A 288,358-nucleotide genomic window follows, 5' to 3' on the forward strand; every position below is an offset into this window, starting at 1 on the left:
AGTAGTAGGCACCAGGAACAATACTAAAGTCCTTTTTTAGAAATAGTTGTCTTCTGTCTTATTTCTTGGTTCATCTTCCCTGTACCCTTCACTCTCAATTAAAAACTGGCTATCTTGAGACCATCTAAAACAATTAGACCTAAAAAAGAAAGTCAACCCTTATTTATTTTGGCTTTAGGACTGAGTCACTTATATTAACTGAAAAATCTTAATAGGTGTTTGTTGCCTGTAGATTTTTCCAATCTTGCCAAACTGTACAATGTCTCCATGCTCTCCCTTTTTTAGCTATCAAAACAAGTAATTCCTGCACAAACTAATTTACTTCTTAGAGTCCTATTCTAAAGGCAGAAAAAAATAAAGCCAATGACACTAAGGCTTTTAATTTTTAGAATCAATTTTCCCAAGAGCTACAGGCCCAGTAAAACCTTGATTGCTTTTCCATATTATGGCAGGGGGTGATTTTACTAAATGTTTTTCATGTAATAACACAGTTATCCAACGATTCTATCCTGAAATATTGTTGCTTACCATGGATTGGTTTGTTGCTCACCACTGATAAATTACCTCATATGGCTGTAATTAGTTGCAGCAGCACCCTCATCCAGGACTCTTTCTATGTTGCATAGAGTAATTCAAAAGACACACTAAGCAATAAATGAACAAAGGTGAATGCCTAGACAGCACATAAACTAGACCAGCAGAAATAGCATTTTCTGGGGGAGATGCAAACAATGATAGATGAACAAGTCCTTCATTTTTCATCATGTTCTAGAAAAATGCTCAGGGATCTAGCTGGGGCCAGGTGCCAAACTCCAGGAGAAATTTGGAGGCTGTGGGACTTCCAGGCCTTGAAATTGCAGCTTACAACTTGGCAGATGAATTGAAAGAATTACCCGTGCGGCTGACTATTAAGATGGACGGCCTTAAGTATTCATCTATAGCTGGTTTCCACACATATTTTCAGAAGGGCTCGTGGGTGTGCTGTGTGGCCACTCATATTTACTAGTATGTCATTCTTGGTCAAATTACACATACCTCACACTACTGTAACAAATAAACCTAAACATTATAGTGAGTTAGTGTAGTGCCAAATTATTATCTCTCATCAGTGGAACAACCAGTTTTTCCTAATATGCAGAGGGTTGTCTTCCATGAAGTGATTCAGAGAAACAGCCCCTTTCATTGCTGGTAGAAATTGAAAAAGGGGCTGGGGAAGCACAGCATGCATAACATCTTCTTCTGTCTTGGCCTATATCACAAGTCACCTTGTCATGAAAGGCCTGAGAGTTTACCATACGTGCAAGGTAACAAGTTAGACTGCCTGCCAGAACTTCATGGGTGCTGGCAGAAGACATGAGACTCCTGAGTCAGAAACAAAGGGTAGTTCAGTACTTACCCCAGTAGCAGTTGTCAGAGTATCAACAGATACCTCGTTCTTGTTCTCTGAGTTCTCATTCCCATATCGTGACACCAGGAGAGCCAGATGGTACTTGAGCACATAGTGGGTTGTGTTCCACAGGAGAGAAACCCTGAGTTCAGGGAATCTGCATCTTTAATGGGCAGCAAATATGCATACTCTTTGCTCCAGTGGTTGTACTGTCTCTGTGTAAACATCTCTGAAAAGATAGTCCAGAATAACAACAACAATCAGTGCCTCTGCTTGTAAGATATGGAGACATGAAAGATCCATAGAGAATTCTTCCCAAATATCCACCCCTCCTTTCAATACCATCCTGGTTTTTACAAAATTTTCTTATTAAATTATGCTGCTCCCCAATCTACTCTGAAAAAAATCTGACCAAAGCCCTTCATTTTTCTTATATGGCACTTAATAAAGGCCACTATCAATAGGACTCCAAGCAGCTGGATGTGGTCAACTTGCAATATTAACAATAATCATGACTTTCAAGGTCCCAGCAAAGCAAATCTCAAAAACCAATATAGCCCACCATAAAAAGCCAGGTGCATTGAAATTGACCCAATGCATTAATCCAGTAGGATATATTTCCAAGTATACAGACTATTCCCTGGCTCTTAAGGATAAAGTCTAAGGTAATTCCAGCCAGTGAGTTTTGGTTGACATGAATGCTTTCCAAGGCACACCCATCTTGATTGATGACGTCAACTGAGGTGGGCATGTATTCTGTGTCATTTTTTCTAAATAAATAATCTCCATTGTAGAGGAACTGCCCCCCTGGTGTGCCTAATTAATAAGGCAGTTAGTTACACATCCAGGAAGTTTCCCTGAGTAAACAAAAGCAGCCACATTTGGGAGGGATCTCTGTAGTTGTCTCATGGCTACTTGATCTCCGGGTAATGTTCCCTCAAATACTCTGAAGTTCCTTAATTATCACCATTTAAGTCAAGTAAACATATATTTGGGTGGAAGGTAAGTAAACAGCTAACTTCTATATAAGACGTATAGTCATGGGGCACAAATTATGACCCCATAATTAGAGAGTTTTTAACTGTTGGGATTCCTCTTTTATGTGGGGTCTACATCTTCCAGGGGTCCCCACTTGACAGGGCCCCCAACTGGCTTCCTAGCTTGCTAATAAGCTTTAGGATTTCCTATTTATTTTGAATTATTGAGTCTAGTCTTTGATTTATTTAAGGGACTACTTGAGATCACTTAGTCCACCCTGTCCTGTTGTCCATATCATCTGTCTCATGAGATAACTGAGTTCCAACTGCGATAATAGTGATTGGAAAGACATTCAGAGGTGATGACAATTGTTTTGCATGGGAGGTAGAGGAGCAAAAGCCATCTTCTGTTGTTTCAACAGAATTACCAATAAGATTGGTGATCAAATTATGTTTGAGCCATCTGGTATTAAATTGTGACCCAGCAGTCAATAAATTTTAAGATGTTTGCAACAATCTGTGAGAGCATATATTAGTTAGTATTCTCCTAACCGCCCCCCCAACCACAAAAACAAACAAAAAATGGGAAAAAAATCCAGAACATATAAGAGGAGATTTATTATGAGAGATTGGCTTACATCGTTATGGAGGCTGAGAAGCCCCACAATCTGCCATCTCCAACCTGGAGACCCAGGAAAGCCAGAGGTATAGCTCCAGTTCAAGTCCAAAGACTTGAGAGCCAGAGGAGTCAGTGGTGTTAGTCCCAATCCAGATCCAAAGGCTGGAGGACTGGGATCACTAATGTCCGATATCAAGAGATGATGATGTCCCAGCTCAAGCACAGAAACTGACTTTGGCCTTCAGCAGCCTTTTGTGCTACTCAGACCCTCAGCAGGTTGGATGATGCCCACCTGCGAGGGCAATCTCCCAGACTCCATTTACCCATTCAAATAATAATATCTTCCAGAGACTCTCACAGACACATCCAGAAACAATGTTTTATGCTGCCTGAGCAACCCAGTCAGGCTGACACAAAATGAACCGTCACAGTATATCAGGGCATTTTTCTTCATGAGGAAGTCTCCTTGGGTGGTTGGAAAAATGTAATGTTCTTTCTTCTTCTTACATCCTGGGCTCTAAGATGTTCCTTCCAAAGTGCTGAGACATTTCTCTTTGTACCACCTGTGTGTTAGGTTTCCATGCTGTGTAACAAATGATCACAAACTTAGCAGTTTAAAACAACTGTCATTTAGTATTTCACAGTTTCCGTAGGTCAGGAGGCAGGGCATGATGTAACTGGCTCTTCTGCCCAGGGTTTCATCAGCTGAAAGCAGGTATTGGTCAGGGCTGTGGTCTTATCAGGCTTGACTGGGGGGGCGGGAATCTGCATCCAATATCCCTCAAGTTATTGCCAGAGTTTATTACTTTATGACTGGAGGACTAATACTTCCATTCTTCCTGGAGACTTCCTCAGCAGCTAGAAGCCATCCATAGTTCCCAAAGCCCCCTTCCTTGCTACACTGTAGCTTGCTTCTTCAAGGCCAAGAACACAGGAATGTTATAATGTAATCATAGAGTGACATCCCATCACCCTTGCTATATAAGATTATAAGGTAATTAGAGAAGTGACATCACCTTTGCTGTCAGAGGTCATGCTCACAATTAATGGAAAGGAGCTCTGCAAGGGAGTGCACACCAGGATGGATGAATTACGGAGAGCCACCTTCTAGCCTGTCCCCCACAGCCTGCTGTCTGGCCCCCACTAATTCAGGTTGCTTCTGCATGTACCATATGTTCGCTGCTTCCTGGGGGCGCTCAGGGTGTCACTCACTCATCAAGCCCAAAGTCCTAAGTTTCATCACCTAAATAAGGTCCCTGCAGATGAGACTCCAGTTGTAACCTGTTAAGTGCCGTTCCCAGGGCACAGTTCTTTACCTGTGCCCCTGCAAAATGAAAAAGAAAGCCATCAACATCCAGGACAACAACATGAAATGGTGAGAGGAGCAGAGGAGAACAGCTGTAGACCAAGTAAAAGGAAAAGTAATTTTTCCTCTACCCTTCTTATTTCTTTGATGAGATTTCCCCCTGTAATAAAAGACAGATTAAACAAGAGGAAAAAATACATTTTTTAACATGTATACTTTATATATATACGGCAGATACCCAAGAAAACTAAGTAACTGTCTGAAATGATCCAAGCCATCACCTTAAATGTCATCTTCAGCTACAGACAAAAGAAAGATGTTGAGGGAAGGTGAGGCAGTTCATGGGAAGGTGGGTGGAGGAGATGCTTGGTAAACAAAGGTTGCCTTGCCATTCAGATGAGTCTCTCAGGTGAAGAAGTTCTCTCTGAGATAGATCTCTTCCTGGTACTGGCTCTCTTTGTAAAGTAAGTTTCCTTCATAAATGTAGTTTCCTTTATAAAAGGGAGACTTCTACTGTTTTTAGAGCTTCTCCTCTGTGTCTGTAGTTTCTCAAAATAGTCAGTTCAAAATGGTCTTTATGCCAAAGAGGCATATTTTGGGGTGGCATATTCTGCCACCCCTGAACAATCCCAGTAAAAAAGGAGGGACATTGAGAGTTACCAAGTGGTCACTCGTTCAGCAGATTTGAAATACAGTGGAGCAAATATGCGGCATTTCTTGATTAATTCTCAAGATCTCGGAATAACCCTCCATGTCACTAAGATCCACCCTCTGGGTTCCTTTTTTTTAAAGAAAGGCAGCACACTTCTAAAGCTGAATAATTTCATCGGCCTGATATGTACCAGTAGAACTTTGGAGATCTGACAACTTCTTTTCATTTTGTACTCTGTCCTTTTCATTCCAATGAACAATTTTTTCTTTGAAATAAACTTTTCAAAACTTTGTAGGTCTCCCATGGATTTCAGGGGGTTAACTCCACTTGACAAAGTCCAGCTCCACACATCTTTCCAGATTAATCCTCTCTCTGTTTTAGCCTCATGCTGAGCTGGTAAAGGGTCAATGCCAGGAAGCATCTTGGAGGCTCTATGGTTTGATTAAGAGGATCTCTGAGGTAGGCCCTTAATCTCTTCAAAGGGTCCTTTGTGTGAATGAACACTCTGGGGTTTTTTTTTGTTGTTGTTGTTGTTTTCTTTTCTGGGGTTTTAGCAAAGTCACATCTTTGGCTTTTTCCCTATGCCAAGATTTCAGAAGTGATGTGTGAATTTTAGCATCTTTTGCCACCAGAATATGATGGGAATTTCCAAATTTATCAAGTCCTTGCTCCCTTTAGTTTAACAGTTTACCCTCATTTCTCTCTTATGTACTTTAATGTAAGTAGAAGGAAGAAACCATGTTGTACCTTCAATACTTCGCTTGGAAATCTCCTTAACTAAACAAACAAGCTCATCACTTTCATGTTCTGCCTTTCACTAACACCAGGAGAAGATATTGCTAAGCTTCCTGCTCCCATATGCAGAGAGATGGAAATCCTGGGATGCCATCCTATGTCTGTCTGATACAGTCCCCAAGTCACTTTCCATTAGCTTGACCTGCATCTCTCCCTCCCACTCCCTAGCCCCTATCATCCTCTATGCACATCCAAACTTTTGGAGGAAAACCCAGGTATGAGAGGTACAAGGAAGTTTTTATAAAACTTACAGAAACCCACTACAACACCTTAAAGAGCATGCATGGGCCACTATAAGAGGATTTGGCAAACAAATCCTCCTTTCATTTTGACTATATAGGAGAGGAAGAAACTCCTCTACCCTCCAGGTTCTTTCAGATGGTCTAATAATTAAACAGACATGAGACAGATAGCAAGACACAATAACCAAATTTAATTATATACATATGTATGGGAACCCCACCTACAGGAGAGAGTCAGAGACCTCAGACACATGAGAGGTTCAGACAGGGAAAATAGGCCTATATGATGTTCTGAGCTAGGAATGAGGTAAAGTACCTTGGGGCTTCAGAAGTAATTTCATTTTATTTTTCCCCCTGTTTTTGGTGATAGACTCAAACTAATCCTGAGAGCTCCTTAAAACCAATTAAGTGTATTTAGTTTGACTAGTCAAGGCTAACAAAACACCCATTTGAAATCACAATTTATTAGGAGCATAGTTCTTATAGCTTGACTAACTAGCTAAAGGCTGTCATAAACACTGAATATAATTTTAAAACAGAAAGAAAAATTAAACCTAAATTAAACTGTAAAATATATTCATATGTAAGCAACTGCGATGTCCAAAGCAACAAGGAATCAGGTTGTCTTCTTCACCCCATCATTCAGAGATGGAGATCTAATTAACATTCCATACACAAAAATCAATGTGCTGTGAGTAGAATACGGTCTTTAGAGTCTGACAGGCAGGAGGCTGAGTCAGATCTATGCTCTGCTGTTTGACCATAAACAAGTTACATAATCTCTCTGATAAAAAAATTCAACTGAATACATTTTAAAGATGTTATTGACTTTATTCAATGATTCATGAATTGGGCAGCATCCAATCTAGCTGATAGAAAGGAGCTCCAAGGAGCTGTACAAAATGAAAGACGTATAGTCCGAAGGAAGTGGGAACAAGGAAGTTATACTTGACAAAGTGGGGTGGTTATTGTAAGGTTACTTTCCTTTAGGGGATGGCCGTGGTCTATCACAAAGATGACCTAACTAATGCTGATTAGGTGTTTTCTGATTGAATGGTTTAAGTTTCCCTTGAAGCTCAAACAGTAATTGCGTCTCAGTTTGGTGCGTTTAGCATAAAGAACTCCATTTGGGTCTTGTCTTGTTTTTAACATCTCTAAGTCTCAATATCCTCTTCATTATCACAGAGATAATATTGGAGACTCCCTCATGGGTTCTTGACAAATAACATGAGATAAAGGATTTGAACTTTTAACTCAATGCCCGAAACATGTACACACACATTTAATGTTTGCTCTTATTTTTAGAGCTTATCTAGTACATGTGAAGATTATGATGCTTCCAACCATGATGTAAATGTGCTAATTTTATATGAAACCCTAATATAAAATAAACCTTAAAAAGTACAGTTTTCTTATTTAAAAAATATCTTAGAGAAGTAATTTAAAGTCAGTCATACAGAGCACCAGTGGATTAAAATACTGGGATTCAAAGGCAGTTCTAATCTACATATCCTAAATAAAGATTCATGCAAAACATACTGGAAGAACATGGGAACACACTATGCATTAGTCATCTTAAACTGCTATAACAAAATAGTATAGATTAGGTTGCTTAAAAATTTATTTCTCACTGTTCTAAAGACTGAGAAGGCCCAAATTCAGGTGCTGGCAAATTCAGTTCCTGATGAGGACCCTCTTCCTGGCTTGTGGATGGCCTCCTTCTTGCTGTGACCTCACATGGTGGGATTGTTAACAGGAGAGAACTAGTTTGGATCAGCAAATCTATTAGTGTGGAAGCAGGGTTTATGGATGATATGTTCTCATGGAAGAGAACAGGCCTTGTTAAAGTGGGGCTGGGGGGTCGAAAGTCATAGGTTCAGGGTGAAACAGGGTGAGGGAGGTGAAAGTAACAGCGGCCAAAGTCCAGGTGACAAGCGCAGGGATGGTGAGGGCTGGAGTGGCAAGGGCTCTTGTGGCCAGAAGCCAGAGAGCCAAGAGTGCCAAGCTCCCCAAGCCCTTAGTCCTGAGAACTTACACAGTTGGCAGGACGAGGGGTGAGGGAATGAAGACGTTCCATATGGATTGACAGGTAAAGGGGGTGCCAGCTTTGGGGGGAGGGTGGCATAAATACCCAAAGGTGTTAATGGGCTTCTTCCTATGGGCACTATGGGCTGTTTCCAGCCTTTCAGGCCTTGAGATGAGAGCTCAGTTTCAAATGCTTTCTTTCCCAGCTAGTGGAGACGATACATAGAATTTCAAGGCTTCCCTCCTTCTTGCCTTTATTTCCCCTCTGACCACTTATTCTACTGTAACAGAAGGAGAGAGCTCTGGTCTGTCTTCCTCTTCGTATAAGGGCGTCCCATCCTCAAGACTTCATCTAAACCCAGTTACCCCGCAAAGGCCCCACCTCCACAGTCATCCCAGCGGAGGTTAGGGTTTCCACAAGTGAATTACGGTGGTGGCGGTGTGTGTGTGTGTTGGGGGGATGTCAGGGGGTGATACAAACATTCAGTCTAAACACTTACTTTTGTACCTTATATTTTCTATTTAACAAATTGCCATGAACCTTTTTCTTTGTCGATACTTGTTCTCTGAAAAACACAGGGGGAAAAAAAAAACAAAACCCTGGAAAAAGACATGGCTCAGGGAGGAGAGCAGAAGTCTGGAAAGACCTAATAAAACCTATTGTAGGGGGATACATGGGTTAGAGCTTCATTTCAAGTGGTTTGACACAATTCGGCTGGCTTGAAATTTGTGATCAAGTTGTTATTTTAACAAGGGACAGCACTGGGAGCCAAAATCAGGCAAAAAGTCTATCGAGCAGGCAGGACACCTACTGTGTAGTTTAAAACACAATAACTAAAGCCCAGTGCTTATGTGAACACTTTTTTGGGCTAAAATTATTCCAAACACAGATCAGAAGGGTGGTGAGGCCCGTCAGCGGGAAGGAGACCCTGGCTCGCTGCCATGCAGCGTCCCACCCGGTCTGAAGCCTGGTTCTGTTGGGACCTCCGCTTGAGTCAAGGGCTCTCAGGCTGATAGCACTCTTACTATGAAAATATAATCTGCCCAGACTTCCAACTCCAGAAGCAAGGCATACAGGCCACATTTTTCGGTTTGTGTTTTGTATTTCTTTTCAGAGCCATCACTTCCCTTTGACTGAGAAGCAAAAAATGTAACACTTCTTTGAGATTGTTAAGGAAGCAGTGGCTACTGTAAATGCCCGTATATCACAATCCTCAGGCTGAAACAGCTCTGAAATGGTATATGATCACTTATTGAAATTTATATCGTGACTATGTGTATTGTCCTAAAAGATGAGGCCACGTACATAAATAGTAGTTCACGCATTTGTTTTGACGGGGATACTGTCTTATCCTCATTCACAATGTAATGCTACTATATTTGCTCTAAAAGTTGAAAGCATTTGTATGTTAATATCTTTTAGTAAAGGTTTTGTGAAAAAGTTAAAGAGGCATAAAGATTCATATTTTAATGTGAATATAGTTGAGAAGAAAGTAAATAAATATCCAAGTATCTGCTATACAATTTGTGAGATCTTTTGAATACAAATAGTAGTTTTTAGGTCCTCTTTATATATTTATAAATATTATGCTCATTTTCTACATAGAGAAAAATCTATTCTTGCAGTCAGTTTTACAAGAATATAAAATACATAATATCATAAATTGGAGAGAATCTCATTAATAAGAATAATATGTACCTATTTTACCCAGAACAGCAATGGGAAAAAGAAAATAACTGAGAAATATGAACAACATTGTCTTTGTTTTTGACCCTCATATCTCATTTCTAATTTCAGTAATGCCCTTTAGCTTTTTATAAATTGAAGCTGCTCTTGGATAAATGTCAAGATTTAACAATAAATTTGATTTTAATATTCATCTATAAACATTAAAAAACTTTTCAAGTAAAAGTATACTTTAAGGTTTTGTCAGCCTCTGAATATTCTAAGAAAATATGCAATTTTGATACAACTTAGGTGCAGGGTATAATACTTAGATGAAAATTTATGGTTCAGTTTCATGGGATCCTAGGCCTTAAAGGTAATAAATATGAATGTCAAATATTGTTGAAGTAATTTAGATCATACTAGCTATATTAATGTCATTGTGAGATGGAATATCTTCTATATGCTATAGATTAGAACAAGACATAAGAAAATGCCTCACATCATTACTGACCACAAATATTTACATAAAGGAGCCAAAAAAATCAAGAGCAATGGTTAAGATAGAGCTACTCAGCATGTATTTTTGAAAGTCTGTGACCAAGTTGAGACCTACAAGTATACTTAGATTTTGGGGAGTTTCATAGCTTTGAGAATTTCTTGGTCTTTACAATTACTGCACAGTTTGATCTGTGAAGAGGATGTTGCTTGAGCCTAAATCATATTTGTTTTAAGATGTAGGCATACTTAAGGCACTTCAAAAAGACAGTAGTGTTCCTGTACATGTTTGAGTGAGTATAAAAAGTATAAAAAACTCGTGTGGATGTAATTAACCATCAATAGTCCACTGTTTAGGGGAGGAGACAAGAAAAGCCATGCCAACATTTGCAGCTAAAGCTGAGTTTAGATTGCTACAAATTTCACTCTGTGCTGCGAAAAGGTAAGATACTCAAGTGAAGTGTTTGTCCTTCCCTTTGGGGGGAAAATCATGTCACATGATTGGAATATGGGGACTTTTGGGAAGGTGGGAGAATAAATATTTTCTATGATTTTTTTTCTTCCTTAAGCACTGGAGAACTTGGCTGTGAACTCAGTTTGCTTGGAAAAATAATTTAAGTGTTCTAAAATCTATATTATTCTCCTAAATTATATGGCTAAAAAAAGAGAACTACTTGCTTTTGGTTTTTCTACTCTTGTGTGCAGAAAATCCTCAGATACAGGTGGTGATTTTTTTGGGGGGGGGAGGGGGTTGTCATTTTCTGACTTCTCTCTCAAAGGGGCAAATAAATAAAATTAATTATTTGCAGGAGGAAAACTTTGTTTCATAGGGCTCATTAGTCTGGCAATGAGAGAAGATTAAAAACAAGTGAACAAAATAAAATTCTCTGACAATGCATGATTTTATTTATTTTTCAGGAAATCCAGCCTCTCTCAATTTCTTCTTAGATAATTTTGTGAGGTTCCTGGAAGTGTCATGCCCAGCACACCAAGAAGCTAGTTGTCTCCATGACTACTGCATGTATTTCAGCACTTTCTCCTTCTTCTTTTGCTCACTGAATATCCCAATTATTGCTATCTTCCAAATATCAACTGTGCTACCAGTACCCGCTAGAGACAAGCTGCATCTGTCACTGCCACAAATTCAAACATCTGACCCGGGACTGAGCTCATTGCTGACATTTGCCTCGATTATTGCCAACTGATAATGTTGAGCACCCCACTGCCTATGCCAGGGATGCTACCAGAGGTGCCACCCTTGTCTCCATCAGTCAGCAAAGCACATATGTCTCTGATCTGCACTGTCAAATTTTCAGTATCCCACATTATAGAGAAACATGTATTTCCCCGCTCTCTCTCTGTTCCCTTCCTCTCTCTTTCTCTCCCTCCTTCCATCTCCCCTTTCACCTCTGTATTTTTCACTCCATCTTTCTTGCGTCTTAGGACACAGGGAAGTACAAGTGGAAAGCCATAGGGGTATTTACCTCTTGGACCTTATCTTAGGGGAAGGAAGACAGGAAATAAATAAGTAAATAAATAAACACATAAATAAGCAAACACTACCCACGAAGTGGGTAAAGTGGGTGATGTGATAGAAAGTAATAGGCATGGTGGCTGCTTTACATGGGATGGATTAGGGAAGGCTTCTCCGGGGAGTTTGTACCCTGAGACACAAAGACAAGAGAAGTTAACCATGAGAGTCAAATATTCCTTTTAGAGGTAAGAAGCAAATTTAAATTTTTAAGCAAGAGAGAGCTAAGTATTTTTTAACTGTATTGAGGAACTGAAATAAACTTAGTTTATCACTTAATTTATATCACTCTACTTTAAAATAAGGTTGTTTTTTTTTTCCTTAGTACTCACTTAAACATGTACAGGAACACTACTGTCTTTTTGAAGTGCCTTAAGTATGCCTACATCTTAAAACAAATATGATTTAGGCTCAAGCAACATCCTCTTCACAGATCAAACTGTGCAGTAATTGTAAAGGCCAAGACATTCTTAAAGCTATGAAACTCCCCAAAATCTAAGATCAGTTTTGTTTTAAAGAATTTTAAAACTTGAAGTAAGAAACTTCAGGTTTTTGGTCCAGCAGGAAAGATGCTTGTAAGTTGCCACTCCATCCTAGCAACAAGTGAAAAGCTGAGCAGCAGAAAAATCAGCTCTTCCTAGAGCCATAAGAGAGAAGTGAGTTTGAAGGGCAAATGGATGTCCCCCACAATGAAGAGACTGACAAGCAAATACAGAGAATCCCAACCTGCTAGAGAAGAAACCCATGAAGAGAAATAATTATGGGAACCAGTGCCAAGGAAGGGAAACCTGAACTGGAAATGATGAATTGTGAGGGGCTCTGAGTGGATGTCTGAGATAAAAACTCCAGGGGACCCAGAGTCACACGAAGGGCCATACCCCCAGGTTCTTGCAGTGAATATTAGAGAAAAATCAGCTCTGCTTCCAGCACAGGGAGGGGGAAAAAGGCTGTGAAATGCTTCCCCACCTCTCACACCTCACCACCGCAGAGGCTAACTGATGACAGGTTCACTATTACAACTGAACACACTGTTATAGTTGGAGACTTCAACACACTTCTGTAAGGAATAGGTAGACTCAACAGGGAGAAAATTAGTAAGGACACAATTGAACTCAACAATACCATAAATTAACTGATATAATGGACATCTATAGACTACTTTATTCAACATTAGCAGTACACAGGGAGGCATCCCTACGATAGGCCACATTTTGGGCCATAAAACACATCTTAAAAAATTTAAAGTAATACGAATCATACATAACCTGCTCTCATAACACAATGGAATTAAACTAAAAATCAATAATAGAAAGATAACTGGAAAATCCCCAATACATGGAAGTTAAACAACATATTTCTACATAGCACATGGATCAAAAAAGAAACGTCAAGAGAAATTAAAATTATTTTGAACAAAATGAAAAAGATGCAATTTAAAAAAAATTGTGGAATGGAGCAAAAACTGTTTATAGAGAAAATTATAGCATTGGTTTAATATATTAAAAAGAAGAAAGAGTTCTAGCTTCCTGCTTAGGAAACTAGAAAAATAAAGGCAAATCAAATGCTTTTAAGTAAGTAGAACAAAGCACAATAATAAAAATTAGAGTATAAATCAATGAAGCTGAAATGTTATGTAAACAGATAAATAAACTGTGGTATACCCAGACAATGAAATATTATTCACTGTGCTAAAAAGAAATGAGTTATCAAGCCATAAAAACACATGGAATAACTGTAAATGCATATTACTAAGTGAAAGAAGCCAATCTGAAAAAGCTACATACTGTAGGATTCTATCCATATGACATTTTGGAAAAGTCAAAACTATAGACAGTCAGAAGTCAGTGGTTGCTGAGCATCTGGAGGCAGAAGAGGAGGGATGAATAGGTGGAGCACAAAGAATTTTTAGGACAGTGAATCTATTCTGTATGTTACTATAATGGTGGACACATGTCCTTATACATTTATCCAAATTCATAAAACATCGACCAAAAGTGAACTCTAATGTAAACTATGGACTTTGGGTGATAATGGTTGAAATGTAGGCTCATCAACTGCAACAATGTACCAGTCTGTGGCTGTTGATAGCAGGGAAGATTGCGCATGTGTAGGGGTAGGGGGTATATGGGAAATCTCTGCACCTTCTGCTCAGTGTTGCTGTGAACCTAAAGCTGCTCTAAAAAAATATAGTCTGTTAAATTTTTTAAAAGTTAGCACTTATGTTTGCTAGACATCAAACTAATTTAAGAAGTCAGGGTCAATGTATTACATCAAATCTGAAAAATATCATGCTAATGAAAAGAGTTAGCCTCCAAAGCTCATATATTATAGATTCCATTTATATCTCATGTCCAGAATAGGCCAGCCCATGGAGACAGAATGTAGATTAGTGGTTCTCAGAGACTGGAGACAAAAGGGCATGCACTGTGGGTGCACACGTGTGCTTCATATTTTCTAAAATCAGATACTGGTAATGATACTCATTTGTATGAGTATACCTTAAAAACCACTAACATGTACAACAGTCACAGTGATTGGGCCAAGAGGAGGGCATGTGGAGACTCCAGTCAAGATGGTGGCATAGGTAAACATGGCTTGCCTTCTCACACAACTACATCAAAATTACAACTAAACTTTAGAACAACCATTACTCAGAACCATCAGAAACTGAATTGAGTGGAAGTCTCACAACTATGGAATTAAAGAAACCACAATCCATGCAGACTGGTAGGAGGGGTGGAGACATGGAATGGGCTAGTCCCACATACATGTGGATAAAAATTCAGGAGGGATATCTCAGGAGTGAGGAGTCTCAGTCCCACACCAGATCCCCCAGCCCAGGGTTTCAGTGTCAGGAAGATAAGTCCCCACAACTTCTGGCTGCAAAAACCAGTGGGGATTGAGTCAGTGGAAGATACTTCTCAAGTCCCAGGCAGTTCTTCTTAAAGAACTCACACATGGACTTACTGAGACTGAATTCCTCTGAGCTCCAGCACTGTGTTAGCAGCTTGAAAGGAATATGGAGAGGAACTGAAATGCCTAGCATCAAGGTGAGACCCTGGGGGACAGCTTTCTTCCAGACAGAAAGGTGAGCAGAGGGCACTGTCCCTTTTCAGAACTCTCCCCCCCACAGAGCCACAGTGCTGGCAGGTGGGTGCCATATCTGAGACTCCGTCAATCTGGCTAACACTGTTTGCCCTGCCCTGAAGACCCCCTGAGACTCTGTTCCACCCAGCTTATGGGCCCACCTAGTGACTTTTCCATATAAATAGCTGGTCTTGACTCATGCTTCGCAAATTCTTAAATCTTCTCAAACAACAGTTGGCCTCCGTGAAGTGGCCCCAGGCCTCGCACTAGCAGCAGCCAGCCTAGGTTCACAGCTACACTTTACGTGGGAGTCTCCAAGCCCAGCACAAGTGGCAGCCATCTCAGATTGCATTATAGCTCATGCAGGGTGGCCCGGGACAGAACACAGGTGGGGGCTGACCTTGGCTTCACCATCCAAGAACCCTCAGAGCCTGTGTACCCAGTGGAAAGCTACAGACCATGTTAGATTTCCACCAGCCTGCCCCTGCACAGCTGATCCTCCACAGAGGGCGGAGGTTGGTAGTCAGTGGTCAGAGCCAGTCCTTGAAGCTGACTGGCCTGGGTAAATTCCTCCCATTGACCTGCCAACAGCAATAAAGGCTCAATTACAAAAGGAGGGTATACTTAGCCCACACAGAGGGCTCACCTGGAGTATCCAGCTTGGGTGACAGGGGAGGCTGTGCCACTGGACCCTACAGGACACCTTTTCATTAGGCCACACTACCAAGACAGGGAACCATAGTAGCTCTACCTAATACATAGAAACAAACACAGGGAGGCTGCCCAAATGAGCACACAATAAAACATGGCCCAAATGAAAGAACAGATCAAAACTCCAGAAAAAGAACTAAGCAAAATAAGATAAGCAATCTGTCACATGCAAAGTTCAAAACACTGGTTATAAGAATGCTCAAGGAACTTAGTGAGGACCTCAACAGCATAAAAAAGATCCAGTCAAAAATAAAGGATATACTTTCTTTAAAAAAATAAAACAACATTAAAGTGTACATTTTTACAGGGTAAATTGTTATGATACAAGTTAAATTATATCTCAATAATGCTATTATGCTAAAAGTAAATAAAATATAAGTATCTTTAAATATTAAAAAGTTTTATAAGTGGATAAAATCAAATAGTAATAGAGTTACAAGATTTTCAGTTATTAACAATGGAAGTGTCAAGAGGAATTCTAAAGAAGCCAGATATTTTTGGATAAATTGAAAAGCTAAATAAAATAGATGAAATAGATTATAACTTTTATTTTGTAAATAAACAACTAAAGCTAAGTTAGAACACAGATTTTGCCCAAGGTAGCAAGGAGATTAAGTGCCAACATTGGGACCTAAATTCAAGCCAGTTATCTCCAATGCTAAAAATATTTTTTGGTCTTGCAGTTTTTTAAAAACTCCAGTGTCTCAGCAAATAAATGTATCTCTCATATTAAATCATATTTTTAGAACACAAGTAATAAAAATTCTATAAGGTGTTAAAAATTTATCCTTTTAAAATATTTACACTTCTAACATTTTTCCTTCAGGGTATTATTAGAAAAGGAAACTGCGTATTAAATATTCCAGATAATTAGAATTTCAAAAACATCCAGAAAATAACTAAAAAGAAATGCTATGCAAACAAATAGAATCTGGTAACCACAGATTTTGATGAAACTGCTACTGTGAAACACTTGTTTGCATATGTGGCATCAAAGCTCTGTTTCATTTGTTTTGGGCATCCGATTCAGGAACATCTGTTTCAACAGTATCTGTTTAATATGAAAAATATTCTTTGGTTTGAAAACAGGCTGAATGGATATGTAGACCACTCATCAGTTCTGTCACTATTGAGTGAAGGTGAATTCATCACCTTGGGTAAAAATTCACTACATAAATATTACCACTCAAACCCCCATTTTTTCCTGCTACTATGCTTTTGAAGGCTTTTTACCCTCCTCCTCCAACAAAGTTTTCTGTATTATTTCTATGTAGTCCAATTCTACAAATGAACTGTGAACTGATTTCAAAGCTTTGTTAAATAGCCCTTACCCTATGACCATTTTTTAATCTTCTCACGTTTTCCATCTTGAAGTAATGCATTTGACTTCTAATAGCATTTCTCTTCATTTCCTTCAATATTTACATTCTCTTCAGATATTGTAAATATTCATGTACATCTTACATGTCATATAGATAGGTCCTCTAGGACAAGATTTTTTCTTATTCAGATGTGTATCCTAAGAAGTGCCTAAGATGGTGCATGTTATAAACTCTGTATTTGTTGATGAATAAACTGTTTGAAAAAATAATTTGGAGGTATTTGTACAATTTGTGGTAACTTGACATAAAACATGGAAAAAATGAAGCAGTCAATTAAGTGCTTCAAATATTCCATTATTTAGGGAATTATGGCAAATTATTACCATCATTTGGAGAAAAAAAATGACAGTCTGAGAGTTAAAATAGTAAAAATCATAATGTAGTGGATAATATTAATCTTATTTATAAACAAGTCATTCTCCAGGTGAAATGAGGGACACATATAAACTCAAAAGTTACTTTCAGATGGCCAAGGAATATGTTTGACCTGGAAAGAACACTATACTCTAGAGACCTAAATAATTTTATGAAGAAAGAATGGGTTAAAGAATATTAGTAAGGACGGAATCTAGAAAAGAGAGAACCATAGAGCAGAGAATGCATTTGTTACTTCATTTAACAAACATTTGCTGATCACCATGTGCCAGGCACTGTTGCCACTGCCTACCAGGAGTATTCAAACAAAAGCAGACTTCAAATTATAATTTAATCTATGAAGGGAATAAATACTGATTTAATGGTAAATGGGAAAATTTTGTTAGAGAAAGAGAGAGAGAGAACAAAAAGAAGGGAATGAGAGAGAAAGAGAGAGAGAGATTTATAATGTTGGAAAGAGTCTAGACATACGAAGTCCAAGAGGAAGAGTAGAGAAATCATGAAAAAAGAAACAGCTCATGTGACTGGTATATAGTGGGAAAAAGAGATGAGTGAACAATGAGGCTGAGGAGATTGTCAATGGAAAAGCAGAGGCTTCTCAGCTGTGAAGAGGAATGTGGATCTTAATCTGTTGCAATGGAAAGGCACTGAAGGACTTTAGGAATAGAACTGGCATCTTATACTTTCCATAGCGCTGTACCAGTTTACATTTTCACCAGCAGTGAATGAGGTTTGCCCTACAACCTTCCAACACATGCTGTTATTTGCTTTGTTGATAATAGCCATTCTATCAGGTGTGAGGCAGTATCTCATTGTAGTTTTGATTTGCGTTTCCCTAAGAGCTAGTGAAGTTGAGCATCTTTTCCTTCCATAGATAACTGGATAAAGAAGATGTGGTCCATATATACAATGGAATACTACTTGGCCATAAGAAAAGATGAAGTACTGCTATTTGCAATGACACGGGCGGACCATGGAAATATCATGCTAAGAGAAATAAGTCAGACAGAAAAAGTTAAGAACCGTATGACTTCACTCATATGTGGGACATAAAACTAAAAGCAACCAATGACTAAACAAGAAAAACAAATAAATGAAAGCTCATAGACACAGACAACAGGATGGTGGTTACCAGAGAGAAAGGAGCTGGAGATAAGGGATGATTCAACTGTGGGCGGTGGGCACACAATGCGATACAGAGACTACATATCGTAGGAATGCGCACTTGACACCTATATGATCTTATTAACCAATGTCACCCCAATTAAATTAATAAAAAAGAAATAGCATTATCTGATTTATTAAAATAAACAAAAAACCCTTAATATTTACAATGGCGGATTAATCGGGGGACTAGGAAAGCAAGCAGAAGAAAGCAAGCAGGACACTGCTGCTGAGATCCATGTGAGAAATTTTGTTGCCTGAACAAGGAAATGGAGATACATTATTGGATATTTCTGTCATTATTCCCAAAAGAGAGTCACCTGATTAGCTGAATGTCATGATTATTGTAATCTGTTCAGTAGGTAAATCTCTACACAAAATGTAAATTCACTGGGCTCATATGCTTGATGAAAAATCTATCACCGCCATAGGATTAATTCTTCTCTACCTGATTCATCTTGAACAAGTGATTTCTGATTGATTCCTAAATTAAAACCTCAACCTTCCAGAATGTTAGTGCAAATATGTTAATATTCTAATTATTCCAAAGGGACATTACTTTTTGTAAGTTTTCAAACTGGCATTTTGATTTATACATAAGCTTTTGATGAGATGGTTAGAATCACTCAATGCTACTACATCTGATTAACTCTCAGTAGACTATTACTAACCCCATACTGCACTGATTTCAAAAAGTAAATAAATCTTCTATAAATAGCAAATCATTTTGGCAATGTACAAAATATTACCTGTTTAATATCATTGATAGTAACAACTGAACATATAAAAAAAGCTTTGTCATTAGATTGAAATTGACCTACTTTTATGTAGTTTAGCCAATATGCATATATTTCTGAGACAACAGTGGAAATATGTCATTAAAGATAGCTCCATGGTAGGGGACAAAAGCCAGAGCACTAAGTTCAAGTTTGATATCTGTAAGCTGAATACAGGGGGTTTTAACTATCACCTAACAGCTTCGGGCTACAATTACTTTTTCTGTAAAAGGAGAACATTAAATATGATGAAAATTAATATCCCAGTCAGATCTGAAGTCCCATGTCTTGTACAATGTGGAATATAATCTTTTAGTGCAAGAAAGAAATAATAAAGACCACAAAGAGAAGAGCAGAGATTTGGCCACATCAAAATCCAGCTTAATTTCACACGAATGAGCTAGCCAGTCATCATCCACAGAATAGTTGCTTTTCTAAAAACACACTCATTCATCTACCCATACAATCAGGACTATCATTCTTAAAAGAGTAAAATTTATAAAAATAGTCACAAATATGTAGACACATGAAATTTATTTTCACCTTCTAGAAATTAAAAACAAATAATATGAAAATCCATAGAAAAGAAGCCATGAAAAATTCATCATCGAATGTTAACTAAAAGAAACAAGGCACTACAACCCACTATTTAACTTCTTTTTTATTTAACCGTAGTTAATTAGTACCCAATGCATTGTATGTATCGAGTTTATTTATTAACTACATGTATAGTGTTTCTAATATAGATTATTAATTCATGCAACAAATATTAACTAACTGTAATTACTACATGCTCTGCTAAATAGTGGGCATTATCCTCACTGAAGTGAAGTTAAATGAGAAAAATGATAGCTTGTTACAAGTCATTTGAAGAAAATAATCATTGTACTATGAAAAATGAGTACTATGGGGCTTCTCATCACCTCCTTATATTACCTCCTTTATATCACGAAATGGATTGACTAGGTATATCTTAATTTGATAAAGTATAACATTCCTATGCCTTTTTGTTAATGAGAAGAAATAGCTAAAATCCAACCTATTAAGCTACCATTTAACATAACTATCCAGACTGATGTAAACATAGAACTTTAAATATAATCCATAAATTTGTTCACTTAAATAAACATTCATTGATTGGTTATCTCCTTTGCATCAAAAGATGAATTTCGAAGGTCATTTAATTCAATTCTCTCAATAAATATATGTTTTAAAGATATATTAAGTAAAAATATTTTAAAAAGTTGATTACTTTTTCAAAAATACTCAGTTAGTGGTGAAACAAGGCAAGGAATCCAGGCCTTCTTGAAATAGAGTAAGTTTTTGTTTTTGATTGTGTAGTTTTAAAAACAATTAATGCTATTCAAAGAATGACCAACTAAAAAGCATTTGCACTTTGTGAGTTTTCAAAAGACTCCCTGAAACACTGAGTTAATTAAAATTGCATGAACTTTCTCAAGATGCAACTATTCATGAGCAGAAGCAATTAAATTTCTTATTGGATCCTGAAGTTTGTGATTTAAATCAGAAAACAAAGCTGTGAAAGGAGACAGGTGTAGTAACAAATATATGTAAATACATCCAAAAATTCTTTAGTTTCATTGAATGTAAAAAAGCTTGTCTGCTAAAGAGCAAAGAGAAGAATTTTTTTTTCCATTCTCCTTATTTGAGAGTGTTGGAAGGTAATGACATCTACTCGTCCAGTTAAATAGAGATTTACAGGATAATTAATATATCAATTGCTGTTGGAATTTAATTAAGAAGAAAATGTGAGAAAGAGAAGACATTCTTGGCATGTAGTTTTATCGCTGAGAAAGTTAAGGGATTAAATAGGGCTTTCAGAATACATATCTGCCGGAGTTTTGGGAAAAAGCTAAGGTTCAAGGAGCGAACATTTAGATACTTGTTGAAAGTAATAAAACCACTCTAAAGATCTAACAGAATAGGTTTATAATTTTTTAAAATTCCATTATGTTGACATATATAAATAAGCACACACACACACACACACACACACACACACACCCCTACATCCCATACCCCCATGTAAATGATCACGGGGCGGGGGCAGGGGGGCGGCGATGGAGAGAGAGAGAGGAGCGAGAGAGGTGCATGACGGAAGAAAAGGTGTAACGTATGAACTAGTTGTCTTTCTTACTTGAACTTACTGTTAAGGTATAAAAAATGCGTAAGGAGAAATGGTGGGTAGCTTGTGCCTCTAAGTAGCCTTATCTTTAGACTTCCCACCTTCATCTTTATAAAACCCTAATTACGACTGAAGGAAACTCACTCGAGTTTCCTGGCTAGAAGCGGGCAAGGATTGTGAGAGGATTCTAGAAGCAGCGAGTTTTCCTGTCCGCAGCTGCCCATGAAACCTCATTCTCTGCTTTGCCATCGCCCTTTCCATGGGCTTAATGCTTATTCTTACTGAATTTCCGTGTAAGGTCCAAGACAAGGGGTCGCATCCGAAAAGACCTTTAGTTACTAAATTGTACCTTTCTCCGGAAGCAAACAATGGAGGGACCCTTCAAAGCGATTCTGCTACCTAGTCGACCAAAGCCGCTGACTTTCCCAGGTTTAGCCCTGGAGCTTCCTTCCCCCAATGGACTCCAGTCGCTGTTTAGGCTCTGCATCAGTTACTCGGCTTTTTTGACGGGTGAAGTGCTAAGCCCCGCCCACCGATGTGAGTGGCCTGTCGCTCCATCCCGCTGTGCGGCGGTGATTTGCCGGCGAGACCGAGTCGTCAGGCCCCGCCCCGTTTCCCTTTACCGCGCTAGCTGTCTCGGGTTTTCCCCAAAGGTGAAGAGTGGGATTCGGGCCGGCGGCGCTTGGAGCAGGTGGAGAAGCATCGTCGTTCCGGCCGTCGCTGCTATTCTTTCTCCAAACGTGGGTCTGAGTCAAGGAAGGACAAGCATTCTTCCTTTGCCGCTAGAGCTCCAGTGAACTGTTGCCCAGAACCTAGGCACTTCATACATTTCATCTCACCCATCATTCCGCTTTCACTGTGTAAATCACCTGCACATTTGTAACCCTGTGAATGTCCCTCTGTTAAATGTTCAGAGAAGGGGTCGAAAGGGAATTTCAAGGGTTTGAAAGACAGGGCCTCCGCCGACTGCGGGGAGCTGTCTGTGGTGCTGAAGCTTTCCAGGAGGTTCTCTCCACCAGCACACGGAGTTAGATTGCACATTTCCATTCCTGGCTCTCTCGTCCCCCCATGCCCTGGATAAGACTAATTTCAGGATCGTGACTATCTCTCCGTATCATGGCCCACGTGAGACACTTTCGGACATTAGTTTCGGGATTTTATTTCTGGGAAGCAGCATTGTTACTCAGGTGAGTCCACTTGTATTTAACAGTTGCAGAACCCGTTAAAGCCTGTGTACTACTAGGTTGCAACCACTTGTTATTGATGAGATCAAGAATGCAATTAGAAATTGACTTGCTGAAACCATCCCTTAAGCCGTATTGTATTCTGTCTAAAGGTGTCTGGCAGTCTGTTGAGACCTCTGAAAACATATAACTTTGCTCTATTTTCAGGAATTAATCATTTTAGTAACTGGCATCTTATATTAACAGAAGCTGAAATTACCTTGGAAAAGTTATTTCCAAAGTCAAGTTTTTCCTTTTCAAATTGCTATTGGTTTCCCATTTCTAAGTAAGTTATAAGTTGTGGATGTTACTCCCTTTTGGGAATTAAAAACATTCAGTAGTTAGAAATGGAACACTACTAACTTTTTAAAAGGCAAAATATTTAGAACATAAACATTTTCTAATGAGAAAAATTTTGAACATTGTTGATGATATATCCAGAGGTTGAGTTAAATGAATAAAAAAATTAAGACCTTGCAAGTATTATTTTCTAATGAGTTTAGTTCAGGTAATACATGGAGGTAAAAATCATAAATAAATCATTAGATATACTATATGTCAAGAATAATCTTTTTGGAGAAGTTAGTAGAAAACCTATAGAACAATAATACTGTTCTATGACATGTAATTTTCTTATCATGTCCAGTCTTACTTGGTAGGCCTCATTTAAAAAAATTAATTTCAAGAGGAAAAGAGAGACTACATAAAAGATCAGATAATTTAACCACTATTCTTAATAAAACAATGTATAAGCAAGATACTGCTCATATAGTTCTTTGAATTATCAATATATATTTCATTTTACTCTTATAAAATTACCTCATTATTATAATTTCCATATAATGGGTCACAAGATTTACAAGAGGATTGAAATAAAATAATTAGAGTAATTAAGTTATGTATATAGTATTTCTATTTGAAGCATGTAAATATTCTTTTCTGGGTTGCTAGGTCAATTTTTCATCTTTGGGTACTTTAGAAAAAACATAGTGTATTTCATAAAAATTGCCTTACAGAAAGCTATATTATTTTGATATGCCTGTAATAACAGGGACTAGTTGTGAAGGTTATTATATTTCTGAAATTTTTGACTTTTTCTTAAGGGGTTGAACAATTGTAAACCAGCATATTTTCAGTGACAATGTTCTAATAAGACTTAGTAAATTTTTAACTTTATAATTGTCACAAACTTTAGTTTTTAATTTTTATTTTTTTACAGTTGTCACAAATTTTATATGTAGTGACCAGAGCAAAGAATGCAGGGCTTTTTTACATTTATAAAAATTTCATGGAAAGGAGTTTATGTAACAAGATAAATTGGTCATTTTATTATAATTGTTTTTTAGTATTTTAGATATAACATGCATATTTATTTTTTCAAGTAAATCATAATAGCTTAGTTGATAGATACTCAGATTTGGAAAGCTTAATGTCAATACCTAAAATATTTTGGTCAACGTGGTCAAATTTTTATAAAGGCACTTAACCACATTGTTATAACATATTCTGAGGTATATAGTAATCTTTCTCACTAGAGTTTCTGATTTTTGTCTAGTTTTATTGAAATTCTCTTGAGTTGTATTTCAAACTTACAGTCATGTTTATAAGCATTATTTTCATTAATATTAAATACTTTTAGTTAAAAATGTTTTTTGTGAATAATCCCAGAATATAATCCCTTGGAAAAGACATACCCAATATAAAGGTTTATGCGATACATTTATTCTTCATCAAGTTTTTCTTTCTTCTTTTGTAAATTGAATAGAATTTTTCTTTATCTTAGACTAATCTCAGATGAGAATAGCTTATCACCCTGAGTGGCTTTAATCATATGTAAAAAATTAATATTTTTATTTTCAGTGATGGCCTTTGAAAGAAAATTTTCTATAGTAAGGAATGTGAAGCTCCCTCTACTGGAAATATTTTGTAAAATAAATGTCTGTATGGGAACTATTCTTTGTTCATTCAGTCTATTTGTGATGAACTGAGCAAAAAGGAAACATATTAAAAAAATAAAGTAAAAAAAGTATTTAATATTATTTCATAAAAATATCTGTTTAGTTTAAAAGTATTCCTTCCAGGGTAAGTTGGAGGCAAAAACATCTAGAAACCATCAATATTTATAATTAAATAATTTATGAGTACAAGCTTTTTTCCACAGGTTTTAAAAGCTTTTTAAATTTTTTATTGAGATATAACATACATGCAGAAAAGTGCACAAATAACAAGTTCCATCTAAATTTTCACGAAGGTAAAACGTCGTGTAAAGACCATGAACAAGAAGTAGCCCAGTTAGTCTCACAGAAGCCCTAGCCCTGCCCCCTCCCACCACCATATCCTTTCCCAGGCACTGCCTTACCCAACTTTCCCAGGCACTGCTTTACCCAAAGATAATCACTATCCTGACTTTTGTAACAATAAATGTGTTAGTCCTGATTTTGAACTTTATATGGATACTCATTTGAGTCTGTTTTATTTTTATGAATATTATGTTTATGTGATTTATCTATATTGTTGTGTAAAACATTTTTTATGTTTTAATTTTTATTTATTTTTCAATAGCAATAGCTTGTTTATTCTCATTGCTCAATGGTATCCCACTATATAAAGACATCACAATTTATCTACTGTTCTATTATGAATATCTGAGAATTTTTTAGGTTTTGGCTAGTGCTGCGATGAACATCCTTGAACATGTCCTTGTATGAATACATTTATTTTGAGGACTGTATGGGTTGAACCAAAGTCTTTCTCTAGAACAGAAATAGTTGGATTAAAGGGTGGTTTAGTAGATGCTGCATAGGTTTAGCTTTAGTAGATACTGAAAGTTTTCCAAAGTAGTTGTGCCTACTTATATTCCAGCCAGCAATGTTTGGTAGTTCCCGTCGCTATTACAACTACAAAATTTGACCAGTGCAATATTATTATAAAAACTCCTCCCATTTTCTTAGACTATTATTGCAAGCCACAGATGTGATTTTATCTTGGCATAATTTTTACTTTTTAGTAAATAAGTTTTATTAAGGCAAAAACATCAGAACAAAAATATTTACTACTATAATACAATTAGATGTATTCATTACAGAATATGGTTGGTATAAGAAATGTAATTTAAAAGGGGAATTATTAAAGAGGAGAACTCTTAATAAAAACAACTGAGAAAATTGCATAAACATACATAAGAAATCTGAATTTCTTATTAGAGAAATTTTTAAAAGTTTCATGCTTTGCTCAGATATTGCTCTTTTTTGAAGTAATTCTTCTATGGGTTTTGGGTTCTAGTTCTTATATTAATAAAATAAAGAACAAAACACCAGTGTTCAGCTTTCTTTGAAATGTAGATAAGTGATGATTATGAAGAGTTTGAGGAACAAATTCCAAAAGTAGGGGAGCTGCCCGAAATTTTTGTTTAAATTAACAAAAATTGTTTAAGTTAACAATTTTGCTTTTTATTGTTATAGTTTGATACCAATGCAGCCTTGCTATATGAATAAATTATGGAACATTGTGTCAAAAGCTAATATGTGAATTTCAGACTTCATTATAATTACAAATAAAATGTTTTCTTGGTTTAATTCAAAGTCTAAGAAAAACACTTTGTTAGAGTTTCTTGTTTTTGCTTTAGGTATGTTTGGGGGAAAACCCTTTTTAATGTTGGTTCTTTTTTCTTATGTAAGATACTAAATAAAACTGTACTTCAAGGAATAAACTTTTACTTTTATAATGATTTCTTATATTCAGGTACAGTAGCAGAATTCTGTACCATTAAAAAATATTATGGTATATGTAATATATGTTTCTTCCCTTTGCATCCCTAAATAGTGATACATTTTCCCAAGTATAGAGGGATCATGGCCCAATTTTCTACTCAATGCCTCCAGCAGTTTGTTCTGAAGTTTCAGAAAACAGCTAATCAAATATTTTTTCTTGTATGCAAGTTTTCTCTCCCTTGACTGCACATACTGAGGCAACTCAATCAACAAATGTGTGCTTCATATGTAATGTTAAGCAATTCAAAAAAGATTCCTTTACCAAATTCTGTGCCCAAATATTTGTGCTGGGTACAATGTGGCTATGAAAGATAGGGAAACTGCCATCTTTCCCAAAATGTGCCTCAGAGTGTAGCAGGAAAGAAATACAGAGGGCCACATGACAAAAACAAAACAACACAAAACAAAACAAAAAACAAAAAGCCACTAACAGCAATGTTTAAGGAATGTAAGATTGGGGAGCTATCCAGAAGTTCTGGCACTTGTGCTGGATCTTCTATGATGCTTGTTCCATGGGCATAAATAAAGTATAAAGAAAACATTCTATGCAAAAGAATAAGATAGGCCTACAGTATGTTTAGGGAACGGTCATGTTCAATTTCAGTTGAAGGAATGCCAATGTATGGTTTAAATCATGTTCTAATGGCAATAACTACTGAGCTGGCTACAATAATAAACCTGCAGAGATAGAGAGGACTCACTACTTCCTTTCACAGTGCAATATGGGTAAAACTTAGAAACAAATAATTTAATTATAACTGGATAGTTATCATTTCAGGAGTGGTCCTGTAACTGGACTCAAAATATTTCTATGTACTCCTCTCTTTCAGAGGTGGAATTATTGCAGAATTACAATTAATCATAAGATAGCTGATAATAATTAATAATAGTAAGAACAAACAAACAATGACAAAAACTACAAGAGAGAATAATCTACTTGTTTTAGAATTTGGAGACCATGTTTGAATTTTACATAAAAATATGATTTATTTTATTATATTTATTTTTTCTTTTCCTATTCCTTTAAACTTTTTATATAGACCTTATTTTCTAACAATTTTGCAAACAATTAAAATAGTTGGTAGACTACCCAAAGCTGGCCTTTGTGATCTTTTATAAGAATTATTGGATCAACTCATTTTTTATGTTTTAATTTTTATTTATTTTTCAATTACAGTTCGCATTCAATATTATTTTATATCAGTTTAGGTGTACAGTGTAGTTGTCAGACGATCATACACTTCACAAAGTGTTCTCGTGGTATTTCCAGTACCCGCCTGGCACCATACGTAGTTATTACAACATTATTGACCATATTCTGTATGTTGTAATTTACACCTCAATGACTGTCCTGTAACTACCAATTTGTACTTCTTAAACCCTTCACCTTTTTCACCCAGCTCCCCAATCTCTCGCTCCTCTGGCAACTCTCAGTCTGTTCTCTGTATCTATGAGTCTGTTTCTATTTTGTTTGTTTATTTTGCTCTTTAGATTCCACATTTAGTGAAATTATATTGTATTTGTCTTTCTCTGTCTGACTTATTGAACTTAGCATAATAGTCTCTAGGTCCATTCATGCTGTTGCAAAAGGTAAAATTTCATTCTTTTTTATGGCTAAATAGTATTCCACTTTGTGTTTATGAACCACATCTTTATCCATTCATCTATTGATGGGCACTTGGGTTGGTACCCTATGTTGGTTATTGTAAATAATGTTGCAATGAACTTTGGGGTGCATATCTTATGTCAAAATAGTGTTTTGGGTTTCTTCAGATATATTCCCAGAAGTAGAATTGCTGGGTAGTAAGGCAGTTCCATTTTTAATTTTTTCAGAACCCTCCATAACTGGATATGTGGAGCACACGTCCCCCCTGGGGTAAACAAATAAGCCTGGTGACTGAGAGAGTCTCCAGGCCTGGCTCCAGCTGCCCCAGGCCCCATCTCTCACACTGCTGCCTGAGCTAATGGATAATACAACACACCTATAATTACTGCAGTCTGCAGATGTGAAAAGTCCTTCCCTGCCTAGGGCATTGCTACTCAAAATGTGGTCCTTTAACCAGCAAATAACCATCATTTGGGAGGTTATTAGAAATGCCCAATAAATTCAATAAAAAAAAAAGAAATGCAGACGCTGAATTCCACCACAGATTCTTGAACCTGAATCTGCATTTTATCAAACCCTGCAGATAATTCATAAGCACATTCATGTTTGAAAAGCACTATTTTAAGAACATTGACCTCTTAAGGATGAGCAGAATAAGAAGTAGTAGAAAAAAAATAGAGAGGAGATGTCACAGAACCTCACAGAAGAGTTTTGGAAATGAAAGAATGATCAGTAATGTCAAATGCCATAAAAACAAAAAGAAATACGGAAGATTATTAGTAGCTTTCTCTAGTGCATTTTTGGTATAAAAACACATGTGTGAATATGTTATAATAACATTGAATGGTGAGTTAAAGAAAAAATTAAAATATAGATTTTTTTTCCAAGAGGCTGCTAGAAAGGGAAGTAATGGTGGACAAGGTTGAGATACGCAGTTCTTGATTCGTTTAGTTTTGCCTTTAAAATGGAGGAAGATTTAAGCTTGTTTATAGCCTGGAGGAAAGCAGTCAATTAATTAGGAAGTGTTTAGAAAGAGACAAGAGAGGTCCTGAAGAGAAAGGGCAAAGCTACTGATAAAATAAAAAAAATGAGATTTAAAGAGCTGTAGTTGAAGGGTAGCTTTTGCACCAGAAGAGTGTGCGAAGTCTTCCTCTGGGACCGGATAGGAGGTTAGAATAGATGAAGAATATGGCAAACTATAGATATGGGCATAGTGATTTATAATTTAGGAGTTGAATGCTCAATTACCTCTTTGAAGTAGGAGGCAAGGTCATCATCTGAGATAAAGATAACAACGAAGCAGACAAGTTTAGTCTGACTGAACAGTTATAAAGCACCGAACAGAGTCCCGTGGACATTACTTCTGGTACCATGGCAGGGCTGTGCTCCTAGTCCCTTAGAGGATTCAGTCCAGCCCCCAGGGCAGCAGATGCCCCCATCACTCTGCACGGGGCAGAATGAAGCCTTGAGACCTGATCTTTATTCAGGCTGCACTAATTTAGGTGGCAAAGCCAGAGGTAGAACCCACATCACCCAATTCAAATCAACTGCTTATTTTTCTAACTGAGTACTGCAATTAGGCTATTCTAATGGAGAAATAGGAATGATCATTCACTTTTTAAAAGGTGAAATGTGATCCATTCTATTCATATCACAGTAAGAATTTTTTATTAATATTTTTTATCAAAAATATAAAACTGAGACCTGCTTTTAAAATGTTTCTCTTTGTTCCTGTCCATGAGCACCAAGTCTGGCAGTGTTGGCACACATCTTGTACTCCCACCTCTGAACCCTTTTCTTTTGCATCTTGAAAATGGCTAGCGTTTTCCTACGAAGCATTGTTTCTAGGGATTTTGTTGTGTGTGATTAAAGGAAAACATATGCTCTTACCGCCACAGGAGATAACGCCTATAATCCAGAGGATTTTAAAATCCTTTTGTTTACTGGGAAACTAGACATTTTCCCCCAAATACTTTAGGCATATACAAAGAAGGAAGGTAGAAAGTGGGCAGGGGTCGGGGGGGGGGGGGGGGGGGAGGTGGGGAGGCAACCGGTGGGGCAGAGGGAGAAGAAGGGAGAAGAGTTAGAAGGAGCGACCTTGCCCAACGATAGCTTTAAGTGTACTTTTAATACCAGGGAGTACATTTTGCTGACCTCTTTTCTTTCTTAATTTTTAAAAAGAATATAGTCCAATAAACACCTTGATGTATAGTTTTATTTTCACTACAGGGAAACTAAGGAACACCATAACTTATTGCTATATTTACCTTTCCTGACCACTTCCAATTATAAACTCTTGTTTTTCTTTATTGTTTGATGCCTGCCTTTGTTCTGTTCTGTTTCTCTCTCCGTAAAAGAATGCTATGGCCAGACAAATGTGGAGCTTCCTGCACCGCAGGAAGAGAAAGGTCTAACCTGTCTTGCATAACCTTAAGCCAGAAAAACATCCATAGGTGACATTAACATAAACATTTGTAGGCACACAAATGGACATATCTACCATAATCTAAGTCAGTGCTCTGCAAGGTCAGTATTATTTAGAAAAAAAACTTATTATTACTCCATTTTAATATTCTGTGAACATCTCTTTTCAGGTTCAAAGACTCCAGAGATTGGTGCTTTAAAGTGTCATGCTTTTATATCCTGAATCTTATTGATCTGGAGATTTATAAAAATGCATTTCATTAGTAGGCATTGATGCAAGCACATTTAATTGAAAATAGGAAGTGGAGAGTTCAGAATAAAGTAGCACTACTACTGCAGTGAGTTGTTGTTATTGTAAATATCTATAACAGTTAAAATTGCAGGTGAAAGGCTGATTTCAGTAGCACCCATCTCTGGGTGGTGGATTAAGGTGATTTTCCCCTTAATTTTACTGTATTTTTATGATTTATTTTGTACAGTGCACATAGATTAGAATAAGAGATTTTTTTTTAAACAAGGTTTGTGCATATTATAAAGGCCCGTGAGGTCTTTTTTTTTTTTTTTTTGCTTTAAATATTATGCATTAGTTGAGTTCTGAAACACTGAATGTCCTGGATAAAAGTTATTTAAGAGAGAGCAGTGAACAAGTGAGGCCCCTACAATCATGCATTTGCAATGTGACTTTCAACCAAAGTTGAATCCATAAACTGGAATGGGTCAGTCAGGTTTATTTTTTTTTTTTCTTCTATGGTGCTTAGTAGCTTGATGCTTGCCTATGTTTTCTACACTTGGATTTCATGAGATACTACTATAACCACGTGGGGCCTGTCTACATAAATTAGCATGAGGGAATTTCTCTTTCTTTCACTTAAAAATATCCTTGGTCAAAAAAGGCATAGTATAAAATGCGAAATCCTAATGCTGGCATAAGAGCTTGTTATTTTCTGAAGCATATGTGTAATTGCCATTTGGTTTACTAAACTTACTTGTGACCAACGCGTGCCACTTTGTCTCCATTTTTATACTGGTTTTCCCAAGGTGAAACAACTTGTTCATAACAAAACGTAAGGCTCCTGGCTGTCCATCTGAGGCCTCAACCACTGTACCACGATGATTTCCATTTAATAATATTGCGCACGCACCATGCAATAGAAACTATTCAGTCTATTGTAAATACTTTTCAATATATCTGAAATACTTAGTTTTCTTTAAAAGAAATGTCATCAAGAAGCTACAAATCAGTAAGTTAATTAGCTATGTTATAGCCTTTTAGTTCTTTCAATTGAAATAACTTGATGCCAAAACTATAAACTATTACCCATGAGAATAGAGTTTACATAGAAGTTAATAGAAGTTCTCTCTTAGAAGTTATAACAATTACCTTGAATTTTGAGTGCAGCATTTTTAAAGTGTTTAGTAAAAATGAGTGATTTTTGTGATAGAAAATCTATTTTGTAGATAAAACAAAAAGATTGTATAAAGATTCAGGTTAAGAAACCTCACGACTACACTAGCTAATCCGTTGTCATCTATTTTTACTACTGAATGGAGGTCTCCTTTCCTCACCCCTCCCCCACCTATAACCCTATATGAACCCTCATGTACAGGCACACAAACAGTATATAATTCATCACTGACAGCCAGCAAGCACTGAGCACAGACACCTCTGATAATCACTGTTCATGAAAGCACTGAATGTAAACATCGCTGCACTATCAGGCCTAGTTAAAAGGCACCATAGCAGTCCAGTTTACAATTCTCCAGCTCCACCCTTAAATGATGATTTTCTGACACACATAACTTTGATGATTTAAGTTATACTCTTGGATTTTTATATTTTGACTTTTTCTTATTTGTAAATATTTGTTCTATCATCTCCTCTGCTTATTCATTAACATCTCTCCTAAATTAGAAGGAGAGAAGAAAAGAAAGGTTGGACTCTCTAGTGTTAAACATGCACTCTAAGCATGATTATTGCTAGATGTGGAGGGTCATATTCTGGTGTTTGACCTCTCCATCATTGTATTTAGTTAATTCGTTTCAAAAATATTTATTCCTTAATTACTCTGGATGATAGAGATTGCTTCTAGGGCTACAAAAACAAATGGAACAGTCATGATTTTTGCTTAAATAATCTATTCTACTAAGTAGGAGGCAGACATTAATTGATTAATTCTATTAAAAATGACAGTTGCAATGGAAATAAGTGCTATCAATGAGATTAAAAACTTGAGAAATATTTTAGCAGGATTTTAAAAATCAGGGAGACTAGCTAGGCTCCCTGAGGAAATGATGTTCAAACCTAGATCATAAAGGTAAGTAGAAGTCAATTAGATGAATAGAGAACCAATGAACATTCCAGGCAAAGGTAATGGCTAGCAGTGGGTTGTACCAGAGAAGTTGAAGACGATGTGATAAAATGTAGTTGGATTATGGATCTAAATTAGAAAGAAGGGCCAACCAGATGGATATAATATATAAAATAAAAAGGGGAGTCAAATGTTATCAAAGATTGTCATCCTGAGAAATGGAAAGATGGAGTTGCCATTAACCAAGTTCAAGAACAATGGAGAAGGAACAGGTTTGTGTGGTTATAGCAGGAATTTGATTTATGTTTGCTTTTATTGGAAGAGAAGGCTGCTAACAATCAGTAATTATTTTATTCTAGTTTCCAAAATTGAGATGATTCCAAGCTAGGCTTAGCTTCCTTGTAAGCCTTCTATATTTCTGATTCATTCTTATCCAAAAGTTGTAATTGTGATTTCAAACCAACTCAGAGGGGTTCACTCCTTTGGTGGGTCCTTGATTACAATTTTTATCCACTTAAATCCATAAAGCTTTCAAAACTTGTACACAGATTGTTAACCACTCAGCTATTATGGAATTTAATACTATTTCTAAGGGAAATGCAGAGCTGAATACTTGATTCACTTCTGAGAGTTTTTTGTTTTTTTTTTTTTTAGCTTTTAACGACATGATTTTTCAGTGTTTTTAGCTCTCCAAAGCACAGATTTTTTTTTTTAAAGACCTTGTTTGGTTTTCAGTAGAAAGTTTAATTTGATTTAAAATATTGGCTTATACATTTAGTATCTGAATGGCCTGGCCAAAAAAGCCCCCCAAAACCTTCTATATCCTAGTCTCTTCATCTGTAATACATATGTAATTATATATTTATGACTATTAAATTATATCATGTATATGAATCCTGTGCTTGAGAGATCAAGAAGCAGTGATCATTTTTATTGTTAGGTTAATTAAAATAGCCCAGTCCTCATGTTTTGTGCACGTCTTAGTCTGTTGATAGTGATGCCATTAGCTAGATATACCTGGGAAGCACTCACCTGGACCCCAGAGAGCTTCCCACAGGTAGCTTCATAGCTCACCTGGGGTCACGCAGTGAGGTCATAGAAAAAGAGAGAGAGAGCCAGAAGGGGCCAGGGTTCTGCTTTTATTGGGGTTGGGGGTGAGGACCTAGGGTTTGGCAAGCTCACTATTTATTAGTGAATTTAAAACATAAGAGAATTTGAAAGCACAGGAAGAGAAAACAAACAAGTAGCCCAAGTGGTCAGTTACTGAAATCAAGCAAAGTCTCTAAAATAAAGGAGCCTCTTTATCTAGTTGTGTGGCTGGTGATGTGTTTATTCGAGACAGTCTTTGAAGTGGATTCCTCTTTGAAATGGATGCCTCAGCAACCGTAGCTTAAGCCAGGCACTTGCATTACAAAAGAAAAAAGGAACATGTCAGGGTTACACTACACCCTATCAAACTCCAGGTAGAAATGAGATCACCTTATAAAATGATCGTCATAATTCATTAGCACATTGCTCACAGTGGCAAAAATCAAATCCTAGTACCCTGGAGACTTTTAGTTAATTTTTAGTTATTTCTCTGAGTCTCCAGAGATATTCTTAGAGTACTCCTTTTATATTCTACTTTGGCCTCCTTTTAAAATAATTAATATCACACAACCAATTTGCAGCTTGCTTCCCTGCATGCACCTTCTTGGCACACAATAGCTCCTTTTCTAAGGCAGTGCCCTTCAGTGTGAAATGCTCAAAACTTCGCCTGTTCCCAGATATCCCAGTTTCTTTCTCTTTAGTTCCCTTAAAGAGACTGAAGCCATAAAAAATAAAGGGAAAAATACTCCTTTTTTCCATTCTGTGTTTTATTTTTCAAATTGGGCCTAGAAATATCAGCTGCTGGTGTTCTTACAGCTCAAAAAATTCCAAATTATAACGACTGTTCTTTTTACACGAGGAATCGTAGCCCTCCAATTGGGCTGGTTTATGGAGCTATAGAGCACATGGCAAGGCTGTCCTTTCTCCGTTATACCCCGACCTTCTCTGCCTCAGGAGTCTGGACACTGATTTATTCCCTACAGGTCACCTTCCTTCTGTGCAAATCCACTCGTGAAAATAGGTGCGTGGAGACTTGTGGCCCATGTGCCAAGACTTTTCTCAAAGTCATATTGTTTCCCAGCTCCAGCTATCACGTTTTCTCTCAATTTCAAGGTACATTTAGCAGAGGTAAATAGGTACAACAATCATATTAAATTTATCTTAAAAGCATCTCTATTTGGTGGTTATCTCTGTCCTCCAAAAGTGGATTTATTTTACCTTCTTGTCTCATTGAAGAGGAAAGGAAGGATGAGATGTGAGGAAGGGACTTTTTTTTTTTTTGATGAATTTCCACGTTTGATTTCAATGCCTAGGGACACAGGTTTTTGCCAATCTCTCAGAAACTGAAGTGTCTGAACTTTCAAGTAACATGGCTTTAATAAAAAGAAGAAGATATAAAATACTTAAATGAAGAAAATGCTCATTGATGAGAACGTAATGTATTTCAGCCCACACATAGTAAAAGTTAATAGTAAATTCAGTACTCGGTATAGCACAGAAAAGAAGAGCCAAATGTGGGATGCAGGCAAATTATCTCAGATTCTGAGATTTTTTTATAAATAAAAGACTTTTTAAAAATTAAAAGCTGCTTCTTTCAAAAGTATTGAGCACGAGTAATTTGCTAACAACCTTAATAACTTGCTATAAATATGACAGTTTTGTTGAAATTGTGAGGTTTAAATAAAAAAATGGACTTGATGGTTAAGATTCGTATCCAAAATCCAGTCTAAATTAATCTTATATTTCTTCCCACTGCCTCCTCCTACCCTCAGTTTTAACAACTTAAGCTTATGTGTTTGCATATATATGTACAGATGATGTGGACTATTTAAAAATTGGTATAAGATTCCAGATTGGTCATACAGAGGGCCTCCTACAATGTATTAATTACTCTGAGTTCTCTTAGATCCATACAATTCTTTGAAGACAGTCTAGTAATGTTCACTTGGTGCAAATCTCAGATAATACTGTAATAGGAAGACAGTTCTAGGAGAAATATACCAGAGCAAGAGTTGTAGATAATGGAAAGGTTTTCCACAATACACAGCCTCCATTCCTTTTAGAAAAAGAAAGGACAGACTCTGTAGAAACGTTTTTTAATCAATTACTCAGCGTTGTTTTGCTGACAATAATTCCTTTTGAGTAAAAATTGTGAATCTTTAGAAATAAAATCAGTTTCCAGCAGCAGTTGAATTGCCCTGCTGTCTGTGAAGGGAACATAACTAGTAAAGAAAATTGGAATGGTTCTCTGCTCAGAATTTTCTCATTTTTCATAGGCATCATTCTGCAGAGCGTGGTGGTAAATCTCACTCACAAAACGTGAAGATTTTGCCCACAGTGGTAGAAAGAAGTGAGCCTGCCCATCATCCTCTTTACTATAATCTCACTTCCCAGCTCCTGCTCACTGATGCTCTCCAAGGATGCTATGTAGGCCCACATGAGCCCCGGCAGCATAATCTATTGAACTGTGAACACTTTAAAGGTTCAGATTGTGTTTTGTGTACCTTAGCACAGTGCCTTGCACCTAATAAATTACATGAGAACTCAAAATTCATTGTTTCAACATTTAAAAGATATTTAACTGCATTTTGACATGAGAATGGACACTTTTATATAATAGAAAGACATTACGTTGAGGCATGACCCCATGAACACAGAACCCCTGGAAAATACTAGGAGACTTACTGGTTCTAAGAATTTAAGAAAAGCCCTGTCCATTTATTAGCTAATCTCTAAGCTAACTGCACAGATAATCCTATGATAGTATATGATAAAGAATGTAGACTTCACCTAATTAGTTGAGAAAAATTAATTTAAAAAAAACCAGACAGCATCGACAATCACAAACCTTAGGGGGGAAAGGATAATATGATTTACAGAGTTGCCACTTTTATTATATTATTTAAAATGTCCAGTTTTCAATAAAAAAATTATGAGACATCCAAAACTCCAATAAGAATGGTCCATACACAGGAAAAAAAGCAATCCATAGAAAGTTTCCTTTATTTCTAACAGAGGAAAGCAAAGCCTTTGGAATAACTAGACAAAGACTTTAAGCCAGCTATTTTTAAATACATTCAAAGAACAAAAGGAAACCATGTCCAAAGAACTAAAAAGAAAGTATGACAATAATATCTCACCAAATACAAAATACTAACAAAGAGATAGAAATTATTTAAAAATAAACAAAAACGAAAGAGTACTTCTGTAGTTGAAAAGTAGAATAACTAAAATGAAAAACTCACTGGAAGGCTTGTCTTATTTTTCTATGACTGCTGTAACAAATGACCACAATGAGGTGGCTTAAAACAGCAACAACTTATTCCCTCACAGTTCTGGAATCCAGCAGTCTGAGACTGTCATCTCTGTAAAGTTTATTGTAATGTTATAATGAAAATCATCATCATCATCAGCGTGGGAGTGGGCCCATGCTTGCAGCAGAGGTTCTAAGGAAGAATCTGTTTCTTCTACTTTCACCTTCTGTTGGCTGCTGGCATTCTTGGCTGTGACCACATCACTCTGATCTCTGCCTCTATGGGCGCGTTGCCTTCCCTCTTCTGTTTGTAATCAAATATTCCTCTGCTTCTCTCTTATAAAGACACATGACATTGAATGTGTGGCTCTGGATAATCTACAATAACCTTCTCCATCCAGTGCAAAATGTGAGCGATTTCCAGTTCAGCATGTACAAGTTATCTATTATTTTAATAGGTGAGGGGAAGAGTATTATTCGTTTAGATCCAGCTAGTTGGTTTATTTGTTGGTAGGAGAATATGGGTTTTCCCTCCTGATAACTGAAAGGAAGCCTTTTGCAAAGGAGATAAAGCGAATGGTTTAGAAGCAGCAGTATGTAGCTATGAGAGCCTGACAATGCCTTTCTGCCCTCTGTCCTTGCGCCATGGAAAACGAGCAAATGCTGATTAAGAGGACAGGTGAAAGTTACTTAAAACTGGGTGGGAGAGGAAAGTTCTAGAGTTAACAAGAAGACAGTGGACTTTTCTTTATTTCTTTTGATGATGATGATGATGATGATGATTTTCATTATAACATTACAATAAACTTTACAGAGATGACAATGGCAGAAAGATCAACTGACCAGTAATAATCAGAGATAAAAGTGTCACAAAATAATATGGAACCAACAGAATAGAGACAGGAGAACCTTCTATTTAGAGAGACAGCAGGAAAGACAGTGTGAGAGTCATTGGGTGGGTAAGTGACTTAGAATGTCCAGAACTAGACAGAACCTCTAGAACGGGGCAGCAGTTACTAAGTGCTATTAGTCGTAATACTGCGCTTTCAAAAATATCACTTTCACATTATCATTGATAATGAATTTTAAAATTATGCCTATGCACCACTGATGATATGTGGCTGGTAGACAATTTAATGGTGATAGCTCTCAGTCCCATTGTCACTATTTATTAGAAATTCTGACCTGAAACCTAAATAATTTTATGAACAAATGTCACCCCAATACATTCAATAAAAAAGAAAAAAACCAAATATTATACATTCTTAACAGATCTAAAAAACATTTTGACAGGAGTAATGTAATAGCTTGCTCCTGCTGAGTCAGGTGGTAACCACAAAGGGTCAGGCTTTGGCAATGCTTGGAGTTGAGGGACAGAGCTGGGAGGGTACGCTGATTGACAATCTGCAGGAAGGAACATCAGTTTGAAGATATCAGTTTCAAACACATGTGTGCTCAGAAAGTCTGCTTCACTTCCCTAAGCAAAGCTCTGTGGATGAAAAGAGTCATTTCCTATTAGCAAGCAGGCCCAGGTCTTTTGCAGACCAACCTAGATAAATGGGGCGCTGGGTTGGGGAGCAGTTACACTCACAGGCTTCTAGGATCAGCAGCTGCATAGAAAGGAAAATGTTTGGAATATAAAATACAGTAACCCTTTACCTTCCCTGGACACAGGTTCTTATTGTATAATACCAGGTGCATCTACCACACTTACAGTGATTTTTCAATCTTGATGAACAAAAGTTAGGTCTGAACAAAATGTGCTGGACATGAAAGATACCAAGTGAGAGCAGGATGAATTTAACTGGGTATGTTACTAAGAGAGGAGGCGCTCTAACTGAAGAAAAGAATATGATTATTTAACCTATGACGACGGGTTTATTATTGTTTAAAAAATTCACAGAACCTAAAGGTGATGTTTTCCCCTCAATAAAAGCAATAAGAATTGCACTTCACAGCTGAATTTTCATATTTTCTTAAGCGTGAATCATGAAGGACACTTCTTGCTAAAAACTGCAATCAGAAATCAAGTTCGGGTACATGCAGACTTTGAAAGCTTAATAACTTGTCTTTGTTTCCAGACTTAACAGAAAGTAATATAACTTCTGACCCTTGGGCTAAACACTTATGAAACATTATAAATACTGACTCTAAATCTATGAATGCCAATCTGTCGTTATGATCACATTCACTGTATAGCATGTGGAACTTTTTTTTTCCAGAGGTACTTTAGCTTAGCATATTAATTTTATATTTGTAGGTAACACTTGTTAGGAAGACTTTTTTTGATAAAGTCTATGTTTTTTCCCCTTTCATCTGTAGTTTGGTTGCAACAAAGGAAACAGACAGTGCAAGATCTCGAAGTGCTCCAATGTCACCCTCGGACTTTCTGGACAAATTAATGGGGAGGACATCGGGATATGACGCAAGGATCAGACCCAATTTTAAAGGTAATTTGTTCTGCTGACTACTATGTGTGAAGTGTATTTTAAATATGATTAAACAAGATACATTTTTAAAATAGATTCCACTAAAAATCCTAATGCTTATTTCAGAATATAAGCATTATAAGCATATATGTGTGTGTGTGTATATATATATATACACATATATACCTATGCTTATAATGCTTATATTCTAAAATATAAGCATGTGCAAAATGCTTATTTCAGAATATAAAAATATAAACATGTATGTGTATATATACACATATATATATATTTTCTTACGTGTATATATATATATAATTTCTTACTACATACAATGGAACATTCTCACTAACTGGAATGAAAGCTTCTTTAGAGCTGACAGTAAACCTCCCTATATTTTATATCCTCCACAGCAGGATTTTGTATATTATGGAGACTCAAATTATTGTTGAATTTATGTCCTGGAAAAGAGCCTGGATACCTAAAATCCACTGATAACATCTAATAAATTATTCCACTTACCAAGTGTGTTATCTAAATTTATAGGAATGAGTGTAATTATCAACCTAAGTACTCTTTATTATTTTCCTGTTTTGTATAGTGATAACATATTTATACAAGTTACATGTGGATAATCCAGAATGATAATATGTCCTGCAATGTAATCTATGGTAAAAGATTAGAAAGCTACTTTCATGCCTCTACTTATTTAATATCTCTTGAATAATATTTTATCTAATTAAAATACTTAAGTGATAAGAATACACACATATTCCATAAGATTCCATTAAGTTATTTTCACCCCTAGAAGTGAAAGAAAAAAAAATGTGCTCTACAATAATTCTTTTTTTTCTGAATTTATTCTCATGGGATAAAAATATAATTGCTTAACAATGGTATAAGAAGTAATTTGAGAGGACTAATAATACACACTAAGAATGAGTACCAGGAAAAAAAATAGGAGTAAAATTTGTTGATAAATTATGAGTAGGAAATTATAAATTGCTTCAATGTAAATATGAGTTTAACATTTAAAATGTGGGTTGGATTTATTCATTTGTTTTTAAGGATTTTGACCATTAATATTTTGAACTGCAAAGGAGAGAAACACTAAATGCAAACTGTGAGGAAACAGTACAGTTTTAATGGGTGTCATATTCAAATAAAAATGAGAAGTTCAGCATTATGAGGATCTTTTACAATTGAGAGAAAGCAGTTTCCTCATACAGGCATTCGTCTTTAATAAAATTATTGCTTATGCTGTCATTGTGTCATTTTACAAAATAATTCTTTCTCTTTAAAAAAATATCTGATTTCTTCTATTATCTGTGTCTAACACACTCCCTCTCATACTCTTTGCTCTTGCTTGTTCCCTCCAGATCTAAGGAGAATTGTTCAGAAATGTTTTCTAATTTATTCTCAGACATTATATAGTGTCATCTGTTTACTTTCAGAATGTTTAGGAGCACTTTAATTCTGTAATTGCCTTATGGTCTCTTCAAGACCCTTTATCCTAAACCATTCTTCTCCAAGGTGAAGCCATGGAAGTGGTATCACAGGTTGCTAGGCAAATGTTATTTTGTATGTGTAACTATTTATTTTATTTATGGCAATAGTAAAAACCATACACCCGACCTTGGCAAACATTAAATTGTCTAAAAATATTAGTGATGAAAAGCAGCAGCTCCCTGCCTTGACAATCCTTATGCACAGTCTCACTTCTTGAGGCAAATACTCCAGAAGTAAAATTGGTTCCTTTTGGTGAAATCTGTTTGATCTCTTTCTAGACCTTTTACAAACAAGGCATTATGAGATTCCTTTGCACTAAATAAACTGCTAATTGAATGTCTCCATTCTTACCTTCCACCTCTTCTGTTTTCCCTTTCTGTACAACAATTTCTCTTTTCTTCCTGCAGGAACAATTTTATTTATTTATCTCCACTCTCTTTAAGCCTCTACTTTTCTTATATGTGAAAAAAAGTTCTATAGCTCAGGAAGGATCAAGTTGATTTGCCTGGGTGCTGAGACAAGTTGAGTCTGCACTGTGTGTGTGTGTGGTGTGTGTGGTGTGTGTGTGTGTGTGTGTGTGTGTGTGTGTGTGTGTGTGTGTGTGTGTGTGTGTGTGTGTGTGTGTGTGTGTGTGGTGTGTGTGTGTGTGTGGTGTGTGTGTGTGGTGTGTGTGTGTGTGGTATGTGTGTGTGTGGTGTGTGTGTGTGTGTGGTATGTGTGTGTGTGTGTGTGTGTGTGTGTGTGTGTGTGTGTGTGTAGGGAGGTGGTTTTCTGCTATTTCTCTCTCTGGAAAGGAAAACCTGGCAGAGACAGCATGGTGCTCGCCAGAGCACTGCTTTCAGTGAGCACCGAGTGTTGACTAGGCTTTGGCCTGGGGTTCACCAGATGTCAAAACAGAGAAGGCTTAGTTTTGAAGTACTGTGAGGGGCCCTTTTTTCCCAATGAAAAAAGTTATTTCCCCTGTTTTTTTTTAACTTCTTATAAACTGAAGATGAATGAGTTCTGAGGATCTAATGCACAGCACTGTGACTATAGTTAACAATACTGTATTATATACTTGAAGATTGCTAAAAGTGTAGATTAAATGTTTTCACTAAAAAAGGAATAAAATAGTAATTATGTGCTGTAATGCTATGGCGATAATTATATTGTGATATGTAAGTGTATCAAATCAACACATTGTGCCCTTAAACTTGTACAATGTTGTATGTCAATTATATCTCAATAAAGCTAGAAATAGGAAATGATTAAAAAGTCAGCACTAATTAACAGAACCATAGTATTTCCAATCACCTTGATAAACTATTTTATTTAACAGTTTTATTTATTTATTTACTTATTTAATAGTTTTATTAAACTATTTATTTTGGTTGCAAAACTAAAGACAAAAAGTTATTTCCATTCCTTCAAAGATTCTGTAGGGCTAAGCTCCAGGCTATCCTGCTTTGCGGGAATATGGATGGGAATCAGGGACCTTTTTGAGCCAGGTGCTTGTGGTTTTTCCCTAGGCCCTTCCAGCTCCCCACTTCCTATAGGTGAGCCTAAGCTTTGTGTCTCCCTGGGTCATTCTTTTCTTTTATTAGTAAGTTTATTGGGGTGACATTGGTTAATAAAATTACATAGGTTTCAAATGTACAAATTCTATGATACATCATCCCTGTATTGCATTATGTGCTGCCCACCCAGAATCAAATCGTCTTCTGTCGCTGTACATTCGACCCTCTTCACCCTTCACTACTGCCCACACCCCTTCCCTCCGGTAACCACCATACTATTGTCGGTGTTTTTGTTTGTTTCTTTGTTTGCCTTGTTTGTTCATTTGTTGTTTTCAGTTTTATATCCCCCATATGAGTGAACTCATGTGTTTCTTGACTTTTTCTGCCTGACTCATTATCTGCCTATATCTACCCCAAAAATTAGAAAACATTTATTTGCAAGGATATATGCACTCTTATGCTCATTGCAGCCTTATTTACAATAGCCAAAATATGGAAGCAACCTAAGTGCCCATCAATAAACAATTAGATAAAGAAGATGTGATACATATACACAATGGGATACTACGCAGCCATAAGAAAAGGTGAAATATGGCCATCTGTGACAACATAGATGGATCTTGAGACTATCATGCTAAACAAAACAAGACAAAAAAGTCAAGAGCCTTGGGTCATTATTAGCAATTAGGTCCCTTCTCTGTGTAGTCCTCATCTACGTTTATTTTTGGCTTTGTTCTGTTTTCTTCTTTATTTTATATTTTGTCATTAAACTGATCATGAATTTCCTCCCCTTCCCCTTTGGTGTGAGATGTTTAGTCTCATTTTTATTTGGTAATATAATTTTTATGTCTTCAGAGTGAAAGAAAACTATTCAATCCCCCTCTTTAAATAGAAGCTTCCAGGAGTCATTTGGAATTATAAACCTATAGTGTACCCATACATGATAAAATATTATTTCACGAGACCACTTTACCAGCTTTTTCTGGATTTCACTTGTGTTCTTTGACCCTATTATTTGGGCCTTCAGTTGGTCTTTGATGACCCTCGAGTCTAATTTGGATCCAGGCAGAAAGTACTTCTTAGCAATCACCCGATTTTGTTTTCCTTCAAACACTGATTGCATTTTTTAAAAAATCTATTTTTAATGGTCACACTCGTTTTCTAGAAATAACATTGTTTGCTTTCCCAATGTCTTTGTGGTTTCTGTCTTTTCTCTATATTAACCCCTTTTTCCCACATCACAAATTTAGTTTTAAAATAGCTATTTCTGCTGCAACACATTCTATCCCCAGAATACCATGTGTACCTAATACTCATTTCCTGCCTGTATTTTTTTCAGGAAAATGTTAGCATTTCCTTTATAATTTTAACTATTCCTATGCATCCATCTAGACACTGCTGTTCTTGAATAAAATTCATGATTTTTTTAAAAAGTCTATTTCTTATTTGCATTTTTACATAATATAAGATTATTTTACTAAGAAGAATCTCTTCACTAATAAGCCTTTCTAAAATTGTAGATGTTCACCTGAAATATTCATAGATTTAGATTCTGCTTTCTATATTTTTAGGTTTTGTTTGATTTTTATTTTTAATGTATTCTTCTGTAATAGCTATTTCTTTTTCATTTCAAAACAATCTCAAACTAACAGGTATGCAAGTATAGCACTTAGCTATTTTTTCCCAAACTCCTTGAAAGTAAATTTTTGACCTGATGCCCCAGTACTTGAGTGTATGATACAAATAACAACATTCTCTTAAATAACCACCATCTAACCATTGAAACAAGTAAGTTGTTGTAACATGGATATATTGCTACCATGTAGCTTGTGCACCCCCATTCGAATTTTATTAATTTTCTAAATAATGGATTCATAATAAAATGATCCAGTTTAGAATCACATCTTGTATTTTGTCATTTGTCATTGCCTCCTTCAGTATGAACCAGAGGGTCATTCTTTATTTGACTGTTATAATCTAGGCATTTAAAAAATGTTATTATCTCTTTATTTAACAGAATATACCTCAATTTGTATTAGTCTAATGTTTCCTCATGATTCAGTTTAGGTAATACATCTTGAAAGATATATCACAGAAGTGATACCATGTTCTGATTGTGTCTTATCAAATGGTGGACCCTCTTGATTTTTTTTTACCATAACTGGTGATGTTTACTCTGATTAATTGATTACGTTGGTGCTTTCCAAGACATATCTTTATACATATACATCTATGCATAAATACACACATAGAGATACAAACACTCATATATGTATATTCACACATATATATACTTAAATCAATGTATTTACTTCTCTATCTATTGAAAACCATGAGTTCACATTGCTATTTCCAATTCTATAAGCTTATTCTAATTTCTGAGTTTCCATATTTTAACTTCCTCAGTTGACAGGAAGAAACCTGGCTCCTGTCACCTTTAATATAATTCTGTATTTGATCAATGAATCTCCCTTGTCTGCAGCCACGACCTCTCTCACTCAGATGCCCTTGCTCCTGTTCAGTCTCTGACTCCCCAGGCCAGGATGCCCTTCTCCAGTTCTAATAACCCACGCCCGGCTGCCCCATACGGCAACTTTCTTCTCACTTACTCGGGCTCCAGCGTCCTGGGCCACGCACGCCTTCTCCCCTGACGCCCGTCTCATCCCGCTGCAGGGTATCGCCCTTCCCCGGCCACCCTCGGCATGGAAGCCTATCTTACACTACTCCGCTGAATGGCTTTCAGACCGCGAAGGGAGAGCAAGGGGAAGAATGAACTGAATCCTATTTTTATGCCATAATTTTAAAACCTTTTCTGAGTATCTACCAAGTAATTTAGAATCTGGATTTAAAGTCATTAAATATGCTTTTGGTAATTAAAAAAATCTCTCTCCTTGTGACATGACTACATCAAATATATATTTATCCAAAATAAAAACAACTCACTAAACATTTTTGAGGACTGACATTTCAATTGCATTCTCTGTCTTTAAAAAGTGTGAGGCTTTAATTAATACAACAGTATGTTAAAAATTACTTGGAGTCATTTTCATAAACACTTGGGTTATTGTTTGTCTCCTTGTTTGCTCTAGATCTGCCTGGTGAACAATTTTCCCCAATATGAATAGCAATAATGTAATTGCTAAGGCTTTGCCATTTTGCCTTTATCCATCTCTGAACTTAAGAGTCATGTTCTATTTCTTTAAGAAACATCTAAAAGAAAACATGCTGCTAAAACATCTGCAACTACTGTCATTTGCTTTTAAGGCCAACGATGGCTAATGTAATGAACAATTTAAAAGCATAATTTGCCATATGGATGTTATAGCAGTTATTTGCTCTGTTGCTAAACATAGCAGTGAATTAGATGGAGATAACAGCTTTTGCACTGGCACGGAAAAGTGGCAGATTGGCCAAGGACTGCTGAAACAGGTGCTCTCTGCAATGGCAATAGAAGATTTACAGTCTTCTCAGGGCTTCATTTTCTACAAAATTTTTGAATATACATATCAATAGCTAAGGTACAAAGAGTACTCCAAGATTGCTGCCCTGATGGGAAACATGATAGTATTATATCCATTTCCTTCTGTGTAATGTCTCTCCACTGTTTCTGTTCTTGGTCACAGCCATTCTATTTCCCATTTGTGCTACTGCAATGAATTCCTAACTGTTTTCTCCGTTTCTAAGCTTTCGCTATCCATTCAACCATTCACCGTGTCGGTTCGCCACACTCCCATGATCAAGGATCTGTAATGGCTCCCTCATGTTTATTAGGTAAATTCCCAATATTTTGGTATCACATTGAAAAGATTCCATGGTCTGGGCCAAGACTATTTTTAAAACAATGGCTTTGATTTCCAAATTGCTTCATACTCTAATAAGATTTTCAAATTCTTTAAAAATAAATTAATATCTACACATGTGAAATATCTATATATCAATATTGATATCAATTTAAAATTTGGAATTCAGGTTTGGTGCCAGAATCCATTGACCTTTCTTTCTGCTGGAGAAGAGAAAAAACATATTTATATATCTCGCACTTATGCATGTTCCAATAACTAGGCAAGGAACATATCTGATAACTGACAGATTAAACAATAGAGCTCAGACATGAGACCACTATTGTCTACTTTACTACCACATGAAATTTAGATTTGGAAACCAAGCTGACCTCCTGCTTTTAAGAAGAGCATTTTGCATCTGACTGGAGGCCTGTTGGAGGGGCAGGGACTGGAATCTCTTATATTGTGAAACATCAAGTTCCCCAATACTAGTGAAAGCCTCAGTCAGTTACTTCTTTGACCATTGCTCTGCTGTGGAAGCAGGTTATTTTCCTTATTTTATTCATTGGCCTTACTATTCAAGCCTCTGGTCAGCTTGAGATGCCAGGGCCACATTTTAGGGAGACTGTCCGAGGAGCCCTCCCCTTAACACAGAGCACAATGCTGCTCCTTCCGCTCTCGGTGGTAGATGGTCATGTGGTTTTCTATGTCCGGACAGCACAGTAGGTGGTAAGAAAAAGCAGGTAATAATTTACTGGTTCCTATTAATTTCTGCTGTGCTAGATGATAATTTCTTTGTGTCTTCTTCAATTTGGTGAGCATAGACTTTAGGTATTTAGTATATGACTGAATGAATGGGTCTGATGAAATAAAAATTCTTGGTTTTATGATGAATGTTAAACCAGGCACTTATGTGCACTTCTAGAATGGCGCAGTAAGGATCTCTGTAAATCCCCTTCTCTAAAAAAAGCAGCGAAGACACTGGCAAAATTGTCATAATTAACTTTTAGGACTCTGAAAATTAACGGAAAGCTTGCAACATTATAACAATGTTTCTGAAAGAAAAACTGATGAATTTGTCCTAAGGACAAAGGATATTGGAATATGGCCCCAGGTCCACAGTAACCTTGGCAACCTGCCACCTCTCAACCAGAGAAGCTATAAAATCCTGCTGCAGCTTAGCTCCTTCTAGCGGGAGGACCAGGTTGGGAGCTCCTCAGGAAGTCCGTGCCCGGAGCTGCGTTGCTGTTTGACCTGTCCTGCTGTTCCCTAAAAGATTCCCACTACGAGAGGGCGTGTCATTATTTTACTGTGACTGGGGTCTCCCTCAGTGGGAAGTTTCTATCACCAAGGCATCTGTGGACAGTGGTCACAGAAAATCACCAGTTGGGAAAATAAGAGCCTGAACAAAATTTTTAGAAGATCCGGGGAATGAGATGCCTGTAGGCAGCTTTGAAAACTTATGATGTATTCTTGTGGATCCAGAGGTTACATGCGTGGGGCTCTACGCGTTTCCAGGAAAGTCCTCTGATGACCCCAATCTCTCACCCCTGGCTGACCGCAGATCTGGTGCAAGCAGGGAGTGAAGGATAAGGCATGAACATCAAAGACATGCCCCCAAATAAACAAGTCGTGAAGGAGATCTCTGACGAATCATTTGTTGACCAGTAAACTCACGAGCAGAGGCTTCAGTGGCTGCACACTCTAGGGAAATGCAGACTTTACAGTATTAGTCCAGGTAAGTCATTAAACAGGAAATAACAATAAGAAACACCAGCAATGGCAAAAAACTGTGGGTTGGAAGCTGGAGGTGTGGTTTCCAGAGTTGACACATATTTTCTAAAGTATCCAATATTCAAAAAAAAAAAAGTATGTGACGTGGAAAGAAACAGGAAAATACAGCCCATACATGGGATGGGAAACATCAAACGTTGGACTTAATACTTCTACTTACTAAATTTACAGAGCCATCAGAGATATCTACATCACGGAAACAGGCCACAAGAGGTTAATGATTGGTTAGCATCAGTGTTCAAAGAGACCACGAACTTGTGATTTGCAATCCAGCTGATTTCATAGAATGATTATCTTCCATTTTAAGCGAATGTGTGTATACATGTGTTAAAAAATATTCTTCTTAAAACAACTATTAATGAGAAGCATGAAATTATTTAAAAATATTTTAGATAAGTATCTAAATAGCCCTTATGTTGTAATCTCTTTTTCAGGCCCTCCAGTTAATGTCACATGCAACATATTCATAAACAGCTTTGGCTCTATTGCTGAGACAACCATGGTAGGCATGTTAACGTTGTAACAACTTTTCTTTTTTTTGAAAGATTTTATTTATCTGTTTTCAGAGAGAGGGGATGGGAAGGAGACAGAGGGAGAGAAACATCAATGTGCGGTTGCTTCTCATGCGCCCCCTACTGGGGACCTGGCTTGTAACCCAGGCATGTGCCCTGATTGGTGATCTAACTGACGACCCTTAGGTTTGCAGGTCGGCAGTAAATCCACTGAGCCACACCAGCCAGGGCAGTAACAACTTTATACTAAAGTAATTGCTAGTCAGATTAATGGCAATTTTCTGCCAATGTTATTTAATTTAAAGTCAAAATTAATATAATGAAATTTTAAAAGATGAAATTAATGGTATAATTAAATTGTAATCAACTGCAGGTAATAATGTTTCATTAAGAGGTCGTACATTAATAGAAAATATGTAAGTAAAAACAAGATTGATTTTTCACGTTTCAGTAATTAAATGCTAAATCTCAAATTAAAAACAAAAGTCTATCATATAAATTATTTATTCCTTTTCAATGTTTTTGAAATAAACAGACATAAGCATAGGAGTAAACAATTTCATGTTTAATTATTTTGTATACTTATAAATGTGTTCATAATATTGTTTAAATATTCTATTTGATTACTTTTCCAAGTGAATATAGTATTTGCAAATTGTAGAGTATGCCTTAATTTAACTAAACTTGCTGAACAGAGACTTCATTACTGTGTAATTGAGAACATTTTACGTAATTATTACAGCCCAAAATTAACATTACAGACCACATTTGTTCTGTTTTGAATTTTATAACTTTCTCTAAAGATAATATTGTATCTCTTCTTTGCTCTGTGGCTAATATTCATTGTGTACTTTTGCTAAAATAAAATGCAGGCACAATCACATGAACCACTGAATATCTGTCTAGCAGGCAACTTTTTAAAATTGAAACTATTTATGGTGGCTCTTAAATTACTTAGAATTATACTTCATTCCTAAATTTAACAAGTATAATTTGCATTAATTTTCAAAGTTGATTTTAGCTAAAATAGGCTATGAAATACTTCAAGATTTCTTAGCTTCCAAAACCATTAAGTAGCTACTTTTCCTCATTTTATATACCTCAGAATGATTTGATAGCAAATTTTGAAGAAAAAGTAATCTAATATGCAAATTATTCTGTGGATGTGTGTGTAGAGTTTAGTGTGTGTATAGAGGATATATGTCAACAGGAAGAGACTTTATTTAGGCACATTAAAAAATGATCTTTTCATTATGTGCACATTATGTAGTAATTTAGCAGCATCTCTGTGGTTCTTTTCAAATAATAAAAGCAACAGTGGAAGAAACTGACCTCACATACTTGGGCATTATATAGAATTATCTTAACTATAGTATATAACTTAAAATAAATGTGTGTGTTTGTGCAAACACAAAGATAATGCATATAATTTGTCTGTATAAGCACAATGTAGTTCTGGGGCGATTCTGACCATAAAGTGATTACAATTCTGTTTCAGACTTTGATGTATTCTGGCTTCTGGTTGAATATCTGGCCAATTTGTATCCTGCATTTGTACATACCCACTAGAAATCAAATTAAAGATAAAGGAATCTTTGCTGGCTTTTTTTTTTTCTATTTAGACCTCCCAAATTGTGTTCCCAGCCCTAGCAACTTTCTCATTTTCATTGCTACTATATTTACTGTACAATCTTGAAAACCTGGAAATATGTTTATGTTTTCTCTTTTGCAAAACCATTTCCACAAAATACTGTCAACAGCAATAGGCAGAAAGGTTTACAGTCTTACTTATGCTTGTGGGGTGGAGGAAGGGATTTGGAAACAAGGGAAGATACAGCCAGATTTCTTTATTAAAATCTGAAAGATTGTCAGGTTCCCGAAAGCCTTTGCTTTTTATGACATTCATCAGCCTGCCACTAAATGGCTACAACGGCCATAGGACTGTAACACACAGTTTATGGGATGATTTCACCAGCTGAATTTCTTACCTTTAATCATTTTAGACAGACTTTCTTTATAGAATAATGTTATACAAAGAGCAGAATATTGCAAATACACTCTCCCTGTGATCCTCACTCAGTTTTATTTCTTCCCTTCTCTAGTGTAGAAATTCTTTCCATTCTTACGTATTCCATCATAATGAATTTCCTTTTAAATCACTTTTCGAATCTATTACTCTCCTTTTCAGAGTCACAAGCAGCCTCAATGAACATTAATCAATCACTTCAGAGGTTATTATAAAATAAACTATTATGAAATTAACTATGTCCACCTCCGTATCTTTCTTTTTAGTCTTCCAAACTGCTAAACATGTGACATAATTTTGATTTTCATAATCAGATTCAATATTTGTAAAAATTTTTAATGGTACCAGATAGATTAGCTACATTATGGCATCCCTCTATATAACAATAGAGAAAATCAGAACTTGTTATTATACTTCTATCTCTAGGATCATAAAATATTTTGCTACCACCTGATTAAGTTAATGTAATTTAATTATAGTCTCCACCATCATAGTTCTGCAAACTAAACTTTGTGTCATTGTTTTATTTGCCATAATATTGTTTAATTTCTATGAAACCATTAATATATTTTAAAACATTCACATATCTTATATAAATATAGTTTACTTTTGTTTGTATAATACCAGTAAGCTAATTTGCTGAAGATAATATAGTAAGATTAAAAGCATGAAATTTCAAATTAGCTATAATCATTAACAAATACTTTTATATCTGAGAACTTATATCTCAAATAAAACTAAATAATTCTTTTAATTCATATATATTTGCCTAACAAATTTCCTAAGTGCCTTCAATGTTTTTACTGACCAAATATATTAAGTTCCCTTGCTGGTCTAGTCTCTAACCTATTAAATCTCTCCGCATTTTAAAACTGAGTGTCAGTGACATTTGAGGGAATTATTTGATTCTTGAGAAAGTTTCTCTAGTAGATATTTTTTATTTAGCCATTTTTTGAAAATTAAGTAATTCAACTTTTAACATATTTTGTATCTTCTTGCCTTAAAAGTTAAAAGTATTTATGTGTATTTTTAATAGTATAAACTCAAATTTCTTAACTGTTAAACTCATCCTTTCCCAATGTTCTCTAACTTAATGTAGTGCTAACCATTCTCACTAGAGTACAGTTTTATTATTCTTGACATATAGTCATCAATTTTTCTCTATACATATTATGAAAATTCTAGACATCCCAATTTTCCTCACATTTGAGTTGTGTGTCATTGTATATAACGAGATTCTCAGGACTGGTTCAGCCTCTGTTATTCCAAGTTTACATTCTTCTTAAGCAGATAATGATGTAACAACTATTGGAAACCATAATTTTTTTAAAAAAATTAGATAAAACTTGCTTGCCATCATTAGAGTCACTCTCTTTCCCATTCTGCAACATGGCCTTTGTGACAGGCGCATCCTCCATCCTGCCTTTTGAACTTGTGGTGAGCAAAGGCGGTCATGACTCTGTTGCTTCTATGAGGGAAGCTAAAGATCTCCCTATCCAGGGACTCAAGTGTAGCAGACTCCTGCAAACCTGTGATGAGTTGTGGATGAGGCTTATTTGCCAGGATGAAAGCAGCTTCTGTAAGGCAGACTTTTTATATGCACGTAGTAGTTTGTTTGTTTATACATAGCAGTATTTAAAAGTGGATAAATTGGCTGAATCCCCTATCTTCAGAAAACAGATGGCTCTCCATCTTGTTACAAATACGAGACAGAGAATTGCTCTGCATCTTATGTGAATGTTTACTCATCAACCATTACTTTGCACCAGTTCCCCTAGAATAAAGTATTTCCCCAAAATAAAAAAAAAGGGGAGATGTTTTGGTGTAAGAGTTTTACAGGTGCCTGTGTACAGAAATGTATGATGGGCTTGAGTGAGAGTCTCTCAGGGTCTGCTTTGAGCTCACAGAATTGTCAAACTGTACAGCTTTTAAATTTTTCACACAAATAATTATAGATGCACACTATGATGATGATAAGCTTTTTTAAAAATGCTACTTTAGTTGGATGTGTTAGGATGGCATTTAACTAGTTGTACTGATTTTAATCCAATCTCCCTTTCTCTATAATTTTAATCCAATCTCCCTTTCAATTCTATCTTTAATTATTTTGTTTAAATTCATGGGCATTTACTTAAATTTTTTTGATTATGGGCTTCTTAGAGCAATGATCCACTCTGATATAGTCATCACTAAACATTAGCAACTAGGATAATTTTTAGCAGAAAGTTGCTCTTAAGTATATATTGTGGGATACACACCCACACGCACACATATGTACATATTCTGGTTAACAAAGATCATTTTTCCCAAGAAGAGAACTTTGCTATTGTGTCCTTGACATAAGGGGATTAACTTTTTTTCTTCTTTGCCATATGACCTGAGTCCTGGTTCTCTCTTAAATTGCTGTTTCAGTCTCTAAAATATGAATGAAATATTTAATTGTACGATCTTATTAATGTTGGCTAATATTGCCCAAATAAACTTGGCTTTTCAAATCAAATATTCACATGCAATTTTATAATCTTTTTTCAGCTATATTGTCAGAGAGGTAAATTCATTAAAAATGTTAAAATTTTGTATGGAGAGTTATCTATGATACGAAATTAGAGCTCCTATGACATAGTACATATAATGATCAAAGGATAATGTTTAAAATAAAAAAAGTAAGATGCAATTATTTCAGCTATCAACTAGGTTTCATAGTAATTTTGTCATGACAGTTGGAAGGAAATTGTGTATTTGAAGGAAAGTTCACTTTTTCTATCCTTTCGTAACCTTTCCTAAAAATAAGCTGGTCCATTTTACTTATTGCCAGTGAGTTAAGTTCTTGTAAAGGGACATTCACTTTATGAGTTCCATAATAGTATTCAGGGACTATTCATGTGTAATTCATATTTCTAGATTCAATAATGTTAATGTAGCATATGATTAGATAGATACTATTCCACTTCCTTTTAGAATAGCCTTCATAGAAGCATCCTGCTATCCTTTTAACATTAAGATTACGTCTGTTAAGATCTCAGCCTCTCTGTCTTATTTTTCTTTTGAGTAACAGGTAAAGCCTAGACAAATATAGTGATGACATTGGTCTGAAAGATTTTTAATTTCAAGCATGAGTAACTGGTGACTGGCTGCTTGAATGTGTTCTGAACTATCCTTTATAAGCATGAGTCAGAAAGAGGGCATATTTATGGAAAAGGCTGAAGCAAGATAGGTATTCATGAAGGTTACACATCCAGGTGATCCCTTGGGAAAGGTGAGTAAATCGCTGCCTGGCACAGTTGTCCACAGGACCATTTTTTATAATCACTGTCTCCCCAAAAAAAGACTGTCTACAGATCCCGTTCACACAGGTACAACTTCTCATCAAGAATTTCACAAAGAATACAATTTTTAGTTGTGTTATGATGTCGTTAAAACGAACATGATGTGTAAAATCATGTTTCCAACTCCATGGGGGAGAAATGCCAAGGAGAAACTGATGCTAATGACAACTGGAAGAACAGGGTATGCGGAGGGGGGCGTGGCAGGCACGTGCCTCTGCGTCTTCTCTTCTTTATTGGACCATGTATCTATATAGAGTTTTCTTTTAGTCTAGCTAAGTAGATTGAAAGGTTAATTGTACTTTGCTTAGGTATTTGAAATATTTGAGTTGGGAAAAAATGAGGAAGATTATAGGGGTAAATATAGTGTCAAAGACATATGTCACTTAATTTTACCCTCTCTCTGTGAGGTTAATGAGTAATGCAAAGTGACTATGCTCTGCACCTGGCTCTCTCAAGAGGAAGACTGGGAATAGCATCCACTGTTGTTGGATCAATTAAGTGCTTTTGTTGGCCACCTAACATGGCATAGAAATGATCAGATTCTTCTGAAAAGCTCCTAGCAGTGGTGTTCCTCTTCATGGGATCTGCCATCCTGCACCTTTTTCTCAGAGAATTTCATTTTCTAAAAGAATACACTCCAAAATGTCATTTCAACCCCTTAAGACAAAAAGGGCAGCAAGATGGGGAATTGTGTTCTTTAAGTTGATTGGCATTAGTCATAATTTGTTACTTAGCCATGGATTTAACATGTCAATCAGTGTTAAGTACTTGACAATCATTTTAAATTGCAAATAGCTCTTCGGCTGTGATGCTGAATCTCTAACAGATAAATGAGTGAAAGTTAGCACTGACAGTTCTCTTGACCAGCTAAATGACACATTTCTGGTGCTGTGATAAAACTAGCAGCCTATCCACAAAATAAGCCAACTCTGCTTCCAGTGGGCTCCCACAAGCCAAATTGACAGGACCTGGGGTAGTGCCTCGGGTGCCTTGCCAAATAGAAGAGACGCAGGCAAAAGAGTTGTGAGCAGTCTTTGTTGCTTAGGGTGTCAGTTAGAAAGTGGAAAATTCCTACTTGACCATGATATACATATATACACACATATATACAAATATACTATATATAAATGATATATGAATGATTTTAGTACCTTAATATTTGGTTTTAAATATCTAAGAAAAATTATTTTTCTCTCAGTCTCATTAAAGAGACTTGATAGCAAACTATTTGTTTTATGGGAGAGCATGAGGAAACACTTATTAGTGTGTATGTAGTACTATAATCTGCACCACCTTCTTAAAATTCTCCTTAGTAGTTTCTTGGAATGTTGCCAACACTCCAGAGACTAGCTAAAGCCTAAAACAAATAATCCTGCCACAAAGGTATATTTAGGTTTAATTAATGAAAATGAGCTTATAATATATATCAACATTAAGCAGATAAACTACCAATATTAACAGATAAGTCCTGGGCAACCTTTATCTGTGAAACCCATTCAATTTCTGTATAGATGACAATGAAGTCTTATTTTTTCCTCTTTGGCTAGGGAAGACATTTGGGAGTTCTTGCATTTCCATTAAGTCTCCCAGGCCTTATTGGGGTTTTTCTCTCCACAGACTTTTGGCAATATAATTAGTGAAGAATTCCTCTGTACTTTTCCGTAACTGAATTCCCATCTCTCTCCACTGGAGTTGCTGCCATCCCCTGCTGGTGTGAGGCGGTGATGTTGTCTCCCTTCTGGGCTTGCGGGGATCCTCTGGCTGGCATGTCATTGTCCCCTCACTCTGCCCCCGCCCCCAATTAGTGAGAACAGCTGGACCCCTCTCTGAGCTGATAAAATGTAACCCTTTTCTTTGGTGGAAGTCATTTTGTTTGCTTTAGGTTGTTCTTTTACTGGTTTTCTCTTTTCTAGAGTTGTTTCTTATCCTCACTAGGTCTTCCTGGGGTTTCTACTCATTCAGTCTTTTGATGCTCTTTTACCGTTTTAACATACCCAGTGTTATATACTTGTAACATGCACATCCCAGAAGCAGCTACTGAAAAGCCTGAAAATTTTTATTCTAAATATATTTCACTCTTTATCATATTTTAACTTGCTCTAAAGATAATTGCTATTCCTCACCCATGAACTATAAAATTAAATACGATTAATCAAAACTTGACAGCAGATACTAAAAGAAATGAATATGCTCTGCATTCCTTTTTCACTTTAGTTTTCTCTAAGGCAATGTTTCTCAACCATTTTTTCTTCTCATTATGTTTCCCTAAGGAGTCTCTTCAGACTTGTTTTTTTTTAAATTATATTTTATTGTTTACATTATTACAGTCACCCCACATCTTAGATGTAGACATCGTTTTCTCTAATTGCCCTCCCCATGAAATTTTAATACTTCCTATACAGTATCTGTTTATAAACTCTATGTATATCTAAATTATACATAAAAGGAGTAAGATTTTTCTTTTTACCCACCAAGAACCAATTTTTGCTCTCTTGGGAACAATATTGTCCTCACTGCGAATGTGTTCTCTGAAGTACATATTTATAGGGATACTCCTGAGGACACTTGCCCAGGGCTAATATTTCTCTCCTCCTTGCCTGGTAGCATATGGAACAACAAGGGACAATGAGACAGAAGCGCTGGGTATTCTTGGGGAAAAAAGATACATTTTTATGCCCCCTGGCTACAAGGGACAATGGGACAGAAGCACTGGGTATTCTTGGGGAAAAAAGATACATTTTATGCCCCCTGGCTATTTGTGAAACTATTAATAAGTGTGGACTGGAGACTAAACTATATTCCCTCTTTATTAATATATGAATGCCTTCTTTTTTATAAGATGTTATTTTTTCAAACTTTATGTGTGTGCCCTCCACACACACATATGCACACCTATACAGACTGCAAATACAGTCAGATTTGTTTCAAGTTTATTTTCCATGTTTGACACGAGTCAGATTTGTTTCCTTTTTGCTTCTGTGCTGATATCAATGTTTTCATTTTGCCCATGTAACCATCATTGTATCATATCTTTCACTATTTGATAAACTTGTTCTCAAAATATTTCCCATGGAGTTCATTCCTCGAGCCTGGTGCATAAAACTTATGTGAAATATATAAAATACATATGACATTACTATCATAGCTTAGCCAAAAGAATGTTCTAAAAGGTAAATTTTACTCAAAGTAGACCATTAGATGATAGATAGAGAAATAGATAGATAGATAGGCTTCTTTTTTCCTTGTTAAGGTTGTATAAGGGTAACTTTTAGCAAGATTAAACTGTCTTAGATTCCTGAGGGGAAAATTTTTCATGAAACACTTTTAAGAACTGCCTGAAAACTTCACCAAGAACTTGAAGATCAACCTACATATTAGTGAAGCTTCCAGCAGAGAGAAGCCCAAGATCCAGATACTGGGCCTCTGCTTGTCCCACCCCTACCCCCATAAATCGGATATGGCTTGGGGGGTAATGTTTTCACAAACCTGATGCCAGTTACAGATGTTTGGAGTTTTCCAAATCCTCCCAGTTTTATTATTCTAATACTAAAAGTGTCACTCTTTCCCAATAAACACCTTAATGTTCACATACATCTCCCTGCAAGAGAGTGAATATAATGCACTTTCTAGCTTAGTAACCCTGAGGTACATCCTTTGAATCTAATTTTCAGCCTTACAATACCCTCCCATGAAGCTACAAAAGATAGTCTTTGAGAAAAACCGTGACAAATCCCTGGCTTTCCAGCTATGCCTTAACCTAAGAATTTAAATTTCTGAACGGGGTATTTTTGAAAACTCCCAATACAGCTAAAAGCAAGCAGCCCACTCCTCTATACCTATGGCACTATATTTTGCTGTGGCTGTTTAGCACCTGGTCTGAAAAATCATGTATTTCATTTTAGACGGTCATGGGCGAAGATGTCAGTGAGCTTCACCACAGTCACCATGCACTGCTAGTGTCCTCTCCTTCAGGGACTGAAATACCCATGGCTTTCACAGGCCCACTGAACAGTCCATGGCTTTCCTTCCTGCGACTTACCTACCACTGGTGACAGACACTGGTGTAGCTGGGGTTCAGTAGCTCTAATGGAAACTGCTTCCCAAAAACCCAATGTGCTACTGGGAATCAGATGTTTACATAATTACTAGACGAAGGAAAATTGTACTACAGATTTGGCTTGTTAAGCAAAGCTGCTACCCCTGCCTGAAGCAAGAAGGTAGGAAACCAGGAGGCTCCAGGAACACACTACAACCTAGGAACCAGGAAACCCTCACGGCAGCTGAGCCACCATGAGCTCAGCTAGACATGCACCATTTACTAAAATGGGGCTAGACACGCACCATTCACTAAATATTCCTTCAACAAGCATGAAACTAGTCACAGAAAATGGGACCTTCACCCACACTGCTGTGGAAAACCTCAGGGCTACCCTAACCTCACAAACTGCAGGTGGTGGCAAAGCCAAGAACTGCGCCTGCATGATGAAACAAATCACACCAAGATTGCTGCTAGCTTTCAGTGGAATATGCCAGACACAGAGAAACAAATACTGCGTGACCTCACTTTTGTGCAGAATTGAAAAGAAAAATAAGTTGAACTCATCGAAGCAGAGAGTAGAATGGTGGTTACCTGGGAGTAGGCAGGTGGGGGAAATGAGGAGATACTGATCAAAGGGTACAGAATTGCACTTGTGTAGGATGAATAAGTCTAGAGATCTAGGGTATAGGCATGACGATAATAGCAAACAATACTGTAGCCAACACTGGAAATATGCTGAGACAGTAGATTTTAGGTGCTCTCATTACCAAAAAAAGGTAACTATGGAAAGAGATATGTCAATCATCTTGACTGTATATAAGATCAAGTTGTAGACCTTGAATAGATACAATTTTTATTAAAAAATTATATATATATATATATATATATATATATATATATATATAAAATGGAGACAGTTTTTAAGATGCTGTGATCATGGAGACTTCACAACTTGCAACTTACATTGTTTCAAAGTCTCAGTTTCTGTCTACCTTCCTTTTGTTCTCCAAACAGAGAGGAAAAAGCAAACATTTCAAACAAAATAGAGAGATATTTTACATTCTTAAATTTCTGCATGAATTTAACAGTATCTTGCCTTACAAAAGCCTGGTGACTATCAGATTCAGAATATGATACATTTTTGTAATTCTCTTTTTCCCCCGGGCCTTCTATTTCTTACTAGGGCTAAAGTGTTTGCCCTTGACAATTTTTAGAACTGCAGTCATTGTGAAATATGTTCTTAATTCATAAGACTTAATTCATTCTGACTAGTTCAATACTCACAGTGAGCTTTAGTACTCTTACTCTTCAAATTATATGTCTCAAAATAACTCGTACTAAAAACACTGAACAATACATTGTCTCGGTCCCAAATGACTTAGGCATGCCCCTGGTCAATATGCAGGCAAATGTTGAGCTGTTGACTCAATTTTGGCTTGTCAGCTTCCCAATGAAGAACATTTCTTAAATTTTAAAAATATTTTTTCCTATAAAATACAAAACTTTTTAAAAAATGCAACTGTTGAGTTATATCATATGTGTTCTTCTAAAAAAATTTTACTCCTACAAAAACCATGCTAGGAAGTTTCTAGCTAATGCCAACTATGCTGTATGATGGAAGAAGAAAATATTTATTTATTTATTTGGATTCAAAGCTGAGTATAACATAGAGATGAACAAATAATGCCTTACTTCATGTGGATCTGTTCTTCCTAAGGTCTGAACCATAAGAAGATATCATTCTTGTAGTTTTATCGTGATATTTTCTTGAATTCAAGCTATGGAATACCTTGTTATATTGTCCTCCCTAGGTTTTTGTTTCCCGCCCTACACAGCCCATAATAATGAACTCTTTGTGATTTTTAGAGTAAAAAGGGACCTAGAAGTCTCTGTAAAATACTTTATGTGATGCATTTCCTTGTGGGAAAAGTATCTAGTCAGAAGAAAAGAAGTCAAGCTACTTTTTAAAATAATGTCTGACTAATTTATGCATTTTGTTTAGTAATATTTAAAAGTTATTTTACCACTAAGAAAATGCTATGACTAAAGCAATGATATCTCTAGGAAATGAGCATATTGTAGAACAATGCAGACCAGCTTTCCCCATGTATGAGGGCCTGGACTTTGGTCTTCTCACCATGATTTTTCATCCTTTGCCCTCATGCTTTGCGGCTAGATCTTTTGCTAAGATCACTGCCATAGCGCCTCCCGTTCCTCTTTGCATGCTCTGAAATGTGGCCTTTCTGCTCCTCTCATCAAAAGGTGGAGTCGCTTGTACTTCTCCTCTCTTTGAACCTGTGGGATAAAGGCTAGATGTACCTACAAATTACAATTGATCCTATGGGCACTTGGGTATTTGGGGAATTGGGCAGCCAGCTTCGTGAGAGTCATTAAAATATAACGTGCTGGCTGCTACGCCTCAGGTTAGGGTGACCATATAACCTATTTTCCACACTGGGAAAATTTGAGAATGAAACAATTAAGTTTTATTTTTAAAAATTCTTATTTTTGACTGACAAATTAGTTTACATATACTATGAATCTACAAAATATGTTTAAACCTGTTTCCACTAATATAATAAAATTCTTTATAAAACAATAAAAATAATGTATACCTATATGAGTGTGTCCAAGCAGAAAATCCCAACTTGTTAATGTACACTATGTAATCATTAAAAACTAACAGAAGCAGAATAATTGTCTTGGCAAATAGTCATATTTCTAAACAGGGCTTTAGCTGTGCATGTTTCTAATACTGCCTCACTGACATTTTTATAGAGAATGCATGTTTTTCTTATATGGTATTATTACTCTTAGTTTTAAAGTTTTTTCAATAAAATTACAGGAAATCTTCAAGGTTGAATTTTATGATTATTAAATTAGCAAGTGTTGACATCATGAACTGAGTTATAATATACCAAAATATTTTTCATTGATAAAATATTTTGTTCTATGGGACTTGGTAAACAGAGAAATTTTTGCTAAATGAAAGATAATTTCAATTGTAATTATTTTGAATTGAAATGCATAAGTATTTCAGCCCAAATATATTCAAAGGAACTACCTACATTGATTTAATGCCTTAATTTGAGAAATATTTTAAAAAGACAACTTATCAAATCTATTATCTGTATTTATAATTTATTAAATTATTTCCCATATTTAGAAACTGTAAAATCATAGGCATGCTCAATGTTATCCCACTTCTATATGAAAATAAATTTTTTCACATAAAGGAGGTATATACATCTAACAAAATATGTGTTAGATCTAAAACTATAAAATGCTAATGAAAGAAATCAGAGACAATAGAGAGTCACACTGTTTATGAGTTGGATAACTCAACATGGCTTAGATGTTAGTTTTTTTCAAATTAATCTATTGTTTTAACTTAATTTTAATAATAATATCAGCAAGAATTTTTTCAGATGCAGATAAGCCAATTCTCTAATTCATAAAGAAAGGAAAAGAAATTTAAATTGTCAAGATAATTATAAAAAGAAAGAACCAATTTAGAGGGCTGCATCGCTCAATATTAAAACTTAATAGGAACTGAATAAGAAAATGTAGTCTTCTCAAAAATAGTATAAAACAATTTGTCATTCATACAAAAGAAAAAGTTATCCTAAACATCTATTTGTAGCTTATCAAAAATTAACTCATATTAAATATTAAAAATAAAATTATAAAATTTTTAAAGGAAAGAAAACCATGAGAGAAAATTTTAGTGGCTTGGAGTTAGGCAAAGAATTCTTAGACATAACATCAAAAGCACAGTTTATAAAATAAATAATTGATAAAGTAAACTTTATCATAATTAAAAACTTTTGCTCTATGAAAGATGTTGTTAATAGGAGGAAAAGACAACTATATGCTATGGGAAAAAAGTTTGCAATTCTCATATCTAAAAAAGTACATGTATCTAGAATATAGAATATAGTAAAAAAAGTTTTAATGGGCAAATGATTCAGACACTTCCCTAAAAATATATACAAATTAAATTTGTTTTAGCTGTACGCATAAACTCTCTCTGAATTAAAAAACAAGTTAAAACAACATTAACAATATAATGGCTTAAAAGAACAACCATGTTATTACATCAGGGATTTGGATAGGGAATAGCTAGGTAGTTTTCATACTCCACTTATTGAAAGAAGTCATTCAGTTTCATTCAGTGAGAGGACTGGCTTGTCTGGAGGGTTCAACATAGCTTCATTGATGTGTCTTGTGCTTCGGTGGAGATGGATAGAAAACTGGACTCAGCTGGGAGTTTTGAGCAGAAGACTTACATGTGGCTTCTACAGAATGGCTTATCGGGGTACCTAAGGTCTTGCGTGGTACCAGTTTGCCCCAGAGTGTTTTTGGCCATCTTTAATCTGACACAATCTTTCCTCTAGTCACAAATTATTCACATTCTTCCAACATGCAAAATATCACACTGCTTTTTAGAGATCTCAGCTTCGCTGTTCCATTATGGTATTGTCTTAGAAGTATAGGCTCTTGTTGTCAGGTCTAAGTGTAAATCAGGCTCCCAAAGGGCAGAGCTTGATTATGTTTCCTCTTGATCAAAAGATCTGTGAATTCAAGAGGCAAGTTATCTATCCTCCACACAGTCGACATGCAAAAGTGGTGCAAGCCTAGGATAACTGGGTAACTGCAATAGATACTCCCATTAAAAAGAGGGTGGGGTGAGATGACATCGTAGTCACTGATTCATAGCAATTCTGAAGTCTAGCCAAGCATATCCTCCAGTTACATGACTAGGGCCCAGTCCTCCTCCCTGCAAATTTTTCTTTCTGGATCTTGACTTTACCATTTGCGCTCCTAGTTCTGTGTTCTGGGTCATCTTTACTTTTCTGTATAAAATGGACCATGCTTGCTGCTCATTTGCCTTTCATTCCACTTCCTGTCAGTAGAAATATGAAAACCTTACAAGCTGCTTGCACTTCAAACTGTCCTTGTCCATTTTAATAGAAGCTGATGGTGCTTCTACCAATTGAATTCTCTTAACATCTTTGTGGGTTTCCTATGTAGGTTACCATTTTTAGGGCTTTCTCTGTCTTGGACCAGAAGTCAAGACTCTGTGGGAAAACACTTTTAAATTGCATAGAAACCTTTTGCTTTGGTTGAGAAAACTTATGAGGCAACTTTTCAATCTTCTGATGTATAAACAGTGGCTTCACAGCCACACTCTTGAGATCTTTACCCTGAGTCCATAAAAATAAAGTGACATTTTCAAGATTTTGCTGGAAATCCCCTTAGTTTATTAGTTGCATTTTCTCTTTCCCACATTACTGAGATGACAGTGTTGCCAAACTTTTGGCCGCCACAAAACAGAACTGATTTTTTTTCCATTCTCTAATAACAATTTCCTCCTCATCCTTTCTGCTATCATAGAAGTCTCCAAAACTCTTCAAGCTGCTGCTTGCTGCCTGCTGCCTGGTCCCAAAGTCAACTGCACAAGTGTTAAGTTTTATTTTTATTGCAGCAACCATTTCCAGTTACCTAATTCCATCTCAGTTATTGCTGTGTAATGAACTACTCCAAAACGGAGTGCCTTATTAAAACAAACACTTTAGTATATTTCCTAATTTTGTAGGCCAAAGATCTGGGCAGGTCTTATGGCTTTTTGTACATGGTTTTAGCAGAGTCATTCAGTGGAATTAAGCTGGTTGGTGGGCCAGTACCTGGGAGAAAATAATCTGCAAACTTAAAAGAGACCTGACTTTGAGAAGGAATCATTTGTTGTAAGTAGTATATTGTGTATTACGCAGAGAGAGCTCAAGGCCTGCATAAAAATGAGGAGATCTCACTTTTTTGTTCCTGTCCTATAAAATCAGATTGGTATAGACACTTAATTTATTCCATGTGTTCTCATCAGTTACAATGATTTTCCTGTGATGGAAGTATTCAAGTATAAATATAAAGATAATTTTATAGAGGAAATAATTTTTAATAAATTCAGAAATGGGTCCAGATAAAACTAAACTATAATGGAGAATAAAGTAATCATATTTAAGTATTTCTAAAAGCATTTGCATCAACACTGTGTTACCCATTGGAGGATTTGTATTTCATCAAATATGTATGGTCTCAAATTTATAAATTCAAATAAAAGAAGATGGAAATTTCGCAACTTTTGCCCAGGATGATAACCCTATACCCAAATACTTGTAGACATGGAAGCATGATCCCATATATCTGAAAATATAGAAATATTAAAATGTGGGGTGTTATCTACCCAAGAAGCAAATTATCTAATGATTGATTACAGTTTCTTTTTAATTCTGACTTTGGTGGGATCCATATGTACTATTTAGGTAATTTACTTAAGAATAAATTGTAGATTTTTAAAGTGGGTATTTCATTTGATGCAGAAGAAGCAAATATTTCATCTATTACTCTCTAGGATTATGCTAAATGAGGCTGCAATATGCAATAATTGTTTCTAAAAGAAGTTAATTCCTCTACAGCTTTAAAGTGCAGTTAATAGCTTCCACACAGCTTCTTGGCCAATTTCCAGATCAACAAATGCTGGTTAAAAATTATCTGGATTGCTCAGAAGGAAAATTCATTCCAAATACAATTTAATTTCATCTCGAACATATAAAATTTAACTCACTAAAACTTTTCCAAATGGGGATATTTTTCTTTTAATATTCAACCTCTCCCATTTCATAGTAAACAATATTCAGTATAAGCTTTCATGAATCAAAAGATTGTCAAGCAACTAAAAGGGGTTCCTCAGAAAAATCACTGGAAATTTAAATATAAATTAAAATGTAAAACTGTGATAACAGCCTTCATTGAGAATATTTGAAAATACTAAAAATGTCTATTGGAATAATTTATTTACATGAATAATTTTTCTGCTGAGGACAAATATAGAAACAAAAGAAATGAAAATCCTTTGCCAATAACATCTATTCCTTTGTTTTTATTTATTAAACCATGTCTTTTTCCCAAATCCAAGCTGCTAAGCATTAATACTTCATTAAAACTGTGAAGAGAAATATAAAGATTACCACAAAATAATAGATGTAGGTATATAATTAAAAAATATGCAGGCATATAGCTAAAAATCAGTATATTTCAACTGGAAACACTTTTAAGGAAAGAAACCTGGTTTGTGTAATTTATTTACTCTAATGATATTGGATGTTTATAAGCTCAGAATAATATTTCTTTGTTAGTCAGTTCTGTAGCATTAGCCCCAAATTACACGTGATAGTAAAATAGGACCTGCTTGGTAGAAAGCGACTAGATATGCTCTGAGAGTGTCAGATTTTGCTAGCATAAAAAATACTTATAATGTGTGATGAAGCCATTAGGTCTAAGTATATTCCTGAAAACTTACAAGCAGGGAAAATTTTAATCAGCATTGTTTTCAATTCCAAATTATGTTTAAGGCATGTAGCTTCATGCCTGAAAGTTAGTAATCATTCAATTAATAAGTTATTAATTTCATCTTTTATGTTGATTGTGGATTGTGATTTTATATATTATATATATATGGCATTCACTTCCAAACATATTTGTCTTTAAAATATCACCTTGCATTTATAATTCTCTTAATGAGACCTTTCAAATTTTGCAAATTAAATAGGTGATCTCTGTATCCTTAAATACAATTTAAAAACACATGTAAAATAAACCTTGGAAATACAATGCTAAGTATAAGAAGCCAGATACAAAGAGCCACATATTATATGATTTCATGAGTATAAAGTAGTCATATTAGGCAAATATATAGAAGTAGAAAGCAGCTTAGAGATTACCAGGGCTGGAGGGAAGGGGGAATGGGGAGTGATAGCCTAATAAACACAGGGTTTCATTTTGAGGTGATGAAATGACCTGGAAACTAGATAGAGGTGATGGTCACACAATATTGTGAATGTACTAGATGTCACTAATGGTAAATGTTGTATGTATATATTTGATCAGGTTTAAAGAAAAATCCCACAGATGGTAAAATATAACATAGTTTACATCAGACATTCAAAGAAACACACTAGTTGAAAGATCTTCACAAAACTATTTTTTGGTACTATCATCCATCTTGTAAAGTGTGAAGTGTCTCTCAACTATTCTCAGAAAAATTTTCTTCCTATTAGTGTGTTCTTAGAATTTCTTGTTTGATTTGAGGAGATTTTATAGCGTTGATTGAAAAATAGGATGTTCTGAAGATTAAAATAATAGTTCATTTTCCAAAAGACTTACCTTTTTATAATCTAAGTCACATATCCAGTAGTGTTATTTAATGTAAGTCCCCAAAATAAATAATAAAAAGCAGATCATTGCCCACATGCCATTAAATATTCACATTGCAAATTAATAAGTGCTATGTGTAAATGGTTATATTCATTTTAACATGCAAATTCAAACACGTGAGCACATTCTTTGTTGGATATAAGTGTTGATATAAATTTTGGGCCATGAGTGAAGTAGTAGGAACAGAATTTCCAAGTCTATGTTGCCTAAACCAGAAGAAACATAAACCTTCTCTCTAATTGTTTTAATGCAAAAGTTTAGGAATGGATTTGGGCAGAAATATGAGGCAGGAAATTGTGTCCTTCCCCGCCCCCATCTACGGTCTTGTTGGCACATCTTGCTGTGAAGGAGAGAGAGCGTGTTCTACCAGGCTGTCTAGCCCAGTTTGGGAAAAGGCTGAGAACTGGACATATAATTGGATTGGGGCAAAGGGTGTGTGGAGGGTAAGGAGGACCACAGAGGTGAGGCACCCTTCTCAGTGCATCATGTATAGGGCACCAATGTGACTTTTCGCTGATGTTGACCCTGATCTTTGATCCCCTCGCTGAGGTAGTATCTGTCAGGTGTCTCCTCTGTAAAGTTTCTCTCTTCCCTTTTTTCATGCTGTCCACTTTGGAAGGAATTCACTATTTAGAGCCCATATCTAAGGGTAGGGAGTCCCAGTCCCCCTGTTTGCGAAGAGGAATTGAGTAGGAACGCAAGAAGTGAGTGTTGGAGGCTGGAGAGTGCCTCCAGATAAGCGACGTGTTGCGGAGTCTGCTATGAGCACATTAAGTCTGAGGAAAACCCACTACTTTACAAAGAGCCACATAAATTACTAATTTCCAACGAGAAGAAGTAATTACTGGAAGTTCTGGCTCTGTTCAGGTCTTCACCTTGAAATCCGGCATGGCCAAGCTGAATGAACTGTATTAGTTGGAATAATCTCTACTGACTTCTGGAATAATATTCCAGTGAACTAAGTTTACCTCTCTCCAGAAACTGTTACCTTGGAGAGTCAGCACTAGGCAGTGCTCTGAACAGAATAAAGTTGACCCTCGAACAACAGGGCTTGAACAGCGTGGGTCCACTTAGGGTTTGTTTTTTTTCCCAGTGGAGTTGGCCTTTCTTATCCTGGCTTCGCATGGTGGCTTCAACCAACTCAGGAGCAGAAACAGTATTTACACATTCCCAAAAACTGTTTCCAAACTGTGGATTCCTAGGCATGGATGGACAATACTATTTTTGATATGTGGTTGGTTGACTCTGCGGGTACAATGGCTGCAGATGCAAAGGACTGTCTGTAGTTAAGTTTGGGGGCAGTAAAAAATTATATTTGAATTTTCAGCTGCTGGGGTTGGCACTCTATATTCCTGTGTTGTTCAAGAGTCAACTGTATAGCTTCTTATTGTTTTTGCCAGTTGTTTAATTCTCAATGTTGCTATTGTTCATTTGTGTTTTTGCCCCAAATTCACATGTCGAAATCCTGCCTTTGCCAAAGGTCATGGTATTAGTAGGTGGAACCTTTGAGAGGTATTTAAGTCATGAGGGTTGGAACCCTCATGAATGGGATGTGATCTTGTAAAGAGACCCAGTAAAGCCCCTATCACCTTCTGCCATGAGACAATATAATCAGAAGTCTGGAACCCGGAAGAGGACCGTCACCCCTTTATGGACACCCTAACTGCAGATTTCCACCCTCCAGAACAGTGGGTAGTAAATGTTTGTTGTTTAAAAGGCACCTGACCTATGGTATTTTGTTATAGAAGCCTGAAAGGACTAAAATAAATCTTATATTTAAACAGAGGTTACTGAATGAGTCACAAGGAGTGTTATTTCATTGACTCAACACAGTTCTACTCTGACCGATCCTGATAAATGACATGAATTTTAGTAACTAATATTTCCTTTAAATACTAATATAAGAAAAAACCTCTAAGATTCTAGAAACAGGGATGAATTTTGTTTACATTTCATTTTCTGCAATTTTTAAGAGTCTACTCTACTTATTGAGAATTCTTATCTTTATACTTCCAGAACTGATACATAACCAGATCTCCTTTAAAAAAATCTTCATAATTCTAAAATGATTCCTCACTTTTCTAGAAAATAATTAAACTCACGGATAATGAAGAAGTCAATGCGAGATTTGAAATAGCCTTTCTGAGCTTCTAAATTGTTCTTATAACATGACTTTTTTCCCTGTTGATTTAGTAACAGAGAACTGAAAGGCACTTGCCCAGTGGGCTATTATTTCAGAATCAGCGGCCCCAGAAGACCACCCTCCTTGTGCTGGGGTTCACAGAGCAGATGGTGCAGGCAGCATGGGGGATATGATAGTGATGTCATTAGGAGCAATTATTCCACCACCGAATATAGTGAGCTGCACTTGGGGATGCATAGGGACCTGAGTTGTGCAGTACTTTAGAATTAGAAAATCTTATGAAACGAAACCATCCAAAGAACGTATATGCATAACCAATAGACACAGACAACACTGTGGTGATGGCCAGAGGGAAGAGGGGGAGGCAGGCGCTGGGGGGGAGGGCCAAGCAGGGGGCAATGGGGACATCTGTAATAGTGTCAACAATAAAAATTAGGTAAAAAAATCTAAACCAGCAAAATGATCATCAGGAATTTTGCACTTTATCCTTATTTCTTTGAGAAAAGAAAGTTATTTTCTGATCACTCTGAAATTTGCCAGTCTTCAATTAGGATTCCTAAAATTCAGGAAGAATTTTGAGTTATTTTTCCATTTGGCTAGGACCCCAGGAATGTTTTGCTTAAAGGTTCTATCTTCTACAGTGACTAACAAAAATACTCGGTTGTTAGAAACTTCAAAAAATGAGAATGATAAAATACATTAAAAAAGAAAATGTATGTTTCCTATTGTGCTGTAGCAAATTGCCACAGATTCAGTGGCTTAAAAACAACACAAAAGGGTTATCTTATGATTCTGGAGGTCATTAATATCTCTGTCCTAAAATTGTTTGATTCCATACAAGCATCAATTCAGCTACCTTTTAAGATTTATGGATAAATTCTATATATGTCTAGATTTTAGAAATATGAACTAGAACTATTGACTTCACTCTCATTATATATTATCTCAATTTATTACTGTCTTTTTTTTAACTCACATATAACTCTTCTACATAGGTCCATTTAAACTTTTTTTGCGTGTGTTGCACACACATCGATTAGTCTTTGTTTTGCGAAGCTGTTTCCTCCTCCACTCCCTGATCTTCTATTATCAGAAAGTTGTTTCAAATCGAGTTTCACGGACTTCTTTTGGGGTGGTATTATTTTATTATGTCATTTTATTTACCCTTTGCATATTTTCAAAAATGATCAGGATTCAAAAATAATATAATTGGTTGCTGGGTATGAATGGGATGGATTGGCTATGAGGAATCAGCCTTAAAAATCACTTTTGAAATGCTGGATTTGGTGTGTAATTGGGAAGCTTCTCAGCATAACGTTCATTTGCAAGCAGGGCAAAACCCAAACTGTGGGAAGTGTCAAAATTGAAGGGTCTAGGTTTTCAGGAGATGGTTATTTTTTGAATTTTGCTTTGGACTTTGGCCCTAAAACAAATATTTAAATGTTTTAGGAAACAGATAGTTTTGGTTATTGACAGAAAGAGCACAATGAATGTAGGTTAGCATTTGGACTTGGTTGACAGGTGACAGCTGCTTTTCTCCTTGTGTGATTTAGAAACAAAAGCTGAAGGATACTTGATGTCTTTTTTAGCTCACTCTTTGAGCAAAGAGTGTTACTATAGGTCCTGGGATGGTGTTTATAAAGTTTATCACTAAATTAAGAACATAAGGATAAAGAGATTCAGCTAAATTTTATTGCACATGCTGAAACTTAGTAGTACTTTTATTTTCGCCTCACAATGGGGAACAGGTACAGAGTATTCTCAATTACCAAATTAGTTACAGCATGAAAAATACTTCAATCTTTAATCTGTATCTTAAGAATTGGCCCAAAAGGAAATTCTTTACTAGTCATTCTTCTTTCTGGCAGGTATCACTCTAACATGTCTAGCTTTAGCCTTCCCCTATAGGCAAGGCAGAGAGAAACTGGCTTCCGTCCACTCACCAATTCCTTTGGTGGTAGTTAGGGCTGAGGCACAGAGAGTAGAATGATGAGGGACATAAGAACTGGCCACCGGGGAGGGGTGCTTCATGGTATTGTGAACTGTAGACTAGGCGAGCATGACCTGTTCTTGTCTGGTAGAGGTGCGTTCATTTATTCTCATTTACAGCTTCTGCAGATCCTTACAGCTGGTGAGAGTTCCACATTGTCTTAAGCTTTGTGGTAGAGAAGCTGAAGTGAACTCTGCTTCATGGGCACTTTTGAAAATACATGGGGCACCTAGCAAGCAAAAAATATATCATCTGGTGTGTAACCTCAGTTAGAGTTAGAAACCAAAGGACTCTGCACAAAAAATAATTAAGGGAATGTACAGATTTGTTAACAGTCACAAATACTCTGAATTAAACCTACCTTCGAGATAAGCCATTGACCAGGTGTAATATTATGAAAGTACTGTTTGTGATTTTTTTTGGTTACTGTATTCCAATAACTGATAACTTGGTATTCAAGGAATAAAAATCATAAATAAAAACTGATGTTCAGTTCCTTTGAATACCTCCAGCCTATTTTCCATGCAAAGAAGTTTTATAGAAATGTTCATATTACTTATGCTTGTAATGAAATCTACGTGTTTATTTGCTCATTTCAAAATTCTAAGGGGAAAATTGTGTTTATAGCCTTAGGTAATGCTTATATCTATATATTGTGTACAAATACCACACATACACCTAGCCATCAATCTTGTCATTTTATACATTAGTCCAGAATTTGTGAACAAGAATTTGGCTGAAACCATTGATTCTTTTCCCCTTTTAAACTTAATTATGTAAGGTCTAATTAAAAAACCTAATTAGCTAAATCTTCTTAAATAATTACAGGCAATAATGTTTCTTTATTATTCTTTTATTATTCCAAAGTCACCTGTTATTTTTCCAAGTCATCTATTTTGTAGAATTCACATGCTGTATTAAACATGCATGTATATATGGTCATTTAATAAAGTAGGCAACTTTCAAGAGAATTTCACTAAAAGCATTTCAGATGCTGTCAGACATCTACTAAAAGAAATGGTTCTAGAAAATGAATGCAAAGCTGAAAATATTCTACTCCAAGTGTCTAATAGCAACCCAATATTTTATTCTGACAAACCAGGAGAGTAAAATTTGAATAGAACCACAAAATATAAGCATGATAAAATCGTGCTCTTCTGTGGCCTTTCCTTTGGAGGTGCACAGACCTCTGAAAACATGGGGAAAGCCTCAGAAATGAAATGTCTCTTGTCAGTAGTAATGACTGATGGCTCTGTGGGAGGGAAAGCTCATAAGGATGCCAGGGGCTTTAGTTATAATTCAGAGAAGCCAAAAAAAAAAAAAAGCACACATAAGATTAAAAACTTCTTAAGCAGGAGGCTTTTCCCCCCTTTCCTTCTGTTATTGTAGGATTACAGGGTGAACATCTTTCTTCGTCAGAAATGGAACGACCCACGCCTCGCCTACAGTGAATACCCTGATGACTCCTTAGACCTAGACCCTTCCATGTTGGATTCCATTTGGAAACCTGATCTTTTCTTTGCCAATGAAAAGGGTGCCAACTTTCATGAAGTTACCACAGACAACAAATTGTTAAGGATTTTCAAGAATGGAAATGTTCTTTATTCAATAAGGTGAGTCATAGAGTTAAATTACTGATTTTAGTGAAAATGAGTGTTTTTTGTTGTTACTGAGTGTTTTGAATTTTTTGATTAACTGCTTTCACTGTTCTACCCAAATTCTTTTAATATACCAAATATGGCTAATCAACAATAGCAGACCCAAGTTTTAGATCCAGAAACTGTATGAATAATTCTTGGAAATCTGCTTTTTTGACAAGTGGCCCAGGTTATTACTCAGCCAAGTGGATGTGTGGTTTAAAGGCAAGTTGAATGGTAGTCAAATAATACACTGTGATTACATTTTATGCATGCAGATTCCTTTAAATATTTATAGGTGAAGAAATATTTAGATTTGCTTGTCTGGGATCCATTTTCCATAAATTATTTTTCAGGTATATGTATTTTTTAAGATTTCCTGAGCTTCTCTGGTCATATTTTAGAAAAGATCTTATTTATTATACATTTCTTAGAGGACCATGTAGCTTATAAAACTAATACCAAACCATAACAATAATTAATCCCAAAACATAAACATCATCCTAATGTATATGTTTTTCATATTTTCTGATTTCATGTTAATAAATTTCCTTTCAGTACAGCTATTACTTCCTAAGAGTGGCAAGACAACATCACTCTACTGTGAACTGACATTCTCATCAGATTCCTGGAAACTAACGAATCTGCGTTAAAATAATCCTGAGTGACTCATTGGTATATAAGATAAAGGAAGAGTTCAGGTCTCATCAGTAATTTACCCCTATGCTCCCATGTGAATGAATAACTTAATGGTGGGTCCCAGGTGTAAGCAAAGGTATTTTGAAACTTTTGGGAACATTATTGAAAAGTATAAGAGTCAAAAGATAGTGGGAACATGAAGCAGACATATTTTCCCTATTCCTTTTGCTAAGCACAACTAAAAACCCCAGACACAATATATATATAACATACTTAAGAGGACTCTCAGTTGTAGACACAAGAAGACTAAGGACTTTGGAACCTGAGAAACAACATGAGGGGAATTCATGGAGTTCTTTTTATTCTCTCATCCTAGAAGTGGAGTTAAAGAAGCTGGCAACCTGAAAACACCAACGGGTACAGATGCAGACAAAAAAAGCCCCAACAGAAGTCTAATTTCTCTAGCCAATCTAGCATCTGTAGAGGGAGAAGAGAGGTAGCCTAGTGTGACAGAACCTTTAGACAATTGTTCTGCTCCAGCCAAACAGTGCAAAGAGAAATGTGATCCTGCCCACACTCCTGCCAGCAAGGCCTTGCTAGCTGGTAATGAGTCACCTGACACACAGGCCAAGCTGGTGCCAAGAAAAGCTAAACAGTGAGCTGGAGCTTCATCTCTCGCCAACCTGCAGTAAGTGTCCCACCTGCAGTGTCGCTGGAGGTGCCAGGAGAGCCAGGAACTCCAGCCTGACCCGGCAGTGAGAAGGCACCCCTCTTCTCTGCTCGCTCAGGTAGCATCAGAGCAGTCCTAAGCGGGGGCCGGGAATTTCAGAATCTCTCCCAGTGAGGAGGCCAGGCCTGCTGTGGTGTCGGTAGAAACCATGTGGGGGGCTGGGACATACAGCATTAGCAAGGAATCTCTTTCCTCGTATATCATGGGAGCCTGATTTGGGACGCTGGACTTCTGCCTCTATCTGGAAGCAAAAGGGTGGCATCCCCACCGCCTCTTGTCCTGACAGCGCAGTGTCAGAGAAGGCCGGTGCAACATTTAAACGAGATCTAGGGTCTCATAAAATAATATAAAAGTGTCTAGCCTTCCATTGAAAATTTTTCAGGAAGTTCTCAAACTGAGTGAAAAAAAGACAATCAACAGATGCCAACATCAAATGACAGTGATGTTAGAGTTATCTGTCAAAGGCTGTAAAGTGGCCATGATAAAAATGCTTCAGTGAGCAATCGCAGGTTTGCTTGAAGCAAATGAGAAAATAGAAAGCCTTGGCAAAGAAATAGAAGATAAAGCAGAACCAATGAAAATTTTAGAACTGAAAAATACAATAATCAAAATAAAACCTAGTAGATGAGCTCCATTGAAAAATGGAGAAGACAGAGGAAAGTATCAGTGAACTGTAAGATAGAATGATAAAAATTACACCCTCTGAACAACAGAGAGATGATAGATTGGGGGTGGAGGGAGGGCAGAGCCTCGGGGACCTGTGGCAGAGTCTCAGGTGGAGAGGAAGAATAGCATAATGGGCTAAAAAAATTTTAGAGGAAATAAGGATTGAAATATTTATAAACTCTAAAAAGAAAGCATAAACCTACAGATTCAAGAAGTCAAATGAACCCTAAAGATATTTACATCAAGTTACATCATAGACAAACTTCTGAAAACTAAATAAAAATTTTGAAAACATCCAGAGAATAACAACACTTCACCTATAGGGAAAAAACAATGAGAGTGATAGCAGGTTTCTCATCAGAAATCATGAAGGGTAGAAAGGAGGGACACGTTTTTTTTTAAGTGCTGAAAGAAGAGAACTATCATCCTAGAATCTTTTATCCAGTGAAAATATCCTTCAGGAATGTAGGCAAAATCATAACATTCTTAGATATAAGAAAACTAAATTTATTGCAAGTATACCTAATCTAAAAAATCTAGCTGCAAAGTTTTCTGAACAGAAAGGAAACAGTAAAAGATGGAACATGGGAACACAAGAAGGTAGAAAGGAAACAATAAGCAAAAATATGAGTAAATGTAATAATAGAATTTCCCCCTCATTTTGGTTTCTCTAAATTATATTTGATAGTTGAAGCAAAACTTATAACATTGATGTGGGGGGAGGGATAAAAAGCAACAAATAAGGAAACTTAAAAATAAATGTATTGTCAGAAATTAACAAGACTGGTAATATTTAATGTTGTCTAATACCCTTTTTGTTGGCATGTGACTTGATATTAACTCTTTGGAAAAATTAGTTTGCCATGATATGTAAAAATACAAAATTTATTTATCCTTCAACTCAGCAATTTTACTTCTATCTTCTAGGAATTTGCGTTACTTATGTGTTTCTGTATATGTAAGATACATTTACAAAGATGCCCTCTTCACCACTGAAATAGCAACAGCAAAAAAGACCCCTAAATATTCATTAATAAGAACAAAGCAAAACATAGTAATAATCCCCTATCAGGAAATATTCTGCAGGAGAAGGCCTCCAAAATATATTCAAATTCAAAGAAAATGGTTTTATGTTTATTTTTACTTAAAATGCTCTACATATGTAAGCATACTTGTGTATGTAAAAACACACATCTTTGTAAATCCATGCAAAAAGTTTAGAAGGATGCTCAACAACTGGGAGAAAATAACTACGGAAATGAGCAGTTGAATTTGGGTAGGAATAAAGGTGAACTTTAGATTTTACTACATGTGAACTTATATTATTTGAATTCTTCAGAAAGACTTAGAGACTGCTTATGAATTAAATACATACATTTTATGATGGAAACTCAAAACCTGAGGTCATGATTCTTAACTCCTCTTTATTCATGGTGGATACCAGGGGATCCATAACAGGGTGCAAATAAAGCAAGTTTGTTTTTTCCCCTGCTAACTTGAAAATGAACTTTGTGAAAGGCATGATTTATTTTAATTATAAGGTACTGTTTAATTGCAGACAGATTTTGGCTGCAAAAATATATCACCAGATAGCATGGGATAATTATTTTGCAGATATAATGTCTAGAATATTTTCACTGATAGAATTGAAATACAATGTGCGTCCTATAGGATTATGGATATTTAGTTGGTTTTAGCAAGTCTTATCTGAATTGGAAAATGATGCCATCCATTATGAATTGCTCACATTTCTTTTAATATTTTGAGGAAAGTTATGGAATAATTCAGAGTTGCATTTTTGTCTTTTTAGTATGAATTCAGATGAAACAGGATGATGTCTCTCAGCTCCCAGTTTTTGTTTATTATATCCTGGCTCTCACGATCAAAGACTAAATTTGTTTTTTTATGAGTTGTTTTTGGAAATCTCACAGTACTTTGAAATCTTCAACTGGCAAACAGTTTCTTTGTTAAAAAAATAGTGCTAGAAAAAAGACTCTCGTTCAATTTACAAATGGAGCCTCTGTGATATTTTGTGGGAGATCTGGCTTTCCTGCTTGTTTAAAGAAAGAAGCAGAATGTCCTGGCAAACCTGTCCTATTTAACTTGTCCATTTATCTGTACTTTCTCCTTCAACCTACTAAAACAAAGAAGCTAAATAAGGAATAAAATGTCATTCACGTGCAAGAGGGCAAAAATAATGCAAGAGGAGACAGTGACAGAGGAATGATGACCACATACCTGAGGAAGCTGGAAACTGAGTGCACTTACGAAAACTGACGTAACAGAGACAGCTGAAACCGAAGCCAATGTGGGAGAACCCAGAAGGAAGATGACAATATCCTCAGACTTTTAGGAATTTGCAGCAGCTAGGACTTCACAAAACAGAGGCAAAAAAGAGATCACAGAACAAGAACTGATTTCAACTTTGTAAGAACAACAGTGAGCCTTCTATTCCTCATTTTCTCGCTTATGTCCTTTCGACAAGGGGATGCCTTTTTGCCTTTTGAACTGGGCAGAAAGCAGGACAGAAAATCTCAGAGAGGTTGTGCCAAGAGCTTCAGGAGTAGGGACTCCAGACACAGCTGGGTCTGCAATGAGGCATCACACCAAAAAATAAAAAATAAAAGAAAAAAAAAAGAGAGAGAGAGAGGATTACATGAGGTATACTGAATGGTGATACCCATGTTCTCCCTAAATGCTGAACGCCAGGCCTAAACTTCTATTGAGCAGTAATCTGAAGAATACACCTCTGGAGGAACTAAATTGCCCAACAGAAAAAAAAAAAATCTACAGATACTGACATTTGGGAGATCACCAATGAACTCTCCGGGCAGCCATGTTATCATCTTATAGATAAGACCATTACTCAGTGAACCATCCACTACTAATTGAGCTCCAAATAGATTTTAGTGCTTCGTCCTTGTATGTAAACAAACATTTGAAGACATCCTATAATATTAACAATAATCAAAGAGAAGCAGAAGCCAAAAACAAACAAACAAACAAACAAAAAAACCCATGCAGAGGAAATGAAGAGGAAAGATAAGAAAATTAAAGAAACAAAAAGAACAATTCAAGAGAAAATCCAGAGAAGAGATCATGAAAAACAATCTCTGGACAGATGAGATAACTGGATACATGAAATAAGATACTTCTAGGAAAGGAAAATGGAGTCATTCAGACCATCATAAGAGCAAATAGTAAACCAAAGTGGGGGGAAATAGTAAAATATTTGAGGCTGAAGTGAGGAAGTCTCCTAGGAAATAGAATCAAGATGTGAAGAAGTAGAAAATAGGAGAGAAGTGGTTGAAAATCAGAACATCAATACAGATCCAATATATGACTAGAAAGAAGAAATAGCAGGGAGAAAGAGAGATTTCTATGTAAAACAAGAAATTGATTATGTGGACGATCTGTGTTTAACTATTGAGAGGGCCTTCTAGATCTGAGAGGGAGTTTGTAGAATTTTAAGTAACAGTAAGTAATAGAAATTGAAGTGATTGCAAAAGTGAGACAATTATTAACACCAGGAAAAACAAAATGTTATGCAGAAACTGTAATTACAGCCACCTATTAAGCTTAATCATAAACTATAATTATACATTCATAACATGTAAACACCAAATATAATGTAACTATAAGTGTACATATAATGAAATTTTGGGTATAGCTGGAGAGTTCAGTGTATGTAGAGTATGGTATAAAGACAAATAAATTCTAATTTTATCCTGTAGGAAATTAATAGACAATATCACAAATTTTAAAAAATCAAGCATTATATTACAGCAATTTAGCTATATGAACATAAATCTTAGACAAATATCTAAGAAAAGGTAGCCTCTGAGGAGCTAGAGCTGGGAGTAAGGGATGGAGGTGGGCAAAGATACAGTTTTTTTAATGTGCTTTATGAAACTGTTTAAAGTTTTAAATGATTCACATGAATTATATTGATAATTTTCAAATGAGGTAACTTTTGAAGTGAAGGCTTTGGAGCCAGACACATGACTCCAGATGGTCAAGTTTGATATTGATTTTACTCTGCTTATAAAGTTAGCCTATTACTTATTTAATGGGTGCTGACTGAGAGCACGAGGCTCCTGGGTCAGGGACAGAGGAGTTTATTCCTCACAGCCAGCAAGCAGCTCAAGCGTCAGCATAATTGCCTGACTTCTCCCTTGTCCTTACGTCTCACTGGACCCGTGCGACAGGCCCCGTTGGATATAGCACGCATCGTGGGTCTCTCTCACAGCTACGAAACACTGAGTTTGGGGAATCCACTGCTTTAGCAAGATACAAGCAACACTTCTCTTTGTTCTGGGGAACTTTATCCCATCTCTCAAAATTAACAGCTGCGTTAAAAACAAAGAGATGGCAAAGGTAAAAGAACAGTCAAGGCCTTGTGGTTCGGTGCACCCAGTAAGAGATGTGCCAAGGGGCAAAAGAAGTCTGGGGAAGGGTGTCTCCCAGTCCAGGTCAAGCCTCTGCACTTTACTAGCTGTGATTTGAGGCAAATCTCTTTACTTGAGAAAGGTTTGTTATTCTTATATGGATGATAATTCTCATGAGCCTGAAATAATATATATAAAGTACCTAGCATAGTGCCAGGCATGTAATAGGCACTGAAGCTATTAATTTTATCTTTCTAAAAGGGAAACAAAAAAAACTAAACTACAAAACCAAAAAAATAAATAAATAAATAAAAAAGCTTAAACTCTGATATTTTCCAGAACCCCAAAATTTGCCCTTTATGGACTTTTTCAAGTTGCTGATCTATCTAAGTCTCAGTTTTATCACTTATAAATGGGGATGGTAATATCCTCATATCAAGATAATGGAGACACATCACAGTTAAATCTTCTCTAACACTTACCTTACTAATACTGGTAATACATATCAATACCATCAACTTACTATTTATATTACTGCACTATTAGTACATTAAAAATCAAGTCACAAGAGGAAATTTTATATCAAAACTGCTACTATGCACAGTGAGTTGTCATAATTCAATTTCAGCTTTTACTTAAGCTAAATATAATCACTCTTTCTTTGAAATTCAGTTGTGAAAACCATTAAAGGTTACTTGTACAATGTGTTTATTTTTTTAAAACTTGACAGGCCATTAATTTTAATTTATTTTCTAAAATATATTTTGTTGATTAAACTATTACAGTTGTTCAAATTTTCCCCCCTTTGTCCTCCTCTGCCCAGTACCCCCATTCCCTCCAGAATCCCCACCCCTAGCTCATGTCCACGGGTCATGCATATAAGTTCCTTGGCTTCTCCATTTCCTATACTGGTTTTTTTTAAATTGTTGTTCAAGTACAGTTGTCTCCATGTTCCTGCCACAACTTTCCCCCACCTCCCACCCTCAATCTTTCCCCACTTTGGCTTTGTCCGTGGTCCTTTATCCATGTTCCTTGACAATCCTTCCCTTTCTTCCCCCTGTTATCCCCCTCCCCACACACCTCTGTTTACTGTCAGTTTGCTCTTTATTTCAATGTCTTTGGTTATATTTCTCTTGCTTGTTTGTTTTGTTGATTAGGTTCAACTTATAGAAGAGATCATACGGTACTTGTCTTTCACTGCCTGGCTTATTTCTTTTAGCATAATGCTCCCCAGTTCCATCCATGCTGTTGTGAAGCATAGGAGCTCCTTCTTTCTTTCTGCTGCGTAGTATTCCATTGTGTAAATATACCACAGTTTTTTGATCCACTCATTTACTGATGGGCACTTAGGTTCCTTCCAGCACTTGTTAAATTGTGCTTCTTTTGGGGTGCATAGGTTCTTTTGAATTGATATTTCAGGATTCTTAGGGTATAATCCCAGCAGTGGAATTGCTAGATCAAAAGGCAGTTCCATTTTTAATTTTTTGAGGAAATTCCATACTGTTTTCCACAATGGCTGCACCAGCCTGCATTCCCACCAACAGTGTACTGGAGTTCCCTTTTCTCTACAACCTCGCCAACACTTACTGTTTTTTGATTTGTTTATTATGGCCATTCTGACCAGTGTGAAGTAGAATCTCATTGTGGTCTTAATTGGCATCTCTCTGATGGCTAGTGATGCTGTGTATCCTTTCATAGGTCTCTGAGCCCTCTGTAAATGTCTGTTCAGGTCCTTTGCCCGTTTTTCAATTGGATCGTTTGTCTTCCTGGAGTGGGGTCATGTGAGTTCTTTATATATTTTGGAGACCAAACCCTTGTCCAAGGTATCATTGGCAAATATATTTTCCCATATGGTTGGTTCCCTTTTCATTTTGCTGATGTTTTCTTAAGCCATACAGTAGCTTATTATTTTGATGAAGTCCCCTTTGTTTATTCTTTCCTTTATGTTCCCTAGAGAAGAAGTATTGCTTCCGATGAAAATATTGCTGCTGGGATATCTGAGATTTTCCTGCCTATATTCTCCTCTAGGACTTTTATGGCATCATGACTTATATTTAAGTCTTTTATCCATCTTGAGTTTATTTTTGTGTATGGTGTAAGTTGGTGGTCAAGTTTCTTTTTTCTTTTTTTTGTTTTTGCTTGTAGCTGTCCAGATCTCCCAACACCATTTGCTGAAGAGGCTATTTTTACTCCATTTTATTCTTCTGCCCCCTTTGTTGAATATTAATTGACCATAGAGACATGGGTTTATTTCTAGGCTCTCTATCCTGTTTCATTGATCTATTTGTCTGTTCTTATGCCAGTACCAGAGACAGGCCATTAATTTTTAAATAGAAAAAGCAAACTTATTTCAATAGATGCTTTTTAAGATGCTGTTTATTCAAGGGAAATCAATTTATAATGCCATAACATTTACGTGATGCGGAGAATTTTGCCTGTGTGTGATGCTGCATAAATTTTTCTGAAGAGGCCATAGTTTATATCAGCTCCCTAAAATGAGCAACAACAGTGCTGAGGTTGCTTTGCTGACGGCTTGACAAGCTTTATGATTATCTCTGCAGTTGGATGACAGCAAAACTCAAAATTAGAACAATAGTTCTATTTGTGTTCTAACAATCTAATTTCTGAGGGTACTCCTTTTAGAATCGTTCACAATAAACTACCAAATAACTCAAGTAAATATATAAAAACCACGGGAAAATACCTTATATTTTCTAAAGTTTTAATTACATTTCTCTAATTTTTTGGAAGAAGTATTTAGGTTTATTTTACTTTAAATTGAATAACTGATAACTAATGTGTGAAATGTTTATTTGTTGTTATAAAAACATAACATTTAAGAAGTCACATTAATTACAGAACCCATCTTCATGAAAAATACCCCAGTGCCTTTGTTTTTCTCTCTTTTTTTGATTTAATCTTTATTGTATTTTTTCGATTACCATTTAGTCCCCTATACTCCCTTTTCCCCATCAATCACCGCACTGTTATCCATGTCCATGAGTCCTTTTTCATCTTTGCTCAATCCCTCCTTTGAAAGCAGTATACTTAAAGGTTAAGGGCATAGAATCAAGAGCTAGACCTTCAGGGTTGCAAATTCAGCTCTACCAACTTCTGCTTTGGAATGTCAGATGAGTTAACCTCTCAGTTTCCTCATCTCTAAAATAGGGATAATATAGTTTACCCATATTATACATATTTTTTAAAGATTTTATTTATTTTTCGACAGAGGGGAAGGGAGGGAGAAAGAGAGAGAGAGAGAAACGTCAGTGTGTGGTTGCCTCTTACATGCCCCCTACTGGGGACCTGGTCTGTAACCCGGCATGTGCCCTGACTGGGAATCAAACCAGCAACCCTTTGGTTCTCAGGCCAATGCTCAATCCACTGAGCCATACCAGCCAGGGACCATATTATAAACATGTAGTGGGAAATAAATATATAAACACATGCAGTATTTAAAATTGTGCCTGCTACATAGTAAGCACAATAGATGTATTAGCTGCTATGATATTATAGATAATAGTTCAAAGATAAAAATTCATGAGGAAGCACTTGTCCTTATAACACTAAATTTAGAAATATTAGGAGCTAATTAAAATACTTATTTTCACAAAGAGCATAAAATGGAGCAAGAAAACTTTCTTTATTAATTCAATTAATGTTTGAGACAGACACCATACTCTAGGCAATGCTTGCTCAAAAACTAGTAATACCTCAATTTTCATGAGGTCAATCATCAAAGATTGTAGTAATCTTTTTTAAGATTACTACTTCACTAAGCCAAGCCTTCTTATGACAAAATAAAAAAATGCCATATCCTGTTTATGTGTCTTGTCTCAGAAAGAGAACTTAGTGTCCTTTCTTAACAGAAGACGATTCATTTCCAAAACAGTAGAATGTGATTAATTGCCTTTTGATTTTGTTTTCTTTTGATGTGGTTAGGACAAATTACAATTTATATGTAATGTTTTGATGGAGAAATTCAATATCACACCCACCAAATTGACACTTATTTTTCATTCATATGCTGTTAAAGAAACAATTGTGTCCCGCCTTAAACAAAAAAAGTGTCAATAAATAAATGGTTTTCAGGATATGATTTATGATGAGTTCTACAGTGTTTTTCTTTCCCAAATAATTCCTTTCAAGCACCTTTTTTTTTTTAAGAATTATGTAATGTCTCTCATTTTATGCCAGAAAAATAGCCAGGATATGAATTTGACATCGCATGCATGGTGAGAGCCTGGAAAAGATTCTAAGAATGCAATTTACTTCTATACAAAAGGTCAGAGAATTAATTCTCCAAGCCAACATTTGGAACTGGCTGGCGAGAGGGCCTTGGATGTCCGGACAATTAATGTGCGTACATTCAAAATGTACTTGTGCTCACACCTCTAATAAACCCTTTCATAAGAGAGAACACCATGTCCCACTGATTTTACAATTGCCTTTTTAGAAAGAACTTTGCAAATCTACAAGATCATACTTACAGGCTTACTTAACCTAGCTGAGCCAGGAGAAAATTACTTCTGAAGCCTGAACTCTATGAATTATTTTAGCATGCTATGGACTCTGACTTGAGTGAATTGTTAAATGATCCTCCTGGGTCTCTTAAACATCAGCAACTTCACATGTCTGTCCATCTACGTCTCTCAGACTAGGTTAATTGGATCTTATTGTAGAACATACACCATTATAACTTTAAGTACATAGTCTGTATAAAAAGGCCATTTTGGAGAAAGTGGTTACATTTACTAGAGCTGATGATTATTTTTTTGTTAAAGCTTCAATTGTTTTTGTATGTGATTTAATTGTCATCTGTGCCCCTCCTATATAATTTTGGGCAAGGAAAGATGGGAAAGGCTGAGAGTGGTAGAATGTACTGGTAATCCTTAATAACTAATACTTATTGAGTGTTTACTGTGTGTCAAGCACTAATGTAAGCACTAGACATGTATTAACTAACACATTGCTCACAACATCTCTCCAGAACAGATACTGATATTTCTTCACTTCAGAGATGTGAAAACTGAAACATAGTGAGGTGAAGTAATCTACCAACGGTCACAAAGTTTAAGTAAACAAAGCTGCCTAGGGTGCTCATGAATATACTGAATTTCACTGGGAGTACTTTCAATAAAAGGAGCTGGCTAGAGAGTTCTCAGGAAAGAACTTGGTTTGAATAAACTTGGGTTTGTTTGGATCTGGGCCTCTTTTTCTCAGGTCCAAAACTACAAGTTCTTGGTTATCCCTAAAGATATCTCGTTAATAAACTTTCCCAATTAAAAAACAAACAAACATTCAAGAATGATGAGTGATGCGGAATGCCAGCATACAAATACTTCCTGGGAGGGGGGGAAGTGTTGGTGTACACCATCCAAGTCACTTTGTGTGAAGCCAAATCAGAAGTTTGTTTGGTAAGCATGGAACAATGTCACACATGTTACAGAGGGTTATTACATGAGCCTGATAAAACCTGGTGATGCCCCCCAATCCCAGAGCCAGAAACCCGTCTCTAAGACCTAGACTTTTCAAGTTCTCCAGATTCAGCCTTTATTCCTCGGCTGTGCACTGCTGGATGCGCACTGACAACTTCTTTAATGCAGTTACAGAGGTGGCCGAGAGTCGTCACACAGGATTGTTCCTCCGCACCCCACTTTTCCACGTTCAGAACTGCAGTCCCTGGGATACACTTGCCTCCTGAAATATGCTGTCCATGTGATTTGGGGCAAGTGTGTCTTTTGGCTTTGGTATTAATTTTTTAGAACTTGCTCTCAAATTTCTTTTTTGAGGGTCTCTTCTAAAAATACAGACATCTTCTTTTAGACATCTACAGTTCACTCTAAAGGATAGGTAAACAAACAAATAAATGTGGTGAGAATTTTAAATATGTACAGTTTTTCCTTTCCTTCTCAAAACAGTTTAATGTATAAAGGTACACTTATTTCAGAGTAAATAACATACCTAAGTTGGAGCGAATTTTATTTGAATAGATGTCAGTCACTACCAATAGCAACATTGCTAATTGTACCTTGAATAATATAGCATTAATATGATATTGTAAGTTTCTTTTAATAATAATTACTTCGAATTCCTTCAGATTGACATTAACACTTTCCTGTCCAATGGATCTCAAGAATTTTCCGATGGATGTGCAAACATGCATCATGCAACTGGAGAGTTGTAAGTATGAACAACTTACTTTATCTAAATAGTTTTTAAAATATAGTAGATATAAGTGGTTTTTAGTGTATATTATAAATGAATTATTTTGTAATTATTTTTGTTGGATATTTACTAAATAAGCATGATATCTTTTACTAGGTATTGAAAGTCATGATGTCTATCAGAACATGCACTCTATACTATGATAAAGAAATTGAGGACCTAGAAATAATAGTTTTTAAGCCAGAAAAGCAGCTTTATGTCTTTATACAAATTATCAAAGGGAAAAAATGTAATAATCAGTAAAATCAAACTATCACTTTTTACTGAGTGCCTGCTATAGACCAAATATTTTGCATACATTATATTTCATACAATGAAGATATTGTTATCGCCATGTTTCCAGATGTGAAATGGTCCTTCTGAGAATTGAGTATTGTGCTCCTGTCCATGAAGTCTGCCATAGCATACTAGCTGGCTCAAAAGCCTATGCTTTCTCTGAACCATTATGCCTCTCCTCAGCTAATATTTATTCAGAGTATACTCTGCTGGGTATGTTATATATGTTATCTTAGGAAAAAAGAAATTTCTCATGCTTTTCCACAGATTTACCCAAGCTTAAGTTTCTCCTTTCAAAGTGGATCCAAACGCATCACTGATTAATGTCAACACATAAAATCTTCAGGTCCTTTTCTTTCTCTGAACTTAGCTACATAATCAACCCTAAATTAATTATTTTGCATGTTTAATGCAATGAAAAAGTATTATTAAATACTTTTTATAGTATGTTATATCTGGAAAAAAATTTGTTTTGATACATTCCTTGCGGAAAATTTGTAGATGGATCTTCAGGCTTGCAGGCCTGAGGCAAGGTTTGTAGTGTGGTGGAGCTGTCACTAGGTGGCGTGCCTACTTCATGGGGGATTGCGCCCATCTCTGTTGGTTTCTCTTCAAGAAAGAAAGTGGAAGTATCTGCCTGTTAATAATGCTTATCTTCTTAAATTTAAATACATTACTTTTATAAGTAATTTTTAAATATTAAGCATACCCATGGATAAAGCACTACATTAAATGAAAGGAAAATAAAATATCTAGTTTTAGTTAGGGGAGCTATTTAGCAATAAACAGGGAAGGACAACAAAAGAATCCCAGCAATGTAGATTTTTTTATCCATATTATGAAGACATTTTGAAGGCATGCTGATTCTGTATCTTGGAAGAATATTGAGAAAAAGATCATACACAAAATAGTTCAAGGCAAACTGGTGCCCTATTACTAAACCAGGGATGCTGGATGTTACCCAATAGGCAGTGAGGAATGATTCAAGATTTAGGAGCAAGATCATGATTTAGTTAATATTACTCTCTGAAGATTATTCAGCCAAATTAACCAACGTTATTTGGGAAGGTTTCATAAGGCAGATCCATTTTTAATTTTTTGAGTAAACTCCATACTGCTTTCCACAGTGGCTGCCCCAGTCTGTAATCCCACCAACAGTGCACAAGTGTACCTTTTCCTCCACATCCTTGTCAACACTTGTTCGTTGATTTACTGATGATGGTCATTCTGAAGGTGTGAGTTCATATTTCATTGTGGTTTTAATTTGCATTTCTCTGTTGATTAAAGTGATGTTGAGTAGCAATTCCATTTCTGGTACATATCCAAAGAAACCCAAAACACTAATTTGAAAGAGGGTGTGCACTCCTATGTTCATTGCAACATTATTTACAATAGGCAGGATACAGAAGCAACCCAAGTGTCCATCGATAGACAAGTGTATAAAAAGGTGGTGAGATATATATGTGGAATACTACTCAGCCATAAAAAAGAATGAAAATCTGGAGGAATCAAGATGGCAGAGGAGTGACTGGAATTCACACTGACCTCCTCCCAGGACCAATCTGGAATTACAATTAAACTATGGAGAAATCACCTGGAACAAACAACTGAATGATAGCAAGAGAGGAGCTTTATAACCTCAGACCAGACAGAAGAATCAGCTTTAGCACAATCCAACTGGTAAGAAGTGCGGTAGAGACTCAAGAAGGCAGGTGGGGCGCCCACGGGTGGCCGCACCAGAAGGATATTGAAATGGCCAGTTGGATCCTCCTGAGAAGAGTGGGGTCTAAACCATAAGTGAGGATCTCCAGCCTATAACACCAGAGCCCAAAAAGAATACATATAACAGCTGGCTGCAAAAAGCAGCAGGGTTGCTCTCTGCCAGAGAAAGGCAGCTGGAGATGCAAAGAGCCATTTAAAAAGACAACGCATAAATTTTTATTTGCAGCCACTTGCCCTGGGCTTCAGCAAGGGCAGGGACAGAGTGGGCTGGAGACCCTGAGGAGAGACTGGGGAAGGAGGCTTTGGGGAGAGAACTGAGAGAGTAGCCAGTGGGATCTTGGTGCTGACTCATTCCCCATCCGGCAGCAGCCATCTTGCTCAGGCAGACCACTCCCCTGAGTGGTAACAAAGTGAGAGGACACAATAGCCCCACCCCGAGGAGGGACTCGGCCCTGCTGAGTACAGAGTGGCAGACATAGACTGTAGATCCCTAGCTAAAGGGGGCACAGAGTGATCTAGAGACTATTGAGGAGAAATTGGAGATGAAGGCCTTGGGGAGAACAGAGAGAGTAGCTGGCGGAATCCTGGTGCTGACTCCTCCCCGATATGGCAGTGGCCATCTGGCTCAGGCAGACCATGACCCTGAATGGCAGCAGCATGAGAGGACCCAATAACCCCGCCCCCAGGAGGGACGCTGCCCCACCCTGTGGTGTCTCTAAGCTGGCTTGTTGAATGCAGAATGACCAGGCTAACAACTGTAGGAGACAACCACAGGCAGTAGATTCCTGGAAATCCCAAACAGACTGCCTAAGGTCAGACAGGGTCAACATCTGACATCATCAGAGGCAGACCCAGAGAGAATAAACAGTGGTCTCCTACCATAGAAGTTCACACTACAAAGTGAGGAAATTGAGACAGATCAATTTAAGAAGCAGAAGCAAAAAAGAAGGGTCTCACAAATAATGGGAAAACAAAGAAACATCCCCCAGTTGAAGGGAAAGCAAGAATCTCCAGAAAGAGAAATAAATGAAATAGAGGCAAGTCAACTCCCAGATATTGAGTTCCAAACAACATTTCTAAGGAACCTCAATGAGCTCAGTGAGCTCAGAGAGAATTACAAAAAAACTCTAGGGAAACTATGAGGAACTTACTGCAAACTATATGCAGCATGAAAAAGGGCATAGAAACTATCAATAAGAGGCAAGATGAAATAAAGAATACAGTTTCTGAATTGAAGGACACAGTAGAAGGAATCAAAAGCAGGCTTGATGAAGCAGAGGATGGAATCAGTGAGCTGGAGGATAAGGTAGAAAACAGCTCCCAGAAAGAGCAAGAAAATGAAAAAAGACTCAAAAAGAATGAAGAGGCATTTAGGGACATGCAGGACAACCTGAAACGTAATAACATTTGTATAATAGGGATACCAGAAGGAGGAGAAGAGGAGCAAGAGAACCTGTTTGAAAAAGTAATGATGGAAAACTTCCCTAATTTGAGGAGAGAAAAAGTCACACAAGTCCAGGAAACACAGAGGGTCCCATTCAAGAGGAACACAATGAGGTAGACTCCAAGACACATCATAATTAAAATGGCAAATATCAAAGACAAACAGAGAATCCTAAAGGAAGCAAGGGAGAAAGAGGTACTAATAGATAAGGGCTAGCAGCTGACTTCTCAACAGAAACACTACAAGCAAGAAGAGAATGGCAAGAAATACTCCAAATCATGAAAAACAGAGGCCTGCAACCAAGACTGCTCTACCCAGCAAAGCTCTCAATTAAAATGGAAGGCAAAATAAGGAGTTTCCCAAAAAGGAGTTACCCCAGACAAAAGGAGGTAAAATAATACACCTCCACCAAACCAGCACTGCAAAATAGGCTAAAGGGACTGCTTTAAGAAGATGAAGAAAAAAAAAATCTATGAATACCCAGTTCCTTTCACAGTCATCAATACTTGATATTACCAATATTTTTAATACTTAACCTGATTGTGACAATGATGTGTTATTTTAATTGTTACTTTATTATTGGTTGAAACTAAACCTGTTTTTGTACATTTCTTGCCTATTTCTATTATTTTTTAAAAAGCTTTAAAAGACTTTTTGGTATTCTTTATCCATTTTTTTGATTAAATGTTTGTAGAATTTTTTCCCTAAAAAAACCCCTAAAAAGCACTATTAACCCTTTTTTAGATGCTTTGCAAATACTTTCCTATTCTATTACTTGTCCTTTAACTTTTTAATACATATATTTCTATGTAGTCTTAAATGTTTAATATGGTCATATTGTCAATATCTTACTTTATAGCTTCTGAGTTTGAATATGTTACTTCAGGGTAAGAAAAACATTATTTTGAATTTTCTCCAAAAACTCCTTAGATTTCCATATTGATTTTTAACTCACCTGAATATTTTTTGTACAATGTGTGAAATAAGGCTCTGTATTTGTTTTATTTCAAGTAATAGTGGTCCATGCACCTTATTTGTTGAATAAACCTTATTTTCCCCCATTGATTTGAAATATCAATCTAATCATATATTACATTGTTAAGCAGATGTATACATTTGTTTCTAGAATGCTCATTATATTTCATTTATCTACTTGATTATTTCTGTGCTGGCGTCATGTTGTTTTAATTGTTGAGACTTTATAATGGATTTAATTTTTTTAATATTTTATAATGGATCTTGACATTTAAAAAATTAAATAAAATCAGTCTGCATTAAAAAAGAAGAAAGAACGAAAGAAAGAACTCCAACCTTTTGTGACAACGTGGATGGAACTGGAGAATATTATGCTGAGTGAAATAAGCCAGTCGGTGAAAGACTAATACCATATGATCTCACCTATAAGTGGAATCTATTCAACAAAATAAACTAATGAACAAAATAAACCACAGGCAAGGAAACATGGAGCAGACCGAAGGTGACCAGAGGGGATGGGGAAGGAGGACAATGGTGGAAAGAAGGAGAAGGGACTAAACAAAGGACATGTATGAATGACACATGGACATGGACAACAGAGTGGGAATTGACAATGGGAGCGGGGGGCGGGGTGGGATGGGGGAGAGGGGCAAAGTGGGGAAAATTGAGACAACTGTAATAGAATAAACATCATTTAAAAATAAAAAAAATTAAAAAAAAGAAATATATAAGTTCTAAAAAAAAAAAAGAATGAAATCTTACCATATGCAACAGCATGGATGGACCTGGAGGGTATTATGCCAAGTGAAATAAGTCAGTCAGAGAAAGACAAATACGATATGATTTCACTTATATGTATAATCTAAATAATGATATAAATGAATAAACAGAACAGAAACAAACTTATAGATGCAGAGAACAGACTGACGGTTGCCAGAGGGGAGGGGCATTGGAGGATGGGGTGAAAAAGGCAAAGGGATTGAGAAGTACAAATTGGTAGTTATAAAATTGTCATGGGAATGCAAACAACAGCATATGAACTATAGTCAATAACATTGTAATAACTGTGTATGGTGCCAGGTACGTACAGAAAATACTGGGGGACCAGAGACACTTTATAAAATATATGGTTGTTTAACCACTATGCTGTGCACTTGAAACTAATACAAAATAATGTAATGTAAACTCTAATTGGAAAATAAAAAATAAATAAAAAGGTTTCATAATACTCCAACCAAAAAGAATAAAAATAGGGACAAAGCAGAATGATGTGGAAGGTAGAAACTTCAGAGGTGGATACTGTAGGGGAGGCAAAATTTTTCCTTTACCCTCTTAAGCTTCTTTGTCTGGGCCTCAATATTAAGCAGACAAGACAGGTTGACAGAAAAAAAAAGGATGCACATTTATTTAATACGTTTTATGTAACAAGGGATTTCTCATAAGGAAATGAAGACTCAAGTGGCAAAACCTAAATGTTTTTATACTAGGCTTAACAAAGAGAGGAAAATGTGGAAAAAATAACTAAACTAGGTAGGAAGGCTTAAGGAAGATAAGAGTTATTTTAACAAGGTCTGTATGTACACAATTCTCTTGACTTTAATTCTCCTTTGAAGAATGTTCCTTTTTTCCTGGTACAGGGAGCCGATCTTTCACATGGGAGTTTTTATCTGTTATTTTCAGGAAGAAAAGGGGAGGTTAGAAGGGCATTCTTGCATCTGCTGATTTTCAAGTGCCTTGAACTCAAAGTGGTCTTCATCCTAGGGTGGCACGTTTTGGGGTAGCACATTCTGCCACCCTTCATTTGCTTCCAAACAAAGTGGGTATAAAGGCTCGGGGTACCAATGAGTCAGAGCTAAAGAGCTTAAATAAACAGAATTAAATTGGAAATATTGACAAAGAAAGAAAACCTAGGATGAGAAGTAAATGTTGAAGGGAATATTGATAAATCTAATCTTAATATATTTGAGGTTTGGGAAACTTAGATTTAAAGCCAAAGGGAGGAGTAAGAGCTGGGAATACACTATTGGAAGCCATATAGAAAGTGGCTCGAATAAGATTAAATTTCAGAAAGATAGAATGTAGAGAGGAAAACAGACACAGAAAAACAGGTGCACAAAAAAAAGTCTACATTTAGAGTGTGTTGGAAAGGAATTTTAGCTGAGAGGTTGTCATAAGTGGCAGATAAAAATAACATTTGATCTCAAAAGAGAAGAGACTGTTGAGGCGATCTATTTAACAATATCAAATATTGTGAAATGTTTTTAAAAAGGTGATTTAAAAAAGAGTACAGCATAGTGAATAATATTGTAATGACAATATATGGTGTCAATTGGGTACTAGACTTATTGGGAGGATGACTTCATAAGTTATATAAATATCTAACCACAATGCTATACACCTGAAATGAATATAATATTGCAAGTCAACTATAATTGAAAAATGAAATTTAAAGAAGAAAAGCACGCTGGCTGGTGTGGCTTAGTGGATTGAGTGTCGGCCTATAAACTGAAAAGTCGTTTCGATTCCCAATCAGGGCACATGCCTGGGTTGCAAGCCAGGTCCCCAGTTTGGGTCATGTGAGAGGTCACTGATTGATCTTTCTCACACTGATGTTTCTCTCCCTCTCTTTCTCCCTCTCTTCCACTCTCTCTAAAGATAAATAAAATCTTTTTTTTTTTTAAGGAAATAGCTATTGTTATTGGTGACAAAGACAAATGTGATTAGAATGATGAAGGTCAAATATGAATTTTAAAAAGTTTAAAAAATATTGCATGATGAGAAATTGAGAGCAGTGAATAAAAACTGTTATTCCATGGACATTAGTTATTAAAGAAAAATGAGAAAGAAAACAGCATCTGAGTGCTGGCTAGGCCACTGGACTGTTTTTTAGAGTAAGGAAAGGGTACTGGGCTATTTTTCAGGACTCAGTGTTGACATAGCAAGACGTTTCATTTTTTTTTCCCTTTCCCAAAACATTTCCAACTCAATTAAAAACTCTCCTAGGGAAGACAGAGCCTCTTGCCCCCTCCCCCTTGTTTCTTAATTCCTTTATCAGGAATGAGTAGTTTGCCTCAAGTGTCCCTTTCATATTTCAGTCTTTAAGCACTTCTTGCTCCCTTGTTAGAATTTAATTTATTTCGCAATAGCGATAGTATTTATTAAGCTCCTTTAGTAGACACTAAAATTAGTAGAAGCTACTGAGGTCAAATTCTTCAAGGTGTTTTCCTAAACTCAGAGCAATTACCAACATTTTTTTCTTTAAAGAATGGCTTAAAATGACAAGTAAAAGATTTAAAAGAATTTAATCCACCAGCACACAGGAGCTGTAAGGAACCTAGTGCTTACTCCTGAGTGAATTCTGAAGAGCTGTAAATAACCTAGTTTTTACTGTTGAATGAATTCTGACTCCCACGGGGACAAAGAAAAGAAATTGGGTTGAGAAGCATGGAGAACAAGCAAAAAAGAAACATAATTTAAAGGTAAAGCTTTTAATGGCCTGTGATGATCCAACTTTCTTTAATACAATAAATGTTCAGTAAGCATATGTAAATGGTCAGGATTGTTCTAAGTGACCTGGGGAATGTTCATTCATTTAAATGTCAATTGAAAATATCTATCAAATACCTACCATATTCCACAAAATATATTGGGTGATACAACGATAAATAAAGCCCTAAAGTTCATGTTTTGAAGGACTTCAAGGACTAATTGAGGAATTATTTATGCAAATATAATAATTCTATTAAAAATGATAAGCATATGTTAATGCTATACTGTTAGCACAAAGGAGAAAGTGAAAATGCTGAGTGAGTACTCTTAGCAAGTTACTTGGAAAATAATTTTATTTGAACTGGCAGTAACTCACACTCTTAAAAGTGCACATTCATGACTTAGATTTAAAACCTTGGATGTTACAAATTCCTAGTGTAAGAAAAAGAAAGTTATGGAGACGAGGTGTGCAGAGAGAATCAGAGGAAGACAAGCTGCGCGACAGAAGCTGGTGAGTGGAACAAAAGTAAGTATGAGCTGAGGATGACATCAGAGAATAAGAGTAGAATAAATAACTTTCAAAGAAGAACTAAAAAATACTGATTCATCAAATGGAATGTGCGAAAGGAGAAAAATAAAATAAATAAAAATGTAGTATATATAAAGCACAGGAAGAGAGCAAAAATAGCTTTTAATATTGTCATAATTAAAATAAATGCAAAGGTTCCCACAGCAATAGGTTGTCAACTAAACACTTTATAAAAAAACACAATGCAAAAAAACTTGGGAGGAAAAAGATAGAAAAATGTGTATCAGAGAAATGTGTCTTAAAACATCCAGGATAATAATTTCAATATTTAAAACAAATAAATTATAGAAAAAAGTCATAAGAAAAACACTTGGGTAACACGTTGGTAAATAAGTATAATGATTATTAAAATATCTTCCTTATAGTTCCAAATCTATAACAAAAGGTGGCAGAACTACAATTGAAAACTAGGTAAATCAATAACTTGAAAGTACAAGTAGAAATATTTGAACAGAACAATTCATTAATTTGTAAATAGAGAGAAAACTCATAGTTTTATCTGTTTTAGCAAACATTTATAAAAATTATTTAGTAAATCATAAAAGAAGCATCAATAAATTCCTAAGAATCAATACAGGATGAAATGTAATCTCTGACTAAAATGCAATGTAATCAATAACAATATAAAATTACTAGAAATTACTACATATTTACAGAAATTATTATACATTACTATATAACAATATAGTTATGCCTGAAAACTAATACCATATACTAAATGGCTGCTTAAAGAAGAAATAGGAACCTGGTACTAAATGACAATAAAAGTATTAAGTTTCAAAAATTTTGAGATACTACTATAGCAGTTTTTTTTTGTACTAAAAAACTATTGAGCGAGGCATGCTGTTCAAAAGACCAAAAAGGAATAACAGAGCATTCAAAGGATCACATAAAAACACAAAGCTGGTACTTTGAAAACTCTAAGAACCTAGACACACCTCTGGAGAAACTCCAAAAAAGAGAAATAGACTCCAGAATGGAGAAATAAAATTTGGTTGCATGTAAAAAATACAAAAGGAAGAGATGGAAATAATATTAGGTAGGTAAATTAAAAACAGTAAAAGAAAATCCTGGGCAACCCTCTCTTCCAGTCATATCCACTGATCTGGCAAAGAAAAGAATCTCAGGAAAAAGCTTGATTTAAGTAACAGAATGAGAAGAAATGCTTCTAGATAGCTAAATTCTTCATTAATTAATGAAATAGTCAGAGATGTAAGACAATAATGGGGAGAACAGAGGAGACCTTTGGAAGACATTTTCAATGATTTACATAAAAATCAAGCGTAAAGATGAGTCTCCCAAGATTTCTCTCAATCATGAAGACTGAATGTTGCTTCATTTACGTGAATTAGAAGAGAGAATGATTCATGGAAAATTTCTTGTGAAAATACATATTTAATTAGAAAATTGTTTTAAGTTTTGGGCATTTTGGAATAGGCTTCAATTAGGAATGGTTCTGTAAATATAGAGAAATATGTTTAGAAATACTGTTTGGAGACATGAAGATAAATGAGATTTCTGAAGATTTAAAATGAAGAACAAAAGAGAGCAAAAGAAAGCCAGCCTCATTGCTCTTAAAAGAAATCAGGGGAACAGAACGAAAGAGTAAAAAAGAGAAAGACAATAAAAACCCTTGTGACATTATAACAATATGCATAATCTAGTTTACTCATGGAGTAGAGAATCATTACAGCACTTGCACTGAAATCAAAAACAGAGAACTAAATTACTTTTTTCAATATTTAAGTATAAATAAAAATGTATTAACTTCAAATAGTGTTTAGCATAATGATTTATTTTGCTGCCATTTAAAATCAAAATGAAACAACTGAAACTTAGATTAAACTAGAAAACGAAATTCCCATCACTGAGAATTCCACTGAAGCCAAAGGAAAGAATGTGGCCCAATTTATGTTTCAATTTCAGACATTTCCATGATCAGATCTAATGGGCTGCCCCATAATGTGCTTTATCCTCAAATCTCAACAAAGCTTTCCTAGACCACTTTTATAAAAGCTGGAGTTTCAACATACCATTTATTCCTCTGGCCTAGAACATTCTTTATTCAACCTCGCAAAAGAATTCTGGTATAAATAAGTTAGTGCTTGCTTTTGGGTGAACAGAAATTTTCTTAGTTTCATTTATTTTTCTTTTTGTCTAATACTAATTTTTTGCTCTCCGTTTCAGCCAGAAAATACAGGCCAATTACCATGACAACTTGCATCCTCAAAATTCATATCACCTAATAAAATATCAATAAAAATATTATATATGCTACAGAGAGAACTCTGAAATGAAGCCATGCTTTTCACAAAACACTTTATTTAATTTTAAGAAAACAGCATATAATTTTTATGTGCAGTTGTTACCAGTAATATGTAAAATTGAGTGATGTTTCTAGTGAAGATAAGCTAAATATTAAAGTGATCACCACTAACCTTTCTCAGGAATAGATTGTTAATAGTTTACTGAAGTTTAGGATCTACTGCATGATTTTTTTAAATTAATTGACTGCATGAAATAAAATGGAAGACTATCTTTTCAAAACACACATTTTCATTAATATCACAGTTTTACTTATAAATGCATCTTGCTTGGTTGCTTCATAAACAGCTAATCTATGAGGGAACGAAACAGCTATATTATGACTTAGGATATGTCCCTAAGGAATTAACAGTGCAAATCAATGTGCAGGAATAGAAGCAAGAAAAAAAAATAAGGATTTATTTTTAGCCTTTAATTTGTGCTGTAAGGTAAATTTCCAAACAAGCAATTTTTCCTCCAGGTGAAATAAAAGAAATGGATGATATTTTTAATCATGAAAGAATGTTGCATAATAATTTTTACAGTCATAATAAAACTTTTGTCTGTTAAAATACAAAGATGACATAAGATATACATAAAGTATAACTATATTTATTAAGGGTCAAATTGTGTATTTCATATTTAAAGAGGAATGTATGTAACAAAAGAGGAAAACATCACCAATATGAGAAAGTTAAAGGAAATTTAATGATTCAGATTGGAAAGGGAAATGCAGGGTCCTGCAGAAGTCAGGTCTGTTTGAGCATGGTTGGTAGGGCAATGATATGGGTGTCATAGTTTATAGTTTTAGTTTGAACCTTTCACCTAAAATGTCATATGGTGTACTTGAGTGTGATAGTGTTGTGTTACAGAATTACATGCTTATGATTTTGTAATAAAAGATTTTGTAATAAAAAAGGGGCATTATTTGTGCCAGACCCTGTATAAGGAAACAGTTTGGTGAAAAAAGGTCTCCTTTCTCACAAAAAACAGTTTCAGTCCCTGAAATTACAGAAAAATTATTCTACGGGTCAGTTTGAAGAAAAAAGTTCTGATAAAAATTTAAAGAATCTCTCAAAATATGCTTTAATGGGGTTTTGGATAGATGAGAGATAGATGGGAGAATTTTGCTTTCTAATTTTTCAAATTCATTTCAAAACCACATCTAATTTGACTCAGACTGGTTACTCTGGAATTTATGCTAATACCAGTTAAGGCAATGATTATGTCCTAATTACCTCTACTATTATTCAAACTCTTTCACAATTTGAACAATGTAGATATTATTCAAAATAATGCTATGCCTTTTACTTGGCTAGTCAGAGATACAGACAGTTCTTGTTTTCTGGGTATGTATTGCTTAAGTCTCTGTAGTTACAATGTTGGTTAGAAAGTTTCCCAAGAAAAAAATATTTACTAATGTACTAGTTACTTATAAAATCAGCCCCACTTAATCATTAAATATTCCAGCCTGCTTAACACCATGACCATTCTCTCCTAGTCTGTCCAATCTTGTAGGTTGAATTTTTGCTGATTATCAAATATTCTAATCATGTGACAATATAATAAAAACATAATGGTTATAAGTCTTATAAAAAATGATTTCACTGTAGTTTTATATCTATTATACATAGCATCTGATTTAACCAGAACTACAGCTTAATGAAATAGATCTTATTTCAGCAAATTATCAGCAAAATATTATCAACAAATTAAGATTTAGAAAGGCTAAATGACTCCCAAAGTCACACAACTAAGAAGTAGACAGAGCAAACCCTGATGAATTAATAGCTCACAATCTAAGAACACACATCCGCCATTTTGAAATCTATCTGATGATTTCCAAATATTTATAAATTGTGACTCTGGTATTCTTAAGTAAGCTCTGCAAGTTAAATATACCCAGTAATTTCATTTACTTTTTCACGTGAAAAGACTTAAACCAAGCCTAAACCAAGGCATGCAGAGTAGGTCACCACCTCCTAGTGACGGTGCCAATCATTCTATGACTTGCAGCCTAAGATCATATACATTAGAGACAGCTGCAAAAGCACTCTTGACTGAGACCACATCTACAATCAGGTAAGTACTGCAACTAAGTTCTATGTACCCCTTTTCTTGTTTACCTAATTGGTTCGCTTGAGTAAATGTAAAGTATTTTGCCTTTGCCTCAGTTAAATATCATTTTGCCAGATTCAGTCCATAATTCTAACTTGATGATCCATATCTTTCCTAGTTAATCATCCAGAGAATTGAACAACATTCCTTTATTCACTCCCAAAAGGGCAGGCCTGAGAAAATTCTGCAACATGCACTAGCGGTATTCCTTTTGATTGATTACTCCTGACAAAAATTAAATTACTCTTTAATTCAGTTATAAGTCACTTAAACATATTATCATTAATGATATTTTGAAATCCTTGTTTGTAAGGATAACATTAGAATTCCTCAAATATCTTGCTGAAAACACTATATTCCAACATACTTGGTAATAAGATCATACCTTTTTTTTCTGTGATCCTTCCATTTGTTATTTACTGCTCAGAGCTGTCATGATTTTCTTTCTTCCTTAATTAACTTCCCAATTAACCCCAGTTTCCCTAATGCTCGTATTTGCATCCTGTGCCAAAGGGCCTTTCCAGAGTATGTTCTTTCAAAATTTAGGCAGCACCTTTCCCAGAGATGGCTCTGGTGTCCAATCTCAATAATTCCTTAAACCACGTGATCCATTGTAAGAAAATAAGTTCAGGAAAATGCATTAGAATTCTAAATTCTTCATTAAGAAACTGTATAAACTATGTAGAGCCATTAATTTTTTAGAGACTCACTTTTCGCTTTTGTAAGATAAGTGAGCTACATTAGATGACAGCAAATGTCCCCTCCACTCTAGGATTCAAGAAATTCTTTAAATATATGAAACCGTAAATCTAACAAGTAAAGTTAGAAATGTAGCATCTAGAATGCATGGTGTGTTTGCAGAAAGGGTCAAGAGGAAAGCAAAACCAAACAAGAAAATAAAAATAATAGGATGAATTATCTGTAATGGAAATCAAGAAGAAAGAAAACCAACTAGAAAACAAGAAAATTAAAATAAAGAAAAAACAATTAATGAAAGTTTGGAGAAAATCTATTTTTTAAAGACACATAAGAATATGATTAGAGAGTCCACATTAATGAATTGGTGAGATGGATTTTCAAAGTATTTTAATACAATACTGAGGTCAAAACCCGGGAGCTGTGAACAGTGACGACAATGGCCACGGAGGCTAATGTATGACTGTCCCTCCGGGGCAGCGGTGGTCACGGTTTCCTCTGCATGGACTCTTGCTTGCGTGGTAAGCATGCTGCTCACATTCCAGGCGGTTTTATAGTCTCCAAGTCGTTTATAGAAGGCCTAGTTAAATTTCCAGGATCTCTGAAGTCTCAAGGGACCTGTTTCTTCACAACATGCCCACATGTAGTCTCTGGCTCCTAGCAAGTTGTTGGTTTCTCTGAATCTCAATCAGGGTAGAAAGAAAAGTCCAGACGCAGATCTGAAAAAAAATAAAAGAAAAAAAAGAAAAAAAAATCCTATCAAATTGTTAGCAGTTGGCAGTGGTAAGGAGGATTTATACCATTTTGTCTCCAGGCCTACCAGAGAACTGTTGATTTAAAATAGTTATAATAATGATAATGAATCTATAAATGTGAGGGTTTTCTGCAATACCCCCTTTATATGTTAATGTAATACAAACACACCATCAATAGAAGTTACAATATTTTCTAGAAATAGTGACTTTTTTCCTAAGTCACCAGTAGTTTCGTAAATTTTCCAAACATTGTTATTTTGGAACTGATGGACTGTCTCTGTAAGTAGTCTGGAAACAGACAATGGCAAAAATAGCTCTGGATATAGTTAACATTCTCATTTGTGATCAGACTTTCATCTTCAACCTTACTATAGTCACTGTTTCTGCCATTTCTATTAAAAAATTAACCATGATATATATTCTTTGAGTGTGAAAACTTTCTGTTCTAGAGTTAGCTTTTCATTTTTACCTGAAATAATCAGCATTTAGTTAGTAAATTATGAACTAGGACACAAAGAAAAATATCCCCATAGTGGAAATTAAATCACAATTGAATTATTTAATGAATATTAATTCTGTAAAGTAATATGGGAATAATTTAAACTGAGTTGTCTTTTCTCTGAGCTAATCATCTTCTCTTGAGTGTTTTAATGAATATATTGCAGTGATACACAGTTTATGCTATTTCACCTGGAAAAGAAATTTATAATTAAATTCTCCGGCATTTATTCAATCATGTTAAAATTTCTGCTCTTTCATAATGACACTCTTAAAATGCTCCTGGAAATAAGAATCTGAAGTGGGTCTTCTTGCTAATATTATGTACAGCTTTCTTCCTGAGGATTAATGTAGTTTTGGTTCTTCTAAATGATTAGTTATACTGTGCTGGCTGGTGTGTCTCAATGGGTTGAGTGCCTGACTGCAAACCAAAGGGTCACTGGTTCCATTCCCAGTCAGGACATATGCCTGGGTTGCAGGCCAGGTCCCTAATAGGGGGCGTGCAAGAGGCAAACACACATCAATGTTTCTCTCCCTCACTTTCTTCCTTCCTTCCCCACTCTCAAAAAATAAATACATAGAATCTTTAAAAAAATAAATGATTAGTTATACTGAAATATCAGACATCAAAAAATCCTGAGACCAGTCAAAAGATTATTATAGTGTCTTCCTATTCTCCACGCAAAACATTGCACAACTTGGAGATATTGCCAAACAGATGTTGGCTCATAGATTCTGTTTGTTATGGTTCAGGTCTATGAAATCAATTATTTTCATAAATGTGAGCAGATCTGAACCTCCAGCCTTCCGGTGGGCAGACATCGTTTTTCCACAGGCTGAAGCTGACTCCGAAGAGGCCTCTTTTAGCCTCTCCTGGGGCAGAGACCCATGCAGTCGAACACCTTTTCCTCTTTGAAATGGGCTCATGATCAGATCCTCTTCTGATTTTGGCTGAGATTTCTCATAAAAATTTTAAATCAATGTGTGGTAATTTTGTGAAATTTTGAGAAATGTGAACAATTTTTTTCAATGTAATTGTCATTTAAGAAGAGCAGTTAAGTCACAAATTATATTTCCACCATTATCCTAAGAGAAAGAGGGAGAAAGGTTAAATCTGTGGTCTATAATAACATGTTTTAGGTCTTCAAAGAGAAATGTATCCGATGTACTAGTAGAATGACGGTTATAGGTTAGTTATACCAGAAAGTTTTAGAGAAAGTGCAATCACAAGGAAGTTAATTTAACAGGTCTGTAATGTAAATGAAACCACATATAGAGACCTGTATTGTGCTAAGATTATTCAAATTAAGTGTGCAAGTTAAGAATAAAAATGTAATTAAATACATTTTGGCATAGCAGTTGTTCCTTGTCAGGTCAATAAAATTTACTTGAGTAATATTTCTCCTGGCAATAATCAGCAAGCATGAGCCAAGTTTGAGCATTTTCTTCCTTTTGTTTTTAAAATTCCAGCTGCTAGTTAAAAACATGAGCATTTGCAAGCTGGGTCAAATCCAGAAATCTTAGTCTCTTCACAACTCACCCCCATTCTCTTCAATTGAGAAAACGCAGTCAAATATGATTCTAGTTCACTTACCAAACTAAATGTGAATCTGTAATTTATTAATAAATCTCAAAATTCATTTTAAACTTAAATAATTTCTCAGCCCACATTCTCCCTTTGAATGACTATTTTATAGCATACTACTCATAAAGTACTTAACAATAACCCCTTTTTTCTTCTGTAGTCTTTTAAGCTATTTGTTTTAATGAGCAAAGGTCATCTGATTTTTGAAAATGATGATATAATACATTTGAATGCTGTGTTCAAAAATTAGCATGCTGGTACTAGAAACTGAAAAACAAACAATAACATTCATTAGCCTCAACTCAAAATTCTCTTCACTGTTATCCACTTTCAGGTTTGCTTCATTCCCCTTCTCTTTGATTCTGTGTGTGTATAAACACACTATATATGATTAAAAATATAAAAGACATTTCAAACATAAAAATACAGATAATTAAAAATATTCTGTGTAAAACCTATTAACATTGCCATTTTGCTTCAGATGTAAAGGTTTCTTTTCTAATATGATGAATGTGAAATTGTATCCCATTGTATTTTCTCTCCCTGAGGTTGAACATTCCTTGCTCTGCATACTTAGTGACCATCACTGTTTCTTCCATCTGTTTCCTGTTCAAACTTTTTATTTATAAGTGTATTTTACGTGAGGTTATCTTTTTATTTTTATTTATATGTGTTATGTTATATATATCCTTGATATTTTAATTTTATGATACCTTTCATAATACAGAGAGGACTGTGAAAATATAAGTGCATACAATATTATAAATTATGCCTTCATATATCCAAAATAACAAAAATATGTATTTAATCGAAGGATTTTATACCACAGGTTGTATTTACATTTTAAATACAAGTAGACTGCATTTTTGTGTAACTCTTTTTCTAAGTGCATAGAAATTTCTATTTTTTATTAAATATGTTTTGATATTGATGTGAAATATCATTTTTACCTTAAATTTCCATATATGGTTCTGATTCTGGACTCTGTCCTGAACCATTTATCTAATTGAGACAGAACCTCCATACCTGAAGCCATTTAAGCACCATAGCTTTATTTGTATATTTTGTCCTCTGTTAGGCAGGTCTGTATCTTGACTTCTTATTTTTCAGAATATGCTGTTGCTATGCGTATACTTTTACCCTTCAGATTACTCTCCTCTTGAAAATTACATTAGATTTTTATTTAAATTGCATTGATATTGTAGACTAATTATGGGAGAATAATATTTTCACAAGATGAGTCCTCTTACTGAAGACCATAGCACATCCCTAACTTTACTGTAATCCTGTCTTTCAATAATGATTCATTATTTCATTTTTACATTAAAAAATTTTGGCATTGTCAGTTGATCCTGCTGTGTAGACTATAAATATTTTTATTGAGAAAATAATCTCTATATAGTTGATATAGCTAAAATACTTGATAATTTCAGAGTTTGGCTTTACTTTTTTGTTGAAATAGGCAACTTATTTCAACCCACATATTTTAAAAAATATTGTCTTTGTCCTAAGTAAGAGTAACTTTTGGGAATGAATATGTTATAGAACAAAGCTCAGGCAAAGTAGTTGCTTTTATTTAGGAATCTTTAAAAAAATTCTTTGCTTAATTTAGATGCTGGAAAATACACCAACTTAATTTCATTTAATTTCAATGTAAATTATCCAATTAAAAACAAGTAGTCCACCTATATAATCTTCCCATATTGAATAAATTCAATATGAGCTAAGGTATTCCCAAGCACAGTTCTCAAATTTAAAAAATAAATACATTATTGAAACCTCAAAGTATTCTTGTTTAGAAACTTCATTTTGGAACTGGAGAGCATTATGCTAAGCGAAATAAGCCAGTGGGGGGAAAGACAAATACCATATGATCTCACCTATAAGTGGAACCTAACCAACAATACAAATATGCAAGGAAAATAAGACCAGCAACACTGAAAGGAAAAGAAATCAACAGAGACAAGAGGGAAGGAGGGAGGGGGGTGGGGAAAAGGAAGGGAAGGGGAAAGTCAAGGACCATATAGCAAGGACTCATGGACAAAACCAAAGGGGAAGAGCTGAGGGAGGGAAGGAGGGAGGGGGCAAGGGAAAGTGGTGGGTGGTAGGCAGAGACAAATGTATTTGAAAAAATAAATTAAAATAAATAAAAAAATAAAAAAAGAAACTTCATTTTTATGACTACTATGTGCTAAAAAGCTTTAGAATAAAAATTTTAGTGCTCCATTCATAAAATAATTTGATTAAGTATTTCCAACCCATTTTGAACAAATGCAACCAAAATTTAGAGAACCAGTTTACCAAAAGTTCAATACCATTGCAAGAACATACAGTTTGATTTACAAGTAGTTTTTCAAATAGTCAAAGTTTTAAAAAAGTTTAATTAATGACAAGCAGTAAATAGAGAAAATACATTCCATATCATGAGATATAATTTTAATTCAACTTCAGCTTTGTCACACAGAAAAAATTATAGTTTAGTTACTCTGTGTTTACATTAAAAATGTTATAAATTTTAACAACTATAGCTTATCTTCAATTGAGAGAATGTAATAGAGTTTATGAATATAAAATAAATCATATGTATCACAACTAATTCCAGGAATACTACAGCCCCATAGATTTCTTCATTTACAAAGAACATTGTTTTTACCATAATGATGAGTTTCAACAAATATTTCATTCAGTTCCATTACAAACAAGTAATATTTATTTTCAACATTGAACTTTTTTAATGAATTTAGGAGAGACTTTACAATAAGGTTTACAAGAACATTAGGTATTTTATCTTCAACAAATAAAATTTCAAAAGCATTACTTGGATTACAGAGTTGGATTTAAATTAATCTCGTTTAAAATTAATTTAACCAATTTTTTTCTTTGAACCAGGAGCTGAGACTGAAACAAGCCTAATGTCACTTAATTGCTTGCAAATTTTCTGTTATGCACTTTCCCAAGAAAACTTGATATCAAAAAAGATTAATTCAGAAGGAACACTCTTTGCTTTAAATAAAACCTTGTTTTTCATAGGGCTACGTGTAAATGCTCCCCCTGCAAATGCGCATATCAAATGATCATCTTAGGGCATATTCTTGAAAAGACTAAATTCTGAAACAGATGCTGCAATGGAATAAAAGAAATGAAAGTTCACACTTATTTAAAAACTAGGCACATAATTTACATTTCACAAGAAAGTTGGTGGTGAATGTGCGGCTTGAACAGAATGTGATTTACATTTAACTGAACGACTTCTTGACTAGGAGAAAGGAAGAAAGAGAAATCCTGAAAGACTGAAAATTTTGCCTTAAGACTAAGTTCCCAGAAAGAGACTGTCATCTTTAACTGGTCCGTTTGAGTTGCTGTCTCTCAAGTCCACCTCAGTCAAATGGAATGGAGGTATCATATTTAGGTAACAGTCACAAACAGTAGAAGCAAATGTCTTTTTATTTTTCACATCTGAATATAGTCAATATTTATTTTAACCCTGTTACATCTGAATCATTGTTACTCATCCTTACAGTCAACTCCCTGGAAGACTTTCTTGGATTTTTCCCTCTGCTCCTACCCTTCAGTTTAGTTGAGGACGCTTCTGCACTCTCACAGGCCCCTCTGCTGATCGATCTCTGTAAGGCTTCACAATGCATCAGTTTATCTGCTTCACCGTCAGCTGCCACTACACTATGAGCATCTTGACTGGAGCCAGGTCATTTTGTGGTCCCAGCACTTTACAAATGTACTTACATTTGGAGCTGGCACTCAGTAATTATTCATTAAAGTAATGGATCAGTAAAATTAATTCCAGGACCACATTGCAGTAACACGATTTTTTTTTTCTTATTTGTAAATATATGAGTGTCCTTATTGATGAGATTTGGTTTGTTAAATAGACATTATTTTTTTTACAGCGGTTTTGATTTCCTAGCAAAATTGATCAAAAACTACAGGTTTCCCTTCACACCCCAGCCCTCATGCACCTGGGCAGCCTCTCTCAACATCAGTACCCCCGACAGCACTGTGATACATTTATTACAATCCATGCACTTACATTCAAGTTCACTCTTGGTGGTATACATTCTCTGAATGTTGACAGATGTATAACATATATCCCAATATAGTATCCTACAAAATAGTTTCACTGTCCTAAATATCCTTTGTGTCCTGCCTATTTTTCTTACCTCCTCGCCCAACCCCTGATAACCTTAGATTTTTTTACTGCCTCTGTACCTTTGCCCTTTGTTTAGTGTCATGTCCTTGTAGTCAGTATGTAGCCTTTCCAGATTGGCTTCTTTCACTTAGTGATATGCATGTACGTTTCTGCCATGTCGTTACATGGCTTGCTAGCTCATTTCTTTTCAGCACTGAATGATAGTTCATTGTCTGCATGGGCCACAGTTTCTTCATTCGCCTACTAAAGGTCATCTTGGTTGCTTCCAAGTTTTGGCAATTATGCATAAAGCTGCTGCTAATATCTGTGTACAGGTTTTTGTGTGTATATGTTTTCAACATATTTGGGTGAATACTAAAGAATGATTACTGGATATTAAGGTAAGTGTACTTTTAGTTTTGTAAGAAACTGCCAAACTGTTTTCCAAAGCGACTGTAACATTTTTTGCATTCATACCAGCAATGAAAGAGTTCTTTTGCTACACATTTTTGTCAGTACTTTGTGTTGTCAGTGGTCTTGATTTTGGCCATACCAATAGGTTTATAGTGGTGTCTTGTTTTAATTTGAAATCCTCTAATAACATCTGCAATTTTTAAAAAATGATTATGAATGTCTACCTTCTGATATCATATAAACAAGTGTCCCTCCCATATCATTTTAAATTAGTGTTAAAAAAACCTATTTTGTTATCTAATGACATGAGGGAAACTGAGAAATTAAGAATTTACATGTTTTTTGTCCAGAGGGCCAGAAAGACCACAAAGAAAAATGACAATTCTTTCCTTTTGAACATTGCAAGCTTCTATAGTATATTAATTGCATACCTATTTAACTCATTTTTGTGCTTCAAATTATGATTAATTATTTAAATATACATATCAGGAGTATATTTTTCTAAGATGCTTGTAATTATTTAAATATACATATCAGGAGTATATTTTTCTAAGATGCTTGCATGCAAGAAATTTTACATATTTTTTTAAAGATTCTAAATAAATCTATTTCAAGCTCCCCATTCACAAAGGCTGACAAGTTCCATATTGTAAATTCTTCAGGAGGCCCTCTGCCATAGAGTGTTGTGAACCAGTGTCTCGGTCTGTGGGGGTCTTGGACCAAAGTCTGTAAGGCTATCATTGCCATGATGCTGCTTCTCCTCATGGTATCAATGGCACTATTGCATGCTGAACTCTGGGTAACCTTCTGGCATTGCCCACTCTAGATTAGCTCCTAAGGTACCACTTAGGAAGTTCAAGTTCCAGATGCCTTTGTGCATCTCTAAATATTACATCTGCATTTTATTTTTCAGCCCCACAGACATCCATACTACTGTGGCCCATTCCATGTTCTGCCACCCTAACAGTGGTACTTGAAATGAGCACAGTTTTTTAAAAATGTTTACACCTATTTAGATCTCTTTCTAAACTTTATCAGTAATTCCTTTGATCAGTCTTTTTGTTTTTATAATAGTACCAAATGTTTCTTATTCTTTTTTTTCTAATTTTAATTAGATAGTTTTGCAAGGCTATATTGTATTATATTGTAAAATCAGAGGTCTTGGAAAGAAGGCTTTGGTGTTCATCTATTTTAAGCAGCACAATGATTGTGTGTGTAATTTTATAACATTCTTGGCAAGTGATTTCCCAGGCTCTGTCTGAGGGAAACCTGTTATCTCACCCATTCCACGGTCACACAGTTCTTTCAGAAAACTCTTACATTTAGTAGAAATGCACCTTGCTGAACTTCCTATTTTGTTTCTTACTTTTCTGTTTCCTACTTTTCTTTTTTCAAAGCATTCTGTAAGATTCTCTCTATAGCTTTTTTCTTTTCTTTATACATTATTGCTGTATTCATAATCTCAGATAATGTATAATTCTAAGATAATCTGTAGGTAGGTGACTTTCAAACATATATCTTCAACTCTGATCTCATTTGAAATATATAGAACAATTCTATAATTGCTTCAATAATTTTCAGCATGTAAGTTAGTGTTCAGACTTGTTAGCATCAACACCTGTATCTCCTGTTAGCATCTCAGTGTACCCTAAAGTAAACTCTTTATACACATACACACAAATAAATGATGCTCTCCCTCTTTTGCCCTTCTCTATTTGTACTCAAGCCCCTGCTACAAGCCACATACAATTTTAGTTACTGGAAAACATGCCAGGGACTAAAACAGAATGGTCTCTGCGTTTATGAAGTTTAAATTCTAGAAGGCTAGGTAGACAATAAACAAAATTAAATCTTGATCAGTATATTCCATGTCAGGTGTATAAGTTCTATGAGAAAAATAAAGAGGAGAGGGTGACTGTAGACTGACTGGGAGACAAGCATTTTAAAAGATTGTCAGAGAAGGCTGCTCCGACAGCATGAGATGCAAGCGAAGACTATGGCATAGCTACTTGCCAGTGACAAAGTGGAAACTGAAAAAAATTATTTAACTTTTTATTTTCCCTTAAATATATATTTAATTTCCAATTTTATGAAAAATTTTAATTGGCAGTGATCCATTAGGAATATAAATAAGAGGTAATGTGCCAGTAAATTAGAATCCTAATTTCAGCACAAATTGGTTAAGAAATTTTCTTCCAGATTATTTTATTCTGATTTATAAACCTTTTTAAAGAATAGATTTATCTTATTGTGTTAAGGACATTTTGCATGAGATCTACCCTCTTAACCATTTTTGGTGTGTAATAGGTTACGTTGACTATAAGTACACGGTTGTACAGCAGATCTCTAGAACTTACTCATTTTGTTTGAATAAAACTTTATGCTTATTAACTAGTAATCCTCATTTTCCCCCATCCCCTGGCACCATCATTGCACTCTCTAATTCTATGTATTTGAGTCTTTAGATACTTCATATAAGTGAAATCACACAATATTCATTTTCTATAACTGGTTTATTTTGCGTAGCAAATATTCTTATGGTTTATCCCTATTGTCACAAAAATTAAAAGTAGGACTATCAAATAATCCTGTAATCCCACTTCTGGACATTTATCCAAGAGAATTGAAATCAGGATCATGAAGAAATATTGGTCCTTCTGCAGCACTATTCACAATTGCCAAAGTACAGAAACAACCTATGAGCCCATTGAAAGTTTTAGTGGATAAAGAAAATGTATATGTATGCAATAAAATGCCATTCAGCCTTTAAAATAAGGAGATATCACTTCACACTGGTCAGAATGGCCATGATAAACAGATCAACAAACAACAGGTGCTGGTGAGGATGTGGAGAAAAGGGAACCCTAGTACACTGCTGGTGGGAATGCAGATTGGTGCAGCCACTGTTGGAAAGCAGTGTGGAATTTCCTCAAAAAGCTGAAAATGGAACTGCCTTTTGACTCAGCAATTCCACTGCTGAGATTATACTCTAAGAATCCCAAAACACAAATTCAAAAGAACCTATGCACCCCAATGTTCATAGCAGCACAATTTACAATAGCCAAGTGCTGGAAACAACCTAAGTTGTTTCATCAGTAAATGAGTGGATCAAAAAACTGTGGTACATTTACACAATGGAACACTACGCAGCAGAAGGAAAGAAAGAGCTATTACCCTTCGCGACAGCATGGATGGGACTGAAGAGCATTATGCTAAGTGAAATAAGCCAGGGGGTGAAAGACAAATACCACATGATCTCACCTATAAGTGGATCCTAATCAACAAAACAAACAAGGAAAATATAACCAGCAACATTGAAAGAAAAAAGAAACCAACTGAAACGAGAGGGAAGGAGGGAGGGGGTAGCAGGGAAAGGAAGGGGAAGGGTCAAGTCAAGGAACATATATGAAGGACACAGGGACGGAGTCAAGGTGGGGAGGTAGGGGTGGGAGGGGCAGGGGAAAGTGGTGGCAGGTAAATGGAGACAAATGTATTTGAACAATAAAAAATAAATAAAGCAAGGGAATCCTGTAATATGCAAAAAACCAAAAACACATACAAAAAATCTTTAGTTTCTGAAGGTGGTTGTTCCTTAAAGATTAGTTGCAGTGTGAAATTGAAAACCATATCGATGAACTCTTCATACTCTTGTAGATTAAAATCTACTTCTCTATCTTGCACTTTGAATGGATCTTTTACCTATGCATGATTTTTAACATCATGCTTTGGTCATTTAGAAAATAATGGCTTAATGAGTTATTCATATTTTCCAAACATTGACGCATTATTGTACCATATTGAAGGGTCGCATTTGTTAATGTCACCATGAAGCTCATCAAGAAATCTTTAAGTATTTGGATAATGATTTTTTCAAATTTATAATTATGACTTGAAAGCGCAAAGTATATCTTGGATGGCAAATATGGTCAGTTGTTACCCTGGGCATAATAGGCTAACTCACTTTCTTTATTTTTAAGAAAATGATGTGCCATATACCTAATCATATTAACCACAGTTTTGCCAGACACATTTTTTCAAGTAATAATGGTATTTCAAGAAAAACCAGAGAGTTTGACCTGTCAATCAATCACAGCAGCGCTTTTCCTTAAAAGAATTATCATATTACAGTATGCAGCTGACATGTTAGCTAGGTACTTCCCATTTTGACACTCAGAATAATAAAAAGTTATTTATATAGCAGCCAAAATTTGATAAAATTTCCATGAAGAATCAAGAACATTCTTAAATAAAAGGGCATTGTTCTTACTGTGATATATGGTTGTAAAGAATACAATAACCACCACTACCTCTAATTATGCTAAAGCACTAGAACTTTTACCCACCATTGTTTCTTTTACCATCTGGGCAAATGCCAACACAATGAAAAAAAGTAAATTATGCCTTTTATGATTATGAAAGCTGTTTAGATTTTGTGATAGTCCCTGAAAGGGTCCTGCTGGAATAATGTTTCTGAAGCACATTTTCTGCCACGTTACTCCCCTGCTCAAAAGATTCAATTGTTTATCCATGCCCACAGGGAATTTTAAAAATTGAACTTTTCAACCTAGAATTTAAACTTTGCATGATCTTACATTAATTTTGCTTTCATTCCATATGCTTCTTTATGTAAACTGGCTCTCGACAACTGAAGTTATTGCTATACCTGTTACAGACCTTGGGAGTTTGCAGTTTCTTTCAATGGATTATGCCATTCCTTTGTCTGAGGGCGTCAGCTTTTCTCACATTCTTTATATACAGATCCTGCCTTTTATCAAGGTACAAATCAAATGAGGACTCCGTGGTATGACAGATCCCCCTTCTGAAGGCATACACCACTTTGTACCTCTCCCAAGTCACTTATTTTTTGCCTGGTCACAACCTCATATTCCCTGAAGTCCTGCAGGATGCTTTACATACAGTGGGTGCTCCATAAGTAATTGTTGAAGAAACAAGTGTTTGGCTGCATTGAGCTATTTGTTTACGTGTTTCACTGGAGCTACCATATGAGATTTCTGGCTGAAGTTAGTGCTGATGTCTTCATTCTCTATATAAAGTATTTCTTGTTGTGAAGCTTATCGCACAAGGCAACTCAACTCAACATTAATCTCATTAGCCAGTCTCTTCTTACCATTCTCAGACTCGTATAAAAGTCTGCCAACCAAAAGCATAAGGATGCTAAAATACTTTGAACTGTGTAGAAGGGTATTGATTTTTTTAAAGTTACGTTTGAAGGTTTATTGAGGTAAAATTCCCATTTAGTTATTTTCCTTGGATATCTAGTGAATTACTCAGAATAAAAGAATTACCCCTTAAATATATCATCTTATTCTTTTTCTTCTGATTTCAAATTTAAATATTTTATGGACCATAATGAAGAAGCATTGCTTGATTATGAAATACCCATACCTAAATCATTTCATATGGATGATTATTTAACTCAACAGCAAGCTAAATATGCTACCTATAAATTACATTAGAGACTAATGAAATCTTGCCTTTGAAGGAATTTCAGAGGGCTGATTTCTTTTCATAGAAGACCCTAAGAAAAATTTAGAATGTAAAAACAAAACGAGGTTTCAGTTCATTTCTCCATTTATCTGTCTAAATTGGGACCAAGCTTCCCATATTTTGTTGTTAGTGATTGCAGGTATAGAAGGATAAATTACATGTCTGGCCTGGAAACAAAGTGGTGCCTATTTTACTATCTTTCTATCCTTGAGAAATATGCATCTATTTTTCTCACTAGCTAAAATGGTATTTATAATGGACATATTGATATATCGATGTTAAAGGACTTATGAGTAAATGTAAAAGCCTTCTATAATTAGAAACCAAATCATTAAACTGAAGGGTTCAATGAAATGTATTTCAGTATAAGGACGTCCAGCACAAGTCTTTGCTCTACTAAGTCCAGTGGTCTGGAGGACAGTCTTGCAGATTCCGTATCTTCCGTATCTGTCTGGAACCAGAATTCAGATGTGCCCTCTATAGCCTGGATGACTTGACAAACTCTACCAAAACAGTGCTTGCTCCATAATGAGCCATTAGTTACACTGCTAGTACTGCTGCTGTGAACTTGGACAGCAGAATCCCAGACAGTCAGTCTAAGGTGATCCTCTAGTCACCGATGCCCTTGTCACTACCATCCCCATTGCCATTGGGGTGGCTGCTGCTAGGCATTCCCAGGAGTCAGGTGGGCACAGTTGGGTCTCTGTGGTCAGTTGCCCCCACCACAGATAGATTGATTTGGCTCTTTTGAAGAAGTTCTTTTCTGGCTATTGTAGGAGGGGGAGGGATGATCAGTTTTCTTTGCTACCCACTGGCCTGTCCAGCCTAACGTGCTCCACACCAGCTGATTCTAACCACTCTCACAGCCTCTCCCATACGATATAAGCCACAGAAATTTGTTGGGGACAGTTTCCCTTGTTTGTTGCTTCTTGGACCTAGAGCTTCTGCTTCCTTTTCCTAACCACTTGACTTAGTTCAGAAGCCAGACCTGCTTCCTCTCCCTTTCTGCCTCCACGGTGGTTGTGCATTGTAGCAAGTCTTCCCCGACAAGTCCCATTCACTCTGGCTCTTTCTGCAGCAGCTTTTAAGTGCTCATTTCAACAGGTTCTCAATCAGAAGGGAGAAAAAGCTAAAATTCTGCTTTTTCTTAGACTCTCTTCCAATAGAAATTTAAAATTTAATTTGTCGAAAGATGCCTACTTATCACAAAATACATTAGTTAATTCTACCCTGAACTTACTAATAGTGCAAGAGTTTCCTCCTTCACAAAATAGTCAATATGGATTTTCTTTGTACTCTGATTTTTTCCTGAAGAGCAGACATTTTTATTTAAAATATCACTTTGTTCATTTTGGGGCTTGGAACATAGAAGCAGATACCACAAACTAAAATAATTATTTAATCAAGAAAGGTATCAGCTGTGGTAGTTTACCCTCACAGATGTTAGAGTTGAGGTCATTTCCTAACCAGTGACAATTTCAGTTTTTGTTGAGAGAGTCCTGGATAATTTGAGAGACAATGAGGGGAAATCCAATGGAGTAGAACCAGAATGAATGGTCAAATTAATCCTGCAGTTGCCTATACCAAGAAAAGAATGTATACTTGTATGCGTGTCCTTTAAGATTTTACATGCATGTTATGCTTATTAGTAGCTTACTACATTTTGCTACTTTATCTGATGAATGCTCCATATATATAGATTTCAGCAGACTTTCGTGAGATGATATAGTTCAATTGATAGGGTTGAGATGACAGTGTTTGTTCTTCTCATCCCATTTGTAAAATGTGCAAAGAGAGTGTGTGTGCTTTTTCATTTCTTTGAATGTCCTTTAATGCTATCAATATTTTTATTATGATTTGCCTAGTTGGATACACAATGAATGACCTCATTTTTGAATGGCAAGATGAGGCACCTGTACAAGTGGCAGAAGAACTCACTCTGCCCCAGTTTCTGTTGAAAGAAGAGAAAGATTTACGATACTGCACTAAACATTACAACACAGGTAGGGCTTGAGTATTCTTCATCACACTTAACAACTTGTGGTTTTATGATAGTCAGATGTTTCTTAATTGTAGTGTTAGTTTAATTATTTTCACTGTAGCTAAATGTTTTCCATACTAATAGAGCAGAAAATGGAAACCTATAGATGCTTTGACTCATTGCATATTGTTATATAATTAGATTGTATGGGACCAAAAAAGTGCTTGATGTTTAATTATGTTTAATTTGTGTGTGTGTGTGTGTGTGTGTGTGTGAAAAGCCCATAATTACATAGTAATGGTGTTTCAAAAAAATTTATTTTAATTTCTGTGTGAGAAATAAAATGTACTTTTTAACACTTCTTGGGTAGTAAACATTGTGTTTGCTAACAAAATGAAAGCAATTGCTTTTTAATTTTTTCAGTAATAATGTCCCCTCCTTTATTTTTGATTATAGTAACTATTCCCCTTTTTTTTTTTTTGCTTCATCCATCTCAACTAGGATACTTTTAATTGCTAATTAAAATCACAGATAACCCCAAATAAATAGCTGCAATGCCATAAAATAAACAATAAAAAAAAATGTACTTTAGAAGACTCCATAGTCATTCTGTTTTACTAGTGTTACCATGTCAGAACTTGTACAACTTGTTTCTTTTTCTCTCTAGGACCACACATATTTATTATTATAGTTCTTCCCATTGATAGTCACAAAAACACTTTTTATAAAGCACAATGAGAGCTCTTTTTTCCTTGAAAATCATATGAACTATAAACAATTTAATCAAAGTACCCAAAGTATCTAATTTTTACTGATTACATCATGAGATGACTTGAATTATTTAACAGTTATATCATGAAAACATTTCATCATTCTTGATCTATTTTATTTCATTATTTTAAAACTTTAAAAATTTTTATTTTAAGAGTTTTAAAAATCAAAACTCTTTCCTTTTTATGGCCAAGTAAAATTCCACTGTGTAAATGTCCCATAGTTGTTTCATCCAGTCATCTACTGATGGACACTTGGGCTGCTTCCATATAGTAAACAATGTTGCAATGAACACAGGGCTGCTTATGTTCTTTTGTGTTAGTATTTTGGGTTTCTTCAGTTATATTCCCAGAAGTGGGATCGCTGGGTCAACGATGAACCTGGATAGCATTATGCTAAGTTGAACTAAGTCAGCCAGCAGAAGACAAGTACCACATGATTTCACTTATATGTGGTATCTAGTGAACAAACTGAACAAACAAGCAAAATAGAGATAGACTCATAGATGCAGAGCAGGCTGACAGCTATTGTGTGGAGGGGGAGAGGTTAGCGGGTGGAGGGATTGAGCAAAAAGGACTGCAGGACATGGACAAGAGTGTGATGATTGCAGGGGGAGAGGGTATTAGGGGGTTAAATGGGAATGGAAAAATACAATAAACATTTTTTTAAAAAGATAAAAATAAAAATTTAAAGTATTTTCATATACTTCAAGAATGGTTAGGCATTCTGTATGTATTTGATAAATTGATAACAAGATCATGTATAGTTTGCATATATATTATTAGACACTTAACTGTGGAATCCAACTCTCTAAGAGTATATGAAACTGTTAAGACTTTTAAGCTCTGGAAGCTCATCTATCCCTTTATCCTGCAGCCTGCCTGTGCATTACAGTAGCATGTGACTCAAGTCACAATAACAGAAGTTTTGTGCTGAACCTTATACTAGCAATACATTATTTTCCCTGATGTGCCCTTTGATTCTTTCTCTCATAATTAAAAAATGTCCCTTAAAGAAAGATCAGCATGTTAACACCCTGACCTTATCCTTCTTAAAATAGTTTGAATAAGCAGGGAAAAAAACCAAGAGTTAGGTGATTCAGAATAACAATTATTTTAAGGCGAGATGACGTGGTAATTGAATAGGGAATAGAGCCAGGGGATAAGCAGAAATATTAACAAAATGTTTAATTAAACTGCAATTTATAACTCTATTAATTACTAAAAAGACACAAAAGCATGAATATATAGAACAAATGTTTGTCAAGTTTCTTTTTAGTAAGTGTGTTTTTAAGTTATGTTCAAAGGTACTAATGGAAAATAACATACTTTCCTAATATTCAAAATTATTAATGCATAAAATAACTTACAGAAGTTGTATTTATGAAACTATTCTATTTGTCCTTTAGCACTGTAAAGTAAATGTAAAGTCTCTGGAACAAATAATGCCTCTGTCTAAATAAATAATTAAACCAGAAACAGTCAGTGAGCAAGGAAAAAACAGTCACTGAGTAATCTCTCCTATCGACCTCAGAGGTAATTGTTAGAATCAAGTGAAATATGTTTTTGAGTAGTTTAACAAATATGAAGTGCTAATCAAGTGCGAAGTAATAAGAATATATGCTATTTCCTGAAATAGTACATTCGTGTGTTGTTTAGAGATGCTAGCAGGAAAATTAAGAAAAATATTTTCAGAAACAAATTTACATATATGATTTAAGATCCCTTTTTGTTGTAGTAAAAATTTTAGGACAAAATTATCAAAACAAAATTGTGACATTTGGGGCCATAACAAAGACTATTTTTACCAACTGCTAAATTTATTTTATAACCAATTAGGAAAGTTTACATGCATAGAAGTACGATTCCATCTTGAACGACAAATGGGATACTATCTGATCCAGATGTACATTCCCAGTCTCCTGATTGTTATCCTATCATGGGTTTCATTCTGGATCAACATGGATGCTGCTCCTGCCAGGGTAGCTTTGGGAATAACCACTGTGCTGACTATGACCACGCAGAGTTCAGGGTCACGAGCTTCCTTACCAAAGGTGAGTGTGCCAAGCGAACACATGCACCTATTAGCACAAATATTTACATATGTATGAGTTATACACATTATATTATTGTTAGTTTTTGTCAGATCTTTTTCAATAGTACTTATTATTCATTATTCACTTTTAAGTAATATATATCCAAGGCCAAAAAAATTGTAAAATACAAAAGTAGATGAAGGAAAAAATTCTGCAAAACAATGATATCTTCTCTTCACAGTTTGTGTTATAACTCTCAATTATTTAAACATCAGTAATAGTCTTACACACTATAGAATTTTTATCTGTAGATTTCTATACATTTAGAAAGCTATCAAACATGTATGTAATGTAAATCTGCACAGTAACCTTAAATGGTGAAAGTACAATAATGAACATTTATATAATGAATATTATATATTAATATATATGCATACCTGTGTGTATATGTGTGTATGTGCATATATTTTGTATTATTAGTATAAAATCTCAGAACTGGAATTGCTGCTTTGATAGCTGTAAGCACTGGTTTATACTGTTAAACTTCCCATCAGAAAAATATATAACAGTTATACTTTCACATATATTTCACAAATATGTAAGAGTGCCGATAAAGCTGTGCTGAGTTAAATATATTATTTTGGGGTGTTTCCCCCATCTGGCTTTTAAGTTATCACAAGTCAATACAAAAGACAGCTCATTTAATACCATGATTTTAGTCCATGCTGACCTGCTGGAATTAAAACAAACTATGAGGTTTGTCAGAGACCCCATCTCTTTTCACAAGATATGCTGAAATAAAACTTAGTACCTTTTCTCATCCATTTAGCAACAGAGCCATAGAAAATTATTTTCTTCTTCTCAGTGACTCCTAAGGAAGAAATTTCTACTAAGTTAAGTAATTCTGCCTAACTTCCAATAAGTTTCACTATTTTCATTGTAATGATGTAAATATAACAACATTATATTCACTTTTCTTGTGCATTTGATGCAAGCCAACCGCCATGCCAAGTAAATTACAAATGTATAGTCATGGCTCCTCTATCCTTAATTCGGATTGCATTCTATGTTTGAATTTATTAGATTAAAATGTTCAAATACATAAAAGTTGATGGCAGGACATTTTATTACTAAAAGTGTTATTTAATATAAGAACCTGATATTTAACAATGCTCACTCTGCCTTGCTAAGATTTAATGATTGTCTTTCAAATTAAGGTTTATTTTTCAAAACTTAATGATATTTTCAAAATGATAGATATCAAGTAATGTTTTATAAAATATTGTCCAAGAGAAAATTATAAATCTACATATAAAACTAAAGTAATTCATTTCAATGTTTATTTATACAGCAGTAGGCAAAAGTAGGTTTATAGCTACATTGTGACAGTCTCCTGAGTTAATAAAGCTGTTGTAATAATTATAACCTGCATGTCTTTGCCGTACAAACAACTGTAAACCTACTTTTGCCCCCTCTGCATATGTCTAAATGTCTCAAGGGCCCTGAGTAATAAAGTTCTGTAGTTGATTTGTAAAGGAAATTGCCAGTTTACTCATTGATTTTCTTCACGAGCTAAACAGAAATCAAAGCTCATTTCTCTGTAAGTTGTCAACCAGAAGAGCACAAAATGCTTTAGAGTCGAGTGTTTCAGCAGCTAGGGGGCAAAATTTCAAGGCATTTGGATACAGAGATTAAGGCAGAGTTAGGAGATCATGGAGGTTTGGATGGAGGAAGCAGGAATTTAAAAAGCAGTAAATTAAAAAGAAATGAATGAAGACACAAGCTTGCTTTTCTTTTCTTTTCTTTTTTTTAAGGGAAGAAGGGTTTGGGATGGCTTCAAACATTTTCTCAAAAAGAAAAGATTTTTTAAAAGATATTTATTTCACTGTGATCTCAGGAAAAGAATGAATTTTTAACTATGAGTTCAATTATGAATAGAAATGTGTAGAAAGCTTCTACATCTCTCAAATCATAGAGACAGTGACCACTGAAAATGTAATAATATTTAATTCTGAGCTACAAAAAAAGAATTGATGAGCCAGATGATGTGTTAAGAGAAGGTGACCATATTCTTTTAGGCTTTGTGATAGTTTAGGAATGGAAGGTTGGGGCATATTTAGTAATGTACATTAGAATTCAGGAAGGCAGATGGTGAATAACCAAAATAAACAAGAATTTACAAGAAATCATTTAAAAGAGTAGAAGATTTCTTGAAAATTCTGACTCCATGAGTGGGTGCGGGAGGGACTAGAAAGGCAACAAACAAGAGACTCACATGAGCTTTTAAAGACAGATGCTGGAAGCCACGCACCTTAAGGTTCGCTATTCTCACCCTCACAAATGAACCTGCAGCTGCCTGAAAGGCTTGCCGCCATTCTCCTATTGACAAAATCTAGAAAGTAGGAAAACAAATTAAATTCTGGAAAACAACAGGGATTATCAGGCATAGGAAGAAGAAACAATAAATCATTAATTTATAACTGCTTAGTGTTTTGTCCAAGCTCTGTGCCAATATACATCTCCTGTAGAAAATGAAGGACTCAGAGTAAAGGTGGATAGGGAAGCAGTCAGAGGTAAATTTTCCTAAGTATAAAGGAAAGCCCAGAAAGGGGAGGAAAAGACACATTTATAGTTGGCCCTCCCTCTCCCTCTAGTTGGAATTTAACCAGAATATTCAAAGTCTCCTCTCTCCTTTCTCCCCCATGGCCCTCTCTCCCTATATACAGAATAAGTTAGGCAGTTTAGTTAAAGGTGACTCCTACTCACCCCAAAGTTTTTCTTCCAGACTGTGAGATCCCAACATTTTGTGGTATTTTTTTAAGACGTGTAAAGGCAATCTTTTCTGGGAGGATTTTTTAATCAGGATAAAAGAGAGGATAGTAATAATAATTTAATTATTTTTAGTATAAATATGATTTGTACTAATATCTTGTTAAGATCTTGGCACCAAAGGAATTATAATCTTTATTAAATATGGGGATGGGTAGAAATAAAGAAATAAAGAGAAGGCACAAAAGTCTAACTTTAATTTAGAAAGAATGGGCTCTAGAAAGGACCTTCAGTAAGGAACTCTGGGAAGATCATAGATAATCTGCAATACTGCATACACCTTTCTTTTCTCCTTCTAAAAATCAATTATTTCTTATTAGAGACATATTCCCAATCTTTTTTTCATCCTGTTTATAGGTACCAGCTAAGATCTAGCTTTCTTAAATATAAATATATATAAAATATATATATTTTACTTGGAACACAAGAAGTAAGCTTTCTTTATTTTCTAATGATAAATAACTTTGCAAAGTAGAACAAATGCATTTTTTTGAAAAGATAACATGATATAAGAAGTTTACAGAATATGATGCTTACATTCCTTTCCCTGCATTATAAAATATTTTTTTAGAATGAAAAAGATAAAGCCTTGCAGTAATCTAGCTCTGCACACTCAAGTAATTTATCAAGTTGATCTCTTCATACTTATCATATGACAAGTTGGCAATGGTCTCCTAGCTCACAAAAAAACACTTCATTATAATTAACATACAAATGGTGTGGAGGAGACTTTCATTGTACTTCAGAGGATAAAATGTTTGCCTGATCTCACGTTGCTTCCCCACAGCAACCAGTTTGTTTTTACATGATAAATATAATGCTCTTATCACCTTTGCTACATTGTCTGCTAGGAAATTGATTGTTTTTAGGATTAAAACCAAAAAGTAATGAAGACTTAAAAATATGTACTTTGTGTACTGACTTCACATTTAACTGACAGATAAAAGTTAAAGAGGCTTGAATGTGAAAATACAGAGATTTATTCTTGTGTGTTCATAATTGTAAATTTGTAGTGGTAGCTTAAACAGAAGGAACCTAATAAGTAGGTGATATATAACAGTAGTCAATTTTATGGGCTCTGGAGCCAGGGTAGTTGTAGTCAAGTCTTAGCTTTGCAACTTGGTAGCTTGTCTTAGTCCAACCTGCTATGATAAAATACCACAGACAGAATGGCTTATAGATGATAGAAATTTATTTCTCACAGTTCTTGGAACCTGACAAGTCCAAGATCAAGGCACTGGCAGATTTTGTGTTGGGTGTGTCTGGTGAGGGCCCCTTCGTGGTTAATAGATGCAGGATCTTCTCCCTTCTCCCTGTGTTTTTCCATGGTGGAAAGGGTGAGCAACTTTCTGGGGTCTTTTTTATAGAGCACTAATCTGTCCTTTTAAAATTCAGATGCAGCATCTGAATTTTGAAAGGACATATTCAGTCTCTAATGGTAGCAATGTGACAAGTGAGTTTACTGGGTCTCAGTCTCCATGTCTAAAATGGAAATAATCTCAGTAGTTGTGAGGATTAAAACTGTTACTTTTAGACAACTACTCAAAATATTTAGTAGTTCTGTGGACATTACTAAGAACATTCTCTGGCATGTTAGCTATTAGAACTACTTCTCTATAATAAATGGCCAATGATTGTATATCACTCCACATGGTTCCTTCAAAGCAACATTATGCAAGAGCCTGTAGTATAACAAACACCATGCTAGGTCCTAGAAATACAGAGATGAATAAGATCTGACCCTTTTTTCACCTTATGGGATATATTAGCCTAAAAAGAGAGAGATACATAAATGAATAATGTGTGAACAGTGGTCAAGGTCAATAGTTAAAGATGGATCTTCTCTATCTTACTCCTCTCTGTAACTCAACACTAAGAACAGAACTTGGGTGCATTAATGGTGTTCAGTACATGTTGACTTAAAAAAAGTGAATGAACACAAATGTAGTAAGAGAAGTAAGTTAGGATCCAATCTTGAAGGGATTTATGCACCATAAGACATATTTTGGATATGTGTTCAAGTGGTAATATTAAGGAGAGATTGATGCTTAAAATAGAATTAGGGTTCCGATAGCACAGTGGACCACAGGACTGTGGGCAAGGTGTTCCCGAAGGAGGAGATGAATTGGAATGAAACTGCCCCAAAAGGCAGACAGCAGGCAGTAGGGTATGGAAAGAAGATGATAATTTAATTTTGAACCACATAGGGAGTGTGTTACAGCTTATGAGTATGTAACGAATGTGTTGGAGTAAGAATTGCTGTCTTTATTTGAAGTTACTAAGCCTAGAGTTCCAAACTACCCAGGTCCAGAGTTCGCTGTACTTCTAGGATCAGTGAGAGTGGAAGAAGAGAAAAAGAGTTGAAATAGGTGAATAAGGTAAGAGGAAAGAATGAGGAAAGTAGGCTTTTAAGCTTCAACAATTGGGAACTGTTCATCGTGAACAGAACTCTGGCTGACACAAAGGGTGTTTGCATGTGTCTGTTGTCACTGAAAACATTCATTGGATTAATTTGGAAATTAAATTTCTGATTTAATCTCTGGTTCATGTCATTATGCATTCAGGTTGGTAAAGAGTGCTTTTGAAAGCAAAATACATCTTCCAGGACTGTATGTATTTGAAGGCAACTGCAGAACTTATGAGATGTAAATTTATACTTTACAAACAGATGGACACTTAGCATAGCAGATGAATGAAATGAGGGCATGCTTCTCTTTGCTCAGTTGAGGTCATTCTAATTAGCAGAAGTCATGCTTAAGATACAGGAGGTGCGGCAGAGAGCTCCTTTGTTGGCATATTTCATATGTAAGTTGATACCATTGGAGGTGTCAAGAAATGACCTCTTTTTAAAAGAAAATCAATCCCATCCAAGTTATTAACAAAGCATTACCCCAAAATGTGAATCTTTATATGATTCATCACCTATGATTCATTCTTTCCCTGTATTTTAACATTTTACACCTTCATTTATCTGTCCATTCACTCAGCAAATATGTATATGCATGTCAAGCACTATTGTCATGGGAAATAAAACAGAGATGCCATATGCTTGTAAAGAATTCACAGTTTCGACAGAAATCAAGTAAGAAATAAGCAGTTACAGTGCAACATATTCAGGCAGACACAGATGTCATGGGATTTGGAACAGACTTGGGCAAAGTCTGGCCTGAGGCCTAGGAAAGGTGGCAGGGAGGTGTTTCCTTACTGGATTTTCTTTTCCCTCCACCATAAGCTTTCCCAAATATTAAGCCACCTCACCTTTGAAATCACAACCTAAATTTGATCAAGATTTCCACAGATTGACATTTAACAAAAATAACTTCACCAAATATTAAAGGTGCTGAGAAAGGAAAAATATACAGAAGATAGAAACAGCATTGAAATAGATTTTCAAAGTGTAAAGTTTTGTTTCTTAAGGTAGTTACAAATTGGTCCAAAAAAGGAGGTAGTGCATCTTTGCCTACGCTTGCCTTTCTGCGCTTCTGGAACTGCATCTTCCTGGGAAAGGGACATTTATTTCTATTGGTGGGAACGCAAACTTGTAGGTAACTGTCCCTTTCCTGGGAAAAACAGAAAAAATAGTTCTTATAAATATCTTTTATTATTATTTCTAATAGTTGGCAAATGAGTTTTTCCCCTTCATCTAATTGGCATGCCTAAAGTATGAAATAGAATGATTGAGCTCATGCTTATTCCACAAAAGGTAATTATTTTACTGATACTACTTGCATGCCAAAACACTTTAGCTGTGTCATGCATACACATATACAATAGAAAATGATGCTAAAATGCAAAAGAAATTTTCATCCTTGAACAATATCTGTATCAGCAAATCACTGTCCAACTAGCCTGAGAACAAGAGCAAAGCAATTTCTTAAAAGTTACTGAACTGTTCTCGCCAAAGGACTTAGGCCTATATGAGTCTGTCTCTAGGAAGTAGGAGGCTAGCTCTGCTTTTAACTCTTCCCTTTCTTCAATTTCTCAAAATAATAATTTTAAAGTTCTCCGTTCTTTCTCTTCTTTTCCATTTTATTCTGTCTTCTTCCTTACCTTCAAGGTGACAGATGACAGCAAGACCAGCAGCTAAGGAAGTGGTCAGGGTCAGGGAGGCTGACTGGGGCTGGCAGGACCAGAGTCCAGGAGTCAAGGTGATGGTCAAGACCAAGGCAGCCAGCAGCGCTTTTAGCTGTGTGGCCAGAACCAGGGAGGCAGATGGGACCCATGAGGCTCAGTCTGGGGGTGACCAGCAGGATTAAGATATTAGTTACATCTAGGGTTTATAATCAAATATATGGGAGCCAATTTTTTCACGGCAAGGAAAGTGTTACATACATGGAAAGAGTAAAGGCTAGAATGAACTCTGTGCTATTGAATTGGAACTTGAAATAACCAATGTTAATTAACATTTAAAATACAGATAGATGACTAATAGGTATGTTTGTATATATGATATACAATATACAATAGTATAAAATGTATAGTTGCATAATTATAAAATATAAAATATTATACATGTTATATATACAGGGTCCAGCACAAATAATGTCCCTATTTATTACAAAATCATAAGCATGTAATTCTGTAACATAACAACATCACACTCAAGCACAGTATATGACATTTTAGGTGAAATGTTCAAATTAAGACTATAAATTATTATACCCATATTATTACCCTACCACCACACTCAAGCAAGCATTACTTCTGCCAGACCCTGTATTGTGATACACACACACACACACACACACACACACACACACACACGAGTGGGCAAAAAGAGGTTTACAGTTGTATGTGAAACAGTTTATCCTTTTTTTAAAAAAAAGATTTTATTTATTTATTTTTAGAGAAAGAAAGGGAGAAAGAGAGTGAGAGAAACATCAATGTGTGGTTGCCTCTCACACACCCTGGACCAGGGACCTGGCCTACAACCCAGGCATGCGCCCTGACTGGGAATTGAACTGGTGACCCTTTGGTTCACAGGCCAGCACTCAATCCACTGAGCCACACCAGCCAGGGCCAGTTTATTCTTTTATTATTATTATTAATTATTGTATTATTTATTACAACTGTAAGCCTACTTTTTTCCACCCCTGTATATATAATTCTTAGCTCTGTCTCCTAAGAAGGCCTAGAAACAGTGACACCCAGGAAGCAGTGAGCACACCCAGTGCCCAGATCTTGGTTTCTAAAAACTGTTTTTCACTAAAGAAAAGATTCTAAGAGAAAGGGCTCAATCCAGAACTGGAACAGGAAAAATACAAGATGAGTTTGGAATACCGTGTGCCAGCAAGTAAGGATGTACTCAAATTATGATGGAGACTTGCCAAAAGAAACTATATGGGCTAACTTCTAGGAGCTCCTACCGACCCAATCTAGATAATGTGAACATCAACATAGTGATGTTAATGTATTATAATCCACTGAACAAAACCGTTAGTCTTAGTTCATAGGAATATAAATAAATAAAATAGTATTAGTAATATAAATAGTACTAATATTTATAAATAATATTTTATATGTGTTTAAATATTTATATTTATATTTATAAAAATAGTACTAATGTTTATAAATAGTAATATAGATAAATAAATGAGTAAACAAATGTGTGAGAGAAAAACACTTCTCTTACTATATATAATGCTAACTAATGAATATAGATAGAATGATGGAATTAGAAAATCATTCTAAGTCAACACTGTAATAATAGGTTCAGGAAAGTATCATCGATGTGTAGAAGGTGAACATTTAAAGACTAAAAGGATGTTTATGTAATTTCAAATCATCTCCGCACAAGGGAAAATTAGTAACTTTGTGGTAGAGAAACTTTGTAGACAATACCTTAACCAACTGATCCACATGGAGTGCCTCTTGATGTGACACCCTGGGAAGAACAGGGCATCACAGTTTCCATTAAAATGTCATTACCTGAGTCTAAAAAGGAAATATCAGATAAATCAAAAGCAAGAGACATTAAAAAATAACTGGTCTGCACTAATACAAAACATCAAGGTCACAAAAGGCCTGGAAGACTGAACAAAATTCCATATTGAAAACTAAAGAGAGTAGATGAGAATATGCAACACATGATTCTACAATATATATATTAAATCTTAGACTAAAAGAAAAATGGTTTTCTGCTAGAAGAGGCATCATTGAAACAATTGGTGCAATGGGAATGAGGTTTTAGAATTAGATGGTAGTGTTTTATCAATGTTAAATTCCTGATTTTGTTGGATGTATTAGCGTCATGTTAGGAGAGTATTCTTTTCTTTTAGAAAATACACAAGTATTTAGGGATAACGGGGTATCATGTCTGCATATTAGACTCAAACGGTTCAGGGAGAAAAACATAGAAGCAGATGTCTATGTAGATGTAGATGTAGATACAGATGTAATAATAGAGATAGAGATATACAAATAAACAAATGTAACCAAATGTCAACTACAAATGTGGGATTTCTTTTTACTGTGCTTGCAACAACTGCAAGTTAAAATTATTTCAAAATAAAACACTTTTTAATGAAGAAAATTTGGAGCTAAAAAGGTAAACAGCATTATCTATGTTTCAATCTTAATACTTTTTCAAGCATTGTACTATCGTGAAGTCATATTAATGTGACTTCACTTTTCAAGCATTATACTATAGAATCCTACAGGTAAAGTTATATTTCACCTTATTTTTCTTTCACGATATGTATGGTCTAGTATCTCACTAAAAAAATTAACAAAAATTTGTATTTTAGTGTATGACTAACATATAAAGATTGCAAAATTAATTACTAAAAAATTCTTAATTAAAAAAATGTTGGTGTCATTTCTTTTTTTCCAAGCTGGTATGTAAATGGTATAATTTAGAATCAGACATTCAACTTCATCCCAATAAAAGTAACAATACATGTCAATTTGCTCATTCTCTCTTTCTCTTTCGGCTAGGTTTCATATGTCAAAGCTATTGACATTTGGATGGCAGTATGCCTCCTTTTTGTGTTTTCAGCACTTCTGGAATATGCAGCTGTAAATTTTGTTTCAAGACAACACAAAGAACTTCTGAGATTTCGACGAAAGAGAAAGAATAAGGTAAGCGATTAAATGCTTTGGGTTCACGGGGATACCAGCTTTCACTAAAAACTGAGTGTTATATTTAATTAAATGTGTGGAGAGGAAGTGGAGACTGGGAACTAAATGATATGTTTCTTTGGTTTTGTCACTGAAACTTAAATTGTCAGAAATAGCTTCCGGAAGAAAATGGCAACATCTAGCTATACTTCATACAGCATATCTGGTGACATGAAAGCTTTATCAACTTCTCCCTCTTTTATTTTCTGGAATGACATCATTTTTTCCTTCCATTAACAAAAATGTATCATTTCTTATTTTCAAGGTTAGAGTGTTTCTAATGGCTTTACTTGACATGTCATCAAATGTAACTATTAAAGTTCTTTCTTTCTTTGAACTAATTCCTTTGTCTCCATCAAAAATATTACCTATTTATTAACACTTTGATGTTCATGTAGAACTATTTGGTCTCTTTTTTATGCACACTTTCATGTTTTAAAGACATTTCCTCCAAATTCCCATGTGAGCACAATAAGGTGTTACTTTTGTCTTGTGTTACCTGGTCGATGAAATCCAGAATTGTTACTTGGAATATCACTGGGAGATCACAGGAAGCTGTTGGATTTAGATGTACAGGATGAGGCTGTTCCTCTCTATTGAGACTTGTAATGTCATCTCTTTTTACATGCACATAGTTTTAATCAACCCTTTTCTTTTTCTGTAAGGAAGAGTTTCTATTGACCAGCATATTTGTGACTTGACTTTTTTAAATGTGAATGTGCCAGCTGATACGTTGAAAGCAAATGGATTCTTAAGCAACTGAGAAATATCAAAGTTCATATAATGTGCATTTTTAAGGATTTAATTTTTTTAATGCTTCCCTCTGATTTCTGATTTACTGACGTTGATTTAGAGATTCATAACACCTTTTTAAAGCATTTAGTTATGATCTTCAGTGGTGAGCATACTCAATATTCATCATCTGCTACAGCAATCACTTATGCAGTCATGTCTAACTGATTCCCAGAATGATCACCTGCTCTAACAAACGCCCAATTGAGTGTAGTGTGGAAGGGGCATTAGCACTGAGATACTCTGGGAAATGCACTGGACAAAAAGGAATGCTAGATCTTGCCTTTGATCAAATTTTTATGAAAAGAAAAGCATATAATTTGTACATGAAAACATTTTTATGGGAGATTAATTTTTTTTTAATCTGCTTCCCCTGACTTCACCCCTGTTGGCTGGTTTTCTTATACTAGCCTCATTCTTCCTCACTCTCCCTTTCTCTCTCTTTTTTCCCCTATTTGTTCCCCTTTCTCCTTTGAGATGTGGAACCGGCTGAAACACTATAACGAGACCAAAAACCATTCTGCACCACAGGGCTGAAGCTCTCGTCTTTCTTTCCCCTTAATGACTGATGGAGACACATCATCCAACTAATCTCATTAATCTTAAGTAAGGCAATACTCATTTCCCCTCTAATTCTGGTTGGCTTTTTCAGATTTACTTTTCATTTCCCTCCTTTCCCCCGCCTTTTTACAATTTGCCAACCCTGTGCTGGTAACACTAGAAATGAGAAGTATCACACACATGGTGTCCCAATGCGGGCTGAGAGCGCAGGCGTTTTCTCCTTCCGCTGCACACCCAGCAGTCGCGGTGTCCGGAGGGTAACACAATGGACTGCAAGGTCACTCACTCAATTCTGGTTCCTCCCTTTTTTAAAAATTTTAGTGTTACCCTGACTAACGCAGTTCTTCATTCAGTCTGACCACTTATAGGAACATTGGAATACAAATATTTGACATTCCTTCTTGTGTAGCTCAACGAAAGACAGCAGCATTAATTTTTCTACTGTTTGGCACTCTAGGAAAATGCAGAAAAAATAATAACATCTTATTATTTTCCAGTCACTATTTGAAATACACAGGTAGTAAATATTGCAATTAAGATTTAGTGCAGAAAAAAATTTAAATCTTTTTTTTTAGTTAATTTAATACTTTGGGGAGAGGATACCTTTCATATGTGAAAATCAATTAATATACATGATTGGTAAAATGGTATATGCAATTAAAACCAATTGTGCAGTTATATTTAATCATGCATGCCTTGATTCTCTGGTTTCTCAATTCCTCTTGGTCCACTTTACCTTCCCACAGACAGAAGCTTTTGCATTGGAGAAGTTTTACCGTTTCTCAGACACGGTAAATTCACTTTCTTAACTCTAAGTAGAGGAATGTGGTCATCAGTAAAAAGCAGAGAGCATATTCTGCACCCAGGCAGTGTCTGGTGGGGAAACTCAGCCCCTTGCTTTTACATAGGGCCAAACAACCACCATCCCATGTCAGCTAAGAATAACCTCTTTTTCTAACAAATCCCTTTGTCTTCCCTCACTTAGTAAAAGGATATTTACATATTCTCCTTCATCTTATTAACCAAGTTATTTGATTGATGAAAAAGATTTTTAATATATACTAAACAGAAATAGTACATATATCTTATCACAGTATCAATAGAAGAATGCTTTGAAATAAATGGGAAATTTAATTATACAAAAAGTTCTAAAAGCAGCCCCTATTCCCAGAAAACAGAAATCTAAAAATAAGGCAAAAATAAAAAGCTTTGTCCAGTCTGTGTATCTTTAGTACCGATTCTGAATGTTAAAATTTGTTGAGATTCTTTATTGTAAATGAATAACTTTGGTTTTGATAGTAGCATCCTTTGAAATGTTTGATTAGAAAGAGATCACAGGTCCCAATTCAGTGACTGAATTTAAACCTACCAGAGCCAAGAATTTAGCCTAGGAAAACATATACAAAAACAGCCCACTAAACTAAAATTTCTGGGGGAAAAAGTGCATTTAAAAACCTCCACAGGCGTTTCTATCACCTGTTTCAGTTAAGAACAGACATAATGTTAGATAAGTAGACAAGAGACATAATATTAGGTTAATAGTAAAGTAATCCCAACTTTATAGCAGATACCTAGACCCAGTATTAACTTAAAGCACTTAAGTTTTCTTATATTATAATATATAATGCCTCAACGATTTTTCTTTTCTACTAAAGTTGCATATTTGTTCCCAAGATAGCTAGCCATTTCTCTTTCATTTTTTATCCCTAAACATTTTTTTACATGATCCATTACCTTTACTCAATTATCTTAACTGTAAATTTAAACACTTTAAGTTGTATTGAGTTTGCATAATCACATATAGTAGCCTTTTTGGGAGAGGTATGTTCTGGGGTTTTCAGTTACTAAACAGTTAATGCTTATAGGAGCTTTAGTATAAAAGATACATATTTAATTAAATAGTGTTTTAAAACACAGTGCAAAAAGAGCTCTGATGAAAAATCAGGTTTACCTCAGTAACAGTCAATATTGACTTATTTTAAAAACAGAAACAGAATGATTTGTAAATACATTCACTAAAAATTAAATGCACCACATTTATAATTATAATAATCATCGTGAAATTTTTGGGTTAATCATTTTACTTTTTAAAGACTATTTTCCCAACCTAATAACTCTCTGGGCTGACTGAATTCATCATTTTAAAAAAACCTGTGTTTGAAAACAATCTGATCAATCTAAATCTTTCAATCAAAATAATCAAAATGAGTCTAAATGTTGACCCAGTGCCCTTTCTTTTCATGAGTAGTACTTACTGGCTTACCTGAGTTTTTTTTTTTAGAACTCTAATTTGCCAGAATAGGCAAAATACAATAGCCTCATAGAAAATTTGTCACAACAGGAGACCTTATAGTGATGTAAATATTATTCCTAGAAAAGTTTTAACTTGGTTCGGCATTGGCTTAAGCATTGTAGGCAATTTTTTATACCTCACCTTTTCCTCTATGAAGGTTCAAGTGACTCTTTTGTCTACTGTGGAAGAATAAGAGTTTGCTCTTGAGTGCAAATTTCCCCACCCCACACTGTCAGAGCCTGCGATGTGCACTTTACCCACTGCACCTGGTCATGGCTGCTTATCCCCAGTGATGTGTATGCGTGGGTGTATGCATGGCATGCAAGTATTTTGGTTAGAAGTTGCTCTTCCCATGTATGATACCATTACATTAGTTCCAGAGGGTTATTAAGACATGCCAAAATATTTCTGAACATAGGTGATTTGTTGAGAGATATGGATGATATGTGATTGCTTTAATGCATTTCATTTAGTTTCTCTTCTGAGTTGCAATATAATGTGATGGTGCACTGGTTTGCTGAGAGAAAACATTTACACAGTATTGTAGTAATTCCATCTTCCTACTAATTGTATATTAATTGTTAAGTATATACATACACAAATGAAAGAAGCATGGACCATTAGTTCTAGATTTTGAAAATAATTGTCAGGTTTATATGTTGCTAGGCATGACAGTTATCTTTCTAAAATAGAGACATTGTTGACTGTATTTTGACTATTTCTACAAAAGCATTACTATTTTATTTAATTATGTATTTACTTCAAAAATAACTCAAGGTAACTTCTAAGAATGACAAATAATTGATTTTGTTTTGTATATTTTGTCAGCTCTATAGTCTTAGGACAAATACAAATATACCTGCACACTATTTTGGTTGAAGGGATGAGGCTCCAGAGCTGAAAACAATGTGGCCCCCATATACACTAAATTATTTAATAAAGTTTTCATTCTAGGTCAATTTATCCTGATTCTAAAGTATAAGATGTTCTTTCAATAGGTAAATATTTCCTATAAATTTCTTTGATACACACCTGAAGACAAGTAGTTTCCAAATAATTTCAAACAGATTCTATTTATTTCAATGATTCTAATGTACAAGGGTTAGGAATGTCATCTTCTCAAGTAAAACAAAAATTGTAAGAATTTAATTATTTTATGCAAATATTTAGTGTTTAGGTTCAACACAGCTATTTTCTTTTTTTAGAGCTATAGTGCCTCTGAATAGCTGTTTAATAAAAAAATTCAATGAAGTAATAAATCTTTAATCTAATTTTATATGCATTGTAGGGATTTCCATCTCAAAGCTAACTAAAATGGATTTAGAGTACTGCTTTTTACATATGCTGTCTATTACATTATGTCACGCCATGAATATCAGTTGGCACTGAAATCATCTAGCATATTATGCTAGGTATATAGATAATTTAAAATCATTTCATTGATTTCTCATCAATCCCGTAAAATATATGCATTGCATTTTTTATAGTATTTCATCTAAAACCTTCATTTTTAAGCTTGCATTTTCCATTCAATAGTCTCCAAACCATTTCTGAATCTAAATTTAATATGCCAAGCATAAACTTGGTTAATTGATAATTAATTCATATGTCATCGATAATAAATGCAAGGTTTTCCTAGGAGCTAGATTTTAAAGAATATTATATTAGCAATTGACTTGTAACTTTAAAGTTGTTTTAAACCTTATCTATAATTGTATTCTTTTAACCCTTCTATTTTAAAATAATAGAGAAACATATGTAGATGTATTAAATTGAATATTTTATTTTAGGCTAATATTTAGTTTAGAAAAACAGTTTTAAATCATACAGAGTGTGGGTGGGATGGGTCCGGGGGGTTAAGGGGGAAAAATTGAGACAACTGTAATAGAATAAATATGATTTAAAATTTAAAAAAAAACAAAAAAATAACCAAATCATTCACATATTTCATCTTACCTTAGAATTTTCTAAGTGATGGTAACTTTTCCCAACAAAAATAAGTTATTATGTTATTAGTAAATTTTTTAAAATCCATATGCTTTAAAATCATGTAACTGGGAATTAATCACAATTCATATTTCCTCTGTCACTTTCTTATTTGACAATTAAAAGTTACAGAAAATTAGTTAAACAAAAAATCCTTTGGGATAATCTAGTTAACATCTTGATTGTATAAAAAACACCCCAAATGTACCTACTAAGGAAGAAACATTAGGATAAAAATAACATTTAATACTGCTGTATCTCACAACCATTCACGCAGTCATTATTGATAATCTCTGATGCTTACTGTTTTGTTATCACTTACTGATGACCTTCATGCCCTCACCGTTCCCACACACACATCAGATAATTTTTTGTTCCTTTTTGAGGACTAAGAAGAGGATAGGAAATTCTTACCTCATATATATATTATGTTTGAGGATAGAGATGAAATGAAGCAATTCAACTAAGTAACTATGTATGTCTACACTTGGATTTCCAATCTATCTTTAAAATTTCTTGTTACAATATGCATGTTACACGAATCAGTCTTTGGCATAATTCTCTAAATAAAATGAAAAGCATTTAGAATGTTTTTCAATATGGTATCAATGGTTAATAACTGAAACATTTCTCTAATTTCCAAATTTAGTGAAAACAGGTACTCCTGTAGAAAGAATTGTGTACTAAATAAGTGACTTTTTATGTTCTTCATTGCCTACCCTAACTTGATTAAATTATATTAAGAGGATTTACTTGTGTGTAAATTAACTATTTCTTCAATTTTACCCTTTTAATCATCCATGTTCTTGAGCTCAGTTTAGTTTATTCCATTTAATTTTTATTAATACCTGTATTTTGAGTTGTAAGGTGCCTTAATTTTATGAACATTAAATATTGGCTAATACATAGTGTCAAAAGTTCTAGATGTTTATCTAAACACCTTGCTTTTTGGGCCTTCAGTTTATTAGAAACTCAAGCTGAAAATACCTTCAGAAAATTGAATTTATCTCAAAGAAACATTTGAGTGATACTTGGAATACAGAATATCACTGCATATCGAAATGTACATAAACAGAATAATTCTATCACTGAGTTTACAAAGCAATTAGTCTCAAAATAAGTTAATACACTTTTTAATATAGTAATCTAATATCAGTGATGAGCTATTAGAAAAGCTTCAACCATGCTTAAAATCAATACTTTATGTGGAGCATTTCCAAAAGAACCAATAAGCCAGTCATTTTTTTAAAAAAATCACATGACCTCTTTGAAGTCTAGTGGTCCATATTCTCTCTCACATTCTGACTGCCTCGGGTACACAGAGAAGTCTGATCTAATAGCTGAGGTCCCATTTCTGAAGCTGTAGCACGGCTCCATGTGCCTCATGTAATGGGCAAACCTAAACTATTTTTGCTGTTTCATGGAACATATGACAATGCTACAGCCTGCTTGATTGCAGAAATTAGATTTGCAAAGAATCCTGACAGTCATATAGCAAACCCCATCTATTGCAACAATAATAGAGAGACTGATGGGGCAAAGTGCTGTTTTCAGTTTTATGCTCTTGGCTAATTTTTAAGTGAAATTCAAGTGCAAGGCTATTGCAAGAGTAAGCAACTGGGTAGGCCTATTTTACATAGCACTTCAGTGCTGGTTTGGTTTCTGTGGATTTAAAATATCTAATAGTAAAATGATTCAAGTCAGTATTTGTATTATATTTTATATTGTGTATTATGTAATTTCCATAATAATACAATTATAATAAACAAAATATTAACAATACAATAAATAGCAGCAATTTGAGTATCCTTTGGGTGTTTTACAAATTTTCTCTCATCCTAAAAAAATAAAAAACCCAGCTAGACAGTGCTATAATCTGTTTTTGGAACTAGAAACCAAGAATCTGAAAGCTAAGTAATTAGGACATCCGGACTCCTACCAATAAATGATGAAGCCATGGAATCGCTTAACTATAATAAAACATTTTCACTTTGAATATCAGTCTTGACTCAGATTTTAAATTTGGACCATCTAATATATTTTTGACTATAAAAGATTTGAAAACTAATTGCTGTAGCACACATATTTTATAATGCAGATACCCAATTTCTTTCTTTCTTTCTTTTTTTTAGAATGTAAGTGTTCCTCAACACTTTGTTTTATATTACCCTTGCCAGGAAATAAATATCTGAATAAGAGATTTTAATGAAGAAACTGTTTTTATTGAAATTACAGGTTTCTGTTTCTTCTACTCCAAAATTAATAGGAAAGCCATTGGTGATGTATGTGTAAGTGAAATCATATTCCAGATGCTTTTGAAGACAATAAAGCATTATTTCACATTATGTAACAATTACTCAAAATCTATTTTCTAGCGCATGCCTGTGTCATAGTACAATTTAAAATGGATAAAGGTCTAGGTTGTATAGTCTTAACATATAGCCTTACCCAGAGACAGCCTTACTTAAAAACAAGTTATTAAAACATAAAATAACAGCTGTAATACTAACACAAAAGTCATTGCAAGGCTATGTTTTCATAGACTACCGCTTAAAACGTAAATTAAAAAAATGTTAGACGTTTCAAAAACCATTACATCGGTATAAATTCAAACTGACTAGGATAGAAGCATTGTGCCCCGAGGCAACTTCTGTTTCTACAGCTTGATGGAGCATTTTAATCACCTGCCTACAGACCTGGTTGGAAATGCAGGTATCTGGGACAGCCTAAATGCTGACGAGCAGGGATCTCTGCCGCGGAGATCCGGAACTCTGGGACTCAGCAGTTTTTCCTGGCGCTTGATTCCAAGACGCACAGCTGCTCAAGACCACAGCGCGAGGAGCACTGGCCTTGCCAAGCCTGTCGTCATTGCGTGCGCACAGAATGATGGTCATTTTACAAATTGTTGCCAGTTTTTATGATGAGCCAAGGCTATATAAAGACAGTTAAGTTTTAATTGTTCCAAAGTGTTATTTTCTATTCAAACCAATATCCAAATATGAAGTTGCATTGTTCAGTACAGCACTGTAGCTCTGATTACAGGCTTAAGGAGAAAATCATACTTCCAAGACAGAAATATGCTTGAATCTCATATGTCATTGACTAAACTTTTTCGAAGGATAGAAGGCAAGAGAGACAGCAGATAAGGTATCTTCATTTAACTGGGAGGCCTTGCAGCTCCTCAAGCACACAAGACCTTTTGTTTCCGCACCTGCACAGGGCATGAATGGCTCCCTAGTTTAAAGAAATAAATGTGGTGTTATAAGCAGCAATGATCCCTGCAGCTAAACAGTGCAAATGAGATCATAGACTTAGAACCACTACATCAGGGAACACCAAAGAAACGTCTTTGCCGTGGGAAAGGCTGGGCTGTGTCCCTGCGCTGTTCCCCAGCCTGCACCCTCCCACTGCCAGAAACCGGACACCTGTCTAAAGGCGTTCCTACTTAAACCCTCTCATAGCCACTCTCTCACACATACTCCTCTAGTGAACTAGCGAACCGCCGTGTCCTTGTCATCTTGGCTTTAGTAATAAATGGTTAATTGTTCATTCCAATGTCTATTTAAACCACTGCTCTGTGGGTGGATGGAATAAGTATGCTATGCCCATCCTGTGTTGTGCCCTTGGGTTGGTTGGTTTGTTTTTTCATACTGGCCATGTTTAAATGTGTTTCTTTGTCCAATGAGATCTATTCCAGGGACACAAACTGATATAAAATACCTTGTTCCAAGCCTTTCATAGTATTTTCAGCTGTGGCTTTTGTTGCAGTGTCAACAAAGCCCAAGATGGACTAGCTTCCTATTTCTGCCAAAATCCATTAAATCTTCTGGGAGCCATGGGTAAAGACCTTAAGTTTTCCATCTGTCAGCTACGTGTTAGTGCTTGCCATTGGGAGCTCCTACCCTAGCGGAATTTTCAAGCCATTTTTTCTTTTGCTAATATTCAAGACAAACTCTCACCACATCAATGGCTTCATCAGGCCATAGAGATATATGTCATAGTTCTGTCCATTTATACGTGGCTTCAACATCACCACGGCTACATCCATGGTCAGTCTACAACATCTGTCTTGGCACTCCCATCTTCGTTCGAAGCTAGCAACTTGGTGGGCATTGAATGACCTAATTTAATTCCACCCTGAAACTTATATAAGGAATCATATCTCCCACCCCAGGAGTCTTTGAATAACCAGATATTACTCTGAGAGCAAGAACCAGTTCTTTCGATACTGCCACATAGAGCGTTCTCAAGTCAGCCCATTGTGTTGACTTATCTTGTTCTCTTCAACTATAGTTATTCATTCCACTGCAGGCATGGTTTGAGTCCTGACCTTCCACATGGGAGTTTCCATTAGTAAACCAGGTGACCTGTTTTGACTCAGTAGCAAGAGAATCATGATGTTTAGGTCACTTTGGTAGCTCATCCAGAAATTCCGTCACTGGTTCATTGTCAGATAGATTACCTTTTCATGAATATAATGTGCTTTTCCCAATACACTCCCCTTAATTTGTTTTTGAATATACCATTTTCATTTTATTAAGGATCTTAAATTACATTATCTTCTTGACATCACCTGTAACATAGTAGATACCTACGATGCCCTTCAGATCCCTTCAGTTTGGGAACTGTTTCTAACAGAGTAAAAGAGAATACAGTAGCCACCATTCAAGTAGAATATGCCTGCCTGCAGACAGTGTTCTAGTGTAGAATCCTAACAGCTGCCATAGGGAGCCTTTACTGAGCTTTTTCCAGAAACTGCAGTCCACATGTATTTTAGTAGTAGATACGTCTGTAGTGGAAAAATTTTAAGGCTTTCTGAAGGTAGCTTGGGTTATTGCCCGCTTCAAATCTCTCACAGTTTGCCTTTGTTCCCTTTTCAAATTCAGTCTGTTTTCTAGTTACTGTATATAGTATGAACAACAGAGATTCAAAATTTATCTGTCATATTTCAAATAGTGCCATAAGCTGTTTTTCTCACGGTGGGATCCAGAAGAAGCAGCAATTGGCTCTTCATTGTTTGTGAATTGTCACTCATTGTTTGCCCAGGTTATTTCCAGAAACTGGACTTATGAGAATGTGTCCTGAATTTTTTCTGGATTAGTGAGCCACCTTCTCTTAAACACATGTCCCACTACAGTTTCCAAACCCTTTCTTGAGTTTTTCCTTGGAGAGGAAAACTATCATTCATCATTAACCAATTTACTTTTGACAGTGATTTGGACCAAACTTTTCCAAGCAGGTTGCAACAATATGCTGGAGAATTCAGGTTTCCTTAATGGATGACAATGAGGTTATAGTTGGGTTTATCCCACAAGAAGCCCACTGTGCTTGACTTTTTTTTTTTTTAGATTGAGATTAAAAGGAAAGCTTTAGTCAAGTCCGTCAAAGCATACCAGCCTCCTTTGTCCTTTTGAAACTCTTGAATGGTTTTCACTACGTCCATCATGGTGGAAGCTGTAGGGGCTACTCCTTTAGTGAACCCAAGCAGGTAGCCTTCAAGATCCATTTAGTTTTACATAGGCCAGTTGGGAATGTTCTAGAATGTCCCAGAGAAAATTAATGAGAGATTAGCCCCCCTGCTGCCACCATTCCCTTATTCAAAGCTGAGAGCTTCCTTTAATTGCTTGAAATCTTGTACTGTTTAATAGTTACTACAGAGGAAGGTTTAGGCAATTCTAAGGGCTCTCATTTTAATATATCCAGTTATATCTGGGCTAAGGAACAGCTGCCCAAGATTAGGTTCAAGCCAGGCATGATGAGATCATTCCTTCACGTGTCACATCCTTTCTGATTATACATTTAGCCAAAGGCAATGCCACCTTTATTTTTGTCTCTGCAGTTTTCACTTTGACTGTGGTACCTGTTACCACGGCATTACTATGCCTCCTTCTCTGCCCCACCAGCTTCTCTTTGCTCCTAGTATTGACATCTCTTTCCCCAGCAGCATTTCCATACATTGTGCACTGAGACATCCAGTAACCCCCGAAAGCTGTGTTCACCACCCCCAGACATCTAGCTCTAGCCATAGCGTAGCCTCGGAACCCCATTCAGAATTGGGCAAGAAGATCCTGCCTTCAAGTCAATGTTCTTTGTTTCAACTGCCTTAACAGATGGAGTAAATTCAGCAACCATGTAAGTGCCTTTGTTTCCATTCCCCACTGGCATCACTGGATTTAACTTCTGAGATGAAAGCAGCAGATTTAACAGGGGTCCTTAACGGAAGCAGCTGCCGGAACTGGAACAAATTTCCTTCCTCCCAGCGGGCAGTAATGTGCCAGGAAATCTTTCTTAGGAATCCTGTCAGTTTTCTTCTGTGTCTTAAAAGCCACCTAAAGAAAGCTAGTAGATTCACCTCTGGCCATGACCTTCTGAGTAGCCCAGGTACTTTTTTTTCTTCCATGAGTACAACCCAGCATGGCAGCTGCAAAAACAGATGTACCCATGAATTACATACACTCTCCTGCCTTCCCAAAAGGAGAGCCTCACGGGAAACCGATGCCCAGGGGACATTTGTAATTGCATTGTCTACCACAGTTTAGGTCAAAGGATATGGTTTGGTCGGGCTCATTGTATTTTTATCAGATGGCCCACCAGGGTTTGCTCTTCCCCTAAAGGGCTGTTCCACTTCCTAACAGTTAGAGACCCTGGCAGCTGCCTTCCTCAGTACAGATTCATACCACCAGGGTTTCACCTCTTCCGAAAGGGTCTTTGATTATGTGCCTGCCAATAATTCTTGAATGGCAACATTGCGGCAAATTAAGAGTTAGCATTCACACCAAACATTGCTTTTCATGCTGCAGCATGCCAAAAAAATGATCAGCTCCTAGGTCAGTTAACCTAAGGATCCTGCAAAGCATGGAGAGTGAGCTTCTTCAGACTGAAATTGCTTTCTTCACTATGGTAGCCACAATCCCATGTGGCTATAAAGCATTAGAAATACGCAGTCTGAGTTGAGGCATGTTGAAAATACACTGACATCAAGGGCTTAGTATGAAATAAAGAATGTAAAAATATCTAATTATGACTTTCAGTAAATGTTTAAATACATTTAAGAAATATTGAATGAAAGAAAATGTATTACTAAAAGTAATTGTTCCTTTTGACTTGTTAAACTGTAGCTAATATAAATTTATATTTAAAACTTCACACATGGCTTTTATTGGTGGCTTGAATTATATTGGACAGGGCTGCACAATAGTTACTAGTTTCCAGTGCCCTTTGCCTGGGGTTAGGAGACGTGGCATCAAGGTTAAGTGCAATGTCCTTTTTTGTCCCAGTTGCACTTTTGTGTTCATCTTGCGCAGAGGCCTTGAAGCTGCTTGCTCTACTTGCTCTTGTTTCTCTTTCCCCCAAGTGGTTTCAGTTGCACAGATAATCAATTAATAGGAGGCAAAGGATCAACTGTATCTTGAGTCACTCTCCCCTCAGTTCTGTCACCCCGGTTCCTTTCAGTTTTGTTTTTCTGATTAGCCATCTGCAACTCAACAAGGGATAGGACTATGTCCCCCATATTCTAATAGTAGGATTTATCCCCAGTCATTGCCCACAGAGCTCTTGTTGCCTTAAACCCAGGGTGAATCAGTATCACATTCTCAGCGGAATTCCCTCCCAACTTGTGGAGACGGAAACGATCTGAGAGCCAGGTCAGCTTCTGTCACCACTGCTGAAGTTTGGAGTTCAAATTGTCAAGCAAAGGCATCAGGCACGGTGGGCTTTAACCTAATGTAACATTTATTCAGACCTACAGGAGCCTGTGAGGCAGACCTCACATCAGACATGGCATCAAATGGGGAGGCCCGGCAGTTACTCAAGAGCACAGCTTCTTTTGCCCTTCACCCGCATGAACATGTAGCTACAGCTGCCACCAACAGTCAAGACATGTCTATATGGTCACCTTGACACAGAAGCCACAGCCTTTATTTCTGACCAAACTTGTATATCATCTAGTCACTTAGGCCAGAGAGCTTCAGGCCACAGCATGGCTCCCCCATTGCAGGTACCTCTTTCGTTGTAGATGAAGCAAACTGCTCTCTCCTTTTAGCTTAACTCTACTGTCTTCAAGGAAGCGATGCTGGAAGAATCAGAAGTCAATCTCAGCAGTGCTGAAACAGCCCAGGCCTGGTGTTTTCCCATTACTCACAGTCAGCGATGTGGAAAGATACAGTTGAGAAAAAGACAGTTGTTCACTAGATATGGTAAATCTTAAGGGAATGCATCTGTTTTGAGGTATGGGGTTCTCTAAAGGTTTGAAAATAATAAATCTTCCAGAATAGGCAGTTAGAAAGGTAGTCAATTGAGGAAGGTTAAAAGTTATGAACTTGTAAGATAAGCAAGTACTGGGCATGTAATGCACAACATGATGACTACAGCTAACAGTGCTGTATGGTATGTAAGAGGGTGGGTAAGAGAGTGGACCGTAAGAGTTTTCATCACAAGGAGAAGTTTTTTCTTTTTCTTTTATCTATATGAGGGCAAAGATGTTAAATAAACCTATCGTAATCATTTCACAGTGACTTATATGTAAATCAAACTGTCAGGTTGTACACTTTAAACTTATGCAGTGATGTGTATCAATTATTTCTCAATACAACTGGGGAAAAAAGGTAGTCAATAGGTATTACTTTACTAAACACAACAACTAGAAGCCTAAAATCTTAGCATTTTTGTAACCAATCTCTCAATTGGTTTAACTAAGATGTCCACACCTCATTGTAAACGCTCATTGAGAAGCTGTATTTTGTCCTATATTTTAAGATGGATTTTTTTTTACACACATGATTGATGTGGTTTTAAAGGCTATTTTAAATTTCAGCATCCAGCTGGTTTGCACACAAAATTGTGCATATTACCCAAGTGACATAAGTCTTCCTCCTGGAATGCAATACCAGCACAATTTACCAAAGTCTAAGGATACTATTTCAGCACTTATGTAAGATCAGTTTAATTCTTAATATATTCACTTTTTTTTAAAGCTGTAGAAAATTCAAAGCAAACAATAATTTAGCCTTAAAGTTTTCACAGAAGCTAAAAAAAAAAACCCTGCCAGCATAAATGAACATTCTTATTGAGGATTACTGGAAAATCAATGTCCAATTTTTTACAAGATTGCAATAGTAGTTACATGTGATTTGGATCATCAGCTTTTACGTCCTATGTGTTTCCTCCAAATTCAATTACTCATACATTTTACAATTGAGATGTTTTCCAATAATTATACGTTTTTGTTTCAGATGTAATTGCCTTACTTCATAATTTCCCAGAAACCTATTTTATATATTATCACGTTAACTTTGATCATCTTCTCATATTAAAATCCATTCTAAATTTTATTTTTTACTTTTATATTTTGTAATATACTGTTCATTGAGCTTCCACTTTTACAAACCCAAAATAATTTTCCAAGAATTTGAGTACTTAGTTATTTTTATCTCTTACATCACCATCAAAAATTACTTCCATAAGATGTGAGCTGTAACAAATTTGTGAAATAACATCTTTTCAACTTTCAGTTTTAGTAGCAAAAAAGTCAATGAATTGGCAGCCATCTACTGTTACATTCTAAATAAGTATGTTAAGTTAAATTATTCATTATTGAATTTCATTACAAATAAGTGCCATATTTTCTTATTTTGAACACTTTTTATTTATCATAATTTTATTAATAATTTTTCCTTAAATTTTGGGTTTCTTTTTATGTACATACATAGATAATTCTTTAATTTGCAACATTTAAGAGAAAAGTAACAACACTTTTTAGAACATAATAATTTATAATTTTTTAATATGAAATGAACTTTTGCCAAATTTCATTCATAATTTTAACTAAACCAAAGCACTTGAAAAATAATTGTATATAAACCAGAATATGTGACTATCTTATAATCTCCCAACTGGGTTAGTGTAAAACACAAAAGTAGCATGAAGTATGGATAACAAAAATCAAGTAATGGTATTGAGATAAACTTCTTTTTCCAACAAAGTAACATAAAATTGTAGGAAATAAGCATTAAAAAATTTGCTTCCATTAAAAATAAAAATTAAGTCAATGATCTTGGTATTTTCTCCTTGACAGCATATATTTACTCATTTAGACATAAAATGTAAAAAATTTTAGTCCATGAATATATATAACATATCTCAATAGATCTTTTTCTTGTTCAGTTTATTTAGATATTCTAACAATATGTAGACAATACCAGAATGATTAGGTCTTCCATTAAAACATATCACTTGAGAGTTTCATATTTCTCAATGGATATATCTGTGTGATGCACATTCAATCAATAAACCTTGAATGGGGGAAAGAAGCAACTCATCTTTATAGGCTCGAATTATCTTTTCATTATAATAACGTTAACATTTGTCATGATAAAGCTTCAGTTATGATTCTGAAATGCCTGTTATATATGCTTTATTTGATGACTAAAGTATTTTCACGTGTTATTCTTATGACAGGATGATGAGGTAAGGGAAAGTCAGTTCAGCTTCACAGCCTATGGAATGGGACCATGTCTGCAAGCAAAAGATGGTGTGACCCACAAGGGCCCAAACCATCCTGTCCAGGTAATGCCAAAAAGCCCTGAGGAAATGAGGAAGGTCTTTATCGACCGGGCCAAGAAGATCGACACCATCTCCCGAGCCTGCTTCCCCTTAGCCTTTTTGATTTTTAATATTTTCTACTGGGTTATCTATAAAATTCTTAGGCACGAGGATATACATCAGCAATCAGATTAAGTTTCTGGGGTTGTGCAAGTGCAAACAGTCAATTCAGAAAGAAGTGTCTTCAACATAGGTGTGTGTAGGGGCGTGTGTGTGGTGTACAAATGATGGCCATTGTATTAAAAAGGCATAGGCGAAGGGATTGTTATGATTTGCTATGCAAAGTCATGAGGCAGATTAAGATTCTTTTAATGGATACTATATACATATATATACACACATATAATGGACATTTCTGTTTCATACTAATTTACCTGCTCTTTCACAGTAAATCACATAAGTGGAAGTATTACTGCCAATGTGTTTGTATGTTATATAATTATACATGTGAAAACTGCTTTGGATTCCTTGATTTTTAATTCAATGATAATAAATCTTACAAAAGTAAAGCTTTTGCACAATAAACTTTATAAAAGGAAAAAGGGGAAATGTTAAAGATAAAATTTATTAGCTTGAGGCTTTAAAATATTTTCTTATACTGCAGTTACAAAATAATCAGTAAACTCAGTGGAAAACTTGTCCAATAGTGATAGAGAATTGCACATACAAGTACTATGGGACCAACTTAGGTGATAACAAAAAATTTTAAATTCAAATATTAAAATAACAAAATTTTATTATTTAGATACTAACTTTAATTATTTAGAGTATTAAATTTCCCTCTTTGGAAATTTAAAATGAATAGCTTACTAGATCACATCCTATAAAATATCTATGTAACTTTATATGTCTATGAATGAAGGTAAAAATGCTGAAAAAACATTATTGTGTTTAAATAAGTGTTTTAGCCATGTATCTGTGTATTTTAATTGTTAACAAACACTGAAAATTCTAGCCAATACCCACGTTTTGTTAGATTTTTAATAGCTGCTTAACTGTCTGTATGTAATTGTTTAATGTTTTGATATAATTAAACAAAGTTCAGTAAGACTTTTTTTTAACTTAGAATGGGACTCTAAAATTCAATGCCATTATAGTATTTACATTTTGATAAAAATGAATTTAATGAACAGAAAATTGGATTTACGAAAGATTTTTTAATAGTAAAAGTTTTCCCATCAAAGTAATATGATTTCAAACTCCTAGCTCCAAATGTAAGGGAGGAAGATTTTAATTCTAAATTATAAAAATAAGTCATTTCTATAAAGTGAGGATTGACTGTTTTTATATTTATGAATCAGTGATTTTAATATATAAGCCACTCACTAGATGTGAATAATTTTGAATAAAATTTTTACTTAGAATTAATCAGCAACCCCATGGAATTATTTGAACTACAATGGGGCTTTGGCTCATTTTATGCAGTGTAATTAAGTGCAAATATGTCATAGAGTTCTTCGTTAAAATGAACCAGATTCTGTTTCTTCTTCAGTTTTGCTATCTTTTGCATTATTTTTTTTTACCATTAATGTTGTATTTTTAAAAAACCTTAGAATGCTTTTAGGTGTGTGTGATTATTGGTCACATTCACTGCATGGAAACTCAATGTACCAAATTATTAACAGAGAAAGGATTAAACATTAAGAAAACGATGAACTCAGATTTAAGAGGAACAAAGAAGCCAGTTCTTGAATGAGATGCTAACCTTTTCTGACCTTTAGCTATCATCTGAAACTTTAAGCAAGAACTGCCATATAAAGTTAAAAATTTCTCAATGTTATTGAACTTTGGTCTATCCACTTATAGCTTTTAAGAATACCTTTTTTAAAAAATAATGTATGTTCAGCAATTTTTTTGCTAGTAAAAGACTGAATTCCTCTCCTTTATAAAAATTTAAAACACTATTAGAAAAAAAATCATCATGTTTGCCATTACATGTAAATGCTACAACTGAAAAAAGTCATTACTATATACTTCAGTTATTTTGAGGACTGTGCACCTAAAACTTAAATATATGCTTCTTCATTTGCTATGTATGAACCAAAAGCATGGAAATACTTTCTTGTACTAAAAATAGATTGAAGCAAGATACATTGTTTGCGTTCTCTGAGGACAAGCTGGGTGGTTCAAAGTAGTGATCAACTACATCATCTTAATGTGTTTCTGAAATACTTGAATACCTTTTTCTGTTTCTTACACATATTATTTTAAAAGTTCTCCATCATTACTTAAAGTAAGTGAACTCTGTCAGAAGCAAACAAATTTATAATGAACCTACATCCCCCCAAAAATGCATGGACATCACTTGTTTTATACTTGTGTGTCTTTTTTCAAACCTGAAACTTGGAATGTAAAAATACTACCCATGATACAACTTGTCAGCAGGGGTTTTGGAACAGTAGAAATGTATCTTGAAAGTATAATACTTTGCTTAGGTATGTATACAGTGTCTTACCACACTAAGGAAATATGTGACAGCCTTCACTCACATGGCAACAGTGACAAGTCTGAATCCAAAGTATTTAAAAGAATGTGTCGCTTCTGATGAACATGTCTAGATCCTTTCAAACTAGAAAACTACATTGTAATCGGCATCCTGAGGTAGTATGTGCCTCAACAATCCCTGCATCAAACCCTAATGTTTCAAATTAAACCAATGAGAAAGCTATTAATAAAAATGTGTTCATATGCACTAACTACCCACACTTAAGTTGCAATTCTAATATGGATATTCTGAAGTATTTTGAAATAGCCACATTAGAAGGTTTGTAATTTTTGTATGGTACGTGAAGTTTATTTCACTTTTTAAAATAGTTATGTATCTCAGCCATTGAAATATATGATTCCATAGCATATGAATTTTTAAGAAACTTTATACTTAGCATATATGTGTCATCCTTCTCTGTCTTTCCTAATCATTAGAATTGGAGTTCAACCATAGTTGGGACATAGAGCCTTTTTTTATTAATTAAAATAGATTCCAGAAAGAAACTGTGGAAGCAAGAAAGCCAGGTGTTAAAAATCTCTTCAACCTTCCCGGATGTTCTCTATGGCAATTGCCCACCTGGAGAGCCCACCCAACTCCTAGCTCCTGTATTTCAGGGTTCATTATGACTATTTACTCTATTATCAATTCCTAGTCTATAGATATACTTTAATAATCTTTACCTGAATTTTGACTTATAACTGCTTTAAAATCTATATAACATATATATTGGGTTTATGGATTCTCAGGATTTTATGGAAGATAATGGAAATTTTATAAAATTAATGTGAAAAAATAAGCCATTATGTTTCATAGAAGAAAGCAAGTTGTTAACTACTCTGTCACTCTGTGCAATATAAGTAGTCATGCTTTTAAGAGAAAAATAGGGATTGCTTCCATATTATCATCTTTTCTGAATGTCTTTCATCTCATTTTTAAAAATATACTTTTCTGTTTTTAACATGATAAACCTCAACCTGCTAGCCAGTTCAGAGAACTGAATATTATATTGGCAGCTCAATTTTCCTTTCCTCTATAAAGTACAAGCTTTCCGTGAAATGGATTTGAGGGAATATAGGATTGGCCAATACTAAAAACAGAAAATACTCTCAATATTGCAAGTAAGAAATTGGCAATATGTAATGCACAGGTAACCCCTAACAACAACTTAGATCACTCTAAGAGAGAAACTCTAAGAACGAATGAAAGAATGAAACTGATAGTCTTAGAACAATCAGTTACTAATGATCTTGGAGGTCATATCTCCTATGCAAAATAGATTCCACGTACCTTGCAACACAGATAATAGCAGAAGCTCTCAAAATTTCTCAGCATGTATCGTCTGTATATCTCATCCAGTTGATGATGAACTAGTAAAGAAAGGCCACCATTCCGAGTATACAGCATAAACTTACACATAGCCTGTCAGTATTCATGGAACTGATGAGGCAAAGACTATAAAGTAATGGACTTAATTAAAACACATTACCGAGTAAGTATGGTTTTCATCCACAAGTCATTTTCTTTTTAAGAATCTACTCAAGGCAAGTATAATCAATGGAAATATAAATTATATTAGTCAGGAATTGACTTAGTGACTCAGAGAATATTTTTGCATCTTTATAATTTCAAGCTTGTCTTTTGAATTAAACTCCCCTATTAAGCACAGTTATGATAGCTACATCTTACTTGTTAATTTGGATATTCAATTTTTGAACTAGATAATTTTATTGCCTGTGTTTGGCTTTTGGACTGAGTCACATGCTTGAGGAGGAATTGAAACTTTTAGCACAATCAGCTCCAACAGACTATAAACTTAACTTGTACTTTTAGTTGCTGGTTTCATGTGCATTTCAGAGAAGAATTTAGTTGCAAAAAACTGCAACATTCTTTTAAGTGACAGATTTTGATATCTTTTCAAAATGTACCCCAGATTGTCTGATCTGCTTAATAAATATTAAAGGAATTTCCAGTGCAATGAGAGAACCTGTAACTGTGCACAGGCATTTCTCTCCAGTTTCCATGTCATATTTGAGTCTTTGGAGTTTATCAGTTCATTGCTTTGACATTTTAAAGCAATGCTAGAAACAATAAGGATTACAGCTTGTTCCTCTGAGACAATCTGGGGCTCTTCAATACAATATTTTAGAAAATATAGTGTTTATACACAAAGTTTCCTTCTTGATTGAGTGCAAGTGAAATACTCGTAATACCAGCTGCACTTTTATTCCTTTCTAGGCAGAGACATTGATTTCTATTTTCTTGTACAGTACTACAAAAAGTAAAATACAGCGATCCCACTTCATTCTCATTGTTACATGAATGCTTCATGAATAAATAAGCAGCATTACATTAAACATTGTATTAACTGAATTAACTTTAAAGTTAAACTTTATCCCAGTCCCAATTTTTCTCTAAAAATATACTGATAATAAAAAGTAAACGTGTGCAGGGAGATATCTGTTATTCTAAATACTTAAGAAGTAAATGTATGTTTATTTTTTTATGCCAAAGATTCTTATAGCCCTTGCATAAAATGTCACTTGTTAGGATTTGAAAATAACTAGGACAGAAAAATATTCTGGAGAAGCTTCTCCCAGAAATCAGGCCAAAAAAATAGAGAAATCCTGAGCCAAGTAGCTAAGATTGTCTTACTTTTTCCCTCTATACTTTCCAGCTTACGCTGCTTTCATCTCTTTCCCTTTTCCTCTCTTACACACACACACACACACACACACACACACACACACACACAACTATTAATGGAATAGATTCCTTCACATTGGAAATGCAAAAGAATTCAACTTTTCTTGACAAAGTTCCATAATTCTGTGATATGTTTTGCAATATAAATGGAAAATATGAGAAGTGCTGTCATTTGATTTGACCATCTCTTAACTGTAAAGCCTTATTTTTGCCTCAACAACACATGAGCAAAGCTACATGGATCAAACTTTTCTCCAATTATTAACAAAAGAATTTTAAAACACTGCTTGGGTTGTTTTTGAAGAATGACTAAATATTTGTCAAAACAGTTTTTCCAAAAGACAACTACTAATAAGTAGTAACATTGGATGGTTCTGTAGTGTTGTAGGCAGTTTTGTCAGTACTTTTTATGGTTTATACATAAGCAAAATAAGAGAATTATAAATGTGGTGAAATATGATTTTAAAAATAGTGGTTCTGAATCCTGACTATACATCAGAATTCCTAATGTATTTTTGAAAATACAACATATACATTCTGGTGTGCAACATAGGAGAAAATGATTCAATCATCAATTAAATAAATATTTGTGGAGAAACTTCTACATACTTGACACTGTTCCAAATGTTGATTTTAGTATGTTTGGAGTAAGACATGAAATTCTGGATTATTGACAAAGTTCCACAAGAGAGAACAATTGGCATGAAGTCCATAAAACTATTTTTTGGTAAGACTCAATTTAACTCTGAAAGTTTTATAATTTTTCTTCCTTCAAATTCATTTTCACTGTCTCTTGTTTATATCTTTATAATTGAAGAGAAATCTTTGATGTGTTTCCGTTCAATGTCAGGATCTTCACCGTGACATTCCTGGTAAGAAATTACCCACATTCTTCTAAGACTCTCAGAGCAGCACATAGCTCATTACTCTGAGGTCAGCCTGTTCCATTATGACAGAACTCTAAATGGTTTTTTAAAAGTTTCTCTTCACCAAGAAATGAATTTTACTTCATAAATTCCAAATAAGCCTACTCCACTCCCTTAAGACAGCACATCATATTTTTTTTTCATATCTGTTGTTTATGTTTAGGGTCAATCAAGACCCTTTTCAGTCCCTTATCACTAGCTTTATTCTTATTTAAGCCATTCATAAATGCACTTTAAGTGTTAAACAATCATGATATATTTTCAGGTTGATAAAATAATGAAATATAAAATTGTTTATAAGATAAAGAGAAATCGATAAAAAATTCCCATGGACATTATTTTCATTACCTATCTTTAAATGTCTTTGTATAACTTAGCAATAATTTTAAATTGAGTATTTAAAATACATTTCACAATAGGAAGATTATATAAAACCCTGCAAGGTAACATGAATTTTAAAAAAACTATCACCCAATCATAACTTATATTTATAAAGTAAAACTAATAAAAATATAATGATTTAAATTGTTTAATAGCTGACTTCTCTTCAGGGTAGTTTTAGCAAAGGTGCCTTCAGGCAATCCCCTTACATACACATTATCTGGCCTGGCGTGTTAATATGAATGACGAGGTAATGAACTGTGGGATGAAGGCCAGGAAAGGATTTGGATACGAGGCTGTGTTTGAACATGCTTGAATAATTTTGCACTCCTTCACTTTCAGCTTTATGTATTCTGCAATGGCCATTCCTTCCATTTGTATTTTAATGTATGATAGATAATGATACAGGGGCAAAAATAGTACGCAGCAGCCTGTCATTCTATGAACATTATATAATGTACTGTGGAAAACAAAGTGAAAAGAAAATGTGCCATATATTTTTAATGCACTACCACCGTAATATCATATACTGTGGTTTATTATTAGTGAGCCAAGATGTTTAAGAGACTACCAAAAAAAAAAGAATTGGTATTTTATAGTGTTAATTATTTTCCTGTAGATTTAAAACATGTCTCTCTTAGTCTGCTGTCTTCCTGTCCAGATGATGTCATATTTTTTTAGGAAATTATGCTGAAAGTATATTTAAAAATTATGCATGATCTTTACAACTTTTTTCTCCTTATATTATCTTTAGTTCAAATGTGTAGCTAATGAACTATCTAGTCAGTCATTAACTCATCTACAGTATATGGTATTTATCATGTAACCACAGATAATTTCATTAAAAACAATAAAAATTAACATTTTTCAATAATATGAACACCTCTTTTGTCTCATTTTTTATAAAGAGCAGATCTTATCAAAGAGTCATGTTGTTTCCTTGGAAAAAGCATATTACATTTCTGTTCTGGTGGAAACTATAGCATCTAGATTATAAACCAGTAATAAATGATTCAGAGAGGCCTTAACATATTCATTCTATTATAGGAAAAGTATAATAAGGGTACTTTTCTACTCAAGACAGAATGAGAGAAGATGTGTTACTACCTAGAAAAAATAACTTGGCATTAATGTATTTATAATTTGTGTTTGTTTGAAAACCTTTTCCTTAAAACCTGTTGATTGACTAAATCTTGTGTACTTAACTTGCCCATAGAGACCAGTTTAAAATGAAATCTTGGATTGCTTTGTTGTTGTTTTTTTAAATCTGGTATTTCAACTTGCTTTTGTCCTCTACACAGTTAAGGTGGAGTTTACTGATAATAAAATAGTAAAGATTAAGGGAAAATTAATACATAAAAATATCAAGAAAATGTTTCAGTATGGTATATGATAACTCATCTCTCATTTTTGGAATATCTGTGATTTCTGTCTTTTTATATTTATTGGCTGCACAAGGTTAAGGAAAAATGATAGACTGAGAATTCCTTGCCATGTTGGTATTATGATTTTTCTTGACGAGGTGACTGAGTTGTGATTGAATAGTTCCTATCATAGAGTCAGCAGACGCTCTTGACTGAAATGCTGGCATAGAATCAGGCAAATTCATCTCTAAGTACGAGAGCTAGAGGTATCTATAGGTGATATTTGCTTATACAAAATGTATGTAAATAAGCATAATGTGATTATTGCTTATTGGTAAATGATGATTTTATACAAATCATTTTTTACTACCATGGTTTAAAATATTTCATTATTCTCATTATACTCATCATTTTCAATACCGCTAAATTGGTTGTTATTCTTTAGGTATTTTATCACAATTTACGCTTGTTGGCAGCTGCTTTCTTGCTTGATAGTCTGACTAAACATATTCATCCCTTGTTTGTAATTTTGTTAATTACCCATCCATGGAAATCTTAAATTGGAATGAGGTATAGTATACTATACTGAGCTATAGTGTACTATAAATATTTAGTATTTTATATTTCTTTTTCTTTGTATTTGCCCCCCATATGTTGTCTTACCAAGTTACCACAGTAGATGCTCTTCACCCATCAGTGCACTGCTCTAAAAAGTCTGTTTAATCACTGTTAACCGGAAGCTGGGCTGTGAAAGATGGTTCACTCATAAGCCATTCTGTGACATGAGGAATGAGTTGTGTGAAAATTAGTTCTCCAAACAATGAACACCAGATAGAGATCAAATGACAGTGTCTATTTGTGTAGTCTAAGGGCTCTTGGTTTTCCAAGCACAGGTCTCTGTTTTTAAGCCATCCATAAAAAATTATTCTTTCAGTCTTTTGATTGATGTCAGATTCTGTTTATTTGGGGGCAGAGAAGAACTAAGACTTATAAATGGTCAGGTACAGAAATAATTGTCTTTACATATTTATAGGGTATTTTACTGAAACAAGTACTTCCACCCAAAAAAGTAATTTTGTACAGATTGACCATGCTTGACATGTTTATTCTATAAATGATTATTTTTATGAGTGTAAACTTGCATTTCCTGTGACTAATCAAAAAAAGGAGTAAAATATAAATAGGAAGCAAAGTAAGTTTATTCAAATTTCCCAATTATTTAACAGAGAGTGGAAAACCCAAAAGCATGGTTTGTTTTTTTTAATTGCCCCAAAACTGCTGATATAAGATTGATAATGGATTGCTAAATCCCTTCAAAGACATGTAGTTTTAATCTGTTACATTGCATTTAATACCAGAATGGACACTAGAAGTCTACCTGGTGATAATATTGTTTGTTATCTCTGAGTGCTTTCTTTGTTCTGCTCATTGTCATCAACAAATCTTTTTCAGCACCTACGGATTAGGCCATAAAAACCTGAAGGAGAACAAACAGGAAGGCTTCCTCCACATTCAGGAGCAAAGAAAGGAAGGAAATAACATCTGCAGGAACCATATGGCATAGAAAAGGGGCTTATTTTATGCACACTTTATGTTAGTCCTATTTTTAGATAATCAATAATCTCTAAACAGTACCGAATCTTTTCTAAAATTATGAAATTTAAATTGCTATATCATGCATAGTATATTAAAATATTTTTCTAATTCAGGTTATTGATTTGCTTTTTTCCCTTTTTGAATTAAAAAATAGTAAGAAATAAATGAAGGACAATATGTTCTTGTAATTTACTTTGAATCTAAAAAATCAGAACCCATTTGCTGATGCTGAATTTTGGTTAAGTTAGAATTATCATTTTTATGTTGTCCATGAGAAAGCTAACTAATCAAAATATTAGAATAAATTAAAAAATGTTATTTTATATTATAAAGCATACATCTAGGTAAAATATGTTTATATGACTTGTTTACCTAATGGATAATATAATTTAGTTTCTGAGAAGAAATTTTAAAAAGTAATATTAACATGATAATATTTAATATTGTCAGTGTATTTTTTATTAACTATTACATTGGTTTTATTTATGATAAACATGAGTAGTTTTTAACACTTTATATATTATATTCTTATGCAGTACAATGTGATAAGCTCACATGTCATAATTAGCATGTTTAAATTCCTAACTGATTAAAAAGTTTGAGTCTTATGACTCAGAAATATAACTACAGAATATAAAAGGTAATATGCAATTGTCTATTTTATTATCATTCTTCTGTCCTCTGAGTTACTTCCTGAGATGTCCTAACCTTTGGTGTCCTCAGTAAGTATCACAACTACTAATTCACTACATACTGAAAGATTTTCATTAAATATGAAAATAATTCACAAACAATAACTTGCTATGTGTTGTACACTCATAGTTTCAAACAAGCGCCCAGAATTGTCTAAAATAAAATTACTCATACCAATAACTGGAGTTTTTCTTAAAATACCTGTAAGTTAAAAATTTAGATCACATCCATAACATATATAAGGCTATTTTCAAAAATTACACATCTCTTATAAATGTAAGTCACTCTGGACCTAAACCACAAGATGTCTCCCTCTTATTGGTTTAGGAATTGTAAATGGCTTCTAGAACAATGAGGCCACTTCCACTAATTATTGTGAGCAATAATATTGTGCCATGAGAATGTATGAAAGTGAAAAAAATACACAAGTCAATATAATCTCACTCTTTAACAGCTTTATTAAATAGAGTTTTGCGGGAAAACCTACTTAAAACTTTTATTTTACAAGTAATGAAATGGAGCCTAAAGACATAAGGCCATTTTGCTCAACACTCTTGATCTTAGGACCTCGTACAGCCAGAGCTCCAGTCTCAGTGGTCCTTACCCTTGGTCTTCAAATGGAGGTACGAGGGCCCTGGTTTGCTGAGATCAGAAGTTACAAGATAAACATTAACATCTTCCTGGAATGACAACTTTACTACAAAGTTTGAGAAAAATGTATCATGAAAGAAATATAAAGTTAAAATGAATAAAGAGTATGAAATAGAAATAGAAAAGAAGTGTCATTGTTATAGAAGAAAATCTGCTCCAGGTATCCATTTTGTTTTCTAATTCCATTAGAATTTCACTAAGGGTTCTTGGTGGCAATGAAGTCCCTCTTGAGCTAATTTAAGAAGTGTAAATACAGGGTTGGCACTGCTTAAGATATATATTAATTTTGAAATCAAGAAAATATGTCCAGTGGTTTCATCATCATTTATATGTTAACATTAAGTTCATGTTCCACTTCCCTGTGCTTTATTTTGTCAACTTAATCAAAATTGACTGAAAGCCAAAAGGCTGGAAATGCTACATGTGCAGACAACTTTATGTGAAAGGAGAGACAGAGTTCTTACTTAGTCTCTCCATCATCCCAGTACATGAAAAACCTTCATATTAAAGCGCAGGCATACTGATTTAATTTTCTTGACTGAGTTAACTAGCTACTAATACTGTAGAAGATACAGCCCCAACATGTCAAATACTTAAGAGAGATAAAAAATGGGCAATTAAAATATGTTGTCAAGATGACTAAGTTTTAGTCCAAATATCCATTATGTTGTTTACCCATTTCAATGTTATGATTTAAAATCTATATTTTCAGAGTAGCAATAATGTCTTAATTGCATTCTTTAAACCTCAAACCAAAACTTTGCTAATTTAGATGTTTTCTTTTACTACTTATTTCTGCCTTTCAATATATGGCAAAATATCATTCTTAATTTTAATTTCTATTTAATAATAAAAATAGAGCTATTTTTATTACACACTTAAAACTTTCATCTCATGCATGAATATTTAGTTTTGAAAGCATTTGGATAGAATTCCTTTATTCATCTCTGCTCTATGTCATTCCAAAGAAAAATAAAGTATAAATCAACTTTTATACATGGTCAAATTACAATTTAGGGGCAAATTTATAAATAATTAATCTACCCCTTCATCTTCAGAATAAGTGAAAAATAAGGAACTGGCAATGGCCTTGAAAGACGATGATGAGTCTGCTAAAATTATAGAGAACCATGAACTGGAGAAGTGAACATGAAATTATTTGAATTGAATTAATGTTTAAAAGTTAATTTACATGCCTCTGCACTCTTGATTATTCACCATTATGTCTTTCTTCAAGTGTGTTAACTCTAGTAAATTTATAATTTTATCACTGTTTGATGTTCAGTATAAAAGTTGAAACTGTAAGTTCACTTTTATTTTCTGTGTATTTATATTAATAATAAAAGCCCCTTAAGATATTGTTGCAGTTTATGACCTCTGCTTAGCAGACATTTTCAAAACCTAAAAAACAAGCAAATATATCCAATTATCTTTATGGTTGAAATAAATCGCTAGAATTTTCAATTAACAAAATAATTTTTACATGACTCTGACACGTTAGAAACTATTACTATAAAGCCAGGTTAAGTTTAATTGATGTGTTCCAAGAAAAATATGTTCTATTCCTTTGCTTCTTTTACTTTCATACCTACCCTATTTCATCATCAGGTTTTAGAATTTAGGGGAGATTAATAGCGTCAGGGTCCCTGCTCAATGAGACACACTTAATGACACGTTGGTCCATCCAACAGCAATCGAAGCCTTGGCGGTGGCCTAGCAGTCTTCCATTTACCTCTGAGCCAAATTAACTTTATCTTGTAATCTCCAGTGGGGGGAAAAAATGAAAAAAAGAGTGTTTGAGTCCAAAAATGTGTGGGTTCTCCTTTGTTAGAATCCCATGTTGAATGCCATAATTTTCTACCTAGTATAAGACCTGTTGTCACCCAGACCTTTCCCTGACCCTAGTAAATGTCACTCCCTGTATGAAACCATGAGTAAGCTGTTTTTCATATGCAGCAAGGCGTATATTTTTTACAATCTCTCTGTTAATGGAGTTAAAATTTTCATCATGAGGATCGGGATCAATAGAAAACCTATGTTTTCCCTAATTTAAATCTCTAATACCACATGGCTGTATTTTTTCTGTTTACATGTATGCATCAGAACTACATTTTTTACAGTAGGAACCTTATATTTGTAACCTCAACATCAAGAAGCACTATTTAAATAAGTGACCAATAAATACATGGTTGTTTTATAAGTAGAAAGTTACCAAATATTTATTGCAAAGATTGAAGCATATGATGGATTGTCAGTATGCTCATAGCCTAGCTTTCTTAAAGAATTCCTTAAAGACCCAGCAATTCCACCACTGGGTATATATCTGAAGAAAGCCAAAACACTAATTCAACAAGATACATGCATCCTTATATTCACTGCAGTATTATTTATAGTAGGCAAAGTATGGAAACTTAAGCGCTCATCAGTACACAACTGGATAAAGAAGATATGGTACATATATACAATGGCATATTACCCAGCCATAAAAAGAGTGAAAGCTTAGCATTTGTGCCAGCATGGATGGACCTAGAGTGTGAAATAAGTCAAACAGAGAAAGACAAATACTATATCATTTCACTTATATGTAGAATCTAAAGAACTAAATTAACAAAACAGAAAGACTCATGGATACAGAAACTGACGATCGTCAAACTGATGGTCATCAGTTGAGAGGAGGGTTGGTGGGTAGATGAAATAGGTGAAAGTATTAAGAAGTACAAGGTGGTAGTTACAAAATAGTCATGGGGATAGAAAGTACAGCATAGGGAATATAGTCAATAATATTGTAGTAACTATGTATGGCGCCAGGCGGGTACTAGACTTTTCAGGAAGATCACTTTGTAAGTTATATAGATGTCTAATCACTATATTGTACAGCTGAAACTAATATAAAATTAAATGTCAACCATAATTGAAAATGTTTTTAAAATTTCCTTTAGAAAATTAAATATAAATATTCTGCCTGGATATAAGCAGTAATCTATTTTATGTCATATTAATTTGCCTTATGCTTATGGTTCTCTCTAGTAGATGGAATTACCTTTTCAAAATAGATAAATAATAAATTTTAGTGTACCCCTTACAGTCATAATTTATGGCCGCATTCATGCCTTGAAGTTGGGAAGCTGAGAATGGAAGAGATCCTGGACCACAGTATAACAGCAAGTTTTTAGAATAAACACACTGTTGTTATAAAGATCATATAAAAATATAAAATGCTCTTTTATTTGTCCCAGAATATGATAATATTGTAAGGCAAACTTTAGCTCTGACCTCTAATCTTTTAATCTCATAATTATCAATAATCAAATTCATATTTATTCATATTATTTATTACAGTTCAGTCTAAATATTGTTACCATTACAATGACTGAACTTGTTTTTCTGTTTGGTTTTCTCCAAATTCCCTCCTACCTTATCACTCCAGATTTTTATGCTAAACAAAATAAGTCAGAGAAAGGCAAATACAATATGATTTCACTTGTATGTGGAATCTAATGAATAAAATAAACTGATGAACAAAATACAACCAGAGGCATGGACACATGGAACAGACTGACAGATTTCAGAAGGAAGGTGAGCGTGGAGGACTGGCTAAAAGAAGGTGAAGCCATTAGCCAAAGAGCCTATGCATAGCCCACGGATGCAGACGACAGTGTGGTGTGAATGCCGGGGAGAGGGACGGGGTCTGGGTGGAGGTAGGCAAGGGGAAGAAAATAGGTGGGGGCAAAAAGAAAGAACATCAGAAGAACTTTCTCCCAGACAATTCCACGTAGTTCTTTGTGAAGCTGTAATATATTTCTTTATAAATAAAACAGGGATGGAAGCTGCAAGCAGCACTCTGCAAGATGGGCTTAGGGCACACGCAAACTCCAGGGACATGAGAAAAGCAAGTGAGAGATTTACTAACATTGGTAGAATGTTTCCTTGGTAACAGGTTCATACCTCCGGGAATAAATTTAAAAAGCACCTGCAGCATTTTGAATGTTTTAATCCTTTTGCACTAGTGAAATTCAATGGGATACATTCAACTTTGATTTTTAGCAAACATTTCTCCAGTGGGACTACTGGGTAAATGTCAAAAACATCCGTGGTAGATTTTGGGGCTTTTGATGAATTATATCAAAATTCAATATGTTAAAACAAAAAATGAGAAGATGGATCATATCTAAAATATGTTTGTAAGTAATTTAGTGTGAAAATATTACTTTGTGTTCAGTGTCTACAGCCATTGTAAATTGAGGAGGTAGAGAGACGTCAGCTGGAGGTTGTATATAGATTTCAAGTTTCTACAGATATTCAACCATTTTGCACAATTCCACATAATAAAACAACATAGAGAAGCTGCAAAGAAAATTACATCTAAACCCATAAAGATTTACCAGGCAGCAAGGTGAGAATAATAAGGAAAACTTTCTCAATGATATTATACAACAATGTAAGTCATCTTTCAGAACAATTACTGTAGTACCTGGAGGCTAGTTGTGTTATACCAATTCACCCCTGTGACTCAAAGTTTATGGCATTTAAAAGATATGTTAATATGTACATCCTCCGAGAACTACTGTGATTCACCATGATGTTCCTGTATACGGTAATATGTAATTCTACAATGATTGAAGATTTCAAGAAAGGATCATTATTACTTCTGATATAACTGATAACCAATGTAACCAGTAGCAGTATCGCTTCATCATCCCATTATATGTATAGCCCATGAGCTGTAGATACTGGTAGTAATATATTAAAAGCTGAATAGAAACCTTGCCTCAAGAAAAGTAAAATTAATTAGGGGATGCAAGATCAGTACTAGTAATTACACAGAACACAAAGGGAATCTAGAAGTGTCGTAACAGGCAGGATAGAGAAGTGGCAAAACAGGAATGTAGGACCCAGACAGTCTACCTGAATTGAAAACTTGGTTGCATCATCTATGATTAATAGATGGTACTATTGGCACCATCTATTTTAGGCCATTTTAAAAAATATTCGTTTGCCTTCATTTCTTGTTCTGTAAAATTTAGATGTTTTTAGAATAGTCATACAAGTTTAGTGAATGGATATTTGTAAAAAGGAAAAAAATCTTTAAAAGAATGCCTGTGAAATGAAATAGAAAGTGCATTTTTATTACTGAGACTCTCAGGCTCCAAAGAACAAAGAAATACTTGTATTCATTCAGGTGATAAAAGTTTATTATAAAGGTATGGAGAAAATTACAAAAACAATCTTAGCCACTGAAATATAAATTCCACAAGGGTAAGCTCCCTCCTGTTCATTAACAAATCCTCCGCGTAGAGCATGTACTTGGCACACAGGCACTTGATAAGCATTTGCGGAATGAGTAGTGAATGAAGCGCTGCAGAGATAGTATTATGAAACATTGGAAGGTCACTCAAAATAGGCACTGTAACTGGAGCACTAAAGAACTACCTGTTCACACTCTCACAGTAGGCACACACTGCTTCCTCTTCTCTGTGGCTCGCTGTTTCAAAGCTATAGACTTCAAACACTCTGTCTTCACTTCAACTGCTACTGTGAATAATTATTGAGTGTTCCCTAGCTTTTCCTCTATGTGTAATTTCTTCTCTGGACTTGTCATTTCTCTGCCCTCTTTCAGCTTCTGCTTTCAGTCCAACTACTAACCTCTTCAGTAGGTCCCCTAGTCAAATCCCTCAAAAGCAAGAATTTAATTGGTTCAGCCAGTCATATTTTAATATAGTTTGCTTCTAATGAGTGAAGTTTTGCATCTAGGTTACCTCTTAATCTGTTAGCCACTTCATCAAGTGGCCCAGTTTGGTTTAGGTAACAACTCCTGGTTTTCATTAGTTGGAGCCAAGAGAAGAGAGTCTTCTAATATAGAGATAGTATGGATAGAGCATGCAAACTGTGTGTAAGAAAACTTCAGGAAGACTATAAGAATAGCATTAAACTGGATGCTTCCTAGAAAGAGACTATATAAATAGCAAAAAGTTTACTTTTCTTACCTAAGACAAATTCAAAAAACATTATGATTTCATTTGGGGAAGGAGGAAAACCCCAAAGTATACTAAATAATAAACGATGTCATTGGCAAGATGCAACCACCTATATGTCAAGGAATAGTTTCTAAGTAGTTCAACCACCAGGAGTAATTGTAAGAGGAATGAAATATCCATTTATGATGACCTCATACATTATTTACCTGTCTGTCACCAAAATAAAGTGTAATCAAGTAAAAACTTATAGACATAGCATCAGATGTCATGGTTGCCTGTCCCTTTGCTGATCCATTCTTCTACACATTAAGACCCTTCAAACAGAAACAATTGCAGAATTGTGGAGTTGTATTTCCATAGACATGGAACACAGAAGGTCCCATTATGGCGTACATTGGTCCATTATGCCCCCTCCTTTGAGCACTTACGTATCGCATTTCTATTTTATTTTGCCTATGCACATAATCTAAAACCACACATCACGTCTTTATTAATATTTATGGAAAAGGTCATCATAATTCAAAGCAAGTAACCACCAGTATCATTCCTGGAGTGTATCTGAAATTCAATTTTTTTCAAACTACTTCAATTACAGCCTGTTTAAAGAGTTTCCAATTCATACCAACCTAGTACAATGATCAACACAAGAAAAACATATTTTTAAATGTGCTCATTAGAACAGAGAACTTCTAGGATGAGAGAAGATGTCTATATCCTAAAGATTATGTAATAAAGATTATTACATAATAACTAAGATGGATGAGAAAAGATGTCTATATTCTAAAGATTATGTAATAAAGATTATTACATAATAACTAAGATGGCACTTTAGAAGCATAGAAGTAATCCCAACATGACCTTCATATTTCTCTCATATTACTTTTCACTTGTCTGTTTACTAGTCATTTTTACCTATACCTCACCAGTCCTCTCTTCTCCATCTGCAATTTTCTAAGCCTCTCATTTTCCTTTTTGTCCTGTTAGATTCTATTTTTCCTCAGCTATCGAGGCATAATTGACAATAAAATTTTAATATATTTAAGGTGAACAACATGGTGATTTGATATATGTATACGTTATGAGGGGATTCCCACAGTCAAATTAATGAACACATCACCTCACCTATTTATCTTTAAGAAAAATACATTCTTAAGAACAAATTTCAATTTCAAAAAAGGATAAAAGATATACATGGAATGAATCAATGCTTAAAGTGTGAGGATTGATAGCTCTAGCTAATTTTTATAACATCTTTAGTTATTCACATACCATAATTTTTTAAAAGATTTTATTTATTTATTTTTAGAGAGGGGAAGGAAGGGAGAGAGGGAAAGAGGCATCAATGTGTGGTCGCCTCTAACACTTCCCCTACTGGGGACCTGGCCTGCAACCCAGACACGTGTCCTGACTGGAAATCAACTGGTGACCCTTTGATTCACAGGCCAGCATTCAATCCACTAAGACACACCAGCCAGGGCTCACATGCCATAATTAAAATATACAATTTGTTATTATATTCACAGAGCTATGGAACCATCATCACTATCTAATTCCAGAACATTTTGTCACCCTAAAAAGAAACCACATATCCATTACCAGTTACTCCTCCATTTCCTCCCACCCCTCCCTACCCATTGGCACCACTGATACCTATGTTCTGTCTCTATGGATTTGCCTATTCTGAGCATTTCATATAAATTAAATCCTACAATATGAAGCCTTTCATGTGTGGCTTCTTTCACTTAGCATACTGTTTTCAAGGTTCATGTTGTAGTATGAATCAATATTTTATTGTTTATGGCAGATTAATATTTCATTGTATGAACATAACAGCTCTTGTTGATTATTTGTTACAACATTTAGAAATGCAGTCAAGAGAATTGCTGAGACCATGTTGAGCAGAGCACTCTTCCGGACAAAATACATAGCTAAAAATGCCAGCTACAAGCAAACATCATTCAACAGTTTGTGCTAAAAGAGTCAATCAATTCCATTAACAAGACCCAAAGAGTAGCAAATTAAATTTGATTTAACCAAACACTTAATTCTGAAAAGCATTCAATATGGATATAAAGTGTTTGAAAGGTAAAATCTTCAGTAATAGTTGATTTTTCATCTCCTCATATTTTTTGAGAATTATGTCTTTTTGTTTTCCTCATTAAACATAGCCTTTTAGTTGATAAAAATACAATGCAAGATATTGTGGATTGCGTATGTGTTCCCAACTTCAATTTGAAAACAATCCAGGCATCATGCTTCTCAGATTCTTTGGAATTAAAGGAATCATATCTGCGTCATTAATCAAGTTACAAAATTGTGATATATTCAACTATTTTAAAACCTATTTACCAAATTCTTGATATGTATTAGACATTGTCCATGGTGTAAATATAACTAGTTGGTATGGACATTTTAAGGTAGTAACATATTGATATGTATTAAGATTATTACATAATTTAGTAAGCAAGCACTCCATAAACATGACATAAACTGCAATCAACCTAAATGTGTGGAGAATCAGTGGTCTTTTTTAAAATTGTATACTAATTTAAGAACCTATTTAATCTGAGTCCTGTTATTAAAATGTTTTCAAAAATTTGGTACTTTTCTTTTGCAATAGTTATAATCCAGTAAGAGTATAAAATTATGTTGTTTTAGAGGATAAGAATTTAAATGCCACAAGAAAATGCTAAATACAACTTTTATTGTGTGGAAATACAGATACAGAAGTACACAGGCAGCAAATATAAATGCTTAACTTACTGTTTGTCTTCACTATTAAATCCAAAAAAGTAAATCCATTTATAAGCCATTAATCAAGGCTTCTTATTACTTGGTTACAGGTTAATTTAGGTTTTAATATACTCATGCACTTTACAATTTAAGCTTTTTGGATTCAATCTTTTGTTTTTAATCCCCTTGTCCTTACTTGCCATTTTACTCATGATATAGTTACTACAAAGATTTTTTTCTGTGAGAGATGTGTTTCATGTTTCTGCTCGGGAATAATGTACAAAATCAGAAAAGGCAGAATGAGTTAATGATGGATGATTCTAAGTGTATTAGGCATTGAATGAGAAAGTATAAGTGTATGCCCCACAGACACATTAAACTCATTTTTAATTCCAGACTTAACACAAGTAAAACTGTAATTCCCTGTATTCTCACTCTCAGCAGCATCACTAGATTGTGCTATACATTTTCAAGTCATCTGAAGCTTCCCTCTCTCTAACCATCCACCCTTTAATTTAATTGGTCATTGTATGTTCTGATTTTAATAATCTCTTCTGTTCCTTCTGTTATTGTATTGTAATAGTTCAGATCTTGATATTTTCCCATATGGATTCCAAGCTCTTTTCATACTGCTGGCGTTAGTCACCCTTCAATCATTCCAAAGGGTTAGTTCTAAAAAGCAAGACACATTTTACTCATGTCAGATCTGCCCTTTACCTAAAAGAAACCCTTATCCTCATGAAGTCCAAGCTGAGTAGGAGAATCTTCACAATTTTGCATTGACACCGTCACTCTTTTTTTCACCCTGTGAACCTATACTCCATTCCAACGGCATTTCCTTAATTTTTTTGTGTTACTCTATGATTGTACAACATTACATTTATTCCCTTGACCTAGGATAGTTTTCTTTCATTCTTTATCTCATCTTTTAAAACTTACTTTCAAATATCATCTCTCCTTCCCCAGGCAATTTGAAATGTTCATTTGATGCAGTTTAAAAAATATCTTCTTCAATAGTAGATATTATTCCCCCTTCTCTGCCCCTCTCTTCCTTTCCCTTCCTTCTTTTAACAAACATTTTTGGAGTGTGGACCCTGTGCCAGATAGTGTGCTGAAGGGAAGTAAGCGGTCTCTGTGCTGAAGGAGGACTTGCAGTGCTAGCTAATGTTTCTGACGTCCACATTAGTCATAAACTACCTGGGGCAGGAACTGTTGTGTCATCAAATGTTCCGTGATACCTGACATCGCAGAGGGCATAGAACAGGCTCCCAGGAATGTTTTTTTTTTTAAAAAAATGCACAAATAATAAAGTTCTGAAATACAAAAATCTATTTTTCTATTTATTATATATTTAGTGTGCTTCTATAATCAATCTGCTAAACCAAAAAAAAAAAAAAAAAAAAAAAGACCCACAAACAACCAAAACTACTGTTTGGGCACTTTGGATTAAGCTCCGTATATATGCATGATCTCACTTATACTTCACAACCCTATTTTATAGCTGAGGGAGCTAAGGCGTGGAACACTCAGTCATAGAGCTACTAACGAAATGGTGCAGCTGAGACCTGCCCTCAGTCTTGGTGGACTTCGGCACTTGAGTTCTTATCATTTGTTCTCTCAGCTGTCTCCAGGTGGAGTCTTCCGGTCTGTCTTTGTAACCATTGGAACTATAGTAAACAAAGGTGGGTTTGGTTTTTTTTTTCATGTTTATCTGTTAAAATTCAAATGGTCTAATGTTCACACAATGTATTACAATTTTTATGAAAAAAACCTTTCATCTCAAGAACAAAAAAATAACATGGAATGTTATGGTACTGAACCTACACATTTAATTTTAAATATTGAAAACAAGAGTGTCATCAGCCCCTCTAAGGTGTAATCAGTGTTTGCTTAAGGCTTGGTACAAAATGTTCCTACTTTACATTTCAAACAAGATCACAATTTCACAATTATTTGTCAGCATGCTTAAAGTAATGAGCTTCTGGAGGCTTCCACCCCCTGGGCGTATCCTAAGGACAACACCTTATGGAAGCAAACTAAATACCTGCCAGTAGAGGTCAGGTGTTGTAGGGACACCATCACTGGGAGCTTGGTGTTGTAATTCATTCTGCTCTTATATTCTCTTTAAATTTTATTTCCATTCTGCTAGAAAGGTAAATAAGAGCCACATAGTCATTTGTAGCCTACTTAATGTTTTGAAATGCGAAGTCAAATCAAAGAATAAAGCACATTGTTTAAAACATATGGAACGTTTTGTTCTCTGAGAGAGAGACAGATATATATCTTTCCATAAAGTATCCAGCCATGCACTATGAAAAATAGAGACATTTATTGAAGAAGATACAAGATATAAGAAACATTGTACATAGGATGACGACACTTCAGTCTCCTTCAAAGTAGGCACCTTGGGATCTCACATAGTTATCCCAGTCGCCATCAGATCCCCTGTCGTATTTTCCAGAATCTCATCAGCACTCTGAAATCTCTTCTCTTTCAAAGGTGACTTTAGTTTTGGGAAAAGTAAGAAGTCACAGACTGCCAAATATGGACTGTAGCGGGACTGAGTCACCTGGGTGATTTGATATTTAATTAAAAAACTCTGTACAAGACATGATACATGGGTGGGTGCCTTGATGAAGCTGCCAATCACCAGTTTCCTGTAGCTGTGACCTCCTGAATCATCTGCATAGTTTCTGCAGAGGAATGTTCAAGCTTAACGCAAAATTTGGTGCAGATTCATTGCTCTACTCACTCAGTCATTTTGAATGCGACAGCCTCACAGTACACATGCTCACTCAATGGAAGCTACCACCCCACTGGCTAGTACAGTGAAGTCATCTCTAGTACAATGTTCACTCATACACATCCAAGTCTAGTCTCCTGGGCTGCCAGGTTACATCAATGTCACGCAAACCGTTGTTGTTATATTAACAATGGCTGGACTTATCTGTACACAGACCTTGTACATAGTGGGGCAAAAGTAGGTTTACATTGTTCACATGGAAAATAATACAGTAACCAATAAATAATAATACAAGAATAAACTCTGTATTTCCCATATTCACAACTATAAACAAATTTTGCCAAACCCTGTGCGTCTGTGTGTGTATACATATATATGTGTATGTGTATGTATATATATATATACACACATAGTTGTAGGAGCACCGTATTTATGTATATTATTAGAGGAGCACCATAACTTGCTTTGTAACTGGGGTTTATTTGTGATGGGTAGATGAATTAGAATGAGTGGTGACAGAGAAGTCACTTAAGAGGTCAGTGCACGATTAAAACAAATAATCAGCCAGGCTGGATTTGGATAAAACTACCTAAGACCCAAAGACCTGCGGAGGCAGTCACTCCCTGCAGCACTTCCGCCCTTCTTACCCCTCAGAAACTGGGCACACTGTGCCCTGGCTTCTTCGTGCTGCCCACTGCGGGGTTTGAAAACTCCACCCCTCCCTATCCCATAATCCAGGAAGTGAGTCATCACGCAGGCAAACCTTACAGGTTGAAACCAGCATCTAAGGCGAACAGGAAATCAACATCTGGATAAACATGAGAACAAAAGAAAAGGGGAAAACAGCTAAATTGGAAAGCAGGCAATAGTATAAGTGGACAATAGACGAGGTGAAAACATAAAATGAAATTGATCCTTGAAAGAGATGTCAAACACTCAGACATGGAGTAGTACAGTAACCAAGCACAGAGAAAGAAGTAAAGGAAAAAGTAAAGAAATAGAAAGTAAAACGAAAATCCACAAAATTTGGAAAAGCAAGTACTTATCACTAATATTAGGATCTTAATAATTGAGATATCCTGACCTGCATGGCTTAATGGGTTGGGTGTTGCCCCACAAAGCAAAAGGTCACCAGTTCAATTCTTGGTCAGTGCACATGCCTGGCTTGCAGGCCAGGTTCTAATTGGGGCATGTGAGAGGCAACTGGTCGATGTCTCTCTTGTGCTTTGCTGTTTTTCTTCCTCTCTATCCCCCTTCCTTCCCCTCGCTCTAAAAATAAATAAATAAAACCTTTTAAAAAATGTTAATAAAGTAATAGAAATGGCTCTTTGTCCACTTCAGTCTGATTTCCCCAATTTGATTACTGTTGGGATAAGTGTCCTTATTCATGGTTCTTTAAGTATACACAACCACCCATCAACACCCTCCTGCAGACCTTTCACACTCACATATCACTGTGGCTTACACAAAAAAAGTAAGCAATAAAACAACAAAACCTGCTCCAAGAAATAGGTTGGAACACCTTAACCTGTTTCTGTCATTGTCACCTTTGTCCTGCAAGCTTGGCTCTGAACCCAGGCTTTCAGTAATACCTGCTTCCCTCTGGCTCTTTGGTTCTAGGTATCTTTCACCTTCCCAGGTTTTGGCCTCCCATGAAGTTCTCCCTGAAAGGGAGAGTTCCCCCATTTATATAACTCACAAAGTGATCATCCTGGTAAGTCCAGTATACTTGAAACTAATATAATATTATATGTCAACTCTAATTTAAACAAAGGAGAGGCTTCCCACAGTCTTCTACTGGCTGAGCTCCCCCTCCATTCATCTCCTGCTTCTAATATCTTCTCTTGGAAAGTTCTAGAAGGGCAAATCTAAGCCATGATACTAGAAGCAAGAATATGAGAGCACTTGGCTCAGGTGAAGGAGTAGACTTGCTGAAATTCGGGAAAGCTTCCATCAAGCAGATCTGGACATCTCAGACTATCTCTGCTGCTCAAAATAATTGTTTATAAATGTTTTAATTGGTATATTTTACACTAATTTACATGTAAACCAATGTCTTTAGTGATAAGCCCATTTAATATATTGATCTATAATCCTGGGAAATATTTTACAAGCCGGCTGAAAAGAATGACTTTAGAATGGTTACTGAAGGACAGTTTAATTTCTAATGTTTCTTCCTTCCCTCTTCCTATCAAAGATGTGAACATCAGTGAGTTCATGAGGCCCAGCTACCTGCCACGGACCCTGACATTTTATGAGAAAATGGCCCCAGCTAATTTTTTTTTCTCTACTCTTTAGTCACTATGGCCCTGAAATATGATTTTTAGAAAAAAGAAACTGCTAACCCAAAGATAGAGAGGTGTACTAGGAACTTCCTATATATGCATTACTTGTCAAAAGTAATTTCACATAAGGGACAGCTTATAAGAGAATCCAGCCACCTCTGTTGAGATTGACATGAATTCTGCCTTAAAAACATGCTATACCAAAAGATAAGAAACAATGACAATAATAGTAACATTTAAAAATTATTCCTAGTTTTCAAAGTATTGTACTAGTTTTTAAAAACACATTATCTCAGTTAATCTCCATGATACCCTATGAGGTAGGTATTAAGACTCTATCATTACAGACCAGAAAATAAAGACTCTTAGAGAAGTAACTACAATGCGTAAGATAGCACAGCAAAAACATGTATGAAAATATATTTATAATACATATGTATAAAAGGCAAGATGTAGTAAAAAAAAAATTGAGAATTTAAAATTGTGCATTTAGATCAGCCCGAAGATTTCATTCATTAAGTTTATAATGATATTCATAGATCTGCTTAGCTGCAAGTAAGGCCTAGCAGGCAACACACTTTCTAAAAAAGAGAACCAAAAAACCAATATTCAATGTTCTCTTGAATTAAAAAAAAACAACACTATAATTTTTAATATCACCATTACCTCATAAATATCAGAATGTTATCCTTCACCATTATTGATTCTACTTGTTTCTTTATTCTTTTTAACAAATTATTTAGTGAATCTCTCCTCATGGCACACGTCGCCCTATATCCTGGAGATGCAACAGTAGGCGGGGAAGTCAGTGTCCCTCTGCCACGGAGCTTACATTCTAATTCAGGAAACATAGCTAAATGAAATAATCCCAAATCAGGATCAATGATATAAATGTCACAAAGGGCCTAGGAAAAAATTAAAGGATGGGGGTATCAAGGAAGACATTTCTGAGCAAGTTTAGATAACTCCAGATGTTGTGGTCCATCCAGCCTGCCTCTCAATGATCCGTGAGCTATTTGTTTTCCATACTGAGAAATTCTGGGCAGACTGTTGTCCAAAGGGTCTGTTCTACCCACTGTAGAGATAAGACTGTGGTTTCTTTTTCCTATAACAGTGACTGGTGTGAGGATGAGCCCATAACCCAAGTGAAGGAAATCAGAATTTGATACTTTAACACAGAAAAAGGTTCTATCTTTGTGGACTTGCTAAACTGGTAAGAAGTGAGCTGCAGTCATGTTTATAACATAGAGGGAATTCGTCTAAGAAAGAAAAGAGAGAGAAACAGAGTCCTCAATATCAAATTCAGTTGTGATTAAAGCCACAGTCACCTCTGTACATTTCAGTGTGGGGCTAATAAATTGCCTCTGCATTACTTAAGTTCATTATGGTTTCATGAATAATGGTATAGAAACCACTATTCATGAAAAAGTCAGGAATTGTTCACAGGTGAAATTTAAGCTTTGGCATGGATAATGGGAAGGAAAAGTTGTGAAGCATACGAACAAAACAGGAAGCCTGGCAGAAAAAAAAAAAAAAAAAAAAAAAGTGTGTGAAAATTCCCTGAGGTAGAAAATAATTTTGTATGTTCTAGGAACTAATAACTGTTATTACTCATTAAGAGAAGACAACTCAACAATGCCATGACTCACCCTCTCCCAGTCACCGCATCCTTTACCTGGGGACTATGGTTCTCTCTTCTGGGTCCCCTAAATCCCTGCAATTATCCTCAATTTTTCTTCTAGCACTTACAGTAAGTAATGCATTATAAATGCATGTTTTCTTGCCTGTCTTCCCTGGACTGATGGACCAAGTTCTCTTTTATCTTTTGTTAATCAGTGGTTGTTGGTACTAATGCATTGCCCACAGGAATCCCCAGTTTTGGGTGTGGTGAAGAAGAAAACTTTATACAGTGCAAAACAGTTCAACAGTGATACAGCACAGCTGTGAAAACTATGCCTGGCACATGGTTAGCACTCACTAAAGGTTTCTTGAAGGGAGAATAAAAAAAGGCCCAAAGGTAGGTAAGCAGGCCTGCCTGATTCTAACCTCTTGCAAAATCAGCATAGACTAACTTGGAAGGGGGAAAGTAGGTCTTACATTTCTTAATTTTTGATCTAGTCTATTATATTTTTTTAGCAAAAGATTAAAAATTCATTAATACCAATATTTGTTTAAAATATCTAATTCATAGCTAAGTTTATAGCTGCATAAATGTCCAGGAATGAGTTACTATCTTCTCAAAAATGGTTAGAGTTGTAGTGAGTATAATTCCAGGTTCCTGTATTATTCATTGAAAAAAATCTTTAATTTCTTCTCATTGCAAAAAGTCTGTCAAATTTTCTCCATCTTCACTTGAAAACATGTTTTACTATCTTAGATCTCTCTGCTGTGATTGGGTTTAACAGAAATACATTTTCTAAAAAGGACTTTTTCACAAAAGTTTAGAAAATTGTTGTTTCATATGGCTTCTCTTTCTTATAATTCTGTTTCTTTTTCTTTTCCAGGCAAACTAAAAATCAAAGAGCTCATCATATTGGAATATCCAAAATGTTCAGTCTACTTTCACCTAATCAGTTACTTTTTAAATTAATCATCTCCTCATCTCAGATGTTAAATATTAGTTGTGGATTATTTCTTAATCTTGGCAACTTTTTTCAGCTTCCCCTAAAATAGAGGTTGTATATTTGTTTTAGGGTCTGATGAAAACCATAGACCAGCTCACTAAAGAAATTATAATTTAGATAATGTAGATATACCAGTAAACACATATACAAGTATATACACAGAGGACATGTATATATAATTTTGAGAGGTCAATTAACAAGATTTATTTTTTAAGATACTCTGCTGTTTCCTTGAAATGTTTAAACAGATATTTGATATGAAAGGTCATCAAACGTAGTCTTACATTAACTTCCTCATAAATAGGTGATAGTTATGCCATGTCAAAAGATATGCACTGTTATGATTAAAAAACACCTAACCATCATTCCTTTTTAGATATTTTTATAGCACTTGTTTTAAAAATAAAATTCAAGAATTAAAATAGTTCTTTGGTTTGACTTATTAAAAGGTAATGGAGAAAACTGGGATATTAACACTACCACATAAGATTTTACAAAGCAGTTTTGTATGTGTTATAACTTGGTTTACGAAGGGCAGAGATGAATTCTTTTTCTTTTGCTAAAAATTAGAAAACATTTCCACTTTATGGTAATTTAAATTTAAAACAATTTTGATTGGCTCTCTAATTTCTGCAAATATCCAGAAATACAATAAAATAAATGAGACTTCTGAATTTAAGAATTTAGTTTTTAAATGAACACAGAAAAGTATATATATTTTGGAATAAGCATTCATACTTATCTTCATGTTCCTTATTCCATGTACAGGGCTAAAATACTGATTTTAAAGTAAGGAAAAAACTAAAGTTTTTGTTGACTTTCATTAGCAACTTCTAAGAAGAAGTGACAAACCATTTTAAATGGGACATTATGCATATAACTAAAATAATTAAGTAATAGAGTTCTCAAAGAATTCATAATTTAAAGAAAAAAATTATAAGCGTGAAATGTAAATATGTGAATGCACAAATTCATATAATATAAACATGTTTCTATAGCAACATATATACCTAAAATACTTACATACAATAAGGAGAATAACTGACCCATGACAAGACTAATCTGGCAAATACTCTTTTTTAAATATTTTTAAGACTTGGTTAATAAAAGCTGTAATAATTCCACATCCAAGAAAGACTAAAATCAGTACCACAATATTTGTATGATGACCCAGAAGATCTGAAATCTACATAATGAAGGCAGCAAATAGATGCAAAAAATTTTATAATAGTAGAATCCAACTCTCTTACAGAGTTCTTCAGATAAAAACTCAGTGAGGTTCTGAGGTTCAAGTTTGTTGGAATTTCATGGCATGCATTCCAGACAATCTTTTGTATATAGTACAAAATGACTGCATTTGGAGTAAGATGTTACAAGATAAAACTTTATTCTATGACATTGTAAGAACCAGAAGCGACAATACCGTGAATCCATACCCCTTCGGAAACAATACATACATGACAGAGCAAGGCTTTGCATCAAAAAGAGAGTACAGACGTTAGCCACGTGACAAAACAAAAACCCTCAGAGTGTATGAAAAGGTATGTATTTCAGAAATGAGGAAAATAATTATGGGCTCCAGTGATTAGAATAGACTTTAGGGATCTGATAGAAAGTTGAGCCCTTGAAAACCAGAAAGTTAAGGAAACTAACATTTAGCGAGCCTCTGTAATACCTTGGACACTTTCCTAGGAATTTTATAGGTCTTCTCATTTTACTATAAATGCTATGAAGTAGTATTTATGCACATTTTACACATAGGCAAGTGAGGTGACTGTCCTGAGGAAGCCAAGGAAGCATAATTTGGACCTTCTATGATGTTCATACTATTTCTTCTCATGAGTAAGGTTCAAATAGGTGAAGAGAAGGGCTGGCCCACAGGAAATACCCTAGGCAGAGGGGAGAGGATTTGCAAAAAGATGATGTGGAGTGTGAGTGTTCGACTTACTAAGGAGACCAGTTAAGTGTGAGATTACATAAAAGCAGTCTCTCCCAACAACGTGTCCTTTACATTCTCACCAGAGTTAACTTCCCCAAGCATGCATCCATTCATTCAGTCATCAAATATTTATCGAGTGTTTGCTCTGTACCAGGCACATCCTAGCCATTTAGAAACATTGTTTGAAAAGACAGATAAAAATCCTGTTCTTGTGGATAGATAAATAATAAACGTAGTAAATAAATAAACTACAGTCTTTTAGAAGATGATAGTGCTTAAGAAAAAAAAGGACAGATTTAGTCTAATTATTCTATTCACTCTAAATATTTGACGATTTTCTGGGAACAATAGAATAATGTCTTAATGTCAGAGCATGTTTTCAAGGCTCTTTATAACTAACCTCAAATAATACTTCTCTTTACCTCACCTCCAAAACCACCCTGGAAACAAATCAGACCAGGAACTTTATATCTTGCCAAAATACCATCTTGTTAAGCCCAGTTCAAATATAGCCTCTTTTTCTTAGTCAATCTGAGTTTAAAAATTATTCTCTCTTTATCTCTTGTTTTTGTTTACATCCACCTCTTCAAACAGATAGTAGGTTTTTCTGCAAGTGAATTAGTAAAGACATAAGACTGGAGGTCAGATTTTAAAGGTCTATAAAGACCCCAGTTAGGTGCCTAGGTACTTGCCTCCTACATAGTAACTTGATATGACCAAAACTTATTCCTTTGTGGTTTATAAAACTGTGTTTAGATGAACTAAGAAATGTTACAAAGACAAATATGTCCCAATGAAAAAAATTCAAAAATAAGTAATGGAAAAATAAGAAATATATATATATATCTGAAGGAGCCTTATAAAACACAGCACAAATAAATTACATCATTCCTCAAAGCCTAGGAAACAAGAAGTAAATAAGCTAAGAATGTCAAAATCAATAGAAATTTGATAAACTCTTCATACTATTGAACTCCACACAATGTCCCCCCTCAGGACTTAATTTAACCCTAATCACTCTTTTCAATTCTTTCCTTTCCCTCTCCCTCTCACTCTAATTATTTTCAGTGTTCTGTTAAGTGTAAGAAAGCAGTGTGAAATGGATAGAGTAGGAATTAATTAGTACAAATTTCCATGGAAACCCGATAGAAGGAAAAAGAATATGACTCTTTATACTCTGTCAAACACCCCCCCGTGCACCTCCAGCGTCCCGCACGTCTGACATGCCCTTGTGCTGACAAACAAGGACTTGTTTCCATGTTTGAAAAACCACACTAATGAGAAAGCTTATTAAAATAATTGTATTTTATGATTTGGAAATCAGCAACCCCTAGTTTTATTCTTAAAATAGTTTTATACCCAAAATCATAGAGCAAGAAAAACACAATAGGGTCAAGGGTGGAAAAGAAAACACTTCAAGAGCAGGGAAAATGAGAATGTTTTAGGTAATCAAATCAGAGAACCTAGCTAATTTCTAACCATATTAACATTGATCGGTAATGCCTTTTTATATGTAGCTAAGTGACAATTTCTACTATATTCTTATTCTGATTTTTAGTTTGTGTACTTATAATGCGTACATGATAACAGAATGATGAGAAATAGGATAAGAGGGAGAAATCTTCAGGAATAAACTAGATTCTTGGGAAGAAGGGTCAAAAACCCAAAAGATGTTAATATTCAACATATTTGAAATATATTTTTTTAAATGTGGGAATGGGGAAGAAATGAAGCAAGAAAGGAAAGAAGGGAATAAGGAAAAAGGAAGCAAGAGGGATGGAGAGAGGAGGAAGAAAAAAGGCAAGAAGGGCAGGAAGAAACGAGACTGAGAAAACAATTTTTTGACAGTGAAAAAAAATCATTTAAGCTTTTTAGCTTTTTTTCCATCATTAACCAGTAAGATAATATAAAGCATTAAGAAACACAGAAAACATTAGATGAAGAACTCTGAAACTAAGCAGAAGCTCTTTATTAACAATGAAACTTTTTAAATTATTATTTAAATAAAAGCAAAAAAAATGCAGTTGTATTTTTGGTCTCAAGCCAAAGCTGCGCATCCTCCTAATCCATGAGCACTATAATAAGGAGCACTGACAGGTATCAAGAGTCCATCATTAAGCCCTATTATTCCAGGGATCTAGCTGTATACACAGTCAGGCAATACAACTGATGGGGATTTTCTGAACTATTTAAGGAGACTATTCCCTAACAACAGCTTTTGTTTGTTTCTGAAACTGTAAAATGGTACTCTTGTGTCCAAATGTGTGTGTGTGTGTGTGTGTAAATCCTCTACTCAAGGATTTATTCTTAAATATTTGGGGACACTAAAACACCTTTGTGGCCAAATGTTGAAAGACAAAAGGTAGACTTAAAGAAATTAACATTGAAGTGTACCAGAATACGCCATCCCAAAATACACCTCTTTGGCATATAGATTATTTTTAACTGAAAGCCAAGGAGAATAAGCAAACTATAGAAAAGCTTCAAAAGGAAATTTATATTTGTAGAGGTGTCTTCCCCTCCAGTTCCAGGAAAGAGAGGACTCTTAGACCAGAGGAGAGGGCTCCTACTTAAATCTGCGTAACAAAACCTGCTGAACAACCCTTGTTTACCACACTTTTTCTGGTCACCTTCCCAAAATTTGTGATTCACCCAGAAGCCACAAGTCCCCAAACCCCCTTCCCTTTGTTTAACCTAAGCTGGTATATGAAACAAATCCTAACCACCCATACTGATCACTGGGTTACCCATCACTAGGTGCTCCCATGTGTGCATGTGTGATACGCACATCAATAAAATTCTGTTTGTTTTTCTCTTGGTAATCTGTCTTTTGCCAGGCTAATGTCCCAGCCAATGAACCTAGGAGGGGTAGAAGAAAAAGACTTTTTTTCCTCCCCTACAAAGCCAAAATAAGAGTTCCACAATCATATAGAATTATGTTTAATTCTAAAGTCAAAAAGAGTTCTTACTATGGATTCTAAATGTAATCAGAACCATAAGATTATGCCCTCTCTAGCAGTAATTTAGAAGCCTGTAGAGATATAGAATCCAGTTTCTGATTTGAAAATATTGCTCATGTCACAGTTAGTCTTATAGACTATATATAAACTCTAATACAGTGCATATGAAATGTTAGTGCAGTTTAACTGCAGATAGTTGGAAGTCACAGCAGAGGCAAGAATAACACTAAAAAAAGAAGCAGAGTTATTTCCACCTTAGCACTAAGTCAGACAAAAAGATAAATAAGAACCAATCACAAACCATAAAAGAGTTACAATTTAACAAGTTTGAATATTTAACTTGTATTTTATGGAGGGCATTTTTGTTTTTATTATATTTTCCTGCCAATTTCCTTGTGTGCAGCTGTTTCTCCTTTGTTTATACAATTTTATTGTACCTCCCAAGATAAGTTCTTTATATCGTAAAATAAAAAAATAGCATACAATGTATTCATGCTAAATGTGCAAAACAAGTTTTCATCTTTCTCCACAGTCCCTTGGAACTCTGAATTTGGAGTAAAGAATGTTATCCTAGAACTTAGTTAAATTATTTTTGAAATTATTTTAGTTGTATCTGTTAAGCAACAGCACACAAATTCTCTTTCTCTCAAGTCTGAGTTGAAGATTTTCACGTACCTTTTCATAGTGTTGTTGATTCTGTCGGACAATTTGTGAGAACAGTTCAGCAAAAACACTTTTCTTTTCCAAACTGTCAATTGTACATAAATTGAGAGGGAGCGGGGTATAGTAGAAAGGGCACGGATTTAGGAATGACACAGACGGAGGTTCAAATTGCATGTTACAAAGTGTTTTGGAGTCTCATTTCCTTTAGTTTGACTTTGGAAATATATTGTCTACCTTGAAGTTTGGTGGTAAGGATTAAATAACACACATAAAATTTCTGACACATAGCAGGTAAATAATAAATAGATCTGTTATTATAGTAAATCCCAATACTTAACAAGTTCGTTTCTGCTTACCTTCGCACCAAAATAAAACACATTCAAACATATATACCTACATAATACTACATGAATATTCTGCTTGGGTCATGTTATCAAATATTGTAAAAATGCAAATATTTATGGTTGGCAAAACAAATCTGTTTATTCCATTTAGAAATAGTGTTTATCACATCTTAATAACAATCTAAACAATAATATTATTGTAAGCAATAATATAAAATAAATCTAAGATTATTACATTTAGAAGTACTGGGTTTTAGAGGTGAAATAATTATCCTAAATATCCTGTAACTGCATAACAAATGACCTACATATTATGAGCACTTAAACAACTGTTTTTAAAAAATAGAAAATATTTACAGACCTTAAAGTCATGGGCAGAACAAGTTATTAAATACTATCAGGTGGTGGTCCTGAAGCTCACTCTATGGGAGAGGAAATATTTTTACATCCAGTATTTCAGAGTTGTCCCGGCTGGTGTGGCTCAGTGAACTGAGCACCGACTTGTAAACCAATATTTCACAGTTGTGCAAATCCATAACTGGAAGGTAACCAGATCAATAATGTTTGGACAACAGGACATATCTAACACTAAGGTAATCATGGACACTTACTATTTGCAAAGGGCCATAACTAGAAAGCAAAAATGCAGATTATCTCTCAATGGATTTTATAGTTTACCCTAAATAACAATAAAAAGCAAATTGCTTTCCACAAGTCTTAATCCATGGGCTGTTAAAGATAAAGCTGGAGGCTACTTGCTGTTTTTTGATAACCACTGCAGTAGTGAAGAAACTAAGCTTTATTTCAATGTGCACAGAGGTTTGCAGGGAGGGGAAGTGAGCAGAGAGAGAGGAAGTAAGCAGAGGCCCTAGCAGCGTGTGTGTGTGTGTGTGTGTGTGTGTGTGTGTGTGTGTGTGTGGAGGGGGGCGGCAGGATTGGGTGGTGACAAATGAAAAATCACAGAGAGCTGGGTAAGAGGTCAATGTCAAAGCCATTAAGCCATCTGTGCCTGCTAACTAACACTTAGTGAAGTTAGGTTCCTGCCTCCCACAGAGACTTGGAGACAGGGGCTCTATCCTTCCTGATGATGGCATTTCAAAGGAATGGCTTTCAAGTCCTTGAAAAAGACTGTCTTTGGTTGTAGGAGATATGTACACACCTCAAAGGGACAGAGGAAGAATTTACAATAGTAAGTTTGTTTGTTTTGGTAAATAAGTGCTCTAAGATGGGGGGCGGCGGCGGGGGGCGGTGTGTCTGCGGCCTCTCCTCAGGTGTTAGCTGGAACAAGTGGTAAATTATTTTGGCAGCCCTGAGCTTTCCCAGACAGGGACGCAAGGGGCCTGGGTCATCTCAGGGCCACATCCTTAGGCTGCTTGAAGCCAGGCTTGAGTTTGGTCTAGAATCTTTGTCGCTCAGAACTACGACAGGGTAGCTCCATGTATATGAGGGCAGACCACTTAGGCTAAGGTCCAATTTCAGGTCACATGTTCAGCTAGGGCGAAGAGGTGCACAGCTCCTTTTAGCAAGCTGGCCAACAAACCCAGGCCATAACTTACAGAAAGAAATAAGCAAGAAAAAAAATGGCCATAACTGCAACAAAACAAAAACCATCCAGCCACCCCTGGCAAAAACAAACAAACAAACAAAAAAATGTAAAACAACAACTACTCCATCAGTTATTTGTTTATGGAATAAATGTTTTTTTGTGTGTAAATGACTTTGCTGCTCCATCTATCATGCAGGGGGGCATAAGTCCTAAGTCCTGGATTCAAAAGATGAGCATCCAAGGATATTTACATATATTTAATATGAAGTAGTATATGATAAGTGAAGATGCGACCACAGGCAGGGGTCCCATAACTGAATCGGCTTCGCCTGATCCCATCTAACAACTGGAAGGTAAATTACACCTCAAAGGTATCCCAACAAGAGGTAAGGAGGTCGGGCTTCCATAAATTCTTCTACCCAACAGTCACCTTTTTTTTATCAGTAATCAGGACATCTGGTAGTAAAATTCCAAGCACTTCTGTTCTCTGCCTCTGCTGACAAATCAGCTCCAGGAGTGTCAGGGCAGTTCTCTAGAGAGGACATCTCACATGTACTTCTCAGGGCAGGCTCCTTCCTCCCAGAGAAAACACAAGCAGATGTCCAAGCAGTCTGGGTGGAGCAGCAACTCGCCCACTGAATCCAGGATCTTTACTGCAAAGATGGGTCAGGAAAGAAAGTGGTGACCAAGATCATAAATGCTCATCAATTAGCAACTTTTATTTTTAGGCAGTAGTTCTGGCACTCGCCCCACCAAAATATATATATTCTATATGTGTTTGTATACAAAAGTACATACAGATTTTTTTTAATGATTGGAAAGTATTCTATAACATATATTGACTTATTTACTCACCCACCGATGAACATTTCTATTATTATATAAATTACTTTAACTATATTCAATGAATATATTTTACATGCATTGGAAGCCATCTCTATACATATGCACAGAAAAAAAATGCTAATAATGAGATTGCTGGATGACAGGGAATGTACATTTTTATTTTTGTAGCTATTGCCAGATTGTTCACCAGAGATATTGCCCCACTTTAGCCTCCCATCATCAATGTATCAGAATACCTGTTCACCAATATCCTCACCAAAAATATCAATTAAAGAATAGGTCATCAATCTTGTGTAAGTTTTTCCTATCTGAAAATTTTAAAAAATTGTTTTAATGTACATTTATTAATGGACTAGTTGAATATTTTTCTATATTTAGTAGCTATTTGTATTTCCTTTCCTTCGAAATGCTTCATCATATTCGTTGATCATTTTCTAATAGTTTCATTCCCTCATCACTGCATTATAAATCAGCTGTAGTCCAACACCTCAGTCATAATTTTAACAGATATTTGTGTATTTACTAACAGATAAGGTATTTGTCATTTCCTACTGACAAATGGCCTCGAGAAGGAATATACTTGTGAAAAGGGTTCCTGGTTTACTAGACCCAAATTCATAACCAGAGCCTAGCAGCCATTGGTTACGAGGCCTCCCAGGCACGCTGCACAGGGAGGGAAAGGAGCAGGCCGAGCTGCCACCGCCCCTGCCCTGCGTTCCTGCCCGTCTGAGCCAACCTTATGAAGGAGTTCCCGGAACTGTGTTTTGACCAATGGGCTGACACCTGCCCTATCCAATTAGAGCTGCATAGCTATACTCTCATTTTATATCTTTACCAACCAATGAGAGCATCAGAGGAGATCCATAAGGACCAGAGAGAACGCAAGACTCCAACCAATCAGGACAGTGCTATTTGGACAATCGAACAGTGAAAATTTGGATGTCTCATTTGCATAAAAATGGACCATCAGTTATCGAAACATCAAACAGTCAAAGATTATGTGACTCCCTGTTCATTTCAGCACAGTGCTAAACTGTAGATATTCATAAAGCAGCTAATGAATGCTGGTAGCATAGAAGATTTGTTAAAAAGGTCCGTAAGAAAATTAAGACAGAAGATTTAAAAAGGACCTGCCAATCATTTCACACTGTGCTCTCTTTTTGTTAACATGCCTCTGCTCCCTTAATTGTGTAAACACCCCTATAGTCTGCAAGTTCTTACCTCTTTTGTTTTTTTTTTCTGTCACTTATTTTTTCAACTAATTTTCATCAAGAGTCTGGTAGATGCCAAGCACTATTACCTAAAACAAATATTACCTTTCCTCAAGTTTCTCAGTGTAATGAGGGAAAGAGGCAAGGGAATAAAATATTAAAATATAATGTAGTATAATAAATCCTATGAAAGCAGTTAGCTGACCTGAACAGAACAAGGAGGAAAGAATATGAAAAACCTTTCCAGGGAACATAAATTGGTACAGCCACTATAGAAAATAGTATAGAGATGTGTTGTTGTTGTTTTTTTTAAAAAAAAATAAAAAGAGAACTACCATACATATTATCTAGTGATCTAGCACCTCACTTCATGTGTATATCTCAAACAAAAATGAAATCACTACCTATAATAGATATCTGTACCCCATGTTCATTGTAGTTTTTTCACAGTTGCCAAGATATGGAAACAACCTAAGTGAGTTGATGGATGAATCGATAAAAATGTGATGTATATTACAATGGAATACTACAGAGCCATTAAATCAAGGAGAAAAAAAAAAGAGAAAGATATCTTACCTTTTGTGACAACATGGGCATTATGCCCATGGGCATTAAGTGTAATGAGCCAGAAATAAAAAGATAAATGCTGAACTCATAGAAACAGAGTAGGTTGGTGACTACCAAGGTTGAGGTTGAGGGAATTTGGGAGATGTTGGTCGAAGGGTACAAACTTCCAATATAAGATGAATAAGTTCTAGGGATCTAATGTACAGCATGGTGACTATAGTTAACAATACTGCATTGTAGACTTGAAAGTTCCGAAGAGATTAAACTTTAAAAGTTCTCATTGCGCGTACACACACACACACACAAATTTGTAACTATGTCAGGTGATGGATGTGTTATCTAATCTTACTGTGATGATCATTTAGCAATATATATATGTATAAAATCATCACATTATATACCTTAAACTTACACAATGTTATATGTCAATTATATTCAGTAAAGCTGCGGGGAGGGGGAGGAAAAGAAAGAAAAGTCTTCCTGGGGGAGGTCGTACTTGAGAATGATTGAGAGCTATCCAGCAAAGGAAGGAAAAGGCATCTTTACAGTCAGAAGAAGAGGCAAATGCCCAGGAAATGAGGGGCAACAGAGAATCACCATTAGTTGGACACAGTACAAGGCAGAAAATGTTAAGTTATGGGGCCGGACAGAGACATGATCAAATTTTCACTTGAAAAGATCATATTTTGCCAATTAAAAACAAAACAAATATGAAGTGTTCATCTAACCAGTGTAAACACAACTCTCAAAATCTACTAAGAAAATCTATTCAGATTCTTAATATTTATTTCTTGTCTTGACTTTGCAGGAGATTTTTCACATGGAGGGTCACTGCCTTTCTGCAAGAAATTGATTATAGAGGCCACAGTGGATTTTTCCATGGACGTGCTATTTCATAAACCATACGTAAGCCTGCGGATGCTTAAGATTGAGAGATGTTGGGCAAAATCACGCCCCCTAACTTGAACATTGGCCCCTTGAGTTATTCCCACTTTTTTCTGTCATCAAAATAATGACATATAACGCACTCATTTTTAAGCTCCATATCCTGGGCACTTACTCCTTATTCCTTAAGTGTTCAAAGTCAAATCAGCTGAGGCAAACCATCTGACAAGGAACTGTTGCCGTCCTCCAGTCAATACAGACCCTGTATTGCACAACACAGCTTTTCAAGCAGTGCCTTTTTCCTTACAAGCCACACCCAGGTCACATTATGACTCAGGGGAGGAATAGCCAAAAGCCTGCCTGCCGTGACTAAGCAGCTCAGCACAGGTAGGAAAGGTGGCAGAAAATGTGGCAGAAATGGATATTTTTAAGCTGTTGAAGTCTACATCACTTACTAAATGTACTCCACATGTTTGGTGAGTTCCACAGACTAACAAGACAGGTTACGGAAGCCTGGTATTATGGATTCTCCTGGATGATTGATAGCTATGGCTGTAAACGTTCCTTATCACAGTGCCTTGGCACCTGTTTTCTGGAAGTGATAACTAGCTGTGAGGCATTAATTGAAATGTTAATCACCAGGTACCTGAATCAGAACATAAGAAACTGAGATGGCTATTGATAAGTGTGACTTGCTTAAAGTGTTAAAGCAATTTATTTAGGTCACTGAAGCCACATGGCTGTGGAATATCTACTTTGAAGACTGACTCAAGAATATAGGAGCAGAAAATTCACACACAAAGAAATGAAAACTGTAAGTAGATACAGAGATGAATGTCCAGCCTCATGAGAAATTAATAGATTGTAAATCTGAAACAATTATATAGACTATTTTCACCTATGTTAAATAGGGCAGATATTTGGTTTGCTTTTGTTCACTGACATATTGCAGACTCCTCAAATAAAATTTAGTAGATGACTGCAAAATGGCAATGTGGCAAAACCACACTGGAGAAATGAGAATATTCACGCACTACAGAAAGCATGGTAAACTGAGGCGATTCTTTTCAAAACTGTACCAAAACAAATTAAAATTATCTTCACTATAATTTAGCAATGCTTCTGCTGGAAATTTATTTTAAGGAAGCCAAAGAGCTTTATTCATAAAGCTGTTAGTATTAACAGTATCCATTAGAGGAAAATCTCATTTACATGTGTAACTCTATGAGAATGTTCAAATAAATTATGGCTCATCAATTAGGTAAAATATTATACATGGAAAAATTATAAAATCTATAGAATAAAAATATTCATTTTGTTTATAATATATGTAATATTTTTGCATATGGAAAATGATGAAAATGAGTGTGAAAATAAAATTTTAGTTAGGCTACTTCAATTTATTGACAAAATTGTTTTTATTTTAAAGTAAAGTAGTCTTTAATTGTTCTACATCAGTTTTTAAAGAGGTGAGTGAGAAACTGATATTCTGATTTTTTTTTTCAGTTACCATTAATGTACAATCTTATATGCATTTCAGGAATAAAACATAGTGATTAGATATGTATATAACTTACAGAGTCTTCACGTAGATAAGATATCCTTCTGATTTTAATTTTTATGTATCATGTTCAAAATGATCAGTCTTCATCTGTCGTGAAGTTGGTGAGGGGTTGGGGAGGGGAGGCTTTTTCTTCCAGGAAAGCTTGATTTTGACATGGCTGTCCAGGACCATGTGTGTCCACGGCATGCACCTGGCAAGGTACTGCCAATGGAAAAGAGGCAGAAAACACAGGGAGAAAAATTTATATCCTTTTTACCTGCCACACTGGAGTTGCAAAGAATGCATGAGTTCTAACTAGATTATCTCTGAATCCCTCTTTTATGCTACAACTGAAAAAAAAAAAAAAAAAAACCAACCTCCCCTGCCCAAATGAAAATTATAAAAGTAACGTTTTCATCAGCAGGACAGGGTGTACATATCTCACTGTCTCTCTGATTTGCTTCCAAGGAGTCAACTTAAATGAATGTGGAGGTCTTCCCAGGAGCTCAAAATAGGGTGTGACCATTCCCTGTTGCTCCTGATGGTCTCATCAAAAGATAGGGACTAATGCTTGTGACTTTATGAACTCTAATTTGTTAGTTTGTGCAGGGCTGGCTCTTCAGGTGTTAGCACCTTGAGCAAAGTATTTTCACATTATTAAGGGTATCTCTCCTGACCAAACGAAGTACTCAAAAAGGGTGAGTTAAGGAAAACCAGAAACTAGAATATTTCCAGAGTTGTGAGCAATAAAGAAAATCTTTTGGTCAATGTCAGAGATAAGAATTATAGTGTCTGTATTATTTGGAGAATAATACAGTCATTTTAGCACAAGCTTATATACGTAAATGTTTGTCTCTTTCAGGGCTTAAAGTACACAGGTGGTAAACATTGAGTACAATAAATGACTTAGTAATCAGTCTTGAAGCTATTTTTAATCAACATTAATATGATGAGTAAATATAACATATAGTCAGTCATGAAAGGTCTTAATGTCTTTTAAAAAGTAGTGTTTTTAATTTTAGAGGCACTAAAATGAGAGAAAGTATCCTAAATAATGCAATTTTTCTGAACCATTTTCCATAAAATATAATGCCACTCTGATAAATGAGAAAATGATTTAACGTGGCAGACTTAGACAGTAGGAGGCAATCTGGATATTGACTATAAACTAAGGCTTAACACTTTGCAACAACAACAACAAAAGAATGTAAATGCCTCATGTCTGCTTGTCTCAAACTGCCGAAACTTTATGTAATGAGGACACTTTAGTTCTCTGGAGAGTACTTCCTCTCTTGTTAATCCTTGCAATTACTGAGCTTTCATTGGGAACTCATTCCTAAATCTCTTGGGATTTTTGAGCACTAAAATTTTGACATTTGCAGGATGGAAAGTTCTAGATGAACCATGACTCACCCAGGCTTACAGCATAATGTTGTGGTTCTAGTCATGTGCTGAAAATAAAAATTGGAAGCTGACCTAGTTAGTAGTGGCCAGAACCCCTGATCCAGGCTTAGCCTGTTCATTTTGAGAAATGCATCTGGGTTAGCCCCCTAGGCTGAGAAGGAATGCTGCTGTGTGCCAGGCTTCCCTTAAATAACGGTGACTAAAAAAGAAAAGAGTACAATTATATCATTTTTATTCCTTAGTAACATGCAAATGTGACAAATCCAAAAAATTGGAATAATAAAGATTTTATCATCTACTGCTAATCATCCTTTGCATCCAGCTTTCCACTAGGACCCTGTGTGTTCCTTCTTCTCACGTCAATATATTAAGCTTTGGAAGGGCCTAACTACCGTGGAGAGGTTCATATATGCTGTCCTTCTCCAACACACTGGTATCTGTTACTATTGTAAAGCATGTAAGGATGGCGGCCTGCTTCCCAATGTTTCCAATTTTATGGAAAATATTACCCTCCCAGGGGTGTGACATCCCAGAGCTTATAAAGCAGCAAAGTCCACATGTGCCAAAGTGGACACTACATTCAGCCTTCCTTGACCCAGATCTACGCTGAGGAAACCTTTGGTAGAATGATTAAAAGTACAAGCTCTGGACTCAAATAGCCCTGCGTTCAAATCCTGATTATGCCACTTGTTAGCTGTGTAAGAGTTAACAAATTGCACAACCCCTTGAGCCTCTGCTGTTTCATCTATACATTGCAAATCATGCTGATTAAATTTAACCTTACTATCAAAGCGTTCACTGCAATGCCTGGCATTTAGCAAGAACTGATAAATTGTTACTATTCTACAAAAAAACCAGGGAAAATGATCCTTTGACTGTAGGCCTGGGTCACCACACTTGCCTCTTCATTTCTCTTTCTCAACTACAGCTTCTTAAGTCACCTCATGTACAATGATCTCTCAGGGAGTGAACAGCTTTCGGATGTCCTTGGATATATTGTGCTTTTTGTTTAAGAAACTGAACTAGCCCTGATAAGCAAAATCTATTGTTTTAAATTCTTGAAAACCACAGGCAGGAAAATTGAGGTTATATGAGAAACTCTTTCAGTGACAGAGGGACCGACTACCAAAGAGTGATGATTGTCGCATGTCAGGTTCGAGCCTGACTGTCTGGGTTTGCATCTCCACCCTGATGCTCTTCCTCTGTGGACCTTGCAAAAGTTACTGAAACTCCTTTAAGCTGAGTCTCAGCTGCTCATCCACAAACTGAGGTAATAATGTTCCCTACGTAGGGTCAGGGGACGGATTTCGCACACACTGCTTGACATAATACAGTAAGTGTACCTTAAGTGTTAGCTGCTTTTAATAGCTACCCTATCATCTAAATTTAATTTTCATAGGTTAAATGAGTGTCTATTGTAATATTCTCTAACGTCTAATGAGATAGTGACCTGGTTAATTCTAGGAAGATACAAGAATTTTAAAAGAAATCTCCTATCAATGACTCTCCCGTGTTTGCCTAAAAAACACACTCTCGCTCATCACTTTACGCCATTAGTAAGAAGGGGGGAAAAAGCATACACCCTGCCTGCATGAATGGCTCCACCCTGGCTTGGGACCTGTCGTTAGCAGAGCAGCCTGGAGGACAGGTGTCCAAATGACTAACCAGTCCATCCATGTGGGCACTGTGTGTGCTACGGCAGGACCAATCACCTCTCTGCAGTGGCAGAAAAGACAGGAGAAAGGATCATCAGGTCAGAGTGTGCGTTAGAACAACACAAGGGCTCTCCTATTGCAGGAGTGCACTGACTTGGCTTAAAGCAGCCTTTCTGCATCGTCAGTTGACTAAGAAAGATTTCTGTTAGGTTTTCTTCTGGAGTAAAATTCAGAGTTGAGCAAAAAATACGTTTACAGCTGTGAGTACATGAAACAGAGAGTTTATTTTTGTGTTATTATTTATTAATTATTATTTTCTATATGAACAAGTGTAAACCTACTTTTGCCCCATCCTGTATTTCAGTCAAACTTCCACTTAGGTAACAAAGTGATATTACTTATATTTTATTAAGTAATATTAATTTAATTGGCACAAAGAATTGGGATATATACTACATATATTGTTATATACATCACATATTATATTTATATTTATATAAATATAATATGTAAATATACATTGAAACATTTATATATATATATATAAATTGTTATTAGATTACTGCCAGTTAGAGTACCAAACAACCTATGAGAGGTCAAGTTTTATCTGATGCTGATGTGGAAGTTAACACTAAGCTCTGGAATGCCCCATTCAAAATCAGTTTTCCATGGCAGCTGTTTCATTGAATGTTTTATTTGTGATGATAATGTAATTTGGTTTTGGAATACATGGCAAACACCATGATACAAGAGGTCAAACTAAGTTTCCATTTTTGTTTTGGAAAGAGCCAAGACGAGGTTCATGAAAAATATCTTAATAACGTATTTTTGAGGACACATTTCAGTTTATTTCCAAAAATCCATGGAAACCCTTCTTGGAAAAATCTAGTCAACTAGTTCAATTTATCTTAAAAATATATTTAGTAACTGGAAGACTTTTTATCTGTGTGAGTCATATGTATATCATATATAAGACCAAATTAAAGTTAAATGTATTTATATGTTTATATTTAACTTAGAGTTGCAGCTGAGCAATAAAATCCATTAAAACAACATTTTGGCAGTTTGATTCAAATTGAGCTAATGATAAACTGGCAAAAACAAATTTTGTGAATCCCAGGTCAGTATAAAGTAGTCAAATGTCTGTTTGAAACAGTCGCTACTGAATCAAAATTAATTTTTCTTGGACTTGACAAAATACACTTCTTTTCCAGGCTCTGAATACAGCTGGACATGCTAAAATGCAGCCAATAATGCCTTCTTCCTTACCCTTCCTTTAACACCATTCTGGTCATGAAATCTAAGAGTCTCTGAGGAAAAACTTTGTAAGATTTGTTTTTCTTACCTCAGTCTCTCTCTACCTTTACTGGATTTTTTGGTTTTTGTTCCCCAATCACATTGAGCTCATACAATGAGCCACTGGTATCCTGCCCCCCAAATCCACTGATTTCAGAGTCCACCACTGCCATGTTTTCACTTTGCACAGCGGTGAATCACCACATTTACTCCAGGAGTCTCCAACCAGGCAAAGGTGAAACTTTCCAGAGTCAGAAACTGCAGTCAGGATGCAGGACCACCCTGAAGTGACCCCTAGTCTGTTCCCAGAATTTTCCAAAGGTCATATTAAAGAAAGCACCAATTCAGCTAATGAAGAATACATTAGCAACTCTGGCTAATTTATATTGTCTAATTTCATGACTGCATTAATGAGTTCCAAGTACAAGCTGTCTTTGCTCTTTTTGGTAACAAGAGTGTAATTCAAAAGGTGTGCAAACATAGATTTCATGGAAGCATTGTTTTTAATAGAAAAAAGGGGAAAACATTATTTTCTAACAAAAAGTATTTGAATTACGGTATATAATTATTATAGAATATATACTACATATACTATATGTATAATATAATACATAGTTATGGTGTATGTTATATTCAATAAAATATTTACATAAGATGTTTATTAATTTTTAAAATATTAAGATGAAAAATTGTTTTCATTGAGATTACAATTATGTAAATATATATTTCAAAGCAACCTGAAGGGACTAAACAAAATAATAACGAGTTACTTCCTGGGATTGCAGGAAATGTTTCCCCTCACTTTTAGGCATCCTTTTGTTATTTTACTAGAAATAAGCAAATACAGAAGTAGAGAGAAGCACAACTCATACATGTGTAGATCAGATTTAAACAAACAGTTAATAATTTCATTTAAGAGGAATAATCACAAAAGTTTTCAGTAAGTAAAATGCATTTTGCTTACTTTAGATAACCAACTGGTGATCAGGCCTGACATTTATATTCTTGTAGTTATTATATATTCCCTGATCCATGTAATCCTACACTCTTACTTCAGCCTATCATGATCCTGAGGATTTCCAAAGTCTGGGCAATTTCTTTTCCATTTGTTCTTCAATAAGTTATAGCATCTTGGTCTCTGAGATGGTTTACATGGGAGAGTGAACTGGATCTGAGAAAATTCAACATTACCCCTGGAAAACTTTATCAGAAGGTCAATGATATCGGTTTTATAGGTGTATGAAATGTCATTGTGTTTTTAAATTAATGACTGTCAGTTGTGAGAATCACTTAGGTTTCTGGCATCCCAGACCATAGAATTCCTTTGAACAATGAGCATGAAGAACATTTCCTCTCCTTTGGTTTTCTCCGTAAAAATGTTTTCATTCATTACTTCATTCACACACCATCAAATTTTACTAATTTCTTTTACATGGAATGGAAAATGTTTTGTCCTATTATTACAGTCCATTTAAGCTGCTGTAACAAAATACCATAGACTAGGTGGCTCAAGCCATAGAAATTTATTCTTTCACGGTTCTGGAGGCTGAAAAGCCCCATATCAGAGGGTCAGCATGGTTGAGTTCTGATGAGCACTCTCTGCTTACAGACAGCTGCCTTATCCCCCTGCCTTCATAAGGCTAGATGGAAAATTCTCGATTGCAGTGCCTTTTTAAGAAAAGGCACTAGTCTCATCATAAAGATCTCACCTTCATGATCTAATCTAATTACTACCCAAAAGCCCTATCTCTTACTATTATCACATTGGGGGTTAGGGTTTCAACATACCAAGTTGGGGAGGACACAATTCAGTCCATAGCATCTATCAAAAACCCTAATTTTTACCTTTGCCTTTTTCAACTTCTCAGCTTTAAAATGATGTTATAGCCCTGGCTGGTGTGGCTCAGTGAGTTGAGTGCCAGCCTGTGAATGCCAAGGTCACTAGTTTGATTCCCAGTCAGGGCACATGCCTGGGTTGCAGGCCAGGTCCCCAGCTGGGGGAGTGAGAAAGGCAACCACACATTAATGTTTCTCTCCCTCTCTTTCTTCCTCCCTTCCCCTCTCTCTAACAATAAATAAATAAAATCTTTAAAATGGTGTTATTCTATAATATTTTATATGTCTTGAACTATGAAATCCAAACGTAACTCGAAGGTAAATTTCAACTCTCTGGCCCTTTTTTTGAAGTAGACATTTAGCCCTTTATTTTCAATAAAGAGAATATGTCCATATTTTCTGCTACTGTCTTCTTCTGAGTGCATCTGTCAAGGTCTAATCCGAAGAGAAAAATCTCACCAGCTATTTAAAGGAAAAATAATTAAATATACAGCATTTTTAACTACAGATGAAGTTGTTAACTAGTTAATAAAAAAGTAAAAAGGGAATTGGAAAGTACCATGAGGGTGGCAACAGCAGGAAAGAGATAATATCCTAGGGCCAAGAAAATAAATAACAAAGGTCAGTATTATTAACTTTAGCTTAGAGTAGATGTTCCATGAAAAGATAAAGCCAGCCACATTGGCTCTGTGGCACCATTTGCCTAGCCGGCCTATGACCTTGTTAAACATGACTGCCACTTTACCCTTCTGAGCTTATGTCCCCAGGACTGGAAATTACTGGAAAGCAAGAACAGAACTAACCGTTCCCTCCAGCCACAGGCAGAAGATAACATCGGAACAAACTGCAGTCCTTGTTACAACGCCACACAACAGCAACCCTCCACCGTTTTTTTAATCCAATAAAAGCTCAAAGCCTCCACCCCTCAGCACTGGTGTATCTCTCCACACGCCCCTCTCCTTTCTTGGAGAGTGAGGAAAAACTGTCTTCTCTGCACTTTCTTTTCTTTGTGAGTTCTTTCACAGCCTGTGTCACCGACCACCCTAACATTCCAGAACAGTGAAACTTCTGAAAGAGAGGAGCTTGCTACTGGACTAAGGCAGTGCCTGTGAGCTTGGAGAAGAATTTCCTGGACAGGCACTCCAGCTTCTCCAGAGTGGTCTCCTGATGGCTGAAACTGCAATCAATGACGTGAGACGTGATGAGCTGGTTCTTTCTGCAAGCTTTGGAGAAGCTGCAAACTGGAGTCAGCTGCTGCTTTGAGGAAGAAGGGCTGTCACTAGAGTAAAGGCAGTCATCAGAATGACAAAGGAAAGAAAGGCTGACAGGAGATACAGCGTTGACTCAACCTGGAATTGATTTAGTAGGGTGGGCTCACAATATGGCCAGAATTGCATTTTGGAGGCAGCTTAATTCTCTTCTGCACATAAAGCAAATAAAAAGTCAAGGCCACAGAGTTCTAGAATACAAGCCAAAGTTGACATGGTTTTGGCCCAGATTTCAAGACACAGTTATCCACTGTAATGGTCAATATTTTTATACTACAAAAAAAATTCTTATTAAATATTTCATTTTAAGTAAGTCAGCTTCAGATTGAATGTCATTCCAAATGGCTCAGACTTTTATGTGTTGCAAATGGAAGCCACATAAAAGCCATGATTATCAGAGAAATATAAATACAAATAATAAAATACCATCTTCATGCTTGTAAATATTGAAATTTAAAAAGCAATAGGCCATCTGTATGTCCTCTTTGGAGAAGTGTCTATTCTGGTCCTTTACTCATTTTTTAATTGGATTTTTTTTTTTTTTGGTGTTGAGTTGTATAAGTTCTTTATAAATTTGGGAAATCAGTCCCTTATCAGATGTATCATTGGTGAATATGTTCTCCTATTCAGTGGGCTATCTTTTCATTTTGTTGATGGTTGCCTTTGCTATGAAAAGCTTTTTAGTTTGGTACAGTCCTATTTGTTTTTTTTTTCCTTTGTTTCCCTTGCCTGGGAAGATATATCAGAAAAAATATTACTATGAGAAATGTCTGAGATTTTACTGCCTGTGTTTTCTTCTAGGATTTTAATGGTTTTGTGACTTACTTTTAAGTCTGTGGTTCATTTTGAGTTTATTCTTGTGTATGGTAAAGAAGGGGCCTAGTTTCATTTTTTTTGCTTGCATCTGCCCAATTTTCTCCACATCATTTATTAAATAACCTGTCTTTACCCCATTGTATGGTCTTGCCTCCTTTGTCAGATATGAATCAACCATAAAGGCATAGGTTTATTTCTGGGCTCTCTATTCTGTTCCATCTACCTATATACTTGTTTTTTATGCCAGTACCATGTGTTTTGATTGCTACGGCTTTGTAATATAGTTTGATATGAGCATGATATCAGCTATTTGGTAGCATGACATTCAATGTCACTAATCATCAGAGAAACGCAAAGTAAAACCACAATGAAATATCACCGCACACCTGTCAGAATGGCTACCATCAATAAATCAACAAACTATACAAGTTAGCAAGGATGTGGGGAGAAGGGAACCCTCATGCACTGTTGATGAAAATGCAGACTGGTGCAGCCACTGTGAAAAACAGCATGGAGTTACCTCAAAAAAATTAAAAATGGAACTGCCTTATTACCCAGTGATTTTCACTTCTGGGAATATATCCAAAGAAACTTGAAACATTAATTCAAAAGAATATATGCATCCGTATGTTCATTGCAGTGTTACTTACAATTGCAAAGATTTAGAAGCAGCCCAAGTGCCTTTCACTAGAGGAGTGGATAAAAAAGCTGTGTTACATTCTGTGGTACATTTAGACAATGGAATAATACTGTACAACAAAAAAGAAGGAAATGTTACCTTTTGTGACAGCATGGATGGACCTGAAGAATATGTTATATGAAATAAACCAACAAGAGAAAGATAAATGTCATATGATTTTACTTACATGTGGAATCTACTGAACAAAATAAACTACCAAACAAAATAGAAATTGATTCATAGATACATAGAAGAGACTGACAAGTGTCAGAAGGGAAGAGTGTTTGGGGGCAGGGTGAAAAAGGGGAGGGGATTAAAAATGAAAAAAAACAAAACATAGACATGGACAACAGTACAGTGATTGACAGAGGAAAAGGGGGGTGGCGTGACGTGAAAGAGGGCATGGGCGGGGTTAAATGGTGGCTCTAAGGACTTGACTTTGGGTGGTGAATGCACGACACAATGTGCCGATGATGTGTTACAGAGTTGTGCACTTGAAACCCGTCCAGTGTTATTAGCTAGTGTCACCCCAACAGATTCAATAAAATTTTTTTTAAAAAGCGATATGCAACCTACTAGAATTCGATACTATTTGTGCTTATACTTTGCTGGCAGAATTTAGAAAATAAGTTAAAGCAGCTCAAAATGTTCAAACCCTTTGATTTTTGATTCAGCCACTGTAGGTAAACATTCTAAGGCAATAATAACAATATGCACTGGTTTATGTATAAGGAAACTTCTTGATGTGCTTACTGTAATAAAACCTGGGAACTATATATATGTTTAATAATAAAGATGTGACAAAATATATATTGTTACAACTATGTAATATATTTTTCTTTAGCTATTAAAATATATTTATTTCCTGTATTCTTATACATCAATGTTAATGTATAGCACTAAATTAAAAAGTAGGATAAATTGCATATAAACAATATGACCACATTAATAGAAACAAAACACACCCTGTGAAAGTAGAAACCAGAAGAACATACATTAAAAATTTTTTAAATTTATCTTTGCTTCTTGGAATTCTTGATTATTTTAATCTTCTCATTATATGTTTTTTATTTTTCAATTTTCTGCAATTTGCATTTACTATTTTATAATCAAATCTACTTTAAGTATTATTACAAATAACTTTTAAAGTGACATTTTTATACTTTTCAAGAATGAGTGTTTTGATTGATAATTACAGCTTGTATAGAAGCCTTGACTTACTGTTTTTTTTATCCCATTACAGAGGAAAATGGGAAGACATTCACAGAGAAATATGGTAACATTAATAGAAAGATGAATCTTTAAACATTAAAAAAATAAATATTATGCTACGTGAAATAAACCAGAGAAAGACAAATACCATATGATCTCATTTAATATGGACCCTTTATCTATTTTATCTTTATATTTCTTTGTCATCTGTAAACTTCTGTTAGAAAATATAAAATCCACAAACAAAATAGAAACACAGGTGTGGATACATGGACCAGACTGACAGCTGTCAACGGTGAAGGGAGAGGAGGGGACTAATGAAAGAAGGTGAAGGAATTAGCCAAGGAACAAATATGCATAATCCAAAGATACACAGGGCAGCTTATCCTTGAGGAAAGCGGGACAAATGGAGGATGAGGTATCTGCAATAATATCAACAATAAAAATAAAAATATAAAAACAGTACAGATCACAGTAAATTAATGTACTATTACATGATTTATGTTAGTACCATAAATGACACTAGTCATTACTAAATTTCAGATAATAATTAATGTTTCACCTATCAGAAATTTGTTTTAGACCTTTCTGCCATACATGGCATATAACTTTGTTACATATGGACAGTATATTTTTGTTGTCCTACTCTCTGCTGAGCCTCCACAAAGAAAACAAAGGATTTCAAGGATCTACACCATCTAAAACATTTTTCAGCATCTATGTGGAATTAATTAACAGGATATTAAAAAAAAGTTCCATGATCCTCAATTCACGATCTCCAATATGTGAAAAGAGGCTTGAATATTGAGAGCAGAGAACTCATTTCTTCAGAGGAATTTTCAGTATGAGAACACCACATAGATGCTTCCCTCTCCACCCCAACACCAAACCCCATGCCAAGTGAGAAGGATGAAATGGGGATGACCTGGTGACCTTGGGAAACTGGGAAATGCAGGATCTGGTGCCTGACTCATGCTTAGGAGTCTAGAGGCAAGAAGCTCACTAGAGTAACCTGTGGCAAAGAGCAAAGGTGCAGTGTTTTGAACTGATCTGCTCCTCCAGAGCTGTAGATCATGTTCATTATAGCCCAGATGAGGGCTGGATGGAAGGATCTGCGCTTGTGGGACCCTGAAAAGGAGGTATCCAGAAGCAGTTGTTCGAATTAAGTGAACCAATAGACGGGGTCATTGTGGGGTGGCTGCCAGAAATCAGGGACTGCGGCCAGTGTCAAAGGGGACACCTGAGATATATGTTGCCCATCTCAGGAAACTGCTCGTAGGGTCCCCTGGCAGGGGAATTTCAAAGAACTCACAAGATGGCTTATGGGAGAAATAACCAACATTTGTATTCCACTGCACCAGAGAGCTCCATCATAACCGCACCAGCCAAGTAAGAAAGTGTGCCCTAAATACTCCTCCATTACAAGTCCTGGTTCTCACACCCAACCTGGGAAGAGTCAGAGATGGGTGAATGGAGGGGAAGGCGTAAAAGGAAAGGATGGGGAAACAGAGCAACAATCATCCTCCCTTGCGCAGGCTTTTCTGAAGCAGGACTGAGCTGGGGAAGGAAAGCTTTAAATCTGATGAGAGATTCATGAGTCTACACTGGGCTGGGTTGCACTTTCTATTCACTGAAAAATGACACTATTCATTCCTAAGCAGTTCTGGAAAAGCTAGAATCTTCATCTAAGGACTAAGAAGAACAATTTGACATATCAAGTCAAAAGGGGCATTTAAGGAGAAGGAACATGAGTTGTTTTATGCTTGTGCCTATTCTAATCTTGCTGATGTTATAAACTGTTTACATAAGCACTGTCAACAACACCAACAAAACCATTCAAATTATGGGAACTATAAAAAGAGGAAAAAGAGGCTTATACTATAAAATACAAGACAAAGTTTATTCCAGCAATATTTTTTGGTTACAAACAACAGAAAATGTCATCAAAGGGAGACAATACATTCTGAGAAAATGTACTCTGCTTTCAGAAGTATCGGTTTATAATATCACAGTTATTTACATTGAACTTATACCTATATAAATATGATGGAACATGAGGCTTAGCCATAAAAAAGCTACATCACTAAAACAAACTACAACCTGTTCACACAAAATGAACCAGACACGTCCAATTTAAATAGCCCAGGGAAATGTTAGCCTGGATGAGTCCATAGACCTGCCAATGTTTCTTGTCTTTATCTGTTGCTTGAAGGATATATAGATTATTTATGTGCACTAAAATTCATTATGCCAGGGGTACCAACACTGAATATGAAAGAACTGGAGAACTTTCCCCATTCTCCATAGAAGAAGACTGAGGTTATCACGTAACCCCTGAAGGCTGAGAAGGAGGGCGGCTGTGACTGCAAGGACCCTCACACTGGAAAAAAAGTCAGCAAAGTGTGGGAACATGGGCCTCTGAAGGGCAGCCTAGTGCCATTTGGTAAGCCAGGCCAGAGGTCTATGATCCCTTTATAGAAGGATGAATCCATATTTGGCTGTGAGACATGAAACGGATGAGACACATACAGAAGTGGTGGTAATAGCAGTAATGGTGTTGCAAGTAGTATTAGTAATAAACATTATTGAGCCATGTGCTAAAGACCTTATACACATCCGCTTAATCCTCACCACAATCCTATGAGATAGGGGTCTTAGGCAAGGTAACTACATCAAATTTTCCAACAGTACTTAGCTAGTAAGCGGTGGATCATGGATTTAGGCTTGTTTTGTCTTGTCTCAAAATTTGCACTTTTTATACATTGTACTAATCATCATTGCATCCCTTTATTTGACTCATTTAACAAATGAGTATTTATTATGTATCTATAACTTTTTCATTTGTTTCTGTCATAGACAAGAAACAAAAGGAGAATATTTGGGGAAAATGAAACTACAGTTCAGGAAGTTTGTTCCATACTATATTAGAAAGATTCGCAAGAAGAATTGAAAGGCATATTTACCCTTAGACACTAATCTAGGTTTAGGTTGCTTCTCTCCTCCACCCCACCCATGTTCCCATGTTCCCGTATCTTCTAGGTGATCTATCTTTCTACATCTCTCATCGTTTTATTCAGCAGGAGTTCACTTATGTTGCATGAATGGGATTCAATAAAGATATACCAAGATTACTATTTGAAGACATAGCCACAGGAAATGAATGTTCAAGCAGTTATGTACATGATGATGTTACTATGATCACATAATTGACACATTTTTGGGCCTTTGATCAACTAACTTAAGAATTACCTGCTAAGCAGGTGAGTGGAAGGACAGGGTGGAGAAGGATGAAGGGCAGGAACTGGTAGTTTTGGAAAATCTGTTGTACTCAAAGCAAAGTGATAAGTGCCTTATATTTTATAATCAAACCATAACTCTATAGTCTAAATATCAATATGAAGGGCAGGAGCTAGCAGTTTTAGAAAGTCTGTTGTACTCAAAGTGATACGTGCCTTATATTTCATGATCCAACCGTAACTCTATGATCTAAATATCAATATCATTTTTAACAGCAGAGTTAACAGAGGCTCAGCAAGTAACTTGCTTAAGTTCACATATATAGTAAGCGGGGGAGCCTGGGCACAAAGCCAGGTCTGACTCCAAAGCATTCTTTCCACTGCATCTAAAAATGCGTTCCAAACATTTGTACTCAAATTTATAGACGGTCAGGAAAGGGTCATGGAGAGGACGCAAAGCTAAGGCACATGCCTAGATTAAAAAATCGTAGTCCAGTCTCAGAGCTCTAGGAAGAGTTAACAGAAAATAGAAATCTGTCTTCAACCAAACAGATGTCAGGACCACACAGCAGGAGCAATGCCACATTACATTTTTAAATTATTATCATTAGTACTATCATTAGTATTTGTAATAAAGATAAATGGTTGGGTCTCAGCGGTAACTTCTTGCTTATCTGTTCTGAGACAAAGGAAGGCCATAGTTACCTAACTAGGTAGCAACGTCCCTTCTCTGTCCTACGGTACTTTTAGTTTCATCTGCATCCTAGAAAAACAGAATCGAGGAGCACAGGATGGTGGAAGGGTAGTTGGTGTTGATTCAGATTCTTGCAAATATTAACTTGCATGAAGCTGAGGCATAAAAAGAGGAAACATTTAAACTTTCAAGCAGAGCCAAATCCTAGGCAACTATTAGGAAGAGGGACAAAGTACATAAATTAGAGATAGTGTATCAGAAAGGGAATGCTTAAAATAGTGCGAAGGAGACAGATTTCAGTGCAATGCCCTGAGCCTGCAGAACAGTTGTTTTAACAAGGTTGACATGTGTGGCCCAGAGTGTTGGCCCAGAATATTTACCTTTTTAGGCTTTTCCTCCCCTGGATGTGACAGGAAGAGAGCAGAGACTCACTGTTCTCCAGTGTGGGCACAGGTGCTATTCACAGCAGCTCACCTTACGTAAGTGGGCATGATTCACCAGTTAAAAGCAGCCTTCCTGTGCACCACAAACAACATTCTATGACTAAAACCAAATTACTAAGTTTGTGATTTTGTTTTATTTTTTATTGTGCTTTTTTAAAAAATAATTTTTATTTTTTATTTCCAGTTGACATACAATATGATATTAGTTTCAGGTGTACAACACACAGATTAGACATTTATTTAACTCACAGAGTCATCATCCCAATAAATCTATTACCCACCTGGCGCTATACATAGTTATTACAATATTATTCACTCTATACCCTCTGTTGTAGTGAGTTATTTTGCTTAAAAACAAAACAAAACCAAAACAAACTTTTTACTGACATACAACCTGCACAAAAAATGTGCACAAATCAAAGGCTATGCATGATGGTTTTCCAAAATGACTTTACCCATGTAACCAACATGCAAATCAAGAAATGGAACGTTATCCAAACTCCCACTCGTGCCTCCTCCCAGTCGCTGCCTTTCTCAGGGTGACCACTGCCTTCTTTCCTAACACTGTAATTAATTCTTCTTGTCTTCGAACTTATACAAATGTAACCATCTAAAATGAACTAGTTTCTGTCTGTCTTTTTTAATTCAACATTGTGTTTCAGAATTTGATTAATGTGCTGAGGATAAAAATAGTTTGTTCTATTTTTTAAACTTTTTATTTTTAAATCATGTTTATTCTATTACAGTTGTTTCAATTTTTCCCCCTTTGCCCTCCTTCACCCATTCTCCCATCCCCTCTCCCTCCCAGTCAATTCCCACACTGTTGTCCATGTCCATGAGTCATTCATACATGTCCTTTGTTTAGTCCCTTCTCCTTCTTTCCACCATTGTCCTCCTTCCCCATCCCCTCTGGTCACTTTCAGTCTGCTCCATGTTTCCATGCCTGGGGTTTATTTTGTTCGTTAGTTTATTTTGTTGAATAGATTCCACTTATAGGTGAGATCATATGGTATTAGTCTTTCACTGACTGGCTTCTTTCACTTGGCATAATATTCTCCAGTTCCACCCATGTTGTTGCAAAAGGTAGGAGTTCCTTCTTTCTCTTTTCTTTTTTTAAAATGCAGATTGATTTTGTTTATTTATTTTTTTAAATGTCAAGGTCCATTATAAAATACTAAAAATTTTAAATCCATTATAAAGTCTCAACAATTAAAACAACATGACACCAGCACAGAAATAATCAAATAGATCAATGAAATAAAATGAGCATTCTAGAAACAAATGTATATATCTAACAATGTAATATATGATTAAACTGATATTTCAAGTCAATGGGGAAAATAAGGCTTATTCAACAAATAAGGTGCATGGACCACTGTTACTTGGAATAAAACAAATACAGAGCCCTATTCACACATTATACAAAAAATATTCAGGTGAGTTAAAAATCAATATACAAAATCTAAGGAGTTTTAGGAGAAAATACAAAATAATATTTTTCTTACTCTGAAGTAAAATATTCAAGCCCAGAAGCTATAAAGTAAGATATTGACAATATGACTATATTAAACATTTAAGACTATACAGTAATATACACATAAAAAAGTTAAAGGACATGTAATAGAATAGGAAAGTATTTGCAACACATCTAAAAAACAGTTAATAGCTTTTTCTAGGGGAAAAAATTCTACAAACATTTAACCAAAAAAATGTATAAAGAATACCAAAAAGTCACTTAAAGCTTTTTAAAAATAATAGAAATAGGCAAGAAATGTACAAAAACAGGTTTAGTTTTAACAAATAATAAATGAACAATTAAAATAACACATCATTGTCACAATCAGATTAATAAGTATTAAAAATATTGGTAATATCAAGTATTAGTGAGTGTGAAAGGAAGTGGGTATTCATAAATTCTTTTTCTTCATCTTCTTAAAGCAGCCCCTTTAGCATGTTTTGCAATGCTGGTTTAGTGGAGGTATATTCTTTTAGTCTTCTTTTATGTGGGAAACTCCTTATTTCACCTTCCATTTTAATTGAGAGCCTTGCTGGGCAGAGCAGCCTTGGCTGCAGGCCTTTGCTTTTCATTACTTGAGCTATTTCTTGCCATTCCCTTCTGGCTTGTATGGTTTCTGTTGAGAAGTCAGCTGCTAGCAGTACCAGGGCTCCCTTATATTTTACTACCTCTTTCTCCCTTCCTGCTTTTAGGATTCTCTCTTTGTCTTTAATATTTGCCATTTTAATTATGATGTGTCTTGGAGTGGGCCTCATTCAGTTCCTCTGAAATGGGACTCTCTGTGCTTCCTGGACTTGTGTGACTTTTTCTCTCCTCCAATTAAGGAAGTTTTCCATCATTACTTTTTCAAACAGGTTCTCTATCTTTTGCTCCTCTTCTTCTCCTTCTGGTATCCCTATTATACAGATGTTATTACGTTTCAGGTTGTCCTGCATGTCCCTAAACACCTCTTCATCCTTTTTGAGTCTTTTTTGATTTTCTTGCTCTTCCTGGGAGCTTTCTTCTACCTTGTCCTCTAGCTTGTTGATTTGATCCTCTGCTTCATGTAACCTGCTCTTGATTTCTTCTACTGTGTTCTTCAATTCAGAAATTGTATTCTTCATTTCATCTGCCGTCTTATTGATAGTTTCTATGTCCTTTTTCATGCTGATATACTTTGCAGTAAGTTCCTCATAGTTTCCCTGTAGTTTTTTGTAATTCTCTCTGAGCTCACTGATCTCATTGAGGTTCCTTAGAACTGTTGTTTTGAACTCAATATCTGAGAGTTCACTTGCCTCTATTTCATTTAGGTCTCCTTGTGGGGATTCCTCCCTTCCCTTCAGCTGGGGATGTTTCTTTGTCTTCCCATTATTTGTGAGACTCTTTTTTGCTTCTGCTTCCTAAATCGATCTGTTTTGATTTCCTCACTTTGTGGTGTGAACTTCTATGGTAGGAGACCGCTGTTTTTTCTTACTGGGTCAGCCTCTGATGATATCAGATGTTGACCCTGTCTGACCTTAGGCAGTCTGTTCGAGACTTCCAGGAATCTACTGTCTATGGCTTTCTCCTTCAGCTGTTAATCTAGCCACTCTGCACTCAGCAGGCTGTTTAGACACAACAGAGCAGGGCAGAATCCCTCCTAGGGGCGGGGTTATTGGGTACTCTCACCCTGCTGCCGCTCAGAGGACTGGTCTGCCTGAGCCAGGTGGCTGCTACCATATGGGGGAGGAGTCAGCGCGAGGACCCAGTCAGCTACTCTCTCTGATCTCTCCCCAAAGCCTCCACCTCCAGTCTCTCCTAGAGTGTCTCTAGACCACTCTGAGCCCCATTTAGCCAGCGATCTGCTATCTGTGGCTGCTACTCTCTACTCAGCAGTCAGGCTTTAGCACTACCAGGCCAGAGCCGAGTCCTTCCTGGGGGTGGGGCTACTGTGTCCTCTCATGCTGCTGCCGCTCAGGGGGAGTGGTCTCTGCTCGAGCGAGATGGCTGCTGCCATTATAGGGCATGAGTCAGCAGTGGGATCCCACCAGCTACTCTCTCAGTTCTCTCCCCAAAGCCACCTTCCCCAGTCTCTCCTCAAGTGTCTCTAGCCCACTCTTCCCCTGCCTTTGCTGGAGACCAGGGTGAGTGGCTGCCAATACAAATTTATGCATTGGCCCTTTAAATGGCCCTTTGAATCTCCAGCCACCTGTCTCTGTTAGAGAGCAACCCTGATGCTTTTTGCAGCTGGCTGTTATCTGTGTACTTCTTGGACTCTGGTGCTGTAGGCTGGAGATCCCCGCTTATGGTTTAGACCCCACTCATCTCAGGAGGATCCAATTGTCCATTTAAATATCCCTCTGGTGCTGTTGCCTGTGGGTACCCCACCTGTATTCTCGAGTCCACTGCACTTCTTACCAGTTAGGTTGTGCTAAAGCTGATTCTTCTGTCTGTCTGGGGTTATACGGCTCCTCTCTTGCTATTGTTCAGTTGTTTGTTCCAGGTGATTTCTCCACAATTTAGCTGTAATTCCAGATTGGTCCTGGGAGGAGGTAAGTGTGACTTCCATTCACTCCTCCACCATCCTGATTCAGTTTGTTCTTTTTTATTGTTGTTTTATATTCCATTATATGAATGTATGTATGATTTATTATGTTATAATAGATATCTGTTTTGTTTTTGTATTTTATAGTTTTAAAATAAAACTGTAAGTTTTATTTAAAACAAAGTGCTGTGATGAATGTTGGTGTATCTCTGTTTTGGAATATTCTTTATTCTTTAGAAAGGAATTGTCGAGCCACAAGATTTATTGCGTTTGACTTTAATACTCTCAAAGAATTCTCCAAAGTGGTTCTGTTCTGACTGCCACTCCTCACAACAGTGTTGGAAAGTTCCCATTGCTCCACACTGCCACAAACACTTGATATTGTCAATCATTTCCATTTTATTCTTTCCGGTTAGTGTTACCAGAGAAAATACAGGACTTCCATTTACATTTGAAATATTTGGGACATACTTACACTCAAAAAAAATTATCCAGTGTTTATCTGAAATTCAAATGTACCTGGGGATTCCATATTTTCATTTTGGCAACTCTATCCAGGTTCATAAATAATGGTATTTTCCTGTGGTTTTAGTCTGCATTTCCCTGATAGCTATTGGGTTGAACATTTTTTCATAGGTACTTTGACTTTTGGGGCATCCTCTTATGTAATGTTCCTGTCTGTCTTTTGCCCATTTTTCTACTGGGGGGTTGGTTTTTTCTTTTCTTTTTTTTTTTTAATTATTTATTTATTTATTTTTAGAGAGAGGGGAAGGGAGGAAGAAAGAGAGGGAGAGAGAAACATCAATGTGTGGTTGCTTCTTGCATGCCCCTACTGAGACCTGGCCTGCAACCCAGGTATGTTACCTAACACTGGGAATCAAACCAGTGACACTTTGGTTTGCAGGCCGGCATTCAATCCACTGAACCACACCAGACAGTGCAGGTCAGCCTTTTTTTACTGAAATTCTTTTAATATTTTCTATTTATGTTCTTTGTAAGATAAATAATTTGCAAGTCTTTTCTCCCACTCTATTTCTTGTTTATCCACTCTCATAATGTCTTTTGATAGACTAAATTTTTAGTTTTAATATAGTCCAAGTTCTTAATATTTTTCTTTACAGACAGTGGTTTTTATGTCCTGTTTAGGAAATCTTTTCCTCTCCCAAAGATGTGAAGAAATTATTTTACATTTTCTTCCAGAACCTTTATTCTGCTGCCTTTCATGTTTAGACCAACAAGCCATCTTAACTTGGTTATGTGTTTGAAATGAGGTAGGCAGTCAACTTTTTCCCAAAGAGGTAAGTTGTTTAGTCTAATACACAAATTTTAATATAGTAAATATATTAATAATATATCCATAATCATTTATATGCACATATGCTCGAGTGAGATACAAGGGGTAAAGTTCCTGCTGTTTATAGGATCTTACAAATAACTACATTTGCCCACAGGAGTACTTTGTATGTGTCCATTTTATTAAGTATATATTGGAACAAAGGGGGTTTATTAGTATATTCAGCATTGAATGTTAAGTGAGCTGGTTCAAACAAAGCACTAGGACACTTTCCTCACATTCCCTTTCACATTAAACAGGTACTAGCTATTACAAAGACTTTATGTCTAAAGTGTCTTCACCTTAATAAGTTCTGAAAAATCTAAAAACAAACATTTTTACTTCCAAACTCTAAAATGTTTATAGAGGACTCTCCATTCTAGAGATTATTTTTAGAAGTTGTTTCTAGCTAGGCAATCATAGAATACTGTTAAAAAGGGTGTCTTGGGCTCCTCTTATTCCAAAGATAAAAATAAAATGGGAGTAAAAATACCAAATGAAACATTAATTTACATAAAAAATAGAAGAGATAACAGAGTATAAGCAATTTGAATAAATACTAATGACATTTAAAAAATAGATCAGATTTGTTACTGATGTGCGGAAATTGAAAATGAGGCAGTTACAACATAAGAACTAATGGATTTGCCCCACAGACATGCTAAAGAGTAATAGTCACAGCAACAGGTACCAGAACAGGAATGTAGCATGGATCTGAAGGCAGAAAAAAATATATACGTCCATTAAACAAGGGACAATCAGAAAACAAGAAAGAACACTTGAAAATAAAAAATATATAATGTAAATAAAAGTTCAATAGAGAATTAGAGAAATAGAGGTAAAGTCAGGGAATTCTCATGAAAAGCATAAAGATAGAAGAAAAGTAGGAGAGAAAAGGTAAAATTAGAGGATTGGTTTGGGAGATATAATATCTACCCAAAAGGAGCTCAAAACAGAGCAGATAAGACATTAGGGAAAATGATCAAATGATTAATATCAGAGCATTCAACATTCCCATCATATGATACTCCAGACTGAAACCCACCCTCCCCAACACACCCACCCCAACACATTTCACTATGAAAGTTTAAAACACCAGGGATCAAAAGTGGATCTAATAGACTAAGGAAAATATAGATAAAGCAGTACTTAAATATAATAGACAAAGTATTCGAATATCAAGTGATTTTTTTTTTCCACCAATAACACTGGATGCTGGAAACCTGTTAGGAGAGTCTTTAACATTCCAGGGGATGATAATTTTCAGCTATAATTATATACTAGATAAACTTTAAATCAATATAGGAATATAATAAAGATAATTTTAGATAAACAAATCTTTAAAAAATTAGGAGCAAACAATATTTTTCAGCAAAATTAAAAAATAAACCAATAATAGGAAAGTGAAAAGCAAGTCCTAAAATGACAACTGTGTGTCAGGCCTAGAAACAAGCCACTAAGATGTGAACTGGGCAATAGAAAGCTGCAGAAGGGAGGGCTCCAGAGGGAAAAAATGTAACTAGTGGATAATTTGATGTGTTTAAACTTTTGGTAAATGTATTGATACGTGTTTGATAGATATGTGTTTGATAGGTGGAACATCTGGAAAAATATCGGAGATGATTATCTCAGCAACTAAGTCCAAAACACACAAAGCATTGTATGGGATGGATTTTTTTTTTTTTTTAATTTAGACACCGCTAACATGAAGTTATAGAACATCTAAATCCCTAATATCATAAGAGGTAGTCTCTCTCTCTCTCTCCCTCTCTCTCTCTCTTTCTTTCTTTCTATCTCTCCGTGTGTGTGTGTGTGTAATCATGTAATAATAGAAGTACAGTATGTGTGAATACAAAAGAAAATGTTTTTTAAAAAGCTAAAAGATTTGACAGCATTCTCCTGTGAGGAATAAACTTGGGTGAGAAGAATATTGAGGCAAAAGACTTTTGATTATTATTTAGTATTTCCCTGATTTTTTTTATTTGTACACATCATTTTAAAACTCGTTAACTTTTAAAAAATCCTGACAATCCTCAAAATATATACAGCATTTCTTGCAAAAAATAAATGAACCCAAATATAACCTTACATTTTGCCTTCTCCTTACAATCCATTCCACTGCTTTATATCTTAATCACCTTGGTTAAATAAAACTTTTTCCTAGATTTTAAATTAAATATTTTAGTGGAGTGTTCCCTATGCTCCCATATTGTTGATAAAATAATACGTGCTTTTAAGAGTTTCTCAAAAATGTATGTCACAATATATTAAGAGTGAAAACGAATTTGTGAAGGTTATCCTGATCTCAATAGCTCTCATCTATCCCCAACTGTCTTGTTTTAAATGCATAGTAACATGTGTAAATCAAACTTAATAGCTCTCTCTTAAGAGGAATTAATTGAAAAGTAATAGTATCTTAAGATTTCAGGGGAGGAGGCTGGGAACATTGTTTACTATGAAATTATTAAATCTTTTTAACCTAAATGACAAAAATGAAAAAGCAAATGGTTTCTTAAAATCAAAGCATGAAACAGTCAACAGCAGGAAAAAAGCTATGCCCTTTGCCTTGAATAATTTGGCACAACACCTTTCCCAACATTTCCTCAGTTATTTTAGAGAGATTGTTCATTGTTCTTCACAGAGTATTTGAAAAAAAAAATTCTTAAAAAAAGAAGTTTTAATCATGTAAAAGCATAAAGGCAATATAAATCAAATTGTTGCTATTCAATGCCAACTAGTACTCAGTGGTCAAGGAGCTATTTTCACTTATCATTGGCTAACACTCATATTGGTTGACTTGGCTTGGTTTCTAGAATTCTTTGGATCTATGTGGAGGCGCCACAAACCTATTTCCATTAATTGAGCCTTACCCTGAACTCTTGTAGCAAAATGTCATCTGTGGTCAGTTTGGTTAGGTGCAATTCAATGGCACTAAGGCATGTAAAGACTCCACAAAGAACAGAAAACATTAAGACATGATCAAATTTAAGACATGACCTGAAATGCCATTGCCTTCTTAGTTTTAGAAATGCCAAATATGTGGATGTCTGAATAAAAACTGGCGTCTCTTATTAAGGAAGAATTTGACCACCTCTACCTGACTCTAACCCACTCTTTGTTATGAGAGCTTCTATTCTTTCCCACAACCAAACCCTGCTACCCTTTTGAACTCTCTACACTGAGTGACCACTTCACAAGTGAAGCATCTGGGAAGCTGCATTTGCTCCAAACATTGTCCACAGATGATTGAAACTGTTTTATACATACTCATATAACTATACCACTACTTTAAATGTCTGAGGGTACTATATGATTCATAAAATGTTGATTCATTTAACATAGTTTTTGGAATCATAGTAGAAAACTGTCATGATTTGTTTATATGTTAAGCAATTGACTTTAAAATGTTTTTCATGTTTCAAAAGATTCTGAAATATATATTACCACTATGTTTAGACTGGGTCACTGTAAGAATAATATATCTGTTTAAATATAATGTAATATTTAGAAACATAATCAAGAGAAAAAACTTGACTTACTATTGACTGTGGTTGTTTTAGTCTCAGGTAGAACTGTATTTGATTCTGTATTTTAGTCTGTCTCACTTAATTAAAAGTTCCAACAAATATTTTATTATGCTGATTATGAACCCCACTAAACTAAGCAACCTAGCTTGACTTTTACCCAAAATACCATGAGGAAAAAACAGTTAACTACAAATCTTAAAAGCTTTCTTCACAAATATTAGTAAGAAAATGCTTTAGCCATCTACACAGATAATCTTAATTTATGCTACCAGAAATACAGTTCAGATTCAACTGTTTTTGTTTTTTTTTTTAAATCCTTACCAGAGGATATGTTTATTGACTTTTTTTTAGAGAGAGGAAGGGGGTGGGAGAGAGAGAGAAACGTCGACTTGTTGCCTCCCATACATACTCTGCCTGGGGATGGAACCCATAACCTAGCTATGTGCCCTGACCGGGGACCAAACTTGTACACTTTTGGTGCATGGGACAGTCCTCTAACCAGCTGAGCCACCTGTTTCTTTATATTATCTTACCCATCCTATGGAACTATTCTTAAAATGAAGGCTAGAAGGTTTATGTTCAGTTTGTATGTTCATGTTTGTTGTGTGGTATTTTCTACCTTTGAATGATCTTGTTGATTTATAAAAAAGGAGCTCTATTAAACTGTCTTAAACAAACAAGCACATATGTGAGAATGCTAAAAAATATAACATAAACTAACCCAACTGCTTTTAAGAAACACATGAGCTGGGAAAGTATTTGATATTAAAACTTTTTTAGTTTGGTTTGTTAACATAGGCATATATTTAGAGTAATCAGCATTAAATGATACTTTGATTTTACCTGGATTTATTAGTCAAGTAAGTTCATGTCATCTCTATTGAAAATTTATCAGCAAGGAAAGTAACTTGGTATGATAAAATTTTAATAAATAAGCTAACCTTAATTGTTAGGAACAAGCAAGTCAAATATATGTAAGTAGTATAAGGCTTCTTTTAGATGAATTCTTTAGTGATAATTGTATCGTTAAAAATGGTTTCCTAAATCTCTTTGGTAAGTTGAAACTTAAAGTATGCTAGAAGAATTAAATGATGGATATTAATGGATATTCTTGACTGTTTCCAAATAAGATAAAATAATAAAACATTAACTACTGAACATGGGTTTATCTACTTTTCTGCTTCTTAATATAGAGAAAGATATTTGGTACTACTGGTAAACATATTTTGTGCCAAATTTAAAAAATTGTACTATGAGGAAATATGTGTTTCTAGAAATTATTAAATGTGTTCATAAATGTATCAATCTAAACAATACTGATGTAACAGACAATTCACAATTGTTTACTTTTTAGTTTTCACTATTTGAGGTTTTTAAAAGTTAAGAACTTTAATAAGTATTTAAAGCTACAAATATTAATAATAGTAGAGAAAAAATTGTGCATACAATAAAAATAGAATACGTTTTGGCTAAAAAAAGTTATAAGATAGGGAGATCTACTTTTGAGGGAAAGGAAATTAATTTTGTCCTCAAGTAAGGCTGGTGGTTTCAGAATGGGAAAGAGAAACAACGGGACAAAAATCTAAATGTAAAAAGGAGAGTTGCAAAAGATTTGTGAAAAAGAATTCTTGAGAAAGAAACTTTCAATCAAGTAAGTGAATAAGGTGATGCAAAATTAGAGTTGGGTTTTCTTTCTTTTTTTTTTTAAATAAAGTATACAGCTTTTATTTATTTATTTTTTAGAGAGGGGAAAGGAGGGAGGAAGAGAGAGAGAGAGACGTCAATGTGTGGTTGCCTCTCACACCCCCCCTACTGGGGACCTGGCCCTCAACCCAGGCATGTGCCCTGACTGGGAATTGAACCAGCGACCCTTTAGTTTGCAGGCCAGCACTCAATCTACCGAAGCAACATCAGCTAGGGCTAGAGTTGGGTTTTCTCACTCTGCTAAAAGGCCTGTTGGCCTCTTGTTAGTATTGTGAAAAAGTTTTCTGCCTAGAAAGCAAAGATTCTGTGTTTCATCAAAATAATTTCCTGTGTTTTATGTTATCTTTAATCAGGTCCTTGATTACTTAAGAAAACTGAACCTCCTTAATAGTAAGAAGTGCATTTTGCTAATTATGTAAACTGCTGTATTTGTGTCTGAAATCTTTTATTGCTACTTTGGTTAAATGGGTAAATAGTAAGAACTACATTTTGCTAATTATGTAAGCTGCTGCATTAGTGTTTGAAATCTCTTACTGCCACTTTGGTTAGATGGATAATTAAGTATTACTTCATAAAGACTTATATCCTATTTAGTCAACCCAAACCTCTTGATATATTTTGACAAATTTCCCAATTATAATTTAAATTATAAATAGAGTCTTGACATGGGAGTAAGTTTGGGGTGTCCCAGAAGGGCCCTTGGGACACCTGAAAAGATTAGTTTTCTCTTCTTACAAAAAAGAAATATTAAGCTAAGGCTTATTTGGGCATACTGGATTTACATGGGAAGCATTGTCAAATAAAAAATAACAGTAGGCCTTATTTATGTTGTGCTTTTATAAGTATATGTTATAAATGTTCCAGAAATATAAGTGAAATTCCTGAAAATCTGAGATGTTCTGTCGTAAGACGTCTGTCATGAAAACAGCACCACATTAAAACTACTGAACCTGAGTAACGGATTGTGGCAACTGTGGATGAAGCCCATTCTGTTTTTGCAAAAATGACCCCAATTGCCAAACTTTTGCTTTCCTGATGTTGTTGTAACCTGGCAACTGTCTGTTACTGAATCAGAGAAATTAAGATTGGTAAACAATGACTGTAAATTCAATGATTAGTCAAGGCCATGAGAAACCTAAGATGACCGCTTGGTTCTTCCCAGCTCCCTGACATTTTTTTCAGGTTTTGCATTTCTTTATCCACCGTGGTACATTTAAGCTGGACTTCATTCAGTGACCACTTAGCATGGGTTATCAAAATGTTCTTGTTTTTGTATGGGTTTCTGTTTTTGGGGGTTGTTTCTGATGAGTTGAAGCTTTCCCTTGCCACAATGCTGATGCCCTAAGGGCAGCAAATAAACTGTTAGAAAATGTGTTTCCCACATGAGGTATACTTTTTCCACAAATCTTGCACAGTCTAGTGATGGGGCACCCACTTCACTGAGCAAATCACATGAACCTTGCAGACAGCCTTGTAAACTTTTTGGAATTATCACTGACTTCATCACCCTCAGTTATTAGGCAAGGTCAAAGGGAAAACAGGATTCCAGTAGAACAAGTTGAAGTACGTAGGACTGAATGAACTGAGGAGAAATGGTACAATTTTATGACTCTTTACTTAAAATATCTCTGATTTTAAAAATTTTCCATTTATCCAGGCATAAGAATTTTTTTCTTTCTCTTAAATTATGTGCAACTTAGAGAAATTTGGTAAATTATACTTCTGTAAGTAATATTGAAACATTCTCTCTCTCTCTCTCTCTCTCTCTCTTTCATTGCTTCTTCCAGACAATGGAAACTCTCAGTGACTGAGTATGTTTATTTCATGGCAATATGTTTGTTTGCATAAGTTCAATAAGAGTCTGTTCTCTTTATAACAGGAAATAATGCTTTGATTGGGATATCTGGGAGAGACATGCACAGACTCAGCTATGAATGACATGAAAGCTTTAAAGAATTAAGATTGACTTTGGGAGCCAATTAAATCCCTTTGGAAAAACAGGGTGGTACCTTGCATACATAGTTCACAGCACCCTTTCCAGAGAAGGAATAAAGTTTGCCTCTTGGGAGAGGCAAAGCAAAGAACCTCAGGATGACAGGGGACTCGATGTTGGAAAAACTTTAGTTTCAGGTAATAGTGAATAAGCTTAGTAATCAACATATGGAGAAAGCTATTGTTTCAGGAACTGAAGGATTGACCCACCTTGACTCTAGGACACCAGAAGCAGCTCCACCTTTGTGCCCCAGGGGGACTGCAGGTAATCAAGATGGTATCTGAGGCATTGTGCCCAGGGTGAGATGCCCACCGGCCAGGGCACAAATGAAAGACTGCTGCCCCTTTTAACTGATGAACTTTTCCCTGAATTCCAAACACCTTATTTACAATTTTATTGTTATAAAAAGTGTCCATTCACAATGGGATTTTAGACAACCTATTAGGGTACAAACCCATCGTCTTCTCAGATCGGGGACCATCTAAGAGTCCATAAAGACTCAATCTCTGTCTCTGCTCATTGGGTCTGGTAGGTGACAGGCAGCACAAACAGGCTTTTCCAGTTTCAAGGATACACTGGCGACCTTGAGAAGAATGAAAGTAACCCCAAATATATAGGTATCGCAGGTGAATTCTGACAGCAAGTAAGTGGCTTAGCTTCTTAACTTCAAGAGGCCTTTTTAGATTCAATCTGAAAATTCCTTACGAAAAATTCCAGCAAAATAGATTTAAAAGAGCCTATGTGATTAATTACTATTCTTGCTGGACTTATACAATCAGGTCAAGATTATTGAAACTAGATTTATTTTGTGAATAAATTAGTCTTAATTAGGTTATCTTTGCTAAAGATGGGGGTGATTTCAGAGAGAAAAATTGTTTTTCTAGAACCTATACCACATCTTTGTCAAAATTAGATTCTACTGCTGTTCATTTCTTCTGAGTTAAAAAAAAAAAAAAATTCTACCTATTCAGTAGACTGGATCCTGAATTTTTCTAATCTTTCTTGAATATATGGCTGCAACCCTGCAACTAACATTTTCATTTTCTCATTCTTTGATTGGAATTGAGAGCTAAAAACTGCCGTTTTCCAAGGCCATGCATGTGAAAGTTGGAAAACTTGATACAGACTTCAGAGAAATTCCCATGACAGCTCACCTATGGACAATCTGCACACCTGCTGCAGAAAGGCCGGCCAAAACATTCAAACTGCATACCAGGAGAATTTATCAGACTGTAACTGTGCCTTCACTCCATCTGAAAACAGTTTGAGATGGATGTCTAGAAAGCCTTTTGACTGCCTGCTTCAGAACTCGGAAACTGAGAACACAGTCTGTTCCAGTGATTAACCTTTGTTTTCCTTTTGCTTCCATAGAGATGCCTCTTATGAAACATGTGATTGCTTGCTCCATAGGCTTTACTTTGGAAGCCAACCTGCACCACGCTTCCGGAAATAAGACACAGCTTTTTAACTGAACTGAACTTTTCTCAGTATGGAGACTGGTTTAATGAGATACAGAAGAATATACCCACCAAACTTCTGGAATGTGAAACTTCCAGAGAAGTTTCAGAGATGGGAAATGTGGGGGTTCAGAGTCACCTCAAGATGGGCCTCCGTGGTATGCAAATTGTTTTGAGTTAAAGTTGCCTTGAGCTCAAGGCAACTTTAGCTCAAACTGAAGGGAAACTTTTGCCCCTCCCTTGACTACCTGGAAGAACTTGAATTAGGGCCTTGCTCATAAAGGGAGATTATCTGAGATAACTTCTTTTGACGCATCTATAGGGTAGGACAAACTTCTGTGTACTAAAACATCTGCTCTTCTTATCATCCTGCAATGATCTTTAAAGTCCCCAAGGCACCTTACCTCATCCCTAGCTCAGGATGTCTTATATCACTGATCATCCTTTCTGTTTCTGAACCTCTCTTGCATGTGGGGTCTCTGACTTGACTCTTTCATGTATGTGGGGTTCCCATACATATACATGTATTAAATTTGATTATTTTCTCTTGTTAATCTATTTCATGTCTATTTTTTAAATTTCATGTGTATTTGATTATTAGACCAGCCCAAAGAACCTTGAGTGTAGAGCAGTGTCTCTCCGCCACAGTGGGGACATAAGAAAGATTCAATGAAGGTGGGAGGAAGATGGGGATTCAATTACAGGATAGTTAAGACTATGTTCTCTCTTGAGTATGGTCAAAAGTGTGTTAACCTAGATGCACAGAAAGAATGGACAGGTCTTGCTTAAAGCAAAAATAAGCCTTTTACTGAAGAAATTATATGCCTGGGTTGTGACTATACACCATGACCGGCACGGTTAGGAATTCATGATCAGATCACCCTGTGAGATTAGTTTCCATAGAACTCCTTTTTGTCCACTTACCTGAGCACAATAGAAACGAAAACAACCAGAAAAGAACAATGGTGAAATCTTTTTCTATAGTTAAATAAAGAGAAATAACATAGGAAAAACCTGAAATTATTTAAAAGAAAACATGGGTAACATTAGACTCAGGTATACAGGATTGGGTTGAACTTGCTCACCAAAGCTTGTTGTCAATAAAGCTAAAGTGTATTTTGTAATGCTAAAAAAGATAAATTTAATAAAATAAAAATAAATAATATTTATACAGTATACATGCTGTTCCTCAACAATGGAGATGTTTCCCCCAGGAGTTTATACAGATGAAAGTACAAATATCTTTTAAAATGTTTAAATAAGTCATTCAACTATCAGAGCAATCTTTTAAACATGTTTGTTAACCTCTGCTTAAAATTCTTCAATAGTCCCCACTGTTCACAGGAAAAAAAAACCCAATTATCCTCAAGGAGCACATAAGACCAGAGTCTAACCACATGTCTCCCTCAATAGTCTCTGTATGCATCAATGATTTCAAACCAGTATGTCAAACCAAATATGTCAAACTGTGCCTACTTGCCAGTCTCTAAATGTTTAATCCTAATGCACTCCCCAGTATTTTTGTACTTCTTTTCTCTCTGAACTCAGTTGTTCACCTGATGATAACCCATTTACAAGAGCCAGAAGAAAGTTTACCATCCCTTCAAAAATTTCTGACACTGCAGAAAGAATTTAATAGCCTTTCTTTTATAGACTCACAATCCTATTATAATGATTAGTTGACAGGTTTGTAATATGTATGTAAATTAAAGAAATTAAAGAAGTCCAAAATAAATGGAAGGACATTTTATTAATGAATCCATATAAACCTAGTCATTTAGTTGGAGCTTTATCTTCTAATGTTAAAATTGTGAAGCAAAGTAGAGTTGTATTACTTTAATTGCTAGAGAAGAATCATCTGTTTTTTTAAAGATTTTATTTATTTATTTTTAGAGAGAGAGGAAGGAGAAGGGAAAGAGAAAGAGAGGGAGAGAAACATCAATGTGTGGTTGCCTCTCACATAGCCCCTACTGGGGACCTGGCCCACAACCCAGGCATGTGCCCTGACCAGGAATCAAACCAGAGACCCTTGGATTTGAAGGCCCATGCTCAACCCACTGACCTTGAACCAGGGCTCAAGTCTTTTTTTTAGAAGGGTAATGATATTCTTGAAGATACAGAAATGCAGCCCTTTATCAGTAAGTTGCATTCCTTTATAATCACTAGATTCGTGGAACACCGTTATCTGATTTCAGCAGCTTCTCTACCTAGTGTTTATTCATGATACATACATAGTTTATAGAAGAAAATACCATAGGGAAGTTAAGAAGTTGAGGTAATTTTAGGTCATTTAACCCTTCTATTTCATTTTCTCTAAAATAAATTGAGTTCTCTGTAGAACCAGGTCTTTTTGCAATTGTTACTAGGATGATTACTGTAAATAAGCTATACTTAATGGATTTGCTTGATTTCTCACAATTGCCATATGTATGTCTGATAGATTTGACTTCTGCAATTACTTATAAGTGTATCTGATGGAACTGAATTTTGGAATTAATAACTAAGTAACTAATAACTAAAGTGGGAGTAACTAAATCCAAGTAACTGAAGTTTGAAACTAATTTTTAAATGAAACCTCTAGTAAGTATATTTGAATTCATTCTTAAAGCAATTGTAAAGATAAAGTAGAAGTCTATTTTTTGTTTATTTTTTTACATACATATATTCAGAAAATAATCTCTTCACCGTTGACAATAAACATGTACTCAATTTTCTAGTAGTGATCTGTAGCAAGCTCCTAGCTGATTAAATCCCCTGATGAAAGAAAGGTTGAAAAACAAATTTTATGATTTAGAATCAATAACAGTTCTTTATACTTAAGTATCACAGCTAACTCTAGGCCAAAACAACCAGAAGCAAAGAGAAACATGCAAACAGTTATATACACAGTTTCTCTTTTTGATGACATTTTAAGTTCATTTAAGATCTAAGAGTCTGAACTTATTAAACACAAGACATAAGAGTTAAAGATTTGCCCTGGCTGATGCTCAGTGGGTGCAGCACCAACCTGCAAAAAGGATACTGGTTTGATTCCTGGTCAGAGCACATGCCTGAGTTGCAGGCCAGGTACCCAGTCAAGGGCGTATGAGAGGCAACTGATTAATGTTTCTCACCCACTCTTTCTCCTTCACTTCCCCTGTCTCTGAAATAAATAAATAAAACCTGCTCTTTTCTCTCTCTTTTTTTTTTTAAAAAAAAAGAGAGTTGAAGAATAGAAAACAGATAAAATTATTTCCCATTGTGACAGATTTCACCATAGTAATGGTGAACTTTGAATAACTGTCCTAATTCTCAACCTTGCATTTTTTTTATTATTGCAGTTGTTCTATTACAGTTGTCCCAATTTTCCCCTGTTGCTCTCCCCTGCCCTACCCTTCTCTAACCCCTGCTCCCACAGTCAATTCCCACCCAGTTGTCCAAGTCCATGGGTCATTTATACCTGTTCCTTGATTACACCCTTCCACTTCTTTCCCCCCTTATACCTCTCTTCCATTCCCTCTGGTCTCTGTCAGTCTGTTCTTGTTTCCGTGCCTCTGGTTCTATTTTGCTCATTTGTTTGTTTTGTTGATTAGGTTCCACTTATAAGTGAGATCATATGATATCTGCCTTTCAGTGCCTGGCTTATTTCACTTAATGTAATACTTTCCAGTTCCATCCATACTGTCGTGGAGGGTAGGAGTTCCTTCATTCTTTCTGCTATGTAATGTTCTATTGTGTAACTAACTGTACCACAGTTTTTTGATCCATCCATTTACTGATGGGCACTTAAGCTGTTTCCAGCACTTGGCTATTGTAAATAATGCTGCTATGAACGTAGGGGTGCATAGGTTCTTTTGAATTGGTGTTTCAGGATTCTTAGGGTATAATCCCAGCAGTGGAATAGCTGGATCAAAAGTCAGTTCCATTTTTAATATTTTGAGGAAATTCCATACTGTTTTTCTCAGTGGCTGCACCAGTCTGCATTCCCACCAACAGTGCACTAGGGTTCCCTTTTCTCCACAACCTCGCCAGCACTTGGCTGTTTGTTGAATTTGTTAATGATGGCCATTCTGACCAGTATGAAGTGGTATCTCATTATGGTTTTAATAATGAATAATTATTAAATTATTTGCATCTCTCTGATAGCTAGTGATGTTGAGCATCCTTTCATATGCCTATGGGCCCTCTGTATGTCCTCCTTGGAGAAGTGTCTGTTCAGGTCCTTTGCCCATTTTTAAATAAATTTTTTATCTTCCTGGTTTTGAGCTGTATGAGTTCTTTACATATTTTGGAGATCAAACCCTTCTCTCAGGTTTCACTGTCAAATATGTTTTCCTATAGATGTTGGTTCCCTTTTCATTTTGCTGATGTTTCCTTTAGGCATGCAGAAGCTTTTTAATTTGATGCAGTCCCATTTGTTTATTCTTTCCTTTATTTCCCTTACTCTAGATGTATTGGCAAAAATATTGCTACATGGGATATCTGAAATTTTACTCCCTATGTTTTCCTCTAGGACTTTTATAGTGTCACTGTTTCTGTGTAAGTCTTTTATCCATTTTGAGTTTATTTTGGTATATGGTGTAAGTTGGTGGTCTAGTTTCATTTTCTTTTGCATGTACAATTCCAGTTCTCCCAACACTAGTTCTTGAAGATGCTATTTTTACTCCATTTATAGCTCCTTCCCCCTTTGTCAAACATTAATTGACCATAGAGACATGGTTTATTTCTGGGCTCTCTATTCTCTTCCATTGATCTATGTTTCTGTTCTTATGTCAGGACCACACTGTTTTGACTACAGTGACCTTCTAATATAGTTTGATATCAGGTATTGTTATCCCTCCTACTTTGTTCTTCTTTCTCAAAATTGCTGAGGCTATTTGGGTTATTTTTTGGTTCCATATAAATTTTTGAAATATTTGTTCTAAATCTGTGAAGTATATTATTGGCATTTTAATAGGGATTGTGTTAAACCTATAGACTGCTTTGGGTAGTATGGACATTTTAATGATGTTAATTCTTCCAATCCATGAACATATCATATGCTTCCATTTATGTGTATCTCCCTTAATTTCTTTCTTCAGTGTTTTGTAGTTTTCTAAGTACAGGTCTTTTACCTCCTTGGTTAAGTTTATTTCTAGGTACTTTATTTTTCTTATTGCTATAGTAAATGGGACATTTTTCCTAGTTTCTGTTTCTGATATTTCATTGTTGGTATACAAAAATGCCTTCAGTTTCTGAATATTGACTTTGTATCCTCTATTTTGCCAAACTGGCTTATTAGGTTGAGTAGTTTTTTGGCAGAGCCTATAGGGTTTCCTATGGACACCATCATGTCATCTGCAAATAATGACAGTTTTACTTCCTCGTTTCCAATTTGGATGCGCTCTTATTTTTTTTTCTTTTTTGTCTGATCACTGTGTCTAGAACTTTTAATGCTATGGTGAATAAAAGTGGTGAAAGCAGACATGGTTGTCTTGTTTCTGATCTTAGGGGGAAAGCTTTTAGTTTTAGCTTGTTAAGTATGATGTTGGTTGAAGGTTTCTTGTATATGGCCTTTATTATGTTGAAGTATGCTCCCTCTATTCCCACATTGCTGATCGTTTTTAGGATAAATAGGTACTGTACTTTATCATGTGCTTTTTCAGCATAAATTGACATGATCATGTGATTTTTGTTTTTCATTTTGTTTATGTGGTGTATTATGTTTATTGATTTATGAATATTATATCATCCTTGCATCCCTGGGATTAATCCAACTTGATCATGGTGTATAATCTTTTTAATGTATTGTTGGATTGGTTTGCCAGTATTTTGTTGAGGATTTTAGCATCTATGTTCATCAGAGATATTGGCCTGTAGTTTTCTTTGTTATGTCCTTACCTGCTTTTGGAATTAGGATAATACTAGCTTCATAAAAACAGTTTGGGAGTTTTCCTTTTTCTTGAATTTTTTTGGAATAGTTTGAGAAGGATAGGAGTTAGCTCTTACTTAAATGTTTGGTAAATTTGCCTGCAAAACTATCAAGTCCAGGGCTTTTGAATACCAGGAGTGTTTTGATTACTGCTTCAATTTCACTAGTTGTTATTGGTCTATTCAGGCTTTATGATTCTTTTTTATTTAGTTTTGGAAGATTATATGTTTCTAGAAATTTGTCCATTTTGCCCAGGTTGTCAAATTTCTTGGCATATAGTTGTTTGTAGTAATTTCTAATCATCCTTTACATTTCTGTAGTATCAGTTTATTTTGTTTCTTTTGTTTCTGATTTTATTTATTTGGGTCCTCTCTCTTTTTTCTTGATGAGTGTGGACAAAGGCTTATCAATTTTGTTTATTTTTTTCAAAGAAACAGCTCCTGGATTTATTGATCCTTTGAATTGTTCTTTTAGTCTTCATGTCATTTAATTCTGCTCTGATCTTGATTATTTCCTCCCTTTTACTTGCTTTGGGCTTTATTTGTTGTTGTTCTTCTAGTTCTTGTAGATGTAGGGTTAAGTTGTTTGAGATTTTTCTATCTTTTTTAGGTAGGCCAGTATTGTTATGAACTTCCTTCTCAAAACTGCATTTCCTCTGTCTCATAGGTGTGGGCTGTTGTGTATTCATTTTCATTTGTTTTCAGAAACTTTTTGATTTCTCCTTGATCTCATTGTTAATGTATTCATTATGTAATAGCACGTTATTCAGTCTCCATGAATTTGAATGTTTTTGAGTTTGTTCCTTGAGATTGGTTTCTAGTTTCAAGCCATTGTGATCCAAGAAGATGACAGATATGATTTCAAATTTCTTGAATTTGTTGAGGCTTGTTTTGTGTCCTACCATGTGGTCTATCTTTGAAATGTTCCCTGTGCATTTGAAAAGAATGTGTATTTTCCCTCTATAAGGTGAAATGTTCTGTATATATCAATTAAGTCTATTTTATCTAAAGTGTTGTTCAATGTCATAATATCCTTGTTGATTCTTTGCTGGAAGATGTATCCATTGTTGACAATGGAGTGTTAAAATCCCCAAATAGGAGTGTGTTGCTGCCAGTATCTTTCTTGAAGTCCTCCAAGATTTTCCTTATATATTTGGGTGCTTCTATATTGGGTGCATATATGTTTAAAAGGGTTATATTATGTTTATATATATAAATATATTTATATAAATTATATTATATTATATTATATTAATTATATTATATAAGAGAAAAACAGAACTAGCCATCTTGGTCAAAAATACATCTGGCACACAACAGTGGTGAACTAATGTAACCTAAAATTGAGGACAAAAGAGAAAGTAATAACTTGTCTTAACTTACAGTTAAAGGAAGACTGTAAAAGACTAACTTACTGAAAAAGAATGATGGATGATTTGACAGTACAGTTGAGCATAATAGGAAGAGTTGCTGAGGGAGCACATAAAATCCGTAACTCTTTGTTTGTCTGCACAATAATATTTCCTTTCGCTTGTTAGTTTCAGAGGTGGTTCTGCCTAAAGGAACCAAGAAGATTCCAGACCTATAATTTTTTTATGACATTTGTTACACAAGCGAATACAATTTAATAAGCTTTCATTGTGTGCTTGAGATGAACGCAAAGAAAGCTATTTGTCTACCCAACATTTATTCAGTGCTTGTTTGCTTTTTGCTTTGCTTTTATTGTAATGTTTGACATAAAGAAACTTCATTTAGCTTTCTGAGTTCAAAGATTTTGAGGCATTTCAAACTATGAATCTCCTGGAAATAATGTCTAAAATTCTAAATAAAAATAATAACAGAATAATTAATGGACTTCATTGCATGTCAAAACCAGTGCAACTCCAAACAAGAAAGCCATGTAGTATGCATGAAGAATCTAAAGGTCATGTGTCATGTTCCAGAAGCTGTGGTAAAACACTTGACTACCTCTTAATATTTAAAGGAAACATGATGAGTCTCTTGCATAACATTGAATCCATGACATTTCTCCTTCTCTACTGTTTTACTATGACTTGAATATGTTTCTTTTTTCCTTAAAGAAAGTCATCTATATCTAATGATATGATTTAGATAGGGATTTAATCTTGCCTTCTTTTTAAAAATAATTATGTTGAACTACTATAGTCATTTTGGTGGTTTTACTTCACTATTTTTATACTGAAATATTTAACGTACTATAAAAATGTTCTGAAAAAAAAATCAGTAACTGATGTATGGATGTTCACCCCATAGAACGAAAAAGCCCTAATATAATTCAAGCATCAACAGTAATGTAACAAAGCTCAAATGACACAAATCTAGGCTACTATCATAACACTTAAGCCTCAAAATTGGGCAAAACTGATATAAAAGGATACATGTATTTATTATCTTAAGAATTCCAATGTTCAATGTAATTGTTCAATCTGAATAGAAAATTAAAGTGCACACATTATCTCAATAATGGAAAAGTAGAAGTTATAGTTCGATCAGGTAATAAAAATATTGTCTAAGAGGTGTTTATACTATCAGTTGGAACTTTTGATTGTTAAGCATATTATTAAGTGACAAGAGCCAGGTGTAATTTTGTGAGGACTGAATGATATCTCAAGACTCAGTTTGTATTTTTACCCTTTCTATCCAATTGTACCTCTAAGTTATTTGCATACTAATTCTGTTTTTTGTTTTGTAAAGTAAATGTAGTTTGGTAATTAACTCTTGGGGATTTTGCATAAGGGTTTCATGTCTATTCTTTCATGGAAGTTTATTATTAAAGAATTTTGCCATCAATGTCTGCAGAGATTTTTCAGTGAAGGAGAAAACATGTTACCTATTTATATCTATTGAAGTAATACTGATCTCATTTTACAACTTCTGCTTGCTTATTTTTATTTTCTTTTGGACTTTTTCTTCTTGTGGATAGTAATAGACAGTATATTAAATAATTATAATAAATGTGATTTACACTTAGACCAAGGTTTTTAAAAATTCTTATTATGTCATTTTATGTCAAATATTAACATTTTAAGAGGGACCAAGGATGTTCTATGAAAACAGTCTTTCAGGATATCCTCTCTCCAGGTTTCTAATGTAAGTCTTTGCTATTATCCACACAATTATTTACTTTGGAGGTTAACCCCTGCAAATTAAAAATCCCAGCCCTGATTAGTGTGGGTCACTCAGCAAATTCTGTGCTCTGGAATAACAAAATCATTTCAATATTATACTAAGCTAAATGTAATATTTTTAGGAAAATCTAATGCAAAAAACAAACTCCTGTGACAAATTGCAAAGCCAGTATACTACTTCTCTGAACTGTCTTTTTTTTTTTTTTAATATTATGGGATTATATATAAATGTGGGGATCCCAAAAAGTAGGGCTCTACCCCACACATGCCACTTATTATCTTTATTGCTGCAAGCATGTTACTTAACATCTTTCTCCCTGCTTCCTCATGTAAAAATGGACATAAAGTAGGACTACCTTACTGGGAGGCACAGACATTGATGAGATAATTTATAAAGCCCATAAATGGGCCCTGAAACATATGAAGCACAAAACGTTATTGGGCAATTTAAAAATAAATAAGTAAATAAAAACAAAATACTATTATGTCATTTTATTATATTAAATATAAATGTATTCAATATTATGTATTATACATTACAAAATATATATTAAAATATAAGATTGAGTATAATTTTAATATATATTGTAAACATTACAGTAAACATTACACATAATATGTAATATTATATGCAACATAGATAGTGTGTAATATACTTATAGAAATATTATATATTGCTATCAATTATTCTTAATGATATTTTAATCATTTTAATCACTGCTCTTTCCCTTCTCTCTATGCTACCATGTGTCCCATCCTAGTTATATGTTTGAGAGCTAATTGTATTTAAAATCATGTAAACTATTTTAAGGTTTATAATTAATGTTATCTGAATTGTATGTTTATTTTACAACTTAAATCACAAGATGATGTCGGGGGTAAATAAAATAAATTGTTTCTCACTGAAAATCTTTTTCTATTCTGCTACCTTTTAAAGAATTTTTCAACTTTGACTATAACTTGGTAAGCAAACTCCATCAGAGGAAGAATTTGAGATAAAGAGGGAAATAAAACTATAAGATTGACATTTAAAACATTTATTTGTCAGTCTCTTCTTTCATAATTTCCATCCAAATTGAGCTATAATTATAGCATTATGGCTGCTGCTTTTATTATTGGGTTTATAATGATAAACGGTTTTGAATATATACATATGTAATAATCCTACATTTATAATGAATGTGAAGAGAAATTCAGGAATTCTTATTCCATTTTTCTTTCCTTATTTCCAATGTCTTTAGTATATTTGGTACAATTATAAAATTGTAACTCAAGCTGTCATTATATGACAAAAGGGACATTTAAAACTCTCCCTGAACAGGAAGGCTAAACTGGAATAAATGAGGAAATCCTCCTTTTAAAAAATATTTATAAAACTCCAAACAAATAGAGTGGACCTCTCTTCTACCTTTTTCATTAAATAAACAATCTTCCTGGGAAAGCCACATGCCTTAGAGATTACAGATAGAGCACCTTCCCTCTGTGGAGCTCCGAAGGCAACAGGAAATGAAAACAAATGAGAAATAAGCATTAACTTCTGGCAGGAAAGTCATGTATCCGGATTCAAAACTGGATGAAGGACAAAGAGCCAAAAAAGATAGTCACAGAGAACCATTTAAGCTGAGAACAGTGCATTGTTTCGCATTTTGACCAAGCTACACAGAAAGGACTCAAATTTTCAAATAACACATTTTGCTTAAAAGAGATAAAAAAATTTTAAAAATTATCAAATAGATGTTCTCCTGAAGGTTGGATAACACTTGGCTTTTGTAACTATCATCATTGTTAAAATAAAGAAATTGGCTAATTAAAAATATTTTTTAGTCTTTCCTTAATGTGCATATTACAGATAATATAGCTTTTATAGGTTTATTTTTGCCATCATTATAGAGGAGAGTACATATGGGTATCATTCTGAAGTTTTATAATAAACCTGTCCCTCAGGTATATGTTCAATCTCTTTGGCATGTATCTGAAAGCAGGCGTGAGTGAGATTCAGAATATTAAAATGTTATGGGCATTAAGAAATCAAAACAAGCACCAGCCACAAGCCTGCAGCATAACTTTACCTATGCCAAATGGATGGAGTGTTCCTTCAGTACCATTTTCAAATACAAAGGAAAAACAAATTCCTGTGAAACAGGAATAAAATAAGTTTTTACATAAAAAATCTGAGATCCAGAAGAATCCTTAATTTGTTCTATTGTATCAACTGTTAGATTTCACAAAGCTAGGAATAAAATACAAATATTGGGTAAAAAGAAGCACTAAAAAGAGTATAATACAAAGAGGTAAGATAACAATATATCTGAAAAATGCATGAAGCATATTTAACTGTAAACACAAGAGAAATGTAAATTTGATGGGACCTACATACAGTGCACATATTATTAAAATTTTGTGTTCAGATCTGGGAAACTATTTAATTCAAGATACGTCCTGAGAAAAATGGTGAGGATTGTAAAGAGACTTGAAACCTTGTGATGAACAACCTGTAAATATCTGTGATGAAAATAAGAATGAATATTTAGGCAAAATATCATGGTTGCTTTCAAGTATTGAAAAGAATAACATGAGGAAAAGGAAGCAGAGTTGCTCTATGTCATCCCAGGAGATAGAATTAAAAAAAAAAAAATTTTCTATTTAGGAAATACTTTGATATTCAACATAACAAACAACTTCACAGTTTGAACTGTTTGAGGAAAGAAGAGGCTGCCTGGCTAGATATATTACTGAAGGTGCTAAAGGAAGCCTGGGCAATGGTACTGCCCAAGGAATCAAGCAGTGGATGAGGAATCTCACAAGATGATTGCATTAGGATGGTGGTGGTTTCCTTACAGCACTGAGACTATTTGATTACATCCTGCCAAGCAGAGGAGTGAGTTGGAAGCAGGTTTGACACTATAGCTAGTTGATTGGCTTGGAGGTGCCTGTCTCCTAATGAGAAAGCCTCGCACATTAAACAGGGCCACCCATAACAAACCAGCAGGGCCTGTTGTAGCTCTTTGCTCTGCATTCCTGTTTAGCCTGTTGCTACACCCATGAAACCATTTTCTGAGCATCTTGCAAAGCCTATTTAGGCTATTGCTAAACAAGAAACAAGGATACCACAATATAGCAAAAACAGGAAGTTCATTACAATTTGTCCTTATTCTGAAATAGGTTCTTAATTAGAAACTTGTGAATTCCTCAGAGCCATCTTGGTCGAGTCTAAAAGAAAATATATGTATTATTTTACATGTTGATTTTGAGGTTTTGAGGCAACTTAATGAATACAGTCTGCTTGGAATCCCCAACAGTTAACTTTTTTTAATATATGTAACTTTTTTTTTACATATATGTAACTTTTTTTATATGTAAATATAGGCAAATTACTGGATATTTTCCTAGCACTTTTCTCAACAACCTTTCTAGAACACTCTTATTCACCAATACTGACAACTCACTGTCCTCTCTCCATCTTTTCTTAATCTCTTTAATCTGTTTGCTTCTCTAATGTTCCCTTTTTATTTCCTTTGCCTACGCTTGACAGAGCTAAAGGCTTTGGAAGTTGTTGTACTTGTCCTTCACTAATCCCCTCAAAGCAAATGCCCCACTCAAAACTTTCCTGCTCTTTGCATGGCCAGCACCTTGCATCCTCCAGGATTCAGAATTTAAGTATTCCCTCTTACTGGAGAATTTTCCTATTTTCCTACCACCAGTGTACATTCTTCATTATAAATTGTAATGATTTAATTTATTTCTGTCTCACTTTTGGGGGGTCTGTTTCCCCACCAAACCTTACACTTACTAAAAGCAAGAATGTAGTCTATCTTATTTGACATTATACCTTCAGCACCTGAAATAGTGCTTGGCAGGTACTCATTAGGTATTTTTTAATTAATAAATAAATGGGAGAATAAATGAAGGTTTTGTACAGAAAACAATCTCTATACAATCTCTTTCTCCATGGTAGTGGATTGCTTGATTAGTGCATATATATTACATGCCATGAACCATATTCCTTTGTCTATTGCTTTGCCATAATGTCTTCATGAACCAATTAAATGCTCATTGTAGAAAACCGAGAAAACATTAAAGCATAAAAAAAATCACTTCAAGCCAAGAAAAATTTGTCACTCCATCAACTGCTCTTACAGCTCTTTGTACCCATTGCCATTATAGGATTTAGCACTTTGCGTACAACAGTTTTAAGTGGTCTGTTTCCTCCGCTGTATTCTAATCTTCATTAGGACAGGAGACTTCTCTCCTTCTCTCTTCAGATTTTGCCTGCTCAGATTTGCTAAATGAGTATTACCAATGTAAATGTAACTCCACTTTTCAGAACGAATCATGGCTATGTAATGTACAATTGACAAAAAATAAATTGTGTTATGAGTTGAATTGTTTCTCTACCCCCCAACCCCCAAATGTTAATGATCCTCTCAATACCTCTGAATGTGAACTTATTTGAAAATAGGATCATTGCAAATGTAATTAGTTAAGATGAGGAGTTAGGATTAGGAGTAGGGTGACCTCCTAATCCAATATGACTGATGTCCTTTTAAGAAGATGGTCATGTGAAGACAGAGACACACATGGAAAATTCCAGGTAACCACAAAGGCAGAGATTGGAGTTATGCAGCTGTAAGTCAAGGAGCACCAAAGTTTGCTAGCAAACCACCAGAAACTAAGAGGCAAGGAGAAGGTCTCTTACAAGTTTCAGAGGTAGCATGGCCCTTCTGACCACTCAATTTCAGGCTTCTAGCCTCCAGGACTGTGAGACAATAGATGTTGGGTGTGTTAAAGCCATCTGGTTTGTGGCAGTGTTCTATGGCAATGCCAGAAAACTAATACAATAAGCTAATATTAAACACTCTTGTTTGCAGCTTAGTGCCAAAGTCAGAATTTGCATCTTTTTTTTTTTTTTGGATAATTAGCATCACAATAAGGGAAGAAATCCAATAATGTGGGTTTTTTTTCTTTCTGTGCTTGATTGAGTTCAAAAAACATAGTTTTTACTAATTGGAAGCTGCACAATATTAGGAGAAGCTCCCCTCTCCAAATTAGACAATGTTCTCACTCTTTTTATCTCAAGATAGTACTTTGATGAGATTTAAAAAACCTGGTCAATGGGTTTTACATGACTACCAATTTCTCATTATATATTTATGGACTTAATGCCCTATAAATACTGATATTTTATCCACAATGCTTTTGTGTAAAGGCAGAAGCTCTAAGTGTCTGGAGAGTCCTACATCCAATGCTAGCTCAGGCTGGAGAGTGGACACTTTGGAGGGCTCTGGTGGGACATCCCACAGGGAAACCACTTTGGAGAATTTTCACTCTCTCTCCTCCAGAAAAATGGATGTTCTGAACTTTTACTACCTTCTTAGGAGACAGAGGTGCAAATGTATAATTGATGAAAAGGAAACTACCATCATCCTCCTTAGGGCTTAATTCAATGAGCTATTGTATGGAGCAAAGTCCTAGGTGACTTCTTAAAAAGAGGAACAAACCTCTCCCTAAATAGTTTAGGGAAAGTTAGAAGGAGCTAGCATGATCCCTGAACAAAAGGACTTTAATCACAGGAATCTACAAATACAAGTACCTTTCCTTAATGCATACATGTAGATATCTTATAATAAAAGATGATGAAAACCTTTGGCATAACAGATGTAGGATCTGAGCACATAAATGTATCAATATATTCCCTCTTTCCATAAAAAGGAAAAATATCATATGAATGGTAAACAGAGAACTTGGGCTCACCCTATCCATACACCCAATTCACAGAACACTTAATTTTTGATCTCCTATTTAAGTTTCTGGCCAATTAATGATGATTTTTCTATCTGACAGAAACATTCCAAACTAAGCAGAATTTGAGATTTATGCTACACAGGATGCCACAACATTTCTAATTTAGAAAAACAAAAACCAAAATGGTTGGACCTCTGCAGGAATTGCTTATTTTTAATATTTAAATATCCCCCAAATCAAGAGCTAGTGTTTTATTTCATGTCAGTGTTATATATTTAAAGTATAGTATTTTCAAGATACTTTGAAATAACTGGCCTTGGAGCGCATGATTTTTTTTTTTAAAGATTTTATTTATGTATTTTTAGAGAGAGGGGAAGGAAGGGAGAAAGAGAGGAAGAGAAACATCATTGTGAGAGACACATTGACTAGTTGCCTCTCACTCACCTTGACCTGGATGAAACCCTCAACCCAGGCATGTGCCCTTGCAGGAATTGAACTGGGGACCTTTTGCTTTGTGGAATAATATCCAACCACCTGAGCCACACCAGTTAGAGCACATAATTTTTTAAAGGGTGCAAGTGAACAGCAACTTTTTCTCTTTGCTCTTCATGTACTCAAGATTCCTATCATTTCTTATTGAGTATGATATTTAGTGAGACATTTTTCTAATGCAAGACTGCAAAAACTGATTTCCATGTATAGCAAAAGGAAACTCACTTTTAAGAGAGTTAACAAATTCTTAAAATTCAAAAAATTATTAAAGCTCAATGGCATGTTAAGAATCATTTTTTAATGATTCTTAAAATATTGATTTACCATATTAAAAATTTAAATTAAAATTAAACATTTAAGAAATCTTCACTTACAAATTGTAAAAAAACCTTGACTTAAAACACATTTGAAAAATATATGACTTGGAAGTAAAAAAGAAGTAATCCCACATAATGTGTAATAACCTTTGTTCACAATTGAATGATTTACATTTGTAATCACAAGGTATTGCATTCATACATTTTAGGTCATAATCTCTTTACAAAGGTAGCTTTCCATAGACTTTACTTCTTTCACCTTAAAAATATTTACTTCTGATCCAATATCTCTGATAAACAGATGCAAAAATCCTAAACAAAACACTAACATATTGTATACAATACATTAAAGGGATCATATGGCAGGATCAAGGGGGGATTCATTCCAGGAATGCAAGGACGGTTCAACATCTGCAAATCAATCAATGTGATGCACCATATTAACAAAAGATAAAACTCAAGATACAACATCCATTTATGATTAAAGCACACAATCAAATGAGTACAGAAGGAAAGTACTTCAATAATACAGTCCATCTGTGACCAACTCTCAGCTAATATCATACTCAAGCTTTTCCTCTAAGATCAGGACAAGACAGGATGCCCATTATTACTACTGTTATTCAACATTGTACTAGAAATCCTAGCCAGAACAATTGGGCAAGAAAAAGAAATAAAAGGCATCCATACTGGGAATGAAAAAGTAAATAATAACTATTTGTAGATGACATAGTTTTATATATAGAAACCCTAAAGTTGCCACCAAAAGACTATTAGAAACAATAAACAAATACACTAAAGTTACAGAATACAAAATCAATGTACAAAAATCCATTGCATTCCCATATACTAGCAGTGAAATATAAGAAAGAGAAATGAAAAAAAAATCCCATTTTCAGTTGCAGAAGAAAAAATAAAATACCTACAAATAATTAACAAAGGAGGAGAAGGACCTGTATACTGGAAATTGCAAGACCTTGTTGAAAGAAATGGAAAGCTATTCCTTATTCATGGATTAGAAGAATTAACATTGTTAAAATGGCCATATTACCTAAAGTAATATGCAGATTTAATGTATTTTTTTCATAGAAATAGAACAAAAAAGTCCTCAAATCCTCAAATTTATATGGAACCAAAAAAACCAAAAAACAAAAAAAAACAAAACCCAAATAGCCAATGCAATTCTGAGAAGAAAAGAACAAAGCTGGATGTATCACATATTCTGACTTCAACTTATACTACAAATCTACAATCATCAAAACAGTATAGTATTGGCAGAAAAACAGACACATAGACCAATGGAACAGAATTAAGAGCACAGAAATAAACTGATGCATATATGGGCAAATACTTTATGACAAAGAAGCCAAAAACATACAATGGACAAAGAAAATACTTTTCAGTAAATGGTGTTTGGAAAACTGGAAAGCCACATGCAAAAGAATAAAATTTGACTGCAATCTGACACCGTACACTAAAATTAATTCAAAATGGATTAGATATTTGAATATAAGACCTGAAACTATATAATGCCTAGGAGAGAATATAGGCTTAAATGTATGAGTTTTGGTCTGAAAAGGATTTTTTGTGAACTTGAACTCAAAAGTAAGGGAAGCAAAAGAAAAGAAAATGAATGGGACTACAAACTCAAAAGTTTCTGCAGAGCAAAAGAAACTGTCAACAAAACAAAAAGGCAACAAACTGAATGAAAGAAGAGAGTTTCAAATGCTACCTCTGAAAAGGGGCTAATATCTAGAATATTTAATGAACCCATACAACTCAACAACAACAAACAAACAATCCAATTAAAAAATGGGCAGAAGACCTGAATAGACAATTTTCCAAAAAGGGCCTACAGATAGACAATGCATATATGAAAAGATATTCAATATCCCTAATTATAAGGGGAAAATGCAAATTGAAACTACAAGGAGATCCACCTCACACCTGTTAGAATGGCTGTTCTAAATACGACAAGAAATAATAAATGTTGGAGAGGATGTGGAGAAAAGGAAGCCCTCTCTGCTGATGGGACTGTAACACGGTGCAGTCATGATAGAAAACTGTATGAATATTCCTCAACAAATTAAGAATAGAGCTACTATATGACCCAGCAATCCCTTTTCTAGTTATACACCAAAAAATATTTGAAAACACTTTTCATAAAGATATGAGTATTGACCCCTATGTCCATTGCAACATCATTCACGAAAGCTAAGACATGGAAACAATCTCCTTCAATGGATGATTGGGTAAGGGAGATGTGGTATATCTATACAGTGGAATACTACTCAGCCATTAAAAAGATGAAATATTCCCATTTGCAACACCATGGATAGTTCTTGGGAGTATTATGCTATGTGAAATAAGCTAGATGGACAAGAAAGAGAACTGTATGATATTACTCATATGTGGTGTATAAAATAAAAGGTAAAAAATGACTAAACAAAAACATAACAAACAAACTTAGATACAGAAAACAGAATGGTGGTTACCAGAGTGGAAGGGATTTAGGGGAAGAAAGAAGAGGGGAAAAGGGTTAAATATATGGTCCCAAAAGGAGACTAGACTTCAAGTTGTAAACACACAATAGAGTATATAGGTGTCATATTATAAAGTTGTATACTTGAAATTACATAATGTTATTAACCAACATTACCCCAATAAATGTAATTTTAAAGATGATCAAAAAATTGTTCAACTGTTTAACATGTAAGTACATATATGACCCTATATCAAACTATACATCTGAATCTTACCTAAAGTTTAATTCTTATAATGCACACGCACATGTGCACGGTGAGACTGTAGGATGCTTGGGTTAAAGAGCATCTCCTTGTTTCCTAGGATTTGAGAGAAATTGCTTTTTAAACCCCAAGACTTTTTGGTTAGCAACTGAGAGGTTCATAATTTCCTTTCACCATACAGTTCAGCAAGATGGAATAGCAATTTGTTTTGTAATCACTGAAACAGCTGTACAGGGGCTCACTCTGCCTATCTGTGCCATATGGAGTTAATTTTTCCCAGCTATAATTACCAAGAAATGCCCAAGTCTACAAAGAAATTTCATAAGAACTGTTACTCTAGGCATGTCAATGGGAGTTAAGGTTGTAGGGGAAGAAAATATTCTCCTCCTAATCACTTTAGGTTCATTGGCTGGGGCCCTGTAAATTAAACAAAATACAAGTTAATGAGCAGAAGTTCATTAACATGTACACTGCACATACATATGGGAGCACCCAGTGGTGAATGACTCAAAGAAGTGATTAGAACTTGGGTTTAGATAGCATTTTAACAAAAGAACAATAATTTTATAGAGAAGTGACAAGACAAAAGAAAAAGACTTCGAGCTTCTAGAGAGCAAATTGTGGAAAGGCAAATATATGGGGATATTAATGGTAGACAAGGGCTAGTTTTAGCAAAGTTTGTTACATGATGTAGCCTCTGGACTGAAAAGGATCTGGAGTTGCCTTTAGTGATTAACTGCTGTTCTTCCTGAGAGAGAGAGGAGAGAGGACACCTTTACAAATGCATGTCCTGATTTTAGGCAAATAGTGGGATTGCAAAGAGCTCTTCTTATTTCCACTTAATTGCCTTCAGCTCAAAAAAAATTTTTTTTATGCCAGAGGGGTATATTTTGGGGTGACATATTCTGCCACCCTTCAAGGTCATCACAAACCTTTTTCAGATATGCAGCTCAAGGAATGTACTCCATTTTATTAAAGTCTTTGCATGGTAAAAATTTTTTAAATTTGTGTTTCACTCATATGCGTTAGATTTAAATAAGGAAAAAAATGCTTTCCTGTACTTCACCAAAAAAATAATTCTATAGTATCATTCACCCTAAAAGTCTTGTGTGAGTTTTATTTTCATATATATTTAAGTATTGAAAAAACCAATAATAAAACAAGGCCTTTCGTGATTAGCATATGCTCTATGGAGCGGCAGATGTTAAAAGTACCCCGAGGACAAAAGAAGCTGCCAAAATTGAACACATCAGTTTTAACGAATTTGCAACACATTTTTGCCAAGTGTTTTAAGTACAGGAAATGACTTGAGACACTCTGTATTTTTTTTTTTTTATTTAAACCATGACTAAGGGTTGAGTCTTTCAGAAGATCTGAGGCAAATAGCCAATTAAAGCTATGCCCAGAAACAGATATATGTTGTCTACAAGAGACCCACATCAGAACAAAAATAAACATAGATTAAAATTAAAGGGATGGAAAGAGATATTCCATGCAAAAGGAAAGGGAAAAAAAGCTAGTAGCAACAATTATACCTGATAAAATGTATTTTAAAACAAAGGCTATATAGTAAGAGACAAAGAGGACACTGCGTAATGATAAAGGGAACAATCCAACAAAAGGATAGAATCCTTGTACACATTTATGCTCCCACCATAGGAACATCTATATATGTAGAGCAAATCTTGATGGACATTAAAGGAGAGAGTGGCAGTAATATAGTCATAGTATAGGCTTTTGACACCTCAGTGACATTAATGGATAGATCTTCCAGACAGAAAATCAACAAAGAAATGGCAGCCTTAACTGACACACTAGATAAGATGGATTTAAATGAGATCTTCAGAGTATTTCATCCCAAAGCAGCAGAATACACATTCCTTTTAGGTGCACATGGAACAGTATCTAGGGTAGACCATTTATTAGGTCATAAAACAAGTCTCAATAAATGTACGATTGATATCATATCAAGTATCTTTTCTGACCATAATGGTATGAACTAGAAATCAATCACAAGGCAAAAAACTGAAAAACACAAAAAGACATGGAGGCTAAATAATATGTTACTAAACAATGAATGGGTTAACAGTGAGATCAAGGAAGAAATCCAAAGATACCTTGAAACAAATGAAAATAGCACAACAGCCCAAAACCTATGGGACACTTTGAAAGCATCCTAAGAGGGGAATTCATAGAATTAGGGGTCTTCCTCAAGAAACAAGAAAAATATCAAATAAACATTTTCACATTACACTTGAAGGAACTAGAAAAAGAATAACAAAGTCCAAAATGAGGAAAAACTAAAGATCAGAGCAGATATAAACAAAATAGTCTAAAGAAACCATCAACAAAATGAGAAGGCAACCTCCTAAATAAGGAACATATTTGCTAATGACATATCTGAAAAGGGATTAATATCCACAATTTATAAAGAACTTATACAACTCAACACCAACAAACAAACAAACAATTGAATTAAAAAATGGACAAGGGACCTAAAAAGACACTTCTCCAAAGAGGATAGAGAGATGGCCAATAAACATATGAAAAGATGCTCAATGTCACTAACCATCAGAGAAATGCAAATTAAAACCACAATGAAATATCGTCTCACATGTGTCTGAATAGCCATCATCAATAAATCAACAAACAACAAGTGTGCGCAAGGATGTGGAGAAAAGGGATTCCTGACGCACTGTTGGTGGGAATGCAGACTGGTGCAGCCACTGTGGAAAGCAGTGTGGGGTAACCTCAAAAAATTAAAAATAAAACTGTCTTATGACCCAAAGATTCCCCTTCTGGGAATACATCTGAAGAAACCCGAATCACTAATTCAAAAGAATATATGCACACCTATGTTCACTGCAGCAATATTTACAATATCTAAGATTTGGAAGCAGACTGCGTGCCCATCCGTAGGTGAGTCGATTAAAAAAACTGATATATGCACACAATGGAATACTACCCCGCTATAAAAGAGAAGGAAATCTTACCCTTTGCAATGGCATGGATGGACCTGGAGAGCATTATGCCAGTCAGAGAAAGACAAATACCATATGATTTCACTTATATGAGGAATCTAATCTAATGAAGAAAATTAACAAACAAATAAAATAGAAACAGAACAGACTGACAGCTGTCCTAGGGGATCGAGTCGAGATCGTTGTCAGAGCACATGAGGGTCTGTGCCCTACTGTAGTCTCTGAACTGTACACCTCAAGGCCATTGCTGCACAGTCAAGAGAGGAAAACACAGAAAGGGGAAATCCCATAGTCTTAGGATGTGGCTTTTACAACCCAGTTAGAATTTTTGTTGACTTAGATAGAAATGCTCTTCATTGCTTGCCCGTATCGCCTGCCACTGATGGAGGGCTGCCCTTCCCACGGCATGACGACAGGGACGGTCAAGCCCAGCCAGGGTTGCCAGACCTGGATTCTTAAGGAAGTAGATCTAAACTTTTATCGAACCATTTTGTTATAAGTTTTACTGAGATGTATCTGACATGCTCTAAATTGTATATATTTACTGTGTGCAATTGGATTAGTTTTGACGTACATATGAACCTATAAAACCATCCGAATCATACTAATGAACACATCCATCACTCCTGTATTTACCATGCGCTCTTTTATAATCTCTCCCTGCTCTCATGTGTACTCCACACAACCTTGGGTTCCTTTATTTGGCAATACAGTAGTTTGTACTTTCTGGATTTTCATAGGATTGGAATCGTAAGTGTTTGCTCTTTTTATTCTGGTATCCATCATCATGCAAACGTATTCTAAGATTCATAAACATTACTTATGTGAGTAGTTCGTTATTTTTTTGCTGAGCAATAGTCTGTTGTATGGCTATACCACTATTTATTTATCCATTCATCTGTTAGTGGACATTTGGGCTGGTTCTGATTTTTAGCTATTACAAATAAAACTGCATATTTAAAATGTACAATCTGATGCTTTAATGCATGCTTAAACCCTTGCAAACAAAAGTTCCTTCTTGCACTTTTTAATACATTCCTTGTGACATATGAAATTATTGATACAAGGATGCACCTTGTCTTCCCGACCGGATCTTTTCCTGTGTGTACACAAATGCAGAGAACGTGCTCGGACGCTCTCCGACACTCGCCAGTCTTCCACCGTTACGTACCGTCTCATGGCCCTTCCTCCTTCGTCCGTCCCCACGACGTTAGTGGATTATTTTATTCATAGTCCTAGATATAAGTCATTTAATATATAACCTACTCAGAATGCATTTCTAAAATGTAATTTCAGCACTTTAGTAACTATCATACAAAATAAAATATTTAAAGTATGACAAAAGCAGGTAAAGGTAAATGAATCAACAATTCACAGAATAAAAAAAGCTAAAAATGACCAATAAGCATGTGAAAACTATCAAACCCTACTAACAATAAAGATAGATAGATTCAATAAAAACAACAATTTAATTTTATGTCCACATTTGGCAAGATTTAAAAGTGTGACAGTACTAGATGGTTAATAAGGAAATGTTCACTCCCGTACTAATAGGTAGGAATATAAATTGGTATCACATTTTTGGAAGGTTAATTTAGCATATCTGTTTAACTCAGAAATTTTACTATTAACCTAAGAAAATAATTAAAAGAGTAAAAAAATATGTAAAATGCAAATAACCTAAATGCCCAACAAAAGTATATCAGTAAGTTAACAAAAATTTAGGTACATTCCTTTCACAGAATATTTTATTTGAACTAATGCTGTTAATAGGATATCATTTCCATTTAACTCCATTTGTTAAATTTTTACAAACCTTATGAATAACCACATGCCATAGATGAAAATTATAAAATTATTAAAATATGCATATTTAATTATGGATCACCTTATTATTATGTAATACAATTAAAACTGCTTTATTTATATGTTTAAATATGAACAATATGTCTCATGTTATTAGCAAAATCATGCATATGTTAGCAATATTTTGCAAATGGCAGTATAATTTAAACAATCAATGTTCATTTAATTATAATCTCTTTGTAGACCACATGAATTTAATAAAACAGAAAGACTTTTGAAACATAATATGTTTACAAGAATATAATTAAAAAAGAAGTTACAAAACTTTATATACCAAAACATTTATAAAATTATAATTGGTAGTAATAATAATAACAACAACAATAAAGACAATGCAGTATTTGTAACATAGAGTATCAAAGAAAATATTTTTTGGCATTATTCAATTGACCCATTATATCTTAGCCCTGTTAAATTTTAATTATGATGGTTATACTGTCCTTACATAAGAAAATGTCCTTTTTTGACCCAAAATAGTATGGGATAATGGGCCATTATGTCAACAGCCTACTCTCAAAGGATTCCAGGGAAAAAAAGTTTCTTGTATTATTTTTTGGACATTCTCTTAGGTTTGAGATTATTTCAAAATTAAAAGTAATTTAAAAATCTTACCATGGGAACTCACCCATAAATCACATGTGCAACTTAAAGCTCACTGGCACAACTGACAGATTGTATTTCTGTAAATAATTTTATTTAAAACAGATTGAAGTATATTTTTTATCTATATATCTTGTCAGCATTTCAAAGACTGAATAAACTCAGTGTTTTGTAAGGTCACATATTGTTTTACCAGATGTAAATATAACCACATATTCATTATAAATAGCGTTATTCCATCATATACTCCTCAAAGGCAAATCTGTTAGTTTATTAAAAACTAAAAAATAGGCATTCCATTTACTAAAAACACTTTATGTATGCCACTTACTTTGTGCATTTTACTTGGAATATAAATTCCTAAAAAGAAAAAGAGGGAACTATTAATAATGAAATTCTAAGTCATGTTACTATTATACCTTTGCCATATTTAATGTAGTGTGTATCTTTCTGAAACTGATTGAATTTTACAAAATGTTAACTTTAAAAAGAAAGTTATTAAACCACACTTTTTCCTCATACACCTTTCTCAAATCTAGACTTGTTTATGCCTACCTTACTTTTTGGTCTGGAAATTATATTAGGTTAGTTTGGCATGAAAAATTCTTATTGAGCCCAGGCTGGCTCCTAGTGGTGACCATCTTGCCTCACTAACAGCCCAAAAATAATTGGCTCAATATTCAAGCATAAAATTATGCTGGAGATGGATGTCAGAGTCATCCCACTACAACTTCTGGAATTTATCTATGCTAACCTCTTCCCCTACCCCACGTCCCCCTAGCTCTCATCTTGACCTGTCTTTTGAAAACAGCCATTTGCTCATTTCTGGTCTTCTGGCTCCCGTCACATTCCCCTCCAAGTTTGTTCACAGCAGCTCTTCAATCACAGAAGAGAATGCTGAGACATTGAAGAATGTGTGGATTAATAATTAACTCATTTTAAAAGTATCCAGGTGATGCCTTTAAATCTTCTAAACTTCTTACGATCTCCAGAACAAGTCTGCTTTGTTCTTTCTAGTTCAAATAATGCTCTCCTGGATGAAAAGACTACAAACAAAATAGCATCAGAGCAGTAGGGATACTTAAAAATTCACTATTAGCTGTTACATTGGTTACTCTAGCTCCTTTCCACATATATATATATATAATATATATATAATATATGTTTATATATTTATATATTATATATTTATGTGTACATAAATATATTTTGTATGTTTGTTGTGGTTTGCTTCCCATAGTTTAAAGAGCATTTTTACTACCTGCCCCATGATTTTAAAATCTCAGTTCATGATAGAATGTTCTCATAAAACTCTTCTTCAAATCTTGTGTGTTGTTGTTTTTTTAATTCTTCTGCTAGGCTTCACGCAGCTGGCTCTTTCTTATTCCCTTCTCAACCCAATGTCCCTTTCTCAGGGGCCTCCCTTCACCGCTGGAAATCATAGAATTTTTTTTTCCCTCCATCCATGTCACGCTACCTCAATCCTGTGTTATTGTTTTTGTATCACTTATCACTCCCTGCAATAATTATTTTTTCTGTCTCCTTCGACTAGAAGGTAAGCTCAGTGGAGGCAGGTATACTAATGTCACCCCAGGGCTTATTACTGACCCAAGAACATGATCAATACCATATAAATATCTGTCTAATACACTACAAATATGCAAAACATTAACTGGCATATCACAGACATTGAACAATTTGAGTATATGCCAGTTTTGAACAACTGGAGTTCACACTACTGATTGAACACTAGACTTAGTTAATGAATAAGAGAATCTAAGCTTATGTCATCTGCCTCCTGTCCAGGAATTAATTACTGCTTTCCATATTGGATTTTTTTATTTTAGAATACTTTTCAAATTTGTACCTATACTAGTAATCACTTTCAGTTGTAAAGCAGAGTTTTATTATTGCAAATCTCACAGATATTTCCAAAATATTGCTTTTTATTGATCCTTACTCATGAAATCTTTCTCATATTTTCTCTGACTTTTCTATAATGTGACTGTTGAAAGATGATTTCTAATTTCAGCATTTCTTTCTTTGGCCAATATGAATACCAAGATGCCAAATTTATTATGTAGTCTCAGTATACAAATCAGTTCTTCCATTTGGGTTAGAATTCAGTACAGTTGTACTATTCTTTTTTCACTTCATCTATCTTCAGAGACTCAAAATTGACAATAAGTAAGTTAAGTATTTTTCTCATGTTCTTCTCTTTCAGTTGAAATTTCTCCTGTTCATATGCTTTCCACTCCCCTGGCCTTGCTCTCAGATCTGTTTCTTTCACATAAGGGCAATACTCTTACCCTGCCATGTTCCTGTCTGACTGCCACCTACTAGTTCACAGTAACAACTGAGATCATGTTTACCTATTTATGATCAAATTTAAATGTGATTTTATTCATTATTCACAATCACTCACATTTTCTAGTTTGTTTGTTTTGTTTTTTTCTGTTGCTTTCATTTTAGAATTACCAGGAAACCCTTTCAAAGATTCTGGGGTTTAATTTTATTGACCTTTTTTTCCCCTTCCTCAAATCCTTTTGCTTAAAATCCAGTCTTTTGAAATGTGCTCCAGCTTCACCAGGAACTTCCTGGGATCGATTAACATTTAATGATCCTCCTGGTACAGTGCTAGATATTTTCATATCCATCTTATCAGTTACCCCTCCTGTTGAAATTATTATAAAAACTATTATCCTCATCTCAAATTTTGTACAACTGACCTGAGAAAGATTCAGTGACTTGCACAGCTAATAAGTGGTAAGTTGGGATCCATGTCCACTGCTCTTTACTTACCTTTCCCTTCTTCCTTCTAAAACTCAATCCAGAAAAATCTTGGTACTCAGCATCACCTAACCATACAGTTACTCAATGTCCAGGATCTTATTCCTACCATACAATTCTAAAAATTGTCTAAATATAACAACGTCTTCTAGAAATATTACTCAGTTCTAACAAAAATCAGAAAAAAATGGTAGTAGATAACGAGCACCATAAAATTTGGCAGACTCTCAAATGTCCAGCTGAATAGTATAGTGACAACTCACAGGGTGGTGTCTTATCGGTCAGCTCTGCCCTTCACTAATGGTGTGAAGTTGGACAGTTGACTAAATATCTCTGGGCTTCACTTTCCTCTCCTTAAATCAGAAGATACAGTAGTTCCAATCTCACAGCATCACTTTAGGGACTAAAAGAAATAAAGTGTGTAAACGTTTAAGTATAATGCTTATTACAGAACAAGCCCTTAATAAATCACTACCAACTTCATTATTATCACCCATTTTGGAAACATGACCCAGGAAACAAATGCACATCTATTTAACCATGTCAAGCCACTGCAACCTTGAAACCCACTCCTTTCTAGTCTAATGTGAGGTTTCTGGATAACTTCCTTTCTTTTTTTAAATTATATTTCATTGATTGTGCTATTACAGTTGTCCCGATTTCCAACCACCCCTTGCCTCCTTCCACCCAGTACCCCCAGCTCCCTCAGGCAATCTCCCCACTATTGTTCATGTTCATGGGTCATGAGTATTAGTTTTTTGATTATTCCATTTCCTATACTGTACTTTACATACCCATGGCTATTCTGTAACTACCTATTTGTACTTCTTAATCACCTCACCTCTTCACCCAACCCCCACACTCCCCTCCCACCTGGCAACCATCAAAATGCTCTCTGTATCCATGCAGGATTTTGTTTCTGTTCTTCTTGTTTGCTTAGTTTGTTTTTTAGATTCAATTGTTGATAGATATGAATTTTTGGCCATTTTATTATTTATAGTTTTGATCTTCTTTTTCTTAAATAAGTCTGAGGTCCTCACTAAGTCCCTCAAGTATTCTTACAACCAGCATTTTGAACTCTGAATCTGATAGACTGCTTATCTCTATTTTGTTTAGCTCTTTTTTCAAGAGCTTTGATCTGTTCTTTCATTTGGGCCACGTTTCTCTGATTCCTTATTTTGGCAGCCTCCCTGTGTTTGTTTCTATGTATTAGGTAGAGGTGCTTTGACTCCATGACTTGGCAGTGTGGCCTAATGAAGTAGGTGTCCCGTGGGGTCTAATGGCACAGCCTCCCCTATCACCCAAGCAGGGTACTCGAGATGTGCCCTATGTGTGGGCTGAGTACCCCCTCCTCTTGTAGTTGAGCCCTGGTTGCTGTTGACAGATCAGTGGGAGGGACTTACCCAGGCCGGTCAGCTGCAAGGACTGGCTGTGACCCCTGACCACCACCCTCCACCACCTGTGGAGGATCAGCCGTGCAGGGGCAGGGTGGTGGTGCTCCGACGTGGTCCGTAGCTGTCCACCGGGTGTGCTGGCCCTGGGGTATTCAGGGTGGTGCAGGCCAAGGTCAGCCCTGACCTGTGTTTTGTCCGGGGCACCCTGCTTGAACTGTAAAGCAACCTGAGAAGGCTGCTACTTGTGCTGAGCTTAGAGATTCCCAGACTGAAGACAACATGTGAACCTAACCTGGCTGCTGCGAGGGCTCACTGAAACCAGCATGTTTGATAGGAGTTAGGAACCAAGACCAGCCATTTATATGGAAAAGCAGCCTGGGTGGACCTGTAAATTGGGTGGGGTGCATTCTCGAAGGATCTGCAAGGTGTGCCAAACAGTGTTAACCAGGTTGTTGGAGTCTCAGATATGGCACCAGCTTGCAGGCTCTGTTGGGAGAGGTTTAAGGAAAGGGACAATGATCTCTGCTCATCTTGATAGCAGGCACTTCAGTTTCCCTATACACAACTGGTGCCTTTCAAGCTGCTAACCTGGTGTGGGAGCTCAGAGGGAGCATGTCTGAGTAGGTGAGTCTGTGTGTTGATTCTTTAAAAGGAACTGCTTGTGGCTCCAGCAGTTTCTTCCACAGACTCAATCCCTGCTGGTTTTTGCAGCCAGAAGTTGTGGGGACTTATCTTCCTGGCACTGGAACCCTGGGCTGGTGTGCAACTGGGCTCCATGCTCCTGAGATATCCCTCCCGAATTTTTATCCACATGTGTGTGGGACCAGCCCTTTCTGTGTCTGCACCCCTCCTACCATTCTGGATGGATGTGGTTTCTTTAATTCCATAGTTGTCAGACTTCCATTCAACTCAATTTCTGATGGTTCTGAGTGACGGTTGTTCTATATTTTAGTTGTAATTTTGATGTGATTGTGCAAAGATGTGAGCCATGTCTTCCTACGCCGCTGTCTTTTCCAGAAGTGGGTAGATTTTAGTACTCATAAACCCCATTAGTTCTCTTCAAGAAGAGAGCCTAAAAAGTTCTCCCTCAAACAGTGGATCTAGCTTCTAGAAATTCCCCAGAACAAGCAGTTCTTCCCTGACCTGCTCTTGTTCTTTGTTTCCTATTTGCAAGGAATTCTGCCTGGCTCACAAAACGTATGGGGGAGGAGAGAGGGAGAGATAGAGAAAAAGGAGAGAGGGGGAGGAAGGCAGGGGGCTGTTGAAGGGAGAACAAGCAGTTTCCTTAGAGAGATATATGGGCTTTCCTATTAACCTGAGCACTAATGTAACAAATGAGAAAACCAAGGATCTGATTTGTGGATGCCCACATAGCTCAATCGCATCAGCCTGCATGAGGGAAAATTCGCCTGACTTCCAAGTCATAGATTCTAGAAGTTCTGAATCTGGTTTTCTGTTACATATTCTAACTATCTGAACCAAAAATAGATTCACTGATGAATGCTTTCCAACCCTAATATATAAGATCTATGAAACTTACTACCATAAAAAACTATGAATTTATGAAACATGGAAAATTGTGTATTAAAAAGCCTCTTCGTTCAAAAAAATAAATAAATAAAAAGTCTCTTCAATGTCTAGGCAGCAAGCTTCCAAAAGTTTGCACTACCCTTTCTTTTGCTCTCTGGACTCCTCCTAAACACCTCACAGGATTTGGCAGAAACAGTACTTTCTCCAGGAGCCTTCTGTCTCCTCCCCGCACTGCACTCCATTAAGACTTTCTGATTCACACTCCCATGTACCTGGCCTGGGTCCAAATTATTGTCTACCTCCCCAACCAGCTTAAGTTACAAGTTCTATTGGGTGGGACCATTTGTTTTATTTACTGCATGTCTTCATGTCCTAGTGCAGGACATACATTTGGTGCCTGCAAAATATTTATTGACTTGTACAAATTATAAATGTTTAACATATGAAGTGGAAGTTACTCTAGAGCAGTTGTTCACAGCTGATGCCAGACAGCATGGGAACACAGGGTGTGGCAATTATTCAGAGGTCTCTCTCTCTCTCTCTCTATCCTCAGGTCACCTTTAGGAGAGAGATTTTTTTCTCCTACCTCCACCCCCTGTCCCTGCCATGTGACCATTTGGCAGCTGTAACCATGGCCATCCAATTCTTTTCCAATTTCTCTTTTGTTCTACTTCTTCCATTCACAGGAATGTGATGCCTTGTCAATTACAAGTCACAAGTCTCACTTGATCAATAATGCATTTTTAAGGCATTAATTTAGACAATAAACAGACATCCATTCCCAAATTGGAAAACCTATCTGTTGTGAAATGAATTGTGTCCCTCCTCAAATTTGTCTGTTAGAAGCCTAACCGCTAGGACCTCCGACTATGACTGTATTTGAAGGTAGGGCATTTAAAGAGGTGATACTCATGAGGCTGTTAGGCCGTACTCTCATCTGACTGGTGTCCTTATAAGAGGAGAAAATTTGAACAGATAGGAAGACACTAGGGGCTCATGCACAGAGGAAAAGCTATGTGAAGACCCAGCTAGTATGAGGTCATCTACAAGCCCAGGAGACAGGCCTCAGAAAGAACCAAACCTGCCAACACCTTGGTGTTGGATTTCAGCCTCCAAAACTGTGACAAATCTATTTCTGTTGTTTGAGCCACAGAATCTGTATTGTGTTGTTATGGCATCAATAGCAGATTAATATATTATGAAGTTAAAATGTCATCTAAACTGTAGAGCTAAAAATCGATCCTTATCATTTTTCTACCATTAACTGTTTATCTCTAAATCTAGAAATAAATATAAACATTAAAGAAGAACCTAATAATAATTTATCAATCACAAAATAGTGCCAGGCACTATACTGATTGTTTCATGAAAGGTCAGGTCATTCCCTACTTAAAGAGCTCAGGAAACTTAGGACAACAGAAGCTAATTTAAACAGGCCATGATCCTACAATTAGCAAAGAGGAAGAGACTGCATTTGCACAAACATTTGTCTAAGATAGCTGAGTGTGGTAGAAATGACAAAGGTTCTGGAGCCACCTGAAGTGGGTTTGAAACCAAGTTTGTTGCTAAATTTCAAAGAGTGACCTTAGAATAGGTCATGTGTCTTCCATGAGCCTCAGTTTTATCTGTAAAAACAAGAATAATAATATTTACCTTGCAGGGTTGGTAAAACCATTACATGAGATAACATAGAAAGGAATAAGAACATAGTTAAGTATTTAAGAATAGTCAGCTTCTGTTGTAGCTTGTGAAGGCAAAGCCAAGAAAAGAACCCCAGACCCCAATACTGGCAGAAACTGCCTTATTTATGCAGGGCTTTTGGTTTCAATATAGGAAGGGGGGGGAAAGCCTATTTCTGTACTGCTTTATATGTGATCATTTAAAAACTCAATCAGCTTATTATTTATGAGGTGACTAACCTTATCTATCTCTGTCTGAGCTGAGCCTGTGAGCAGGTTGGCAGTTGGGATATCTGTGTTCACTCCTGAGCATAGGAAGAAGGAACATTGAGTTAAGACTGACCTGTTTTAGCAGGTTAGAGTTGAGTTAACTAAGACTAGTTGTGAAAATATACATTTGATCAAGAAATTGAAATTGAAATCTGTCCGTTTTTAACTTGTATGTCTTAAAGAAATCACTGTTCAATCATGGCTGATCCCAAAGTAGTTTAATTTAAAAAAGAAAAGAAGTGCTCCTCAGCAGCGAGTCACACATTGAGTCAAGTCCTCCTCCTTCAATATTCTAGGTAAGTGACCTTGGCTCAGCTCACTAGCCTCCTCAGTCCTGTTGGCCTCATCTGTGAAATGGCCGTAATAATAACTACCTCACTGTTGGGCTGTAAACAGTAAGTGCAATTACATATGTACAGTGCTGGGTGATAGTAGCATTCACTCACATAACATTTGCTATGTGCCAGTCACTGGTCTAAGCACTTGGTTTGTATTTATTTAATTCAGTACAGTCTTCATAACACCTTTATGAAATGTTATTATTTTACTGAAATATCAAAACAGTCTTCTTTATACCAATGTATTTTTTCTTTCTCTCTTTTTTTTTTTTTTTGGTATTATACTTAAGATCACAGTTTTATCATACAGGATACACATAGGACGGTGTTAGGGTGGTCGGTGATGCAAGCTGTGAAAGAACTCACGGAAAGAAGAAAGTGTAGAGAATAAAGTTCTTCCTCACTCTCCCGGGAAGGAGAGGGGCATGCTGTGGAGAGATACACCAGTGCTGAGGGGTGGGGGCTTTGAGCTTTTATTGGATTAAAAAAGGGTGGAGGGTTGCTGTTGTGTGGCTGTAACAAGGACTGCAGTTTGTTCCGATGTTATCTTCTGCCTGTGGCTGAAGGGAAAGGTTGGTTCTGTCCTTGCTTTCCAGTAATTTCCAGTACTGGGGGCATAAGCTCAGAAGAGTAAAATGGGAGTCCTGTTTAACAAGGTCACAGGCCTGCTCAGTAAATGGTGCCACAATAACAAATGGGGCTGGCTGTACCCTTTCAGTGAGGTATGGGAGGGATGCAGGGCTTCCGTGCCTGTGCCATGGCCTCAGGGCATGTCACTCTTCCAGTGCACCGATGTGCTTACCAACCAGGAAGCTCCACTGAGCTTTGGTGTCCAGGGTTTTTATTGAGGTTCCATTATCTAAGCATGATTGGTTACATCATTGGCCATACGACTGAACTCAACCTCCAGTCTCCCTTCACTCCCTAGAGGTAAAACTGACCAGAAGTTCAACCCTCTAATTTTGTAGTTGAACTTTCTGGGGATCAGCCCCATCCTACAGTCTTGCCATGAGTCACCTCATTTGTATAAAAAAATATCACTCAGGAAATTCCAAGACCTTCACGAGCTCAGTGCGAGGAATCCTGGACCAAGGTGAGACAAATTCTTTATTTTTGGAAGACTGACTTCCAAACCCAAATAGTTCAGTAGGCAGACATTCCAAGTGAGTCACCGTTTTTTTTATATGTGACTCAGGAACCAAATTCCTTTATGACTGGGGAACTTTGATCTCTGAGTCATCTCTCCTCACTCCAGCCATCTACCTCCATGTGAGCAAAACATTGTCATGTGAACAAAACAAGTCTCTATTTCTCTGAGCCTCTTAGTTGAATTTTCTGTTATTTGCATTTGAACCCATTCCAAGTCAATATGAGGTTTCTACAGGTCTAGAATTCTAAATACTTATTAGACTGATAACGTATAAAGCACTGTGAGAGGAGTACAAATAATTGTTAAACACAGTCGTGCCTTCCAGGAATACACAGCACTGGGAGAACAGCCCAGGGCACGTGGGCACCTTACATCCTTTTTGAAGGCAGAACGGTTTGAATCCAGGCTCTGCCACTGACACCTCTGTAACCTTGGGGGAGCTCCCAAACTTGTAACCTCACTCACAAAATGGGGACAATAGTGTATGTCCCCATTATCGTGGACTATTGTGTGGAGGTTGAGAGTTAACTTTTTTTTAATTTTATTTTTTAAGTTAAATATATCGGGGTGATGGTCAATAAAACTTTATAGTTTTCATGTTTACATTTCTACGACACATGATCCGCATATTGCATTGTATGCCCACCACCCAGAGTCAAATCATCTTCCATCACCATATATTCGGCTCCTTTTACCCTTTTCTAATCCCCCAAACCCCCTTCACCCTCTGGTAACCATCATACTATTGTCTGTGTCTATGCGTTTCAGTTTTATATTCCACATATGAGTGAAATAATATGGTTCTTACCTGTTTCAGACAGACTATTTGCTTAGCATAATATTCTCAAGGTCCATCCATATTGTTGCAAATGGAAGTACTTCATCTTTTCTTATGGCTGAGTGGTATTCCATTGGTCTTAGGAAATGTTTTATGAATTTGACCCCAAAGGCAAGGAAAGTAAAGGCAAAAATAAATGAATGGGACTATATAAATTAAGCTTCTGTACAGCAAAAGAAACCATCAACAACACAAAAAGACAAATCAACTGAATTGGAGATGATAATCACAAACAGTACTGACAAAGCGTTAATATCCCAAATACTATATAAAGAACTCATACAACTTAACACTAAATGAACAATCCAATTACAAATGGGCAGAGGACCTGAACAGACACTTCTACCAAGAAGACATACAAATGGCCAATAGATATATGAAAAGATGCTCAATTTCACTAGCTATTAGGAAAATGTAAGTCAAAACTGCAGTGAGACACCACCTCATATCTGTTAGAATGGCTATCATCAACAAGACAAGTAGTAACAAGTATTAGAGAGATTGAAAAAGGAACCCTTGTTCACTGCAGGTGGGAATGAAAACTGCTACAGCCACTGTGGGAAACGGTATGGAGGTTCCTCAAAAAATTAAGAATATAGTTACCATATAACCCAGCAATCCCTCTTCTGGGTATCTACCCCCAAAATTTGCACCTCAACACTTACTTGCAAAGATACATGCACATCTATGCATTACTCATGGCGGCCAAGACACAGAAACAACCTAAGTGTCTTTTGATAGATGTCTGGATAAAGAAGATTGTGTGGCACGTGTATCCAGTGTATTTTTTCCAATCTTACTTTTAAGCATGTTAAAAGGTAACCATGGTGTACAGGAAATCTCACCATCTAGTTCAAATGTTCCCACTTATCTAAGATGGGGGCATAGGCAGACATGGCTTGCTTCCACATCAACCACATCAAAATTACAACTAAAATATAGAACAACCATCACTCGGAAATGTCAGAAATTGAGCTGAATGGAAGTCTGACTACCACAAAATCAAGCTGAATAGAAGTTTGATGACTTTGGAATTAAAGAAACCACATCTGTCCAGAATGGTAGGAGAGGTGCAGATGCACAACGGGCTGGTCCCACACATGTGGATAAAAATTCGGGAGGGATATCTCAGGAGCATGGAGCCCAGTTGCACACCAGGACCCCAAGCCCAGGGTTCCAGTGCCAGGAAGATAAGCCCCTACAAATTCTGGCTGCAAAAACCAGCAGGGATTGAGTCTGTGGAAGAAACTGCTGGAGCCACAAGCAGTACCTTTTAAAGAACCAACACACACTCACCTAGTCAGACATACTCCCTCTGAGCTCCCGCACAGGGTAGCAGCGTGAAAGGCACCAGTGGTGCACAGGGAGAAACCTAAGTGTCGGCATCAAGGAGAGCAGAGGTCAGTGTCTTTTTGCTACCTCTTCCCCGACAGAGCCGGCAAGCTGGTGCCATATCTGAGACTCCATCAACCTGGTTAACACTGACACACCTTGGATTTTCCCCGGGGTTCTGCCCCACCCAATTTTTAGGCCCGCCCAAGCTGCTTTTCCTTATGAATGTCTAGCCTTGGTTCCTAAATCCTATCAAACATGCTGGCTTCAGTGAGCCCTCGCAGCAGCCAGGTTAGATTGACATGTCTTCAGTCTGGGAATCTCTAAGGCCCAGCACAAGTAGCAGCCTTCTCAGGTTGCTTTACAGTTCAAGCAGGGTGCCCCGGACAAAACACAGGTCAGGGCTGACCTTGGCCTGCACCACCCTGAATACCCCAGGGCCAGCACACCCGGTGGACAGCTACGGACCACGTCGGAGCACCACCACCCTGCCCCTGCACGGCTGATCCTCCACAGGTGGTGGAGGGTGGTGGTCAGGGGTCACAGCCAGTCCTTGCAGCTGACCGGCCTGGGTAAGTCCCTCCCACTGATCTGTCAACAGCAACCAGGGCTCAACTACAAGAGGAGGGGGTACTCAGCCCACACATAGGGCACATCTCAAGTACCCTGCTTGGGTGATAGGGGAGGCTGTGCCATTAGACCCCACGGGACACCTACTACATTAGGCCACACTGCCAAGTCATGGAGTCAAAGCACCTCTACCTAATACATAGAAACAAACACAGGGAGGCTGCCAAAATAAGGAATCAGAGAAACGTGGCCCAAATGAAAGAACAGATCAAAGCTCTTGAAAAAAGAGCTAAACAAAATGGAGATAAGCAATCTATCAGATGCAGAGTTAAAAACACTGATAATGAGGATGCTCAAGGAACTTAGTGAGGACCTCCGCAGTATAAAAAGGGCCAGTCAGAAACAAAGGATACACTAATTGAAATAAAGAACAATTTACAGGGAAACAACAGTAGAGTGGATGGAGTTGAGAATCAAACCAATGACTTGGAACATAAGGAATCCAAAAACAACCAATCAGAACAACAAGAAGAAAAAAGAATCCACAAAAATGAGGATAATATAAGCAACCTCTGGGGCAACTTCAAGAGGTCCAACATTCTCATCATAGAGGTGCCTGAAGAAGAGAAAGAACAAGAAGTTGGAAATCTAGCTGAAAAAATAGTGAAAGAAAACTTCTCTAATTTGGTGAAGGGAATAGACACGCAAGTCCAGGAAGCACAGAGAGTCCTAATCATGATGGATGCAAAGAGGCCCACCCCAAGACACATCATTATTAAAAGACCAAAGGTTAAAGATGATGAGAATCCTAAAAGCAGCAAGACCAAAGAAGTTAGTTACCAGATAGTTGCCAGATGGGGGCAAGGCTATGGGGGAATAGGTGAAGAGGTGAGGGGATTAACAAATACAAATAGATAGTTACACCCCTGGCTGGTGTGGCTCAGTGGATTGAGTGCCGGCCTGCGAACCAAAGGATCGCTTGTTCGATTCGCAGTCAGGGCAACATGCCTGGGTTGCAGGCCCAGTCCCCGGTAGGGGGCACACGAGAGGCAACCACACGTTGATGTTTCTTTCCCTGTCTTTCTCCCTCCTTGCCCCCCTCTCTCTAAAAAATAAATAAATACAAGCTTTAAAAAAACAACAATAAATAGGTAGTTACAGAATAGCCGTGAGGATATAAAGTACAGTGTAGGAAATGGAGTGGCCAAAGAATTTATACACTTGACCTATGGACATGAACAATGGTGGAAGGATTGCCTGAGGGAGTGGGGGACACTGGGTGGAGGGGGGCAAAAGGGGAAAAAATTAGGACAAATGTAATAGCATAATCAATAAAATATAATTTAATTAATTTTTTCCCACTGCTCTTAATTGAACACCCATCTCACGTTCATCTCAATTTCATTCAACAAGTACACGCACATACTTTGGCTGGATGCTGGAGACATCTAGAGATAAAGACACAGCTCTCCTTGAATGCGCTCAGAGATTATGAGGTAATTACAACAAAGTGATTGGGCTATCCTCTAGAGTTTTACAGCTGAGTTGGAAGACAAGTGAAGAAAGTGGGAGGGGAAGGATAATCAGGTGAGCAGATGCTGTAAGACAAAGGCCTGAGGCTGGGAAAGTGGGCAGAGTTTAACCTACACGGTTTTCTAGAATGGAAAGAGAGGCTACTCAAAGACACAAGGCATAGAATACTCCCTGTGCAATGCCTGGAGTTTAAATATTTTAAGGATTTAAAAAATGAAGTTATCTATACATGATCAGATCTATGTTTTAGAATATTTACTTGGAGGACTGTGGAAATTGAACTGGGTTTAAGAAATTTGGGAGCAAAGAAGTAACTCAGAAGGCTAACTGCTGTTGCTATCCTCGCAGGAGAATGTGTAAACAAAGGCAATGGCAGAGGAAACTCAGAAGAAAGAAGGGGAGTAAGGAGGGGTGTTAACTGTGCCTTAGATTCCAGTCTTTCCTATGTGGTGAAAATAAACAAAATAAACAAGAACAATAACAGAAACTGTCTCACATTTTTCTCTGTCTCACATATACTTTATATTAATAATAATTAGTTAGAACTAATATATACTATGCCTTCTAAATTTACTAACACTAATTACAGTCACAGAAAATTCAAAGTATTTCTTTTTTCTACCTTTTTTTTTCTTATTTTCAGTTTGCAAGAGGAACTTCAGTTCAAGGAGAAACTATTTTTCCTTATGTGCTGCAACACTTTGTTCTCCCAACATGTTCCCAAGAAAAAACTCTCTTTAGTTAGTTCTTTCCTCATAAAGAAACTGCTCATTTTCTTTTATGTCCTGTGCATGTCGCTGGAGGGGTTGGATTTGGCTTGTTTCATCTTATTTTTTGCCTTCTGCTGTTCTCTTTCAATATGATACCTCAATGTACTCGTCACGTGACAATTTTAATTATCATGATAGAATATCAGTATCTCTCTTCTTGTCCTAAATTCTCAATATTTCTTCAACACTCATTTTCAAAGCAACTTCGAGGACCTGCTTCAGTGGCTTATGGAAAACCTGTATCTCTCTTACACAGCCTCCCCAAACATGCCTTCCCCTGCTGAGCCAACTACTTTCCTCCTGTGTCCTGTAAGCAACAAAGAAGTATGCAAAGGTCATCTCCCGAACTGTTTATATTTCTTTGTTTATAAAAACAAATGCCAACAACATGAAAAAAGAAAAAAAGAAAGAGTGATTAGGTCAGCAAAGTAGCCCTGGCTGCTTGCATCTCAGCACACAGCTGCTTCTCAAGTTCCTGGAGGACAGGGAACCTCTGTCTCATACTTAACTTCAAGCCCCAAAGCAAGTATGATTCAGCGCATGAGAATTTCATTGAACCAACAATTCACCAGCTTGGAAGTCCTACGTAAGTAAATTGAGGACAGTTCTTGCAGAGTGCTCTCAAGATGACACACTTGATACTGATCTGTAATAAAAGTGTCAATAGATTCCTAAATTCCCAGCCATGAAAAAAACAGATTCAGTGGTTTGTGGTCAGGGCACAATTCACGTATCCTCTCCAGACTCTGTAAAAGTCTGTCAAAAACACAACAACGTAAAAAATAGGGGCGTTACTTAACTCTGCTCTCCCCACCCCTGCTGCAAAGGCCATGGGATTAGAATTCACACAAAAAGTTAGATTGGGCAAAAGAGCAACACCCCTAAAATTTTGCTTTGTTGGCTTGTTTTTGTTTTGGGGGGGGAGGAGGGATGACAAGGGAGCAGAAGACCTGGGGGCAGAAGAAGGAAGTCAAGTTCCCAACCCTCTCCTCTGCCCTTATTTTATGGAGATCGTCTTGGAGAACTGAAGGGGAATCTTATCTTTTATTTTATTTTAATTTTCAATTACTGTTTACGTTCAACATTATTTTGTATTGGTTTCAGGTGTACAGCATAATGGTTAGACAATCATATACTTTACAAAGTGTTCTCCCTGATATTTCCAGTACCCACCTAGCACCATACATAGTTATAACAATATTACTGATGGAGGGAAATCTTTTTTAGAAATGACCTTTCTGCTTCTCCCGTGGGCTCACCGTCAGTAACGAAGCCTGAGGTGGCTGAGAGTCAGGAAGGCAAAGATTGAGCAGCTTGGCGCTCGGGAGCGTTCAGGTGACATAGTCCTGGGTGCCCCAGGGTTGGCTTGACAGTTTCATCCCCGCCCACTTGCAGGAGAGCGCTGGGTCCGGGTGCACGCGCGCGCGCCAGGAATACAAAAGGCAGGGCGGCAGCGACGCTAGAGCAGCGGCCGCACAATGCACGTGAACGGCAAAGTGGCGCTGGTGACCGGCGCGGCGCAGGGCATCGGCAGAGCGTTTGCAGAGGCGCTGCTGCACAAAGGTGCCAAGGTAAGAGCGGCGCCGCGCCGCAAAAACTTCTCTGCTCACCCCGAGACTCACCGGCCACCCCAGCCAAGCCACGGGTCTCCCGGGGAGATAGGGAGGTTGCCCTCCAAGTGCCCACCTTGCCCCTTCCAAAAGCTGCCGAGGCTGATGCTCTCGCGAGAGACAGACCTCGAAAGCGGCTCGGAGAAAACCCGACCTTTACTTGCAGAAAGTCAGATCCAAAAGAGGAGCGTCCTGCTGCTTATTTACTGTTTGCGTGTCTGTTTCACGAACTGCGCAGGACCTGGACTGCTCTCCTCTATCCATAGGTAGCGCTGGTCGACTGGAATCGTGAAGCAGGTATGAAGTGTAAAGCTGCTCTGGATGACCAGTTTGAACCACAGAAGACTCTATTCATCCAGTGCGATGTGGCGGACCAGGAACAACTGAGAGGTAAGAGGGGATCCGTCCATCAACGCGGAACACGCCTTGAACTAGCAATACCCTGAAGGCAGCCCCCGGCCTGAGAGCCAGCCTGGAGTAAGGAGGCAGCTGGGGCTCCCAGATTTGGGGCGCCCAGATTGCGGGTACAAGAGAGCTCGGAGTGTTGTGTTTCTATTGACATCCCCATAGCCATACATTCAAAGCGGGGAGGGGTGGGAAGTGGGGAAACCCAAGTCAGCTTGAGAAATCCTTTTATTTTAATCATTTGGCAGCGCAGAATGTAATCAAAATTCCTTAGTGTGTTCCAAGACAGTACTGCTACCAGTAGTTATTAAATGATTAAAACTGCAGATGGAACTTGGAAAATTAAACGTAAACTAAGGGACTGTGGCAAACAACTTTCCTCAGAAAGCTGGAAGACTCAGAGTCCAATGACAATTTAATGTGGCAATGTTTCTCTTTAAAATGTACTAGAGTGCAAGATCAAGGGTCATCATCACAGACATGCTGGATGCTGTTAACCACATGTTCCCTTTGTTTTTTCCCCTATGAGATGGTACTTTAAAAACAATAATAGTTGTGCTACAGTAGTAGAGTGGCAGAAGAAAAGTTTCTATCAGACTTTCCTCAATGCTTTCCTGTTTCCGTCTCCTCACTTAATATAGAACAATCTACTTGTGAAATATCAGGGACCATACTGGAATATAAACAGATTGGGTCATATAGAAGCTGAATAGATGTGCATGAAAAAAATTTTTTTCTGGGAAAGAAGAGAAAAATAAAATATTTGTATCTCACAAAGTTTTATTGAAAGTCTGAGTAAATTGTTGGGCACATTTTTTATCAAGGGAGCAAAAATTTCAGTAAAAGTTACTCCACTGTTCTTAAAGGAACATTGAAGTGTGACTCTCTTTGAAAATGGTGGGATATTCCATAAGGGAACAAAAGTAGAGTAGCATGTTAGAAGGGAGTATTAAGGGAAATTGTTTTAAAGAAAGATGTATAATTTAAAACTGAAAATGCAAATAAAGATCTATAACATGGATTACAAGCATAAGTAGAAGAGATCTATAAACACTGTGCTGGTGGAACACATTTTGCCAGAGGATATTTTGTTGATTGCACATGATATTTTGGATCAAGAATAGAGACATGCCAAATCTCAACATCCACAGGGATGGAATAAGAAACACTATAGACCATCTGTAAGCTATTTCTGTCTGAGTTTATATAGTTTCACATGTGACATTTAACCTTAATTGTTTTGCTTTTCTGTATTTAAAATTAGTACCTTGGCTGTAAACACATTCCTTAAGGATAAATGATTGTGGAGGAGGAAACTCAGACACATAATAAGTGACCAGGAAAAGGTGTGTGGTCATGAGAAATCCACATGTTGTCTGGACATCAGCCCTTATTTGCAGTTCAGGAAAACATGGCATTGACTCTTCCAATTTCAGGATTAAGAACTGCCTACAATTTTTGAAACAATTTAGGCAAGTGGCCAAGGGAGACTTCATTGGAATCATAAAAATACAGAGATGAAAATGTTCTTGGAGGTGAACAAGACATAACTCTTTTTATAAACGAAGAGGGGCAACACGGATGAGGGGGAGGGGGCACAGGGGAAAGGGTAGGTTAATTATAGAGTACCACAGCATATAAATGTCACCAAGAGTTAGATTTTAAGTTGCTTGAACTCAAAATTCAGTGTTATGTCACAAAGGGGATGATGTATTATACATTAATGAGGGTAGAATATAAGAAATGCATTGGAGACCAAAACAAGACAAGAAAATTAAAGAAGCTATTAGACATACATATGTAACAACCTAATTTCCTATAAGGTGCTTGTGAAGTTCTGAAAAGAACATTCTTAAGATGGGATGCCAAAAAATTTTTTTTAAAGTTTCTTTCCTACTGGAGGACTTTTTCTAGAATCAATTTGAGATCTTAAGAAGCATTTAAAAATTTCATGAAAAAGTAAAGTTTTTATTTTGTTGTTTTCCATCCCAGTATGATAAAGGGCAGTGTAAAAGGCACATACTAAAATATCTTGGCACAATTTTTGACAGTTACTTTGCATAACAGTTTGTCTATTTGAGAACTGATTAAACCATGCCCTCCTCAATATGTCTGGTGGTTATTAATAATTCTATGATTTTATTTGAATCAAAATAAAGTTTGCATGGAGATACCTTTTTCAAAGTACTCACATGTTGGGCCCAAAACCTTAGAACACAAATTGTCATTTAGAAGAGCAGCCAAAATTAGTATCTATGGTTTCAAGTAATAGAACTAGAACCAATGTTAAAGGGCCTGGGGAAACAGTTTAAATCAACAGAACTATGTAAAAATCAACTCTGAGAAATAATGTGTTTCTCAATACAACGGTAGTAAACCTAGTATGAACTGGCTTAGGAGGGTTTGCAAGAACTGGGTGTGTAGTTGGACAATGGAATGAGTGACCTTCAGGCCTCAGAAACTATGCAGACTTTACCTTGATTGAACATAGTTTTTACACAAAGTAGTAATAACAGTGTAAGAGAAAAGAATGAAATAGTACACATTGACGTTACAATAATCAAATAAAATCAAAGAAATCAAATCAAATGAAAAGTTAATTTTACTTACTAGGATCTCAAGACTCCCTAAAATTATGAGAATGGATTTGAATACACAAGAAGACGTGTTTAATATTACAGTTGATGAAGATAATATGACTTATTTAAAAAGGATATTTATCATAGCCTAAGCCACAGAGCTCCAGTACCTCCTTAGGGACAGAGAGATGCTGGCTGCCCAGCTGACTTCCAAAGGCTCTTCACATGGGAGGTTCAGTTCTCTAAAATTTACACCATTAAGTTACTGCTAAGCAAACGTCAGTGTACATGCAATTCACCTACGGACCTTACTAAAGGTAAGATCTTAGCTTCAGTAGGTCTGTGATGGTCACAGGTTCTGCCTCTCTAAGGTCCCAGGCAACACTGATGGGCACTGCAGGCTCACAGACCACACCTGGACGGGCAAGGTGTTAAGTCACTGCCCAAGAGTCTAATTTTCATTCCAGGGTGGGTGAAAAAAAATTCATTTTGTGGGAGAGGACATGATATAAATGAATATATGGAAAGTAAGAACATCTCTATAATGTCTCTTTTTTGATATTAGATACTTTCAGAAAGGTTGTAGACCACTTTGGAAGACTGGACATTTTGGTCAATAATGCTGGAGTGAATAATGAGAAAAACTGGGAAAAAATGCTGCAGATTAATTTGGTAAGCTGTCTTAGCCATGTTTATTGTCTAAAATTATTTAATAATGTGATGATTTCAAGGAAAATGGTTTTTATATTCACGGAAACAATACAATGACATAGGAAAAGGGAAGTTACAGAAAGCTAGAAAAACATTTCCATTTACAAACAGGAAGATATTTGAGATTTTTAATTATGAAAATAAATCTGTCTTAAAATGATACATTAAAATATGAAAAGAAACATAGTTTATTGCATAATTTAGGAGTTGGTGAACTATGGCCCACAGGCTGCTCTAGCCTACCACCTGTTTTTGTATGACTCACAAGCTAAAAATAGGTTTTACAACGCTTGAAAAAAGTAAAAAGAAATGTAAAAAGGGATGACAGCTATAGTAACATTTACGCATTGTCTCTGGCTACTTTCATGCTACAATAGCTAAACTGAATAACCGCAACAGAGACCTATGATACTCAGTACATGAAACATTTACCATCCTGTCCTTTACAGAGAAAAAAAAATTGCCAAGGCTGGCTTAATTTATTTATTTAAAAAAAATAAATCTTAATTTAATTCTAGGCATATAACAGAAAACAAGGCTAGAGTGACTTTTGGACCTTGTAATTATTAAGATTTTTTTTCCTGAAAGTCAGCATGTGTGCGTGCATGTGTGTTTGTATGTGCGTGAGCGTGATTTTCACAATGTTTGGTGACTGTTTAGCTCTTACTTAAATTACAAAAATGTAGAACTAGAAGTAAAATTTCTGTTTCATTGATTGTAAAACATATTCGTTGGTTATCTCATTTGATAAACACACTTGACATAAGATACTGGGGTTTCGTAAAACCCAAACCTATAAGATAGCTTAAAAGGTCCCAGCAGAGCTGTGCAAAAGGTCACCCTGCCCTTGCTGAGGTCATTCTCACTTGGAAAGTGGGCCGAGGTGAAGTGCAAGGAGTGGCCCCTACCTCATGAGCCCCAACTAGGAGATTATAAACTCCTTCAAAAAAAGGAGCTGTGTCATGTTCCCTTTTATTCCTCTCAGTAATCAGCCCAATATCTTAAAGACAGTGCTTGGTTGATAAATGTTTGACTTCAATCAACATTTCCAGCAGTAATTACTCAATTCTGTTAGTAACTAGATGGATGTAATGAGAATTACACTAGTTTACAAAAAAGCTGAGTCGGTAAGTATCACTTTGATAAAGGTACAAAGTTGCTCCCCAAATCTGATAGATGCCTAAAGTCCTTTAAGTGAAAAGGAAAGCTACTGTTTGAAAGTACAAACATGCTCCTTGCATTTTTTTTTAATATTTGTCTCAAGTGTTCTTGGATATCATTATATTTCAAAATAACTGTAAGGCCTATTTGTCAAGTTTCCCTCAAAATCTTTCTGGGGGGTGTGTGTGTGTTTAGAGATGCCTGACAACTGCTTTTTCAGAATTAAGACAATTCTATGATTTTTCTTCTAATTTAAACTAGTAATGTAAGCAAAATGAAATATTTTCTCATTGTGAAACATACTTATATCTCTTGGCTAAATCGTACTTTATCATGATATATCAATGTTCAACATGCCATTGAATTTGCTTAGTTATATCTAATTTAATTTTATATTTGTGCCTCCCTCCTTCTAAATGATTATAGTTTATAATTTTTTCTTTTAATTATTCTTTAGTATTTCTTTTGTTCAAGTGTCAATTACTCGTTTGCTGACTTTTATCTCCTTGATTTGTGAGGTTTTGAACAGAATGCAATTCTCTCTCAAATGACAGATATTAATCAGCCTGCCTATTAATATTTAGTTCTTCTACTTTACTTCATATTTTATTTTTCAAGGTTTTTTTTTTTTGTTTTTGTTCTTTTTCTATTTCTTTCTTAAATTCCATTGGATAGCTTTAATTTTCTTCTGCTGGTTGAGAAAACTGTATATTTATATTTAATTTTGGGTTGTTATCCTGACTTATTATGAACCATATTTCATTTTATCCTTTGGTTGCCAAATAAAACAAAAAAAATTAATATACAACCAGTTGGGAGCTTCATGAAATTTTAAGAATATGTTTTTATAAACTTATGCTACTCTCCCTAACCACATAGTGACAAGAATTATTTTTTTTGCATTGAACTATCCAAGTGAAAAAGTGCACATCATGCTTTTCAGTAGCTTTCTTCCTTTAGCACTACTCTTGATATTTCTAACAGTTTCATCAGTAATACACATCTACAGGTATTTTATAGAAAAGGGTATAAAGTTCTTATATTCAGTGCATTCATAATGTACACCTGCTGCGTCTTTCCTCTGAGAAATCAGATGTCAGCAAAGTGTGCAATGATTAGAGTTAATATAAGAAACATAAAAATAGTGAAGAGATTGTCACAGAGGATTTGAATGATCTGTCTTCATCAGGCTAACATAGGCCACTCCTTAGTTTGACAACAGGGACTGATGACATTTGTTTAATTATACATAGGACAGCAAGATATAACCTTTGTTACCCATATATAACTAAAAAAATCTATTACTTCCCTTCCCACTTAAAACACCCATTGCAAGAGTAGATTAAAGTCTGGCCAATCGTCTCTCCAACTTGATTATCTCTGTTAGTATAATGCAAATATTTGCATGTGGTTTATATAATAATTAGTTAGATACTCTTCTGAATGTAATTTACCTCCTTATACAATCCTGTGTGTTCTTTTGCACATTTTTCTATGTTCCTGTCCTTGTAAGAGAGTAACCACTTAATTAAAAGACCTTCCTACATATTTCTCCCTCTTCTGAAATCTCATACAGCATATTTATACCATTCTTATATGATGCACAAATTTTTAAATTTCATTAAAATTATTATTTTTTGAAAGAATTTTTATACATGTATAATTTATGATAGTATGCTAGGAGCTCTTTCAAGGCAGAAAATTGTTTTGTGTAGAGTAGTAATATTTATTGGATAAAAAACCATTCTATGATATTTTACATCCATGGATATTCAATTTTGCATTTTAATACAATGTTTGGGCAATTTCCTAATACATCAGCATTGCCAAACAGTATTATCGGTCCTTCCACTTTGATTACTTACTCCTTCCTTATTGTTTGACCTCACCACTCTTTCTATACAAGAGATACATGAAACCTCTTCCCAGTCTTTTGTTTCCATTAGGTTATTCTGTACTTCTTCCTTAGTCTGAAGCCGACTGCAGCAGCCTTATTTATAGCTGCTCAGAACTATAAAAGAAGTCTTTGTAATAATTATCAAAGGTTACTCTGGCAATTGGGCAGAGGTAGATTTAACTTTGAATGTTGATAAGGATATTCTGTAATGTACTTATTTTACATTCTGGAGCTTTAATAAACTTAAATAATTTATCCCCACCCAACTGGGATTTATAATATCATATGGACATATAACTAACATATATTGAATCCCTTAGTATATTCACATAATAATTAAACAAAATACATGGCTATTGCTGTTTTTTATCCCAGAAATATACGAGTTGACCACATTTTTGAACTTGGGAAAGGAATGCATTTAGAAATAGCCAAAACTAGATTTTAGCCCAGAATTTAGAATTCATGAACTTTTATTTCTCTAGCCTTGAATTTCCTAGTTTATGAAAGAGTGAAGATAACTTCTAAGGAAGGTTAAGCTTAAATAAACCAATGAAACATCCAGCACAGCGCTACCACGTATTATTCAGTCAATAAATTGCATTTCTTCACCAAAGTATGAAAACCTACATTTTCTTCATTCTCACTATCTCATTTCTGTATGAGTTCGGTTCCTCTGTCCTAGTCTACCTCTAAATGAAGAGTTAAAGAAATGGGTAGAAACATTGTTGTCAAATGTACTCTCTTTTCTTGGCTACCAAGATATTGATTGCAAGTTAAATTAGTAACTACTTTCTGTTAGTGCTACTCTATAATATCTAAAGATCCAGTTGAACTATTGTCATAGTTAGGCAGAGCTTGCAAAATTGTAAGTAATTTCCACAAGAGGGAAGACAATAATATAGCAAAAATGGAAAAATGTTGAACTTGAAAAATAAAGGATGATATGGGATTTCAGAAAAAAAGATCATGTGTATTAGTATATTTCTTGAGAATTGGATTGAAGAAAAGACAAGAACCTGAAAGACAAAGCATTAGACCTTGTCGTGTAGATTTATTCCAAGAATGTTTTCATTGCAAAAGTTACTCAGTTCTTATCCTGATAATGGATGAGAAAATTATCCTTTCTCCTCCTCCTCCACCAAAGACCTGGGAATCAATCTTACTTAAAAAAAAAAAAAAAAAAAAAATTAAAGCTTACACATTCCCAAGTTTTCTATCTGGTTGCATCTTGTAGATGTTGAAAACACAAAAGTGGGGTGTCAGCAAGCTGTAAATACCTGAGAATAAAGCATAGTGCCAATACGCATAAGCAGAAATGCTGTTCAGACATGCTGGAGACTTGGGCAGAAGCTAATAGCATCTAACTTCAGTAATTTCAGCCATCTACATTTTTCCCTTCTTATATAAACCATTAATGTTTTGTGTTTCCATTTTAAAAGGAATCATGTGGATATTTTACTCATTCTCTCTAAGCCTACTTAATACCAAACTGACACACAGTTTAAGTGAATAGACTCTTCAACTTACCATTTTGTTCTAAATTCCTATTAGGTAGAGAGTCAGCTCTGAATACTTTTCTAAAAACTCCCAAAGGATTTTTTTAAATTAAGAGAAGGTAAAGACATATATGTGTCTTCAGTTCCAGATTCATTATCTATTGTATCTTTTTCTTTGCAGTATTACAAGGAATGAAAAAAAGTAGGAATTAAGATATCAAAAGAAAATTTTCACCTTTTACAAGTCTGAATTGGAAGGGGAAGGAGCTCTTAACAGAAAGTAGGGTTTCAAATAACAGTTTCATATTACAAGTTGTTTTGGGTAGTGGTGAATTTTTAAATCTTAGAATAAAACAGAGAAGGTGCCTCCATGTAGGGATGAGTACTGAAGCCTAGTGAACCATCAAAAGCAGACATGTAAGCCGTGATGAACCCAGTTAAGTGATAGACATTAGTGAAGACCACATACCCCAAGTGACAGGAAATCTCCCACTTGAACTCGGTGAAGGTTGACTGCACACAACATGACTGCAGCGTCAGGACTGTTTGTCCGTCCATCTCAGTGATTTCTGGACCCAGTTTCTTACCTACTCTTCTGTCTGCCATCCTTTTTGTTGTTTCATCATAAAGATGCTAGTTAGCAATACTCATTGCAGCCATACAAACCAATGAAAAAGGAGTAATGTAATCATTTCTTTCTGGTTTTCTTAAGAGTAACAAAAGTAGTCTGTGAGTCTGTGTTTTTCTCCCCCCCCTTCCCAAGCTAGACCCACCCACCCGCTCCAGCTGACTGCTCCTCAAATCTCACTGGCTAAAAATTGGTCACATGCCAGCTCCTAAACCAATCGCTGGCAAGGAGAATGGGATTTCCACGGCTAAATTAGGTTAATCACTGTCTGCACTAAAGCTGGGAGATGACCTTCCTCTGTATTACGTGGGGAAGAAGTACAAAAGCAAATGAAAACTGTAGGAGATTAAGGGTTTCTCCTCTTCTATATTGCAAGGTCTAAGAGAATTAAACAGAGCACACGAATGTGGGCTCCCAGACATGAGAACCATATGCTCCTAATAAAGATAAATAACATTTATATCCACTATTTAGAAAAAGAATATGTAGAATTCTTAGGGATGCTGCAAACTGAGTTAAAGTTTGACAAAACGCTATAGGGATACAATCTTCACCATAAAAATCTCAGGTTGGACAGCGAAGTGAAGTTCTGCCAGAGATGTGATGAGCTCCACACCTTCAGGCAAACAAAAGAGAATCCAGGTCCATGACTAACTTTTTTTTTTTTTTTTTAAAGCCATTTCAAAACCCTTCATTGATAACAGTTTCAGGAACCTACTTTGGTACCTGGGATAGCAGTGGACGCTGGTGTGTGACTGCATGGCAGAGTGTGACAGCTTCATTGCTTTTCTCGTTCATGCCTCTGGATTAGGTTTCTGTCATCAGTGGGACCTATCTTGGTTTGGATTACATGAGTAAGCGACACGGAGGTGAAGGTGGCGTCGTTATCAATATGTCATCTTTGGCAGGTAAGGACGCTTGTTTCGTCAATAAGAATTTCTTATTGGTGATTTGAACCCCAAAACTAAATCTTCAGAGTATATTTATTATCATTTTGGGTTTGAAGTTGAAAATTTAATTTTTGGTTTTTTAATGGCTCTATGGAATTTTCTATTGCAAATCAAAAGTTTGAACTCTATATTTCTATTATTTCAAACTGTGACTCCATAAGTTCTCTTACTGCAGTACGATTTTTTAAATATATATATATATGTGTGTGTGTGTGTGTGTGTGTGTGTGTGTGTGTGTATTTCCAGTGTTAGTGTTTTTCAAAGGTTGTTGTGAAATTCCTGATCAGTAATATATGTAAAAGCACCTTTGACAAAGTGAAAAGTACAAAACAAAGTTAAGGTGTCTCTACTCCCATGTGATTTTAGTAAGAACATGGAGTTTTAAAACATGTCAGGTATACTAGTGGGGATATGCTGTCGGGAGGCCATACTTTACCTCTGCTCTCTTAGGCTCTCTGTCTGGGCCTGAGAATGAAGTTGACATGAGATAGATTTGCTGGAGAAACGGGTACAGATTTTTACATGCACATGGGCCCCTCCAGTGGAAAATAGACACCCAAAGAAGTGGCTAAGCCTAAGTGCTTATAAACATTGAACAAAGAGAAGCAATTGTAGAAAAGTGACTAAAATATATAGGGAGACAAAAGGAAGAGTTAGCTCTTTTTAACAAGGTCTGTACAGATTTCTCAGACTTGACTCCCCCTCTCTGGTGACAAGAATGTTTCTTTCTCTCTGGTGTAGGCAGGGCATCTTTTACATAGATATTTAACTCCCGCTTCTCCTGCTTTTAGGAAGAAAAGGGGAGGTCCCACTCCTTTTCTTGTACCTGCTGTTTTTCAAGTCTTTTTACTCCAAAACAATCCTTATGCAAATGTAGCATATTTGTGGGTGACCTAGTCTGCCACCCTTCAGTGCTAAACTACTATCATAAATAGACCCAAACACATAATGGCTTAAACATAGGATGCACTTAGTCCTCACTCATACATCAGCCCAGGTCGAGGTAATTGTTGCAGGGAACCGCTGTTATATGCAGTCATTTGGAAAACAAGGCTGGCAGAAGCTCTGTCTTCACCACAGAGCTTTCAAGGTTCACTGTGGCATTGCAGACTCCTCTCCAATAGAAAGAGAACTCTGAGAAGGCATAGCTAGGGCATTTCAAAAGAAACCTCCCTCCCCCACCCAGTAATGGCAAACTCTACTTCGGCTCATGTTCCAGTGTAGAATTTGATCTCATGGCTCATCTAAATATAGGAGAGCCTGGGAAATGCAGCCTAGCTGTGTGCCTAAGGAAAAAGTAGATGCCTGTGGACAGGTATTCATCTCTACTGAAACGTGCAATCTAAACTGCTTCACTCAGGGCAGAGTGATTTGCTATCTACTGAGATCTTATTACTTGGGCAGGAACTTCGGGAGCATCTTAGCCAGATCCCTTACTTTTAAAATTCTAGAAAAAAAAAATCAATGGTTCTTGAATAGTTCAAGAGCTCTTAATGAAGTTTTAGAATTCTGATCAGTAGTGACAGCAAGTCTAAGCTATTTACATCCAAAAATAGTGAGACTGGCTTAAATTACCAGGTTGGTTTGGTTAGTGTGGTCCTTTTACAGTTGGTGTCCCCGCCCCTTGCCCTCCACTTCCCAGCTCCAGTAGTATCTGGGGAGTCACATTTGCTGGTACCTAGTGTCTGACTCTCAGCATTTTCTCATTCTCCAGGAATCATTGTCAGATGGTCCTTGAACCTCTGAAATCTGCCTCTGATGCTTTAGCTATCAGATCAACACAGATTTAGTATAAATACTCAAGACCGGTCAGAATGTGGTGAAACAGGATTGTCAAATACTGCTAGTGTATGCAAGCCACTGCTTTAACCTTAAAACTGCATTACTAAACCTTCAGTGAAATTAGAAGCTTTTGCCCCCATTTGACACACAGAGTAAGCCCTGAAAACATTTGGGGAGCTTACCAAAGTCTCAAGTCAAAACACACAAGAAGAGCAATTTAAGGATTACAGTTAGAGATCCACTTTGCTTTCTGGGCTAAGAACTTGGTATTTATCACACAACCCACCCTTGGGTGTTAATTCTCTCCTTACCCATTTCAGTGCCAATATTTGGGACCATGTGTGGATCCTTCCCTAATCACACAGACAGAACAATGAATGAATGTAAATGCAGTGATAAGATTGTTCTTGTTTTAAATTATCTTTCTTGAACTCTTAGAGTTCATGAGTATCACCGCATTCCCAACTGCTCCTCCCTCTGATACTCTAGCTGACAGGCAGGGTGACTCTACTTATAATGGTTAAATAGTTTATCTTTGTCCCTTCTATTTGATTCAGCCCCTTTGTCAGTATGAAAGGAGGCACCCTCCCTTCTTAATGCTGGGCCTCCACACCTAGTGCATTTATACTGTTTCTGTTGCCAGCGGCCAACCTGGACAGCACCTGCCTCCTCTCCACCTACCAGGGCTTTGTCACTAAGGAGCCCTGGTCTCAGTAAGAGTATTAAAACATATTTCATTTAATCCACTCACCAAAAGCTTCTGTTCTTTCCATGCTGAAATTCAGAATTTTGTAATCGTAGAAGATAACTGTGGACTTCTCTGGCTTCACACTTTCCTCAGGAATGTTATCAGCAACTTCATATCCTTGAAGTCAGAGCGTGTGGGTAGCGGGCAGACAACTAAAAAATGTCTTTGAGGAGTTCCAGAGTCAAATTATTTTTCACCCAGCTTTATTGAGGTGTAATTCACAAAATTATAAGAAGAGTATTTCTACTGTTTGCTTCCTTTTATTTTCCAAACTTTCCTTCCTCACAGATTTTTCTTGTTTTCCTCCCACTGCTCACTCTACTAAAGACATAGCTGTGGGTTACATTCAAGTCAACCAGTCCACCATCATGATCTCTTGCATAGATTCAGTGGAGTCTTTCACTGTCATAGTAAGAACCTTGACACACTGGTTTGGGCAGAGAAGTTAATGAGTAATGACCACTGACGCAGACTGAATATCAAATGCAATTAATAATTTTAACAAACATAGGAGTAGTTAAAGTGGAGAATGATTCCTCAGCATATTGAGGGAAGGGTGTGCTCCAGTCTGGAGGCCCAGAAGTTGTTCTGATCATTGTCCACCACATAGACATTTCTATATGACTTTTTATTTGTAAACACAATATATAAATCGGCACTCACTTTGTCACATTCATCCTTAACTATTAAAAGAGAAGTTGGAAAGAATAACAGCGAAGAGTGAAGCCTGGTTTAATGCAGATAATTAAATGTCTGTGTTCCCATAAAACATCCCGTAAAAATCAAGTGTGCTTTTTATGTACTTAGTTGCTAAAAACAGTGGGAAGAACAAAGTAGTTGTCACAAGAAAAAGAATCTGCCTATAATCTTGTTTTCTGCCTGCCTACATCCTCAGCTACTGAGGTCTCGGTGTTCCGGAGGCATTCTTCGTGCCTCTGGGTCACTTGGTGGCATTTTGTGGGAGATCCCATGAGAGCCTTATTTACTCTGAGTTGAAATATTAGAGTCTCAAAAAAATTTAAAAAATCATAAAAATCATAAAAAATTTTTTTTTAGTATGTCTTTAAGTGTCAGCCCAGGGACACACTCACATGAGCTATATAAGTCTTATCTAAAACAACATAATTAGCTTGCCGTTTGTGTTAAGGTGGAACTGCTAAAGTTACCACTTTAAGTAACAAATTCAAGTTAATCAAACATATGTTGAGCATTCACAGAAAGGAAATGGGGAAATAAAAGGAGGCAAATTTTCTACCCCAAGAGCTATATAATCAGTATCTTGTATCAATATAGCGGGTGAAATAACAGCATAGACCATTTAAAGAGAAACGTGATACTGAGTTGTAAGGCGTTGGGACTCCCACAGTCTGAAGAGCAGTAGTTGGACTGGAATATCATGACAAACCAGAAATTTCAGGCAAAAAACATTGATCGCCTTCCTTCATCTCCAGGCTAAAAATAAACTCACGTGGTACTACCTGTGCAACTATGGTTGATAAAAGGCACAAGGTCTAACATAGTTAGCAACTGCCAACTTCCAGGCATTGTGATAAACTATTGGGTCTGTGATACCACATTTAACTTTTACAAGTCCCTACAATAGAGGTCAACTTTCTTCAGTTTAGAGTTAAACAGTTAATATCAAATAGGCTTCATAACTTGGAACATGTGGTGAGAATTAGCAGTAGTAATAAAAGCAACTGTATTTTGCTATATTTTAGTGTATGTCATGGAATGGATGAACCTATATTTCAGGACTTCAGTTGGCCAGATGCCAACTATTGAATATTGAATATTCAATATGAATATTGAATACGTGAGCCACCTTTCTTGCTTAGTACTGGCGAAGTTCTCCATGGTGTTCATTTTGTCGTCTATGGCTTAAAATTATTAAGAAGACTGACTAAAAGAAATAAGTAGGAAAGATGAAACAGTTTTAAATTGACCTTTTAAGGAATGGATAAAAGATTTAGGGTTGCCTCGCCTGGGGGTAGAAAGACTACTAGGAAATGAATAGTGTTTGAGAATTTATCATGCGTAGATACTACCTAGGGACTTTGTTCGTATGCAGATTTGACTCAGTACGTCTGGGGATGGGTCCTAAAAATCCTACTCCAGAAATTCTGATTCTGGTCCTCGGCCCACACTTTTCGGAGCTAACTCCCAGGTTGCATGGCGATACTCTTTGAGCGGCTAGGAAGCTCACCACAGCTTAGGCCGTGCCTGAACTTTTAGGGAGGCAGATTTTGATGGGATATTGGGAGCAACATTGTCAGAATTAACGATGTTAATTCTTAAAGTAACCTCCCTGGAAAGATTTTAATTATAGAAGATGTAGTACTTTTATGGGAGCTTATGCCACTTTTTATGTCATCCTATTTCACACCTTATGTGTTTATGGCAAACAGGAGACTGAGAGGAAAAGCAGCATCAGATACAATATTCTATTTTGTGGGAAAATCACGTAATGGGGAAGTCCACCAGTTACTTCGGTCAGCTTTCTGCACGAACATAGATAAATAGATTCTCAGTAGTTCTCCTTTTCACCTCGTGTTAGAGAAGTCATGGTTAAAAACAGAAAGATGGGTAGACATTTTCTTTTTGTGGTAAAGGAAATGTGAGGAATTCACATTTCTGCTTTTTGGCACTTCTGCTGACCTCAAAGATCAAAGATCAGTATCTTTAGATTCACAATTTATTTTCCTAAGCTGAATTTCTTTAGCATTTCTGTAGTCTATTTTACAGGGCTCCTATTTATTTAAAAGAAAACATGTTTTATGATTGAGTACAATTGCCCTATCTGAGCATATTTCAGTTTTTTGCACAATTTTTTTGAGCTTTTTATCTTCTATGAGATGTAGAGATTAAAGTTATCTCTTTAAAGTATGGGTAGAAAGACTATTAAAGATGAAAGAACAAATGTGGAAATGGAAATTATGTTTTATTTTTCTAAATCACTTCCTTATTTCTTCTATAATTACATATGTAATTTTCAGTCATTTAATTTTTTTATAATTATCTCATCAGTCTGTGGCCATTTGGTGTTATTATCCTGAGTGGTTATAGAAAATATGTCTCTGTTTTGTGGGTAGAATTTCTCCCTCTATTGATTTTTTTTCCTAAATCTACAGTTATGACAGACATAATAGACCAGTTACTAACTAGACATGTTATATTTTGAGGAGAGCCATTTTACATTTCTTCAAATCAACTTGCACAATGGTGAGCCTAGAATAAGACTGAAAAAAAAAATCTATCCTTTTTAAATGTACGTTATTAATTTTGAAGCACAAATAAAAGATTTCTCACAACATTTAACAAAATGACATTTCTTCAGAGACTGCTTTCTCATTGTCACAATCCTTTGTTTGTTGCTACTCTTAAATCTTTTCACATTAAGACAAATAAATTCCCTATGCATATGAGAATTAATCTGCAAGCTTTAAAAAACCCACATCAGTTCCAGCAACGAGTTGGTCCTGTGTCATTATACGGGCAAGACTCCTCTGCAGCTGGAGAGGGTTGATCTGGCTGTTGCGCCAATCAAGTGCTACCCTGCCCCTGTGCCGGGGTCCTCCTATTGGATTTGCACATTTCAACAGTATAGTTAAATATGCCTTCATTATACTTTATACTTGAAACGTACTAAACATATACATCTTAAATAAATGCACTTTTATAAAGCCTTTCGAACTAAGATTAGCAACAGTCCACAGCTAGCCAGGGTTCAGAAACCAAACCAAGGTAGGGCTCTGTACCAGATGTGACATTTTAGTGCAAAAGTCACATTTTCATAAGAAGGTACAAGGTGGATAAATAAGTAAATAAGTCAATAAAACAAGACTTTGACATGTTGTATTTAAAGGAAAAATGTTGAACTTTAATTTGTATTTTTACAAAAAGAATAGCAAGTAGTAGTGCTTATTATATGGCTTATTATATTTGTGCTTTTAATTTGTATTTTTACAAAAAGAATAGCAAGTAGTAGTACTTATTACATGGCAGTGCTGTATTTTATGTAAATTAGCTCATTCCAGACTCAGAGTAGTTACTATTTCTACTCTAGTTCACAGAAGAAAAACACTATGGTGCACAGCACATGCCCCTCCAAAGCTAACGTAGCTCATTGTGGTGGATAGAGGATTTGAGCTCAGTGAGTCTGGCACCCAAACTCTAAAACCACTGTACTGTAGTCCTTCTTGATAAACTTGATTAAGAGGACGTTTTTAAACAGCTAAATATTGTAAGTAACATTCTGATAAAATGGATGTCTTTCCATTGCTTTTATATGTTTCAATTGACTATATTTAAAACATGCTTTCATTTTATTTGGCACTTAATTGGTACCAAACACATATTTCTAAGATAAATTCACCCCTATAAAACCTTTTGAATTAGCATACACTATGTTTTAGGAAAGAAAACTAATGGGATCTATGGCATTAAAGAACCCAAACTGCCTTCTCTGGAGTTCAGTACAGAACACGAGGCCCTAGGTGGAGATCTAAAATTTAAATCCAGAAGTGTGTGTGTGTGTGTGTGTGTGTGGTGGGGTGGGGGAAGAGAGAGAGACACGAGACATTTAAAGAATGAATTTAATCCTGAAGAATGGATAAGGTCACATGGGGAGTGTGCATAGAAAAACAAGGAGGGCCCAGGGCCACTCTGGAGTTCTCCAGCACATTCGTGGGTCTGGTCAAAGGGAAAGAGCCGACAAAGGACAAGAGACAGAGCTGCTGGTTCAGTGTGAGGCAGCAACACCAGTGTAAATTTAGAGAAAAGTGTTTCAAGGATTATTATTTCAAGCAGAATCAACTGTGTTGGCTGTTACTGAGGAAGGTATCAAGCAAGATGAAGACAAGAGGCGTAGCCTTAGCAAGGCATTGGCCATGGAGATCTGTTTGCCTGGAGTCGTCCGGTGAAAGCCTCATTAGAGTGAGCTGTGGAGCAAATGGGTGTGAGGAGTAGAGACGATGACTATAATAACAACTCTTTTGAGTACTTTTTATTGCCATGAGAAATGGCATGGTGGCTGGAGAAATATGTGAGACCAAGAGAGAGATACTACTTTTAGATGAGTGATATCAAGACGTGTTCATATCTCAAAGAGTGTGATTCTCATTTGATTCTGCACTTGACGGCAGTGACCACTCTAGGTCTCTTGAAATACTTTTATCCTTGATTTTTATGACCCAACATTAAGCTTGCTTTTTCTTTTTCTCCTTCCACCTGCTCCTCCTTCTCTTTCTCTCTCTTTTTTGTTGAATCTATTGGGGTGACATTGGTTAATAAAATTATATAGGTTTCAAATATAGAATTCTATAATACATAATCTGTATATTATATTGTATGTTCACCACCCAAAGTCAAGTTTCTTTCCATAACCACTTATCCCACCTTTCTTTACCCTTTTCTACCTCCCTCCAGTCCCCTTACCCTCTGGTAATCACCATACTGTTTGTTGTCTGTGTCTGTGAGGTTTTTGTTGTTTTGTTTTTTTTTAATCCCTTCACTTTTTCTCTCTTTTGCTTAGTCACTTTCCTCTACTATATTGGGCAGTCACTTTCCGCTGCCCTATACAGTTGTGTAGGATGTAAGCTACACAAGCATCACGGGGCGCTGTTTATGCAAACTACCACATGAACGGTGTCCCCAGACTCACCGTGCACACTTGGCACACTCATCACGAATTCTTTGTGTTGACCCTTATTACCAGTGTTAGAACGCATTTTTATCTGAAGCACATAGAAACATTATATGTTGGTGTGTGGGTTTCAGGTAAGTAATAAAAGTATGGTTAACCAATACTGAAGCTTAACCGCAATAGCAATAATACTTATACCTGTGAAGGGAAAAAGTGTCTTGAGAGCCAATAGAAAATGTTTGATTTCTGAAAATGTTTCATCCCAACTAAAATCATTGTAAAAAAAAAAAAAAGAAAAGCTTGAAAAAGAGCTTTTCTCCTCTCACTTAACCTTTTTCAAAGCAGCACACTTAGGTAGAGATAGTAAATCTCTACACTGAAAGTCAGCTGAGCTGCTTGAACCTGAGTTGTGGCCTCTCGCCTCCTTCCCTGATCAACATGAGTTTCAATACCTGCTCCAGCTTCTCCACAAACTATTTGACCCTGGGCTACATGCAGTCACCCAGCCACCAGACCTGGCTGGCCAGCAGCATGGCCAGCGTCTATGCAGGCACTGGGGGTTCAGGCCCCCAGATCTCTGTGTCCCACTCCACCAGCATGCAGGGTGGCTGCGGGCCTGGGGGCTTGGCCGGGGGTCTGGAGGGCATAGGGGCACCCAGAGCAAGAAGGAGACTGTGCAATGCCTGAATGTCCACCTGGCCTCCTACCTGCCGAGGGTGAGAGGCTGATAATAGGAGGAGAGCAAAATCTTGGAACACCTGGAAAAGAAAGGACCTCAGGTCAGAGACTGAGGGCATTATTTCTTTTTCTTTTTCTTTTCTTTTCTTTTCTTTTCTTTTGTTTTCTTTTTAGAGTAAAACAATGACTGTTTACAAATGACAAAATTTAAAATGGCATGGTTATAGATTTGATTATAATGCAATTGATTAAAAACTTTGCTTCTTTCTAAGATATATTTCCAAGATAACAATTTCTTCATAAGTAATAATTACTATGAAATGACATAAGAGAATAATATAAAGCCCATATTTTTACATTCAACACACAATTTCAACATTCATAAAGACCAAACAGTATGCAAGATTTTAAGTGAGGGCATTATTTCAAGACCACCGATGACCTGAGGGCCCAGATCTTTGCAAGTTCTGTGGACAGTGTCCACACCGTTCTGCTGGTTGACAAGGCCTATCTTGCTGCTGATGACTTCAGAGTTAAGTATGAGACAGAGCTGGCGATGTGCCATTCTGTGCTGAGTAACATCAGCGAGCTCTGAAAGACACCCATTATCACTCAGCTGCAGCTGGAGAGAGACTGAGGCTCTGAAAGGAGCTGCTCTTCATAAAGAACCATGAGGAGGAAATAAATGGTCTCTAAAACCAGACTGCCAATGCTGGGTTGACAGTGGAGTTGGATGCCCCCAAATCTCAGCACCTCAGCAAGATCATGGCAGACATCTGGCCCAGTATGATGAACTGGCTCAAAAGAACTGAGAGGATCTAGACAAACACTGGTCCCAGCAGACTGAGGAAATCACCACAGTGACAGCTGAGATAGAAGCCACTGAGATGACACTCATGGAGCTGAGACATATGGTCCAGTCCTTAGAAATCAACCTGGACTCAATGAGGAATCTGCAGGCCAGTTTAGAGAACAGCCTGAGGGCAGTGCAGACGCGCGATGCCGTGCAGATGGAAGAGCTCAATGGGACCCCGCTGCACCTGGAGACAGAGCTGACCCAGCCAGGGGCAGAGGGGCAGCGCCAGGCCCAGGAGGACAGGGCCCTGCTGAACATCAAGGAGATTGCCGCCTACCATTGCCTGCGGGGAGAAGGGGAGGACTTCAATCTTGGTGATGCTCTGGACAACAACAACTCTATACAATCCATCCAAAGTGGACACCAAAGTGGTGTCTGAGGTCAGTGACACCAAAGCTCTGAGGCGTTAAGGTCGCAGGAGTGGGGCACCCCTTAGTGGGGCAGGAGGCCAATGAAAAGTTCAGAGATGATTGGGAAAAAGAGAAAAAAGAAAGTCAGCTGGCAAGTTGGGAAAAAACACTGCAGATCACTAACCCATCCTACCTGTTGGAAACATAAGAAGCAACAGTTAAAATTCTACGGGTACTGTGAGATAAAAGTTCTTTATTTAAATTAATTCCAACTTCCCTAAATAAAAATAGTTGAAAAATAAATTTTTTTATTTCTAATACCCCTACCTGTAAAGAACCCACATATCTATCAACAGGTGAATGTATATACAATTGATGAGTTTAATCTTACAGTGAAATAGTATTCATGAAAAAAAAAAAAGAAAAATGAGCTATCGATACACACTACCATATGAATCTTAAAATAATTATTCTGAATGAAAGAAGTCAGACAAAAAAAGAGTTGGTATTGTATGATTACATTTATATAAACTTCCAGAAAAGGCAAACTAATCTATTGTGACACAAAACAGCAGATCAGTGGTAGCCTGGGGCGGGGGGCGGGGGGGGGGGGGGAGGTGAAAGGGAGGGACGACAAAGGGACCTGGGGAAGCTTAAGGGGACAGACCCGTTTATTGTCCTAATTGTGGTTGTGTTTTCAGGGGTGTACACATATGTCAAAACTTTTATTGTATGTATCTCAATTTCTGCATGTTTAAAATTAATTTATGCAGCTTTTGATCTAATATCAGAAAGTGAAACAATGCAAGAGTAAACACGTGGCAGGAAAGCAGTGAAAATGTTATCAGAACTTTACAACAAGATTCATAAAGCCAAGTGCCACTTTAAAAATGCAAATTCCTCACGTTCTGGTTGCTTTTTCAACCCTACCTTTAAAGGAAAGTATATGTCTTGTGTTGGCTTCTTAAAGAGAAACAATATAACAGTATTTGATTTATTACACTCCTGTGACAGTTTGAACTGGCTTGGGTTCAGAAGTTCAGTACCTCAACATGCATAACAAAAATTCATTCCAAATTCATCCTTGACAACATTTATGAACAGCAGCCTGGTTGACTAGCTTATCTCTGATGAAGGTTCACTGTGCATTTCCTGCCGTTGGTGAACACCATCCTACAACCACGCTGCCTTTGCCTGAGAAACATTTAAGGAGAGGGTAAAACAGCAAGTAACTTCAGGGAATAAGAAGCAGCAGTGCCTGGTGCAACTATTTATTGCCTTTATCTCAACTCCTAATACAACCGCGTACCCTGTGCATGCATCATGACTTCTTGTTGACTGATATTGCCAAACTTAATTGAATTGCACATTTGAATTAACTTCAAAACAAAACAAAACAAGATGAGAACCAACTGTTACAGTACTTTGAGATCACTGGGTGGACACACAATGCGTGAAATCATTCTCAGCATTTAAACTGCCCTTGAGAAAACATAGTTTATAAATTGAGACCTGGCAGGCACCCAGGGAGTGGTTAAGGTTTGCCTTTGTGGCTGAACTTTGGCATCGCACGCTGATTGGTGGTGTTCTGGGACTGGTTAGCTGGGTGGAGATGAGCGTGCCTCAGCAGAATAGTTGAGTATTACTCGCGTGACATTTGATAGTAACAACAGTAATCAGGAATCACTATTTCTTGACTCAGAAATCACGAATTTCACAAACTGTGAAAATTAGTTACTTCAAGGCATTAGTTAAAAAGCAAAATATATAAATGACTCTAGTTAAAAATCTTACTGTTGATTAGATGGAGAATTGACAATTATGAGAAATAAGCTTGATTGCAATAGTTACTATGGTAAATGGCTTTTCCTTGTTGTTTTATGGGGGCAGGGGTGGAGGGAATTGGGTAAGGGGAGAAAAGATGCTATAATGCTACAATACTGCTTTTTTTCCCCAGACCATGAAATTAATCATATTTTTAATTACTTACTATTGTGTATATGTATAAAATTAAATAAATTCTAACATTGCTTGATTTCTGTTGTTGAGCACATGATTATGAAAAGAAATAAAAGAGGACCATAGATTTTATTTCTGGTTTTCTTTTCTGAGGTCACAGGGTGAGAAGATCTAGGCATTACTATAGATCAAAATGGAAAAAAGTTAACTTCTAATTTTCCTACACACTTAGAGGTGTGATTGTTGACAGGGAAATGCATACTAATTTATAATGAAGACAAACAATAATCTCTCAATTCCATTCAAGCAATTTAAACCTCTTCAGCCGCTTGGGAGTCTTTAAAAATGTAGAATATATACTCTTAAAAATCTAGACTTGAAAACTGAAAATTAGATGGTCACTGGCTGGATTTAAAGATGATTCTCTTTATGTTTTAGATAGCATTGACTTCTCCAGACAGAAAGTCACAGAAGCAGAAAAACTCACATCTCATTCTTGGCTGCCTCTCTAGGCTGTAACTTACCTACCATGAATTCTGGACAGGGCAGTAGATCGAGATCATAGAAGGCATAATCTATGCTAAGACTAGTGAGTTTTATAAAGTTGTCTGGTGATTATTTGAGTGTATATTATAGATTAATTTTAATATGAACAGGCAAAAATAATTCATTTGCATTATTGGGTTTTGTCTGCTTCTTGCCCAATAAAATTGTTTCTATTTTGTGTGTGTTTTAGGACTCATGCCAGCTGCCCAGCAGCCTGTTTATTCTGCTTCAAAGCATGGCATAGTTGGATTCACGCGCTCAGCAGCGGTGAGAATACAACCACCACAATATCTCTTTTTCTCTCTGTGTCTGTATTCATGTCTGTAGCATGAACTCTATCTAGTCAAGAGGAATAAGTTCAGAATTCAATACATCTGAGTAAAAGACAGAAAACTATTACACTTCCATCTTTAGTATAAAAAATAGTTTCAGGTCACATAGAAAAGGACCAATAAAGAATAGATAATTTTAAAATGAAGTAGATTCCAGATGCAGATGTGTTATTGAATAATATCCTCAGGCTAAAAAATGGGAAGAAAGTCTTTAATTTTTAAAATTGACTCCAAATCTAAAAAGTATTAGCTTCAGCCTCCCTTAAGCAGAATGGTCAGTGTGCTCCAGCCATTCATTACCGGTCACCGGAGACGTGATGCGAATAAGTGGGAGCATGGAGGCAGGGGCAAGGGGTGGGGCAGCAATTCGCTTGGGAGAGCAGCCAAGGAAGGATGGCGTCCCTCTAGAGGCCTAGCATGAAAAGTGTACAGAAAAATTAGGTCTAAAAACATTTTAAACCTAATTGACCTCCTGCAACATAAAAATGGGACTGCTTGCCTTTTCATCATAAATGGGAGAAATAACAAAGGTAGCTTGAATGAAGCTGTATGAGCAAGAGGAGAGGAGGAGCAGAACTGACTGAAGATGCCAGTAGGAGCCAGACCAAGAGGAGTTTAGGGGTTGTAGTAATGAGCTTAGATTTTATTCAGAGTGAAACCATCTATGGGTTTTTTTACACACAGGAGTGGCAAGCTCGGATTTCCACTTCAGCAAGACCTTTCTGGCTGCTACTTAGAGAATGTGTTGAGAGTACAGGTATAGAAGAGCTGAGGACATTGGGAGGTCTCTGCAGTGGTTAGTCTAGATGAGACAGAGAGAGAGGACAGACAGACGCAGAGAAAAATATTAACACAAGAAATACTAGGGATAAAGAAAACGGAGTTGTGACCAGTGAACGTCGATCTAAAAAGGAAGATAAGCAACTCTCACAGTCTGAACTTAAATTGATTGGAAATTTTAATTTAATTTGCAAAGGCTTAATCTTAAATTCAGTAATTAATGAATATATAAAGGTATTAAAAAGCAAAATAAATCTCAAAGACCAGAAACCTCCTATTTACAATTACAAGACTGGAAACTTGTACAATCAATTCTTATTTCTGGTACTTACATTTGATGAAATCACTAGCAAACACTGAATTACAGAAGTTCCTTTGAGCCTTTGGCCACAACATTCTGATCAATCAATACATATATGAATTTCTGTTTAAAGTTTTACTTGAGTTTCTGTTTAATGATACCTTATTTAATATGTATTGTATTGACGTCAAACTCATGGCCAACAGCACTTATATCTCAGGCTCAAGTGAAACTTTTCTAACATATGTATTTTCTCTCTAAAGCACATCACAGTCTTCTTAGGAACACTGGACAGCATTTCAACACTATGCTTGGGGACGGGGGACATTTTAAATAGCAAAATCACAAACAAAAAGCATAAAAATGAGAAAAACATGGACTAAATACGCCGTGAAAAGGACTTGTATAAAACACTTGTTTATAGTTAGAAGAGCTGAAACAAGAAAACAGAGTGTTATTTTGTTTGACCGCAGCTGGAACATCAGCAATGGGCAACTCAGATTTCTCACTGCTCTGTGCCTGTCCACAGACGACCCCAAAGCCCCACGAGTGTTGATTTTGGGGGGTTACAAATAAATTTTTGTAAGTAAACAAAGAGAATCTTCAAATAATCAACTACATTCTGTTTTACAAATAGTTCAAATAAAATCAATAGGTTGAAAATTAAGCCAAAGATTGTTAATCTGAAAATACTTAAATTGTCTTCCAGGTAATTAAGAGTATCTTTACAACCAAGGACCCAGACTTTCAATTAACAATATCTTTTAAGCAAATATTCTCTTATACAACCCTAATTATTGAAAGAAAACTTGCGATATTAATTTTAAGCCTCAGTTTCTTACCTTCAGGTTCCCATAGAGTTCAGAAGATAAGAGCACCTGAGATAATTATTTCCAGGAGTTGTCTAGTAATATTGATTTTTAAAAAATTAATTAGGTGAGGCTTTCAGGAATTAATTCAGCACTTTCGATACAAATTCTTTTACTTTCTGCTACCAGCCAACTTTAATAATGTCATTATTATAAGGCCAGAAGGATATCTGATTAGTATTTTTACCATCAGAGTCTTTTGAATAGCTTTAATTATGTTTGTCCTATGCTCTGCATTTATAAAACTACCCAAACCTGCAACCTTCTATTTCCAATTGGCAGATGGCTGCTAATCTTATGAAAAGTGGTGTGAGAATAAATGCCATTTGCCCAGGCTTTGTTAATACGCCCATCCTTGAAACCATTGAAAAAGAAGAAAACATGGGACAATATATAGAATACAAGGATCACATCAAGGATATGATGAAATTCTATGGGGTTTTGGAGTAAGTAAAACTATACCTACCTTTTTTATATAATGGAGCAAAGTACTATCTACACATACGCAATAAAAGGGAAAAAATAAGGTTTTAAACTTGAGAAACAAATGCAGGCTTCCAAGTTTTGGTTCAGCAAACTCTTAACAGAAAACATTTTTCCTGGGTTTCTGAATAGAATATGTTTATACATTATGAATTTTGCTTGAAGATATAGACAATGCATCACTAATGCCTTCAACCATAATCAGATACTGTTTAAAAAGGTGATATTTTGTTATCTTTAGAAGCAGTGGTTCCTTATCTGCCTAAATTCCAAGCAATATTTACATATACTCTTTGTGAAATTTCATATGGCCCCCTAACTTCAAATATTTTCATAATAAACATTGGAGCAACACATGTGTGGTGAATGTGTCTGAGTCAGAGCAGCTGAAGTTTCACAGTACAAAGTCGTAGCTGTCATGCTGATGGAATCAGACCATCTGATATCAAACCCTGGCTCCACTTCTGACCATGAACTTTTCCATCCAGCTCAGTTTTCTCACATGTAAAAGGGGGCTAATACTAAAACAATCTTAGGGGACTTTTGAAAGTCCACAAATAAGTTGATACATAAGATGATTAAAACAGCAACAAATCAATAACAGACATTCAATAAATGTTAGCCATAACTCTTCCTATTTCTATGCTAATAATAATTCTATCTGATAAGTCTAAGATACACTGATAGGATAAAGATGAAAAATAATAATTTTGTCAATGTGAATAATAAATATAAATTCATAAATCCTTCCTGTCAACATGTCAGAAGGTTAAGCATGGGACTCTACCACATAATTCAGTTGGTATCTAATTGAATAAAAAGAATGGAGGTGACAATAGCTTCCAATATAAATTTCCCTATTACACATTAAAAGTAGTAGATTATTCAGAAGCAACTCAAAAATGAAGTGAAAATTAGGCCTTAATCTTTTGTTTTAAAACACCAGTGTTTTCTTTACTTTTAGCCCAGCAATGATTGCCAGTGGATTAATAATACTCATTGAAGATGATGCTTTAAATGGCGCTATTATGAAGATCACAACTTCTAAGGGAATTCATTTTCAAGACTATGATACACCCCCATTGCATGTAAAACCTCAGTGAACATCTTCTGTATCAGCCATCACTGAAAATAAGCACAAATGACTTATACTCAGACCATATCTTCATTTGAATATAGTTTTTTAAAAGTGAAATGTTATTATTTGACTCTTGCCTTCATGCATTTGATGTTAATTTTTTCCTACATAATTAGTCAAGTATACAGATTAAAAAAATGGAACTGTCAAAAATAAGATGTGGACCAAAGCTAGATTTTGATCCTTAAAACAAAGGATATTCAAGGAATATTCTGCTTTTCGGAAAATGTATTTAAATTTGCGATTCATAAATATTCATGTTTCTCAGAACATCATTTTAAAGGAGATACTTGAAGTGTTATTTAAATCAAACCAGATGTAAGAAAAAACCTCTTTTTGTTTCAATATTAGCATTTTAAAAGAGTGAGGTTACTTTCAATGGCAAATCTTTAGTACCAATAACTTTTATTTATATACCATCTTTCAGCTGAACATTTCAGCTCTTTAAAAGTGTGGCATATTTTGGGGTCAGTAGATAAGGAATAAATTACAGTGTGCATATATCCTAAATTAAAAATCTGATGTATGGAAAAATGACAGAAAGTAACTGGCTGAGATGTTGATCCACAGTTCAGCTTCCCGTCTGGGAAGAACATTTCTTTCCTCTTTGCTTACTTTAAGAATTTTAATTGATTCCAAAAATCTCAGGAATGAAATTTTTTAACAGTTACAGCAAAAAGGATAGTTATTGCTCCTCAAATTTATGTTTAAGATACGCTCATTAAGGAAAAAAATACAAATGTTAATTTTTTTCAGATTCTTTGTACCAACTTCAAAAGTGCCTACCTTTCAATGAAACTTATTTTTTCTAACCTCCAGAAATTATTTAATGTTCTATCTATAGCTGCAAAGGAAAAGAAACCAATTTTTTTCACAGCCTGAACATGTTCAAAGCCATAATCACAAGAGGTAAAAATAACTGTGAATTTTTTTTTTCTGTTTTCTCTGTCATGTATGTTAAGATACAATCATTAAAAGCACCTGCTTTGGGCAACCCTGTTTGCAAGCAATAATTAATGCAAATATTAATTAAATAGCAAAAGCACAAAATTTCTGTTCAACCATTTTTCTTATCACTTATATAAAATACAAAATAGAAATATTGTATAAGTGGTTCAGTCTGCTAACTTTAGAGCTCCCAGCTTGAAACAAAATTCCATCCATGTGAGATTAATAAATATTTCCTAGAGATGTTGGAGTTTTGCCAGATGTTGCTCTGTTTTAATTCTGCCATAGAGAACAGATTGCTCTACCTTTAAGAAGGAATTTTAATGAGTAACTGTTGTCTACATTGTTACATAATGTATTTTAAAAAACACACCAAGAAATGAACATCAATGAATGTCTAATAGAGAAAAATTGTATAACCAGTCACAAACTTGTTTGTGCATTGGGGCAATCACCAATTAATGAATGATAATGGGTACTGTATGTGGTGTATCACTTATTGTATATATTTTCCCACTGTAATGTTCAAAACCGTAGGTTAGGTTTTTCATTTATGGCTAATTCTTTTTATTTGTAGCCTTCAGTATACTTTATACTTTTTTTGTTCAAATCAATAAACTACGCAGATGTTTAAAACTGAGTAGAACTAAAAACTGTGATATATTTTTAAAAGTTGTTTTACATTAAAATTTATCTTCTATAAATAACTTTAAATAAATCCATAATGTTATGTGATATCTCTATGTACTGGTTGAGAAAAAATAAATATTAAGTGGGGGGAGGAGCTTAGTGTCCTTAATTGTATTTTTCAGTGAAAATTCTAATGTGAATAAGTATGTATTTTTCCTAATAAATGAAGAAGGGCTTGCAGAGCAGCAAAACCAAAGATGTGTGGACACTGAAAAAAGGTTGAGATTTGACAAAGACATTGAAATGTCCAACAAACTCATTTTTTCCATAGAAAAATAATTTTAGATACTTGTAGTGCCATTTAATATACAAGTGGTTATGTAATGATTTCTGTCTGTGCTCTATTTGTTCATAAATGGAGGACACTGAAGAGGTCTGAAAATGTACATTTTTAATAAAATTTAAATCCTTTCACAAACTAAATACCATTTGATGGGTAGCTTTTTTCTTACATTAGAATTTCAAAGGGCATATTTCCCAGTGCACGGGGAGAGGTGACGGGGTCCGAAGTCACAAACGTTGTCATCAGTCCTCCGTCTCTGTGCTCTTGTTGGCTCCGCTCCTAGCTGGCTTTCTCCATGTGATGCTTCCAGAATCCGGAGCCTGATTCCCACCAGCTTCAATGTGACAAAACAAGAACTCGTTTCTGGGACCAGAGCTCATTTGCCTTTCTTAGCTTATGTGACTATTCCTGAGACATTGCTTGTAGTCAGAGATGACTACTCTGCTTGACCAGAATCGAATGACATGCCTCCCCTAGAGCTGTTAGAATTGGAAGGTGTTGGGGAACACGACACGTGGGCAGGATATTGACCTGAATCTTATGGACCAAAAAAAAGGGGAGGAGTAATTCTAAAAGGAAAATTATGCTGCCACTACCAGAAAATATGTGAATATAGGCTGAGCTAGGAAAAACGAGATAACCTCTGCAGAGGGAGACAAAAAGTGAACAAAGGATGAGTTACGCCTTAATCTTAAATTTTCAGAGACTATCATGGTTCTTATAGTATGTCTAGATCCATGTTTTTCAAGTAGTATGTGTTATATTGGATAGGAAATGATAGAAGAAAAGAGAAGAAAATGAATAGGAAATGCAGCAGGCATCTCATGCATATATGATTGTGCTCATTCTTAATGTAAAATATATTTCTTACTGTTGGTCAAAGTGAAAAGGGTTCAAAAGCTAATTATTATCATCTTGACTGCAATCATTGCCTCTAGGCATCCTTCATTTCTGAACTTCTGACTATGTTATCATTTTAATCCTATAGTTCCATTCAAACTTATTAGCACCACTTCTAATTCCTCTTACTAAAACTTTATCATCAGTATATAATTACATTAAATTTTAATAGGAATGTGTAAGTTTAACTTTGAAACATTAAAATATCCTTTCAGGTAACACTTCTACACATATATTTACTCATTCAACAAATTTAATTATGAACAATTTTGGGGGCAAAATTTATATACACACTTTAATATAGTGTGTTCTCTGTAGATATTAGTGCAGATGTATATTGATTAAGGTTGGGTAGGGAAAGCAGCAACAGAACCTGAAGAAATCTACTGGTTATGAAAGTATTAGAAGAGAACTAAAGAGCCAAACATGGAATGATGATACAACCCAGTGTCAACTGGAAAACAAATGACTAGGTATTCCATCCCCCAAAATGATTTATGCAGGAAAAATGAAGGATTGCAATCCAGAGCATGCAGACAAGGTGGGCAACGTGCACACACTGCCCTCAGACAGAGATGGAGAAGGAACCTTTAGAAGGGGAAAGAAAACAAGGGGTGGGACAGTTACAACCATATAGCTCTTGCAAATATTGAGTTCTTCCTCTAGGGTTCTCATGGCAACACCGACTGCTTTCACTGGAAATCATACTGGGTAGTCTATTCAGTGCAATCAGGCAATGAAAGGAAATGGCAATATAAAAATTGGAAAAGAAAAACAACTATCATTATTTGCAGTGGAAGCAACTATTAAAATACAAAAATCCAAGAGACTTAAATATTAGAATTTGAGATGACTTTAGCAAGTGTTATAGACTAAAAATACGACCACAGCCCTGGTTGATGTGGCTCAGCAGATTGAGCACCAGGCTGTGAACCGAAGGGTCACTGGTTTGATTCCCAGTCAGGGCACATGCCTGGGTTGCAGGCCTGGTCTCCAGTTAGGGGTGTGCAAGAGGCAACCGTACATTGATGTTTCTCTCCCTCTCTTTCTCCCTTCCCCTCTCTAAAAATAAATAAATAAAATTTAAAAAAAATATGACCACAATTCTTTGTAGCTTCTCTCAACAAGAGATGGAGCCTATTTCTTCATACCTTGCATATGGGCTGGCTTTGTGATCTCCTTTGTCAAAACAATGGAGGAGAATCAGTACTGTGTGATTTCTGAAGAGGTTTTTGAATGTGTGCGTCTGCTTCTGTGCATGGAATCCTGCCATCTCATAAAAAAGCATAAGAATGACCTGCTGGTAGATGAGAGACTGCAGAGAGAAAAACCAAAACACTTCAATCAGCCAGCAAGAGATACTTGAGTGAGCCCCATACAAGATTAGCCAAAGCTGACTCAGAGCAACAAAACTGCTCAGCTGAGCCAAGTTCAAGTTGTCAACCTACATTATTGTGAGATAAATAGTTGTTTTAATCCACTAATGTAGAGGTTCTTTGTTATAAAGGAAATGTTAACTGATGCAGAAAGGCTCTGAAAACAGGGGCATTAAAGGGAGAAAAGTGAAAATTCTAAAACAAAGAAAAAAACATTTAAAATAGAATATGTTTCATAACAAAAATTACCAAGTAGCTTCTGGTTTTGTTGGGAAGGTGGGGGTGGGGGAGAAAAAGGGAAGGAGGAAGGAAGAAAAAGAAAGAAAGAAAAAGAGAAAAAGGGAGAAATGGAAGAAGGAAGAGGTGGGAAGGAAAAAAGAAGGGATGGGAGAGATAAAGAAAAATAAAACTAAAAAAGCTTGATCAGATGCAAAAAAAAAAATCTCATTCTCATTGATGGCATAGGATAGGAAAGCTATGCAGACCATCAGAATTTGGGGGACTAAGATGCTGGAGAAAAGCAAAGCTCACTAAAATGAGTGTGGGGCTTTTTCTACTTTCCTATTGAGATAAATTTTTAAATTCCCAGAGATGCTGAGAAACTGAGCATAACATGGCTACTAAGTTACAGAGAAATAGAATAAAACAGATTAAAGTATTACATGGGTGAGGGATTGGGAATTGGAGTTTAAGACTACTAAAACACCAAAATTTGATAGGAAAAGATTATAGAGAAAATGGAAGTAAAGAAAAAAAAATCTGAGCCAATTTCATTACAATCCATTGAACATTCCATAAACAGCTTGTTTTTGTTGGTGGCAAGAACAACACCAGAATGTTACTGGCAGTTGGACCTCAGTTCAACAACCTTGGTACTTGAGTTCTGGCTAAGAAAGAATTCAGAGTTAAGACTCAAATACCAGCAAAAGTTTATTTAGAAAATCGAAGAGGTAGAAGAAGTGAACCTTGGGTGGAATTGGGCTCAGGAAACAAGACACAAAAGCAAAAGAAGGGCCCTTGGAGCTCAGGAGAGAGAAAGATAGTGATAATTCGCCTGAGGGGAAGAAGAGGGAGAGGGAAAAGGCGTGGGCTGCTCCCAGAGGGAGCTCTGCACTGGGTCCGTTGTCTTGAGGGTATTTATCTTGAGGTGTCAGAGGAGGATCCAAAAAGAATATTCATCAGCTTTCCAGATATGTCCTTTCAGGGCCATGGTCTTTATTAATTGGTTGGCACCAGGACAGGGAGTTGTTAGTCAGTGCAGCTGGTCCTGATGTCAGCCATGGTGTGCTTCTCTGGTTTTGCTGCTTTCCTAGGCCTGGAGCTGAAATGCAACTGAGGCCTAGCTGTATTTGATGCAGGTCAGGGACTTAATGCTTAACGGCTATTCTCCAGACTTCTCTAAGGGAGTCTAACGTGCATGACTTGCAACGTGCCGGGAAAAGAAAGGTAACCCTGGGGACGAGGACCTTGTTTTCCCAGTTTTGCTTATTGCTTTCTGCCCTGGTGACCCTTCTATACCTACCATCATCCTTGCTCTGCTCATGTCTGTCTAACTACCTACCACCGTTTGAGAGGCAGACTAATTATAAGATGGCTCCTAAGAGACTGGAAAAACTAAGCATTGCTCTCATCAAATTACATGAGGGAGAAAGAAAAAGTTAAGTGTCCTTTTTGATTTTGAGATAATAGGAAATCTCCCGGGCTTTCACTGGGGTGTATTTTAAAGTAAGGGCAAACCAGAAATAGAGACCAGACTTTACAAAGATTAAAACCCAGATTCAACTGCACTTAATTCCTTGTTAGATTTAACTGATGTACTACTATTTTATTGTCTGCCATAAGCCAATCAAAACCTTCTCTAGAGAAAAATTATCATCCAAAGCTTCTCTAATTTTTTATGCACAATTTCTAGCATTAAAGTTAAAATATCTAGACTGAAACAAAAAGAAAAAACAGGATGGAAAATACAGAAAAACAGCAGGAGAGAACCATGGGCCTTAAAACTGTCTAGCATGGGTACAATTAGAGTTATAGAAAAGAAGAAAAAAAATCAAGGCAGAAGCAAAATTTGAAAGTAAAGTTCAAGAATTTTCTAAAAGTAATTCAAGTTGCTGATTTAAGAAACAATATAAATAACAAGAAGAAAATCACACTTCACCAAATAATAGTAAAAACTACCAAAAACCAATGGCCGGGGGAAAAAAAGACAAATTACCTTCAAAGTAATAAAAATAAAACTGTCAAGTATCTTCATAACAGAAACTACATAAATCAGAAGACAATTAAGTAATATTTCAAAGTTCCAAAACAAATAAACAATAGACCTAGAATTCTATACATGTAGTAAAAAAATAAAATAAAATAAAAATTAAAGATACAATAAAGAAAATATTTTCAGAAAAAAACCCAGAGAATTTGTTACGACAGATCTACATTGAAAGAAATGCAAACAAGGAGTTTTAATAGAAAGAAAAAAAAAAACAGTACATATAATGAGAGACCCAATAGAAAATAAAGGGGTGCATGAATGATCAAGTTGTAAATGCAATTCCCAATGGTTTCCCATTGCAATTAGAATAAAATCCTGCTCTGATATCACAGGTTTTCACTCCCCTCCTGTGTGACTTCTCTCTACGCTCACTGGTTTCTCTGCCCCTTGAATGTGTGAAACTTTCTGGGCCCTTGTATTCTTCTGCTTAGATAGTTCTTTTCTCATATATTATTGGCTCTAATATAACCTCCTACATCCAGTTGCCCATTACTGTCACTCAAAATTAACCATTCAGTTATTCTACCCTATGCTATCACATCACCCTTGTTTTTGTTTTTATCTTTATAGGATTGATTCTGTGTGAATTGATTTTTTCTTTTTTTACTTCATTATGGTTTTTCCACTGTACCACAATAAAAGCTCTATAGAAACAAGGACTCTATCTGTTTCAGTGCATGGAATACGGTGTGCATCATGTAAATATTGTTGAATGAATGAATGAAATGTCTGTAAATAGCTAAAACATCCTAAGCCATCTTTAAAAACATAAGTTCCTCCAAAACTGATGTTAATATTTCTAGTCTTCTTTGTCTTGATCACATGACTTCTGAGATATTGTGTTTGAATTTAAGTATCACATTTTAAGAGGGATTGAATATCTGGAATTTGAATTTTGTCTTAAGGGCACTGGGAGATGTATACACAACTTCAAATTTTGGAGTTGTTGTAAAGATAGAGTAGACATAGTTTTCTCTGGGGAACAGAATTATGAATAAGTGGAGATACAAGGTATGCGGTATCGGGTACCATCAGAATTAGGATACTGTAAATGTGATTTGTCCTGGAAGCAGAAAATTCATTGCTCATTGAAATGTCTGAGGCTGATAGCCACCTATTAGGGATTTTGTACACGGCCTTTCTGCATAAGCAGGAAGTTGGACCAAAAGATCATTAAATCTCTTTTGACTTTGTTGCTGCATCACAATACTATATAATAGTCTTTGTAGTTAAATTTATAGCAATTAAATACTACCCATAGTAATACTGTATTTTGCTGTTGTATAATGCACACTTTTTGGCCCAGATTTTTGAGGGAAAAATAAAGATGTGCATTATATGTGGGTATGATTATTACATACCATGGGCATAATAATGGGGTATAATAATTCTGTGTATAATGCACACAAAAATGTGGGCGCGTTATACACAGCAAAATACAGTACTTCCCTTAATCAGAAAGGGTCATTATGGTTTTCATTCACTATTTTTCTTTTTTCTAACCTTTGTTAATATCCAGTTTCCCCTATTTATTTAATATCAGAAACATTTCCAGAATCACGTGGCCCTACTTCTCTGCTTCTGCACTTGCTGCCCCGTCATACAGGAACCTCTCTGCCTACTTCCAGCCTCCGGCAAGGACATTTTTAGATGAGTCACAGGGCCATCTAATTTTGGATTGGTCCCGTGCTCATTTTATTTAGGTTTTGTGTCAAAGAGCTTACAAAATGTTAGCTGATGAATGGTCTGCGCCATCCTTCCTGTCCATGGGAATGGGTGTGGGGAGATTTGCTTGGGAAGGGGGATGTTTTGAACACCAGTTTTCTTCTGTAAACTTTATCATCCTTATCTGATGGCCATTAAAGTGTTACCATAAAATTTACCTTTTGTTGTTGTTATTGTCTCCTCTTCCTGCATCTTATCAGGGAAAGGATTTTGTAAGCTCACAAAAGCAACACAAGCCAACACCTATGGTTTTATGCACGTGAACGTGCTGCCATTTAAGAAATTGTGTCAGAGAACTGGATCATCTGGACTAGGAGCTTTTGTTTTTCCCAGCCCATTTTCTCTGACCCATTTCTGCTGCCCAAAGTCAAGTTCTCATAACATCGTACATGTGCTAATGTGTTTTGATTTTTATCATGACTGCTCTCCAGCGTCCAGGATCTGTCCTAGTCAATTAACCCTAAATACTGTGTTGGTGTTAATTGACTAGGACATGCCTCTAACCAGGTTGTTCCCCAGGTCAAAACCCTCTGCCTCCTACTCTCAAAACACGAAGTCCAGATCTCCAGACAGACATTCCAGGTCTTTCGCAGTTAAACCACAATTCACCAGTCCTGCCTTATCTGGGCTAATCCTTATCAAATTTCAAGATCCCCAAATTCCACTCCTAGATTTTGCTTCCTTTATTTCCCTTTTATCTTCATCTGTAAATCGTCTTGGGAAGGAGTAGAAGAAAGTGCAAGGGGGGTGGGTAGGATAGAAACCTTGCACATGGAAGAAAATTAAAATTAGGGTTGGGGTAGGAGGGTGATGGGCATTTTAGGGTAAAGATAATAGGAAGAGACTTGGATGAACCACAGAGAAATATGTTTTTCATATTTAGCCTAGTATAAGAGCATAAGGAATAGATTTCTGATTTTAATTGTATGCATACAGATGTTTGTCATCATTGTTGATTCGGGTTCAGAGAAACAATGAATAAGCTTTTCTTATAATAACTATAGCACCTAAAACAGAAAAGCAGACCTTTTCTTGGTTCCCAGTTGCTCATTGGTACATAGTAAGTGCTTATTACTTGCTGGCTCATGTGAACTGTTTTGGTGTGTGTGTGGTGGGGCAGGTGAGGGATTATCAGCCACAGTCCTGAACTGTCCATCTGTCACAGGACTGCACCCTGGACAATTCTTCTCAGTCTTGCTCTGAAATGTCACATACCGCGCCCTAGGATCACCGGGTGGCATTGTCTCTCAATGTCATTTCATACACAGGGCAGCGGAGCAGCGATGGCTCTCTGCTTTCTGTTATCTTTTTCATCTGATTACAAGTTGTGGTGAGTGACTTATGAGGAATATGCTGAACTCCAAACAGCTCTGTTTTTTGTCATTGCTGTAAAATATTCAAAACTTTAAAAAAAAAACACAAACCTTAAGCAGACTAACACTAGTTGGAAAGCTTTCGCACACATAGACACAAACAAAATACAGGATGACTAGAAAGTAAGGAAGGATAAAACCGGCACTGTCCCATAAAATTTCCCTTTTAAAAGGCTACTCATTTTTTGAGGTTTTTAAGGCAAATGCTAGTTTCTTTTTTCATTACCTCCTCTTGGCTACTTAAGCATTTCATAGTAGAGAGAAAAGGCTGAGTCGTCCTCATGATAATTTTCTATCATAAGCTTCCCTGAATCCATCTCTGTTGGGGTGCTTCCCCTTTAACATGGAAACAAAAAGTAAATAAAGGGGAAACTTACCCTTCTTTAAACTCCCCCTTAAATATAGCCAGTCAGCTCTGTTGTATTTCAGCTTATCTCTGACAAGTCATATTTTAATGATGTTCCAACCCGCATGTAAAAAACAAAAGTTATGAAATACTTTTCTATTTTTCCCTGCCTATTTAGGGAGACAGACTTGCTTGAATTTACTTTTACTTTTAATTTGTTTAGAGTAGTAGTTTCCAAGAACCTATCTATGATGTGAAATAAGGATTTACTGTACCAAAATATTGATTTGATGTACTTAACCATCTCTGTATTTCATTTTGCACCTCTTTAGGCAGACAGTTTTGTTATTCAAAGAAGAACTGGTACTGACATCTGAGTGTGCTAACATTACTATTGATCTGTGATTTGGGGCCAGGCAGAAAGGCCCCGGAGAGAGTGATGCTGCTCCTGCCACTGACAACAGCGTTCCAGGCATTCCTTTATCTGATACTTTCGTCTGATGTGAGTAAATGGAATTCTACCACCTGAGACTTTAGCTGACATTTTTTCACCACTTAGTTGGGTTTTGTATTTCTTTTTTTATGTTTCTTTTTAAATTTTAGATTTAGGTAACATCTACTGGAGCTTGCTTATCTTGCATGACTTTGTTTGATTTGAATATCATACTTGTTAACTGCATTCTGGCTTGTCCTATCCACAGAGTAAAATACACAGCCTCTAATTCCTCCCACACTTTTACCTGTATACCCATACTCCTGGCATACTAACAAATACTTACTTTCATTCTAAAACTCTTTTAAGGACTCCAGTTGATCCAATTCAGGTGTGGTGTCTGTCTGTGGACAGGACAGGGGCAGGCAAAAGGAATTATGGGGAAGGCTCTATAGTACCCATGAGAATGAGGGGTGCTAAGCAGATGATTCTGTAAAATTTCTAATACTAGGCATTGAAACACATGGGATTCAATTCATATGGCTTTAAGTTGATGAACAGAAAAAATTAAAATTCTCAGCTCCAACAATGGAATTTCACAGCCGCAGTCTTTCAGACTTCTTACCCAGCTGGCCCTTCTCCTTCGGGCCACTCTTATGTGCTCGTACGCACGTCTCCCCCACAGCAATGTCTCACATGCATGCTCTTTTGGGGCAGCAAATAGAACTCCACATCTCCTCTCTGTTTTGCCACCTATAGGTGAAAAAGACATGCAGCCAGGGCCAGAAAGGCAAGAGCCAACCATTTCCCATTCCAAGCTTGACACAGTGATTTAATGTGCATATTAGTAGTGTGCTGTTCTATGTAAGCTATATCAAGCATTCTAAAAAGTAACTTGTCCAGACAAAGTCTAAAAGCAAATCAGGAATGATCCCACAGATGAAAATTCTAGGCACCACAGGAAGGGAAAGAGATATTTTTGGATATAGAGACTCCAGTAGCAATAAAGTTAGGGGTTGGCATAGGGCTGCCGCAGGCCCATCTGCAACCGAAAAACCCCAACTAATACATCCAAACAGAACAGTAATTATTTGCTGCTTTCTGTCACTTGAGTTGTCCTTGAATATCTGAACACAATGGTCTGAAAATGAAATTGAAGACGGATTTTCTTCTGGCTCTTCCCTTCATTTATTTGAAAGAAAACCGCTGTGAAGAAGTAGGAGCTATCATAAGGACAGGAAGGAAAATTTCTACCTATTGATTGTTAGAAGACATAACAGCCATGGGATCAAGAAAAGAGATGAGGCTCAAGAAAATTGATTCCTAGACAACCCTTTAAGCACCGAATTGGTTCTTTCCTCGAAGTTCTGTTTTTATAAAGTAGATATTTATACATGTCCTGTCTTCAGTTGCAGGATGAGCATTGTCACCTTACACCACACTGTGTGGATCTCACAACTTTTGCTGGGCATCATCTTGGTCCTTTTCCTTGTACATTAATTGTATATGGCATCTTAGAATTTCTCCAAATGCCTGAGGACTAAAAGTGCCATTTAATTTTATAGTACTTAGAGTCTCTCACTTGTTTATATATGTACACACATACGCGCGCGCACACACACACACATACAGTTCTAAGAAATGAGTGAAGATTTGTTTACTATAAACTAGAAAGGAACTTTCTTTGCCAAACTAAATATGAGTCACATACAATCTTCGTGTTTAGCAAACAAAACTCAGGTTTAAACCTCTGTTTTTCTGTACATTTTTTAAAAACTATATATAGAGGAACT

General features: G+C 35.8%; 2 protein-coding genes across 3 annotated transcripts; both read left to right on the plus strand.

Moving 5' to 3' along the window:
• Nucleotides 1-22,440: 22,440 nt before the first annotated feature.
• On the plus strand, nucleotides 22,441-142,236 carry GLRA3 (glycine receptor alpha 3). 2 transcript variants are annotated; one of them, XM_054575934.1, is made up of 10 exons: nucleotides 22,441-22,526; nucleotides 39,336-39,463; nucleotides 48,458-48,525; nucleotides 71,720-71,943; nucleotides 84,491-84,573; nucleotides 113,001-113,138; nucleotides 115,726-115,940; nucleotides 125,688-125,831; nucleotides 127,970-128,014; nucleotides 141,958-142,236. In XM_054575934.1, exons 1-10 carry the CDS (start codon nucleotides 22,456-22,458, stop codon nucleotides 142,234-142,236), a joined length of 1,395 nt encoding a protein of 464 aa, XP_054431909.1. In that variant the 5' UTR covers nucleotides 22,441-22,455. The 2 variants fall into 2 exon arrangements, with proteins under 2 accessions (XP_054431909.1, XP_054431910.1); XM_054575935.1 differs by lacking the exon at nucleotides 127,970-128,014 and having other exon boundaries at nucleotides 22,456-22,526.
• A 107,558-nt stretch (nucleotides 142,237-249,794) lies between these two features.
• HPGD (15-hydroxyprostaglandin dehydrogenase) lies at nucleotides 249,795-278,227 on the plus strand. The gene is made up of 7 exons (XM_054575937.1): nucleotides 249,795-249,887; nucleotides 250,193-250,316; nucleotides 253,476-253,582; nucleotides 259,618-259,714; nucleotides 272,510-272,586; nucleotides 274,884-275,047; nucleotides 276,049-278,227. Exons 1-7 carry the CDS (start codon nucleotides 249,795-249,797, stop codon nucleotides 276,185-276,187), a joined length of 801 nt encoding a protein of 266 aa, XP_054431912.1. The 3' UTR covers nucleotides 276,188-278,227.
• The last annotated feature ends 10,131 nt before the right edge of the window (nucleotides 278,228-288,358 follow it).

Source organism: Pteronotus mesoamericanus, unplaced genomic scaffold, assembly GCF_021234165.1.
Source record: "Pteronotus mesoamericanus isolate MK-2021 breed Mesoamerican mustached bat unplaced genomic scaffold, CSHL_Meso_final contig_32, whole genome shotgun sequence".
NCBI lineage: Eukaryota > Metazoa > Chordata > Mammalia > Chiroptera > Mormoopidae > Pteronotus > Pteronotus mesoamericanus.

Bases quoted from the DNA above. Each gene is read 5' to 3' on its own strand.
- GLRA3 (XM_054575934.1), top strand. From the start codon at position 22,456: ATGGCCCACGTGAGACACTTTCGGACATTAGTTTCGGGATTTTATTTC. The intron at 22,527-39,335 runs GTGAGTCCACTT...TTTCATCTGTAG, and splicing joins GAAGCAGCATTGTTACTCAG to TTTGGTTGCAACAAAGGAAA. The intron at 84,574-113,000 runs GTAAGTATGAAC...TGATTTGCCTAG, and splicing joins CATCATGCAACTGGAGAGTT to TTGGATACACAATGAATGAC.
- HPGD (XM_054575937.1), top strand. From the start codon at position 249,795: ATGCACGTGAACGGCAAAGTGGCGCTGGTGACCGGCGCGGCGCAGGGC. The intron at 249,888-250,192 runs GTAAGAGCGGCG...CTCTATCCATAG, and splicing joins TGCTGCACAAAGGTGCCAAG to GTAGCGCTGGTCGACTGGAA. The intron at 272,587-274,883 runs GTGAGAATACAA...TCCAATTGGCAG, and splicing joins GATTCACGCGCTCAGCAGCG to ATGGCTGCTAATCTTATGAA.